At 48.9% G+C, this 265,772-nt stretch overlaps 102 protein-coding genes across 102 annotated transcripts; 42 read left to right on the forward strand and 60 right to left on the reverse strand.

Moving 5' to 3' along the window:
• Positions 1-580: 580 nt before the first annotated feature.
• NUU61_008138 (uncharacterized protein) lies at positions 581-1,270 on the reverse strand (the record flags this gene model as incomplete). The annotated part of the gene is made up of 2 exons (XM_056658663.1): positions 581-749; positions 1,077-1,270. The coding sequence occupies 2 exons, from the start codon at positions 1,268-1,270 to the stop codon at positions 581-583; spliced, it is 363 nt and encodes a 120-aa protein (XP_056508956.1).
• A 1,235-nt stretch (positions 1,271-2,505) lies between these two features.
• On the reverse strand, positions 2,506-3,396 carry NUU61_008139 (WSC domain-containing protein; the record flags this gene model as incomplete). The annotated part of the gene is made up of 2 exons (XM_056658664.1): positions 2,506-2,987; positions 3,066-3,396. 2 exons carry the CDS (start codon positions 3,394-3,396, stop codon positions 2,506-2,508), a joined length of 813 nt encoding a protein of 270 aa, XP_056508957.1.
• Positions 3,397-6,290: 2,894 nt separating this feature from the next.
• Positions 6,291-7,049, forward strand: NUU61_008140 (uncharacterized protein; the record flags this gene model as incomplete). Its single annotated transcript, XM_056658665.1, has 2 exons — positions 6,291-6,734; positions 6,786-7,049. 2 exons carry the CDS (start codon positions 6,291-6,293, stop codon positions 7,047-7,049), a joined length of 708 nt encoding a protein of 235 aa, XP_056508958.1.
• Positions 7,050-7,700: 651 nt separating this feature from the next.
• Positions 7,701-8,543, forward strand: NUU61_008141 (uncharacterized protein; the record flags this gene model as incomplete). Its single annotated transcript, XM_056658666.1, has 1 exon — positions 7,701-8,543. The coding sequence occupies one exon, from the start codon at positions 7,701-7,703 to the stop codon at positions 8,541-8,543; it is 843 nt and encodes a 280-aa protein (XP_056508959.1).
• A 225-nt stretch (positions 8,544-8,768) lies between these two features.
• On the forward strand, positions 8,769-10,148 carry NUU61_008142 (uncharacterized protein; the record flags this gene model as incomplete). Its single annotated transcript, XM_056658667.1, has 1 exon — positions 8,769-10,148. The coding sequence occupies one exon, from the start codon at positions 8,769-8,771 to the stop codon at positions 10,146-10,148; it is 1,380 nt and encodes a 459-aa protein (XP_056508960.1).
• Positions 10,149-11,224: 1,076 nt separating this feature from the next.
• NUU61_008143 (CDP-diacylglycerol-serine O-phosphatidyltransferase) lies at positions 11,225-12,235 on the reverse strand (the record flags this gene model as incomplete). Its single annotated transcript, XM_056658668.1, has 4 exons — positions 11,225-11,593; positions 11,659-11,840; positions 11,973-12,010; positions 12,075-12,235. The coding sequence occupies 4 exons, from the start codon at positions 12,233-12,235 to the stop codon at positions 11,225-11,227; spliced, it is 750 nt and encodes a 249-aa protein (XP_056508961.1).
• Positions 12,236-12,727: 492 nt separating this feature from the next.
• Positions 12,728-13,584, reverse strand: NUU61_008144 (H/ACA ribonucleoprotein complex subunit GAR1/NAF1; the record flags this gene model as incomplete). Its single annotated transcript, XM_056658669.1, has 5 exons — positions 12,728-12,968; positions 13,033-13,178; positions 13,254-13,354; positions 13,405-13,452; positions 13,521-13,584. 5 exons carry the CDS (start codon positions 13,582-13,584, stop codon positions 12,728-12,730), a joined length of 600 nt encoding a protein of 199 aa, XP_056508962.1.
• Positions 13,585-13,790: 206 nt separating this feature from the next.
• NUU61_008145 (threonine--tRNA ligase THS1) lies at positions 13,791-16,252 on the forward strand (the record flags this gene model as incomplete). Its single annotated transcript, XM_056658670.1, has 5 exons — positions 13,791-14,356; positions 14,422-14,686; positions 14,743-15,318; positions 15,372-16,038; positions 16,098-16,252. The coding sequence occupies 5 exons, from the start codon at positions 13,791-13,793 to the stop codon at positions 16,250-16,252; spliced, it is 2,229 nt and encodes a 742-aa protein (XP_056508963.1).
• Positions 16,253-17,073: 821 nt separating this feature from the next.
• mpkA (mitogen-activated serine/threonine-protein kinase SLT2) lies at positions 17,074-18,624 on the forward strand (the record flags this gene model as incomplete). Its single annotated transcript, XM_056658671.1, has 5 exons — positions 17,074-17,186; positions 17,262-17,394; positions 17,452-17,518; positions 17,595-17,909; positions 17,990-18,624. 5 exons carry the CDS (start codon positions 17,074-17,076, stop codon positions 18,622-18,624), a joined length of 1,263 nt encoding a protein of 420 aa, XP_056508964.1.
• Positions 18,625-19,268: 644 nt separating this feature from the next.
• On the reverse strand, positions 19,269-21,489 carry NUU61_008147 (uncharacterized protein; the record flags this gene model as incomplete). Its single annotated transcript, XM_056658672.1, has 2 exons — positions 19,269-21,238; positions 21,336-21,489. 2 exons carry the CDS (start codon positions 21,487-21,489, stop codon positions 19,269-19,271), a joined length of 2,124 nt encoding a protein of 707 aa, XP_056508965.1.
• A 466-nt stretch (positions 21,490-21,955) lies between these two features.
• On the reverse strand, positions 21,956-23,196 carry NUU61_008148 (metal homeostatis BSD2 family protein; the record flags this gene model as incomplete). Its single annotated transcript, XM_056658673.1, has 3 exons — positions 21,956-22,534; positions 22,600-23,085; positions 23,173-23,196. The coding sequence occupies 3 exons, from the start codon at positions 23,194-23,196 to the stop codon at positions 21,956-21,958; spliced, it is 1,089 nt and encodes a 362-aa protein (XP_056508966.1).
• Positions 23,197-23,447: 251 nt separating this feature from the next.
• On the forward strand, positions 23,448-23,883 carry NUU61_008149 (ubiquinol-cytochrome c reductase complex assembly factor 2; the record flags this gene model as incomplete). Its single annotated transcript, XM_056658674.1, has 2 exons — positions 23,448-23,462; positions 23,515-23,883. The coding sequence occupies 2 exons, from the start codon at positions 23,448-23,450 to the stop codon at positions 23,881-23,883; spliced, it is 384 nt and encodes a 127-aa protein (XP_056508967.1).
• Positions 23,884-24,226: 343 nt separating this feature from the next.
• On the reverse strand, positions 24,227-25,924 carry NUU61_008150 (3-oxoacid CoA-transferase; the record flags this gene model as incomplete). The annotated part of the gene is made up of 3 exons (XM_056658675.1): positions 24,227-24,540; positions 24,608-25,787; positions 25,862-25,924. The coding sequence occupies 3 exons, from the start codon at positions 25,922-25,924 to the stop codon at positions 24,227-24,229; spliced, it is 1,557 nt and encodes a 518-aa protein (XP_056508968.1).
• A 690-nt stretch (positions 25,925-26,614) lies between these two features.
• Positions 26,615-26,854, reverse strand: NUU61_008151 (uncharacterized protein; the record flags this gene model as incomplete). The annotated part of the gene is made up of 1 exon (XM_056658676.1): positions 26,615-26,854. The coding sequence occupies one exon, from the start codon at positions 26,852-26,854 to the stop codon at positions 26,615-26,617; it is 240 nt and encodes a 79-aa protein (XP_056508969.1).
• A 799-nt stretch (positions 26,855-27,653) lies between these two features.
• Positions 27,654-32,157, reverse strand: NUU61_008152 (ubiquitin-specific protease UBP2; the record flags this gene model as incomplete). Its single annotated transcript, XM_056658677.1, has 11 exons — positions 27,654-27,733; positions 27,844-28,284; positions 28,339-28,504; positions 28,565-28,985; positions 29,045-29,696; positions 29,752-30,289; positions 30,355-30,443; positions 30,505-31,008; positions 31,062-31,269; positions 31,324-32,066; positions 32,136-32,157. The coding sequence occupies 11 exons, from the start codon at positions 32,155-32,157 to the stop codon at positions 27,654-27,656; spliced, it is 3,864 nt and encodes a 1,287-aa protein (XP_056508970.1).
• Positions 32,158-32,646: 489 nt separating this feature from the next.
• Positions 32,647-33,437, forward strand: NUU61_008153 (Mitochondrial inner membrane translocase subunit Tim17/Tim22/Tim23/peroxisomal protein PMP24; the record flags this gene model as incomplete). Its single annotated transcript, XM_056658678.1, has 4 exons — positions 32,647-32,830; positions 32,891-33,010; positions 33,076-33,270; positions 33,343-33,437. 4 exons carry the CDS (start codon positions 32,647-32,649, stop codon positions 33,435-33,437), a joined length of 594 nt encoding a protein of 197 aa, XP_056508971.1.
• A 1,330-nt stretch (positions 33,438-34,767) lies between these two features.
• Positions 34,768-37,384, forward strand: NUU61_008154 (SLM1 family PH domain-containing protein; the record flags this gene model as incomplete). The annotated part of the gene is made up of 4 exons (XM_056658679.1): positions 34,768-35,296; positions 35,362-35,849; positions 35,904-36,241; positions 36,292-37,384. The coding sequence occupies 4 exons, from the start codon at positions 34,768-34,770 to the stop codon at positions 37,382-37,384; spliced, it is 2,448 nt and encodes an 815-aa protein (XP_056508972.1).
• Positions 37,385-38,878: 1,494 nt separating this feature from the next.
• NUU61_008155 (uncharacterized protein) lies at positions 38,879-40,880 on the forward strand (the record flags this gene model as incomplete). The annotated part of the gene is made up of 7 exons (XM_056658680.1): positions 38,879-39,255; positions 39,564-39,657; positions 39,710-39,850; positions 39,915-39,966; positions 40,053-40,471; positions 40,526-40,679; positions 40,741-40,880. 7 exons carry the CDS (start codon positions 38,879-38,881, stop codon positions 40,878-40,880), a joined length of 1,377 nt encoding a protein of 458 aa, XP_056508973.1.
• Positions 40,881-41,504: 624 nt separating this feature from the next.
• Positions 41,505-42,540, forward strand: NUU61_008156 (uncharacterized protein; the record flags this gene model as incomplete). The annotated part of the gene is made up of 2 exons (XM_056658681.1): positions 41,505-42,095; positions 42,208-42,540. The coding sequence occupies 2 exons, from the start codon at positions 41,505-41,507 to the stop codon at positions 42,538-42,540; spliced, it is 924 nt and encodes a 307-aa protein (XP_056508974.1).
• A 424-nt stretch (positions 42,541-42,964) lies between these two features.
• On the reverse strand, positions 42,965-45,490 carry NUU61_008157 (DUF2013 domain-containing protein; the record flags this gene model as incomplete). Its single annotated transcript, XM_056658682.1, has 6 exons — positions 42,965-44,569; positions 44,629-44,729; positions 44,816-45,047; positions 45,115-45,233; positions 45,311-45,403; positions 45,454-45,490. The coding sequence occupies 6 exons, from the start codon at positions 45,488-45,490 to the stop codon at positions 42,965-42,967; spliced, it is 2,187 nt and encodes a 728-aa protein (XP_056508975.1).
• Positions 45,491-45,794: 304 nt separating this feature from the next.
• Positions 45,795-48,986, reverse strand: NUU61_008158 (class I alpha-mannosidase 1A; the record flags this gene model as incomplete). The annotated part of the gene is made up of 3 exons (XM_056658683.1): positions 45,795-45,828; positions 45,881-47,518; positions 47,578-48,986. 3 exons carry the CDS (start codon positions 48,984-48,986, stop codon positions 45,795-45,797), a joined length of 3,081 nt encoding a protein of 1,026 aa, XP_056508976.1.
• A 1,489-nt stretch (positions 48,987-50,475) lies between these two features.
• Positions 50,476-52,810, reverse strand: atgI (autophagy protein ATG9; the record flags this gene model as incomplete). The annotated part of the gene is made up of 2 exons (XM_056658684.1): positions 50,476-52,585; positions 52,635-52,810. 2 exons carry the CDS (start codon positions 52,808-52,810, stop codon positions 50,476-50,478), a joined length of 2,286 nt encoding a protein of 761 aa, XP_056508977.1.
• Positions 52,811-52,922: 112 nt separating this feature from the next.
• NUU61_008160 (Autophagy protein Apg9) lies at positions 52,923-53,357 on the reverse strand (the record flags this gene model as incomplete). Its single annotated transcript, XM_056658685.1, has 1 exon — positions 52,923-53,357. One exon carries the CDS (start codon positions 53,355-53,357, stop codon positions 52,923-52,925), a length of 435 nt encoding a protein of 144 aa, XP_056508978.1.
• Positions 53,358-55,810: 2,453 nt separating this feature from the next.
• NUU61_008161 (GTPase-activating protein BUD2) lies at positions 55,811-59,634 on the forward strand (the record flags this gene model as incomplete). The annotated part of the gene is made up of 3 exons (XM_056658686.1): positions 55,811-56,214; positions 56,259-58,603; positions 58,667-59,634. 3 exons carry the CDS (start codon positions 55,811-55,813, stop codon positions 59,632-59,634), a joined length of 3,717 nt encoding a protein of 1,238 aa, XP_056508979.1.
• A 927-nt stretch (positions 59,635-60,561) lies between these two features.
• Positions 60,562-62,261, reverse strand: NUU61_008162 (WD domain protein; the record flags this gene model as incomplete). Its single annotated transcript, XM_056658687.1, has 3 exons — positions 60,562-60,781; positions 60,857-61,661; positions 61,721-62,261. 3 exons carry the CDS (start codon positions 62,259-62,261, stop codon positions 60,562-60,564), a joined length of 1,566 nt encoding a protein of 521 aa, XP_056508980.1.
• Positions 62,262-62,471: 210 nt separating this feature from the next.
• Positions 62,472-63,894, forward strand: NUU61_008163 (uncharacterized protein; the record flags this gene model as incomplete). The annotated part of the gene is made up of 2 exons (XM_056658688.1): positions 62,472-63,552; positions 63,608-63,894. The coding sequence occupies 2 exons, from the start codon at positions 62,472-62,474 to the stop codon at positions 63,892-63,894; spliced, it is 1,368 nt and encodes a 455-aa protein (XP_056508981.1).
• A 431-nt stretch (positions 63,895-64,325) lies between these two features.
• On the reverse strand, positions 64,326-65,773 carry scw4 (putative cell wall glucanase (Scw4); the record flags this gene model as incomplete). Its single annotated transcript, XM_056658689.1, has 3 exons — positions 64,326-64,360; positions 64,444-65,378; positions 65,487-65,773. The coding sequence occupies 3 exons, from the start codon at positions 65,771-65,773 to the stop codon at positions 64,326-64,328; spliced, it is 1,257 nt and encodes a 418-aa protein (XP_056508982.1).
• A 435-nt stretch (positions 65,774-66,208) lies between these two features.
• NUU61_008165 (uncharacterized protein) lies at positions 66,209-66,445 on the reverse strand (the record flags this gene model as incomplete). The annotated part of the gene is made up of 1 exon (XM_056658690.1): positions 66,209-66,445. One exon carries the CDS (start codon positions 66,443-66,445, stop codon positions 66,209-66,211), a length of 237 nt encoding a protein of 78 aa, XP_056508983.1.
• A 413-nt stretch (positions 66,446-66,858) lies between these two features.
• On the reverse strand, positions 66,859-68,578 carry lcbA (serine C-palmitoyltransferase subunit lcbA; the record flags this gene model as incomplete). The annotated part of the gene is made up of 4 exons (XM_056658691.1): positions 66,859-67,041; positions 67,096-67,587; positions 67,646-68,156; positions 68,250-68,578. 4 exons carry the CDS (start codon positions 68,576-68,578, stop codon positions 66,859-66,861), a joined length of 1,515 nt encoding a protein of 504 aa, XP_056508984.1.
• Positions 68,579-69,034: 456 nt separating this feature from the next.
• NUU61_008167 (1,3-beta-glucan synthase) lies at positions 69,035-74,920 on the reverse strand (the record flags this gene model as incomplete). Its single annotated transcript, XM_056658692.1, has 3 exons — positions 69,035-69,395; positions 69,452-74,731; positions 74,787-74,920. 3 exons carry the CDS (start codon positions 74,918-74,920, stop codon positions 69,035-69,037), a joined length of 5,775 nt encoding a protein of 1,924 aa, XP_056508985.1.
• A 2,939-nt stretch (positions 74,921-77,859) lies between these two features.
• NUU61_008168 (uncharacterized protein) lies at positions 77,860-78,156 on the reverse strand (the record flags this gene model as incomplete). The annotated part of the gene is made up of 1 exon (XM_056658693.1): positions 77,860-78,156. The coding sequence occupies one exon, from the start codon at positions 78,154-78,156 to the stop codon at positions 77,860-77,862; it is 297 nt and encodes a 98-aa protein (XP_056508986.1).
• A 1,474-nt stretch (positions 78,157-79,630) lies between these two features.
• Positions 79,631-82,093, forward strand: NUU61_008169 (uncharacterized protein; the record flags this gene model as incomplete). Its single annotated transcript, XM_056658694.1, has 2 exons — positions 79,631-80,601; positions 81,010-82,093. 2 exons carry the CDS (start codon positions 79,631-79,633, stop codon positions 82,091-82,093), a joined length of 2,055 nt encoding a protein of 684 aa, XP_056508987.1.
• A 324-nt stretch (positions 82,094-82,417) lies between these two features.
• mog1 (Ran GTPase-binding protein MOG1) lies at positions 82,418-83,433 on the reverse strand (the record flags this gene model as incomplete). Its single annotated transcript, XM_056658695.1, has 2 exons — positions 82,418-83,129; positions 83,357-83,433. 2 exons carry the CDS (start codon positions 83,431-83,433, stop codon positions 82,418-82,420), a joined length of 789 nt encoding a protein of 262 aa, XP_056508988.1.
• A 591-nt stretch (positions 83,434-84,024) lies between these two features.
• On the reverse strand, positions 84,025-85,783 carry NUU61_008171 (NYN domain-containing protein; the record flags this gene model as incomplete). Its single annotated transcript, XM_056658696.1, has 2 exons — positions 84,025-84,621; positions 84,683-85,783. 2 exons carry the CDS (start codon positions 85,781-85,783, stop codon positions 84,025-84,027), a joined length of 1,698 nt encoding a protein of 565 aa, XP_056508989.1.
• A 676-nt stretch (positions 85,784-86,459) lies between these two features.
• NUU61_008172 (heat shock 9/12 family protein) lies at positions 86,460-86,856 on the forward strand (the record flags this gene model as incomplete). The annotated part of the gene is made up of 3 exons (XM_056658697.1): positions 86,460-86,493; positions 86,560-86,752; positions 86,811-86,856. The coding sequence occupies 3 exons, from the start codon at positions 86,460-86,462 to the stop codon at positions 86,854-86,856; spliced, it is 273 nt and encodes a 90-aa protein (XP_056508990.1).
• A 233-nt stretch (positions 86,857-87,089) lies between these two features.
• NUU61_008173 (uncharacterized protein) lies at positions 87,090-87,968 on the reverse strand (the record flags this gene model as incomplete). Its single annotated transcript, XM_056658698.1, has 1 exon — positions 87,090-87,968. One exon carries the CDS (start codon positions 87,966-87,968, stop codon positions 87,090-87,092), a length of 879 nt encoding a protein of 292 aa, XP_056508991.1.
• A 169-nt stretch (positions 87,969-88,137) lies between these two features.
• Positions 88,138-90,459, forward strand: cog6 (Golgi transport complex subunit COG6; the record flags this gene model as incomplete). Its single annotated transcript, XM_056658699.1, has 2 exons — positions 88,138-88,410; positions 88,477-90,459. 2 exons carry the CDS (start codon positions 88,138-88,140, stop codon positions 90,457-90,459), a joined length of 2,256 nt encoding a protein of 751 aa, XP_056508992.1.
• A 2,459-nt stretch (positions 90,460-92,918) lies between these two features.
• NUU61_008175 (uncharacterized protein) lies at positions 92,919-93,320 on the reverse strand (the record flags this gene model as incomplete). The annotated part of the gene is made up of 2 exons (XM_056658700.1): positions 92,919-93,062; positions 93,102-93,320. The coding sequence occupies 2 exons, from the start codon at positions 93,318-93,320 to the stop codon at positions 92,919-92,921; spliced, it is 363 nt and encodes a 120-aa protein (XP_056508993.1).
• Positions 93,321-94,444: 1,124 nt separating this feature from the next.
• Positions 94,445-95,889, forward strand: NUU61_008176 (uncharacterized protein; the record flags this gene model as incomplete). Its single annotated transcript, XM_056658701.1, has 3 exons — positions 94,445-95,195; positions 95,252-95,304; positions 95,362-95,889. The coding sequence occupies 3 exons, from the start codon at positions 94,445-94,447 to the stop codon at positions 95,887-95,889; spliced, it is 1,332 nt and encodes a 443-aa protein (XP_056508994.1).
• Positions 95,890-95,898: 9 nt separating this feature from the next.
• Positions 95,899-96,939, forward strand: NUU61_008177 (uncharacterized protein; the record flags this gene model as incomplete). Its single annotated transcript, XM_056658702.1, has 3 exons — positions 95,899-95,965; positions 96,041-96,447; positions 96,496-96,939. 3 exons carry the CDS (start codon positions 95,899-95,901, stop codon positions 96,937-96,939), a joined length of 918 nt encoding a protein of 305 aa, XP_056508995.1.
• Positions 96,940-97,739: 800 nt separating this feature from the next.
• NUU61_008178 (uncharacterized protein) lies at positions 97,740-98,204 on the forward strand (the record flags this gene model as incomplete). Its single annotated transcript, XM_056658703.1, has 2 exons — positions 97,740-97,815; positions 97,888-98,204. 2 exons carry the CDS (start codon positions 97,740-97,742, stop codon positions 98,202-98,204), a joined length of 393 nt encoding a protein of 130 aa, XP_056508996.1.
• A 1,038-nt stretch (positions 98,205-99,242) lies between these two features.
• NUU61_008179 (Short-chain dehydrogenase/reductase SDR) lies at positions 99,243-100,200 on the forward strand (the record flags this gene model as incomplete). Its single annotated transcript, XM_056658704.1, has 3 exons — positions 99,243-99,673; positions 99,837-99,953; positions 100,029-100,200. 3 exons carry the CDS (start codon positions 99,243-99,245, stop codon positions 100,198-100,200), a joined length of 720 nt encoding a protein of 239 aa, XP_056508997.1.
• A 177-nt stretch (positions 100,201-100,377) lies between these two features.
• Positions 100,378-101,440, reverse strand: NUU61_008180 (uncharacterized protein; the record flags this gene model as incomplete). Its single annotated transcript, XM_056658705.1, has 2 exons — positions 100,378-101,303; positions 101,359-101,440. The coding sequence occupies 2 exons, from the start codon at positions 101,438-101,440 to the stop codon at positions 100,378-100,380; spliced, it is 1,008 nt and encodes a 335-aa protein (XP_056508998.1).
• A 1,325-nt stretch (positions 101,441-102,765) lies between these two features.
• NUU61_008181 (uncharacterized protein) lies at positions 102,766-103,358 on the forward strand (the record flags this gene model as incomplete). Its single annotated transcript, XM_056658706.1, has 2 exons — positions 102,766-103,045; positions 103,135-103,358. The coding sequence occupies 2 exons, from the start codon at positions 102,766-102,768 to the stop codon at positions 103,356-103,358; spliced, it is 504 nt and encodes a 167-aa protein (XP_056508999.1).
• A 1,249-nt stretch (positions 103,359-104,607) lies between these two features.
• NUU61_008182 (uncharacterized protein) lies at positions 104,608-105,310 on the reverse strand (the record flags this gene model as incomplete). Its single annotated transcript, XM_056658707.1, has 2 exons — positions 104,608-104,822; positions 104,914-105,310. The coding sequence occupies 2 exons, from the start codon at positions 105,308-105,310 to the stop codon at positions 104,608-104,610; spliced, it is 612 nt and encodes a 203-aa protein (XP_056509000.1).
• Positions 105,311-106,536: 1,226 nt separating this feature from the next.
• NUU61_008183 (uncharacterized protein) lies at positions 106,537-107,839 on the reverse strand (the record flags this gene model as incomplete). The annotated part of the gene is made up of 5 exons (XM_056658708.1): positions 106,537-106,997; positions 107,050-107,170; positions 107,224-107,448; positions 107,505-107,609; positions 107,678-107,839. 5 exons carry the CDS (start codon positions 107,837-107,839, stop codon positions 106,537-106,539), a joined length of 1,074 nt encoding a protein of 357 aa, XP_056509001.1.
• A 954-nt stretch (positions 107,840-108,793) lies between these two features.
• Positions 108,794-110,776, forward strand: NUU61_008184 (uncharacterized protein; the record flags this gene model as incomplete). Its single annotated transcript, XM_056658709.1, has 7 exons — positions 108,794-108,919; positions 108,985-109,055; positions 109,125-109,148; positions 109,204-109,293; positions 109,348-109,430; positions 109,511-109,908; positions 109,964-110,776. 7 exons carry the CDS (start codon positions 108,794-108,796, stop codon positions 110,774-110,776), a joined length of 1,605 nt encoding a protein of 534 aa, XP_056509002.1.
• Positions 110,777-111,169: 393 nt separating this feature from the next.
• NUU61_008185 (uncharacterized protein) lies at positions 111,170-111,724 on the forward strand (the record flags this gene model as incomplete). Its single annotated transcript, XM_056658710.1, has 1 exon — positions 111,170-111,724. The coding sequence occupies one exon, from the start codon at positions 111,170-111,172 to the stop codon at positions 111,722-111,724; it is 555 nt and encodes a 184-aa protein (XP_056509003.1).
• Positions 111,725-111,790: 66 nt separating this feature from the next.
• On the forward strand, positions 111,791-114,480 carry NUU61_008186 (uncharacterized protein; the record flags this gene model as incomplete). Its single annotated transcript, XM_056658711.1, has 3 exons — positions 111,791-111,851; positions 112,315-112,719; positions 113,576-114,480. 3 exons carry the CDS (start codon positions 111,791-111,793, stop codon positions 114,478-114,480), a joined length of 1,371 nt encoding a protein of 456 aa, XP_056509004.1.
• Positions 114,481-115,610: 1,130 nt separating this feature from the next.
• On the forward strand, positions 115,611-116,641 carry NUU61_008187 (benzoate 4-monooxygenase cytochrome P450; the record flags this gene model as incomplete). Its single annotated transcript, XM_056658712.1, has 3 exons — positions 115,611-115,771; positions 115,973-116,415; positions 116,481-116,641. 3 exons carry the CDS (start codon positions 115,611-115,613, stop codon positions 116,639-116,641), a joined length of 765 nt encoding a protein of 254 aa, XP_056509005.1.
• Positions 116,642-119,992: 3,351 nt separating this feature from the next.
• Positions 119,993-121,030, reverse strand: NUU61_008188 (uncharacterized protein; the record flags this gene model as incomplete). The annotated part of the gene is made up of 1 exon (XM_056658713.1): positions 119,993-121,030. The coding sequence occupies one exon, from the start codon at positions 121,028-121,030 to the stop codon at positions 119,993-119,995; it is 1,038 nt and encodes a 345-aa protein (XP_056509006.1).
• Positions 121,031-123,942: 2,912 nt separating this feature from the next.
• NUU61_008189 (uncharacterized protein) lies at positions 123,943-124,331 on the forward strand (the record flags this gene model as incomplete). Its single annotated transcript, XM_056658714.1, has 2 exons — positions 123,943-124,006; positions 124,072-124,331. 2 exons carry the CDS (start codon positions 123,943-123,945, stop codon positions 124,329-124,331), a joined length of 324 nt encoding a protein of 107 aa, XP_056509007.1.
• Positions 124,332-126,117: 1,786 nt separating this feature from the next.
• Positions 126,118-126,667, reverse strand: NUU61_008190 (uncharacterized protein; the record flags this gene model as incomplete). The annotated part of the gene is made up of 2 exons (XM_056658715.1): positions 126,118-126,530; positions 126,598-126,667. The coding sequence occupies 2 exons, from the start codon at positions 126,665-126,667 to the stop codon at positions 126,118-126,120; spliced, it is 483 nt and encodes a 160-aa protein (XP_056509008.1).
• Positions 126,668-127,317: 650 nt separating this feature from the next.
• NUU61_008191 (uncharacterized protein) lies at positions 127,318-129,916 on the reverse strand (the record flags this gene model as incomplete). The annotated part of the gene is made up of 2 exons (XM_056658716.1): positions 127,318-127,538; positions 127,618-129,916. 2 exons carry the CDS (start codon positions 129,914-129,916, stop codon positions 127,318-127,320), a joined length of 2,520 nt encoding a protein of 839 aa, XP_056509009.1.
• A 606-nt stretch (positions 129,917-130,522) lies between these two features.
• Positions 130,523-131,744, reverse strand: mrsA (putative mitochondrial carrier protein; the record flags this gene model as incomplete). Its single annotated transcript, XM_056658717.1, has 7 exons — positions 130,523-130,574; positions 130,647-131,091; positions 131,142-131,198; positions 131,263-131,355; positions 131,409-131,541; positions 131,614-131,649; positions 131,715-131,744. 7 exons carry the CDS (start codon positions 131,742-131,744, stop codon positions 130,523-130,525), a joined length of 846 nt encoding a protein of 281 aa, XP_056509010.1.
• A 2,350-nt stretch (positions 131,745-134,094) lies between these two features.
• On the reverse strand, positions 134,095-135,891 carry NUU61_008193 (uncharacterized protein; the record flags this gene model as incomplete). The annotated part of the gene is made up of 4 exons (XM_056658718.1): positions 134,095-134,123; positions 134,208-135,094; positions 135,191-135,716; positions 135,798-135,891. 4 exons carry the CDS (start codon positions 135,889-135,891, stop codon positions 134,095-134,097), a joined length of 1,536 nt encoding a protein of 511 aa, XP_056509011.1.
• A 4-nt stretch (positions 135,892-135,895) lies between these two features.
• Positions 135,896-136,235, forward strand: NUU61_008194 (uncharacterized protein; the record flags this gene model as incomplete). Its single annotated transcript, XM_056658719.1, is given in 2 exon segments — positions 135,896-136,216; positions 136,227-136,235. 2 exon segments carry the CDS (start codon positions 135,896-135,898, stop codon positions 136,233-136,235), a joined length of 330 nt encoding a protein of 109 aa, XP_056509012.1.
• Positions 136,236-137,160: 925 nt separating this feature from the next.
• NUU61_008195 (translation initiation factor eIF2B catalytic subunit epsilon) lies at positions 137,161-139,577 on the reverse strand (the record flags this gene model as incomplete). The annotated part of the gene is made up of 5 exons (XM_056658720.1): positions 137,161-137,816; positions 137,888-139,059; positions 139,132-139,256; positions 139,345-139,401; positions 139,500-139,577. 5 exons carry the CDS (start codon positions 139,575-139,577, stop codon positions 137,161-137,163), a joined length of 2,088 nt encoding a protein of 695 aa, XP_056509013.1.
• Positions 139,578-140,845: 1,268 nt separating this feature from the next.
• Positions 140,846-143,111, reverse strand: skn7 (uncharacterized protein; the record flags this gene model as incomplete). The annotated part of the gene is made up of 7 exons (XM_056658721.1): positions 140,846-141,351; positions 141,402-141,591; positions 141,651-142,553; positions 142,627-142,770; positions 142,844-142,916; positions 142,999-143,015; positions 143,067-143,111. The coding sequence occupies 7 exons, from the start codon at positions 143,109-143,111 to the stop codon at positions 140,846-140,848; spliced, it is 1,878 nt and encodes a 625-aa protein (XP_056509014.1).
• A 1,422-nt stretch (positions 143,112-144,533) lies between these two features.
• On the forward strand, positions 144,534-145,365 carry NUU61_008197 (peroxiredoxin family protein; the record flags this gene model as incomplete). The annotated part of the gene is made up of 5 exons (XM_056658722.1): positions 144,534-144,741; positions 144,827-144,926; positions 144,992-145,037; positions 145,110-145,275; positions 145,337-145,365. 5 exons carry the CDS (start codon positions 144,534-144,536, stop codon positions 145,363-145,365), a joined length of 549 nt encoding a protein of 182 aa, XP_056509015.1.
• A 385-nt stretch (positions 145,366-145,750) lies between these two features.
• Positions 145,751-146,242, reverse strand: NUU61_008198 (BolA family protein; the record flags this gene model as incomplete). Its single annotated transcript, XM_056658723.1, has 2 exons — positions 145,751-145,923; positions 146,023-146,242. The coding sequence occupies 2 exons, from the start codon at positions 146,240-146,242 to the stop codon at positions 145,751-145,753; spliced, it is 393 nt and encodes a 130-aa protein (XP_056509016.1).
• A 92-nt stretch (positions 146,243-146,334) lies between these two features.
• On the forward strand, positions 146,335-147,883 carry NUU61_008199 (Nif3-like dinuclear metal center hexameric protein; the record flags this gene model as incomplete). The annotated part of the gene is made up of 3 exons (XM_056658724.1): positions 146,335-146,600; positions 146,809-146,900; positions 146,967-147,883. The coding sequence occupies 3 exons, from the start codon at positions 146,335-146,337 to the stop codon at positions 147,881-147,883; spliced, it is 1,275 nt and encodes a 424-aa protein (XP_056509017.1).
• Positions 147,884-148,772: 889 nt separating this feature from the next.
• NUU61_008200 (epsin) lies at positions 148,773-150,824 on the reverse strand (the record flags this gene model as incomplete). Its single annotated transcript, XM_056658725.1, has 4 exons — positions 148,773-150,136; positions 150,198-150,418; positions 150,479-150,548; positions 150,752-150,824. The coding sequence occupies 4 exons, from the start codon at positions 150,822-150,824 to the stop codon at positions 148,773-148,775; spliced, it is 1,728 nt and encodes a 575-aa protein (XP_056509018.1).
• Positions 150,825-152,045: 1,221 nt separating this feature from the next.
• NUU61_008201 (uncharacterized protein) lies at positions 152,046-153,302 on the reverse strand (the record flags this gene model as incomplete). The annotated part of the gene is made up of 1 exon (XM_056658726.1): positions 152,046-153,302. One exon carries the CDS (start codon positions 153,300-153,302, stop codon positions 152,046-152,048), a length of 1,257 nt encoding a protein of 418 aa, XP_056509019.1.
• Positions 153,303-154,778: 1,476 nt separating this feature from the next.
• NUU61_008202 (uncharacterized protein) lies at positions 154,779-155,940 on the reverse strand (the record flags this gene model as incomplete). The annotated part of the gene is made up of 6 exons (XM_056658727.1): positions 154,779-154,985; positions 155,031-155,108; positions 155,167-155,289; positions 155,352-155,646; positions 155,734-155,836; positions 155,904-155,940. 6 exons carry the CDS (start codon positions 155,938-155,940, stop codon positions 154,779-154,781), a joined length of 843 nt encoding a protein of 280 aa, XP_056509020.1.
• Positions 155,941-156,449: 509 nt separating this feature from the next.
• On the forward strand, positions 156,450-157,708 carry NUU61_008203 (dTDP-D-glucose 4,6-dehydratase; the record flags this gene model as incomplete). Its single annotated transcript, XM_056658728.1, has 3 exons — positions 156,450-156,565; positions 156,636-157,168; positions 157,296-157,708. The coding sequence occupies 3 exons, from the start codon at positions 156,450-156,452 to the stop codon at positions 157,706-157,708; spliced, it is 1,062 nt and encodes a 353-aa protein (XP_056509021.1).
• Positions 157,709-157,903: 195 nt separating this feature from the next.
• NUU61_008204 (SANT/Myb-like DNA-binding domain-containing protein) lies at positions 157,904-158,946 on the reverse strand (the record flags this gene model as incomplete). Its single annotated transcript, XM_056658729.1, has 2 exons — positions 157,904-158,614; positions 158,689-158,946. The coding sequence occupies 2 exons, from the start codon at positions 158,944-158,946 to the stop codon at positions 157,904-157,906; spliced, it is 969 nt and encodes a 322-aa protein (XP_056509022.1).
• Positions 158,947-160,989: 2,043 nt separating this feature from the next.
• On the forward strand, positions 160,990-161,559 carry NUU61_008205 (uncharacterized protein; the record flags this gene model as incomplete). The annotated part of the gene is made up of 3 exons (XM_056658730.1): positions 160,990-161,097; positions 161,154-161,414; positions 161,548-161,559. The coding sequence occupies 3 exons, from the start codon at positions 160,990-160,992 to the stop codon at positions 161,557-161,559; spliced, it is 381 nt and encodes a 126-aa protein (XP_056509023.1).
• Positions 161,560-161,958: 399 nt separating this feature from the next.
• NUU61_008206 (ADP-ribosylglycohydrolase family protein) lies at positions 161,959-163,095 on the reverse strand (the record flags this gene model as incomplete). Its single annotated transcript, XM_056658731.1, has 3 exons — positions 161,959-162,380; positions 162,458-162,839; positions 162,943-163,095. 3 exons carry the CDS (start codon positions 163,093-163,095, stop codon positions 161,959-161,961), a joined length of 957 nt encoding a protein of 318 aa, XP_056509024.1.
• Positions 163,096-163,292: 197 nt separating this feature from the next.
• NUU61_008207 (Gfo/Idh/MocA family protein) lies at positions 163,293-164,405 on the forward strand (the record flags this gene model as incomplete). Its single annotated transcript, XM_056658732.1, has 2 exons — positions 163,293-163,615; positions 163,742-164,405. The coding sequence occupies 2 exons, from the start codon at positions 163,293-163,295 to the stop codon at positions 164,403-164,405; spliced, it is 987 nt and encodes a 328-aa protein (XP_056509025.1).
• Positions 164,406-164,994: 589 nt separating this feature from the next.
• Positions 164,995-166,783, reverse strand: trpE (anthranilate synthase TRP2; the record flags this gene model as incomplete). The annotated part of the gene is made up of 4 exons (XM_056658733.1): positions 164,995-166,313; positions 166,368-166,441; positions 166,529-166,677; positions 166,772-166,783. 4 exons carry the CDS (start codon positions 166,781-166,783, stop codon positions 164,995-164,997), a joined length of 1,554 nt encoding a protein of 517 aa, XP_056509026.1.
• An 887-nt stretch (positions 166,784-167,670) lies between these two features.
• On the reverse strand, positions 167,671-169,733 carry NUU61_008209 (WD40 repeat domain-containing protein; the record flags this gene model as incomplete). Its single annotated transcript, XM_056658734.1, has 4 exons — positions 167,671-169,232; positions 169,333-169,485; positions 169,602-169,618; positions 169,684-169,733. The coding sequence occupies 4 exons, from the start codon at positions 169,731-169,733 to the stop codon at positions 167,671-167,673; spliced, it is 1,782 nt and encodes a 593-aa protein (XP_056509027.1).
• Positions 169,734-170,882: 1,149 nt separating this feature from the next.
• Positions 170,883-172,213, forward strand: NUU61_008210 (rhomboid family protein; the record flags this gene model as incomplete). Its single annotated transcript, XM_056658735.1, has 3 exons — positions 170,883-171,415; positions 171,482-171,929; positions 171,974-172,213. The coding sequence occupies 3 exons, from the start codon at positions 170,883-170,885 to the stop codon at positions 172,211-172,213; spliced, it is 1,221 nt and encodes a 406-aa protein (XP_056509028.1).
• Positions 172,214-172,868: 655 nt separating this feature from the next.
• NUU61_008211 (mitochondrial 54S ribosomal protein mL61) lies at positions 172,869-173,730 on the reverse strand (the record flags this gene model as incomplete). Its single annotated transcript, XM_056658736.1, has 2 exons — positions 172,869-173,450; positions 173,692-173,730. The coding sequence occupies 2 exons, from the start codon at positions 173,728-173,730 to the stop codon at positions 172,869-172,871; spliced, it is 621 nt and encodes a 206-aa protein (XP_056509029.1).
• Positions 173,731-174,270: 540 nt separating this feature from the next.
• Positions 174,271-177,826, forward strand: NUU61_008212 (leucine--tRNA ligase CDC60; the record flags this gene model as incomplete). Its single annotated transcript, XM_056658737.1, has 4 exons — positions 174,271-174,339; positions 174,405-176,908; positions 176,960-177,158; positions 177,221-177,826. The coding sequence occupies 4 exons, from the start codon at positions 174,271-174,273 to the stop codon at positions 177,824-177,826; spliced, it is 3,378 nt and encodes a 1,125-aa protein (XP_056509030.1).
• Positions 177,827-178,159: 333 nt separating this feature from the next.
• NUU61_008213 (uncharacterized protein) lies at positions 178,160-179,883 on the reverse strand (the record flags this gene model as incomplete). The annotated part of the gene is made up of 6 exons (XM_056658738.1): positions 178,160-178,370; positions 178,466-178,793; positions 178,856-179,065; positions 179,157-179,559; positions 179,656-179,697; positions 179,758-179,883. 6 exons carry the CDS (start codon positions 179,881-179,883, stop codon positions 178,160-178,162), a joined length of 1,320 nt encoding a protein of 439 aa, XP_056509031.1.
• Positions 179,884-180,336: 453 nt separating this feature from the next.
• NUU61_008214 (uncharacterized protein) lies at positions 180,337-182,315 on the reverse strand (the record flags this gene model as incomplete). The annotated part of the gene is made up of 3 exons (XM_056658739.1): positions 180,337-180,996; positions 181,034-181,812; positions 181,865-182,315. 3 exons carry the CDS (start codon positions 182,313-182,315, stop codon positions 180,337-180,339), a joined length of 1,890 nt encoding a protein of 629 aa, XP_056509032.1.
• Positions 182,316-182,653: 338 nt separating this feature from the next.
• On the reverse strand, positions 182,654-183,562 carry NUU61_008215 (telomere maintenance SDE2 family protein; the record flags this gene model as incomplete). The annotated part of the gene is made up of 1 exon (XM_056658740.1): positions 182,654-183,562. One exon carries the CDS (start codon positions 183,560-183,562, stop codon positions 182,654-182,656), a length of 909 nt encoding a protein of 302 aa, XP_056509033.1.
• A 62-nt stretch (positions 183,563-183,624) lies between these two features.
• NUU61_008216 (40S ribosomal protein eS10) lies at positions 183,625-184,633 on the forward strand (the record flags this gene model as incomplete). Its single annotated transcript, XM_056658741.1, has 7 exons — positions 183,625-183,629; positions 183,703-183,718; positions 183,852-183,886; positions 183,944-183,993; positions 184,086-184,156; positions 184,235-184,324; positions 184,385-184,633. 7 exons carry the CDS (start codon positions 183,625-183,627, stop codon positions 184,631-184,633), a joined length of 516 nt encoding a protein of 171 aa, XP_056509034.1.
• Positions 184,634-185,002: 369 nt separating this feature from the next.
• Positions 185,003-186,614, reverse strand: NUU61_008217 (M20 family metallo-hydrolase; the record flags this gene model as incomplete). Its single annotated transcript, XM_056658742.1, has 2 exons — positions 185,003-186,326; positions 186,400-186,614. Coding segments are annotated over 2 exons (1,539 nt in total), but the record flags the coding sequence as incomplete, so codon positions are not given.
• Positions 186,615-187,894: 1,280 nt separating this feature from the next.
• Positions 187,895-189,910, forward strand: NUU61_008218 (uncharacterized protein; the record flags this gene model as incomplete). Its single annotated transcript, XM_056658743.1, has 5 exons — positions 187,895-187,989; positions 188,072-188,149; positions 188,202-188,912; positions 188,967-189,247; positions 189,327-189,910. The coding sequence occupies 5 exons, from the start codon at positions 187,895-187,897 to the stop codon at positions 189,908-189,910; spliced, it is 1,749 nt and encodes a 582-aa protein (XP_056509036.1).
• A 439-nt stretch (positions 189,911-190,349) lies between these two features.
• Positions 190,350-190,940, reverse strand: NUU61_008219 (putative cell surface protein; the record flags this gene model as incomplete). The annotated part of the gene is made up of 1 exon (XM_056658744.1): positions 190,350-190,940. The coding sequence occupies one exon, from the start codon at positions 190,938-190,940 to the stop codon at positions 190,350-190,352; it is 591 nt and encodes a 196-aa protein (XP_056509037.1).
• Positions 190,941-191,688: 748 nt separating this feature from the next.
• NUU61_008220 (class I SAM-dependent methyltransferase) lies at positions 191,689-192,599 on the reverse strand (the record flags this gene model as incomplete). The annotated part of the gene is made up of 3 exons (XM_056658745.1): positions 191,689-192,252; positions 192,327-192,498; positions 192,562-192,599. The coding sequence occupies 3 exons, from the start codon at positions 192,597-192,599 to the stop codon at positions 191,689-191,691; spliced, it is 774 nt and encodes a 257-aa protein (XP_056509038.1).
• Positions 192,600-193,280: 681 nt separating this feature from the next.
• Positions 193,281-194,571, forward strand: NUU61_008221 (proteasome regulatory particle lid subunit RPN9; the record flags this gene model as incomplete). The annotated part of the gene is made up of 2 exons (XM_056658746.1): positions 193,281-193,877; positions 193,930-194,571. 2 exons carry the CDS (start codon positions 193,281-193,283, stop codon positions 194,569-194,571), a joined length of 1,239 nt encoding a protein of 412 aa, XP_056509039.1.
• Positions 194,572-194,820: 249 nt separating this feature from the next.
• Positions 194,821-196,876, reverse strand: NUU61_008222 (GPI-anchored transamidase subunit GAA1; the record flags this gene model as incomplete). Its single annotated transcript, XM_056658747.1, has 4 exons — positions 194,821-195,309; positions 195,373-196,214; positions 196,276-196,514; positions 196,578-196,876. The coding sequence occupies 4 exons, from the start codon at positions 196,874-196,876 to the stop codon at positions 194,821-194,823; spliced, it is 1,869 nt and encodes a 622-aa protein (XP_056509040.1).
• Positions 196,877-197,302: 426 nt separating this feature from the next.
• On the reverse strand, positions 197,303-198,454 carry rbd2 (rhomboid protease family protein RBD2; the record flags this gene model as incomplete). The annotated part of the gene is made up of 6 exons (XM_056658748.1): positions 197,303-197,520; positions 197,581-197,702; positions 197,753-197,818; positions 197,876-197,957; positions 198,042-198,179; positions 198,262-198,454. The coding sequence occupies 6 exons, from the start codon at positions 198,452-198,454 to the stop codon at positions 197,303-197,305; spliced, it is 819 nt and encodes a 272-aa protein (XP_056509041.1).
• A 645-nt stretch (positions 198,455-199,099) lies between these two features.
• Positions 199,100-200,092, reverse strand: NUU61_008224 (dienelactone hydrolase family protein; the record flags this gene model as incomplete). The annotated part of the gene is made up of 4 exons (XM_056658749.1): positions 199,100-199,302; positions 199,377-199,494; positions 199,559-199,887; positions 200,005-200,092. 4 exons carry the CDS (start codon positions 200,090-200,092, stop codon positions 199,100-199,102), a joined length of 738 nt encoding a protein of 245 aa, XP_056509042.1.
• Positions 200,093-200,982: 890 nt separating this feature from the next.
• On the reverse strand, positions 200,983-202,979 carry NUU61_008225 (Ytp1 family protein; the record flags this gene model as incomplete). Its single annotated transcript, XM_056658750.1, has 5 exons — positions 200,983-201,153; positions 201,213-201,401; positions 201,470-201,583; positions 201,659-202,611; positions 202,700-202,979. 5 exons carry the CDS (start codon positions 202,977-202,979, stop codon positions 200,983-200,985), a joined length of 1,707 nt encoding a protein of 568 aa, XP_056509043.1.
• Positions 202,980-206,483: 3,504 nt separating this feature from the next.
• On the forward strand, positions 206,484-207,053 carry NUU61_008226 (40S ribosomal protein uS14; the record flags this gene model as incomplete). Its single annotated transcript, XM_056658751.1, has 4 exons — positions 206,484-206,521; positions 206,589-206,612; positions 206,764-206,806; positions 206,889-207,053. The coding sequence occupies 4 exons, from the start codon at positions 206,484-206,486 to the stop codon at positions 207,051-207,053; spliced, it is 270 nt and encodes an 89-aa protein (XP_056509044.1).
• An 871-nt stretch (positions 207,054-207,924) lies between these two features.
• NUU61_008227 (uncharacterized protein) lies at positions 207,925-209,883 on the reverse strand (the record flags this gene model as incomplete). Its single annotated transcript, XM_056658752.1, has 7 exons — positions 207,925-208,041; positions 208,156-208,365; positions 208,469-208,903; positions 208,958-209,283; positions 209,356-209,463; positions 209,527-209,781; positions 209,832-209,883. The coding sequence occupies 7 exons, from the start codon at positions 209,881-209,883 to the stop codon at positions 207,925-207,927; spliced, it is 1,503 nt and encodes a 500-aa protein (XP_056509045.1).
• A 1,073-nt stretch (positions 209,884-210,956) lies between these two features.
• Positions 210,957-211,791, reverse strand: NUU61_008228 (DASH complex subunit DAM1; the record flags this gene model as incomplete). The annotated part of the gene is made up of 4 exons (XM_056658753.1): positions 210,957-211,149; positions 211,230-211,281; positions 211,360-211,411; positions 211,474-211,791. 4 exons carry the CDS (start codon positions 211,789-211,791, stop codon positions 210,957-210,959), a joined length of 615 nt encoding a protein of 204 aa, XP_056509046.1.
• Positions 211,792-212,179: 388 nt separating this feature from the next.
• On the forward strand, positions 212,180-214,062 carry NUU61_008229 (CRAL-TRIO domain-containing protein; the record flags this gene model as incomplete). Its single annotated transcript, XM_056658754.1, has 4 exons — positions 212,180-213,274; positions 213,321-213,362; positions 213,412-213,511; positions 213,563-214,062. 4 exons carry the CDS (start codon positions 212,180-212,182, stop codon positions 214,060-214,062), a joined length of 1,737 nt encoding a protein of 578 aa, XP_056509047.1.
• A 274-nt stretch (positions 214,063-214,336) lies between these two features.
• On the reverse strand, positions 214,337-215,404 carry NUU61_008230 (HIT family protein; the record flags this gene model as incomplete). Its single annotated transcript, XM_056658755.1, has 5 exons — positions 214,337-214,444; positions 214,533-214,640; positions 214,859-214,927; positions 215,099-215,181; positions 215,314-215,404. Coding segments are annotated over 5 exons (459 nt in total), but the record flags the coding sequence as incomplete, so codon positions are not given.
• A 3,920-nt stretch (positions 215,405-219,324) lies between these two features.
• Positions 219,325-219,728, forward strand: NUU61_008231 (uncharacterized protein; the record flags this gene model as incomplete). Its single annotated transcript, XM_056658756.1, has 2 exons — positions 219,325-219,508; positions 219,577-219,728. 2 exons carry the CDS (start codon positions 219,325-219,327, stop codon positions 219,726-219,728), a joined length of 336 nt encoding a protein of 111 aa, XP_056509049.1.
• Positions 219,729-220,418: 690 nt separating this feature from the next.
• Positions 220,419-222,029, forward strand: NUU61_008232 (complex I NDUFA9 subunit family protein; the record flags this gene model as incomplete). Its single annotated transcript, XM_056658757.1, has 8 exons — positions 220,419-220,567; positions 220,633-220,775; positions 220,834-220,928; positions 220,988-221,079; positions 221,134-221,275; positions 221,332-221,490; positions 221,538-221,876; positions 221,931-222,029. 8 exons carry the CDS (start codon positions 220,419-220,421, stop codon positions 222,027-222,029), a joined length of 1,218 nt encoding a protein of 405 aa, XP_056509050.1.
• Positions 222,030-222,836: 807 nt separating this feature from the next.
• NUU61_008233 (uncharacterized protein) lies at positions 222,837-223,102 on the reverse strand (the record flags this gene model as incomplete). Its single annotated transcript, XM_056658758.1, has 2 exons — positions 222,837-222,979; positions 223,030-223,102. The coding sequence occupies 2 exons, from the start codon at positions 223,100-223,102 to the stop codon at positions 222,837-222,839; spliced, it is 216 nt and encodes a 71-aa protein (XP_056509051.1).
• Positions 223,103-223,215: 113 nt separating this feature from the next.
• NUU61_008234 (uncharacterized protein) lies at positions 223,216-223,603 on the reverse strand (the record flags this gene model as incomplete). The annotated part of the gene is made up of 2 exons (XM_056658759.1): positions 223,216-223,468; positions 223,533-223,603. 2 exons carry the CDS (start codon positions 223,601-223,603, stop codon positions 223,216-223,218), a joined length of 324 nt encoding a protein of 107 aa, XP_056509052.1.
• A 1,448-nt stretch (positions 223,604-225,051) lies between these two features.
• NUU61_008235 (GFA family protein) lies at positions 225,052-225,385 on the forward strand (the record flags this gene model as incomplete). The annotated part of the gene is made up of 2 exons (XM_056658760.1): positions 225,052-225,117; positions 225,194-225,385. 2 exons carry the CDS (start codon positions 225,052-225,054, stop codon positions 225,383-225,385), a joined length of 258 nt encoding a protein of 85 aa, XP_056509053.1.
• Positions 225,386-225,744: 359 nt separating this feature from the next.
• Positions 225,745-226,826, forward strand: NUU61_008236 (uroporphyrinogen-III synthase HEM4; the record flags this gene model as incomplete). Its single annotated transcript, XM_056658761.1, has 2 exons — positions 225,745-226,057; positions 226,126-226,826. 2 exons carry the CDS (start codon positions 225,745-225,747, stop codon positions 226,824-226,826), a joined length of 1,014 nt encoding a protein of 337 aa, XP_056509054.1.
• Positions 226,827-244,170: 17,344 nt separating this feature from the next.
• On the reverse strand, positions 244,171-244,741 carry NUU61_008237 (C2HC-type zinc finger protein; the record flags this gene model as incomplete). Its single annotated transcript, XM_056658762.1, is given in 2 exon segments — positions 244,171-244,189; positions 244,200-244,741. The coding sequence occupies 2 exon segments, from the start codon at positions 244,739-244,741 to the stop codon at positions 244,171-244,173; spliced, it is 561 nt and encodes a 186-aa protein (XP_056509055.1).
• An 8,951-nt stretch (positions 244,742-253,692) lies between these two features.
• Positions 253,693-254,088, reverse strand: NUU61_008238 (uncharacterized protein; the record flags this gene model as incomplete). The annotated part of the gene is made up of 2 exons (XM_056658763.1): positions 253,693-253,959; positions 254,032-254,088. 2 exons carry the CDS (start codon positions 254,086-254,088, stop codon positions 253,693-253,695), a joined length of 324 nt encoding a protein of 107 aa, XP_056509056.1.
• Positions 254,089-255,255: 1,167 nt separating this feature from the next.
• NUU61_008239 (uncharacterized protein) lies at positions 255,256-256,680 on the reverse strand (the record flags this gene model as incomplete). The annotated part of the gene is made up of 1 exon (XM_056658764.1): positions 255,256-256,680. One exon carries the CDS (start codon positions 256,678-256,680, stop codon positions 255,256-255,258), a length of 1,425 nt encoding a protein of 474 aa, XP_056509057.1.
• Between the last annotated feature and the right edge of the window lie 9,092 nt (positions 256,681-265,772).

The raw sequence follows: 265,772 nt of genomic DNA on the forward strand, positions 1-265,772 counted from the left end.
TTCTATTCTTCCAGGACGAGTCAGAATCAAGCTCCCCCTGGCCATGTGCTCGACTCCGTCCTTGTTGACCCTGATGTGGATTTGCAGGAGTGCAGGAATCCCCGGTTGACTCGCAAACCCCCCACCCCTTCTTTTAACCTATGTAGTTTTTTTTTTTTTTTTTTTTTTTCTTTTCTTTTCTCTCTCTTCCTTTCCCCCTTGATAGGTAGAATGAAATCCTTCCAGTTTTGTGTCCACCGGTTCAATCTGTGACGACGCTAGCACGAACCAGTCAGGCCGATCACTTTTCCCCTTTCTGTTTCCCCTGTAATCTGCATTTCTCCAACAATCCTCCTGTACATCCCCCTGATCGCGTATCTCTCGGTCTAGACACGCACCCCCCCCATCCTCTCAACCATGTGGACGTGGGTCCCTGTCTCGTTTTTTAACCGTCTTACCGCCGTTGGGATTCCGATTCGGTAAGTCAGGGTTGGTTCTTGTTCCCTGGATGGCGTTATCACGAGGCCATTCCTCCCCGGGAGGTCCTTGGGGGGGGTTTCAGGGGTTGGGCACCCCCGTTTTTTTTTTTTTTTTTCTGATGTCATTGATCCTTGGACTTGGTGGTGGACTTGGTGTTGGAGTTGGAGTTGGTCGGGGTGCGGGTGATGCGGATGCCGTTGGGGGGAGGGTTTCTTGTTTCTGGTTGTTGCTCTGCTAGACCCTGCTCGATAGGTATGTTTGGGAGTCTTGCCGGGCCTGGCTGTGGCGGTCTACGTGGATCTAAACTGGTAGATATTGAGAGAATGACTCTCTAAGTGACCAGAAGTTGTGAGCTAGGTCAAGCAGATATACCAACGCAAGACCTGTCTCACCTGATGGGATACATAGATACACTCAATTCTTATACACAAACTGCTGTTGTCCAGTGCTATACTGCACGGATTGTTGATCTCAGCTACTAGAAATAAAAGAAATATACCCTTTCACTAAAGCATTAACACTAGCGCTGTAGATTGCAATGTCCTCAAATCCAACACCACCCTATCGACACCCACTGCGCACACCCCATGAATAGGCACATCCAGTTCAACTCACACCTCTCGGCACTTTCGTGAGCAAAGCAGTTCCCAATATCCGCCACAAAAGCAGCAACCTGAATCATGGACAGTGAGCGCATTACTCGCCATGTTCCTACAGGGTGTCGAATCTCGTACTCTGTGCCCGATGCAAGCCTCGAGGACGCCCGGCGCCCATTCCGATCATGTGCAGGTGTGTGCAAGCCTATTGCCATTATACTGGGTGTTTTACGCTGCGAGGGATTCAGCTAGGCTCAAATAGTGCTGGGCTTACTTGACTAGTGAGTTTATGCATACTGGGTATACTTCGGATACGCTGGTTTTGAAGGTGAGGTTTGTGGCCTGGCAGTCTGGTTTTGATATTTTCATTGCTGCTGCGTCCTCACTGTACTATACGTGCAATTCTTCAAGACAGCTAGCTGGACTGGATGCTTTGCGTTTGTCTGGTATGTTAATCCCTATAATTGTATCCTTCCTATTATGGGACATTGCCGGCATAATAGTTTGATATCTCTCTTCCTGTGGGAAGGACCAGGTAAAATTGGATCACGCTGGTTGTAGGCTCTACACAGTTTCAAATGTATTGAATGGACACTGGCAAACGCTGTTCTGTGTCCTGACTCCTTATAGACTGGACGAGTCGAGGGTAGACTGAGTATCGTTCAAGCGTCGACAACCCACGTTTTTCTGCGTTCCCGAGCCAACAAGTTTATATTTGAGACGGCTGTGGATAAATCCAGCTTAGAGAATCGCCATTCTTTGGTGTTAATAGTGAACAAGATATAGTCTCAGTCCGAGCTGACCGAGAAGCCGTGCATCGAACAAGTCATAGATCAAGGGTCAATGCAAAACGGAATACGAAGACAAAAGCCACTAGCAGGTGCATAGCATGCTCGCCTTAGCCCAAACTGATGCAGTTGTCTATACTTACAGAACCCAATCGAGGGCGAAAACAGTGCGCATATGACAAGCACCCTCCTGACCAAGTAGTGGCCGGGGAGAATAAGAAACAAATTTGAAGTAAAAAATCACACAAGAAGGAATGGCCCGCCCATAAACAGATGAGCACTCAGAATGAAGCCGAGATAAAACGCCTTTTTCGGATACAAGATCTCCCCAGAACCCCCGTCACCAAGACTTCACAATAATTCAACAAATACCACCACAGGAATCTGGAATGGATCCAGTGGTGGATATCTCCTGGACACATACATCCCAGAGCATGCTTGAATACATGCATCCGGCGCTGGTCACAGGAGATAAAGAAGGAAATCACCAAATACGAACACTGACTCGAATCGAGTCTGATATCATAATCCCGCTAAATGAACCGAGCAAAATAGGATGCAAGAAGAGCTCTCGTCAAGCACGAAAGCAAAAGGATGTTGGTTTCGATAGATATCGAGGAAAAGAGGTATTAGAACAAGACAATGATGAAACATGCCTCGGTCTAGCGATCAGGGTTGGTGACCTGCAGGACGCGACGGGAGAAGTCATGGTCATCGTCAATGCTACCATTGCTCTGACGCCGTTGTGCCATGTAGTTGCCATCAAACCGGGAGTCGGACATGGACGGCATGCCGGATTCATTGCCGTAGCCGCCGATCTGGCTCTGGGCCTTTTGCTTCTTGGATCGGTAGAAGAAAATGCCCGCGCCCACGAGTGCAGCAAATCCAACCACTCCGACCACCGCTCCGGCAGCCACTGCGGCCGTGTTGTGGCTACTCTTGGCCTTCGCATCCTCGTCCTCATCCTTGTTCTCACTGACGGGGGTCACCACCGTCGTCCCACCAACGGTCTGGGTCGATTCCGCGGGCGCGGGGTCGTCGGTCTTGGTGGACGGTTTGCCCGAGCTCTTGGGCGACGAGGAGCCGGATGAGACGTCCGGGTTCAGGCCTGTCTTGTAGACCGAGTAGAAGCCATCACCGCCGCCTAAAGATGGTAGTTGTTGTTAGTATCAATCAAAACGCTAACCCTAACACGGACAGAAATCCGGGGGGCTCCACATACACTTATCCGAAGGCCATCCATCACACGCCTTATTGCACTTGTCCTTGGAAACCTTTGCTGAATCTGGCGGCAGTTCGTCTCCACACAGGCAATCTGAGCCTCCGGTCAAGCCAAAGACCGCGGCATTTGTTTTGGTGCAGGCGTCGAAGCACCACCCGGAACTCTGATATGTGTATGTCGTTTTATTGGTGAGCCCATCATCACTGTCAAAGCATCCGACCAGCGACATGGACGCTCGTGCGACGAGGATATTTTCGGAGGATTCGGCTGCTGCTGAAGCGGCGAAGAGAAGGCTGGACACCGCGATCGCGGCTCGCATGGTGAATCGCATGTGTTGGTCGAAAGACACGAGTGAATTGAGAAAATTAATGGATCAAGAAAGAAACACCGTCTCTGGACACAGTCGCAGCGGTGATCAACGAAGAACCAGGAACGACCTGCGTTGCCCGTGGAAACCTCGGTTCAAATGTATATCGATGAAGCTGGTGACTTTGAGCCTCAGACCTTCCACATCCGCGATGAGTGTTTCTTCAAATTGCTGAGATGTTGGATGTCCTCTTGAGAATATCGGACAAAAAAAAAACGAAAGTTGTGTTGGGTCGGGCAGGAGCAATCGTAGAAAGGAAAGGAAAGCGTGGGCTATGCCGGTAAGGAACTGGACGACGTCCCCCTTGAACAAACGATCTACAGAGGAAGCTGACTCCTCTGTCAGATGGTTTTCAAGAGCCAGTTGAATTGGAAAACTGGGTGTGACCAGACTCCTGACCTGCTGTATGTATAGGTCGGTATGTATCTCGGTCGAGATCCCACAGACAAAAAGAGAGACAGATTCGAGACGTAAACCTCGAACAAATGAGCGTAAAAATGTTGGCAACAGAATGAGTGAGTGTTCGTTCAAGAGAACGTCTAGGGGAGTGAGTGACAAAGAAAAGAAGTGTTGGATTATGGACCCCTTCTCAGGGACTTGTCAAGGGGGGGGCGTGTATGGGGTACTTCCAATACGGGGAGCACTAGCGGTGCAGACTAAGTACCAGGTACCTGATGATCTACGCTGTTTGTTCCTTACGCCCGCCACGCTCCTCCAGTCAGCGTTCCTGATGGCAATGACATAATCAGGGGCGATGTTGATCGATTTCCTGATTGGGCGAGACACGGCTTAGGATGGAGACTTGCTCTAAACATCTTAGGCATGGCTTGAGCAGGATCGACGTGTACAGACGTACACGTCCTTTCGTTGTGCAAGGATTTCCTTGTGCCCAACGGCCCTCGAATTCGACACTTTGGTATTATTGCACCTGGTGAGCTGTAGGTCAAGTACACCTGTGCTCCAAGGTTAAGTGTCGAAACCTCATATCTATAAAGATACAATCATTTGTCCGTTCTGAAAATGTCAGGGGCGCTTAGCGCACGGGACCAGGAGCGCTAGAGCCACCCTGAAGGCTCTTAAATTTGGTCTGAAACCTTGGACCTTGAATCTTCTATGTCGAGTAGTTGCCTCGCCATTGCAAGATCCAAAACATCTCCTAGAATGCCTTCTTTTCTGCGTTATTCAATATTTCCGTGGACATTGCGTGGTCACTGCACTCCTTTCCAGTGACGGTGGGTTGTACGAATCCTGTAAGAAATCCTGCATCCTGCCAGCCACCAATACAAAGCTGGTCTATACCACAATCGACACGGAGGCTTTGTATGTATGTATGGTCTTGGGCTTGGAAATATGAAACACCGAATTTTACTTTTGTTAGTTGGTAGACCTTAATTCACTACATAGACACTAAGGATAAAGTAGAATTGTATTCTTCTAGTGTCACTATTCGATTGTATACGAGTCTCGAGATGGACGTGTCTTTACTCAAGCCAAACTCATTAAAATACAGTCCGAATCTTCTGGTAATTCAGTCTGCTGATGTGGGCTACTGGAGCTGGGCACCTATCACATTGTATTTCCCGGTCAGATATTTCATCCAGATATGTATATACATATATCAACTGTACCTTGCAGGATCACACCCTTGCAACACCTAGAAATATAGGAGTATCAGGATTCCCACCAAGAGTACGGAGACCAGACATCTTCTTCATAATAAGGCTGACCATGACTCTGTAATGTTCTATCCATAATTATTTATTGAGTTGCATAAGTCTTGGTCGGTTACCATATTCGATATCACATGCTGAGAGCCATTCGATTAACATGATTCAAATTTAATCATGGGCATCCTCGGTATTCATCAGGATGTGTCTAGACTATCCAAGGGATCTTGACTCACCACGAGATAATTATGGATGGTGGCGCTCGCTAGTGCAGTGCCCCTGACATGGGCAGAGGTAGAACTGCAATCGAACACCGAAGACCAACTGAGAATTGGGCAGACCTCTTGAATTCCTAGAGGATACGTATCCACTAGATTCGAGGGATAGCATTGTTACATCGAGCATAATCATAATATCAGATCTTTCAATGCGTCTACGGGTCATGATGACGGCTCGATGAAACGTTCTGAGCTTCTCGGGTATTGGGTGGATGGGCTGCCTCAGAACTTAGGCGCCAATATCTGTCCTATATAATAGCTATGGACGCTTATCTTGTGTGTTTTGGTTATATTCAAGTCGAAGAAAACTTAGCTTGACATAGCTGGATTTCAGGACAGTGCCCTAGACTTGCTATTTCATGATATAGCATGATTGACACGACAACCTTGATCTCATCAAGCTCATACCATACATAGTCAATGGCATTGATACTTAGCTGGCTTTGTTTCGAGGTGCCTTGTGTGGGAGAAAGCTCAGCGTATAGAAGATCCATTGCAAAATGAAAAGCAAAGTAGGAAATTGAGCCATTTGGATAGTAAGCTCCTCCAATTCCTTTTGTTGATCCTTGTCTTCGGTCGCTTCAATTCTCTGGCTGATTGTTACTGACTGTGATGGTGATATACCATGAGACTGGACTCTTTCCGCTGTTGATGGCCCCTCAGTCTTTCCTTGTCTCTCGCCTGAAGGTGCTAAATGCTGAGAAGAAGGGTTGACAGCACCCCGACTATCCGTTGCGGATGATTGACCAACATGCCCATCAGTGAACACGGGAACATCGCTAGAAGAGGGTGCCGTGGATACAATCCTCTCTTGAGGACGGGAGTCTATCATTCCCTGGGGCTGGCATGCCTGTAGAGTTGACTGAATCGGTTGGTTTCCAGATAATCTTCCTTCAGGATTCTCCGCTGCCCCATGTGCGCTGGGATCCGGAGAGGGCTGGGCATTCTGGAATACCGCCGGCAGGGCACTAGGCATCTGCATGGGGACTCCTTCCAGATTCAGGCGCTCCATACTCAGCGGCAAGCCCTGCGCGATCTGATCGAGCCGCCGATTGAGCCGCACCGACCGGTCCAGTTGAACCAACGTCAACGAAGTGCCTTGGTCCTTCTTGGCCTCGGGAGGGAATTTCAGCAGCTGTTTCATGCTTCCCATGAGTCGGTCCGACTTGCGGTGCAGCTTCCCTTGGATCTCGACCCGGATGAAAAACGGCTTCATGTCATGCTCGAAAGTGAATCCCGTCCGGATCACGTTGTTGTGAACCGGTTGACGCTGGCATTCATCCTCATCCAGCACCCATTTGAGCGTGCGATAGGCGGGATTATCTCTCTTGGGCTGCGATGTGCGGTTGATCCCGAGGTTCGAACTGCTTTTCCCATCATAGCTGTAGGGATGGTCGTTGCTTGGTAGCGCCTGGCCAGTGAAAGTCCACCGGCTCGTCTGCGTGATTTCCCTTTCCTGGTCATATCCGATTCCACCACCGCTGCCACCGAGCACATTGATCTCGGGTGTGAAATGCCAGGCTCTTTTCGTGACCACCGTCGTTGGCTCGCCCGCCAGCTGTTTGGGCCCATAGTGATCGGTAACTTGGAGAATGCTGCGATCGCGACTGTCGATTCCCGCCCGCACAGATATATCGGGATCAATGTATTTTCGCGGCACTTCATCCGGTGAGGTATTTGGGGCTGCACGCGTCGTCTCAAGATCTCGTCGGAATGACCTCCTTCTCGGTCGCCGGTACCCCCCACTGGAATCTCTGTCCGCCTCCTCCAGAGTGATCAACACCACTGCGCTGGTCAACTGGCAGTCTTTGGACTGGTGAAAAGCGAGGTCCATGTACAGGATCCCCGCGGGCTGTTTGTCAAGTCCCAGGACCCCCCATTGAGACTGAGAGAGTCGGAACCGGCAGTCAATGTGGACCTGACCCAGTTCGCGGGAGCACAGACTTGCATTCGAAAGGTGGTCAAGCGCGCTGAACTTGTGGCCGTACTTACGGGCAAACCGGGCGGGAGATCGGCGGGGCGGTTGAGTTTCCATGATCAAGTTGACGCACAACAAACTGCGAGAGAGTGTACCAAAGCACAACCCGAAGGGCCGGAGGGAAGTGCTATTGACGGCAAAGTCACACTCTCCCGTGGAGATCGACCGAGGACTCAGCGCAATGATGAGTTAGCTTCCTCCAGTATAGCGCGGCCCACTACCTGCACTACTGCACGAGGGCGGCAGCAATACGAACTTGGAGAATTGATTCTTGATCATCTCCCGCTCGTGTCAGTATTCCATGAACGGGCTCACCTTGAATATTCATGCACTAGCAAATCCATCATGGCTTACTATGACGACCCTCGTTATGTTCGTCGCGATGCCGACCGGAGCCTCACGGTGCCAGGTCGTCGACAGCCGATTGACTGGACCGCCGAAGGACCTTCAGAGCTGTCGCCAGTACGAATCGACCGCCGGAACCCAGATCACTCGTCGGCTGGCATCTCCATTCAAAGACGCAGCCATTCCCCCGTGGGCCGGTCATCAGCTCGCCGACCAGCTCGTCGACACCGATCCCCCTCATCCTCGACGGACTACTCATCGCCGGAGAGGATAGTGAGGCAGGAAAATGTCCAGGCAATTTTCAGTCCAGATTTCGACCAGAAAGACGTCACGCTGCACTTTACGATGGACATTGCCGAGGATATCGAAGGGGCATTGGAGGAACTGGCGCGATTGAAGCGACTCGGCCACTTCAAGGAAGCCCAGGAGTATGTCGCGACCCATTTGGACCATCACCTCAATTTGCCACTTGTCGCCATCGAGTATGCCGATCTGCTGCGCCAGCAGGGGGCTCATCGGCAATTGCATGATTTACGGAACCGTCGACATTTGCTGCCGCCATTGAAGTCGAAATTCATTTTCGGCACCGACATGAAGCCGCCGAACCTCTATCGCACGCACTTCGAATTGATCGAGCAGTCCTCTGAGCTTGCTCTTCAGGGATTGCCCAGAAAACAGGTGCTACTAATTAAGAACGAGAATATTCTTAGATATCTCAATAAGCGAGTACCTTCCTGGTTCATCTCAGCATATGTCCGGCCGAATGAAGACGTCTCGCTAGATTCGACCGAGGTATGGAATCCTTCCACGGACGAACAGTGCGAGTTGGGGCGGCCCTGCTGACTTCGCATGTTGTGCCAATAGCTTCAAATCTTGCGAAACCAACTCTTGCTATTTTCAGATATCCAAGCTCAAGGTCTGGCAGCAATTCCAAAGCTGGCATTCTACCAATGGAAGGATCTTCACGATAATCTCTTATGGGAGGGCCGGATTTGGGAGCTGTGCGATTTGATCTCTGCCATGTTTCAGATATTCGATCCCAACGAGGTATCGGACCATTTGTTAGATATGCACGAGAAACCCAATCGGGAGGACGAAGATCCTGTCGACAGAATCTTGCAGGGCTTGTCCATGGACGAGTATGACGAGCCAACGGAATTGGCCTTGTTAACCCTGTCGGTGGAGCTGGTCTATGCGGTCCACTACTGGAGTGGCTCACGCGGTGGAGACCTTGCTATTGTTGCCACACGGTGCTTGCAGTATGCCAGCACGCATGCTGCTCTCATACAAGAGCATAGCCCGTGGCTGGTCAAGACACGGCCTTACTTGCAATGGGTCCTGGCCAAAGAACGATTCGACCGCATCTGGAATACCGCTGGCTCTGTTAAGGAACAGGAACGGCCACGCTCGACGCACACCACAGGCACAACACTCTATAAATGGAGCTTGCCGCGGTATATCCCGAAAGAAACCGAGAATCCAGGCTGGCCCTCACCGGATGCAAAATTCCCTCCAAATCAGACACTCCAGGGAGTTCTGGAAGCGGCGCGCGAGCTCGGCGATTACAAAACCGAAGCAGCCTGTCTGACGGAGCTCATCTGTCGTGTGGAGGATCCGCGAGAGCTGCTGGGTCAACTGGGCCACCTTCAGCAGGCCATCCAAGGAGACCGCTTCGGATATCTTAATACTTGTATCTCAAGATATCTCCTGGCAAAAGATGAAGCATCCATCCGAACATTAATCGCGGATCTCGAGCAAACAGCCAGCCAGCTGTGTACGACCCCTGAGGACGATGCTTGTCCGGCCATCCGCTTCGACGAACTCAGGGTGAAAAGCGCTCTTTATCGATCTCTGCCGGGCCACAGCCCGGAAGCCGATAGATACAAGAACCTGGCGGACACCCTTTCCATCGACCTCCCCGCCCCGTTCCGCCCCTTGGACACGCGGAGTGACTTCCTTGATTATGACGACGATGATGATTGGACTCGGCCTGAATTCACAGAGACTGAGCCTCGAGTCGTTATAACTGAGCCAGGGCGGCGGCGGACCTCCTACAGGGCCCGAGATACCGACGCGCTGCCCAACACGAATACTCCCAAAGTGAACCTGGTCCGGTCTGGCGCGCAGGGTGCTCGTTTCAGGGAAAGAGAGCGATCGGTCCACGAGGACCCGGACGAAGAGCGGTTCGAGAGGATCCCCAAGGAAAAACAGGAAGTCAGGGGCCGCACGTCCAGAGATGATGAGGCTAAGCCGAAGACAAAGAGCTCGGAAGAGGTGGGCAAAGACGTGGTTGCTGACAGGTACCTTAACCCGATCATTCAGGAAGTAACCCAGGAGGACACGGAAAAAAGTCGACCCCAGAACAGCGGCAAGAAGAACCTAACAAGTGTGGAAGTCGATGAGGACTCGAGTGAGGATGAAGATGTGGGTGCACGGGACTCGGAATAGACGCCGGGCTAGAGACGGTTTATGTTTGTGGTGATTGCGGTGATTATGAATGATGACAGGCGTTGTTTCTAGATTTCTTTCAATATTTAAACAGCAAATCTTCAATTTACTGGGCCATCAAAAGCTATACAGCGTAATTGGCTTAACTTAATCTGGCTGATGCCATGGTCTCTTGACTCGCTTAACTCATTAAATTCACTATGTGCGACAGGGAGCCAATTAGACTGAAACCAAGGTCTAGATATAAGGGAATAATGATCTATGGAATACACTAATGATATCCATGGATGTCATCACGCAGTAAGCATGGCGTAAGAGTATACTATATAATAGCGACGTATTCTTAAGACTCCTCTACTACCCCTTTCTTTCTTTTTCACGTTTTAATTCCCCCCACAGAAAGATTTTAACTTTCATCAGCACTAGAATTCGAGATGGCTGCTGATGGAAAATTCTCGCTTCCCACAACCATTTTCTCTTCGATGATCGGGCTAATCCTTGGGCTAGTCATCTATATTTTACTAAATATTGCCAATAACATTCTCATAAAGCACTTCAAAGAAATAATGGCTCGCATATCAATAGAGGTGCCGAGCGTGAAGCCCATACGCCTGATACTCCGCTTGGTCCGCTGGCCAACTCGACCCGGATTCCGACGATCACGACTGTCGAAACTATGCCTGGACAGGCTATTGATCTGGGGCAAGATAGATCACATGATAGATAGAAGACCTTTTTTTTTATAAAAAAAAACCCCTGGAAATAAAACAAAAGTTAGATCATAAGGCTTTAATGTCTCATTTTTACTCTCTACCGTGATCCCTAAAGCCGGAGCGAAGTAGGGGTGAGTAGCTTGTGCATAGTAAGAATAAACAGCCTACGCAACCGAGATTCGATACGTCATCCTCTTTTTGTTTTTAGTATACTGAGATTGTGTCCCGGCATGCCTACAGGCGGCAGCCATTCTCCCGCGCTTTGATTGTCATGATCATTTGTCCAAGTGGTGCGAGGGGGGGGAACAGATCCAGGCAAAGTTTCCAAGACTATGATTGCCTGGCCAGGTTTGATATTCGACCTCATGGCTTGGGGATGTGTATCGTCTTGCTGACCATTAAACATCCATGCAAGACAAACAGAAGCACAACCGGGTGGAATTCCAAGATTGTCCCCTCGGCGATAACTCCCAAGGGAATGTTCTCGTGCGTCCAACTTTGGGAGACCCAGTAGGCCATGAGAGAGGCAATGGCCAGGGTGGTCGGGATGGGCGTGCCTTCAAAGTATTTCGATTTCCCGCTCTTGTCCTTGGGCAGAACGGCAACGGTGACATTGAACCGGGCGAGGCGCGTCAGGCCGCAGAGGACAAAGAACGCCAGGAGGAGATGGTCGAGCGAGGTCCGAATACCGAGTGCAAATGCAGCGGCGGCGGGAGCGAGGCCGAAAGAGATCTATGGGGAAACGCGCATCCAAGGGTCAGCATGGGGACCGGATATTCGATCAAAGTCTCACGCACCAAGTCCGCGAGTGAGTCAAGCTCTTGCCCCATCAGCGACGACTTCTTGCGCCACCGAGCAATCTTCCCATCCATAAAATCGAAGAACAGGCCGAATGGCATGAACGCGAGAGCCGCCCACAAGGATCCATAGTCAGACGGGTCTCCGAGGCAGTAGCGCATGGACGAGAAAACCGACATCACTGTTCATGGTTAGCGAGCGCGCCGGAAAACCACTAGAGAACAAGACCTTGCCTCCACAAAAACCTGAGGATCCCAACAAAATATTAGCCAGCTGGTTCTACCGAAGATGCGATTCCGTGGAGATGCCATACCGTTGAGTTCAGTCACCAGATCTGCAAGATGCAGAGCCCTAGAGATCGAGTTTACATGAGTTTCAACGATCAAACAGAGCAGACAGGACCACCAAGACTGACTTTACCATGCTGAAATGACCCTGCTCTGACGAAAGTAACATTTTCTGCTTTTCCTGACCTGTTCCCAATGAGCAACCAAGGCCCAGAGCGCCTGAATTGGCCGCGAACTGACCTCCGTCACCTGAATGTGGGACACCGCTGGATGACTCGCTGGATGCCATGGTCGATGCCCTGCGAGACATGCTCAAATGGATATCAGATATACACAGGATATCCAAAAGATGGAAGAAATGCTGCACTAAGAGCTTCGGGAGGAGCAACTGGGAGAGAGGAAATAACAAAGGCCAATCTTGCGTCGAGTGTTGACAGACGCACATTCAAGCGGTCAACGTCATTCCGAACTGGGGGCGGTGCAACTGCGCCACATCACTAGCCACGGCGTGATTGTGCACTTCTATGTAATAGATCCAGATCACGTGCCCGTCCTCTAACATTCTAGTAGGCGAGCGTGAAGTATTTACTGACAGCCAAACGTCCCTATCAACACTATGGATAGACCATCGAGAGGAATAGTAGCAATTTCTTTTGTGACTGGATATATTCTACAGCCCCCCGCAGCCAGAGAAGCAGCAATTGTGGCATGCACAAATCGGAAAGAAGATATTCCTGCAAAAGCTCCCAGATCCCCCAAACGCCGTAAGAAGACAGTAGAATCAAAAACGACCACGGGGACCGCCACGAGGTCCTCCACGACCACCGCGCGAGAATCCACCGCCGCCACGACCACCACCTCGGGGTGCTCCACGACCCCGGGGGGCTCCTCCGCGGGGAGCACCACGACCACCGCGCGAGAATCCACCGCCACGACCACCCCGAGCACCGCCGCCGCGGGGGGCACCTCCAGCACGCTTCGGCTTCGCAGCTCCTGGCGGGGGCTTGGGCTTGGGGAGGAACCTGCATCACACAAGTCAGTACCAATGCGAAGACCATGGGCATAGCAAAATAGAGTGAAACTTACTTCTCCAGCGGAAGGAGCTTGTCACCTCCAATGAACACCTTGTCGCCGGGCTTGAACGACGTTGCGACAATGCCTTCCTGAGGCTTGATGGTGAAGTACACCTGGTTGATGGGACCGAGGACCTCGTCGACCTTGCCGATAGGAGTCTATAGAAAGTCAATTAGCTTATGATCAACAAATGACCCGGAAGATCCTGCGGCGAATGATCGATATTGGCGTACCTTGTTCTCCAGGTAGATCGGGGCGTTGAAGTAGGGGATCTTCGGGTTGATCGATTCGCAAACCATTTCGCCCTCGCACGAGTGCATCACCGTTCCCATCTCTATAAAATCATCAGCAACCTATTGGTCCATGGATTTCGTGTGAAAATACCGAGAACTTGCGCGGGCGGTCCGAACGACGGCTGGAAGCCTCCGCGACCTGAGCAGGAAAAATTTCGTTAGCTTCTCCGATCGATCGCGCAACCTCCCCCGGAGGAAATTGCTCACCACCACGGCTACCAAAGCCGCCCCGGTTGGCACCGGTGGCGAAACCACGGCCACGGAAAGACATCTTGAGATCTGGTTGGGGTTGCTGGACGGGGACGGAGAAGTTTTCGAGTGGAAACTTGAAAGGGTAAAGTGTCGCTAGCCAGGGCAGTTCGCCATCACATGACTCACCGCCCGTCCCTCATTTGCCCTCGATAAGCAGATCCAGCGCACGATTTGTTTTTCTCTGGTTCGTCTTCTTTCCGAGTGACTGTGCCGAGGGCTCTTACCATGGCTTCCGAAGGCTCCAAGGATATACCTGTGCGGCCCGCCGCCGAAGCTCAGAGTGGCCAGGCTGTTGAAGCCGCCGCTGCCCCGCCAAACGATGCGAAAGCGAAATCGAAGCAGGCCCCGAGCGCCCCCGTCCTCCCGGACTTTATGATCGAACGAAACAATCTCTTCGATGAGCTGTGGCAACAGCACCTTGAAGAGACAAAGTCTCGTCCTCACCCGGAAATCAATGTGACCCTCGATATCGGCGACGGTAACCCCTCCTCGGTCCCCGCCAAAGCCTTCGAGACGACCCCGGGGTCATTCCTGAGGGATGTACCCAAGGATGTGAGCGCCAATGTGGTCATTGCCAAGGTGGATGGAGAACTTTGGGATTTGAACCGTCCCCTGGAAGGCGATTGCAAGGTGTCTCTGGTTCCCTTCACCAGCCCCGAAGGTCGGGAGGTGTTCTGGCATTCCAGTGCCCACTGTCTTGGCGAGGCATGCGAATGCGAATATGGATGCCTTCTTTCCCACGGTCCGCCCACCCCGCAGGGATTTTTCTATGACATGGCCATGCCTGATGCGTATGTTGATTTCGGCACCTCTTGGTATCACCACCGGGCTATGCTAACACACCCGGGAATTTTAGACGTGTGGTCCGAGAGACCGACTGGCCATCGCTTGACAGTAAAGCGTCGCGTATATTCAAGGAAAAGCAGAGCTTCGACCGATTGGAGGTATCAAAGGAGAACCTCCGCAAGATGTTCGCGTACAGCAAATACAAGCTACACTACATCGACAAGCTCGTGACCGGGGAGAAGAGTACGGTCTACCGTTGTGGCACGTTGGTAGATCTCTGTAGGGGCCCACACATTCAGAACACCGGCAAAATCAAGACTTTCAAGATCATGCAGGTAGGTAACGAATCACCGGGACTTCTACCACACTGTAACTCACCTTTTACTTTTAGAATTCGTCGGCCTATTTCCTGGGTGATCAGTCTAACGACTCTCTTCAGCGGATCCGCGGTGTCGCTTTCCCGGACAAGAAGCAGATGTCGGAGCACCTCAAGTTCTTGGAAGAGGCGGAGAAGCGAAACCACCTGAGGATTGGTAAGGAACAGGAGCTGTTCTTCTTTGACGAAGCTTCTCCTGGCTGCCCTTTCCTCCTTCCCAATGGAACAAAGATCTTCAACGCACTACAGGCTCTTTTGCGGGGCGAATACCGCAGGAGAGGCTACCAAGAGGTCCAGACCCCCAACATGTATGATGTGGGCATCTGGAAGACATCCGGTCACTGGGCTCATTACTCGGACGATATGTTCAAGTTGGATGTTGAGAAGAGGGAGTGGGCTTTGAAGCCCATGAACTGCCCCGGACACTTTGTTCTGTTCGGCCACCGTGACCGTAGCTACCGTGAACTTCCCTTGAGAATTGCCGACTTCGGTGTTCTGCACCGGAATGAGGCGTCTGGCGCACTGAGTGGTCTCACTCGTGTTCGCAAATTCCAGCAGGACGACACGCATATTTTCTGTACTCAGGACCAGGTATGTAGCATGGTCTGGCTTGTTTCGTGCATTTACTCATCAATTGTTTTCAGATTCTGTCCGAGATTGAGGGTCTTTTCGACTTCCTCCAGTGTATCTACGGCCTCTTTGGCTTCACCTTCAAGCTGAAGCTCTCCACTCGTCCCGAGAAGTACCTGGGTGACCTGGAGACCTGGAACTACGCCGAGGAGCAGCTCAAGAAGGCCATGACCAAGTTCAAGGGCAATGACTGGGTTATTGATGAGGGCGACGGTGCCTTTTATGGACCCAAGATTGACATCACCATTGCTGATGCCCTCAAGCGCGAGTTCCAGTGCGCGACCATCCAACTGGATTACCAAGCCCCGATTAACTTCAAGCTGGAGTACGTGACCAACGAATCGTCCCAGGCGGCTCCTGGGCAACCGAAGGAGGGCGAGGCCAAATCTAATGAGCCCACTACTGGCCGTGCACGGCCAGTCGTGATTCACCGTGCCATCATCGGCAGTTTCGAACGGTTCCTGGGTATTTTGATCGAACACTTTGGCGGCAAGTGGCCGTTTTGGATTAGCCCTCGCCAGATCTTGATTGTACCGGTCATGCCCGCCGTGAACGACTACGTCGAGGAGCTGCAGGAGATCCTGCGGGGCGATAAGTTGAACGTCGACATCGACATCAGCGGCAATACGATGCAGAAGAAGATTCGCACGGGCCAGTTAGCCCAGTACAATTTCATCTTCGGTAAGTCTCTGTTCTTGTTTCCCTTGAATGTGAGTCGATTTGCTCATGCTCTCCTATAGTTGTTGGTGCCCAAGAGAAGGAGTCGCGCTCCGTCAACATCCGTAACCGCGACGACCCGGCGACACAGAACAAGGGAGTTATGGTGCCTCTTGAGGAGGCACGGGTCAAACTCAAGGCTCTTCGCAAGGAACGGCGAATTGTGAGCTCGCTGTAGGAGACACGAGCCAAGAAAAGCAAAATAGCATGATGCCATGGATGTAGAATCGGAGCTATGAAAAGTGAAATGAAGAATTCGCCTGATGATGTGACTACCTAAGGTCCCCTGCCATGCCTTCACCATGACAGTTTCAGCATTCATCTCAGTAGATTGCAGGATGTGTGATTTCCCTGGGACTGTCATGGCCCACTTAGTTAAGACATGGATCTACTGGTAGGGCTGGACGGTGAGGAATTCCAGAATCAAGTACTCACTAGAATTATATTTAGAATGAGAGAACCACATCGTAAGCATAGAATAGAGAAAATCGCATACAAAAAATATGTCAAAGAAAGCAGATCGATCATGTCGAACAAAGACTCGTTTCAGGGCGACTCCACCCCCGAGCGTTTCAGGTGCCTCATTTTCGAGTCTCTTTGATCCCTCCACTCTCTTTCTCTCTGAGTTTTTCTTTCATTTGCCATTATTCAAGACCTCGATCATCTGGCATTTGATATCTGGCATTTGATATCTGGCATTTGGCATCTGCCTCTCCTTCCACGCCTCCTTTCTCTCCTGCGAGTTCACGGCCTGTCGGATCACCCGCGGGGACTGCGGGGCTCTTCGAATCCCATCACACTGACAGCAACACCCTCCCCCTTCCCCCTTTTTTCTGTTTCCTGTGATCTGACGACGCTACGACTTGTTTGCGGAGAAGTTCTCCCCGGCCACTTGCGATCCCCTCTTGTGTGAGCCTCAACGTCTCGCCGCTTCTCGACTGCCCCTCATTGCCATTCCCTCGATCGACTCGCACCCCCCCCCCCCTCTTTTGCATCGCCATGGCGGAGTTACAAGGTCGCAAGGTTTTTAAGGTTTTTAACCAAGACTTTATCGTGAATGAACAGTACAATGTGACCAAGGAGCTGGGTCAGGGCGCATACGGCATTGTTTGGTAGGATCCCCTTCTATCTTCGGGAATCTATCTTCGACGTCCAAGGAAGAGGCGTGTGCTGACGGCATCGTGAAGCGCTGCGAACAACATCCAAACTGGCGAGGGCGTCGCCGTGAAGAAGGTCACCAATGTGTTCAGCAAAAAGATCCTCGCCAAGCGAGCCCTGAGAGAGATCAAGCTGCTTCAACATTTCCGCGGTCACCGCAACGTACGTTGTTCCAGTGTCTAGCGGGTGGTGTATTCAATTCTGATCTAGAGGCTCTAGATTACGTGCCTGTATGACATGGACATCCCCCGACCGGAAAACTTCAACGAGACCTATCTTTATGAGGGTATGCACTGGCTTGACTCTCCCCACCTTACCCCCACCAGACAGACAAGAATGGGGTTCACTGACTTGTGCTATAGAGCTGATGGAATGTGATCTGGCTGCTATCATCCGGTCCGGTCAGCCATTGACCGATGCCCACTTCCAGTCCTTCATCTACCAGATCCTCTGCGGCCTCAAGTACATCCACTCGGCCAACGTGCTGCATCGGGACCTGAAGCCCGGCAACCTGTTGGTGAATGCGGACTGCGAGCTCAAGATCTGTGATTTTGGACTGGCCCGTGGGTTCTCAATCGACCCGGAAGAGAACGCTGGGTACATGACCGAGTACGTTGCGACAAGATGGTACCGGGCGCCTGAGATCATGTTGAGCTTCCAGAGCTATACCAAGGCCAGTAAGTCTAGCAATATTTCTTTCTATCATGTCTCATCCAGGTTTGATTGGCATCGCTAACCACATCATATCGTGTTCTAGTTGATGTGTGGTCCGTGGGTTGCATTCTGGCCGAGCTCCTGGGTGGACGGCCGTTCTTCAAGGGTCGCGACTACGTGGACCAGTTGAACCAGATTCTGCACTACCTGGGTACACCGAACGAGGAGACGCTCGCCCGGATCGGGTCGCCGCGCGCGCAGGAGTACGTACGCAACCTGCCGTTCATGCCCAAGGTGCCCTTCCAGCGGCTGTTCCCCAACGCCAACCCTGATGCGCTGGATCTGCTGGACCGCATGCTGGCGTTCGACCCGACGTCGCGGATCTCAGTCGAGGAGGCCCTCGAGCATCCTTACCTGCAAATCTGGCACGACGCCTCCGACGAGCCCACCTGCCCGTCGACGTTCGATTTCCACTTCGAGATCGTCGAAGACGTCCAGGAGATGCGCCGCATGATCCTCGACGAGGTCATCCGCTTCCGCGCCGTCGTTCGCCAGCAGTCCCAGGCTCACGCTGCCCAGCAACAGCAGATGGCTCAGCAGACCAACGTCCCCATCCCCGATAACCAACAATCTGCCTGGCGCACCGAGGAACCCAAGCCCCAGGAGGCTGCGGCCGCCATCGCCCACCACAATGACCTGGAGTCCTCACTGCAGCGCGGCATGGATGTGCATCATTGAGTGAATTGTTATTGCGGTCGATCCCTTGCCAATTGCAGCCCTTGGTTTTTTCCCTGCATGTCGATCTAATGAATTAGCCAAGAGATACCTCCCAAAGACTGGACGATTGCATGATATCTTTTTTTCTATTTTCTTCCTCTTCCTTTTCTATTTCTGTGTTTGTTCGACTCGCTTCCTTTTGGACCTGTGTGTTCCCTGCTTGAATCGTTCTTCTCGTGCCATGTCTTGCGTTTTCTGCTTCCTCTTTTCTTCTTCTTATACACTGGTTTCTTCCCAACCTTTTTTGCGTTTTTTTTGGTTTTTTTTGGTTTTTTTTTGAAAGTATCTATCCATGCGATGTACTCTCACATAGATCTTGGTCTATCTAGGAAGAGAGGTTCCTGGTGCTTGGTTCCTGGGTAGGTGGATGTAGACAGATGCAACTGGAAATGAGAAGGGAAAAAAGCAAAAGCAAAGTGAAACAATGGAAATGGAAATGGAAATGGAAATTGAAAGGCAATAAATGAACTTGCTCGGTATGTACGTATCGCTCAAAAATGCCAGAAAAATAAAGGAAAACTCCCTGGATGCACAGCAGTCCTGCCAAAATCAATGCATATAAAAGACAAGGGAAAAAAAGAATCAGAAAATAGAAAAAAAAAAGATCAATAGTAATATCCGCGCCACCAAACTGTCATACAAGAAGCAACCACCAAATCCAGCATCTTGATCCCCTCGTCCTCGATAATCAATTTCCCCAACTTGGCACTCTTCCCGCGCATCCCACCACCAGCAGGCTCCCGTGCCAGCGACAGATCAAGCCGGTCCTCATCCGAGTCCGGCCCACCGCTGCTGGTACTAGTGCTGCGGTGGTGGTGATGGGGCGGAAATTGGTTCTGGCGGGCAAAGCGCTGGGCACGGAGGGAGGATCGGCGGAGGATGGCAGCCGGGTGGAGATTGGATCTGGGGTCGGAAGGGGGAGGCGGCAGGGCGGCGCTGTCTCCCGAGCGGGCGCGCGGACGACTATAGGTGTTTGGGTTGAGGAGTTGGGAGAGGGAGTTCCGTTTGGATGCTGTGGACGGGACGCCCCCATCTAGAGGTGCTGGATCCGGGTAGGAATTGGGGATTTCGGAGGAGGTAGGGTCTCGGGCGGCAGCTGGGTTCTGGCTCAGATGGAACGGCGACATATGGTGCGGGTGCGGTCGATGTGCGGCGTGGTGGGCGTGGGAGTGTAGGTTGGCGGCTTGGAAGGGAGTGTTGAATCGGATCTCGGCGACGGTGACGGCTGGAGACGCGTCGCTCTCGCTGGTGGCTGGGACATGGCCGCCGGGCCCGGGGATCATGTGCTTGCACTTCAGGCTGCGGCCGTTGACGCTGCTGGAGAACGTACAGGTGCCATTCCACGGAGATTTGAACATATAATACCCACTTTTCAGCTTCGAGGATGCCCCCTCCGGCCCGTGGCCATTGCCGTAGTCATTCGAGGTGCGGTCGCCCGGCGAGACGAAGTCATCAAATGGCCTGGACACGCAGACCTGCCGGTGGAATTTGCGCGGCCCGGCTGCCGGTGCGCGCGGAGGCTCAGCTTCCAGGGACGTTGGCACGGCAGACATCGCTGGGATCTTAATTCCTGGAGGAAGATTGGCTGCTAAGCTGGCAAGTGAGAGTGGCTCATTGGTTCCGGTAAATCGATTATATCCGGGCGTGGAGATCTCGATATCAATGGCATTGCAATCCATCCGTGGCGTTGAGATCGTTGCCACGTTCCACTGCGTGCCAGAGGTGGGATCGCGCCGGATGAGCGTGAGGTGGAAGCCTTTGTTTTCATGGGCGCCGGGATATGCCCTTCGCGGCCGCGTGGGTGACTGCCCTGGGCTTCTCGTCGGCGATTGAGGGCGGTCATTTGTTGAAATAGGCCGCAATTGTGGTCGATTAAAGTCCAGGCTATGACGACCAGACGACAATTCCCTGCTCTTCTCTTTCCAAGCCTCGAGGCCTCGGTTTTGGAGGTTCCCGGTAAAGGCACTCCATTGGTTCGATGCCCCAGGCTCGTCGTTGCCCGTTGGTGAATTAGACCATGACACTTCATTCGGCGGGAGAGGAGGTAGAGGTCGTCGCGGAATGGCGGTCTTGGTCACCACCGGCTCCACGGGAGGCGCGCCTGGCAGCTCGGAGTCACGAGGTGGAGGCACACTGGCAACGGGGGTCCCCGCGAAAGAAACATTCTCTGCGGAGACCTCGGGCATTGGGACTGGCCGCCGCGACACGGCTGGAGGCGCAACGTTCTCGGGCTGCACCACTGCGGGGGCAGGGTCAGGCTCAGGCTCAGGACCAGGACCTGAGTCGCCGGTCGCTCCAACCGGCTTCCGACGAACGTAATTCAGTCGGGCGAAATCGTGCTGCGCAGGATCCTCCGGACCCGCGGCATCCTGTGCTTCTTTTCGGACGTGAGCCGAATCTTCTCGCTCGAGTTCCACCTCCTGTAGGAGTGCATTGTCGTCCGGGGTTGCAACATGGAGATAGTACAGAGACGCATTGATGGCCTCGGCCGAGACGCTGGCTTTTGTGGGTGGTTTGAGGGGGGGGAGAGAAAGATGTCTAGAAACCGGAGCGAACCAGGCGCAGTCAGTTACAGCTTATCGCAAGGCAAGAATGTCCGCGCCACCTGGACGCAGAAGCCCGGGATTGAGTGAGAACGAGAGAAAATAACATAATCCAGAATCGCCACACACCTTTACTGCCTGGAACCCTCACAATATACAGCGCTAGCGAATCCAGCTTCTCGTGGGTGGGATTGCGTGGGTAGGCGGGGGGATTCGATGCGATAGCGGTGATCGACGAGAGCGAACGAGCCTCGATAGGACCTTGGGGCGCAGCGGTAGACATGGCGGGCAGGACCGCGATCTGCCCCGGAGATTCAAGGGAGATAATATGTTGAGAAGAAGAAGATTGAAGCGGGAAGCCAAGAAAGGGCAAATAAACAATGACGGGTGGCTCGGCAGTGGGCCTGGGTACCGGAGCCTGACGGGAATTGGGTTGCTCTCACTGACGCCGAGACAGACGCAAGGGCGACAGCCTCATCCCAAGGCTCTAAAAGAAAAAGAGAGAAAAAATGAAGTTGCCTACGGGTGGCGCAGTACGTGGCCGGCTTGCGCAGTGTGGCCGCTTTACGTAGAAACAGGATCTACACGCGCGTATCCGTTTATTCGACAGTTGGTATCTCCAGAATAACTACAGGACCAAGATATAGAACCGAGGAAATGAAAATATGAAAAAAAGGAGGGTAATGCTGTGCGGGAATAAAGAAGGGAGGCACCAAAACTCCAAGTCCTCAACGCCATCCATATAGACCTCAAACGACCGTCTCGGACCGTTCGCCCTCTGCAATGACCGGCACACCCAACCCGCGATCCGGGCTTTGTAGTACCAGTTGCTCGTGGCGTCGTGCCCGCAGGAAGTCGCTGACAGCGCGGATCAGGATAAACCATCCGACGATCATGAGAACATATGAAATCCACTCGCTAGTACCGATGGCCGAAATCCCGCCGCCGCCGCCTGTGCTTGAGCCGTCCCCGACGTTATTAGGATCAAAATTGTGGCTGTTAGGATCAGGCGGCGGAGTGTAGTTCTCTGCACCCCCATCGGAGCCCGTAGGGTCGCTACCACCCTTCATATAGAAGCCGTATTGGACTAAGGTGAGACCGAGGCCCGCTCGGCTGCCGTTCTTCGCAGCGTGGGTAGTGTGCAGGAGGTAGGTGAGTAGGAATCCGACCAGCTGGAACGACATCGAGATCATGGCGTTCCACACAAACGAGAAGAAGGACCCGACAGGCAGCCCGTCAATATAAACTTCATCTGACGAAATGCCAGGCGCCAGGATAGTAGTCTCCCAATACGGTGGCGTCGCATCAGCAGCGGCTTCTTCGTAGGACTAACAGCACAAACAAACATCAGTCATCTGCAGAAAGCCGGTGGTGCCATAAGTCATGAACTTACCGGAGGAAGGTCCTCGTTCTTCTCGCCGCGCGAGGGCTTAGCCGCGAGATTGGCGAAGACTCCATCGTTGGATGCAGGGGTCGCCCGACTCCCCCCGGATGGCGTCGTCGTAAAACTCGGCAGTATTGTCGGCCGCCTGGGGGTGCCGGGGCCTTGACTTTGACTATAGTTTTCGATCCGGGAGTCCGATGACGATGCAGTGGCGGTCTGGCCATTGTCGGCGGCAGTCCGGAAATCCGGGTCAGCTCGCATCAAGCGCTGCCTGTCATCAGGCTCATTATCGTCGTCGGATTCATCTCCATCCCCAAAGGCGTCGGCTAGGGTCTGGTCTTCATTGCGGCGCGAGTCGCCGTGCAGTAACCGCCGGGACGATGGCGACGATGAACGGGAATGGAAAGAGGGAGGCGGAGAGGAGGATGAGTGGTTTGGTTGTGCAGGATTCAACGGATAGGAATGCGATTCGTCGTCTTCATCTTGGGCATTCACCTAGATATCTCGATGTCAGCGTTATCCCGGTCTTAAGATGGGCTCCATCCGAGTCACACGGGATCAGTGGAGGGGGGGCGCCCGTACCCGTTGATAGCGCTGCGAGCTCATGACGAGCTGAGCTAGCGACGGTGAAGGAAAAGAACAAGAATAGACAAAGGAAACAGGAAATTTAGGCTAGAATGCAAAGAATGATAACCCAAGGAGATCGGGAGGGAGAGTGTAGGGATGGAAGAAGCCGGGCCAGCCAGAGGCAACAAGGAATGGGGTCTTGACGCCTGATGTCTCAGGCAGAAACCCGGGTCTTTTTGCCTGCGAACTTCCGATGAAACTCACCTTTTTTTTTATATCGCCAGTCCACCATGTCCAAGCCACCGGTGAGTGCGGCATACTTCATTCAAACTAGGATAGACCGTCTAACAATACCAGTCCCTCAACCCTCGAGGCCTCCAGTCTCGCCTCACCCACCTCATCAACCACTGGCCATCCGACCCCGTCCGCCCGGCCTCAGTCTCCGTCCAATCTTACCTCCAATCCCGTCTCCCACAGTCCTCCTCCAATGCCCAGACACCCTCTTCCCAACCCGTCCCCGAGATCTCCGAATCCTCGCTAACAGCGCTGTCATCACTGCTGGACAACCGCTTTGCGCGCCGGTATCCGTTGTTGCCGCAGCTGCGACGGCCAGCAAGTAACCCAGACCACTACGACAATGTGATTCGCGAGTTCGAAGAGGCGCCGAACCGGGATTGGCTTGGGCGGCTAAAGAAGCGGCTGGGCGGGTTGCTTCGGTTGACGTGATGATTCTTGGGGATGTAGATCTATCCATGATCTAATGGCTTTAATTCCACCGGGGGCATTTGCTTTTTTTGAGGACCGGTTATTGCATGGTTTTACTTGTACTGATATATACCTTTCTTCTTTCTTACTGCTGTATGATTACTACTCGAGTGTATTAGAAGCGGAAAAGAAAACATATCTCGAGATTACTCGGCGAAGACATCAATAACTTGCATGAGAAATCTGACCTTTACAGCCGAACTCCACCAAATTGTATATACAGGAGAACACCCAAAGAAAAGCCCAAATGCACGCTTCAACAGGACGGAACTGTAAACCAAATTTTCGAATGCGATTCTTCGCATTACAGCATAGGCTTCAGGTCATCGGCGACCTTGAAAGGCGCCTCGGTCTTGGCCTTGACCTCCTCGACGGTGACACCGTCAGCAACCTCAATCAAGGTCAAGCCATCCGTGAAATCGACATCAAACACACAGAGGTCGGTGATGATGCGGCTGACGCAAGCCGGGCCGGTCAGGGGGAACTCGCACTGCTTGACGATCTTGGGGTTGCCCTTCTTGTCGGTGTGTTCCATAGTGACGACGACCTTGGTGGCGGACGGGTTTGAGACAAGGTCCATGGCACCGCCAAAGCCCTTGATCTTGCCGGGGAGCATCCCTGAGAGAAAACGTGTTAATGATATTGTTTTTGGAACCCAAAAAAAGAAACAACGGGAGAAACATACAGTTAGCCAAATCACCCTTGGCACTGACCTGCATGGCGCCCAGGATGGTCAGGTCGATACGGCCGGAGCGAATCATGCCAAATGACTCATCACTACCGAAGCACGCGGCGCCAGGATTGAGCGTGACGGTCTCCTTGCCCGCGTTGATGAGATCCGGGTCCTCATTACCCTTCTTGGGGTAGGGGCCCAGGCCGAGGATGCCGTTCTCAGACTGCAAAGTCACCTCGACAGAGGGATCGACGAAGTTGGGCGCGAGCATGGGCATGCCAATACCGAGGTTGGCATACATGCCGTTCTTGAACTCCTTGGCAGCGCGGCGGACGATGCGCTCACGCTTGCTGGCCGTGTCACCCTTGCCCAGAGCAGAGGTGTCAGCACCCTCCTCCTTGGCAAAAGTGTACTTCTCGATCTTCTTGTCGGCGGTGCTCTGGATGACGCGCTTGACATAAATGCCAGGCAGGTGAATAGCGGCGGGATCAATCTCGCCGGGCTCGACGATATGCTCAGCCTCCACGATGGTCATCTTGGCGTTGCGGCCCATGGCACCGTTGAAGTTGGCCGCGGCATACCGGAACTGGCAGTTGCCCAGCTTGTCGGCCTTCCAGGCCTTGACGAAGGCGTAGTCGCCCTTGATCGCCTCCTCCATCACGTAGCTCTTGCCGTCAAACACCTTCGTGTCGCGCGGCTGGCTGTATAGCGCCACCGTGCCATCACTGTTGTGTCGCAGCGGCAGGTCACCCGTCTGCACCACCGTGCCAAATGCTGCTGGCGTGTAGAAAGCGGGGACGCCTGCGCCACCCGACCGGCAGCGCTCTGCCAGTGTGCCCTGCGGCGTCAACTCAAGCTCGATCTCGCCCGTCAAGTACATGCGCTCGAAGGTCTTGTTCTCGCCCACGTAGCTGGCAATCATCTTCTTGATCTGTTTCGACTGCAGGAGTAGGCCCAGCCCGGATCCGTCCACGCCGGCGTTATTGCTTGCTACTGTCAGACCTGTGATCGACGGGTTATCCCGCACTGCGTTGATCAGCGTGTCCGGCACGCCCGAGAGCCCGAATCCACCGGCCAGCAGGGTGCTGTTCGACTTCATGTCCTTGACGGCCACCTCCGCGGACGGGAACACCTTGTTGATTTCACTTCGGCGGACGCTGCTGGAGAATGCACGAGCAAGGAAGCGTTGGTGCTGCCGAGTTGAAACAGTGTTAGAAATTGGGGTTTCCTTCGCTCTAATTCAGGATGGTAGATCGTTTTGCTCACCTTGGCTGGGTCCGCAGAGAACTGTCGCGCAACGCGCAAGCATGTTGCCACTTGAGACGGCATGGTTGCTGAAGAGGGAGTGGCACGAAGGAATTAAAAAGATTCGAGGAGGGCAGCAGACAGCACCAGCACAAGTATAAGCTAAAAAAAAATCCCAGAGGAAATGGCCGGCAGTCACCACCTCTTATAGCCCCGGGCGGCAACAAGGGCGGAACCAGTCCCGAAGGATGGATTTCCCCGGGAAATGCCCCGCAGCTTGGTCCCCCGGCTATGTGTATTTCCGGTGGGCACTACGCTGCTTCACACCGGACTCGAGCTGGACAGAAAATTGAAGATCAAATATCGAGCAAGAGCCAAAAATTTGTTCTTGGAGGCTCTCTCCCCTTGAGGAATTTGAAGGACATCAGGGACTGGGACTGGGGGTAGGTACTTGCAGTCTCTCTCCAGCAGCCGATCCCAGAGCCGATCCGATTCCGATCCGCGGGCCGCTGGGGCTGACTCAGCTCGTGAGGACATCGCCAGTTCACCAGGACTATATAGACTTGATGGATAATGGCGCCTAGGGGATGAGTCTTGGTTGCTGTGAAGGCATCAAATTGATGGATGAATTATCGCTGGGGCGAGCTATTTGCTATTGGGGTTGATATTGCTTTTGACCTAGTAGCAGCACTCCATAACGCCAGATTTCAACAATCGTCTTACATCTAGTTCTTTATGATACTGATGGTGTTCGAATATGCATTAACATCATATCTACTCTTTATCTGACTCGTCATCTACGGACCCTTCCTCGTCGTCAGAGTCGTCGATATCCGACCCCTCGATATTGGACTCCTCATCATCGAAATCCCCGTAATCGGACTCATAGACACTGGATTCCTCGTTCCAGGGCATAAAGAGTCCTTCATATGAATCCTTATCATCGAACTCCCAATCCAACTCTTCATCCTCTTCATCCTCGTCCACCCGCCACCGAACGCCACAGTCAGACATTGATTCCAATCCCCCAGTTGTATTTCACCGGGTTGAAAACAACTCGCTTGACGAGCGGACTCATTTTGTCGAGGTTAGTGGTTTGGAGCAAGGCATTTTGCTCAGGGGATGCCTTGACGACTGAACTGAAGAGCTTCTACTGGATTTGAGAAGAGTGAGCAAGTCGAGGATGGGACAGTCGCAACTTCTTAAGTTGCTCAATGGTCGTGGACACAGTGATGTCCTCCAGGAAATCAATGACTAGGATGATGATCTCCTCCGGCGAATGGGCTAGCAGATTATCCATGGTGAAGGCTGGATGAGATGGGGTAGAGTGAATAAGAGGATGGAGATGGTGAAGAAGAAGAAAAGGAATAGGGGCAGAAAGCAGAAAGCAGAAAATAGGGGGAGGGAGATGTAGCAGTAGACAGAATATCTAAGAGAAGAAAGAAGGCAAACGTAGGTATCCATAGATGTTCCCAGGGCTAGCTGTCAAGGCTGTCTTTGACCATCTCTCACTAGTCTATCCAGGGATCAACAATAATTCTTCCACAATATACCACTAAATACACAGAGTTGAACCTCTAATATGATGTATTTGTCTTCATTCGAACAGTGCAAATCCAACATGATCTTTCACATGGTATCTTGCTATGTGCATGCTGGATTAAAAAAAAAAAAAAAAAAAGGGAAAGACACAAACATGACGCTCAACTCATGCAGATATATCAGACATGATATGTGTAGTGCGGGGGGAATGACAATAGGGGGAAACATGGAGAAAATAATGCAATCATACATCACGGCATGCCTCTCACTCTCAATTCTCTAGAACAGGGCGACCAGCATCTTCACTCTTGCGCTTCAAGGGGTTTGCCAGGGCAGAATCGACCGTCGAATCTACCAGTATGAGTCGTCAGCGGAATGTGAGTGCCAGTTTGGGTGTGCCTCTTGGTTGCTCAGAGAGTCAAGGCTGTCAAGGCTGTCGTCAAGATAAATATCTATCGTACCTGGGGCGCCACTGGCTTCGTGGTATGGGGGGGGGTCCACGTCCATGTCTTCGGAGGGTTTCATGGCATGGACACCCTGCATGGCAATCGGGGTTTCGGTGACTTGGAACCCGGACATGGGATCGATAATATCACGGCAAACCGGGTTGGCCAGTCGGTCTTTCAGCTGGTCGTGGACATAGACAAGGAAATAGGGCGTGGGTGGGTTGCGGGTTCCGTCTTCCTTGAAAATCTCATCCACGTTTTGCACCTCGGTCACGTACTCGTCGTTGTACTTGCGCCACAGATCCTTGCGAAAATCATAGATGTAGATGTAGTAGTGGCCAAAGGAGACAGATCCATGGTGCACGAACACGGCGTAGAGTCGGTAGGGGAGGTTTCGGTAGTCGGCAAACTGGCTGGAGATCATGGTCTGGGTGTTCTTGATCTCTTGCTCGACGGCTGTCACGGTCAAATTAGGCTGTGTATGCAGCAACATTCATGAAGGTTTCTTACAGTGGAGCTCGCTCGTCGCAATCTCCGAAAGCTGATCAAGGTCCTCAAACAATTGCGAGTCGAAGTCCATGGCATCATACCCAGGACCACCCTCAATGTCCGCAAGGTCTTGGAGTGCATCCTGGGTGGTTCTGAACAAAGTCGACATATCAACTCCGTCATTATCCTATGGAAAGATCAGCCCACATGAATACAACATGGATCATTCGACAGCTGATTCCCATACATCTTTGCGAAGCAGTTCGAGGCGGCGATCTTCCAGTGATTTGAGGGATTTCTTCCATTCCCAGCATTGTCGCCGTCGGTCCACAATCTCCGGCTTCGAAGTGTCCATGTATCGATCCATGTAGATCGTCTCGAGCAGCTCTAGATGATCCGTCGATTTGAAAGAGCTCTTCTTCACCGCATCGAACTGGACGCGCTGCACCTGGACCTGAAGAACTGGAGGAAGTTGGCTAATGGAACCATACTGCTCCGCGGTGGAGTTCCCAACGCTGATCCTCTGGACATCAAATGCCCCATCGATGGCAGAGTAGATGTCTCGCGACCCGCTGGCGACGTCAACCTTGATATCGCACCACCACTCTTCTTTCGATCGTGTCCCTCCCTCGGTGGAGATATAAGACCGAGTACGGCCGTAGAACAAGCTGGAAAAATAAACCCAAATTAGCATGCGGAAATCAAACTCTGGATTGGTGATAAATACTCTTTGATCTGATCGAGCTGTTCACCGTCCTGGGAGAATCCTCGAGGCTTGATGGCGCATTGGCTCTGAAACAAAACATTGTTGATAACTTCGGTCACATCCTGCTGAGCACCGATCTCTACTTCTTCGATCAATTGTTTCTGTCTGTCGATTTTTGTGGACGGACGAGGAGGCACTGGAGGCGGCCGACTGGGCAGTTCAGGCCTTGGGGGGATACTATCGTTGGTGTTTATTTTCGGGTCCGGCTTGGACTCAGACTCGGCTGCGTCTTCCGGCGGCGGGATGTTTTCCTTGCTTTCAGTTGGTGCCGAGTTGTCATTCCTATTGCCCTCAGACACCAATGTGGCTTCACTGTCCACATCGCTGGCCATGGGATCTTTACCAGGGCCTGAATCGCCGATATCGGCAGCCAGAGACTGGGTTGGCTGATCCTCGAGGATGGGCTGCGGCGGCCCGAGGGGTCCCAAAATAGGTGCCCCACCGATGTCACCAAGACTTTGTGATCGACCAGCCGAGATGGTCGATCTGCGGCGGATGGCTGTCTCATTCTCTGGACTTATTAGGGTTAACCGAGCGAGTTCTTGACCAGGTGTGACCGCAGATTGGGGCGAAGTGATCATGTCTTGAAATAGAACACGCAGCTCTCCAAGGACTTTGATATGTTAGCTTCAAAGAAATATGAGTCAGATTCCGATAATGAAACTCACATCGTTGGGACCGCTCGACCTCTTTCTTCACCACCTTGCGCGATCCCACTTGTTTCTTTTCTAACGTCTCTTGGTCATCCAAATCCAGCTGGAAATTCTCATAGTCCAAGACCATTGATCGGAAAGGCTGCACGGAAAAGTAGAACTGGAGAAGACTGTTGAGATAGCACGTATTCCCGATATTCTGCAGGCCAACGGGCCAATCTGCCAGATTCTGTTCTGGCTCAGTCGTGATTCCTGCCATGTTCCTGAGCATTGGGCTGTTCATCTCCTTCGCGATGATGTTCAAAGCACGATTGTAGTCTTCGGTCTTCTCTGGATTGTCATCGACACAGATTGTGTATGCCGCCATGATTGCCTCTTCGTCCGCAGTTCGGTCCGGGATCTGAAGTAAGCGATAGGCATCACCAATGTCCATCTCACTAGCGACTGTTTCCCCGGTGTTGATGAAATGATTTAATCCAACTGAGTTTCTCGCGTCGGCGATGAGTTTGACCGCACGGGTTGCCAGATCCTTGCTTGAGGGACTATCGTTGATCTGGGTAGCCGGCCGAGCACTTGGGTCAACAAGCTGTGGACTAATTTCAGGCTCAAAGCGCATACCTTTGCTGTGTACATCGTGGTGATAAAGTCGTCTGGGGTTTGATCGTCCACACCCAGGAAGACTTGGGCTTGCTCAACAGTCGATACACCTGTTACCTGGTCTCAGCAACAATTCAAGCCATAAGCGCAATTACTACTGCATTGACTCACGTTCTTCCGAGGCAAATATGATGCGCTCACTTCGTCTACTGTGGCCTATCCGCCACAACTGTTGGCGTGCCTCCGTTTCCTGGTTGGTGGAGCTCAAGAACGCATAGAACTTGCCGATGATGCTGTCATCGGTGAGATTGGGGTCATCGTGCCAAAGCCCGAAATATTTGTAGGCTTCGACCACATCATCGTCCGTATATTTTCCTTCGGAGTAGGCCACCTGAACAGCTTGATCGATTATATCCCAGTCTTGGCCACCCCGGAGTGTGCCTATTGACTTGAGACATTTCAAGTAAAATGGTGCCCTTGCAGGGTCCACCGACACTTGTTGATTGTACGCTTCCACAATTGTCGCGGAAGACATATTTTCCACTACCCCGAGGTCTTCGTAAAACCTTTTCCATGGCAAGCGAACATTAGAGTGAAAACTGGCAGACGGGGGTGAGGGATGAACTAACGGAGCAGATGGCATTTCGAACTCTTGTGCGCGAGGGGATTTCGGGTCTAAGGCTCCAATTAGCCATCTCATCAAGGACAAGTCATCGAGGTATACGAACATTCCGATGCATCCAAGGCAAACAAGATATCGTTCAACGCCAGAGAAGGAAGCGGGGCGACCCGAGAGACTCTCTTTTCCGATGCGGGCTGACTGTGTATCAAAGCAAGCAGTTCATGGACAACATCATCAAGGAAAATGATGCTGGTGTCTTGGTAGGGCTTCTCGGTGGTGGAATTCACTTGTGGGGGTCGCCAGACGCCCTCGTTCTGGGATGTTGGAGTTAGCAAAATCTGTGATAGGAATACAGAAGTGTAACAAACCTCGAAGTAAGTAAAATCTAGAAACTCCAGTAGCTCTTTACAAGGGGCTCCCTCGACACCGAAAGAGACCATGAACCTCTTGTTGGTCGAAGGAATGCTCCTGCCGGGTTGGCTATCATGTAGAGCATTGCTGATGTACATACGCAAGTTGTCCATAACGTTGATTGGCAGAGGAGGAGCCATTCCTTCCAGTCGTTCCGGATGAGTCGCAAATGCCTCATCAGCTCGCTTACGCAACGAGTCCGGGTCAGTTAAAAGATGCACAAATTGAGGACTGAGGACTGGCGACAGGACTCGGAGGGACACCATGGCCGCGCAAGAAAGGTGGGAGCATCGATAGTGGAACGTCTCTGCAACCTGCCCTTTCCCCGTCATCTCCACAGTGGAAGCACCTCCCTTCTGTCTCCCTGACTTATAGACCAGGTGATGGATGTGACTCGAGGGGTTTGGACGGGACGGATAATTGACCACCACCTGGAGGTGACAACGGCACTTTGAGCACATGGCCGACACTTTGGACGATGCCCCGGGCCGCTTCCGAAGGGCCTCCGGGGCTATGTTGGTTTGGTTTGCCTTGGTGACATAGTTGTGCCGACATGCTGCTGGTGATATAAAGTCGAATGAGCCGTTGTGGTGTTCTGAGTACACTGGAGGGACTTGGGAGAGCAAGTTGCGACCTGTGCCTGGAACTTGCGCGGGGTCATACAGATAGACATCCTCAACCAAACGAGGTGTAGTCTTGCCTAGAGAATCCAGCACATCAATATGTTAGTATATTAGAGGACCAAGAGGGGTTCCACTAGATTAATTACCAGCTTTCTGTGGAAGCGCCATGAATTCAGCTGTTCTGACCTCACAGACCAGGAATGATTTCGGTGCTGTCCTTTTTTTGTCTTTGGTGAGCCTAGAGCTTTCCTGGGTATTGAATACCCATAGGGTCACACAAAGGATCAAACTGCCTCAGCGCATCCAAGCGGGAGGAGCTCCAAGGTGATGGAATCACAGCGGAGAAACAGCGGGGAGTCCACCGCGCTTGGCACCAGGCGACAAGCTTGGGATGGAGGATCTGCAACTGCACAAAATGGAGATATAGCAAGAGAGCAAACAAAACAATGAAGGTGTTTAGAATGAATTCAAGGCTAGAAAATCGAATGAAAAGAGAAATTTTGCTAGCATAGTCCGTGTTCCAGAAGAAGTAGAATCCCATAGCTCTCTCATGTTCAGTGATGGGCGGTGGCGAAGGCGGTGTGTTCAAGCAGAACCCACCAAAATCCGACCTCGACAACATCCCCGTCCGCAAGCCCATCCCTACCATTCCACACCATGGCGCACCACGCTGAAGATCACAGCTACCACCCCAAGGATGCTATTTCGGCAGCATTGAAGGCCACTACCCTCACTGGTGGGGCTGGTCTTTTTGCATCAGCTGTGCAGAACACGCTCGTCAAGCGGAATGTCGGACCACTGGGCGTGTTCATGCGCAGCGGGGGAACCATCGGTATCTTCGGTATGGACATTGTTGGAATCTATCACTCAAAGAGGGACGATGCTGATTAAATATTGCCAGCGGCCATGGGTGGTACCTATGAATTCGTCAAGACCGCTTCGGCCAACCTACGAGAGCAGGAGGATCACTGGAACGTTGCTCTGGGTGGCTTCTTCTCTGGTACCATTCTTGGTCTCCGAGGTCAGTCTCAAGATTGAGTGAGGATTGGGTGTGCTGGGTGCATGAAAACTAACCCGGGTGTATAGTCCGCACATTCCCCGCCTTGCTGGGTTACGGGGTTGCGCTGTCGACTGCCATGACTGCCTTTGAGTACACGGGTGGATCACTCTTTGGATACAAGAAAGACACGTCGGTGGATGAGTTTGAGCGTCGACAGCAGCTGCGGAAGGCGTACCAGAGCCCCGCCGAGCAGACCCTGGCTGAATTGGGTGAAGGCCGCGGTATGTGTGATGGATTAAAATTGCCTGTCTGAGACTGTCATATTTCCATTATACTAACTTTGATTTTACTAGGGCTCTTCGGCCAGAACTATGAAGAACGCCGCCGGGAGCGCATCAAGGAAGCTTATGGTGTCGAGGTTCCTACATCGCCTGTGCCTGCATCATAAACTTACATTTCTTTGTTTTCCCCTTGCCCCCTTCGCAGTCACTATTTTGTGTAAATTACCCCCCCCTCGATATCACGTTGCCTATCTAGCATACCGGACACATCAATCCGATGAGGTTTTCTTCTGTCTAAAAGTGACTTTGTAGTGTCATTGATGAGGTCTTGGTCAATATTCCCAAGAAATCTAGTAGGGTTTGTGCTGTTCGCCAGTAAGTGATTGTCACAGCAGAAGCAATATCCGACCGGAGTATCCAATGAAGAACATGGAAGTATTTTGGATGTATATCAAGGGTGCTCAACGTCCAATGATAGCGCGGATATATCCAATGTCCATGGGGCAACAGAACTGTGCCCAAGGTCACCTTTTGCTGAAAATTCACATAGAAAGTCTCCCTAGGGACACCATATCCGCATACTAGAAATAATATCCACGGTTACTTCCAACCATCGACTCAACCAAGCATGTCACTGAGGGGTTGGCACAACCAGGGAATTCTCGGAATTGTGTCCAAGTCCAGGTGGCAGAAGGACCAAAAACGAGAGAAACCCCTCACATGAATCATTTGTTTCTCCGATCCGGAGATTTTTGTGTAAGGTGTAATCTCTAAAATGTAAGGGAAGCAGCATGGAAGTATAGAACATCTATCGAATGCCCCCTTTTTCAGGCTGAGCCACAAATCGCGTGGATCACCGCCACACCCTGAACAGGCAACCAGATTGAAATCCTCTTTTTCTCTTAAATTAAATCGATATAGAAAGAGAAAGAGAAATATCGAACTCGACATGAAATCAAAATCACAATCAAAATAAGTGGCATGCATACGGCCCGCACTTCCGAGTCCTCTACGTCAACCATCTTAACTTTTGCATAGTTCCCGGCGCTCCCGGTTCTCGTCATCACTCGCAGTCGACCCTCTCTCTCTCTCCCCCCCCCTTCTCTTTCTCTTTCGTAGACGTCATCTCTACATTTTGGGGCTTTGGCTTCAATTTCGGCCCCCTTTTCATTGCTGGTCCCCCGCTATTTCTCTCCTTTTTCTCTTCCTCTCATATTCTCGGGGACCGTCTCCTTTTTATTTCCATAGTCTGTGGGGCAAGGCTGATCCTCCATTCGACCCTTCTTCAACCCGGTTTCGACGAGTCCAACCTCCCCGCAAATCAGGTCCAGATCCATTTCCCCCCGTTCGCCTGGTAACCATCTCTTGCGCCACTTCGGCTTATCATTACCCTTTTTCCCTTGTTCCTTCTCCCCTACTCCCAATTTATTTCGCGATTCTTCTTTTTCTCTCCGAAACGGGTCGCTGCAGGGCCCATCCCACACCCACGTTCTCGCTATGATGGCTATGGCCGCGCGGCCACAGACACCCGTGCAGGATGCATACATGATGCCACACCCCAATGACCCCGGGGTGTTGAGTCGCGGTTATGGACCCCGCTCCTCGTCCCGACCCAGCTCCTACGCAGGAAGCCCCTCGGCTCTCCACTACAGCCACGGCGCCCTCGACCAGCCTCAGGTTGCCCAGAACCCCCGATTCAAAGAGGACTTTGACACGGCCAGTCACCGCAGCTCGGTGGTCCTCGATGGCCCCGCCGTGCAGCGGTCAACCTCGCAAATGTCCCGAGTCCGATCGCCCACCCCATCCCGCTCGGGGACCCTGCGGAAGAAAGCCTCCTTGAGTAAAAAGGGGAGCCTGCGACGTAATGGGAGTCGCCGAAGTCTTCGCGCCGGCAGTGTGAGAAGTCTCAGCTTGGGCGACCGCGAGAAATACAATCCCGACGGAACCGAAGACGTCAATAGCGCTTTCGCGGTCCCGATCCCCACCAACGGCAACCCGACCGAGGTGCTCGCTTTTCGGTTTCAAGGTATGTTGTTCCCGTTTCTTCCCCCTCCCCTCCCCTCTGTCGATCCTTCACTAACATTTGCCCAGCCTGGAGGAAGGTTCTGAAGGACCTGATCGTTTTCTTCAAGGAAGTTCAGAAATCCTATGAAACCCGGTCGAAGCTATTCCTATCGGCGTCCAATGTCGTCAACAACCAATCGATTCCACCGGGTTTCCTCCAATCTGGCGGTCTGGCCGATGCGACGGAGATTCTCCGAGACTTCCACCGACAAGGGTATACGGAAGCCAACAAGGCGGTCGAGGTGGAGATTGAAGTCATCAGCCAATTGACGGGACTTCGGAGCGATCTGCAAAAGAAGACCAAGGAAATCAAGAGTCTCTCGGGAGATTTTAAGAACTCGGTCGAGAAGGAGATCGATGGTACCCGCAAGTCAGTCCGCAACTTGCACGAAGCCCTGGGCCTGGTCGACACCGATCCCTCTGCGACGTCGGGCAAAGGTGATCCGTTCATCATGCGCCTCAACGTCGAACGGCAGGTTGAGAAGCAGATCGAAGAGGAGAACTACTTGCATCGGGTTTGTTACCCCGATTTCCCCACCTTGATCGCCACGCTAACGACACATGGACAGGCATTCTTGAACTTGGAGAACTCGGGCCGTGAATTAGAGTCGATCGTAGTAAGCGAAATCCAGAAAGCCTACAACGCCTACGCCAGCATTCTCCGGCGCGAGGCCGACGAGGCCTATGACACCATCGAGAAACTCCGGGTGGGTCCCATTTCCATGCCCCAGGACCACGAGTGGAACTCGTTTGTAGCCAACACCGACGAATTGGTCGACCCCCGGATCCCACTCCGGAATGTGGAGAACATCACCTACCCCGGCAAAGATCACCCGGCTGCTGCCGAAGTGAGAGCTGGAATGCTGGAGCGCAAGAGCAAGTATCTGAAGAGCTATACTCCTGGCTGGTAAGTTACCCGTTTGTTCGGGTGGTGACTTTTATCTGACAGAATTCTAGGTACGTTTTGTCGCCGACACATCTGCATGAATTCAAGTCAGCCGACCGCGTGGCATGGCAAACTCCTGTCATGTCGTTGTACCTGCCCGAGCAGAAGCTCGGCTCGCACTCGCAGCCGGACTCGAGCTCCCACAAGTTTATGCTCAAGGGGCGTCAGACCGGGGCCATGCATCGGGGTCACTCATGGGTGTTCCGCGCCGAGTCACACGACACCATGATGTCGTGGTATGAGGATATCGAAAGCCTGATCAATAAGACGGGCGAGGCGCGCAATGCCTTTGTCCGGCGGCACGTCCGCAGCGTGAGTGGCATGTCCACGAACAGTGAAGTCATGGAGGACGACGAGGCCGACCGCACTCCGTACTCCGCTGAATCGGTCGTCTTGGCTCAAGATCGGCCCACGTCGGCCACTCGTCAACCCGGCGGCGCTTTCCCCAGCGATGTTCAGATTGATCGGCACCTCCAGGCACCCTTGTCCCCATCCAGCGGTGATAGCTCCGTCGGCAGAGATATGCTGGTCGCTGCGGGTTCTATCCCAGATGGAGATAGTGCTCTGGATGATTCGCGGTTGGTCAACACAGATCACCGCCCCTCCCAGACGGGCCAGGAAGATCCATCTCGGTCCCGCGTGAGTCGACACGACAGCTACTACGGTGACTGGATCGGACCTACCGCCATTGTTACCAAGCAGCAGAGCCAGCCAGAACCGGTGAATCGTACCGAGGATCGAGAGATTCGATCCGATGGAGATCATGCCTCCATGCTGGGCGTCGGCGTGGTGGATCGCCGTGACCATTCGGCTCCTCCGGGCCAGGTGGCTCGTCGCGAAAGTGTATCAACCGTACCCACCAACACAAATGGCACAGAGTATACGAACAACACCATGGCTACCTCTGTGGAGGATAACCCGAAATCCACCATCCCCGAGGTTGTCGGTTCGGGCGAACCCGATGGTCTACCGGCTGGTGGCATCGTGGAGAAATCCGGCAATGCCAAAACCGGACCTGATCTGACACGGCCCAAGACCGACAGTATTGTTGCCCTTGACATGAAGATCCCCGGCCGCTTCCCACCCACCAATGTGGCCGCATGACCGAGTCCCTCTGCCCTTTGATTCGTTTTGTGTTTATACATGTAACACTTGTTTGCCTGCTACAATCCGTCCTAGCTTGCTTTTAGGCGTTTTGGTCCTCTCGTTCTGGTCTGCGCCTCTCAGGCATTTTTTTTTTCTTTTTCTCGGCAAGAATCATGCCGCAGGCGTTCATTTCAGATGTGGCGCAACAAGTTTGTTTTTTTTTTGCTTTATTCTTTGATTCCCAGGGGTGTTGACCACCTGCTCTTTCGTTTCTATGTGATTGTTCCGATCTCTTTTTTTATTTGTTTCTTCTTTTTATTTCTCTTTATTTTTTTTTTTTTTGTTTTACTTGATTTTTCTCCCAAGATTCCCTTCTAGAGGTGTGATCTGAAATGCCAATGCACTCTAACAATCCTTTTTTTCCCTTCAAGATGTATAGGGGGCGTGGCATTTGATCGAGTAACTGAAATACACTCCTGCAGGGGTGTACAGGGCAATTCGGTACCAAGTACCCATAGACATCTAGGATATCCTGATAGTGAAGTATTAACGGAGGTCACGCCAAAGACTACAGAATGCCCGGGGCGGTGGGGGCCCCTTGAATCCCGTGAGCTGTCAAGGCGATGTCCAAAACCCTCATGTTTCTTGCTTCTCTCCGCCTTTCCATCTCTTCTTTCTTTTCTCCTGACACTTTTTCTCATACGCGTCTTACCTCCACGCGCTCTCTCTCGATCATGGGTGGGTGCCCATTGTCTCACCGTTTTGATTTGATTGTTATTATTTGATGATTTCTGGTTTCCTGTTCTCCCCGTTGCGTATCCTGTAATACTGTGATTTTACTCCCCCCTGGGTACATTCTCAGCATTCCAACCATCCAATCATCGTGTCTCGCGCTCCTCAACCTTTGATCCTTTCTCTCTCCCCTCCTTTTCTCTTCTTTTCTTTCTTCCATCGTTTCTTCTTTGCTGACTCCCCCTAGCCGACGTTTATCGACCATACCAAGTATGTTTTTTTCTCTCCTTAGTTCATCTGTTTATTTCTTATTCCTTCTTTTTTTTATCCTACTTTCTCCCTGTTTCGTTGTTTCTTTCTTTGTTTAAATGCGAGATCTGGGGATGAGGGGGGATGCGATTATCCATCGCATCCCGAATGGTCAGTGCGTGGGGCGGAAACCAGCACTTGTTCCATCAGATATCCTCGAGCCATCTGTGACCTTGAAGCCTGAGACACCCCCTACCCGATCGCGTGTTTTTTCAATTTGCGACCACACCTAGTGTGTGCGCAGTGAAAGCCCCCCTCTCCCCGTCCCCCGGGGTCCTCGACCTGAGACAAGCTGGGCGCATGGTCACCTGACCCGGGCCGAGGACCCCGATCGCCCCTCGAACTGCGATCATCCGCGCCTTGTCCCTTTTCCCCCAGTTCTCCGGCCCCATTCGACCACCTGCTTCTTTTCTTTTCTTTTCTATTTTTGGCCGATCCTCTTTCATGTCTGGATACTCTGACTCTGACCGCATGCAGCGTGAGAGGTCCCGATCGCCCCGTCGTCGCTCTTCTCGCAGTCCCCGACGTAGCCGTCGCTCGTACTCGCCGCGCAGTCGCTCTCGCAGTCGTGACGATTATCGTCGCAGTGAGCGCCGTTCACGAACTCCGCTGAGTGCTTCTGGTGCTGCTGGACCGTCGGACTCGTCTTACGGTGGACGCAGTGGTTATCCGGGTAGATCGTTTGAGGATCGTTCCGCCGCCAAAGAGAACATGATGCAATCGGTTCGCGACTCGTCCCAGCAAGACCGCCGGGTCTATGTGGGCAACCTTTCCTATGATGTCAAGTGGCATCACCTCAAGGACTTTATGAGACAGGGTGAGCAGGGTCGCGCCGTGGGGGTCGTTTCGTGAGATGCTGGAAGGATTGAAGGCTGACCGGCGGGGTTTCTTTTTTCACCGTTTGCGCCGTACAGCTGGAGAAGTTCTCTTCGCCGATGTGTTGCTTCTTCCAAATGGAATGTCGAAGGTGGGCGCCAATGCGTAGAGAGGCTGGTTCCTTTTTTTTCACTTCCCCGATTTCTCGTGGTTTTCTTGGTTACCTTGCTTGGACTGTTGGGTTGACGGGCTGGGCCTGGCTGTCCGGATATTGTAGGGATGCGGGTAAGTTGATGGATCGTTTCGAATCAAAATATGATAACAAGCTAATGCGCGACAGGATTGTGGAATACGCGACCAGGGAGCAAGCACAAAACGCCGTCAACACGCTTAGCAACCAAAACCTGATGGGGCGTCTTGTCTACGTCCGCGAGGTAGGACTCGATTGGTCTTCTGTGCTTGGATCGACACTGATTGTTGCATTAGGACCGCGAAGCCGAACCCCGTTTCGTCGGCGGTCCCCCGCGTGGTGAATTCGGTGGCCGCGGAGGTTTCGGCGGTGGCTTCGGTGGTGCCGGTGGCCCCGGCGGCGCCGGCGGCGGTGGTCGACAACTTTATGTGGCCAACGTTTGTTCTCCTTCTGTCCCTGATGTGCCCCTGGGTTGGGCCCCCCGTTAACCGGATGATGTAGCTCCCGTTCAACGTTGGCTGGCAAGATCTGAAGGATTTGTTCCGCCAGGCAGGTAAGTGTAGAAGAGGGAATCTTCTCGAGTAGTGATCTTGTGTGAGCGTTTGGTGAATTGACCCACCCTCTTTTCTTTTTTTGTAGCCCACCAGGGTGCCGTCATCCGCGCCGATGTGCACACTGACCCCACCGGCCGCCCCAAGGGCTCTGGTATCGTCGCGTTTGAGTCTCCGGACGACGCGCGCAACGCCATCGCGCAGTTTAACGGATACGACTGGCAGGGTCGCACGCTGGAGGTTCGCGAGGATCGCTTTGCCGGTCCCGGTCCTGGCTTCGGCGGCCGCGGAGGCTACGGCGGATTTGGCGGTCGTGGTGGATTTGCTGGCCGTGGCGGCTTCGCCGGTCGCGGTGGCTTTGGTGGTGGTTTCCGTGGTGGCTTTGGCGGTCCTCCCGGTGGATTTGCGGGCGGATTCGACAACGCTGCTCCCGCGGGCCCGCCGAACCCCTTCACCGACTTTGCCACCTCTGGAGGCGACAAGAGCGCGGTTATCTACGTGCGCAACGTAAGTGCTAACGTGAACTACTGTCCGTGGCCGTCTATGCTAACCCAAAGACAGTTGCCCTGGTCGACTTGCAACGAAGACTTGATCGATCTGTTCTCGACCATCGGCAAGGTCGAGCGGGCTGAGATCCAGTACGAGCCGAACGGCCGCTCCCGTGGCACGGGCGTGGTCGAGTTCGACACGCCGGACACGGCCGAGACCTCGATTGGTGAGTTTTCATACCGCAAAATTGAAAATAAAGGAATAGCCAGCCTGCTAACCATCCGCAGCCAAATTCACCGGGTACCAGTACGGTGGCCGCCCCCTGGGCATCACCTTTGTCAAGTACCTGAACGCGGGTCCCGGTCCTGGGGACATGATGGAGGGCGCCGAGCCGACGGCCGGCCTTACGCAGGACCAGATCATGTAAACGACGAGGAATTGTATGCAAGGGTCGTTGTCTGGCTGTGTTTCTTTGCTGCGTTTCTCTCCGATGATTCCCTTATTCCCACCATGTTTCTGTTCCGAGTTTGTCTTTTTTTGTCAAAGGGGATCTGGTGGCCTGATCAGAGACCGATGTTACAATTGAGTGCTGCGTTTGTACTGGGAATTCGTAGTCATTTCAGATGAAGTATCTACGTGGACAGGGTAGATGAATGAGTTGCCTGAACTGCAGCCTGTCGATCATTTTCATTAAGCAGTCGGCCAATAGGATCTGCATCTCCACATATCTTGTCGAGGCTTGAGTGTTGATAGCAGTTAAGGGCTATGAGGCTCTGCTGGTCCTGTGTAGAAATAGCGCTGAATTTGATAACCTATTTCTGAAAACAATTGATCGTCTTGCTTTCTCGGTCTATTCCCACATTTTGATTCCATATATATCGTGTTAGACTAATTAATTGCTTCCATGTTAAAACTGAAGTATCTATAGTTTCTTCTTCCAGGTATACTTTCAGCGGAGTGGAGCCCAAGTACAACTTGGCGGCACTTCATTTCCACCTGACCGCCTAACAACTTCCTCTCCTCACTCTTACTTACCATCCCCTCGCCCTCCATGGCTCACCTCGCCCATCTCCGTCCGCTCTCCCGACGGGCCATAGCCCATCTGGGGTCAAGCGCAAACATCATTCACCGCAATGCTTTCCTCGCCGGACCCAGCGCCCTCCTATCCTCAGCATCATCAGCACCCACATCACCCTCCTCACCATTACCAGCAATAAGAGCAACAACAACAAAAACCCCCTCAAATAATTTCCGCGCCTACCACTCAACCCTCCACCCCCACCCCCAACCAACCCACGAATACACAAACTCGCAAACCGCAATCCTATCCGCCGCCCTCGCCCACATCCCCACGCACGGTTTCAGCGCCGCCGCCCTGACCCTCGGCGCGCGCGACGCGGGCTTCCTCGACGTCTCGGTGCAACTGCTGCCGCGCGCCGAGTTCGATCTGGTCCTGTTCTGGCTTGCTAGTCGGCGCGGCCTGCTGCGAGCTAAGGTCGAGGAGGGTGGACTGTTTGCGCGGATTGCGGCGGAGCGGGGACCCGAAGGTAAGGGGTTGGGGTTGTCTGTTGAAGAAAAGGTGAAGGTGTTGGTTTTGGAGAGATTGGGGTTGAATGTGGATGTTAAAGATCAGTGGCAAGATGTGAGTTCCCCCCCCCTTTTTTTTTCTTATATATACATGCATACACTTGCATGAGTGTGTATGGATATGGATATGAGTGTGTATGGGTATACTAATTCTCAATTCTTTATAGGCCCTCGCTCAAATGTCCCTCCTCGGAAATATCCCTCTCTCCCTCGCCGAACTGCACGCCCTCGCAGACGACATCCTGTCTCTGGCCGGCGACGCCTCCGTCGACACGGCCTGGTACTCGCGCCGTCTCGCTGTTGCCGCCATCTACGCCAGCGCCGAGGTCGTCATGACCCGCGACCACACCCCGGACCTTGCGGAGACGGCTGCTTTTGTGGAGCGGCGCTTCGAAGACCGCGATGCTCTCACACAGAAGTTGACGGGTCTTGGGCAGTTTGTTGGCTTCTGGGGGAATACTGCTGTTGGGTTGGGGAGGAGTTGGGGGTTGAAGATTTAGATTTGAGATCTGAAGAGGACTGAAGATCTCTCTCTCTCTCTCTCTATTTGTGCTATGCAGTTGGAATCTGTTGTATTTCTAGTTGGTTCATTCTCTTCAAAGCCAGTGTACTCTACAATTCAGAGGATATTTCCGAACATCTACGATCTCACTCCTTCCCCGTCTAGGTAGATGCATGACATATTGAAACTCGACTTAAAGTTAACCAGAACCTCCATGCTAATCCATCAATGCTATAAACCCCCTATATCCATTCACATCAGACGCTGAATGTCATGAAATCGCCCAAAATGACCTTGGCATAAAAAAAGAAGAGTAAAGAAGAAACAACAACAAAAAAAAAAGAGAAAGAAAGAAAGAGAAAAGAGAAAAAGGGGGAAAGAGAGAAGAAGAACAGACAAATGCACGAATCCGGTCTCCATGCTCAATGCAATGATACATTTTGCACTGCCTCCTCGACACTCACCGGTGCATCATGTTCGGCCGCATGCTCCGATGGCACAGTCGGTGAGGTGGGAGAGGCCGGCGAGAAAGGATCCTCGAGGACAGGACTTTCCGGGGAATGGGGAGGCGGCTGCGATATAGCAGGCACGGCACTCTCAGGCGCTGCATCAGACTCTTTCGGAGCGCTGGCGTTGCTGGCTCCACTCTCGACAGAGTCTGTCGGCGTCGGCGCATGCAAGGTCTGGGCGCGCCCGCCGCGTCGGGCTTTGGGTGGAAGCGGTTTCTGGGCGGGACGGGATGGCCCGCTTGATCCTGGGGCTGGGGCGCGGTGGTGGCTAGAGGAGGGTGTGGTGTGGGTGGATCGGCGCGGGGGCGGGACGGCTGGAGGTGGGTTGGAGGCGGAGCGGCGGGCATGTGCTGGGACAGAAGGGGCCAGGCTGGATGAGGCGGAGTTGCGGCGGTCAGCGGATGAAGAGGTCGTGGGCGTGGATGTGGTTGGTGTAGTGAGAGTTGTGGTAGGGCTGGCTTCCACGCCTTCAGGGATGATGTTGCGGTCACTGCTTGCACCCGTAGAGTGATCATCGTCGTCGACGGCCAGTTGGCGGCCTCGCCAGCGGCGGGATTTGGGCGGCTCTGGTTTGATTTTGGGGGGTCGAGTGGTGGAGGTCTCGCCGTCCGGATCGGCAGCTGTGCGGCCGTCGGCGCGGCTCGGCGTGATGATGCCGGGCTTCTCGTGCTGTGCAGCGACGGCCTGCACGCTGAGTGAAGACGATGAGGCCGGCTCTAGGTTCATACCAATTCGCTGGGCGAGGCTAAGTTTCCGTTGGCGGCCCGGGGCCTCGGAAGAGCCACGCGAGTCTATTCGCGTGGGCGACGCCGTATCGGGCGAGCTGGGGATGGTACTTGTGCGCGACAGCGTGCGGCTGGCTTCGAAATCACCAATGTCCGTGGGCGACTCGTGTTGAACATTTTGATCCAGGACGGTATCGATTGTAGTAACTTCTTGCGCAGGTTCCTGTGCACTCGCCGTCGCGGGTACTTCCACATTGCGCAACCATTCCACCGTTGCACAACGGCCGACGAGCCGCCGAGTAGTTTCGTCGACTTCTTCGAAATGCATGATCTTCTCCTGCTCTGCCTCGCTCCCGTACGAGATCTCACCTCGGACGAGGATGCTCAGCACCTTTCGGAGCTCATCACGCTTATAGTGCGGTGGGTGGCGCAGCTGTGTATGCGCCAGGAGGGGGTATAGAACGCGCAGATAGGTATGTCGCAGCGCAGACGCCTCCTCGGGCAGGTCGAGCAAATTCCGGATCAGGATATCGACCAGCACGTGGAGGTCATTAGTGAAGAAGTACTCATAGGTGCTGGGTGTTGTGAAGATCAGGTAGAGAAGTTTCAGAGTTAAAAGCTGCAGAGATGTCTCTGCTTCCCGGTTGATCAGAAGAATGATGTTCTCGCCAAACGTCTTGTACAAGCTGCCGTACATCGACAAGACCTTGATCACCTTATTTGTCAGCCGACTGGACGACTGCTCATCCACTGGATCATGGGCTGAGATCATGAATTGCTCGTTCAGGACCAGCTGCGATAGTCGAGTTAGTCTTTGCTCCTTCTGCAAGACATACCCAAAATAACACTCACCAACACCCGAATGACAGGGTAGTGATATGGATCGCTGACGTCGTAAGACAGTCCCTCGATGAGATCGAAGAGACACCGAATAAAATTATCGTCCACGAGAACTGTGCACGGAAGCCACATTCATCAGCCATCTGCCTCACAAGTCGGGGGGGTTCCAGTCGCAGCACACGCGCAGTGGAGAACGCACCCAAGTCCTCAATCTTCATTCTCTGGATCCTCGACATCTCATACAACAAATCCATCAGCAGTCGGTGGAGACCAGCCCCGCCGTCCATGTCTTCCCTTCGTAGTGCTTGAATCAACTCGAGGAGACGCGCAAACGCACCCTCCTCGTTTAGCATCCGGAGGGCCACCTCATTCTGGCGGCCGTCAAAGAGCAGAAAGGACGCGATTAGGTGGAGGGTATTCGAATCGTCTTCCTGGGTAATCAGAAGAAGCGCCGGTAAGCGCATTGTCGATTCAGACGAAGCAGGAGACGAGCATTACCTGCAGGAGACCGTAAATGATCTGGCGGCGAACATAATCGGTATGGGCGGCGAAGATGGGCGACGCGAAGAGCTTGTATGAACAGCGCGAGATGTCGTATTCGGATCGGAGGCAATCATCTACAGAGCCAACGCCCAATAATATCAGCTGTCCGCCCGCACAGGCACATTTGGTCACCGACTAGAAGCTGAATCACCTTTGTGTTGGGTCGTGAGAGTCAGATAGTCTCGCAGGGCGTCGTCGATAAGGTCCTCGGAGTCGCAGGGCTTGGAGACGATCGCTTGGAGTTCTAGCACATTGGGTCAACCAGCTGTCGCCAGACTGCAGCAAACCACTTACCATTCCAGAACTGCTCAGGCTCCGAGACCTCATCCATTTCCCACCTCAGTCCGTGGCGGGCGGGCGCTCATGCCGTGGGAGTTGGAGATGCGGAAATGACTGGCGGGGAATCTGGGCAGAGAGCCCCCACACACCAAATTCTTGGGCACGAGATGCTATGCACGTTCCCCAGATGTCAGTATATATCCTATGTCCTCCCAGTCTTCTATTAACTCTTAGTCTACTTGTCTTTCTCTTGAGAAAAGGTCGAACAAGAAAACAGGCTATTTCTCAACACCTATAATCTACAAAAAAACTATATACGTGGTATCAATGTACAAAAAAAAACATCCCAAAAACAATCACGAGCGCAAGAATGGATGCGCTTCAGTATTCCTACAGAAAAGAGTCAGTAATGCACACAAAATACGTTGGAAGGGCCACTCACAGGACATATTTATCCAGATTCACAACGTCAGGGTCGCTGAAAAGCAGGTAGAAATACTTCAGCGTCTCAGCCAGCCAGAAGGACTCCATCAGGTCCTTTTGCGCCGGCTTCTGGGCCATGACATCGCTGATGGCCGCATGAGCCACCTCGGTTTGGGTGTGCTTGACGATTGCCTCGAACATGTTCCAACCCTTGCGCCGCCAGGCATCATCGCCGGTAAGGCGGTACATGATGAACACAGACTCGATTGCCTCCGGTCGGAGCAAATAGGTCGGGGACAAGATATCCACCATGCCGAGCGGGACACTGGGGGATTGGGGATCGCCCCGAGGGATGTGCGAAGGTGTATGGCGCGCCACCTCGGCCTGATAGCGATCTTCATTCCAGTCGCAGGATGTACTGCTCTCACACGGTAGTAGATGGAATCTTTCGGGCATAATACCGGTTTGGGTCGATTCATACGCCCACACACAGCCGTCAGTTAGCTGTGCAGCGATCTCCAAGTCACCATCGATACCAAATGCTTTGGCTCCGAGAGCAAACATGCCTCCAGCATAACACGAGAGATGATTGCCCTCATAATCCAAATCTGTAGACTGCAGGCTGCTCTTCCTCGCAGGGGTCAAGGGAGTGGTCGAGGCCAGGAATCGGATGTTGCGTCCATCCTTCAGTGTGGGCCGGAAGAGAAGATTCTTCCGCACAGCGTTCATCGCCTTCTTATACATTTTCCGATATTGGTCGTTTGCGCCACCCAGCAACAGGAATTCCTTGGGCAAATACTCGTAGGCCGAATCGGAAGACCCACCCAGGCTATACTTGTTATCGCGTGCCGAGAATGGAACCTCCATTCCGCCATTGCATTCTGATTCCATCGGGTCCCGCTTTGCCTTGATGCCGGTGCCGGAAGCGCCTTGGTTGGGAACGTTGAGGGGAACGCCGTTGGGAGCAAAACCACTGGGAGGCACGCCATTGCCCGCAGCACCGTTTCCAGGGACACTATTTCCAGTAGCACCATTGGCTGGAGCGTTGCTACCAAAGGCATCTTTGACCAAAGCACCGTTACCGCCGTTGCCGGAAGCGCCCTGGTTGGGAACGTTGAGAGGAACGCCGTTCGGAGCAAAACCGCCGGGAGGAGCGCCGTTGCCCGCAGCACCGTTTCCAGGGACCCCATTCCCAGGGGCACCATTAGCCGGAGCGCCGATAGCAGGTACACCATTAGCAGGCACACCGTTAGCAGGCACACCATTGGCCTGAGCACCATTGGCAGGCACCCCATTCGGAGGAGCACCGTTAACGCCGTTGGCAGGAGCGGCGTCGTCAGGAGAGCCGGCGCCCGAGGTACCTTTACCAGAACCATGGCCGCCAGCGCCATAGATGCTAGTTTCGCTGTTGACAGAGACGATCTCACGCTGGGGCTTGTACCTGGAGCAGCCCTGCGCATTGACACGGAACGGCCACAGACCAGGGATGGTGGTTGAATCCTGCAGTTTCTCCAGTTCATTGGTAACCCGCGCAATGGCGTCGTAATACTTGTCGTCTTTGGTCAATTGGGCCAGTCGGGTGAACTCCAATGAGAGAGAACCTATCTCGGCGAGCGTAGCCCGCGATGACGCCCGATGGCGCTTGCTGACAAACTCCCTGGAAACCAGCGATTAGTGAGGAGCTATCTGGACCCATACAAGAAGCGAATCACTTACGGAGCCCAGCGGTAATAGAGAGCTGGCATGCGGTTGGGCGTGTCAAAGGCGCCAATGAGAATCTGGGCAAGCTCCTGGGCCTTCTCCAAAAGGATTGGGTGTCGCTGCTCCGAGATATCGTAGGCGCCCAGGAGGCCTCCCAGGTAGCGGATAGTAGTTTCGAACACCGGGATGTTCTGTCTGATCGAGGTGGTGAAATCGATCTTTCGGATCGCATCGACGGCCTCGGTGAACTCGTCCTTCATGTCCATGATCCACATAGTATCAAGAGAATCAACCAGCGTCGCGCCCCAGCCGTTGAAGGGATCCTCGAATCCTTGAGATAAAGGCTTGACTTCGTCGTGTCCCATAGCAGTCTTCTTGTATCCCTGCCACGCGTGCTGGAACGCCGACTTGACTGCGCTGAGCTGTTGCATCCGCGACTGCTTGTCAGCCGTCGACTCATCCTTGAACTGAGCCTGCAGTGTTGGGAGGGTCTGGGACTGGCCGGTGGGCAATTTGATCGCCTGGCCTTCGGGAACGGGGAACTGCTCTGGGAGACTCCTCCAATGCACTATCGGGGAGTCCGGATCAGGGCGATTCACGGCCATCCTGCCCGCACCTCCATTGTCGATCTCCTCGTTGGTCGCATCACTAGGGGATTTGTTCGTGTTTGGTGTCTCGGGCGTCGTCTTGCCGTCTTCTCCCACCTTCTCGGGGGCCTTGTCGAGGTCTTTTGAATCCGTGCCTGTCGAGTCTGATCCCTTGAAATCCGTACCCATGAAATCCGTGCCCTTCGAATCCGTGCCCTTCGAATCGGCGCCTTTCAGGTCTGTGCCCTTCGAATCCGTACCCTTCAAATCTGCGCCCTTGGAGTCTGCGCCCCATGGGCGGCCATCTTTCGTATCACCCTTGCCAGGAAGGTTCAAGTCGGGGTTCCACGGCTTGCCCTCCTTGGTGCCATCCTTACTGGGCATCTTGCCAGAATCTTGATTGCCGATCTTAGTGTCCTTGGCGTCATCTTTGCCGGGCAGCTTCGAGTCACTTCCCCAGGGCTTATTTTCCTTGGTGTGGTCCTTGCTCGACGCCTTATCATTTGCTCCAGACGCTTTACTCTCATCCGCCATGGGATCCTCCCTTCCTCCGTCCTTCGCTCCGTCCTTCGGGCCACCATTGACCCCGCCGTTGGGCTTGTCGAGTGGCCGGGGAGGCGAGTCCGGTAAACGTCTGCCATTGTCCTCGGCGGGCGGATTATTGTCAGAGTTGGGAGCATTCGGTTGCACGGGACGCGTCAGGTCTGGCTGGCTGGCGCTTTCGGGCTTCGCAACCTCCGTCTCGTTCCAGTCACGCGACCGGCTAAAATGGATGAGGATCAGGAGGAACGCCGCCACGAAAATCAACAGCGCTCGGTAGCGACGAGCGCGAAACATTGTGGCCACCCCGGCTGAGGGGGAAGTTTTCGATGGCATCAAAACGGCGAGTGCACCAATTCAAAACATGAAGGGGAAATTAAAAATAAAAAGAAAAGAAGAGGTTGAAGGTTAAGGAGAGTTCAGATGCGGAGAGATCGACATGTGCCTACGCCCATCGAGGGTCAGGGGCTTTTTTTTTTTTTTTTTTTTCCGCAGCTTTCTTTCTGAGTTGGCCCTTTTACGGTATTACAAGTTTTTTGAATAGCTGATCCTCGTTATTTCTGCTGTAAAACGCCTTGTCCATACAATGGTGGGGGCGCCCCCTAAATGTACTTGGGGGCCAAAGGCTTGCAACAAACATTGGCCCCAAGACGCCCGTTCTCGGCCTAATGTACCTTTTGTATGGAATTCCCATATCAAAGGTACGTATCGCAAAGTCAAGTATATTTAAGCCAAGCAAAGAGATACTCTAAATATAAGCTGGTTTTTTTTATATGAGGAAAGTATTCACGTATTTTACAATATGTCTCAAGGTCCCTTTACTAACGACAGTTGGTCACCAAGGGATTCGAAATCCCTGTTGTTGATCTTAATAACATTATTTTGACCCTGAGGCCCTGATGCAGAGGTCCTTATACCGACTAACTAATGAAAGTCCCTCTATATCTCTAAAATCTTTCAATATGGCTGAGATATACCAAGCTTGCTGGATCTAACTCTTCAATAGGTACACCATACAAAGATACTCAAGACGTTACATATGCCAAGCGGGCATATGGGGTATTGATAGGGGCACCTCAGGATTTCCGCTATTGGCACCTCATTTTCTTATATACCTATTGTGACTTGTGTAATCGTTTTCGACTTTACCTCTAATGATATGATATTTTTATCTTATAACTATTTTCACTGATTAAAGCCCTTATTTAACTAGTAATAATATATTGTTTTTATTATTCTTATTATTCTTATTATTTAATATTTATTTTTGAAATATTTTTTACCCCTTCTATACTTGTAGAAATATCGTAATCTCTTCGCTGCGAGAAAACAATCATATAACCTACATGACCTTAGAAGTCTGCTAGTGGTCTATCTCGGTTCAGCTCGCGCAGCAGACTAAATATTGATATTTTATAAGCCCCTATTAAGATATATATATAATCATTGTGTCTTATGAAAAGAGAGAGTATAAAATATAGATATAGTATAGCTAGTATCATAATAAATCTTATAAATATGGTTAAAAGTGTAATCAAAAAATACTATTTGGAAAGATAATTTGCGTATGTCAGAAAATGAGGTGCCAGTAGCGAAAAAGTTGAGGTGCCTCTATCAATACCCGGGCATATGCAAGGCTACCTAGGGAGCACCAACACCAGGTGTAGAGTAACTCAAGGGCACGGCTACCTAGTAAGGATCCACTAATATCAGACAAGTACAAATCGGATGGCGTCTTAACAGTCATATGTACAGGGATTGCTCCCTTCAAGATGCTAGAACGATGTTAGATTCCCACCGCCGTCCGTCGACCATCTGTGTTGGCCTTTTGGAATTGCTGGATCAAACCGAGCACTCCTGCTCCGCCGGCAATAGCATCCAAATTCTCACCCTCATCGCCGTCTGTATCATTGCCATCCCTGCCAAGGGAGTTCATGCGCCATGAATCACCCAGGTTGCTTTCGCTGGTCCCTACGCCGCCACTGGAAGTCCCCGCAGGGGCTGCTGGCCGTGTCGCCGAGTCGTGGGCCCCCTGCGAGCGTGGCTCCTCGTCGTCAATGGGATCATTGTGCGGATGCTGGGAACGCGAGAGTCGAGAGCGTTGGTAGGGGGCGAAACGCGCCGCAGGACGGAACCCAGATGTCGACGGCTGGTGATGCGGGTCGAGAAGCATCGACGGAGCAGGGGAGCGGTGATCACCCGCAGTTGGCCTAAGGCGGGACGCACCCACTATTGAAATGGGGCCGAATGGTCCTCCGGCTGTGGCTCCTGGCCTTGTGGAAAGATAGTCGGCTCGATCGGGCTGAGCGCCCAGCTCCATTGCGGAGGGGGAGCCGAGAGTGGGTAAGGTCGGAGGTGGATGGAATGGCCGCCGACCAGAGGGCTGATGGTTGGCACCGTAATGATCCAAAAAGCCATAGTACGAAGCCAGCATCTTGCCGTCCTTGGTCGAGAAGTAATCCGCGCGCAGGTCCTGCCCGCCAGGGTCTCGCCGGCCGGGCCCACCTTGCGACATGACATTTGTGCCTTTCTTGAAGTCGAAGACGGCGAAGGAACAGAGGTAACCCACCCCATCAACGTGGACGGTGAACTCCCGGAAGAAATCGATCAGCCGGTCGCTGCACTTGGGCAAACTGAACCATAGCACGAAAGGCGTGAAAATCATGCTCAGGATTTCTTCCAAGAAAATCACGATCTTCATTTGGTATAGGATCGCGAAATCTTTGCGCACATCATCACTATGCAGCCGCCCTTTCCAACCGGCGGGAAAGTAATGAGTGAAATCAATCAGCTCTAGCAAGGCAAATTCAGGGTCAAAAACATCGGTCTCTTCAGGTGCCAGTCCTCGCGCGAAAGCCCAAACAGTTCCAAAGACACCGAGATAGAACAAGACCGTTCTATCGTGGGTGATCTCAAACCCAAGAAAAAGCTCAGGATCCACCACCGAAGCGAGCGCCAGTACTGAGGCAAGTGCACCAGAGATAAAGGCAACAAAGCGTGCAGCCTGGATAGTTTTGTCTTTGGGGAATTGATCGACGTAGCGACTTGCAAAGGGGTAGGACATATTGATCCGGCGCTCAAACAAATGCCAAAGCTCGTTGAATTCGCGAAACTTCCACTCGGCCAGGGGAGTGTATTGGCGCGATCCTATTTGAGCCGGGTTCTTCTTGAACTCGTTGAAGTAGCGGAAAAAGTAATGCATCAAAAAGTAGACGACGATAAACGGTGCAACGAAAATATTCATGACGCCTGCAAAGATGAAGCGCCGACGCAGGCCGTCACTTAACGCTCTTCGATGGGTATCTTTGAGGAATAGGGTCCGCAGCTGGCCTTGTTCATTGAAAACATAGTCCATGATGCACAGGTTGAGGTTCCATTCCAGAGTGCGAGAAAATAGTTGTCGATTCTTGAGGAACGGGACTGGCAACGTGAGGTCCAAAATATCTTTGTTGACCAAGGCAATCATGTAGTTTTCCTTGCGCATCAACCGGTTGGCAATGTCATGGGCATCCATTCGTTGCTTTGACTGACTTCCCAAAAATCTTCGGTGCTTAGCAGAGACCGCGGCCGCAGTGGCCGGGTTGGAGTCTCTAAGCGCCATCAGCCGGCTCACCACTTCCTGCCATGAGATGGTTTGAACCTCCGCATCGGAGACCCCGAGCAGATAGTAGTAAAAGTCATGCATGTGTTTCAGTCTGCGAATATCCAGAAGGTACTGGAAGAGTTTTCCAATCCAGAAGAAACTGAAAAGCCACAATAGGAAGGTGGACGACCCGGACATCTTTGTAGTACACTTGGGTACAAGGATTTCGTTCAGGGTCTTACTCCCTCGAACATTTTGGTAGACGATGCAGTTGGTCAAGAATGTTGAAAACCCTACAACGAATGCAAAAGTCCTATCATCCGGTCAGCAGTCGAAAGTATCAGCATTCCGAGGGTACATACAAAAGATTCAGCGTCCGGCTCAGCAAAATTGACCAAATGCCGTTTCCCAAGAAGTATGTATAAACGTCTTTTAGAAAGTTGTCCAAGTCCTCGACATTTGCCCACCGCCACATTGCCTTTTTCTTGGGGTCGATATGGGCAAGACTCGGGTGCTGCCCCGCCAACCATCTTCTCATAGGATGACGATTTTCCTGATCCGAGAATCGGAGCTCTCGGTGCCTTTCCCAGTTGGGTCGGTCTTGTCGTAGTGATGGCGGGGGACTGGGCGTTCTCAGTCGATTTGAAGAATCATGATGGGGGGGGAGGAGGAAGGCGTGATTTGAGATCCTCGTCCGGACCCTCCACCAGCAGCGACGGAGGAACATCCTCATCGTGATCGTCAAGTTCATCGCCTGGCGAGGAGGAATGTGCCATCCACCGAGAGCGGGATGGTTTGCGACGGCGTGAGCGCGATGGAGAGGCGTGGGGGACGCCAAGTGCCGTGCGCGATGGCCCTTGATCCAAAAGCGCCGTGCTCGGGCTGACGATCTCACTATCCCTCGCATCGGCCAAGGCTTCCTCGAGTTCGCGATCACTGAAATGATCCTGTTGATTGTCCGCCATTCCGGCGCGCTCTTCGACATCGGAGGTATCAGAACCGGCGTCATGCTGGCGGATGGCTTCGTAGACTGACGGCGAGTCGTTCGGGGGGAGGAAACGTGATAGGACGTTGGAGGACATCATCTTGGGGTCGGACTAAAGGGTCTGGGTTCACTCTATCAGGTGTTCACCGCAGCGGTTAACAAGCCGGGGCGGTAGTCTGGATTAATAGACGGCCATCTAGAGTGCTGGAGAAACCAGAGGGTCCCGCCGTCACAGTCGCAAGAAGTCGCATCAGACACTCTCAGGATAAGTGAGGATTAGAGTCAACCGAATTTCTGCCCTCTGTTTTTTTTAAAGGTTCCAAGCAGAAAAGAGTGTATGCTGATCAGACGCATCTGACCCCGTCCTCATGATAGCCCGTGGAGCTCTGATAGTGAATGATCCACGGATGATATCGATGACATAATATCATGCCTGAGGCATACAATGAGTCATCACACGGGTCAGGTGCCACGGTGCGGGGTGCGAACGCCTCCACCAGTTGCAAAGGACAACGATGTGTGCGACTTCTAGAAGTGTTCGACTCCAGTTCTTCCCGATGATTCGGCTCGGTCCACTAGTTGAATAGAGACCTGCCAGCCTCAATGCCCCTCATAATCTCACAATTGGAAATAAATAAAATAAATAATCATAATCATAATATAATCATCAATAAATCTCCGCGCTACGGGCGGCTCCACGCCCGGGGGGGTTCTCCCAGCAATTCCTGGGAGAATAGCGGTCAAACCCCATTTGATGGAAATGAAGGATTCGTGGAAAGGTACCTGGTACACGTACTCTGTGCAACATACCCATGCTAGAGAGAGTATTCGGTACAAGCATCTATGGATCCGCCACGTTTGTACTTTTTTCTTGTGTGTGTACCGTTGAATTGCAGCAAATGATGGGCATCTGGATGAGCAGGGGGAGCACACAAGTCTACGGGGCTAAATCCCTCTCCCGGGCACAATGAGGGTCCTGATCGACACGGTGCTAAATTGATCATGCACTGGGACATGGGTATCCGCTCATGATTCAGGATTATTTGCCCCATTGTAAGTAATTTTAAAACAAAGTGCCACGCAATTTCAGAGAGAGAGAAAGAAAGAGCTTTTGCTGTGTATACAAGCCCTTTTCCAAGACTGCTTTCTGCTCTCTCAGGCTCTTCCCGGACCCATCAAGTCAGACAGGACACTAGTGAGGACTAAGGGAAGGGCTATCAACCCTACTGTGGCAAGTATCATTGTGCCTTGTTTAGTGCAATCGTCTGCAGAGCAATATTGCGATTGGTATGCTTGATATGCTTGATATGCTCGGTATGCTCGGAAGACCAAGTCTATGACTGGTATCTCCGTGAGGAAGGATGGAGAACCCGGTTGATCCTCAAACTCCCCTGTCATCAATAGAGAGAGAGAAAGACAGAGAGACTCTTGTCAGAATGGTAAAATGGGTCGATGATCGGGCTGATTTCTCCCGCGCTATACACGGGCCCCGATCGTTGAGCATCACCGTTGTGCATCGTCATTTCCATCGTCCAGGAAATTTAAAAAACAACAGAATAAGCTAAAGCCTGGAATTGGAAGGCAATTAAGACTGAAATTGAAATTGAAATTGAAAAAAGGGAAAAGACCAGAGTGAAAGAAAACAGCGAGAATCCATGTAGAAGTAAGAAGTTGGGATTCCCATTGCTCCCGCTATCCACTTCGCTCCCCCTCTCTCTCTCCCCCTCTCTCATCCTTCTCTTGACCTCTTACTTCTATCCATTGAATTCATCCTGACTTCCTCTTGATATTACATTCCCTTCTTCTTCTTCTTCTCTCTGCCATTCCCTCCCCTTCCCCTCTCTCTTTGTTTCCGCCTCCTTCCCCCCCCCCCCCTCCTCCCATCCGCCCCATACCCGAAAGCGGTCCTGGGATCTGCAAAACACATCGACGCACACACAAATACCCCGAGTCGAGCAGAATCAACCCCCATTTTAAAAGGGACTGATGAAGGTAAGTGTGCGCATTTCTTCTCTCTGCCTTCTCTCCTCCCCCTCCTTCGACCCCCCCCTCAAAATAATAATGATATCACGCCCTTCACAACTTCCATTTCCCCGGGTCCCTTACTCGGACTGACCTTATCCCAACGACTTAGTCGCGATCGACTGGCTGGAAGAGTCAATCACTCACCGCATTCGCTAGAACCATCTGCATCTTTTAGACAAACGACGGTGACCCGCGCCTCCTTTGTCTCTTGTCTCTTGTCTCTTGTCTCTTCCATCGCTTCCCCTCCTCTCCCGTCCTCTCGACCGAATGTGCGACTTCAGCACCCTCCTTCTTCCCGGACTCCATGTGGTCTCTTAACCACTTCCTGCACGAGAGCGAACCCCCAATTGTTTAGCCGTACAGATATACGTCGGGTGCCAGCGGGCACACGGTGCTTTCACCGACTGTCTCGAGGCAGGTTGCGTTGGGTATATTTAGGAGCGGGCGATTCCTCTCCCCTTGTTTCCCGGCTCTACTGTCGTCTCACACGTAGTCGCTTCTCTGCCGTGAGATCCACGACTGGACAAAATGGAGCCAGATAATCCCAACGGGTTCAAGCGGAGCTCGATGCATCAAGCATTATATAGCCGCCCAGTGGAACGGCGACCGAGCAAGAAGTCCTCATCGAGAGATCGCCATGGCATGGTTTATCCAGACAGCTTTCGAGACGCCAGTATTCGGACCGTGACGCCGGAGTCGCACTCTCCCCGCAACCACTCCCCCTTGTCCGAGACAGAGTATTTGACCGGCAATGGTGCGTCTTCACCACGAACCACTGTACGATCGCGAGGAATCGAGCACGAACGCCGCCAGGAATTTGCCACTCGCTCCGTGGGGCGCGACGATGATGCCGCGGGGGAGAAAAAAGCCACCGGGCGCGATCGCGGACGGCAACGCTTGAGGAGCAGCGAAACGAAACGACATCCAGCACGGTCATCAAGACTCGAGCACGAATTGGATCACTCAATACTGCCAGCTCATCCCATCCGAAGAAGCCCGAAGATTCGTCAAGCTCCATCGGTTTCCCGTCAATACAGTCGCCCCGCCAGCGACTAAGCACGACTCCTGGCTCCGGAGTGGCCCTCAATCAAGCCGCATTCGCCTCTCCTCTTTCAAACACCGACACCGCAAAGATCTTGCAATTAATGAAAACCACATGTGGCAGAATGCACGGGATCCTTTCTTTTCGGGCAGCTTCAAGCAGCTCTTGGACATCGGGATACTGCGCTATCAACGTCGCCACTGGAAGCTTGATCTATCAAGCCAAAGGTGAACCAGCGTTGGCGAAAACATTAATCCCCGACTTACGCGGCTGTCGGGTCCGGACGTTGTTCGACACCGAGCTGCAGACTACCTACCTGAGCGTATACACCTTTACCTCCGGACTCGGTATTCAACTGCGACCCCATGTCAACGAGACATTCGATTCATGGCTTGCTGCTCTACTTTGCTGGCAACCTATTCGACCCAAGGGCGTCCAGAATAAAATGACCAAACCTCAGTCGGTTGTGATTGGTGATCGACGGATTCCTGAGCGACGACGAAACTCAGAGACAGCCACACACAAGGATGCGACCATCATCAAAGTCGGCAAGATGTTGTTATGGGACAAACCGTCTGCGTCTGGTGCACGTCCGGTGTCTTCACGCCGGGTGTCTACGTATCGCCAATCAAGGGCTTTATCTTCTTCGTGGCAGAAGGTGAGCTGCACACTACAGGAGAATGGAGTTTTCAAACTCTTCACCGAGGCCGACTTGTCTTTCGTGGCGTCTGTTCAGTTGTCTCAATTATCCCGTTGCGCCATCCAACAGTTGGACTCATCGGTACTTGACGACGAGTTTTGTATCGCTATATACCCGCAGTATGCAGCTCACCCTGTGTCTGATTCGAAGACCCGACCGATCTATCTCGCCTTGGAGACTCGTGTTCTTTTCGAGGTGTGGTTTGTCCTTTTGCGTGCATTCACAATTCCAGAGCTTTACGGTCCCGAAAGCCCCGGCGACCACAATCCAAGAAAGACACAAGACGCGGAGCCCGTCGAGTCACCCTCAACCAAAAATATGTTTCGAATTGAGAGAATACTCAATTTGAAGGTCACGGAGGCGAAGCTGTTTCGTCCAAAAGAAGAAGAGAGTCCTCGAAGTCGGAAGCAGTCCAAATCCCATTCCCCATCTGTGCCAGCATCCAAGGTCAGTGATTATTACACCGAGGTACTACTGGATGGAGAGATTCGCGCCAAGACGGCAGTCAAATATCGCACCATGAATCCGTTCTGGCGAGAGGATTTCATCTTTAATGATTTGCCGCCCGTGCTGTCTCAGGCCTCTATTCTGGTCAAATCACTCAACCCAACGCAGAAAGATTGGACGCTCATCGCCCACGGATCATACCCGTCCAATCAAGAGGTGAACGCAGTGAACATGTTGAATGAGATTGAGGTCTCCGCAAACGATGCCATCTTTGGGCGGGTGGATCTGCGACTTGAGGAATTGGAACCTGGGGTGGATACCGAAAAATGGTGGCCTATTTTGGACGACCAAGATCAGGTAGTGGGTGAGATGTTCATGAAGGCCCGCATGGAAGAAACGGTCGTCTTGATGTCCGATGAATATGCACCCATGTCAGAGCTCCTCCATTGCTTCGCCAACGGCCTTACAGTCAACATGGCTCAAGTGATGTCGTCCGAGTTGACCCAGCTGTCCGAGATGCTTCTGAACATTTATCAGGTCTCTGGGCAAACGGTGGAATGGATCTCTGCATTAGTCGAGGACGAAATTGATGGGCTTCACAAAGAGTCTACAGCAAATCGGCTGAGATATACGACGAGAATCCATTCCAATGACTCCCGCGAGTCCGCCCAGGACCGCGAGGTTCTTGTGAGAGATATGGGAAGAACAGCCACGGTGGAAGCGAACCTTCTGTTCCGCGGGAATTCCCTTCTGACTAAAGCACTGGACTTGCACATGCGTCGACTGGGTAAAGAGTATTTGGAAGAGACTATCGGGGAACGACTACGCGATATCGACGAGAGTGATCCAGAGTGCGAGGTTGACCCGGCCCGAGTACCACGCACTGAGGATCTTGACCGCAACTGGCGCAACCTCATAGCGCTCACCACGAGCGTCTGGAAATCCATCGCGGCTTCTTCGTCCCGGTGTCCTCCCGAGCTCAGGCTCATTTTTCGGCACGTCAGGGCTTGCGCCGAGGATCGTTATGGTGACTTCTTACGTACTGTGACCTACAGCAGTGTCTCGGGCTTCCTGTTTCTGCGATTCTTTTGTCCGGCCATATTGAACCCAAAGCTTTTTGGCCTCTTGAAAGGTAGGAAGTGATCATGGATTCTCCAACTCGGCTCAAGTGCTAATTATGCCCCCCACCCCCCAGATCACCCGCGACCTCGCGCCCAGCGCACTCTGACCCTCATTGCCAAAGCTTTGCAAGGCCTCGCCAATATGACGACCTTTGGCAACAAAGAGCCCTGGATGGAGCCCATGAACAAATTTTTGGTTGGCAATCGCTCAGACTTCAAACAGTTCGTTGACTCGGTCTGTGCGATCCCTGCGGATAGGCCAGCTCCCATCGCCACGCCTTCCTACATTACCCCCATCCAGATCTTGGGCCGGCTGCCAACTACCTCCCGCGAGGGATTCCCTAGCCTTCCCTTCCTGATCGACCATGCCCGAAGCTTCGCCAACATGATCAACGTCTGGCTCGAAGTAGTTCCGGATCGGCTATCCGAATTAGAAGAAGTGGATTCGAACCTCTCCAAATTCCACGAGCTGGCTCTCCGTCTGCAGGCTCGCACCGAGCACTGTATGGGCCAAGCCGAACTCGCGGAGCGGCCAAGTGGAAACCTTGAGGTCAAATGGGAAGAGCTTGTGGATTCGATGGAGCGCACTGTGACCTTTTACGACGAAGGCCCAAGCAAACCTGGCACTCCAGCACCAGATTCGGCTGTGGCTGGGCCGGTATCCATCTCAAGCAGTCAACGTGGCTCAGTTGGTTTCTTCGCTTCGCGCCCTGCCATGCCCCGGCGATCTACAGACTATGCCCACGATGCCGAAGAAGACACGCCACCCAGCTCTTCATCGGCCACCTGGGATCACAGTCGCATGCCCTTCGCCATCCCCCGGTGGTCTGATGCGCGAGACAGCACCGGCAGCTCCAAGAATTCCTCGACGTACTCGCTCGAGTATTCCGAGACCTCCAAGGCTCGCAGATCCAGCGTCACAAAAGAGACTTCGAGCAAGTATCGCTTCTTCGACTTTGTGCCTGCGCCCGGACGGCGCAAGCACAAAGAGCGGGAACACGCCCAGCACCACTCGCATGAGGACCTGAATAACGACCTCTGATCCAATTTTCCTGTGAACGTTTTCTTTCTCCGTGTCTGATGAATACCGACCATGCCTATTGTGAGCCTCTTAAACTATCTCCGCCTTTCGTCCCGTTCTATCGATCCAGGCGCTCATGTCTTTCACGCCCCTCCTCCTTCTTTGGCTTATTTGTATCTTCCCTCCCCATCTTTGATCCAATGTTCTCGTTCAAGCATGTGTCACGGTGTTGATACCCTTCCCTCTCTTTCAAGTTTTACTTCATGGCTTCACCATCACATACACTCCAACAACTCATGTCTCGGAAGAATTATATAAAAGAAAAAGGAACAAAACCCCTCGTCCAGCAGAGCAGAACCCGGTCCAAAACCAAGCAAGGACCTTTTTCGAAGGGCCCTGCGGTTTCTGTTGAATCCTCCCCCTTTTCTTTCTGTTATACTGGCCGTCGGAAGCAATTTGAAGCTTTTGTTTAAACCCCCTCTTTGTCTTTATGCTTTGGATTGATTCCCTTGGGAGAGAGGGTGGCCGTCGTATATATACTCTTCTTCTGTTGTTCCTTGGATAGATGGAATGGATAGGTGTTGTCGTTTTTGCATCTCGTCAAGTGCTCCGTTCTAATATAAGACGAATAGGAGAAAGGTGGTCTAGATGGAACGCACAGAGACATACATGACATGCACAGATGTAATATTCGAACAGAGAACCCTTCTAATGTACATTTTCTAAACAGACAGAAAAACAGCCGACCACCACAGTAGTTGTATCCATAGAATTCATCAGTTTCCCCCCGCTGTATCCACCAACACCGTTAGACCACACACGCCAGGAAACAAGCTAGAAAAGATCAGAGGCAACTCAATGTAGTCAGAGAAAGAGAAAGAGAAAGAGGAAAGAAAGCAACAAGGTATCGAGGAACATGGCGAGGAAAGAAAAACAAAATTTTTGAGACTACATCCACAAGCAGACCTTGCCGCTTGCCGTGCCGCCAGCAACCCAGTTTTTGCTGCGGTGGAACATAGCCACTGCGGGGACGGCGGTGATGCCGTCGCCGCCGAGCTGAGCCAGCTGGTCCCCGGAACCACTGTAGACGTCAACAAAGCGGTTCATGTTGCCGACGCAAAAACGTTGGATATGCGACTGGGGGTTGAGTTGCCATTGGGGGCGGAGACTATAACAAAATTTATATGGTTAGAGAGGAGGGGGGTTGGCCAAATTGAATGAACAGGGGTTCAAGGAAACAAACATGGTGACCCAACGGCCGGTCTGGCAGTTGTGTCGGACGACAGTGTCAGGAACAAACTCCTTGTCCGAAAGCGTGTGGCCCTGGTCCCAGGATGAGATGCCCTTGGCGCCGAGGTCGTAGATCTTGAGGGTGTCATCGTAAGAGGAAGTGGCAATCTGCCCGGCGGCATTAAAAGCAGCGTGCGAGACAGAAAGACGGCTTTCATGTTCGGCAACAGCGACAGGTTCATCGGGAGACAGCTTGCGCAAATCCCACACCCGCAGGAAGCGATCGAGACTGGCGGTTGCCAGATAGTGCGGTTGGGACGGGCACAGCGTGAATCCGCCAATCTTCTTCGGCGACAGTTGCCATCTGGAGACTGTGCTCTCAGACGGAGAGCTGCGCATGTCGTAGCGACCAAACTCCCCCTCGAGAGTGGTCCAGTACAGCGTATTTGGGTCATCCGGGGCCATGTCAAGGCTAGACAGGGCTTCGTCGAGAGCTTTGGATTTTGGGGCATATTTTTCAACAGACGTGGTTTTCTCCAAGTCCATCTCCCGGATTGAACTGTCGTAACTGGCAGTGTACAAATGTGTTGGCTTAAAGGGATGAACCATCATCGAGGAAATGGTGCGCGTGTGCGGTTTCAAGGTGGTTAAGACAGGATCTGGATCATCATCGGAGTCCGCGTCACTCGGGATCGGCTTTTCTTGCGACGCATCCAAAACCCCAAGGTGACCCATCTTGTCACCAGCAAAGATCACTGGCTTGGATTCTGATGGGTGGAAAGCCATAGTGTAGACTCTCTCGGGTGTGATTTTAATGCCTGCGAGACCATGGATGGTTAATTGGTGTAGTCACGATCAAGAGTAGCAGGAATCGTACGTTGGGGATCCCAGGCCTCCCATAGTTTCAGGTTATTCATTTCTTCCCGCAGCGCCTTGAGGTCCTTGTCGGTAGTTTTCTGGATATCCTCGTCCCCAAAGGTCCGCTCATATGGTTTCGCGACACCCTTAGTGATGACATCCACGCCGATAAGGCTGTCACCACTAAGCTTCTGCCCCGCGACGAACATGTCGCCCTGGCTGAGTGAGTCTGACCTGCGAATTCTCTTCGCACGTTCAGCTTCTCTGACGGCCTCGGCATCCTCCTCGGCCTTGCGCTTTACAACCTCGCTGTCAGCCGTAAAGCCCCTCAACCGTGATGACTTGCGCACGGGTAGAGCGGACTCCTCCTCCTTCTTGGGTCGCTTTGGGGTATGCTTCTTTGGCTTGGTACCATTGTTGCCCGGTAGTTTGGGGGTTTTAAAGAGGCCTGAAGACTGAGACTCCAAGGCGAGCTGCTTGAGTAGAGCATCACGCTCAGCGATGTTAGCGAGACGCTTCTGCTCAAACTCTGAAAGTCCTGATGTATTCTCAGTAGCCATGGTGACAGCACGTCAGGGGACCAGCTAAAGACAAAAGGGGGTGTTCGTGCTGCATGCAAAGATGCAGAGTTGCGTGGCTATCCACATCGCGCCAAAACGCGTGAGCGGTGCGCGACACCACGTGATTTGGTGGTTTTCTTTTCTTTTATCTGCCCGTCGGTCCAACGCCAGCGTGCCTCGTCGCAAAAACACATCCCCAATCCTATGGCAATGCACGTCTCGCGGAGGTTGATTGTGTCCACAGTGGCACAATCACCAGCTCCCTTCCTCTACCATACTCGAACCCTGCGGCCGTCGCATCTGTCTCGAAATTTATTCAATTCCCGACTTCAGCGTCTCTATACAACCGGGAACGCCACCCCTGAGAATGATGCTGTCCAGTCTAGCGACACACCCTTAGTAGGGGATGAGCAAAGTCCACATGTTTCTGAAGGATCTGTGCCCCCAGATCCAGCAACCCAGCCCAAGCCCCGGAAAAGCTTTCTACGGAAACGTGCGGCATCAGTTTCATCCCGAAAGGCCCGATCTTTACAGCAGCTACAGCGAAAGGTGAGAACCATAACTGAAGAAGAGAGGAGGGTGTTTGGGGGACTGCTGGAGCAGCTTGAGACCACGAATAGTGGAGAGCTAGCCAGCCCGGGGGCATTGCAGCCAGAAACGTCGAGCCAGGAAAGGCAGGAAAGGCAAGAAGAGATATCCAAGATGTTGGCAATGTTTGATTCTTACCTCGAGGAGCGGAACCCCACAAAACACCACAACGCCACCAAGCCCAAGGGAGAAGACCAGGAGCAGGAACAGGCTCCACTCTCCAGTCAGCCAGAGGAGTGGGAGACTCATGTTCCGTCACGGGGCCTGAAACTGAGGGACTTGGGCTATTCGGAACCGGCGACCTCTAATGGAATCGATATCGAAATCTCATTGCAAGAGGCTGTCGACATGGTGGTACAGCGCGAGGCGCGGAACATCGAGGCCGCCCTGTTCGCCGCCATCGACGACGGCAAAGGCGACATGGGCATCTGGGATGTATGCAAGGGCCGGATCTTTTCCATGCTGCACCACCTGGGCGACGCATTGATGACGGCTGCACCCCAACCGACCGACCCGGCGTCAGTGCCGAATCTGCCGCTCAAAATCCCAGAAGTGGTGCCCGTGTCCCCCGTCGTGGCGACGCTGTATCCCCAAACCCTTCTGATCGCCTTCCGCCTCCTCAACGCGCACTTCCCAGACTCGCCGCTGATCAGCCAATTCCGCTCCACCATCAAAGCCCACGGCCGCACGTCCTCGCTCCTCGGCGCCTCCACCGACCTGTATAACGAGATGCTGCATTTCTACTGGCGCGAATGCAGCGACCTCCCCCGCCGTCATCTCACTTCTCCGTGAAATGGAGACCGCCGGCCTCGACCCCAATCGCCGCACTCGCGACGTGCTGGTGAGTATCGTCCGCCAGCGCTACGACGAGGCAGATCTCCGTCGCCAGGGCAGACCGAACAAGGAGTCCTGGTGGGAGTTGCCGCCCAACCAAAGCGCATTTCGCGAGCTGGTCGGCTCCCAGGGCTGGATGCGTCGGCTCGATGCCTTCGTCTTGGGCCGGGACCGTCCTTGGAAAGCTGATCATCCCGGCAAACGTCGATGAGTTGTGCAGTTGTTCTTGGGATTGACTCCTCCAGTTCATGCACAAATCTCTGTCGATCATGTACAAATAGTCTATAGATGCAATCAACGCCTCGCAAATGGCCGTGTTAATAATAGCTGTCCCTATTCCAGTTCGAGTGTTAAGAGGTTGTGGAAGCAGGCCCTGGTATTATCACCATGGGTCGAGATGACAGTTAGCCCATCGAGTATGCTACAGAGTCACGGGACTCTCTGAGTAACTTGCTCGGTTCCAAGCCCTAACGTCTGTCTGGATTCCAACTGCGTTGCGCTTTGCTTTTTTCCTAGAACTCCTATGCAAAAAGAGAAACATTATGTACACGATTAATGTGCCGAGTTCGCGAAGTAAAGACCAGGCCAACCAGAATGGTAGATAGAGAAAGAAAAGAAAGGAACCAAAAGAAAAAATAACCACTACGGCCCAGACTGGATACCCCAGAACCGTTCCGCTTGAAAAGTATAAGAATTGTCCTTTTTCCAAAGGTCATCAAAAGCAGTAAAGAGAACAAGATCCCCCCGCGATCCGCAAAACTCTTCCGCAGACTTGCAATAGCAGCCTGCTGGTTCTCCGGCGACGGCACAGCAGCGCCATTAGCATTACCGCCGTGCGGCCAGCCCGACTCCGTGATGATAGTGTGCTTGCCACCAGCGGCCTCGGAGACAGCGAGGGCTTTGTGCAGGGCAAAGGAGCCGGCATGGTCGGGCTGCTGCGAGGCATCGAAGAAGGCGTGGCAGTTTGCAGCGCAGTAATCCGACGCATGGCACAGCTCGGGGTGTTTGAGGAGCACAGAGAAAGCGTCGACCGTCACGACGGGGCCTTCGTAGCCCTGGTCACGGAGGATAGAGCGGGCCTTGTTGACAGCGGCGGTGACCCTGGCCGGGTCGGTCTTGCCGCCGTTGATGAGCTCGTTGCCGATGGCGATGGTGTGGAAGATGGACCAGTCCTTTTTGCCGTCGGGCCCTGTGGCTGCTGCCTCGCTGATAGGTTTTAGGCTGTCTGGGAACCCGGACAGGTCGTACAGTCCAGCGAAGACTTGCATGTGGTGGCGTCTTGCTGCTGCTGTTACTGTCCTCGTTTGGTCGCAGTCTGTGCCGTAGATCCGGATGAAGGAGTACTGTGGGAGCTTGTCAAGGTCTTTGTCTACCTCTGCTTGCGTCTTGCAGCTCTTGTCGGCGTTGTAGGGCGAGTAGGAGATGCCGAATTTGCGGGGCAGGGCTGGGTGTCCATCTGAATGCCCATGTGGGTGGACAGGCGGTTTTGGATGGGCATCTGGATGCGGGTGCGGAGGAGCATGCGGAGGAGGCGGCGGAGGAGGAGGAGGATGTGCAGGAGGATGCGGCTTCCTTTGCTCCTCGTTCGCGGGCCCAACACGGTCAGTCACTCCGGCATCAGGCCGGGGTGCACCTTGAGCCGAGGAGGAGCTCGAAGCATCCGAGTCAGAGGATGATATCGAAGGCTGCGGCACACTCAAAGTCGGCTAATGATCGCAAACCGATAAAAAAAGAAATCAATAACCGTTCAAAAAAAAAAAAAAAAAAAAAGGAAGAAGCTGCTCCGCTCTATAGACAGATCACAAACTACTAACATCATGGCACTTGACGATGTGCGTCGTTGTAGTAGGGCTGTGACTGGTTTCCGTACTGATCGGGGCACCTTGTTCATTCACCCAGACCACGACCTCGGCGACAGAGACCGTTTGGAGCTCTCTGACGCATTGCTTCTCATCTGTGCAAGGACTAGGATTAGCAGGGGTTTTTTTTCTTGTATCAGATATCACGTTCGGGCCTTTCCTACCCTGAGACTCGGCCCAAACACCACAGGTCAGTGATAGGGCCAGGAGCGCCTGACACAGGCGCTTCATTATATGAAAGACCCCACTATAGGAGGGATACTGTGACAGGGCTCAAGACACACCAACAAGCTAGATATCAGTGCGAGAGATCATCACAGAAGGAGTGACCTAAAAGTCATCCCTTTTGTCCACAGAAAGTATCGCGATGTGCCGATCCGGCAGGTTATATTCAGCAAGAAAAGAAAAAAGAAACCTCCGGGATCCAGGGGGAATGGAATGAAATTCTGGCGAAAGCATAGTATGTGAGCAACCCCAATGTAAACACTCAAGGGAAGGAGACCCAAGCATAGCGAGCCGATATGGGGTGGCAAGTGGAATGGGGGGATATCAAGGCCCTACCTACGGGGTTCGCATTTCACTTGCATCTTTCTCCGCTTAGCTGGAGAATCACATAAAACAGACAAGGCTCATCTGACTTGCTTAGAAAGGCAAGAGATCTTGCTGTCAGGGACCATCCAATGGGTCAGATTGGTCGTCGGAACGGAACGAGGAATGTGGTTGAGAGTCGGTGGAAGGGCCGTGGAATGCCAGTCCCATTCCTGGCAGGTCGCTCAGCGACGGGTGCTCTGTGCGCTCCTTCAAATATGTGAGAGTCAGGGAATTGTATGCCAAACGTTGAAGGGGTCCAAATCGGAGTGTTGGAAAGGGGCCAACCAAAAGGGTGTAGTAGAAGAGGCCCATGGTGAAATCGTGGTCATTCGATCCTAGGAATGAGAACTGGCCTCACAAGTGCTTCAGTAGACCAGGCTGAACATGGCTGCGTGCTTTGATCATGCGTATTATGGGGTAGAACAGGGGCATATTGGGAAAAGCAAAAGAAATTAAAAACACAGCCTAGCAAGGACCAAGCAGTAAAGAATAGTATTAAACAATCTAAGATCATGCACAACTGAGTGTCGAGCCACCCAAGAAAGGAAGAACAGTGCTGTACAAGACATGCAATAAGAATAGGGGATGCATATGAACAAGGTTAACAGTACACGGAAAGAAAGGGGACATTAGGACATAGGGTGGTGGAAGAGCAAGTCGGTGAAGGCCAAGGTCGTAGGAGCGTGAGCGATGGTCAGATGCGAGACGAAGGAAACAAAAGGAAATCATCTCCTCTTGCTCATGACTTTGGTAATTGCGTGCCGAATAGTCGTTCCCGCTTTCTCAATCTCCTTCTTGGTGAGTCCGACAGTAACGCACACCTTGAGTGAGGGCGGGACGACCTGCTTGGGCTCGAAGTTGTCTTCGAGAGTTTTCAGGCGTGTGATGAGGACGCCATTGGCCAGACACTGCAGAGAAGTTAGAAAAGGAGCACCGAATAGCAAAATATTTTGATTGCGTACCTCGTCCACGACATCCTGGAGCAGGAACTGCTGGTCAGAAGGAGAAAGTTTCTTGGTAGCAACAACCTCCGGTTTGATGACGAGAATAAGGATCGGGTTCTCAGGTGCGCTGGTGCAGTAGACCCAATCGCTTCGGGGATCCAGCTGAGCCCGCATCGCCTTGGTGTATTCCCGAAGTTGGGAGACTGTCTCGGGATTGGTCTGGAGAATGTTGATTGTGGCACTGGCCGTAGTCGATAGCAAAGCAGGAAGAGCCGCAGAAAAAGTGTACGCCGAAGCGGAGATCCGCTGGTGGTGCACAATCTCCTCCGACCCAGCGCAGAAGCCTCCGCCAGCAACAAGGGGACCAGCCAGGGACCCCACAATCATGTCAACCTCGGCAGCATCGACATTTTGGTGCTCCGTGATACCACGGCCGGTCCGTCCCAGGACACCAAACGACCAGGTTTCGTCCAGGATCAACCGGAATTTGTACTTGAGCCTCAACTCGATCTATAGAAGTCAGCAAACAGAAGTAGACCTGCAAGCAATGCGGCCTTAGGTGACGTACGATTTTTGGGAGGTCGACCATGTCACCGTGAGACTCAAAGAGACCCTCCGTGATGATGAATCGTCGAGTCAAAGGCTTCCTTGCCTGTTCCTTGGTAACCTTGGCGAGCACCCGCTCCAGATCCTCCATGTCATTGTGCTCGTACCAGCGAACAATGCTGCGCGAGATCTGAATGCCCTTCCGAATGGCGAAGCTGACCCCCTTATCCGCCACGATGATGTCCCCGCGTTTGGAGAAAGCCGGAATCACACTAGAAATGGTCGAGAAGGCCTGGGAGTAAATGATACAGGCAGCGGTGCCCAAGAACGAAGCCACATCCGCTTCAGTCTTCAAATGAACATCCTGGGTACCGTAAAAACCGCGGGGACCGCAGGGCCCAACACCGTAATTCCGGAGAGTCTGAATCGCCTTCTCCTTGAGCGCCTCGTTGGTGTTGAAATTGTAGAAGTTGTACGAGCCGAGATTGGTGACCGTGCGGCCATTGGCCAGCTTAGACTTGGGACCGACAGGTCTGCGTACATCGCACCAACGTGTGTCAGCGATGGGTCGTTAAGAAATTAAGGACAGCCAGATGAGAGGGTAAGAAAGGGAAGGCGTGATTTACCCAACAATCACTGTTCGCTTGTCGACTTCCATCTCCTCCAGGGTGGTCGGGCTGCCAACGAGAGGCTCCGGAGTCCATTCATCCACCAGGTCATCGATTTCGTCGTCTGAGAGCGGCACAACGCCAGGCTTCGTCGAATACTTCGGGGCCAGTAGATATCGCACAGCGAAGAGAAACAAGAAGAGCTCAACCGCAGATCGAATAGGGTCATCTTGGTAGCTGGATTTCACATAACGAAGGAAGATTGCGGACCCGGGAACGCGGTGGAAGAGGTTGGCGAGTTCGTGGAGATACTCGGAAACGAGACGCTGGGTCTCCTGGAGGTCCATGGTTAGGTGTTCAGGGAGATGTTTGCGAGTGCAGAAACATCGGCTTGGACCAAAGCGAGGGAGCTAAAGTCAAGGGCCGAAGTATTACCAATTGAAGACGGAGGAAGAGCATTCGGGGAGCGACGGACCAGGGAGATCCCGCACGTGACCAGGACAGGGGACGTTATGTTCTACAAACAGCGACGGGATTTTCACCATGGAGCGATAACAATCTTACAAAAATCTCAAGTCTATCATAAAGGCAATTCGATTTGTCGAGGTAAACAAGCAACGAAAACATGAAACGAAGGTAAAAATTGTTGCGGGGACATGGGCCCCAAAGGGTACAACGGTCATTTCGCACAAACACTGAAGCCATTCATTAAAATCAACATGTGCGCCGGGAGTGTCAAAGGATGCAGCAAATCAAATCTTCAATGAAGCACAAAATTTTGTACAAGCCATCCCCATATACGCTCAAAACAGCTTGGGATTCCAATTCCAGTTTCCTGGTGAGGGAGATGGGACTGAGCTCGACGTAAAGCCATCGCCAGGAAGTCCGCTGCCAGTATACCATGCCACAGTATCGTTGAGGTTGCTGTCGAGCGGCTGGATCAGACCTAACTTGCTCGTATCGCCTTGGGCGAGACCCAGCGGGGAACTCCAGAGACCTCCAAAGATACTCTTGAGGAAGTTTTGGTGGCGGACAATGACTGGTGCGGCAATAATCACAACGAATAGCACAAGCATCACGAAATACAGAATGGCGAAGCGGATGACTCGTCTCTTCCGGAGCTTGGATTGTTTGAGCGAGTAGATCGGAGGGCGAATTTGGCGACTACAGCGAGAAACAGTCAGCAACAAGAATCAAAGCGTGGGGATGTTAGCGCTTACCTAGGCCGCAGCCAGAAAAGAATCACGGAGTGGAACTTATCCACGTAAGGGATGGCAAGGGCTGGGAGCATGGAGAACAGGAGCAAGTGACCGAGAACGAAATCACCCGCGAAGTAACCCAACTCAGTAATCTTGCAGAGGAATTCACGTCCAGGCTGCGACATGGAATGCCAGCCCATGTTGTACCATTTCCCAGTCCACCAAGCAATGTTGGACTGGTCATGCTTGAACTCCCTGGTCAGGGCGAGAGAGATAATCAACTTGTACACGAACCGCTGAATAGCCATGACCGCAATCATGCCGGAAATAGTTCTGGGCCAGCTGAAGGATTCAAGGAAGAACATGACTTCAAAGAAGGCGATGAGAGCAATGACTGCGACGGCATGTGCAATGGCGGCGAGGACTGATCCAAACTTCTTGCAGCACATGCTCAAGAGGGGTCCCATGCAACACGCCATACCAAAGAATACACCGGCAACACCCGCATTGACAGCAACGGGAGCAAATGCGACAAGGGCCAAACGGGCGACCGAGTTGGTGGCCTGTTTGTAATTGTCGGAGAACATTGTCCTAGAATTGATGTAGAAATACGGGACAACCGTCACAGCGCAAATAACCAGGGGAGCAACGATCTCGCTGAAAAAGATGTTCGTAATACGTGCCCTCGGGACGTCACCAGAGCCCTTCTCGGACGGAACACCAAGAAGCTTGCGCTTGTAACCGGTGATACGCGTGCGGGACAACCGACAGAACCCAATCCAAGATGAGGCATGAGATCTAGAGTTGCCACGGGAAAGCCACCGGAGGTAGTCGCGGTAGTCGATGAAGAAGTCGTGCCAGGCAAACTGGTGAGGATTGAAGAGGAATGGCGAGATGCAGAGAGCCAACAGAGAGACCCAGAACCAGATCAGTGCCGGAGTCCACACGGTCGACGTGGAGAACAACAGCATGAGGAGAAGTCGAGCACCAGCGTAGATCGAAGGACCAGCGAATCGGGAATACAGAACACCAAATGGAATACGAGCCGTTGCGAAACCACGGCCCGTGCCAATGTACCGAGCACCACCAAACGACAAGTTCTGATGAACGGCGTTGGCGTAAATCTGACACACGAACACCTCGAACATGAAGGAGAACGATCCAAAGTGCTTCGCCAGACGGGTAGCCATACGCCACACTCCTCGCTCGGTCAATTCCTGGACACCGAGAGGGACGAAAGAGATGAAGAACACGATAAAGATGGAAATGACGCAACGGTTGACCCAATCAATCACGGGAACGAGATTGGCGCAAAGAGTTGGTCGGAGCGGGTCCTTGATAGGCACATCGGGGTTGTACTGGCAAGTGATGGTCTCATGCTTCAGGGCTCCGAGGTTGATAAGCACAATCATGAACATTTGCACCGAAAGCATGATGAACATGTTGTTAAGATGGAAGCCGGGGTGCGCATAGTAGAAGGACAGGAACCGGTCCAAAGGCAGCTGCGTGCCCAGGTAGTAGTACTCCCGAGAAAGCATCTGTTCACCCATACCCGTGCCGATCTTGGTGGTGAAGTTCAAGATGGAACCGAAACCGAGATCACGACCCTTACCACATTGGAAATACTCGCAATGCTTGATTCGACCTCCTCGAAGCATGGCATTCATACCAGCGTAAATATCCTCGTTCAGGTGCAGACCTTTCTGGGCTTTGGAGACACCTCCACGGGTGGTCATGTAGGTGGCGTTCAGGAAATCAGGGTGACCGTAGTGGAGTTTACCGCCGATTTGAGCGAGGGTACGGGCGAAGAGAGTTCCGAACGTTTGTTCCTTGGAGGCAGCCACGTCACCCAGAACACCAACACTCTCAGAGAAAATGTATTCACGAGCTCCGAGAATGGCGACAGGGTGTGAATCAGGGGAGGGAAGGCCAGGAGTGTAGGGGGAAACATTGTCCGTAGTCAGCTCCTCGAACTCGGCCAAAACACTGCGAATCTTGAGGCACTCTTCAAGGTAGTTGTCCTGGTTGGCATCAATCAATTGGATGTACTCGCCGCGGTAGAAAATGATGGAGTGGTTCTGGTTGTCTGACTTTCCGTCTCCGAGGATCGGGTTGCCAGAGAGCTGGATGCGGAACTTGGGCTTGCGCATGTTGTTCTCGAGCAATTCACAGTGGCCATCGATCAGGGCGGAGTACAACCGAGGCTCCTCGCCCTCATTCACAGGAGGTTCCTCGTCCAGGTAGGCGATTTGCAGGTCTGGGTAGGCACGGAGGAGGAACTCGGTGTTCTCACGTTCGTCCTTGTTGAATTTCGCATAGCGCTGCATGGAAACACAGATTCGGAACTTGCGACGGGCCATGCGCTCGAGCTCACGTTCCAGCTTCTCCGAGTTTCCGCCAAACATTTGCACCACCTCCGGGTTCTCGACTCGGTAGAGGAGCTTGATGGCGCGGCTGTAGTTCATGAAGCCGGACACGGTTCTGTAAAGAGTTTGCGATCGGAGGGAAGCCCAGATTCTGGTTCGCAGGGTATACTCTGGTGCAGCTGACTTGAAACCAATGCAGTAGAAGGGCAAATCGTCGATCTTGCTCTTTGCGACATCTTTCTCGGTCTTCTCGTAATCACCATTGAACTGCGATGTCTCGTCCGCAAGGATCTTGGTGTCCTTGACGAAACAATCCCATTCATGAGGGTGGAGCTGTTTCAAGTATTCCAGGAGGGTAACACGGGAGTACGGTTCATCCTCGCGAATGATCTCACGGAGTGACAACAAGATCTTCTCGCTGTAGTGAGGAATGAGCACGCTGAAAGTTGGCATGTTGTCGACCGGAAGAGGTTCGGGCATGGGGGTCGAGAGGGACTGCGCGAAGAAAGAAATCCGACGCTCAGCCTCACTACCAGCAGGGAAAAATTCAGTCTTGAAGGACTGGTCCTCCTGCGAGACGAAGAAGGTGGGGGCCCGCAGAGTACGTTTGCCCTCTTGCTCGGAAGGTACCTGATGATAGAGCAACTTCTGCACATGGTCGATGGCGAGCAAATGCTCTCGGTACATCGAGATGATAATGGCGTTCCACACCTGTGAGATAAGAACCTTCGGCTTATACTTGATCTCCATGTCTGTGGTGGCAAGAACCTTTGAGTAGATGCGCTTTGGGAGACGAGAGAAAATGTTTCTCCACGGGGACCAAATCGAGACACCGAGATAGAAGGATCGCGCCACCGAGAAAATGGTGTTGCAGATAATGTACCACAGGTAACTGTCCAGGAAGAAAAGCGTCAGGTCCATAAAGAACATCAGTCCCAGGAGGATTTGGGGCTGCGTGTGGCAGAGTTGGTTCTTGATGTACATGACACCGGCACATTGGTGGATGCTCATGGGCGACAAAATCCGGATCGGATCCTTGAATGACAGGGTCAAGAAGAAGTAGGACTCTGCCAATTTGGCGCCGAAGACACAGACCCACAACCCGTAAGACATCCACATGTCGTTACCTTGGAGGCGGGGGAAGCTTGCAGTAAATGTCTGGCTGGCGACGTATTGTCGACCATGCTTCTTCATGTAGTTGCCAAACAGACCGCCGAGCGGTTGGATGGCGAAGAAGGCGAATGTGAGGAGGGCCAAAACGAAGTGGACGATGCCGACTGCGAGGCCGACTGCGTGCTGCGTCTTCTTGTCCGGGATTTTGTCAAGGAACTTCAGAACGAACACACCGGGGACAAGATTGATAAGAAAGACACCGAGAAGGAAAAAGAAGCGCTTCCGGAGATGCTGCGCGCCAGCCCACCTCCGGGGAACATACAGCCATTCGCAAATGGTGGCAAAGATCTGAATAAAGGCCACCAACGCACCACCAAGGCCGACGGCTGCGAGGTATTTGTCAGACGAAGGCCGGTTGTCCAACTGTTGCGAGTAGTTGTGGGTGTAGAGCGTCGGAGCATTGTAAGCTGTGAAGAACCAGAAAGACCCCAGGTGGATGACCCAGATGCGGTTGAAGTTCGTAACCATGTGGAACCAAGAACGAGTTTCCTTGTATGTCTTGAAGAACGCCTTGTTCCAAACCACGTCTTTTAGTTTCGTCCATCTCTCTGTCGGAGGGACATCGACCAGACGAGTCTTGTCCTCGAAGTGGATGCGCTCGATGCCCTCTGGGTACCAGAACAGTTGGTTCATGTCATCATAACCGATGATCTCGTTGTGATCACGCTCGCGACGAACGTATTTGCCGTCCATGACCTCATATCCCTGGTCACGACAAAATTGATAGAGAGGAGTGATGATCTCGTTGAGGTAGGTGAGCTCCTCCACCGGCTCAACTCGGTTCTGGCACTCGGGCGACGAGTAATAGTCATCGGCACACTTGAAAATGAAACAAATACACTCGGGCAAGAAGCGAACTTGGTTGGCCTCACCCCAAATCATCAGGTAGAGAGCGAGTTGGCGAACACGGTCATGCTGTGACATCCGGTTCATGCGCGACTTCCACCGGTACTCGGCCGCTTCCAAACTGTTGTCTCCTTCCAGGGCCTCGAGGGTCTCCTCCTCGTTCTCGGGGTTCTTCTTCGCAGCCTTCTGAGCAGCCTTGCGCGCTTTCCTGGTTTTACGGTCCGCCTTGCCAAGTTTCATGTTGGCGAAACCGACCGCATCGTCCAGGTCCAAATGCGCGGCGAAGTACCAGCGTCGGTAGTTGGCGTTCTCACCACCAATATAATCGGCGTGGAGTGACAGCAAGGCTTGGTTGGGCGTCATGCGAGATGCGCGGGAATCCAACAGCGTCATCAAGTGGTCGTACATGTTACGCATGCTGTCACGCTGGAACCCGAACTTGTTGACCAGATCAAGGAAGATGTCCTCCACCTCTTCCTTCGAGAGCGGAATCTGCGCATCGGAGGTCCAGGCAGGGTACGGCTCCCGCGATCGCTGGCCAGCCGGCAGAGCGTTGCCATAGTCCATACCATAGACGGGCGTCGAGGCGCCGGATGATCGGTTGGCACCGTAGGAGATCTGAGACGACGGCGGGCGGTAGCCATAGCCTCGGCCATACTGGCTGTCGGCATAACTGTTGTAGCGTTCATCTCCTCGCCCGTAGTAGTCCATGTCGGCGGCGCGGGCAGTCTCGGACCTCATGGTGAAGTCACTGAAAGTCTCCGAGTCTTCCTCTGAGTCGTGTCGCCGACCTTGCCCTCCGTAGCCCATCTGGCCCTGGTCGTAGTACTGGTCCCCATAGTAGTCGTCGTGGTGACCAGCCTCGTAGTATCCCCCATCGGCGTATCCGTGGCCAGCATCCGCGCCGTAGTAACCCCTGTCACCGTTTAGTCTCTCATGCCGGTCCGCAGTGATTCGGCACTTTGACCTACCCTCGATCGTAGTACCCATCCCCATAGTCATTGTGGTCATAATAGCCCTGGGCATGGTCATCCTGGTAGTAGGAGTCCCCATGGCCCGGGTGACCGTAGCCATCATCATAATGGCCTCCCGGATAACCCGACATGGTGAATGTGTCGTAATCGAATCGCTAGTGATGGCACTGATAGAAATCATACATCAGATGATGAATTCGGATGGGACATTATTTCAACCCCTTGAGGGATGGCGGTGCTGTCCACTGGCAATCTTACCTCAATCACGACCCATACAACGAAATACTCTTCACAAAGTCGGACCTGGGATTATTGCAACATGGAAACAGGGCAGTCGGAATGAACGCGCGAGTGGTACTCGATGGGATTCTTGGTTTGCACGATAAAAAAGAGGGCGTGGGAGAGTAAAAAGTGTCGAGTGTCAAACCCGATGATAACGAGTGAAAAGAGAGAATTGGGTCCCCGTCGCAAGTCTGAGGGGAAACTCTCACGGCAAGCGCCAAATTCAAAAAGAAAGATCGAGCGTGCCTCTCCTCCAAACCTTCTTCCCTCGGGAAAAACGAAAGGCAAGAAAAGAAGGGGAAGAATTGGTGATGGATACAAAACAGAAACAAAGAGGCAAAGAGCGAAGGGAAGGGGGTGGTTGGGAGGAAGGAGAAGGGAAAATGCTGTTATTTTGGGAATTCGGGGGGTTTGTCGGATCTAATTTACAAGCACCATACAGGAGTACAGGGTACCTCGCTCGAGTGTGGCTGGAACACTGCTGGGGGAGGTAGCTGTTACCTGGACTTTACACACTTTCAGGGGGTTCTGGGCTTGTCCAGCCTACTCTCTCACGCTCTTGTACTGTATGTGTGTGAGTTCACAATACCGTCCAACGGTATCCAACGGTATTGTATGTGTATACATCAATTTGCATTGGAGCCCTGTTACCAGCCAATCATGATGCCACTGGAACAGCTGGAATCCAAGGGAATTTCGAACGGCCCCTGAGACCTGCCCCACTGTATCCATTCAGCATGTAATTCAGGTAACAAATAATGTGGCATTTCATTTTTTCTTTCTTTTTTCTTTTTTTCTGCCCTGATTGTGCCTTGTTATTGTTACCAGGTATGCAGGGATAACCCGTTGCACCCGCTGTGTTTTTCATTCCTCGTTACTGTGGCTATTGCGGTATTCATCTCTCTCTCTCTCTCTCTCTCTCTCTCTCTCTCTCTCTGTGTAAGTACGCTAGAAATCAGGCCATGATTCTATGGAATATGGAATATGGAATAGATCCAATCGAGCTCAGAATGTGATTTAGAGTACCCTTGGTTCCCTATGGGGCCGAAGTGACCAGAACCACTGTATATAGGGTTCTTTTGGCTTTCACCGTCTGCTCATTTGCAATCACCTTGTTCTTTCCTAGGCTTTGGAGTGATCGTCCGTTTGACTTGCTCTGTGAGCAGAGATTTTCCCTGGCCAGGTCAATTTGCCACCGCAATGACTTGTACCTGCTATACAATACCGAAGAGTGAGATATACAGTATTATATCAAACTTTTTTTCTATTGATAATCAATTAGAGCACAGCGTGGCTATCTAGTGATCTAGTGTTCGATGAGACGTGTTCGCTATATTTCTCTTATTCCGAAGCTATCATCCATGCAATCCTACTTTATCAATCAATTCTAATCACATTTGATATGTCCTTCCAGGATATTTAGTATTTCACATTCAACAATCTCACCGTTTATCTTTTCCCGACCGAGTCAGTCCTGGTGTCTTGTACACGCTGTACATATCCGAGTAAAATGGTATCAGTATCTCCACCTTTAGAACCAGCCTCTCATGATGTTCCACAGTTCAAGTACCACACCAAGTGGAGCCCCGATTGCTTTTTTTTTCATTTTTTTTCCCACACACTCCGGCATCCATACGCAACGGGATGCGACTACCCCGGGAGGTACAACATATACAGTGCTTAAAGATTATTTGCTTTTAAGTATATCGATACAATATCGTGCAAACGATACATCCACTGCATAAAATCTATTGTAGGTTTTTTCTTTTTCTTTTTCTCACTCAATATTGAGGTGACTACTATACCAAAAATAATCTGTCTCTACTAAGATACTAACCAGCGATCACTAGTCCGCTGGCCCTAGTGTATCAAGTTTATTGTATTCGCCCCGCCACTCTTTTCATTTCAATACTGAATACTCCGTTGGTCAACTGTGGCTGGGGACTCGATGAGGTTCGATTATCCTTCTAGCCTGCCAGGATACGGCTGGGGGAGTGCCTATGTATAGAATGTCTCACTTTTTCTTTTTCTACGTACTATACCGGCCTCGGTTTACAATATCCACCTTTGGACCACTTTGCCACCGAGGAACACAGCTGATCCTCTCTCTCTCTCTTACCTAGGGAAAGGTACTTTCGCGGAATGATTTTAGTCATCAGGGGCATCTGCACTGCCTACTTGTATCATACTCCTCAAGGCCAACCACTTTTTTTTTTTTTTTTGACGTCGCAGCGGAAGGGGCCAGGGGAGGGATTTCGGGCACCAGCTCACATTCTCCATTATTCCATTCAGTCTTCCTCCACATCCAACCCACTACTATAGGCAACAATGTCTTTCTAGCCAGCCTCTCTCTCTCCAACATCTGCCATCAAAATTGTGGTTGGAAAGTGGTCTACTATATCCATCCCTAATGAGCCATGGATTGAGTGTCTCTCACTCACCCCTGGTTACTAATTTAATGGCCAATCTCTTGATATGCAAGAGGCAAGGGAATGCAGATCGGCAGTGACATAGCGGAGGAATGGGGGGAGCGATCTGCGTCTAGTTGCCAGCCTTCGCTGCCATCTGGGACTCGTCGACTCAGGAACCTCCCAGGAACCAGCGACGCTGTCCAATCCACTGGGCTCGGGCAAGCTCACCCCATTTGATCGTCAAATCCCTGGAAGGCCTCCATTCCATGCAATCCAAATACTATTCAATTCCCCAGCCCCAGCGGGCCGTCCTGCATGCAGACTAGACAATGTGTTCCTGTGTCGACCTCGACAAGAGATCTCTGCCGGTCGATGCACTATCCTCGCGTCAGACTAGCCTCTGGGGGGTTCAGATGTCTTCGCGGAGATCCAAAGGCACCGTGTTCGGTTGAAAGACTGAGAATTGCGCCCACGTCATGATAGCTACGTAACGCGCCACCCTTGAGTGTCATTTTGCCAGCCACGGCGTAAGAGGTCTGAGGTTTAGGGTCTCGGGATTTCAGTCCTGTTGCCCCAAACAATTGTCCTGGACGGAAACGGCTAATAGCCGTGCGAGAGGCAATTGTGCCTGTATCGCCGGCAAGGTTTCTCGTTGGATCGTTCCTCTTTTCCATGTGGGGCTCGATTGCGTGTCGCCGATATCGTCGGAATGCTGCTGCGTCACGGGCCGTAGATGTAAGCACCGTGGATGCGAGCAACAAGAACCTGCACGATTAAGATTGGGTTTCAATGCGGCTACATTGGATCTATCTGTCGAGTACTGGTGACTGAGTAGCGTGGTAACGTAGCCGGTGTGCTGTTGAGGACAAACACCATGGCGTGGGAGTCTCTTCATCCAAATAGGTAATTGAGTAGGGGTTGTATTCTGTTCTATATCTCTCTGACGGGTAAAAATATTTTGTATCCGGTCTCGTGCGTTTTGATCGGTGCAATAAATTCCATGCTAGGCGTTATTCGCGTCGAAGTGTCGGTGACCCTAGGTGACTATATATATATTCTATGGGCAATACCCATCTTACTGGCCATCCCATATATATAGTCCTGATTGGGTATACATAAAGCTATGATTTCGGATATCCGGTGGCATAATTCTATAATATGCCACCCATCATGTATTCAATTCAATTCAATGCCCTGTGCTAAATGTCGACGTAAATACAAATACACATGTCGTCGATGTATATTTCTCCCGAGCCATCTACATTTTACTAGAAATTCTACCCCAAAGCCCCCTTATCTTGCCACCGGGGTTCATAGATAGAAAAAGAACTAACTCAATACCTAAATACCTGCACTAAACAATAAAGAGTCTATTCTCAATCATTTACGCATCTAGGACAACCTACTGTATACGCATACATAGGCATCTCATCCAATTCAGACTTGGAAAGGCCCTTTGTCTGTTGGAGCTGTAATAGCAGCTGTATTATATACAACGCCCGGGTGGTCTAGTGGTATGATTCGCGCTTAGGGCAGCCAAAACCTAAGCACTCCTGCGCGAGGTCCCGCGTTCGATCCGCGGCTCGGGCCGTTCACTTTTTGCTTTACCTATTCAAGATTTCTTTCTGTTGGCCGAGTTACTTCTGCTACAAGGAAGAAGGAAGGCGTTTATTTTTCTTCCCGGGCCAAGCTAGGATGGATGGTCAGCTAGCTATATAGTATATAGGATGATGCTCCCACTTAGATTGTATGTCACTGGCTGGTTGGTTGTATTTATAAGAAACACCATAGCGACTCGACACTAGCATCCATTATTGCACACTATTTATATCGTCCAGGAACTCATCGTTCCATCGCATCATTTTCACCCACCCTAGCTCGATCAATTTATTTCTGCATTATATACTGCCCAGGTGTGGTGGGAATAGTCTCGGAACCTACTGACCGCCGTTGCCGTGCCAACCCGGCAACAGCTCAGCGGTCAGGGAAATATCAACACTAGACCATGATGACCGCTAGATCGATGCCCTAACTCATCACTGCTTGTTCTATCTGCCTCCACCCCTACTCACATCATCCTCCGTATTTGAAATACACCATTCGATCGCTTCCCACGAGACAACCAGGCCCGGCCGTAGCCGCAGCAAGATGGCGAGGCTCAACACCATACCGCAAAGCTCTGATACGCCTCACCGCACGCCAGGTCTATATGGGAGACCTGGCCATGCATCGCCCGCGTTTGCCGATAGCCCTATTTCTAGAGAAAGAACAACCCGCAAATCCTATTCAACAACAAAGGGCCGAACTGCCATGAGCCCACATGAAACGAAAAAAGCGAAGCCAAGCGCCATATTCAATATATTCTCCGATGCCGACGATGACGGCGACGATAAAGACGAGAGCGCACACAATTCTTCCAGCCCACATCAAAAACCAAGGAAATCGAGGACCCTGAACAACACACAGGTCAACTCCTTGCTTCTTCCGCATCCCACGACTTCTCGCTACAGACCAATGCATAAATTGGAAACTGCCGACTATGACAAAGAGAATGACCGTTCAGAGGACGAATATCCGGTCTCAACTTCCCCATCATTCCAGGAACCGATCCGATCCCAGGCATCGCAAAGAAACATGCAACGAACCCCAACAAGAAGCAGAACGGATCATCGATCTTCTATTGATCCCTTGCCCGCGCGCGATGAGACAGACAACAGCTCTGACAACAATAGCTTTCATTCACTGGATAATTCACTAGATGATTTCATTGTCAGCGATAACGAAGAGCTCAGCTACGATGAGACATCTGACTCTGAGACAGACGACCAAGTAGCGCCACCACCCTCACCTCCTACACAATCACCCAGAAAGAGACTCCTGAGAGGGAGGAGGCCAAACACAGAAGCGGATGAAATAAAGGATTCGGCGACCCCTTCATCGCCCAAAGAGCATATTCCCCTGGAACCCTCACTTCCAGAATTGATCAAAACACGCGCCACTAAGCTTGACACAAAACCCAGACGACTGTTCCAACACAACTCCATTGCCAAAGGATATGACCAGATTCCCCTGGATGAAGACAATGAGCCTCTTCCTCCATTGGAAACAGAGCTTCCCAAGTATGAACGACTCTTTGCTTCGCTGGCTGAAACGATCCGTGTGCTGATTATGTATCACTAGATCGGTGCCTGAACATGAGCCCTCATTATCTCCACTGGAAACAGAATTGCTCAAGTATGAACGAATATTGGATTCGCTGTTTGAAACGATGGTTGCGCTGACCCTATATCGCTAGATCGGCGCCTGAATATGGGCCTACATTATCTCAGCTGGAAACAGTGCCCCCCAAGTATGAACGACTCTCTGCTTTGCTGTCTGAAATAGACTCCGTGCGCTGACTATATATTACTAGATCGGAGCGTGAACAGGGGTCCTCGCTATTTCCATTGGAAATAGAGTCACCTAAGTATGCACAACTATTCGCTCTGCTGTTGACAATGACTCGCGCGCTGACTCTATATCGCCAGATCGGAGCCTGAACATGGGCCCTCATCATTGCAGCTGACACCTCCTCGCCAGCATCCAGAGGCACTCTTCTCCAGTCCATCGCCAAACCGACTTCGATCCCCAACTAAAGAGAAGAACCGCATACCCCCAACACCACATCGGGAGAACGTTGACGCCTTTTGGAGTCAGGAAGTCACCAACGATTGGATTGACCAGCATTCCCCTCGCAAAGACAAATCCTCCGGAGGTTCAGTTTTTGAACTGCTCCGAGAGTTTGAAGATTCAGACTACGAACCCGAAGAAGAGACCAATACCCCCCCAGTCATTGAGGACGACTCGGACATCATGTCAAGAGACAAAAAGCCAACGACCCCCAAGACCCCCAGCAAGACCGCTCTCAAGAAGGCCGAGATAGAGCAGAGGCGTGCTCTCCGAGCTCAGCGGGCATCATTCGACCAGAAGAAGGCATCGTTTGCAGAAAACTTTCTCCAAGTCCTGGATGATGCAGTGGCCGACGGCGAGGTCACCCGGCTTGCAACCAAGACCGGCGGGGTCCAAATCACCTGGAACAAAACCCTCAAAACCACCGCCGGCCGGGCCCAGTGGCGCGGAGACAAAGTGCTGACCCCCGAGGGCCTCACTACCCACCACTATGCCTCGATCGAGCTGGCCGAGCGTATCATCGACAGCGAGGACCGGCTTCTCAACACGCTGGCGCACGAGTACTGCCATCTGGCCAACTTCATGATCTCCAATGTCCACGGCCACCCGCATGGCTCCAGCTTCAAGCGCTGGGGCTATCGATGCTCTGACATGCTGAAGGACCATCCTGTCTACGGTGGCCGCATCGTTGTGACTACCAAACACAACTATGCCATCAATTTCAAGTACGTGTGGGCTTGCCAAGGGTGCACTGTCACATACGGCCGTCACTCGAAGAGCATCAAGCCGGAGAGTGCCCGTTGTGGTGTCTGCCGCGGTGAGCTGCAGCAGATCAAGCCCAAGCCTCGGAATGTGTCGCCCAAGAAGAATAAGCTTCCCCCGCCTGTGCGGAAGGGAGTCGTCGATGATGTGGCCAATGAACTTGGTGCGGTTACGCTGTAACCGATTGGATTCAGCAGAAGATGGTTGTTAATACTGGAGATACTGGAGACCTGGGATACAGGGTGACGGCATATAGTGCTCTCCTTTTTTTTTTTTTTTTTTCTTTTTTTTGTGAATAAAATGCCGTGTCTTGTTCCCTCGATGGCACTCGAACATAGACCTGCATTATGCTTCGAAGTTGTATTTTATTTCACTACCCAGTACCTGAAAAGGTGTAGACTATCTATTTGCTCATCTTCCCGTCCTAAGAGGGCATACCCGTTGGTTGTATCATACTCTCCCATTTCCCACCATTGAACCCATTGCCAGTGTATCTATCCCCCACTAAGCAAACAGCCCCCAGTCACGGATCTCCAACTTCTCGCGCAAAGCAGCAAGCGTCTCCTCGGCAGCCGCCTCCTCACCGGACAACTCATTCGGATCCCCACTCTTATTGAACTCCTCATGCGGCACATTCAAAAACACCAACAGATCCGTCTCCTGCGGCTCGAGCCGCACAAGCAGATAATGGCAAGTCAGCTTCGACGTCTGCGGTATGCCCACGGAATCCCCATTCAGCGCGGCGCTCGCCACAATCGAGTCCGGCACCGACGCCGTCGATCCATCCACGGCGGCGGGGACCCGGCCGCCGCCGGGCCGTTGGCGGACGGGCGTCGTGAAGGAGACAACGCCTTTGTATGCGTTGATTGGCATAGAAGTAGAAGTTGATGAGGATGAGGATGAGGTTGAAGAGGCTGGCTGGGTCGACAGACGCGCCATTGATACCCGCTGCGGCGGCGTGATCACCTGCAACGTGTCGCCCTCGTCGCAGAGGTCGTGCAGGTGGTACAGCGCGGCGGCTTGGTCAACTGTTTCTGGTGTTGCGCTGGCTGCGCTCCCGCTGCCGGCACTGGGCGTTTGTTGTTGGTGCGTGGGGTTGGTGAAGGTGCTCAGGGCTTCTTCTTGGGGTACGCGCTGGTTGACCTCGATAATTAGGTTGGAGAGCGTGCGTGGCGAGAGGAAGAGTTCCTGGTGGTCTGGGATCTCGCGCAGGGTGCTGAAGAGATATATCAGTGTGTGTTTTTCTCATTCTTCTTCTTCTTCTTCTTCTTCTCCGAATCTGTTGATTGATCTTCATTGGTATATATGCAAGTGCTATACCGAGTGACCTTGGCCAAGATATGACTTGGAATAGAAACTCGGCACGGCGTACATTACCAACAGACCACAGGGTAAATGATAGCCGTTGAGTATAAACACTAGGAAATACAACCTGATACTCACCTGGCGTCAATCCAGCCCTGCGGCACAACTCCCCGAATTGCCCCACCGAAGAAATCCTGCTCGGTGAACTGCGCCATGGCCGAGTCGATTTCGGAGCACCACTGAACACAGAAAGTAGAGGAGTTCCTGTAACAGCTTTCCTGGAGACTGCCGCGGAAAAACGCGAGCGAGAACGGGTCGATGCCAAGTCTGCGAAGCACAGCGGCCCGACTTGATTTTTTTGAGATTTCTTCTCCTCGCTTAGGTTCTGTTCGGTCCTCTTTTTGATAGTCTGGGGGAAAAGGAAGGGTTAACAGATTGCACAGAAAAGACGAGGATAAAGAGAAGGAGAGAGCGAAAGAAAGAGAGCTGGATGTTCTTAAGGACCAAGTGCTCGAGGCAGCAGAGCGGGCGGTTGTCTTCCGCCCAATGACGTTTGCCCGCGTCTGACTCGACTTCAACTACACGGAGTGACGGATATTTGTGCGATATATAGCCTTTGAGCAGAATGAGCAGCTTAATATTCAGCTACTTGAATATACGCGTGTATACAGATATACAGTTGACGCTGAAGTACGTGGTGATTCCATAATTCAATTCGAAACCGGGGTATCATGAGAAATCAATACCGCTAAACGATGCAGAGCAAGAGAGCAAGATATGGTATGGCCAATTCACATAGCAACCCTTCAGTCAAACAGCTCCTCAATGTATGCATCCAGTTCGATCATCCGGAAGTGACCTCCCCATTTGGCCCGGAATTCCTTCTTTCGATACGCATAGCTGGTCACCTGGGAGAAGCTCACCAGCTCCACGATCCAGCCACGCTGCAGCGCACGCTCGACCATACGCATAAACCCACCCGAGTATTCGGCTGCGGCGGCATCGCCCGTCGCCAGCACAATCGTCGCCGGTTCGTCCGTGTCCAGCAGGCTCTCCAGGATCTTCAGGTGCAGAATTTCGTCCACGCCCTGCTCGACCCATCGCTCCCCCGAGGCTTGAACCGTTTCAGGTCCACCAAGTCCTCCATTCCGGGTCTTGGGTGGGCGAGGAGTCGCGTGCTTGAGCTTGTGTACGCGGTCCAGGATGTTCGCTTCATAGCCGAGGGTCTCGGCTTCGTCGATCGAGGGCAGTCGGTCCGAGCCTACCAATACTCTCTTGGTAGCCGGACGACCCCGTTCCATGATCAGAGAAAAATTGGAGTAAGATATATGGAGGCGGCGGATCCGAGTTGTGATGGGGATGTTTCGTGAGACTTTCACCGAATCGTGGAATCCCACCATAATCTAACAAAATCGTGAGTTGGGGATGCAAAAACGTATGTAGAAGACGGAATCCACAACTTACATTGGACATGTCCACGAACACATGAATAGGTCGTGAATTAACGCTGCTCTTGGGAGAGACCCCAGCACGCCCAACTTGAGACACAAGTTTGGCATATTCGGGAAAGTCCGTAAGGAGCTTGGTCATCAACCCGACCCGTCGCTCGGACGCCGACTTGTAGACGGTGGGTCGAACACGAGTTGTCCCGGAAGCCTTGAAGCTTTTGATGGTATCTGAATTCAAGGCTGAATCCAACTCATCGTATGAAGACGGCGGGGTTTCATAATGACTGAGTTTCGCATCAGACGTGCCCAGTTGCGACGGGACAAATGCCAGCGCCCCAGACTTCTTGGAAATTGGAGGATCAAAAATGACGGTGTTTGAATCAGAATCCGGCTCGGCACTGCTTTCCGATGAGAGTGCTTCCTTGCTGTGTTGAATTTGGGTGTTTTTCCCACCCGCCCGGGACTTGGGCTTGGCCCTGGGCGTGTCTTCTGAACCATCCCTGCCGGGAATTGGTTTCGTCGGAGTTCGAGGGGAGTTAAATTCCACGGTGCTATCCTTGCTGGTAGCCTGGTGATCCGAGGCTCGCTTAAGGATCGTGATAGCTTCGGGTTGGGCGTATGGGCGTGAAGAGCGACCGGTAATAGTGTCTGTGGAGAGCCGAGGCTTTGAGGTATCGGAAATGGGGATGGGTTTGGGAGGAGTGTGGGAAGACAGTTCGGTCGGGGAGTGGACAGTAGACGCTCCACCCTGGGATGACCGTTTGAGAATGGCGACAGCGGGAGGAGGTCCGGCAGTCGGCTGAGAAACACTTGGTCTATGCTGCATGGCAGTTTCAGTCGCAGGAGCTGGGACTCGTTCCAGAAGATCCCACAGCGAACTGAAGTCTCCAAGACGGGGATAGCTCCGTTGGGAGTTCACATCCCTGGTCCGACTCCCTACACTGTCTCCGACATCTTCCCCCAACTGTCCCTCGGGGCATGGCGTGGGGACCGTGGATTTGGAGGGGCGAACACCGAGGGGAGGAGACGCGCCACTATAGGTGGGTGACCGGAGAAGGTCAAGCACCGGGGTGAAGTCCCAATTTGAGCTCGACTCGGCCGATTCGGTCGCAAGCATTGAAGATCAAGAGAAATAAACGAATTGAGATGATTAGGTGCAGGTATGAGAGAAGGAGAAAAAGAGACGAGATGAGGGATGGGAATTTAAAATAGACAAATCAGCTTGAATATCATAGGGAAAATCGCCTTGGAGATGCATCGAGATGAGTGATTTGCATCAACATCGTGAGTCAGAGAAGACTAATTTGATGACTTGAAGCCCAAGGCGTCCAAGTCGATGCGGGATGAGGGTGGCGGTGAAGTACTTCTGCCAATTTACACCGCCTGCCCTGATTGCCTATTACCTCGGCAAGACACTAATCCTGTTTAGGAGATGACTCAGCCAGTAGCCACACCCGTAGACCTTGTCATCGCAACGTCATCTGCGCCGCAGTCCTCATCAACGTCATTTCTCTGCAGGCGCTTGATTCGCGGTTCGCCGAGCCGTGGATGTAGATGGCACCATCTGGGGTCAACCTTGATTGTAGTCAAGTAACCGGGTTCAGCATGCAAAAAATGGACGACGTCATGTTTCATTTCAAAGAAAGTTAAGGACCTCATCAACCTATATAACCCCCCCTCTTGTCTTGAGCAAACACCGTTCTTCCATCATCTACAACTAGCAACCCTCTACCGTTTCAAACCCAGAATTTCAAACCACCTTCACAAAATCCATCATTTTTCAATCAGCCAACATGTCTGACACCGCTCGCAAGGATTTCACTACCAGTACGTGTTTTTTTCTCTCCCTCTCAATGATCAAGCCGGGTTGCTAACCTCAACTTCTTCCCACAGAGGCCAAGGAGGAGATCACTCCTGACTCCACCAAGTCCACCCAGGACAAGGTCAAGGAGGCTGTCACTGACACCTCGGACCGTGTCACTCGCGGATTCCAGACCGATGATAGCAAGGGTGGCGCTCAGGAGGCTTTCGACAAGACTCAGCGTGCCTACGACAACCACGCCCACGGCGGTGCCAGCAACTCCATGTAAGCTCCCGTCCTCTCTCGAGCCCCAGGAAAGACACAAGACTAACAATATATGTAGTGGCGACAAGGTCAAGGATGCTCTCGGCTTCGGTGGCAACAACTAGGTTTGCGCTCCATAATATGGACGGCCTTCCGGCGTGATTTCGGGAGTTGGATATTTATCATGATTCGTTCATGAGTCTACAATACCATTAGTCGCTTATTTTGTGCTTTAAGATACGAAACTACTATGGAATGGAACCGTGCATGACAAATGATTCTGTTGACCCCTTTCGTAGAAACCACAGGCACCAGGCAATGTAGGAAGACATTCAGGTGGCTAGCTCTTGCCAGCTTTTTATCGCCGCTCAACAAGGCTTTCAAACATCGAGTCCCGTTGCCTGGTCAGCTGTCCTAGCTCGCGTTCGAGCTCCTTGTACCGTGCCCGCGCTCCAGAAACATCATTGGGAAGGTCATGGAATGCCCTTACGCGACCTTCCAGCGACTTAACCATCTTCTGCAGCCGGAGAACACTCTCTTCTTCCACCATAAGCTCTTCGATTGTCGGTCCCCTTGGATGGTTCCTCTCGAGCGATGCGATGCGATCCTGATACTCTCGAGCCTTGGTCGCGAGCATTTTCGAGCCACGCGTCCATTCCGACGTCAACCCCTGCACTTCTGACGGTATCTCATAAGATTTATCCGTTTTTAGGCCCTCCAGTTCTGTCTGCAGCTGTGCCAGCTCTCGCTGGAGGTATCGATGCAGGGTCTCGATCTTCTTCATTTGCTCTTGTGCCTCAAACTCATCCGCCGTGAGCTCCACAATCGACTGGCTCAAATCACCTGGGTCCGGATTCAGCGTGTTACCGAGGGCTGCGGCGGAGTCGGCCAGGTCATCTAGATCGCGTCTTCCTTTGTCATCGAGGCACAATTCCACTTCGTCTAGAATCTCATTTTTTTGTTGTTCGTGCGGGTTTTTGCTCTCGGACTCGTTTAGTGTTTTGAATGCCTGCACGACTTCTTCGCGCGCACGGTGTTGAAGGGTGGCTTCTTCATCGGCCGCATCATTGGCTGCGGCCAGGGCTAGCAAGACTCTGAGCGTATCTTCGTTGCGTTCGAATTGGGGTATTGGTTTGGGCGCATATTGACGGCTCAGCCAGGTGTTCACGTACGCCCAGTCTTTGGCTTGAATGGCAGCTTGGCGAGCCTTTGCAGGAGAGACAAGCGGGCTATCCATTGAGTCTATAGGGGAGGTGTACACAGGTCAGGAAGACTGCGCAGAGGCAATAGTCAAGGCTGTGTTGACGGTGAATTGGCTGATAAGATATGCGGAAGGCGGTCCATAATCTGCCGAACGTGCGGGTGTCCTCTTTCTCCTCCACCGCCTCTGCCATTGTTCGACAACCATGACCAGCCATCTCTCTCCTGGGGCCAGCAATGGCTCGTCCCCGGTCTCGTCTTCACCGCAACCTCAGCGCTCAACCGCTCTGTCGAATCGCCTGACAACCGTGCTGTCTGCGTCATACGCGGATTCGGACATCCGAGACGCCCTCGAAACCTTGAGTGTGAGAGGCACTCACAACACCCCAGAAACACGGCGGCAGCTGCGACTCGATTTGCAGAAAGAAGTGATTGATTGCAATGCTGAGATTGTCAGGGACTTTGGGAAAGTGGCAGAGGTGAGACTCGCATATGTGGAGAATCGCGGCGGACTAGACTAACGTGATTCTGGATCGTCATAATAGCAATTGACTCGGATTGGGACGGTGATATCTAACTTGAACCAAACATGTGATGAGATGCGCAAGCACATCAACCTGGCCAAGCAGGACACAACGCCCGTGCTCGAAGAGGCCTCTACTCTGATGACCCAGAAGAAGGATACGGAAACCAAACAGCAGCTTTTGAACGCCTTTTCGAACCATTTTCTTGTCCCGGAGGAAGATTTGCTGGCTTTGACTTCCGCCGAGGAGCCCGTCAATGAGCGATTCTTTGATGTACTTGCCCGGGTCAAACAAGTTCACCATGATTGCGAGGTCCTACTGGGAGGCGAGAACGAGCGATTGGGTCTAGAAGTGATGGAACTGAGCACTCGCAATCTTAACTCTGCCTACCAAAAGCTCTACCGGTGGATTCAAAAGGAATTCCAGTCCTTGAATTTGGAGGACCCCCGGATCAGCAGCTCGATCCGTCGCGCTCTGCGGGTGCTGGCGGAGCGACCGAGTCTGTTCCATAGCTGTCTAGACTTTTTCGCAGAAGCCCGCGACTACATTTTGTCGGATGCATTCCACTACGCACTGACAGACGCTATGGCCGGCGCCAATGGGGCCGGTGCCGGACACCGTGGCGTCAAACCAATTGAATTTTCGGCGCACGATCCGTTGCGGTACGTGGGTGACATGCTCGCCTGGGTCCACTCGACAACAGTATCGGAGCGGGAAGCACTAGAGGCGCTGTTTGTTGCCGACGGCGAGGAGCTTGCGCGGGGCATCAAGGCCGGGTTGAGCAGCGAGCCCTGGGCCCGTATCGACGAAGGGGAGGAGCTCATGTTCGACGGCCATAAGGCACTCAGTGATTTGGTCAATCGCGATCTCACCGGGGTGTCTCGGGCGCTACGGCAGCGAATCGAGCTCGTCATTCAAGGTCATGATGATCCCGTCACCTCCTACAAAGTGGTGAATCTTTTGTCTTTCTACCGCACGACATTTTCCAAGTTGCTTGGTCCGAAGTCTCATCTGGTCGATCTGATGCAGAACTTGGAAAAGTTCACGCTCGGCCACTTCGAGACTCTGATGCGGGATCAGATCAGTACCCTCTCCAGTGATCATCTTTCCTTGTCCCCACCCGAGGACCTGTCAGCTCCGCAATTTTTGTTGGATGCACTTGAAGGGTTGACTTTGCTCATGAAGACACACGAGGCTTCTGTCGGACCAGAAGACGACCTGTCTTCAGACGCGGACAGCGAGAACGGGTTCACCCCTGTTCTGCGTGCTGCGTTTGATCCTTTCTTGACATTGGCTCGTTCCTCATCCGACGAAATCCAAGAAAGGACTGCGCAGACTATCTATCGCACCAACATTCTCCTCGTGGCTCGCGCCACTATCTCGCCGTTTGCATTTGCCAGTGCCACACATGCCGCTCCTCTTTCCACTGCCCTCTCTACTCTCCGCGTGGACCTTCTCGAGATTCAGCGCCAGTTTCTTCTCGAGACTTCGGGACTACAAACATTGCTCAAGGCTCTAGAGCCTTTCTCCAAGACAGCCAAAGAATCCGAACCGACCGACGCCCAAACCGAGAAGCCAGAGTCGCAGACTGCGCACCTCGCCGACCTTACCGCACTCCCGGCCTTTCAACCCGATGCGCTCATATTGTCGAGCCAGCAGCTCGACGACTTCTTGCCGTCGGCGCTCATGGACGCCACCGATCATTTCAAGCGCGTCCAGAGTGCTTCTCTCGTGCAGAGTGTCATCGAAGACGCAGTCGAGGCTTTCTGCCGTGACTTTGAGTTCGTGGAAGGCATGATTATTGCTACGGACGAGGCACGGGGCACGATGGATGTGGGTTTGAGCACTGGCGCGAGTGTGGTGAGTGGCCGCAGTGGCCGGTCTGGGGCTAAGACAGACGCCAGCGAGAAGGAGGGCGAAGAGAATGAGGACAAGGACGAGCCATTGAGCTTGCGATCGTTATTCCCTCGGACTACAGGCGAGATCCGGGTGTTGTTGAGTTGAGTGTTCTAGGATTGATGCCCAATCTTTCCGAAGCAGTGTTCCTTAGGAGAGAGGGAGTCGGTGTCATGAAAACAGAGGTCGGATTTGTATATCGGTGAAACGGGATAGCACCTTCCAGGATTGGACTAGCATGTAACATATCAGTCAAGAACATGAAATGTATATTCGCATAGTTAGGATTGGCGCATTAACCTGCAACCTAGGTGTCATCTTCTATGGCAGCTATATAAACTACACTCGTTTTTCGATCACCGTATGAAGAAGAAGAAGAAGAAGAAGAAGAAGAAGCGGTATGCTACCAGGGCAAATCTTAAAAATACAGGAGCTTGTAGACAGAGGAAAAGCCGTTAGTCTATATAGGTCGTTCTATAGGGCAGCGAGGTAAGCGCTGGCAGAATCCTAGCCAACATTATTTCACTGTGACCCACTCACTTCTTCCTCTTCTTCTATCCATCCTGTACTTTGGGCTCAGTGTGTAGACATCGTTTTCGGAAAATGATGAATATGCTTTGATAAAATGTACCACCGTTCCTCAAGGCTCGGGCGGAATATTATGTTCACAACGCATACCCTCTGGGTACTTTCTGAGTCCATCTTATACTTCGTCCCGAGGTCTTGTTTTCTATGAAGGTGATCTAAGGCCATCTTTTCGTCTTCCCCACTCCAGTTCACTACCTACTTCTATTATTCACTTTTTATATTGTGCTCGATATGATAGTCTTGGTAATAGGGACATAACCTGGAAAAGATAAAAAGCTCTACTATTTAGATATAGCTATATAACTCATGTTATTGAGCCTTCTCGTACATACGACCACAGGGCATGGAGACAGGGCTTCCTGTCCGTTTAGCCGTACTTAAGCCATATATTGTATAAGGCTAATTCTTAAAGCGCCCTTAATACTGCTGCTGTGCTGAAATAGCGATATAATAGGTCCTAGAATAAGTGTAGATAATATAAATAAGAAGTTTAAGGACTAGGGTGATAAAGATAAAAACGGGGTAAAAGTTATTAATCTCTTTAAAGATAAAAAGAGGTAATTCTTTCTCTATTTACAAAGATAAATTTTATATACTAGGGCTGTTTAATTACTCTATTAATTTTCTATCGATTCTATAAATAATAATTACTAAACTAAAGATCTAAAAAGCTCTCGAAAAGTATATATATATCTTATTGCGTAGATTTATATTAAAGTACTAAAAAAAAAAATCGAGGGATAATACTATTTTTGATTATTCATTTATATTAGTAATATCTTAAAATATAAAGAAATAGCTTTAAACTAGATTTTATTAGTATAGAGTTATACTATATAGCTTAACTAATACACCTATTACCTTCTAGAATTATATCTATACTATATTACGGGGATTACTTAATATTACCTATATTATATATTTACTATATCTAGTAAATACTTAAAAGAATAAGGGAAGTAGGATTTTACGTAAAACCTTTAAAATATATATTTTATTAGGAAAGAGTAGAAGTTCTTAGATTTATTATAGATTAAAACAGAAGTATTTTAATTAAAATAATAACGAATTCCATGAAAAATTCAAATTACTAAAATATAGGGTTATTTTTAAAGAAATTCGCGTTTATTAGTTCGTTATAGAATAGACTTTATCTAGTTAATATTAAAGAGAATCATTAATTTCCGTTAACTATATACTAGATATTGACCTATTTTCTTTATATATTTAGTATAAATTTATAATAATTAATATTAGGGTAGAACTCCCCTTGGCGGAGGTGCCGCGCATCAGCAGGTCAAGCTTATCCATCCCACCCCAGCAGGGGAAATGGTGGATGCGAATCTCTTCGTTCTGAAAAGCGCCAAAGCCCCTAGGGTGCATGACGGGGAGCTCAAGGGGAAAACTTTCGAGATTCTCTATGACAAAATGGTTCAAATGAGCATGGCATTTGGCAATGGTGTCGGAGAACCGAAAGTGGGTGCGTTTCTGGGAGAAAGCTCGGATATCAACGACATTATACATTTGAGGGCGCGGGAAGAAGATACAAAAATGCCAAGTTCTTTATACTAGGAGAGCGGAAGGGAATATGATGGAAATGGAGATTACACGCTTTCCTGGTCGGGTCTGGTCCCAGCCACTACTTCGTACTTCTCTGCCTTACACTCGATTTAGCAATGAAACGTTTAGATTGATTGACTCCTTCTCAGGCTCTTTCAAATACAACGTAACAGCCCAATCATCACATACATTAATACCGCACTGAAATCAAGGCCTATAGATAACATGGACCATAAGGTTACCAGTACTCAAATTGTCTTCAGTGGGATGTCCTTGCCCAGGGAACCGCAGTTGAAGAAGCTCGATATCCTCACTCGATAGTACGCCCACAATGCCCCCTTCTCCTGCTAAGCCTTAAGAAGAATTTGTATATCCTTCGCATTCAATAATATCTTGTAAGATACTTCGCTCAGATTCCGCTATACTATATGCTGTAGGCTCTTGAAAATGCTCCCTTCGTCCAAATAGACATAGTCTTTGATGTAGTAACCGTACCATATAGTGTGACCCCGGAGGTAGTTATCGTAGCTTTCTTGCTCGAGATAAGTAGAATTTAGTGATTCCTCTTAAATATCCATAAAATACTCGAGAATCCAACTTACCGATACAATACGGAGCCTCAAATCGCGCTTCCCTAAATTTATATCTTCGTCACTGCAGTCCGGGGCCTTTCTAGGCCTGTGCTGAGCCCTGTTCAAAGAATATAGTATGGCGTTCCTCCTGGTTACGCGATTTCTCGTCGCAGAAACCTTGCTGTGAAGCATCGGGCTACTATCTTCTTTCAGCTCATGGACTGTTGCTGGTTGTGGTGGGGATTTCATGATATTTCTTTCCTTGGAGCACAGGTCACTTGAAGTCGTTTTGCAAGACGTAACGGGAATTGTAGGTTGAAAAGGTAGAATGTCTTCTGAAAGGGTCCCTTTCCTCGGCCCCCAGAAATCGCAATGCACCTTTGGAAAGGCGAACAGGGGGCTTTGGGCACTATTGCAGCTGATGCTGCCCATTGACAGATTTGATAGGCGCCCATAGCGTAGACAACCAATCACCATACTTGATTGATGCATGATTATCACCCCGAAGCGCCCTAAATAAGCAGGGGCAAACGGCGCTTTCTCAAGTGCTCTCACTCACGTTCATTTCGTTTTGGATAATTTAAGCCACTGTATGGTGTGGAAACCATCCACATCCTTCAATTTGTTTGACCCAGAATACCCTGCACGGAGCGACGTATATATGCCGTGATCTGGATAGAACATCGATTCACAAGGTCGGTACCAAGTCCAAAGATAGCAAGTGCGAGGGTGATTGTGCTTTTCACATTTAACTCAATTCTATTACAGAAACTCGGGAGACTAGTAGAACGCTGTTGGTGGACCTCGTTAGGCGATCTCCATACTTGTCCGCCGAGTTCGGTACAGCTGTGGGAAATGACAAAAGTTCCATGCAGATACCGTGTCAAAGGCTCGTCCACGTACCCTGCTGATTGGCTCATCATATCCCAAGAGTAACATCGCGTGGTTTTATGACAAGCATTCTACTCCACGCTAGCCAACCGGTGTTGGGGGCCATATCGTTCATCAGCCATGTGGAGAAACCCATTAGGCTATGTCTAAAAACTGAAACTTATATTTAGAAGCCAACTTAAAATAGCTATCAAGAATATTTTCCCCCGGTATTGCCATAGGGGTCACTCGGTAGCGCTTCGTCTATAAGCGCCACCGTGGGGTCAAAGGGGCTGGTTGCTGCATACTGCATATGAGCACAGCAACATGCAGCAAGACGGCATAGAGCCCCATATTTGCGGTGGTCCTTGTCCAAAACATAGGCGCTTGGTAATGAATGAGGCGACCAAATTTAGGTGATCTGCATTAGATCCAGGTTGATAAATTGTGCCGCTTTCTCTCTTCACCAGAGAATCGTCACCATTTTAACATCCATCGTCAATATGAGCTTTTCTCCACCCAGATTCACATTCTCTAAATCTTCATCCTCTGCAAACATCAGAACTTCATCATCTTCTCGTGGCGGTGATGGAGACTCAAATGCTCCCGGGCAAGTGTCACCGAGTGCGCCACGCTCGTTGCCGACAACCTCGCCGCCACCAATCTTCACATTTCAGGGTCTTAATCTGGAAAGTCCATCGGATGGCGCCAGCTACTCCAGTAGATCCAGAAGAGAAAGATCATCTCTAACTCCAACTCGCTCTCTCTCGACCTATGCCGACCAGCATAATGCTTCCCCAAGCCCCAGACCAATTCGCGCCACAAGCTCGCAAGGCAGTCGAGCTCAAACCAAAACAAGATCCCCACCATCCAGGCTGTTTAGTAACCACAATACCAGGGAGCCCATAGCCAGATCAGAGGTTTCGGAAATCGACACAGAGCAAGTAAAGATTCCCGGTGCATTTCCTGGAAGCCGTTATAGCTCGGAAAACCGTACCCCGGCATCCGCAAAAAGTCCAAGCACTATTCGCAGGGAGCTGCTGCCTTCGGCTCCCATTTATAACGGTCGCTTGCAAGATGGACTGAAGGATGTGAAGAGCATGCTCGCCTGTCTTGCCGATATGATGCGCGTTTCTGAACTAGCACAAGACCAATACTCTAGCTTGAACAACCATCTGCGACAGACAGAGAAAGCGAGCAAATTTAATTGTCCAGAGACACGAACTGTGGGAATAATTGGAGATTCTGGAGTTGGTCAGTCTCTCGATACCCATTACATATCTCTCCTCCTTTTCTGATATCCAGGACAGGCAAGAGCTCTTTGATCAATTGCCTTCTCGACCAAAATGGTCTTTCTCGCTCGGTATTATAAGTTCTTTGACTTCCGTTATGAGTGTGTATTGTTAACAAATTTCAACAGAGTAGCAATGGAGCTGCTTGCACCTGCGTGGTGACTGAGTTTCGAGCAATAGACGACAACCACTCCGGACCGTTCACCATCCAGGCAGAGTTCATGACCACACAAGAAATGAGAGAACTTATCGAAGAGCTCCTTGTTAGCTTCCGTCAGTTTTACGTCGCTTCTGCATACCGCGAGCTTGAAGGCCCAGACCAACAGAACTGTCGGTCTTCCGCTGACCGGGCCTGGGAAACATTTCAGAGCTTATTCAAGGGCCAGCCAAGCCTTACCATTGAATTTCTATCCGACGACACTACCAACGCTTACCCAAGGATTCTTGAGCAGCTAGAGCGCTGGGCTTATATTGGATTAGCTCGCCGACCAGGTGGGCCCGATGCCCTGGAGCATTCTGTCATCGCAGGAGATCTCAAGGAGTGCGCAGATTGTCTTGATTTCCTCGCAGCGGATTCTAAAGAAGACAACGCACCTGCTCTTTGGCCATTCGTCAAATTGATTCGGTCCGTGCGAAACTATAAACCAGAAAGATAGCTCTTGCTGATGCTTATCAGGGTGTATCTCGATTCGCCGATCCTAAAAACCGGCCTGGTGCTGGCTGACATGCCTGGTATGTATTGAAATTAAGGCATTTGCCTTGCTACTAGCAAATCGTTGCTTATTTATCTATTACCTATTTGTTCAGGGCTCAGAGATCTGAACTTTGCCAGAGTCAGGGCCACGGAAAGGTACCTGAAGCATCACTGTGATGAGGTGTTTATTGCCGCAAATATTTCTCGAGCATGGTCAGATGAGTCTGTTCATGATATCATACGAAGATGCGGGCATAACCAGCCGCGGCGAATCATTTGCACAAGATCAGATGTATTTTCACACCGTCTTTGCGGAGCTCTCGATTCTAATATTTATTTACAGGAGATATCAGCTAAGGAGACTGCTCGTGAAGAAAACTCAATTCGTCTACATATAGAACGGATGGAAAGTGAGCTCAAGAAAGTGAGAAACGACCTAGAAGAAGCCGAAGACAACCGGCGCGATGCCGATGAGGGTAATCGCGCGGGATTTGCTCTCAGAGAATCTCAGCTTCGGTTGGTCCCTAACTTGTCGCCATATATAAGTCCAATACTGACTGGAGAGTAGCGACCAAGAAAGAGAGATGGAATTTCAGTAGGTGTCCTTCACCTCAAATCTAGGATTGATACTGACCAATCGACCAGACTTGATCGATTCCTGATAAAGAAACGAAACAATCTAATATCGCAAGCGCTCACAAGAAAGTATGAAGGCATAAGGGTATTTTGCGTGAGCAACACCCTATATGCTAAGCATCGCGAGGGCCGACACCCCCAAGCCGAGGCCTATGTGGACCTGGCTGGAATTCGTGAGCTGCGTCGCTACTGCCAGCTGGTTCCGGCAGAGGCTCAGATGCGCGCGGCTCGCGCATTTCTAGAACGTGAAGTGCCAGCATTACTTGGATCTTTGCGCCAATGGGTGTTGTCTGGCGCCGACCAAGTGACTGCAGAAAAGGCTGCCACGCTCCGAAGCTGTCTCGAGAATGCGGAGCGAGTTCTTCATCGGGTATGATTAGACCTTCAAATTCCCAAAGCTCACGAATCTACACCCCCAAATAGAAAGATCTTCTGATAATGAGTAGGATTTTATTTCATCTGAAGCATACATGGCACGGATACAACAGGAGTTGAACAACCTGTACAATAGAACCGTCCATCAGGCCGTCGGTAAGTTGCAATGCACACTTTGCTCGGTGAATCACAAATGACTAGGGGGTTCTAGGCCGTTCTCACTATCAGTGGAGAGACGCAAGTGTTGGGATCAGCGAAGAATGGGTCGCTGTAAGTGTAGGTCTGAGCCACCCCAGTGTCTTCAGCGGATCTCATCCGATTTCTAGTGGCACTCGTCCACGTACAAAGCATTTTGTGCGAATTTTGGATCTCACTCGACACCAAGAATACGAGAACATCGCAACTGGAACGATGAGGTGCTTCGACCAATACGCGACTCTCTAAGCTTCCACTGGGAAGCGATACTGAACTGGCTCACATCGCAAATTCAGTCCATTTCCGAGTGTATTGCCAGTGCATTTCAGGAAATATGCAGCGAGATTCAGGGTGAGTGTATCTTCGCTGATAGAAGACCATGGAATCTTTAGCTAACCAATTCTTTCCCTCCAGCTCATATACAGCTTGCGCCTCACGCCCTCCAAAACATGGTTCGCAGCATGAACTTTCGACAGCAGTGTATTCAGGACCATGTCCAAAACTCCCTTTGGAGCCTTTTCAATAAGACAGAGTATAAACTGCCCTCGAATCGTTAGTCTGAAAGATTCAATGACTCACCATATCCATAGACTTCTCCAAAGAGATATGCTCCATGGCCACCCTAGTTCGTTCATATCGGGTCTCATGCACTCGGCCTACATTTCATGTCAAAATGAATTCGGTATGTCAACCCCACCTGACAAAGGCAATCTAGCCTCTCGCTTTCAGCAGCGATTCTGATTATTATCTATAGGCAACGGCAGTGATAGAAGGCGCAAAACCATCATACGCAACCATCTACAGGATTCACGCTTCTTTCCAAAGCATGCTCACGTTACGCGTGTGGAATACAACAAGGTTTTGTCTGAGTGCTTTGATACCTTACAGGGTAGGGTCAATCAAGAAATCGAAAGTCTTATAAGAGATTTTCATTCCGTTGTGGCCGACGAGGGACAGATACACGAGGCGCAGCAGGCTCCTGAATTAGCGTGGGCGCTGGGTGAGAGGGTTGAGAGGACTGAGGGCGCTTTAAACAAAACCTATCGTGTATTGAAGGAGCTAAGGAACTAGAAAGATTGAATATGAAGAGAGTAGCGGCAAATATATCATTTTCGGTCACAGCTTTCAGAATCCCTGTCATGAGGGCCGATTCCAGAGCATTCTGGGTGTTTGCATATCGCTTTGGGACGATATTTGGGGTGTTTGCATATGGGGATTCAGCTCCCATATGTATGGGGACGATCTGGGAGCAATCTTGGGCCAATATAAAGAGGTATCGGCTCAGCCCCAGAACCCCGCTCCATGTATCATATCAGATTAGATCGGCGGCAAACAGGTCCCGATACGATCCCTTCATGTATTTAATCCCCGTTCTTTTGGTTCTTGGGAACCAAGTTTTAGTCTTGAATCCATACTGAATTACCTCCTCCTTACTACCAACCCTCTTCGGATTCCATTCTCCTGCCTAGCTGACGGATTCGTCTTCCGACAATAGACCGCCTTAACACCCGTCTACTTGACGAACTGCCATCGTGCTTTCCGCTCTTCAATATATAAATATTATAGCGAGAATATAAAGCTCTAGATTATTTAAAAAAAATATCTATATAAAATAAAAGAAATAGTTTAATAATTTTTGGAAGACGAGGGTGCCAAGTCACTTGCGCTAGAAAGTAAATAGTGGATATCTGGATCGTGAATTGCAATTCTTTGCCGTTAATCAGATTCCGGCCCCCATTAATGTGCTTACTTGCTTACTTGCTGACATCCATCGATGCAGTGTCAGCACGATTACCAATCGGATTCCATCCATCCAGGGATCGATCTACGGGTATATGCCCTATCATAGCTCTAGGGCTCGATATGGACATTAAACTTGATTCAATAATGATAATATGCTGATCCTATTTCTCTCTTACTCTGAATTCAGGTAGCTCGGTAAATAAATGAAGCAACCTACGTGAACCCTTCGCTGCTTACAGTGCAGCATGACCTCGCCTTGATTACCCATCTGAATATGTTACCTCCCACACCCCAACTCACTATTTATTCACCCTATCGCCCGTTCCATGCCACATTCCTCTCAATAAAAATCCGACGGAATCCAGCATGGCACCCACAATCGTCCTAATCACCGGAGCCAACCGGGGCATTGGCAAGGGTCTCCTAGAGCTCTACCTGGCCAAGCCCAACCACACCGTGATCGCTGCAAACCGCACACCCGACGATCCAACATCCAAGGTGTTAGCAGAGCTCCCCAAGGCTGAGGGCACAATCCTGCTCGTCACCAAGATCGACGCTACTTCTGCCACTGATCCGACTCGCGCTGTGAAGGATCTGGCTTCCCGTGGCATCAACCATATCGACATTCTGATCGCCAACGCGGGCATCGCTCTTCTCTGGCCCAAGGTTTCCGAAGTGAAAGTCGAGGATATCCAGACGCATGTTGACACAAACGTATACGGCCTGATCCATCTGTACCAGGCGTTCAGGCCTCTGCTCAGAAAGGCGAGGGGTCCCAAGTGGGTAACGATCGGGTCGTGCGCTGCGTTCTTAACGGTGAGTGATGACAATTGATATTTTTGTGTGTGTGTGTGTGTGTGTGTGTGTGTGTCTGGATAGGTGGCTGACGTTTTTGTTTAGTGAGTCAAATGTCCGTTTAAGAGAACTCAGATCATGGCAACTGATTCCCAACTGCTGTAGGAATTTCATCCCCATGCAAAACGCAGCCTACGCGCCCACCAAGGTCGTGCAGCACTGGTATACCAAGGCAATTGCCGTCGAAGAGCCCTGGCTCACTGCGTTTCCCATTGACCCGGGGTAGGTGCTATCACGGATCTAAAATCCCTGTAGTTGTCACGGCGACATGTGGCAGAGCTGACATTTTGATTGTAGCTGGGTGCAGACAGACTTAGGCAACCGAGGCGCAGATGCGTTTGGGTATGAGAAGGCCGCAGTGACCATCGAGGATAGTGTGAACGGGCTGGTCAAGGTGATCGATGCCTCCACTTTGGAGACGCACAGCGGAAAGCTGTTCAAGCATGATGGCGCCGAAGAGCCTTGGTGACGGTGTGATTTTTTCGTCTCCATGATAATAGGACTGGAGAAAGCAGGACGCTGGGTGACACAAATAAAAATACAGCGTTAGGAACACAATCGCATCGGCCCATTTCTACTTGAACAGTCATTCCTCAAACAGTTGCAACGCCTTATGCACCACTTTCCAATACTCCCCTGTAAATATTCATCGTCCATCCATGAAAGGTACTACCTTCCCAGTATAACGACATTTCTGCGCCTTGGCATCCATATCAGCCCCATGCTGGATCAACAGAAGGACCCCGGGCTCAAAAGCTCTATCAACGGCCATATGCAGCGGCGTCCACCCAGCCTCGTCATAAACATTGATGTCAAGATCACGCTCAGACTTAGCCCAATGCTCAAGCAGCAGCTGGAGCACTCCCAGGCGACGGTGCAATACCGCCCAGTGAAGTGCCGAGCGGCCCTCCCGATCAGACACAGCGATCCGCGCACCATGACTCAGAAGCAGCCGAACGATGGGCTCGTGGTCTTCAATAGTGGCGTGCGTCAGGGGCGTGCGCCCGTCGCTGTCGGTCTGGTTGGGGTCCATATTCGCGCGCAGCAGCACCCGAACGATCCGCTCGTGGCCCTTTTGTGCGGCGATGTGAAGGGTGCTGATCCATCCTTTGTCGCTTTGGGCTGATGTGATCAGCTCTAGCACAGTATCCTGTGGCGGGGGTTCCAGATTATTTAGCGAGGGATGTAGATCAAGAGCCGGGGCAAGCACTTGGGCGTCGCTGGACCGAGATGGCGCCTTATTCCGCTCTGCTGAGCTGCGGGTTGCTCCGCTCAGTGATGGCACGCTGGCACGGTCGGTGACCCCCGTGCTTGGTGTTGTAAAGGGGAGTTGCCATAATGAACTATCTGACGCAGGCAGTGAGAGATGATGCTCAGTGCTGGACAACATGCGGTCGATTGCATCGACGTCGATCCAATCTACATCCGACCCCGTGTTGTAACTCGGGACTTGGCTCTGAGTTATGGTGACATTGTCGGAGAACACGCCTGCAATGGAGTCATGATTGCTTGCCAGCTGCTCCGATGCACCTGGCGGGTCAGTGCGGGCGCTATCTGCTCGCCGTTTCTTTTCTGTGAATGTAATGTCAGACTCGCGCAGGGGGACACAAGAGAAGGGGTAACTCACCTCGGAATTTGCGCTGCGCGAGCCGGTTCTGGAGGCGACGGCGCTCCACCGAGTCCGTGGGGAGGCGGACATTCCAATCCATGAGTTGCGAAAAGAGTCGCGGATTAAAGGAATGTTGGATTGGCGATATTCGGTGGGGGCATTGGAAGGCAAACAGTCGCCCCACTAGGGGCCGACCCATAGGTTCTACCGAAGCATGGGGACAGAAGAAGTTGATTATAGTAATTTGTTGATATGCCTATTCTTTTTGGCATCTACAACGTGTAATAGCCTATTTCGGCTAGACCTAGGCAGCCTTGTACGTAGATTCTGTCTTAGGAGAATAGCTCATGCGATTAGAGAGTTATTATGCTCACTGAAGTCCACAAAAATAGAGGGAAACTTTGACGTAAGATTAGATTTTAGTTTTATTACATGATTCCATTCAGTTAGAATAGTAGGAACAGTGGGAACAGTGGGAACAGAAGGTGGGAGACACGACATTTTGAGGTACACTGGTCGATTCGCGGGGCTCGGTAGACCTCTACAAAATGTACAAATGAGTCTTCTGAATAAGAATTTGCGCCTTTAGGTACAAAGTATTCAGGTAGGTGAATTGCCACTTAAATTCGCCTGGAGGCGGGCTAAATAGGGCGGCGTTAGGTGACCTCTACAATACTCTCACTGTTGTATGTTTTTCTTTTCTTTTTTCTTTATGTTTTATTGTGTTATCTATTTACCTGTGGTTATGTCACCAGAAGAATTCCTTCCTATGGCAATCCCTAAGGATGTGTTGGAAATGTCGGACTAATATAGGGTTGAGCCTGATAGCTCGAAAAGTCGATAAGCTTAGGTTAGAGGAAATATATATTGCTAAACTGCCCTAAACTGTCAATCTAGAGGGGCAAAGCTATTACAGTAAACCGAAGCTCCACTTCCATCCTGCGATCCGTCAATATAACCATCCAGAGACCAAAGGTTGAGACTTCGGAGATATGATCTCGCAACATCTATTCCATCTTTCACCTTGGTCGTCTCAGTTCTGGGGGTTTATTGGAGAGTACAAGGAGACGGCCGTGCCCTTGGATCCCCGAATCTTCCAAATCACCACAGAATGAGATGATTTGAACTCCTTCAATTTCACCTATATACCATACATGCCAAATCCCATAAATCATCTATCGTATCTTCCAGGCCTCTGGGTGCCCTCGCTTAAAATTAAGTAGAATTGAATGACAAGCCCCTAATTAAAAAACTGGCCCCTGCCATGGCTAACTGCCCCCCTTCTTGGCCAAGGGGCTATAGAGGGGCTATAGCGTCTATGATTGGAGTTATAAAAAGCAGCGTAGAGTTTTGCGCTCTCCCCTACAAAGAGACTTTTTTTTCAAGTTTGTGTAATTCTTGTTGGTTTCACAGCGGACCTTCACAATGAACCTTCTCAAGCATCTTGCCCTTCTTGGAGGGGTTGCAGTCCACGCAGCTACAACCGCCTCGCCTAAACCATCTTCTACATCTTCTGCGGCCATCCAGGCTCCTACCTTTTCTCCGGAGCAGGTCCAGAGCCTCAAGGCCACAATCAAGCCTAATGAAGACGACAGAACAGAGTGCATCATTAAAATCGATTTGCCTCCCTTCAACTGCCAGGGCAGTAAGACGGGCAAGGCGTTCGAATATGGTTCCCCTTGGCCCCATGCTTGCTGGCATCAATGTAAGTTCCCAACGATTGATCTATGGATATTTTCTTTCTTTCTTTTCACTATCTCCAGTCCTCGCTGACAAACCGGCTCGCTCCAATAGACAATGAAACAAGCCCAGATATAGACCTGCAGCGTTGGTCTATCTGTGATGATGGTACCACCGCAACTTTCAGATACAAGAGTGAGCAGCTCTTGATCCTGACCCCCGAGGGCAAGGCTGTGCGGTTTGGTTTTGATACTGGGGACGACAGCGACTATTCTGTGGTTGGGGAGCAGGTTAAGGGAGACCCGTCGCTCGATTTGCACCCTTACTTTTCTAATTAGGTGTAATTTTGTGTTCTATTATAGCTGTTGTTTGCTATGCGCAAAAGAACTTGGTTGTTGATCTTAGATGGTTGTATGGAATATTTGTGGGGTTGACCCTAGATATCAGCGATGAGAAGTATATTTTATGAGGTTCTAATGGATGGTAATGGCAAAGAAAATGCCTAAAAATAGACGTAGACAACATGTTAAATTAGGAAATGTATATAGAGTGATCCATAAATAAGGTAGCTCCTTGATGCTATTATCTTATGATTGATTTTGCGCGGTCTGGAGGCTTCTCACTTATATTCTCACCTCGCTATTGCGTGGCCGCACATAAGCAACACATTCAGTTAACAGGTAGGCAGGAGATTGCAGTAAATCCTGGATACTGTATACTATATTTCTATATCTAATTCTTTCTTTTTGTATCTATATCATCGCCCTAGTTAGAAAATCTATGTTTTAAATATGCGACTTTTTTTTCTGCTAAACGTTTAATGGTTTCTTGTCTAGGTCCTCGTGTGCTACTCTCACAGTAGTTATGCTTAGGCGGACTTGAGGGGGAGAGGGGTACCAAAAGAATTGTCCTTTATCTTATTATCTTCTTCTTCTTTGTTCGACTTGAGCAATGGTAGGTTGTGTATACGCTAGGGTTTTTGATTTAGATCGGTGGGCCCTCTATAGCACAGGTTCCCGTGGTCGGGACGGGTCTATCCGAAGTCTCCAGTGGTTTTCTGTAGTGTAATCCAGCAATTTAAGGTCGCTAGCACGTTACTTGCCAAAAGAGTAAATCTCAGTGCTGATTTGTCCATAGGAGGATCGATAGGGGAGAAAATGGCAACTTGTTAAAGATAACAATGCGAGCTCAGGGCCACCACCAAAGTACGCGCTGGTCGAAATGTATGCAATTATAATATAACTTAGGAAGAAGAGACTATCAAGAAATAGACGTGTACTTCCTACACATTTTCTGCAAACTACCAAATATCTATTACAAGAGGAAAGAAATACAGTAATGAAACCCGTTTCATCTAGAAAGCAACTACATAGACGGGCCAAAATGGCGCGGTTTCCTGCATGCGCCAAGCAATAAACCCTGACGCCCACATCTGACCACCTGCCCTTTCAGACATAGTCCTTATCAGACCTTTTTGCGAGGTTGTTGCGAGGCCCAAGTCTCATAGGGGAAAACTGTACGTCGATCTCAAGTGTCTAGATCAGATCAGATTGCATTCATCTATCTCGCATCATACGATAGGAACAATCATGCACGTTGGGCCCGAGCCATCGAGGCAATCTCTTCATCGGGCTTACTGAAGTCCTCGAAGCCGAATCGCTTGTACAGTGGGGCTCCCTCTTTGCTTGCATCCACGTAGGCGGCCACGCCATCGTGGTCGGCCAGATCGCAGCCCCATTTGACGATCATCGAGCCAGCCCCACGCCGTTGGTAGTTCGGATGTGTTCCGACGGTATCCAGATCTTTGTGTTTGCGAGTCAGTTCAGAAACTTTGAATAGCCATGGCATCTGACGAGAAAAAAAAGAAATGATTGGCAGAGAAGAGGACCATACAGTAATGTTTCTGATCACCCATCACACGTTTCCTCTCCCCATCCAGCCCCTTAATCAGATTTTCGCAATCCTGGAACGGCGAGTCGATATGCCATAGTGGAAAGCGGCGACCGCGCTCTTCGGGCGTGGAGAGGTCCCATTTGCCAAAGGCCACGAGGCGTGGGCGGCCCTGCGCGTCCTTTGCGTCTTCGTCGACTACGCGCACGTATTTCTGGAGGGGCTTGGTTTGCATGTCGAGGGTGTGGCAGTCGCGGAACCACTGGCGCATCCCTGGTGTGTCGGGGAATAGTTTCCCGATCACGGGCTGGGTGAAGGCGTCGAACCAGACGTCCACGATGGCGGGGATGTCTTCTTGAGTTGCTGGTGATAAGACCAGGGAATTGGATACTGAACCCATGTTGGATATAGTGGAAATGTGTGTGTGGGTGAGTGTGTCTATCAGTTTTGTTTCGAGGGATTGCAATGGATTAATGTAGGTTTTTTTTTTTTTTTTTTTTCCCTTTGTCAATCAACGAGGGGCCAATCTGGGGCGAGACTACACATGTATAACTGTGTATCACTATGTATGGCAGGATCTATGTGCTTGGACATAAGCATTTGGTTCGCGAGGTAGCAATGAGGTATATCCATCAGCCAAGAATTGGACCGCGTTCGATGTTCCATTGTCAGCGTGGAACGCCATGAATTTAATGCTACGGTTCATTATGGAGACCTATTGCCCGATCGGGTTATACTTCTGTCTGTTCTACAAGGACCCTTGGGCACATTCGAAGGAGCAAAAGCACCAATTGTGGAAACCAGCAGGGAGTATCTCGTATCCCCGGTGGGTGGGTCAGCACAAGTTACAATCAAACCTCGTGGCATTGCCGAGGCAAGAAGAAAAGAGGACAGTTGAACATGAGCATCCCTACCCCTTGCAGTAGACCAAATATAGTCAGCAAAAAAAGCAAAAAAGCAGAAAAGCAAACAGCGCCTTTGAGAATCACTAGAGTCCACATGAATCGTGTGAAGTTGATTGAAGGCCGAGGTGCCGGACCCAAGCTTATTGGAGGGGAGACGGAGTCTCATTCGACTAGTATCATGCATCCCATGTTGGAAAATGTGAGCTGGTGAGGGGGCTACCAAGGGGGAAAGGGGAGGGGCGGGTTAAACAAGCCCTGGACTGGGTAGCCTTAACGAGTCTTGGGAAGCCTGACATGGTAGCGAGACAGCCCTGGAATGCGAACGATCGCCGTTTTTGGCTATAAGTTGCCTTTGATCCTTTTCGTCCTTTATGATACTCAGAACCTTGTGATCCTTCGCACTGCAAAAATAAATGCCGCAGATCAGGCCGTTCTGGTTGGTTATTTGTTCAGGCTACGGTCAACGAAGACACGACGAAGGACATACTTTAGCCCCGGTGGATCTGCTCTGGTCGGATGGCACGGTATATCCCAAGCAGGTTAGAGCGTTGGGAAGAGCCAGTAGAAGAAAGGAGATCAAAGGAGGAAATAGCTATTATCTTCAATAATTATAGATCGAAAAAAAATAAAAAAAATTTCAATGGACAGTTTCTCTATAGCTCGTAATCCACCAGATTGTGTCCATAACACCAACCATCTATCTATACAGCTTCTCTACAAATTAGCTCAGTTGATCGGGCGATCGCTGGCCATCCAAGGATCGCTGGCCTTCGGGCCACGGGTGGGTCTCTGGGATGATATGCGCCCCGCTCGACTGGCTGTCGACCTCCCAGTCTTGAGTGACGAGGATCTGGTCGCGGATCGGAGTCCGGTCCCTGCGATCTCGGGACTTGGACCGGGTTTGCGACCGCGAGCTCATCTTGTAGTTCCACGTGGTCGGGTCCTCGACGCCCTGGATTTTGAGGCCGTTCGATCGCATCCACGACAGGAAGGGTTTGAGTTGACCCCAGCAGGCGGTCACGATGCTCAGACACTGGATGATGGTCTCGAAAATGGTGAGCTCGCACATTCTGTAGGTCGGGTCGTTGGTGTGTGTGGCTCGTTTGATGAATGCGATCTCGACGATGCTGGCAATCACCACCCTATACGAGAGACCAATGAGTTCGAGGTCGAGGTCGAGTGCTGTGCGACCAGAAACTAGTAGACACTTACAAGAGACGCGGTACAAAGATACCGGCAAAGATCAGGCGTCGCTCGAGGGATGTCTGGATGCTGGATGCCAGCATCAATGCTTGTCCGAAGATCAACAAGTCGGTGACGATGTTCGAGATGCAAATGAAGTAGCGCCATGCCAGCTGGAGACGTCAATGATCATCTTCTTCTGAGTCGGAGGACACAAAGCACTCACCACGTTGAAGCACTGGCCGTTCCAGAAATCCCACGCTCGTGCCGGGGAGCATTGAAACGCAGAGCCAAAGATGGCAACGGTCGCCCAGAGATAAACAATGGCCTCGACGCCTCGAGCGAGCCATTTGTCCTTAGAGGCAGGTGTGAGACTTCGGATAAACACCGCCAGCGAGAGTTTCGAGAACATCAGGCTCAAGATATATAGAAAAGACCCCGCATAGAGGCTCTGTGGCAATTGTCAGCCATACAACCCTCCCAGAATCACCAGGGTATCAATCGGACCTTCATCACTTGGTCGAATTCGGCGTTGGAGACATGCCTGAAATGCTTCCCATAGCCGGATCCGACCGCCAGAGAAATGACAATACTCTGCCCGATGCCGAAGACCTATTTCCACACAGATCTCGTTAGTAACTTCCCAAACACAAGGAGAAACCAGAGCATGCATAGCCCACCAGAGACGAAATGATCAGAAGATCATCAATTGTGAGTTTGCGGAACAATCGATACTTCGTTCCAAGCCGAGCCGAAACACTGAAAATGATGGTAACCAAAAGAACCCAATTGGTGACATTGACTGCCGGGTCTTTGGTGTCGCCTTTAAATCGAGTACCCATCCTGAATAGAAAGGAATGTAAAGGGGCGAGGGACTACAGAAGAGAGAAAGAAACAGAAATACATCCAAGATACATGCAAACATGCAGAGGTTGGAAGTGGCTGTTTCATTATATCGCCAGGTTTATTAGCACCTGCGGGGGCCAAGCCAACTAATTCCTAATTCCTAAAAAAAAAAAAAAAAAAAAAAAAACCCATACCCATGCAAATCACTCAACTCGGGGGCCTCAATAGCTCAGTTTGCTCCAGGATTCCGATCTCCCACGGTTGTTTCAAGCTTATTGCCCTGCTATGTGGCCAGAGTTGGAGGACACGGGATTAGGCCTCCCCCATATCCGAGCATAATGGGGCTACTAGTTTCTCTCATATTTCATTTTCATTTTATTTTCATAGTTATTTAAGTTTTGTTTGTACCAATTGTACGACTGGTTGATTCCATGTCGCATCAGCTGTTGGGTCCAGCCCCTAGTTACCAAAGTACATCCAGTTCACAGGATTTCGTGGGTTAGCTGAACCCTAGTTGATGAGCCTCGAAAACCGAGTGGCCCAGCGATATCAGCCCCACAATAGATCGGACGGCCGTTCTTATTGGCAACTGTAACAAGCCTGACCTTGACCCTCCCGCAGAAGATCGACATCCCCCGTCGCGTGTGGGTCCCCCTGGACGCCCGGGTAGTTCGCCTTAAGGGTTGAAATAACAACAGGGTACAGATGCATTAGTGTCATTCGCGTGTTTGAAATTCTGGATGTAACATGCGATTTCAACTTAGATCCACCTGCCCGCATTCCAAATCTCTTCTTTTTTTTCTTTTGCCTTTTTCGTTTCGTTTCTTTTTCTGTTTTTTAACGGGCAATCCCTCTCGGCATTGCTCAGTCCCCCCCCCCCTTGGTTCCATCTTTGTCTTTCTATCTCTCTTCTCTCTTTCTCTGCCACCCCTTCCGCTCGTTCATTCAAGATGGTGACTTATGAAATGAAAAGCCACACGTCCGTCACCAGTAGGGGCGAGACAGAGAGTGGCCTGGCTATCCAGGAACGCGATAATGCGCAGCTCCAGCGCGTGGGCAAGAAGCCTGTCCTGAAGGTATGCAGAATTATCATCGAGGCAAACGAAGGTATCTTCAGACAACTCACGTATTGGTTTGATAGCGAAACTTTGGTATTCTTTCCATCCTCGGGTTTAGTTGCACGATTTTGGGTACTTGGGAGGGATTGCTTGGGTGAGTCTCTTGGAATTCTACTTCAATTCTATACAGTCACGTTCGAGTCACTAACATACCGGCCCTTAGTACCTTCACTTCCCCTCTCTCCAAGTTTGTGCACCCTATACCTCCTCCTGTTTTATATACAATTCTAACCCGATGCCAGTGGTGGTCCTGGCGGTGCGGTATATGCCTTCATTTTTGGATGGGTGGGTACTGTCGCCAACTTCATTGTCTTGGCCGAATTGGCCTCCATGTAGGTATCCTTGGTCTTGGAGTATCGACGCTGCAGCTAAATCTATCAATCCAGGGCGCCTACTTCGGGAGGTCAATACCACTGGGCTGCCATGCTTTCCCCGGTCAAATACCAGAAGTTCATCGGCTATATGACTGGTAAGCTTCTCTGTCATGCTCGTCTATGAAAAGTAAAAACAAAATTTAATTGAGCTTTGGCTTACATTTGACTATTACAGGGTGGCTTGCTGCTCTTGGTTGGCAGGCATCTTTCGCCTCATGTGCCTTTTTGACCGGAACCATGACTCAAGGCGTGGCGATCCTCGGCCACAAACTGTATAATTCGCAGCCGTGGCATGGCACCTTGATTGTTTGGGCCTCGCTGAGTTGCGCACTGCTCGTGAACCTGCTCAGCGGGAAACTCTTGCCCCGGATCGAGGTGGTAATTCTGGTCGTGCACATCCTGGGCTTCTTTGGCATTGTCATCCCCTTGACGTACATGTCCGACCACAAGACCAAGGAGGAGGTCTTCTTGGATTTCTTGAACTCGGGCAACTTTGCTACCCAGGGATTGTCCTGGTTTGTTGGCATGACCAGCTGTGCTTTTGCTTTTGGTGGAGGTGATGCTGCTGTGCATGTAGGTTCTTTCGTGCCGAGGTTGCTCTCTATACGCGTGCTAACAATCAGAAAAGATGGCGGAAGAAGTCTCCAATGCCTCGCGAGTCATCCCGCAGGCGATGATGCTGGCCGTCGGTATCAACGGCTGTCTCGGGTTCGGCATGTTAATCGCCGTGCTCTTCTGCGTGGGCGATCTCGAAAAGGCCCTGAAGTCGCCGACGGGGTACCCCTTTATGGACATCTTCTACCAAGCGACCGGCTCACTGTCCGGGTCGCTGACAATGTGCTCGATCGTGTTGCTCATCTACTGCTGCGCGCTGATGGGTCTGCTGGCCGCAGCATCTCGACAGCTGTGGTCATTCTCGCGAGACCGGGGCGTGCCAGGCTGGCGGTGGTGGAGCCAGGTGTCGCCGGTGCAGCAGCTGCCCATGTACTCGGTGACGGTGACGGTGGTCATTGCCGCGCTGCTGGCCCTCATTAACATCGGGTCCAAGGTGGCTCTGGAGGATCTCTTGTCCATGGCCGTGTCGAGTTTGTACACGTCGTATCTGATGGTGACGGTTCTGCTGTTTGTCCGCCGGGTCAAGGGTGATATCTCGATCTATAATGACAATGACGATGACGTTGTCAATGTGCCTGGCGCCAAGCTTGTCTGGGGCCCCTTCCACTGCCCTGGCATCTGGGGCATTCTGGCGAATGCCTACGCCATTATCTACATCTCTATTGTGGTCTTTTTCAGTTGGTGGCCCACCAAGATGAACCCCACTATCGAGGAGATGAACTGGAGTGTGCTCGGTGTTTGGGCCTGCATTCTTATTGGCGTTGTATACTACTTTGTGCGGGCCCGCCATGTCTATACTGGGCCTATTGTGGAACTCTCTATGTAAAATGAAAGAAGAAAGAAGAGAGTTACCGCGTGAGGTGGGTTGGAGATGGACAGGGGATTGGTCCATCTTCTGTTATATTTACAGCTATAATGCAGAGGGATCTTGTACCAAAAATGTTTCTATTTCAGATTGTACAGGGCGCGATCATGCACAAATTCAACAGGAGGATACTTCAAAATTTTCAAAATATAAATTTTTTTGACCTGGTGATGTAAAACAGCAGATGAAGTTATTGTTCGCCAGCCTAAGGCCGCATCCAAGAGAAATGCGGAAGGTTAGTCGAGTCAGGTGACACAGCCCCACATCCGTAACATCCTTCCAACCTTGGAAGGAATAATGATGGCCTCGGCACAACATCGGAATGACAAGTGGACCGTCCACCTTTTTTCCCTGATGGCCTCCCTCACCATCGGACTGCCCAGAATCCACGCCAGCCAAGGAAACAAGTGCGTCCCACCAACCAACGACTTCATCAAGGGCACCTGGCACGTAACACACTCCAGCCTCCCACTGTGGAAAGGCAAACGCAACGTCAACATCAGCTACGAGACCCTCCCCGCCGACTCAGCGGAGGTAATCAAGATCGACGACCTGGTGCGGTACCAAGCCATCGGCTCCAACAAAATCAAATCTGTCCATGGCATCGACACCCCAACACCCGGTGACCCCGGCGCCTGGGACTGGCGCGGCAAGGGCTGGCTGAGAATCGCAAGCTCGCACTGGGAATGTCTGGGCTTCGGCCATGTCGATGACAACAACAACCAGTGGATGGTGACGTATTTTGCCAAGACTCTTTTCACGCCTGCGGGGATCGATATTTATTCTCGGGACCGGGAGGGCTTGCCTCGGGGTACGGTTGATGAGATTCTCCGTACGCTCAAGGAGTTCGGTGTCCACGAGATTACTGAGCTTGCCAATGGCATCTTTCAGATTCCGCATGGCGAGTGAATGATTTGATTTTCTGGGAGGGCTCTTGCGGTGTTGGCTGTCTCCCTCGGACTTTCCCATCTAAAAATGCGGCTTTTCTTTACAGTCTGGACACCCTACCTGCGCAATGGCGATAGGATATTCTCCGGTGCGTAGGCTGGATGTAATCTGGAAACCCATGTACATGTTGGGAAATCGGAGAAGCCACGTAAACACACATGCGAACTGTTTGGTCAAATGTGACTCTGACCGTGCCAGACCGGTCTATCTTGGAAAGTGTTGGTGATTGAAAGCGTGGCATTTGAGGACCATCATAAATGACACGAGCCATAATAGCTGTTGGAACAGCGCCTCATATCGTCCAGACTCTTCAGTATTACGCCAAGAACCCCGACAACTGTCAAGTGGCTGCAATTGTGGTAGAGCCTCTACTCCATGTATTTGGTATTGATTTTTCTAAAGTCAGGAATAAAGACAAGGTTCTTGCCAAGGTTATTCATATGCTTGCTATACTGTCCCCGTTTGATATATTCCTAGTGCTATTTATTCTGTCTACTTTCTTCTTTTTTTTTTTATAAAAAAGTACAAAGACATATGGTCCGCCCCTCAAGTCGATGATGTTCCTCCGATATTTTGCAAACCAGATTGGCTTCCCCCCGACCACAATGGAGAGAAATATACTGGAGAACTGGAAAACGACGAACACGCGTATTGGAACCAGGTGCACCAAGACTGGGCCGTGTTCCCAAGGTCCGTGAACGAGAATGAGTGTGCTGGGCTTGTGATGCATTTTGACCTTATGCTGGGTTCTATTAAAGAGCGCCCACCGCCAGAGATTATGGTGATCAAGCATGATGTACTCAAGATTGGGAGGGCTTTAATCCTACTCATACGGCCGACTGCGTTTATCGGGTTCTATCCTGAGCCCGTTTTTGAACTACCGTTGGATGCTGTTCTGTTGAGTCTTGAAAACGTCATGTTCCATGAGTTCACCCATACGGCCAAGGCACGTCGTGGTATGTCGAATCATGAACAACGAAATCTGCTTTCAAAAAGACACCCATTAATAACCGAGCCCTAGTGATCTACCTCCAAGTCGCTGAAGAGTGCACCTTTGACTCAGAGAAAGGGGAGATACAAGCCCCAAACCGACCTGCCCCAGGATGGTCTGATCCAGCGCCCGCTCGATCACCAAAATCGAGCGAGTTAAGCAACCTGAAATTCTCCAATCCGGCGAATTTACCCAGCCAGATGAATTCAAGGCGAAATTGATGAACCCTCAAACTAAACTTTCAAATCCTCCAGCGCTACGAGGCAAGCCCTTGATACCATCTAATCCAAAGCGGCTACGGGGGATGTCTTTTCTAAAGTCCTAAATCCAAGTTGTTTCCTAAATTTCTGTTGCCGACCTGATGAATGACTTTTGTTTGTTGCTGTCCTCTGAGTTATTATTCTCCTTGATGGTGCATCTTGCTGAGATACGTTTTCCGTAGCGAAGGAACATTTTTAAATAGAGATAGAAAACAATCTATTATTAGGGATTGTGGATGCTCAAGTCCACTATATGTAGTAGCACACTTGTAAGGCTGCACCCTTCTAAGGCTATGCAGCGCTTTTATTCAACAACTCAAACGTTGAGGAATTTTAAAAAGAAATATTGAAATGGATATAAATTAGTAGTCGAGGGACCAACCTGAAGTCATGTACACAGCCAGCATTTGGTTTATGACTTATTGTAGGCTGGCAAGGCACGCACCCTTTGAGATATCTGCTGAGGGCAGTATTACTTATGAAGTAGCCACAACTGCCGAAATCGGCGGATCAAATGCGATGAACAGGTGCCGTGTAGCTATTATACTCGACGGCACCTAGATTGCAACCCGACCGAATTCATCGTGCAAGAGCGAAGATCAAATACTCCTCTCTCGGCGATCACAGATGGGGAATCAAATTCCTCGAACACACCGACAACAGCTCAAAGATCCCAGGAGACAACAATATCGGACACCCATATTCCCGAATCAACATATGAGATCTTTCAGCGAGTATTTGACGTCGATCAACCCTCAACCTCGTTTGACATACACTCCAACGTCGCATCCCACGATATCTTGACCGAAGAAACAGCCAGCCTTTTGAGATTTTATCAAAATGGAATTGGAGTATGGATGGACATATTCGACAGTCCCCATACGTACCAGAATGAGGTAGTGCGCTATTCTCTCTCGTCTCCGCTTCTCATGCATGCAGTTTGCGCGCTCGCACCCAAGCAAATGAGTCTGATCCAAAACAAATTTCTCTGGGAGCCTGCATCCTCTCGCTTCTATGGTGAAAGCCTCAGTTTGCTCATCAAGGAGCTTACCGAGCAAAGCACCAACCGCGATTTTTTACTAGCTGCTTCGATTCTACCTGGCAGCTACGAGTTGCTCGCGCAACCCGGCATTGATTATCAAAGGCATTTGAACGGTGCCCATACTCTCATCTTATGTTGCAATATTGGAGAACAAGGGTCCTTTTTCGTACAAGCCAGCTTTTGGATCTATGCGCGTCAGGATGTTGCTTTAGCGCTTGCGAATGAGCGCCCAACACTAACGCCAGCAGCAAAGTGGCCGGCACCTTGCGAGAATTCAACCCTTATTGAAGATTATGTTGGGAACAAGATTGTTTGGCTGCTCGAGAGGGTAATCGAGGCGAAGTTCACCCTTACAAATGACGACTGGACCGTCAATGAACTTGGAAGCTTCGAAAGCCTCGTATCAGAAACTGATTTGTACTGAACTCGTTTTCCTTCTAACGTCCGAGATTTTAACATGAAAACGCGACCTTCGAGGATGAAGGGCTGACCAAAGTTTGGTTTTGTGTTCCTTCAGCATGTAAGTTCCAAAAAAAAGAAGCTCAGTTAAATCGCGAGGAGCTAACAAAGGCAGCGGCTGCTTGTCTTTACTGCCATATGGCTAAGATCTTAGCTTCTGAATGCCTGTTGGAGAAGCCACACACAATATCGCCACCAGAAGGACAGACTGATGAGTTTCTGAGATCAATTAATCACCATGTTCGTGCAATCGCGTCAATCTGTCTCTCTTCTGATCTTGCAGATGGTACACTGGTTGTGGCAGTGAACCTATCTTCTATGGTATGTGACCTACATCGCAAAATCACCTTATACGCTGACTGACCCCTCATATCGGCAAAATACATCCCTTCATTAGCGCTAAAGACCAGGTTGTGGGGTATTCTTGACCACATCGAGACTCGTTTAGGTTTCTATACAAGGGACAGGCAAGCGCAGCTTCAACGTGAGCTGAGGAGATAGAGTGTTCAATCAGTACTAGCAGCTTGCAGTGGGTCGGTGGATCTTGCGATCTTTTGAAGTCGCTTCGCTATCCCAAATAGGAATGTGAAGCGGCCTTGGCTAAGCGTCACATCGTCAACGGGTGTTATGCTAGACTATGTGATCCCCAATTTTGTCTTGAGATAATTGGACAGAAGTTTGGCGAAGATGCTCTTAACTTTCCCAAAGCGGAAAGCGAAGCGCACTCTCCTAATACAGCATACTACGCCCACTTGGAGATCTGCTTCGTTGTCAAAAGCTGGCCGGCGATGTAGAAGTAAAATCAGGAATATCTTTGAAAATTACTTGATGAAAGTATGACGTGATAGAAACGTGTTCGGCAAGCCTTGAGGCTGCAGGGGATGGATGAAAAGGTAGGCTTCAATCAACAGTTTCCATATCTTAAGACTCCTTTGAGTTATTCCAAACTAACTGCACACAAAACGGCTACCTGGCTTATCTTGGCTGCTATAATTGTCTGGCTAGGCGTCCCATTTGCAATCTACCTGCATGATCCTAAACGCTTACGACGCTATCCGACTCAGAACTTCCTGTCCGGGCTGACTAGCCTGGCATATGTCTACGAGCGACGAAGCTCCTTTCGAACCAGACAGCCTCATATCCAACACAAAAGACATCCCATTCTGCGTACTGGTCCGAGTGCGATGTCATTCGGCAGCGTGGGCGCAATCAAAGATATCTACGGACACGACTCGCCTTGTCTCAAAAGACGACGTGTACAAGTTGATCACCGGGGACCATCCTCATATTCTCAATGTCGTCGACAAAGATAAACACACTCGCAAGCGCCGGATGCTATCAAATGCATTCGCGACTCGAAACCTGGAGCAATGAGAATACAAAATCACGGACAAAGTGGAGAAAGTGGTCGTCCAGTTTGATCAAGGCTGCACCGACCCTCTCTCTGATGGCTGCAGTGTCAGCTCAGATGAATTGACCGTGAACTTTCGATTTTGGTTCAACCTCTTCACTCTCGATGCCATTGCCGACATTGCGTTAAGTGAACGCTTGGGCTTGCTTGAATCAGGGTCCGACCTGTTCAAAAGCGCTAGGGGCAACAGCGTGCAGATCTTCAGCTTAATTGACAGTCTGCATTGTGGGGGTCGGACAGTCTCTCGATTTGTCGGAGCGATTGACTGGTTTTATTTTTTGAAGGCCCTGGCTCCTCTATTCTCTCCAAATTTCCGCGCTCATGCAGATGACTTTAGAAATATAGTCAGCATGTTGACGGACAAGCGGATGGAAAGGCACCGTAACAGCGACAAACTCAGCGACTTCCTGGGTTGTCTTATCGAGGACAAGGCAGGAAAGAACAGGGGATTGGACCGCGGGGAGATCGAGGCTGAGGCTAGCATTCTCTGTAAGAAATCTACGTTCAACCGCCAAAACTTGCAAAAGGTCAAACTAATGGAACCTTATACACAGTGGATGTTGGATCTGATACTACCGCGATTGCTTTAAACAATGTCCTCTACTATCTAATCAAGCACCCAGATACACTCGAAAAGCTCCGAGAAGAAGTGGCTGGAGTACTGACCGGAGAACAATTCGCCCCTTATGCGAAAGTGAAAGCCTTCCGTATCTGAGAGCATGCCTCGACGAGTCGTTGCGACTGTTTCCGCCCCTTCCTCGTGGCCTCGAGCGAAAGACACCACCACAGGGCATGGAGATCTTGGGCGAGCGCATAGCAGGCGGCGTCACCGTTTTCGTCCCGTCATACGTCGCTCACCGTGATCCGACTCTGTTTTCTGAGCCAGAGTCATACATGTCCGTAAGATGGCTGGACGAGTCCGAAGCAATGAAAGATATGAGGGCCGCTTTTATACCATTTACGACCGGGCGCGAGCATGTACTGGACGGAATATCACGATGACGGAGCAGCAGATCTTGATTGCCACTTTAGTCCACCGTTATGACTTCGCGCTTCCATCTCATGACTGGAAATTGGATTGGGAGGAAGAATTTAACTTGTGGCCGTCCCAGATGCCTCTGAAAATTTGGAGGCGTGATGTTAGCAGGCCACTGCAGGAATGAGGGTCTATATCGACCAAGAATCAGCTGACGAGGCGATCAATCTTACACGGGCCATAACAGACGAATACTTGTTGTAAGATCACTTTTCGTTAAGGCAGAGAATATGCTTACATACATGTAGCCAGGGGCCATCCTGAAGACCCCAAGGATTCATCCTACAAGGGCTGGTCGATACAGTACCCACCGGGAATATCGGAAGGCCAGGGGCCATATGAGATCGGCATAGGGCTGCGTGCTACGGAGTAGTGTAGGGCGCACTGCTAGGTACACTGGGTTTGGGTGTGGACCATTTTAACGGATTATTGTCAACACTGTTCACAGACAATTTATTCCAGAATAATGTGGGTATTCAGAGCCACACAAGTCACACGTACGCCGATCTTACGCTTTATGAATGGTAGGGTTGAGCATAATACAGGGAAAGGAAAAAAAAAAAAGAAAAAGAAAAAAATCTATTTTATCTACAGTATGTACCTTAGTTTGCCTACGAGAGCTTTTTGTAAGGTTACTAAAAGTAATGGGCTGTGATCGGGTATAATACAACTCTCTTGTAACACTAGTCATACAGTACTGTAGTTTGCCCTGCATAGGAAGTTACTTTCCAACGTGTCGACATTGTATTGATTTAATCAAATACAATAGCAGTTTTCACGCATTCTTTCACACGCACAGCATCCAATGCCTGACCAAAATGCTCCAAGTCGCATATCCTATCCACAATAGCTCCCACATCTACCTTTCGGCTTTCTAGATACTTCGCACTTTGGGGCATACACCATATCTAGGAGTGGAACCTGCAAATCATAAGCGCTCTCGTCGCTGGGTCACAGCATACATTTGCCGAGTGTATTCATTTTGTCCATGAAGACTTTCGACGGGGATACTTTAATCAAGGTGTCTTTTGCGTATACCCCATAGTAAAGCAACCTTCCCCCTCGGGTGCAAAAAGTCCATCGCCATTTCGGGTATTGCATGAAAACCAGTCGCCTCGATGACAATATCAAATCCGTGAGAAAACTGGGCGCAGAGCACTCGCCGCTGTTTCTCGGTCAAGTTCCACGCATTGATCCGCTACATTGGGTTCCTTGCCCCGATCCATCTTGCACCCTTTGTCGAATGCCAATACCACATGTTGGTACCTATTATTAGCCTTGGGCGATTGCGAAAGACCCATTCCAGTTGGCCCGGACCCGATTAGCGAAACAGTGAATCCAACAGTTGGTTAATTCGGGCGATCTTGTGTCCTGTACAGGAAGCAGCTTCGAGAAGAGTCGTCTCTTCCTAGGATAACTTTCCAAAACGAAATAATATTTTAGTATGAAGTATGAAGACCCCCCGTCAACTTTCAAAAGAATCACCCGTCAGTCCCAAGGCCCACTCTATGGCCCCAACTCCGCCCCTTTGCATAAATTTTGGGGGCTGCAAAATTTACAATACAAGGACTTGTCCTGCCAAAGGTAATAAAATTATCCACATATACAATTTGTAGCTCAGCGTTATCGACCACACGAAGTGGGAGCTTTAGATTTTCTTAATGTTTCCAAAAGCCTCCAGAGTCATCAAGCTTGTGTGCCCAATGAAGTTTAGTGTGAGGAAAATAGAAAGGAAATTGACCAAAGTTACCTATATACGTGCTGGTCCATGGACAGTCTTTGCTCCGAAAGCTCGTTGAGCCACAACCCTGCAACCATTCATATGGGCTCCACAATTGTTGTTCTCGGGGTCTATCAACGTTGCCCTTTTCTGCCTATTTGGTGCTAGTTCTATAGAAACCAACTAGAAGCCGGGTTGCGTAATCTGCTATTCAAGAGCACACGAGCTCTTTCCGTATCCTGAGTTCCATTTGATCCAGGGGCTGGCCTCCAGTTTTGCATTTTTGACATTCCGATCTGCTCAACAAAATCTTTGGCTTTACTTTCCCCATGATCATAAGGTGGTCGCTCACAAAATTGCGGTCATTCGCTGGTTCATGTTGCTCTATCTACCTTGGAAGATAAATCATCTCTGCACGTAGTAACCAACTAATTGCCATCCCCATATTGGCAAGCTATTGATGGCCTGAAGCATAGTGATGTTGTCCCGGCTAGTATATCGTGGGCGATTAGCTTCGTGATTTTTAAAAATAGCCAACTACATATATCTTCGTTGAGCTCTAGCGATATGATTGATTCACCTAATTCTTGTCCTCGAGCCAGGTCACTGCGGCAATTGAGATTAATCATATTCCTTCTTTGTATCATTGTGTGTTCATTGTTATTGTGGATTTCAATTGGTGAATCCCACAACCTTGGAAGGATTTGGTGCCAGAGTCAAGGGCGCCAACACCAACGGATATGTTGATCATATTCCTTCATTTTTTTTTCACTTGAAAAGAAACTGGTAATTCCTGCAAGGATTGACTGTAATGGAACCAACACCAACCATTGTGATCATATTATTGCTTCGGATTTCCTTAGATTGGAAATAAACTGGTGAATCCTGCAAGAATTCAATACTATGTAATTGGGCCATACCACCGGCTTCTAGTTCTAACGTTATATGGCATGAGTTGAGACAATATCCCAAGTGGAACTCGGGTGAGAAAATGGCTTTTTCCCCTGGTTTTGTTCCCCCCCCCCACCGGGAACTATGAACTATGACTAGTATAGCAATTAGCAATACTGGAGCAGGATTCTTCTCAAAAGGCCATGGGCAAGACGGGTCGATGTGGGAGGTCGCCTCAGAGAGTCGGAGGCACTTAAAAGGTAGAGCAATACACATAGCAAACAACATTGCACAGATTATACAAGATAAGATGCTCATAATGACATACATGATCATTTTATGACCCGATCTATCAGGCATGTATACAGACAAAAAGAATCTATAAACAAGAATTTATAAACCCACTTCATAAAGTTGCCTCACACGCAAGGACACCAGGACGTAGCACCGTGCCTGGCGCATGCTTTGAAGACCTGCTTCCAGTCTATCCGCAAATGGTTTGTATCGAGCAGACTTGAGATGAGGTCTTCTCGAGGGTGGCCACAGACATCCTTATGCCAATTCTTGCCGTTCAGACCAAACAAGTACTCATAAACATCCCCAACGGTTGACTTGCCCATGAGCTTGGCGGCGTCAAGGAATCCACCTATCAGTTTCTTACCGGCGTCCTTGATACCATCAGACGCTATCTTCACCATGTCAGTTTCTGTCGTCGTCTTATCCTTGGCCTTCATGCCAGGTCCCTGGAGTGCGGGTCCAGCACCAGCCGCAGCCAGCGTGTATCTCGAGTATAACTCGGTGGCAAGAAAAGTGGGAGAGTCATATCCACCTTCCTTGTCCGTCATGCAGCTCTCGATCGCGAGGACCCAAATCATATCAGGAAGATCGTTCAGGTCCGTGTCTTTGAATTCCTCTGTCGTTGCGTCGGAGCATGCCATGGTGCGGTTCCACCCTCCGCGGAAGCCCATTTGAAACTTCCAAGGCTGCTCGCCAACTCCGGTATTCTTGACATCGATTGATGTGTTGGTGTAAGCCACCATATTCAGGTCAACACCGGATGATTCAAGAAGTTCCTCGATTTGGGGCTCGGCCCATTTCCTCAATGGAAAGTTCTTTTCCTTTTGTTTCTTGCTTGGAAACACGTAGTGAACGCGGTATTTGCGGCTGGGATCATAGTCGGGCCTGGTATGACCAAGCTTTGGGAGGGGTCGCGGCAGGACGCCCTCGACGGGCCATTTAACGCGTTGATTCTTTCCTTTGATGGCTTGTCGGTAGAGCTTGTAGTCGTTATATTCGTCAGAGGGACGTTTAAGACCCTTGATCTCCGTGCCAATTTCAAAGTTATCCGGCGTCGCGAGTGTATCCCATTCCTGCAGCACCTCCAATGTCTCAGTGGCGGCCAAGACTGTGAGGTAGGCCAGGACGACCGAGAAAAGGGACCAGGCGTGGACCATCATGGTGCAGGGGGAGGGAAATGAGGATCCCTGTTGTCTGAAATGGAGAGGCAAAGAGAGAAGAGAAAACTGAACCCGAGAAGGACACCGGGAGTGTGGGCTCCTATTTCAATTGCCAAAGAGACGTTTAGTCCGCTCTTGACTTGATATGATCCCTTCAGAATTTTCTCGGGCGCAGTCAGCATCAGTCCTTCGTTTCCCTCAGGGCCGCCCGTCGTCACAGCTTGGTCCACCTGTATGATCCTTTAGTGTAGGTCCGGCCTCCAGGGCAAAGTCGGACCCACACATTCCTGTTGGGAATGATTTTCTCATTTCTCACTCATCCAAGTCTCACCTATCCAGGTTATACTGTAATTGTACGATGATTCAGTACTACGTAAGAACTACTTAATTAGATTTAAGGGGCTGCGAAACGCGGGACGAAAAGAAAAGAAAAAGAAGAGAAAACAAAGAAAATAGAGTCCAACCATCACTTGATTATTAGTGCGAGAATTCCTTTTTTTTAATTTCATTTCATTTTTTTTCGTTACCCACTACGCTGTCAAATCTATCTTTACCCACCCCCCAAAAAAAGCTGCTATCCACACCAACAAAGGAGATTTTGGATCAATTCAACAACTTGACTCGCTATAAACTCCACCCACACTGTGAATCGTGCAGGATTATCCAACCCAAGTTTTCAAGGCAAATAAGTCCAACCCGTCTCAAGGGTCTATATATTCTATGACTACAATGCCTATCGTTTGTTACCTGCGACAACACCTTTAATATCAACCCACGTACGTGTAAGCTATATCCAAAAGGGAAAGCGGACGGGCCAAGGCACTGGAGATCAATATAGGGCTATCTGCTGCTGAAAGATCGTCTGGTTGCCCGAACCATCTTGACCTCCTAAGTGGGAACTCGTTTTTCTGTGTCCCCCACCCACTATTTGTGTCGATCTATATACATAACTTCCATATCCAGCAATTTATAGATAGGGCCAAAAAGGGAAGGAGGGTGGGAGGATAATTTGATGGAAAAGTGTTATTTCTATAAGACTTTGCTTCTAAATTCTATCTCCAATATTCTCTATTCACCTGAAGCGGTAACTTAGGTAGATTTCCATCATCCATGGATGTTCTGTTGTGATTAACCACCAACTCCTAACTCTAGCCCCGGCCCCTTTGGTACATAATAAGTGCTGTGTACTGTTGGTGGAATAAGTGGATTTTTTTTAGAAGAATATTTAAATATTAGAGCAACTCATAGTTCTTTCCAGATGGGGATATAGCCGGGCGCGATACGCCTAGGGATTAACTTAACCGTAGCCACAAACGCACTAGCCCTATATTACTTATGTGCTAAAAATCCTGAAAATATATGAACATAAATCAGATGATGATTGGGCAAACCAATATCCTTATGAAGCGCCTTGGAGCCGTGAAATCCAGGGATTTCAGTGGCGGGTAACTGCATCTAGCTACAGGTAGCCGTAGAGTTTAAGCGCATCCACAATCGCCGGCTTTTGTTAGGACCTCACCTTATTTCACCTTAAAATCTTCGTCCAAAGCTGGTGCACTTGACTTAACTTTGACTGATTTTATCATTTGTCTTAAACTCAAGATTAACGGAAACCATCAATTCTAGTATACCCAAGCTTGGAAATAACCAAACAGACACAGTTATTCCGGTTGCAAAATTTCCTACAATGGCAGCTGAGAGAGCCTAACACCTCTGCGTCAAGTTCTTCGTCAAATAAAACTTATAGCAGATCGAGTACAATACCACAATAAGAGGAACAAAGCACATCCCCTAACTCGGAAGGAACGGCTCCAGAACAGAGCTGCGTCATTATCCTGTATCCGCTGGAGCGTGTGAGCAATATCCCAGTTCCGATCTTATACGGCGCGTTCGAAAAATGAGACTTGTTTATGATCATCACAGAGTATATCGCCGTAGCTATGGCTAGGTTATCTGACGATCAGAAATCTGTTGTCGGGCAGAAATGGAGCAGCACGAGACCTTCAGATTTCAGGCTATCGTCGACTGGGAATAAGCTGGGTTCTTTCTTTTTCTTCTCTTCTCTTCTCTTCTCTTTTCTTTTCTTTACTTAAGGCACCCTCTTCTTCAATAAGCGGGATTTATCTATGGTCGTTGATGGTGAACATGATAGGTATGCGGGATCGTTGCGGTTTATGAAAGAACAAAGCTATTCATTACTGGATGATTAGCCAGGATTGGGGACGTGGAAAAGAAAGAGACTGCTCAACAATTGTGCGAGCCTTTACAAGTACCCGAGAAACTATAATTAAGTATTCAAGATATACAAAGCAAAAACAACACTTGCTACTTATGTAGCCATCTAACCGGTTTCACACTACATAGGCTAAATGACTCATAAAATATACAACACAGCCTCTGGTTCAATGCTCTACAAAGTTAGGTTTCGAATACCACTAATGCCAAGGCAATTTGATAAATACGACCAGTTCTAAGATTGAGAATAATATATTAGTGAACGCTTGTAGGATCATTTTGATTCTCTGGTTTCTTTAAATAGGATAGTTATCTAGATAATCTACAAATACGCAGACCGACCTATCTGAGTCCGTGCTCCGTAGATCCTAGCCAGAGGTTTACGCGCACATATGTAGACGGGGCCAATCTAATTGCCATTGTTTACGACATTCTAATGAGCTGAACTCATTTCCGGAGATCTGCATAGATATATATACGAAGTATACTAAAAAAAAACTGTCAGCCGCAGACTCGACACTGTCCACATCGCTCCTACTAATATTCCAGGAGCAGGAGACGTGTCCACCAAAAACTATTTAGAGCGCCGTGCCTCCATCTCTGGAGGAGGAAGAACAGTTCAAATCCTCCTTGGAAAAGAAAAGAAAAGAAAAAACCACACCTTCGGTCCATTTAAAATGAAGCTTTACCTCGCCGCTGCTATTTTCCTTGCTACTGGACCCCTTGCCGCCGGGAGCACAGGTATGTGTGGACCCTCAATATCTGACTTGTTTACTTCCCTTGGATTCTAATTTCTTCGTCTATAGAAATGCTCGCGTCCTGCTTCAAGAGTGGGGCGACCAGCAGTAATGGGTACTACTGGACTTCCTGTAAACCAAATGGGGGCGGACGCTATGGGACCATCACCTCAGAAAAGACGGGAAGTTGGTGCTATATCAAAGCGTACGACCACGCAACTAGCCCGATGGAGTGCGGCACCAAGCCTGATGATAACCATGGCCCACCTGTTTGTCTGGAAAAGCAGGACGACGAGAAACTTGGCGGATGTGGTGTGAGTGGAAGCTAGAGCAGATGAAAAATATTTTTACCAAAGAGGAAGGGGGAAGCATGTGTCTTAGTTCTCAGCTTGATCAAATAGTTTGGAAACTATCACTGAAATAAACCATGCCCTTTTGATCGGCAAAAGAGAGGTCATAGATTAGCCTGAGATGTACAAAAGCGTACGCATAGAGATATCCTCGAAGGCACATTCAGGTCGCGATTCAAAATGGCAGGTGTTAGGGCTGGTGAATTTGAACAAATTTACGGTGTTCCCCTTGCACCCAATGCTTTCCATGTCCAGCTCAATGTAGCATGCTGTACGGTCCTCGTTGACTTTCACACGTGGCTGTAAATCAAGACACATCAATTGCAGGAGGAGGAGAAACAAAAGGCGAGGAACGAGGCGAGGCTGTCGGGGTCGCAGTAGGGGTGGCAGTCGCATATGCCACCAGAACGACCACAGAAGGCAGGCTTTGAAGGTGCATCTTATCCTCATCAAAGGTTTCAAACAGAATGATAAAACTGAACTTTCAATGAGTAAAGCAATTCATGCAAAAGCCCAGCCTGAGGAAATAAGTCTCTCTTTTATTGTTCTCGGGACTACAGAAACATACCTTGTCGATATAGGATCTAATTTCGCCCCCAGAGAGCAGGTCTAATTAAGGAATTGATCTACCAGTAAGTCCGCGAGGCTGAACTTCTTGGCAAAGAGAGAAAAGGGTCTTGGGTGTTTACGCAGAAGTAAAGATAGATGCATCTTCCCTTGTGCCCTGCAAGTATTGATTTATTCCTTGCATTTGTATATAGAGATACCAGGGTAAGGACTAAGGTACGGATTTGTGAACCCCACAAATGATACTTAGGGGCAAAAAGCAAAATTTGGGTACTTAACCTGATTTTCTATTGGTAAGGATAAGGGATATATATATTGAAAATAATTAGCTTTGCACACCAACTTAGCCTAAGCTGCTTTCTGTTCTAAAGAAGGAGTTCCTTAGGGCCCAGAGAGAGAGAGGGAGAGAGAGAGAGAGGCATAATAAAGCTTGGATAACAGGGCTCTTTCCAAGTTGACAGCCGCAAGGCCGTTTGAAGAGAGACCAAGTATATATACATTCGCCATTTTACCTACATTTATTTTGTTGAATTTCATGCCCGAGTGCCAAACTTTCATCCCATTGTACCAGAATATTCCCTCTGTATATTCGACTCTTCACACCCCTGCAAGATCTTCCGCTCCCGCCCCTGCTGATTCCTTGGATTCCACCGGAATGTCTCTAGCAGGGCTATGTACAAACGAGAGAATCACAATGCTCTCATTCCTTAGCACGATATTCCTTCACGTCTACTTCCGCCTCGTATATCTGTTCTGCTTCATCACGGTTTTCCTACATTACATTATATGCTTGATGTAATTAAATAGTCCAAGGGTCAACAAGTCCAACCCTACCTGATGGGGAAAATCGTGGAAAACCAGATCGGACAGGGACCGCGTTCCTTATGGCTAGTAACTGCAGCCTTTGTGGGTCCCGGTCATTTCGGCCCCAAGTCTCGTATATATGTGCACAGACTCTCTTCCTCATTCCTACCGCTATGGTGAAAAGAGTAATGGAGATGCCCACTCGTGATATACTGTGTGTATTAAGGTACCAAGCACACACTTCTTCTAGGCACTGTTATCAAAAGAATGCAAGGTTTCTCCCAGAACTTGCAACCTCAATTCATGAATATAGATAGATACTCAGGTACACAACTCACCTCCCCCCAACTCCCCCTAATTTCCAAAAGAGAGAGAGAGAAAGAGAAAGAGAGAACTAAGCACTGCAGCCTCCATTATTGTGCTTCGTCTTCTGAGGCTCCCAGGCAAAGCCCCCACTCTCATAGGCCAGACACGAGAATCCATCCAGAGAACCGTCGTATTTACTGTTGAAATCGTTGCAGCTGATGCGGTGGTCCATATCTCTGCTCAACCAGCACCAAGGCTCCCCCTCGGTCCAGGTGCCGACGGTATGATTCAGACGGCCGGCTTTGGCTTCCTCGTCGGTCTCGACGGCGTGCTCGTGTTTCTCGATCCTGATGCATTTCGCCCAGGCCAGACTAGTAGGGTTTGCGACGCCGCAGCCCGGGGACTTGGTAGAGTCGCGCTCGACGAGTGCGTTCTCTGTGTCTCGCTGCTTGAGGGGAGCGGGTTGGACATCTAGATTGGAATCGAAGGTTAGAACGAGTACTCCGTATTCGATACATAACCTTCCAAGGGACCTTGCAAGGTTGGAAGGTGGATGGAAGAGACTCACCGGGAATACTGGCGGCAGTCGAAACTACCGCAGTAGCGAGAAGAATCAACAAGTTCGCGGAAAACTGCATCTTGATTGCTAGATTGATTGATAGATGCGGTTGATTTTGGACAGTTGAAGATGGAGCGGCGGCGAGGGCCCCCTTTTTATATATGCTCGGAGTGAAATTCGACCTCGGGGGATGCTACTATAATTATAATCTGACCCTTAAATCCCATATGACCCTACGGGAGGATCTGCAAATGGTGTTTCATAACGCCTGCGGCCCCACGCCGGCCCCATTCCAAGACCTTCCCCCGACATGTCCATCTTAGGGGTCCAGTCTTGGGTAGCGGGCGAGAATAGGGGCACTCTTTCACATTCCAGCCAATTGATGAAAATAGATGTCTTCGTAGGAAAGAGAGCGATGGACCCTGTTCTCTAATATACCGCCGACCATGCAAGCCAAGCCATGCTCCGACGTGAAATACATAGAAATATAGCCCCCAGTTCAACCCCATGCCGGTCACCAAACGCCGTGTCCAAGCCGCGAGGCATCCACGGGGCGAATCAGAAACACCCAAAAAGAAAGAGAAAGAGAATACAAGAAGAGGACAACAGAAGCATAAAAAGATAAAACAAAAGATAAAAGAAAGTCATGGCCAACCATTCAATTCCATTTCTCTTATCACATCGTAAAAAAAAAAAAAGACGCAAAAGTAGGTGAGAATAAAACAAGTTTTATCCACCTCGCTCGCCAAACTCTCGCGCCCATTCCTCGTATTTTCGTAGCCCATCCGCAGAAACACTGGGCCGGATAGAGTACAGACTGGCCTCGAAATCTTGGAACCTGATGGGACGGATGTGTTCCATCGGGGTGTGAAGAAGGGCTTCGCCCAAATTGCGGAGAGGACCCATGGCGGCGTCTTTGGCGAGGGCTGTGATATCGGAGCCAGAGAAGCCTGGATAGAAAAAGGTCAGAGGTAAGTCCTTTTACTTTGACAATAAAAATCCCAAAGAGGATCTGGGACAGATACATACTCTCCGTGACATGAACCAGAACCTGGATATCGGCATCGCTCAGCTCATGGTGCTGGTGACTTAATAGCTTGCGCAGCTGCTGCTCGCGCACATGATGCTCTGGCAGTGGGATGTACTGACGACGGACAAAGCGGCGACGCGCTGCCTCATCGATGTCCCACGGCATGTTAGTGGCCGCCAGCACCAGCACGCGGCTGGCATCGCCTTCCTTCTTATCTCGACTGGACTGTTCGCGGCCCGCAGCAGCACGCTGGAGGTCGGACCACTGAATGAGAAACTCGGTTTTAGAACGACGCGAGGCTTCATGCTCGGAGCCAGACGAGCGCGCAGACAACAGCGAGTCAATCTCATCCACGAAAATGATAGACGGCGCCAGCACCTTGGCGAGCCCAAACAGCGCACGTACGAGCTTCTCGCTTTCGCCGTGCCATTTAGATGTCAGGGTCGATGACGAGACAGAGAAGAAGGTCGAATTTGACTCGGTGGCGACGGCTCGTGCGAGCATGGTCTTGCCCGTGCCCGGAGGGCCAAATAGAAGCATTCCGCGGGCTGGCTCGCGTAGACCCGAGAAGAGGTCAGGCCGGAGGAATGGGTACACCACTGCTTCCTTGAGGGCCTTTTTGGCTCCATCCAAACCAGCAATGTCGTCCCAGTGCACCTCGTCGCCGCGGACAACGATGTCGTTCAAAATCTGTCGCGCTGACTGGAGGTCCACGCCCTTGGGCAGCTTGTTTGTGATCTTTACAATGTCATAATCGTCATCTTCATCCTCGTCTTCTGCGTCGCCTTCTGTCGACCGTTGCTCCCACGATTCCTGATCGCTGGATGGGGGCGTCTCTCGGCGTTTCGCTGGAGGCGGTTTCCGCCGGGTTGCACTGTCACCGTTTTGTGTTGAGATCGCCATCCGATCGACACCGCGATGGAGTTCATCTCCACTACCAAGCGATGGCGAGACATGAGGTTTAGTGGTTCGCGGCGTGGACGTTGTCGGGGACTGATGACTCGATTGATTCGTCTCGCGATCAAGCCGAGGCGTGATCGGCCGAGAATTGGTTTCAGACCGAGTAGCCTGTGTCGCGCGGGCAGGCGGCGGAGGCGCAGACCGTAGACCGACAGGCTTGGGTTTGATGGATGGTTTGGGAACAGACACGGCAGGATAAGTGAAATCGACCGGATCCGGCATGGGCACTGAGGTGACGGATGGGGGTTTGCGGGGTTCAGAGTGAGCCTGTGGCCGACGCGACGCCGGCTGAACCGGCAGCCGGGGCGAAGAGCGATCCGGCGGCGAGAGATGAGGCTCCCGCCAGTTTGCAGCGGGGATGCGGTCCACGGCCAGGTCCGATGGCGCTCGTCTTCTACTGGACGAGGGCTCGTCACCAGAGCTGGACCTCGGGTCTGGATCGCGACGGAAGCTCGGGTCGTTGGCAGCACTCTGGCGCGACGACGCCAGCGCCGCATCACTCACGGTCTTCCCGTTCGACGGGGCGCGATAGATACTGCCCCAGGCCAGGCCGGCCGCTTTGGAGGCGGCCGGCCGCATCTCCTTGCGCTTGGGATGGGCCTTGGTCTTCTTGCCATTTTTCTTGCCGTCGGTGTTGCGCAGCGTCGTCAACAGCGGTTTGCGTCGCTCGGGACTGGAGCCGCGGGATTTCGTCTTGGTCGAGGAATTCGAGTTCACGCGCAAGGCCGGCGACCCGGCCGGCGAGGGAGCCGCGGGCGCAGGGTCATCGTACAGTGATAATGGTTCTGAATTTTGTCTCACGTTCGGTGGTGCCCCGGGGCGGCCGGGGATGGCGGCCGGTTTGGAGAGGTCGGTGTAGCCCACTGCGGGGATGGTCCCATCGCCGATCCAGCCGGGGGTGTTGGACGAGGACGGCGCCGGCGCACTGGCGGTGAACTTGCCCTTGACAAGCGTCGCCGGTCCCTCTTTGCTACCGTTGGCTTCCGGAGACTCTTTTCTGCTCTCCCGCAGAGCTTCAAGTAAGTCGACTCGCTCGCGGCATTGGATTTCTAGGTTGCGAATGGAATCCTGCAGAACTTTTTCGGTTTCGGATTTGGGAGTATAGGTCGATGGTACGCGGCGAGCATTGTGGTGGTAGATGGTTTCGAGGGCGGATCGCCAGGATCGCAATGCTTCCTCTTCGTTATTCTGCTGGGGCATGAGCAATTTGGGAATGACAGCCATCTTTCCACCGCCCACGCTACATACCTGGCCTTCAAAGTAGACCGCAGTCGAGCACAAGAGATAGCACTCATCGTATGTCTTCTGCATAGAAGACGCAGGCCGTGGGCGCATCATTGGGAATAAGCAGACCCTCACACCCCATATCAAGGCTGAGAGTCGATTGGGGGGGAAGTGGAAGGATGATCTCCCGCTGAGGGGAATTTTTTCGCGTGACGTCGTCGGTTCGGCAGTTACTGCATGCGTCCACTCCACAACGTCTCTAAATTGGCTCTCTTCTATAAGGGTACATGCAAGACATCGATAAGTCGTCAGAGACAAAGGAAAAGAAAATGAGAAAATAAGAGAAAAAAATATATATAATGCAGAGAACCCAGCCCTCTCAGAAACCAGAATCCCGAGGTTCCAACGCCAGAAACGATATAGGACACATCGGATGAGAGCATCGAGAAAAGAAAAAGAAAAGAAAAGAAAATCCCTTCCGCCAAGCCGGATCCACTATACACTGCTCAAATCGCCTTTGATCAAAGCCCAAAACATGCAAGGTCGAGGGTCATATCAAGTGGCGGGCTCTGCCCGCATGGCCCAAGTCAGAAACCCCAGAAAAGACATAGAATAGTCCCATATTGCCTCTAAAGATCGGGGGAAGATTTGCGTCCCAAAAACACGGTATATCGAACTAGTGCAAACAAGAGGTGGAGTGGAGGAATGGATCAGGGGCGATTAGTGTTCAGATTGGCCCTTGAAATACGCCTTGGCCATTTCGTATGATGTCCTGAGAGAGGTCAGTTACAATGTCGTTGAAAGAAAATCGCTAAAATAAAGATAAATAAATAGATAAACTGACCAGCAGATCGCCGTGCTCGGCATGGTGGAAATGATACGGGGCCGCATCCCGCGCAGGAAACCAGACCAGCCGAATTGGCGCTTGATGATGGCGGCAGCGTTGAACAGACCGCGTGCGGAGCGAACTTCTTCACTCTCCGCGAGACCACGGGTTTGGAGGAGCGTCTTCACAACATCCAGTGGAGTGGTGATACCGGCGGCGAAGGCACCGGCGAGACCACCAGCGATACAATGAGTGAACGGGTCGTAGTTCTGCTTGGGGTTCATGACCTTGGAAATCGACTCGTAGGCAACAAACTGAGTGGCGGTGAAGGGAACAGTCATGCAAAGCGTCGTGGGGTAGGACACGTAGAAGGCCTGGAGACCTTCAGTCCGGTAGAGGGTTTTGGCGCATTGGAGGAGGCCCTTGTGAACGGAGCCGTGAACCTGCATTCGTTGCTTGATGACTGGGGAGGGTCAGCGAACTCAATTCGAGTTCAAGTGTAGAAGCACGTACCATCGAAGGGGTTCATCAGCGCGTCGCTGGCAATCGTGGCCGAAGCGCCACTCAAAGCTTTATGAGACACGGTCAGCTATGCACCACAGCGATTTCATCCCCAAATTCCCAGCGGACCTACCGGCAGCGACCGGGTGGTGCCCATCGTCGACGTTACCACCCGCAACCTCCTTTACCAGTTCGTATGTGCCAAAGTACACCGCATGTGCCGGGCCTAGTCTGATCAGCCTCCGAAGCCCCCCGAGAGTATTCTGAAACATCGCATACCTGCTCCGACAATCACACTCGAAACACCCTTCCATAGTGTCCGCCAGCCCTCGATCCGGTAGATTGTAGAAACGGCATTGGTCAAGCCCGTGTAGAGCCCGCCGGTCGAAGGATGCAGGATTTGCATGCGAGTCTAAAGTGCCGCAAACAAGCTTGTCAGTTTTGAATCTTTTGTCTTAGCGAACCATCGAAATCAAGAGCATACCTTCAGCAAATCCACCGGGTACATCACCGAGTGTTCCTGTGAAATCCGTTCATCAGCGACAGCTCCCCCGCGAGATTTCCCCGACCATGACGCCGACATACCGCTATCCCTGCGAAAGCACCGGCTAACATGTTGTGGCCGAGGCCATAGTTGGAAGGAAGAGCTTCATAGCTAGAAGAAAGAGTACCGAGTCAGCATGTGCCCAAAAGCATGGTCATTTCTTCGGCGGAGCGAGAAGAACGCTGGAGGGAAAGTCGAGAATCGCCTCCCGAGTTCAACACCCCCCATCCCGTTCTGCTCGAAGACCCATGTGCAGCCCCTTGAGGAGCAGCGATGCATCTCTTCCCAGTCTTCCCGAATCCCCCACAGAACCAAAGGCAACAAAGCACAACAGAATCCGCCTGCGGAGATGCCACCTACTCAAATTCCTGCTCCGGGATCTGATCGGAAGCCGCCATGAAGCTCGGCTAGCTCAAGGCACAGCCGGGGGGGGAGAGATGCAATTGGAAGAAATCGGCGTGCGAGGTCGAAACCGAGACGCAATAGCTTGGGAAGAGGCCGCGGGCGAGGTATCGGAGGCTAGAGAGGTGTGTTTGGTTGGCGAGGGTGCGAACGGGAAGAGGCCGAGAACCGGAGACTCCGTGGAGAGGCAAAACAAAATAAGAATGACCAAAGTTGCCTGCAGCTATAGAGGCAATTGAAGTGCCAATCAATGCGGCAAATGGGGCAATTGCTTGGATTATTATCTGCGCGACAAGAACAGAGAAGGATTCGGGGGAGTTGGCAAAAAAAAGAGATCCCAAAAATTGGAGTTTGCAGGAAGCGGCGCTAACAATCGAACTAACGGACTTGCCAGGATTGACCCCCAAAACTCTCGAAAGTACGAGCCTCCGCGCATTCTTTTTATTTTCTAAATGTTCAACAGACTACGTAGATATCAACATATTTTAAAATATCTACAAATATTCGATTTTGAAAGAATTTCATATCTAGTATCCAACTCTCCCAGACGCAACAGCCTCTCAAAAACCCCCGATGACGGCGCTTACTTAAGGTCGAACCTTATAGCAATACGATGTACCCCACCGGTACACTGCCACGGGAAAGGGGGCGGCCAGGTACCTCTAGGTACATGGCTCCTACCTGAAGGGCTTTATCAATCTGATAAGGGCGCCACTGGATGGGGGATGGTTTCACACACGGGGCAAAAGTAATCTAGGACTAAACGAGGCTCAACACCTTTTGAGATCATGAACGGATGACAAAAATGAATACATACAAAGTTCTTCGACACCCAGTATCAATGTTGGGGGTCAACGGCATCGGCAAGCGAATAAAAGTGGACCGGACCCAGATGTCAGTTAGTTCACCGGGGCAAGGCGAAGGCTCCTAGTTTCTAGTTTTTTTTTCTGTTTCCCCTCAGTTGGATTATGGAGACGGGAAATCCGTCGATGGGGGCGATCTGGGGAAATCCATATGCATGTCATGGGAATTTCTTACTCTTTGAACGCGCATAAATAAGAAATTAGCATAAAAGGATAATACTGACACCGCTTCTGCATTGATATATAATGTTACAAATTCTTTCTCTTTTCTGGGGTGTACTTCGACCCCCGGAGAAGACCGACGTTCGGACACTCGATCAATGGCGCCCGAGCAGCCGAGGTCCGGGTGGATATCGAGGGTCCAAACTAACCTCCTTCTCTGGTCAGGTGTACGTAAAAAAGAAAAAGGAAAAAGGTGGAAATTATTCCCGTATTCTGGGTTATGAATATCATCAGGCAGTATTAGAGATATTAAGAATAAGAACAGCCTCGCTTGGACCTAGGTGGAGGTAGAATCCCTTGGCAAAAAACTTATTTCTGAGTATCTCGCTAGGACACGTTGCGTTGATAAATCACACTAAGCAAGCCAAACTAGCCGGAAACAGAGTCGAATGCAACTTAACTTTCCACTCTACTTATGTACTTTCCCATGAGGACATGATAGAAAACCGATAAATACCTAGCTGGTATAAAGTTAAACTTGAAAGGGACAACGAATCCGGGGAAGAAAGTCGAAGGGACGAAAAGACAAGAATAGAACAGGAGAAAAGAAGAAGAAAAGAAAAGAAACACAATTAGCCTGGCTGTCCCCGACACCCCTAACACAAATGGTCCATGCATCAACACCGCTGCGCCGTGGCCACGGAAGAGAAAATAGAGACAAGATGCATGCAGGTCATCTCAATGGCAATAAGGCAAATGAAACAAATAAAGACAAATCCCGGTTGGGACGAGTCGGGATATGAGAGGAAGACTAAGGACGAGGGAGGATGAATGTAGGGATGGCAGGATGTTGCAAAGAAATAAAAGGTTCATTCACGTCGTCAAGATCTCGTGTCTACATGCGAAGGGAGGAAGAGTTATCGAGGAGAGGCGAGGAGAGGCGAGGAGAAGACGGAATAGGACAGAGAGGAGGTTAGGAAAAGAGAGGTGTCGTCTACCACTCCACGTTGAACGACCACTCGCCTGTAAACAACCATGTCAGTATTCTGTCACCCAGCAACCCACACACACCTTCTCCCCTTCTAGGATCCATTATATCCCACTTACCATTCTTTAGGTTCTCGGCGGTATCGTTCAACAGGATCACGCGACGCTTTTTGCAATAAGCCGTCTTGTCCAGAATGTCGACCTTGAGTTGAGCCAGCTCGGGAATGGGCTTCTCGAACATCTGACTCAGGTTCTCGACAGCCATTTCCAGATCCTTTTGGTTATCCTCGAAAATCTCGGTCAGGTTGTTGCGCGCAAGGTAGAAAGCGAAGGCATAGGTCCACTTCAGAGTTTGGCGACACTGTTGCAGCGCATGCGACGCCGTGTCCAGGAACTGCACCTCGATCCACGACAGCCCCGACTGCGACTGGAGACTGGTCATCTTCTTCTCGGTCTTGAGGTACAAGTCCTTGTCCAGCTTTGCAGATTGCTCGTGATTGGAATAGCGGTTATAGTAGTGCAAGTAGCGGTCCAGCGATGCACGCGACTTGGCCTGCGCGCTGCGGGCGTCCGACCCCGACTTCTCCTCGAACCGGTTGCAGTTGTACCAGCTGGTGCCGTGCTCGGCCCAAAGTCCCATGCACATCCAGCAGAATTCGTGCTTGCACTTGCGGCAGGTCATGTGGTTACAGCCTCCGTTCTTCTCGATGGTCGACTGGCACCGCGGGCATTCCTTGGTATTGGCCGAGATCCAGTTCGAGGTCTCTGAGTCGTCCTCACACTTCTTGATCCACATCTTGACAAGCGTGCAGGGCGCAGGCTGATGGTCGGGTAAAGAGCAGCCGTGACAAAATTCGTGGGAGCAGGCGCACTGCACTGTTGGCACGATGCGACGGAGATCACGCTTCTTAACACTGCAGTCGACCACATGTTCGCAATTCGGTGCAGGACACCACCGAAGGTTTTCTTTATCATCCACATACGTTCGGGTAAGCAGCATGTGATATCTATCGCAAGCATCACAAGTCAGTACGCAATGTCTCCAAGGATGCTTCTTGCTTCTGGTATCCACAAGATCCCCGACGAAGGTTGGAAGCACTCACCGATCCCTAATTTCACCTGATAGAAGCAATTCCACTGACTGAGAATCTACAATATGCTGGCAGTTGTTACCGGGACAGCGGATGCGAGCCGACTCGCCTTCTTCCTTGATCTTCTGCTCGAGGTAGTGCCGATAGCAATCGACACAGAAGCGGTGATCACAGCGCATAGCATACGACTCGACGTCATCGCCCTCATCGAAACAGATCCCACAGAGAAAGCCCGGTATCATCTCCGTAGTTGCACGCCCTTCCGTGACCGGCCCCACGCCCGCGCGGTCCAGGGTTCTCTCCGGATAGTCGATGTACATCTCGATGATTTTCTCTTTGTTCCACTGGCCGAATCGCAACAGAACCGCAGCCAACTCGGGGGACAGACCGACCACGGCGGAGACCTCGGCGATTTGGTCCTGGCGCTCGCGCTCAACCTCTGCGGGGTTCAGGACCTTGTACTCGACTTCGTGGGGGTTGCGCTGCTGGCGAAATAAATCGTTGTCATCATCGAACCCGGTGTCCAAATCCCCGAAACCTGGTAGTCCGCATCAGCATGCACCGAAAAGAACGGAAAGAAAAAAAGAAATCCAAAGGGGGGGCGGAGGAGGGCACATACCCCCATCACCCAAGCTATCATCATCACTAGCCTGGGTATCCAGGAAATCATCTGGACTCGAGACATCACTCATCATCTCACCATCGGAATCCATACTGATGGCAGTTGAAGCAGGCGTAGCGAAATCGCGCTTGATCAAGCTGGCGGAACTAGTAGAGCCGCGCCTTTCCGTGCTGGTGCTGGTGCTGGTGCTGGTGCTGGTGCTGGTGCTGGTGCTGGTGCCCTTGCTCTTGTTCTTGCTCGTGCTCGTGCTCTTGGTGGTTGCGGTCGTCGTGGAACTTCTGGGCTTGGACGAGCGCAGCGGGCGAGACGACGCAGGGGTGGCGTCGTCGGGCCGGCTGGGGGCAGTCTTGGTGGCGGCTTGGGGCAGAGGCTGGTCGGGATGCGCAATCGCCGCCTCGGCCGCCTTTCTCTTCCGCGTGAGGGGAGACGTTGTGAAAGGGGGGTGCGGCACGATAATGCCGGCGGGGGAGGGAGAGAGAGACTGGAGGAGGAAAGAAGAGAAATGGAAAATGAAGAAAAATAATAATAAAAAAAGGAAAGAAAAATAAAATATAAATGGGTGGGGGGGAAAGGAAAGGGATGCGAAGTTGAAGCCTGTTCCTTTGGTCGAAAAAGAGAGAGGGGCGATGAAGAAACAGTGAGAGAGTGGGGAGGACCAGGCTGAAAAGTGACGCGGGAAACAAGGCAAAGATGAGAAACGTTCGCGGGAGATCTCCCAGTTCTTTGAGCGGGATTGAGCTCTAAATGTGTGGGGAGATCGCGGCGCTCGAGTCTTGACTCTGTCAGCTTTTTTTTGGTATTTCTTGCATCATTCTTTTCTCTTTTTCTGAGTGATTTTAACAAATTGATATCTTTTCGTAGACTATGCGAATGCGATCAGGTGATGTCAGCGGTTTACACAGCCCTTGATGCCTACTCTGAGTCAGGCCTGATTCATGCCTGGTTATTTTGGACCTTGATACGCGGGATGAATAGTAAGGCTGTCTGAGTCACAAGAAATGAATTCTTGTGTGGAGGCTCGGCCACAAAATGCCGATCGGTCCACGGTGGCTTATACTTAAGAGACGTTGCCAAGTCCGGTATCTACAGAGCCGATGTACATTGGCGTGGAGATCAACTCTTGGGTTTAGAGATTGATGATCTCATATAAAGCATGATGTTAATTTAGACGATCATACACATAAACACAAAGGATTTTCGTCAACTCGAAGTTAAGGTGTGATTGCCAGTGTAGCTCAGTGGCCCAGCGGGCGCTGCCTACTACTACATAGTGGATCAGGACAAGCCCTAACGAGGGCCGATGCAGATGGTATATTCATAAAAAATAGAAATAGAAAAAGGGAGAAAAAAAAAGATTCATCTACTCATCATCACTCTCATCATCCTCACTGCTCTCCTCCTCGGCGTTGGCCAACCAGTCAACAAACTGCTGCGTCTGCGTACGGACCGAGCGCATCTCGTCCGAACCGCTCGACCGCTCATCGTGCCACCACTGGTCATAGGCCTCCTCATCCACCAGCTCAATCTCATACAGCTCCTTGGCCGCAAACAGGAGGACCGTGTCGCCCTTGAGGCGGTGGACCAGATCCTGTTGCAGGACAAGCAGCAGATCGACCTGGTCGGGCTTGTCGTCCTTGTTGCGGTCGAACAGGGTGCGGTCGATGACGTCCCGGTACTTGGAGAAGACCTCGTGCACGGCATCGCCGGCACCCTTGCCGCCCTCCATAAGTTGCTGGATGTGTTTCATAAATGCGGACACCACGGCGCGCCGCACTTGGTTGTCCGATGCGTTGGCGGCCATGCGTAGACTGACCAGTTCCAGCTGCACGACGTCGACAGTGACACCGTCCCGTAGACTGTCGTATACACTGGTTGAGGCGTCTTGTTGGAAGTGGTCTTCCTCCTCGTCGCCGGAGACGCTGCTGCCGCCGGACCGCGGCCATGATCCGTCTGATACGTCAGAGGACAAGGTCGAGATTGATGCGGAGGACAGGGAGAGATTCGGCATGCGGTATACTTGATAACACTCGTTAGATTTTGTCTTGGTTTGTCATGTGTGGCCGCAGCCCAAATCAGGAACAACATACCCAGCCCCGAGGAGGCATCACTCGCATCATCCTCATCCTCGTCGTCCTCGTCACCGGGCACAAACTCGTAGCCCTCACCGCCCTCGCCAACCACTGCAGAGTCACTGGGGGCCGCAGTTCCATCTCGTCGTGATTTCGTAATCCGCATACCACCCTCTACCGTCACGCCGTCTGCAAGCTTGACACCGTACGAAAGGAGCGCACCAGACGCAATGCGACAGTCCTTACCTACCACCACTCCGTCGGCGATGATGGCACCTCGAACATCGGATCCATCGCCAATCACAACATCGTCCCAGATATACGCACCCTCGAGCTTAACATTGCGACCAATCTTGCAGTTGCGGCCCAGGACGGTGCTGTGGACCGTCGTGCGGTCCCCGATACTGATGCCCTGCCCGATGACCGTGCGGCGACCGATAACGCAAGACCGGGCCAAGGTCACACCAGGTTCTTGGTACAGACTGCCCTTGCGAAGATCATACTGATGCCCCGGGAGCAGGTTCGTGTCCGGACACAAGGGGTATGTCCAGCGCGAGATGATGTCTTTGCTAACGGCGTCGTAAGCCTTGAGGCTGCGCACGCGCGCAGCGTAGTTGTCCTTGATGATGTGGGTGTGCAGTGTCTTGCCGTTCAGCTCGTAGTCTTTGAGGACGCCAAACAAGAAGTGTTTCCGGGGAGTTTGGTAGTCGAAACTATCGGACCACAGACTCAGCACGTCCGGGGTGCAGATGTCGATGCTGCAGTCGATCAGATCCTGGCGGATATCCAGCTCGGCGTGCGACAGAATGATCTCCGAATCGATGTTCAGCCGCGCCGGGTGCTCTTCGACGTGGTGGTCGATTTCCTCGTAGTGGATACAGCGGTCCTTGGTCGGGTCAATGACAAACACCGGAGAAATGGACGAGGACTTGGTGCGGTGGTTGCGGCCCGCCTCGCGTAAAACCATGGTCATGATCGCATTCTTGTCGGCCTCGCGCCGGGCTCGGTGTTTGGCTAAGGCGCTTTCGATGGGCAGGTTGCTGATGACGTCGCCGCTCACGAGGATGAAATCCCCGGTGATCAGATGCTTGCCATCGAGGTCGCGCATCACATCTCCAACCGATGTCGAGGTAGATTTGAGGAAATTCAACTGCTTAAAGGGCGAGGACGGCGCTCTCCATTTCGACGCACTAGATTTGCCCAGTCAGCTAACTGCTGTCCATTCAAGATCCTCGCAAGCTGCCAGTCGGGAGACAACGCACTTGATGTATTTTTCCAGTTGATCCGAATGAGCTCCGCCGTACAGAAAGATCTCTTCGACGCCCGCGTTGGCCAGAAACTCGAGGGTGTATTCAATCAGAGGGGTATTGGCGAGTGGCAGGAGACACTATTAGTTGAGCCGGTATTAGTTCCGGATATCTCCATATAAAGCACCAGCAAAGGCAGTGTATTCGCTTGGGCGAGGTTGGACATACTCGTGGCTTATCGAGGGTGAACGGTTCGAATCTCGTTTCAAAGGTATCCGCAAGGACCTGCACGCAAAAAACGATCAGCTACTTATGACAACTGCAAGAATAACGGTATCAAGCCCTATGATCTGCTGATCACACGGACAAGGGAGAAGACATACAACAGCCTGCAGCGTCTCCTCCACCTCCTCGGCCGCATTGCCCTTAGGCTTCGCGGCGGCTTTTTGTTTGACGCCCATTGCTGGACGTATCACAAGTGTCAGCAAATAGAAGCTTTCTTGAAATTAATAGCACAGAAAGAATCACTGCGAGAAGTGAGGGGAGTAATTCGCGATGTAAGTAAGAAAAGAAAGCCGTCGATGAAGGGACAGCGGGCGAGTCCTACCTCGACAAAAGAAGTCCACACTCACCAGAACAGAAAGAAAAAAAAATGCAAGCCCACTAGCACTCACTGGAGTCCTATCCCAAGCCAAAATGCAACAGACAATTCCGAGAAAAAGGTATGCGCAAGCTATCAAAGAAAAAAAGGGCACAAAAAACCCCGCCAAGCCTCGGAGTCACCAAGAGAGTGGCAGTTTGCACGGTTTGTATACAGCAGCCACATCTCATCAACCACATGACCTGTTCATGACATAACCATAGATACCTCGTAAACCACGTGACCTAGAGTTTTCAAGTTGTGGCGTACACCAGCCACACCCTTTTCACAGCCGCAAAGAGTCCAGAATTCCCCGCAAGGCCTGGGCCCTGGTAGACTTGAGAGGGGCGCAGGTGCAGTTCTTTGGAGTGGAGGGGGGTCTAGACTGGTCTCTGCAGTGTCTACAGCTTGTCGGGTTCGTCCGAATGTTATTGGGCGGGAGGGTCGGCATGGCAGACTGTGCCGGGGAAAGGAGATGCCGAGAGTGCGCGGATGCCGAGAATATTCTACTTACAGTTAGGAGATATTTATATTACTGGGTTATGATCGCCCACCACATACAGTAGCCGTATGTACTGTACATATTTAAATGCCATAAATACAGCTCAAACGACTACGAGGTTGCAGTCATGATGAGCACAGTCGAATTCTGCTCGTCTATCCGGTCTATCCAGGGGAACACGGTGGGCCCGAAGACAATAGGGTCCACCGCCGGAGTGCAAAAATAGAATATGTGCGCGTGTGTGTAAATGTGTAAATATTTACCTGACGAAACAATCTCCTTCCCCGGATGGTAATGTGTATCCAATCCAGGGTGGATATAGCTGACGCATGTAATCCGTACAAAGTCGCCACCCTCCCTTTCGAGTAAAACAAGCTCGCAAACTCCCATGGCCTTGAAAAATATAGGGACCGCGACCCGCCGCGATTAAAGACGACCTCGAGATCGAGCAATATATGAATGGAAACCTCATTATAGACAGTGGGAATCATCAAGAAAAAAAATAGACAAAGAAAATGCGGAGAGGTGGCCGCGGGAAAAAAGAAAAGTAAAAAAGGTTAGTGGAGGGATATGTGGAGATTCAGATTTTACCCAGGCCGTCCTGCTTGCACAGCCATCATGGGTTGCGGCTGGGGGTACATGCGCTGTCGTTTGGCCATGTTGGGATTCTCGGCGGCACCGGACATGTCTGACATCTGTCGTCGATGCGGTGGGCGCACAGGCGTCCCGGCGGCAGGAACGGCGACTGGCGTTGCTGCTGGGTACTGAACGCCATTCTGATCGACAGTGTATGCGGCGGGAGCGGCGGCAACGTATTGCCCTTGGACTGGGGGCATAGTCGGTTGGACCGCTTGCATGTTTTGAAACTGCCCGGGCGATTGCCAGTTACTCATGGACCCCGCGGGGGATTGGCCCGGAGAGCTGTCTTCTTTGATCGACTGAGTTGCCGACGTCTGAGCGGCCATGGTCACAGCGGCACCCGCCGGCGGCGCCTCCATGCCTTGGGACATGGCCTTGAGATGTACCAGGTGCTTCTCAAGCATGTCGAGAAGGCTCTTGCGGGTGAAGGGTTTGGGAAGAACATCGTCCATTCCTGGGTCATGTTAATAAGTGTTTGCAGTCAACAGGATTTTTTTATTTTACCATGCTGGAAATAGAGTTGAATGTCATCACTGCGGATGTTGGAGGTCATGGCAATAATCGGGGTTCGGTCGAACTGGCGGATGAGATGACACGCCGATACACCATCCAAATTGGGCATAATGATGTCCATCAGAATCAGATCGTACTTGGAACCACCCTGGATTTTGTTCACGGCTTCCAGACCATCGAACTATAGCGAGAATGTCAGCCACAATTTCCCCTTGAGACCTAGCAATGCAGGTAACATACCGCCGTGTCAATCACACAGGAGAAAGAGTAAAGGAATTTGCCACCAATCTGCCGACACGTCGCATCGTCCTCAACCAGGAGAATCTGAGGGCTGCGCATCCACCCGGGGTCAACATTCGTGCTCTTTTTCCGGTTGTCTGGGTACTGCCGTCGAGCGTCGGAGGATTCGATCTCGGGCTTGGCCGGCATGGGATAGGGCACATTATTGACGTGCTCGCTGTACATGGGATCGATGCCATTCGTGGCACCTACCGGGTAAACCACGGGCTCAAGCTCGCCACCCATTTTCGGGTATACGAGCGCTGGGGTGGGGGCTGCCGTGGTGGGGGGACGAACGGCCCCATTCCGCGCAGCCGCATCCATCGTCGGGGTCGAAACCACGGTGGGTGGAGGCGCCGCCTTTTGAGGGTCGTTCATCGAGTCCATGCCAGGGAGGTTGAATTGGATCTCAGCGTTCATGTCGTTCAAAAGCTTGGAGGCTTGCTGGAGAGGTGACGAGGGCTCGTCATCCACGGCCCCGACCTGCGACGGACTCATCGTAGAGCCGCCCTGACTTTGGAAGGTGACGGCCTTGCTATCCCGTCGCTGGCGCGCATCCACCGAGAGCAAGTAGGTCATGACCTGGTGGATTACGTTCTCATGGTTCAAGACCGTTTTTTGCACCCGCATCACCTCCTGCAACATGAGTTGATGGTCCACCGTCAGCTGCGCATATCGGTCGGACAGATGCTGAATCTGCTGCTGCTGAGCCACGATCTGCTGGTTCAACAAGTCGATCTGCTGGGTGGGGACCAAGTCGTCGTTGTTCTGGGCTTGTTTGCGCGGGGCCGGCGCCTTTCGCCGAATGTTGTCGAGCGATTCCTTGTTATTCATCCGAAACTCAGGATGCTTAAATTCCCATGCCTGTATTGATTTGCGCCATGAGTCTTCTGGTTCATTTCCTGGTCTGAGGAGGGAGACTCGGAGGGGGTCCTACATTCTGCCCGTATGGCGACTGGCCATTTTCCTCGTTGTTCTGCCGGACCTTGTGGAAGTCGTACTTGTTGAGCTGACGGACGAAACTGGCAAAGTTGCTGTGCTTGAAGTGTTTGGGGAGGATGGTTTTGGTGAATTTCTCGCACTGGATTTCAAGTCAGCCAACCTTGAGACAGCGACGCGACCGAGAGGCCGCAAAACATCACGAGGGCATGTACCTCTAGGACCACAAAACTATCCCCATCGTCACCCCAGCGAACAATCGAGGCATAGGAGGGATCCTCCAGCATCCTAGAACGACATTAGTACCTTGGCTGAGTCGACAGAGAGAGAGGTCGAGAGGTCGAGAGAGAGATCGAAGACAAAGACTCACTTGTACAGCTTGCGTACCTAGACATTATGTTAGCATCCTCAAGCATCGGGCATCGTGAAGAAACTCACAAAGTCGCTGGAGTTGCCCGGGGGGTTCGAGGTCTGGCCCTCCATGCTGGGCTAGACGGGTCGCGACCGAGCCCTGGCGCAGATTGCAAAAGCAGCGGGAGAGAAGGAACAGTAGAACCGTAGAATAGTTGAACAGTATAGGAGATGAAGGGGAAAAGAGAAGAGAAGAAGAGAAGAGATATATAAGAATGAAAGAGTCGAGGATTTCTCTTTTTTTTTTTTTTTCTTTCCAGGAGGGTGGGAGTTGGGGAAAAAAGAATTCTGAATAATACCCAAGTACCAAAGTTACGAAGTACCGGTACACCCTACAGTACGTATGTACAAGATCTCTTGCAGAGGCAAATTCCAGCCCTTGAGCAGTCTACTTTGGTATTATGCCCTTGTCTTTGTATGGAGTATCTCGTATCTTATTAGGGGCTCACCCATTTTGATATAGATACTCTTGAACGTGCTGAAAAAAAAAATAAATAAATAAAATGAAAATGACAATGAAAATGAAGAATAACAAATATAGAAAAGAAAGAAAGAAAAGAATCTGTACACTGTACACAACCAGTACTCGTCAGGCTTGACGTGCAGATGGACATGGGGATGTCAGTGCGCAGAGGGGGGGTCCCCCCTCGTCCAAGCAAGTGAGACACCGGCATCACCAACTCATGCCAAGCCTGGTTTTTTAGGCCTCAACCACATGGCCTCAGTCAACAATCTATGAATGTATGAAAAGTTCTGGATATTTCATGGTTTATGAATCCCATCCATTTAGTTCTGTGGCTCTGCTCCATTCGGTCCGACGATGGTGGATGATGTCTTGACCACTTCTCGTGAGACAATCTCGGAGATTCCCCTTTGATCTCGGCTAATAAAGAGTGAATATATCCATCCATGGATATATTAATAATGGAATAAATGACTTATTATAGACTCCTTTTTATCCAAGGGATGGTGGCACTCGGGGTGAATAAGATCAGTTCTCAATTACTGCGAATCAGCCCCTCTGCAATTTGCCAAGGTCAAAGCGATGATGTTTGCACCAATCCACTAGACTTGATCTCGCGGTGACAGGGCTGGGATCCGAGGATTGTACAATATCGAATTTGAGAGAGCGCTTAGCCATCACACTTATGAAGCGCAGTTGCACAGGTTCTACCTAATTCCTTAGATACTCGGTGATCAGTCAAGGAGTGATTAGATTATCCCAAGTCAGGGCTAACCATGTATATTTATAGTTATATTTGTATATATATATATATATATATAAAACTATGGAATTGTTGAATTGTTCAACAGAAGCGTGCCAGTCCAAATGATGATCACCCAACGGTTGCCGGAACTAGCAATGACGAAATCCTCCGGAGCTCTCCAAACCCATCCCTCTCTTCTTTTCTCTCTCTCTCCCTCCCCCAATCCATCCCCATCTCCCATTCTTGTATTTAGGTCCTCAATTAGCCTGATTCATTTGCCTTCACAATGTTCGCCGCTCGCCGTTTTGCAACCGCTCTTCCCCGCGTCAGGCCCCAGGCCGCTCTCTTCCACAGCACCGCGCCCGCCTTCGTCCAGAAAGGCGACGCCATTCCCAACCTGGATGTGCTTGTCGAGGACTCTCCGGGCAACAAGGTCAATCTGGCCAAGGAGATCAAGGGCAAGGGCGTGATTATCGGCACCCCGGCTGCATTCAGTGCGTGTACCCTCAACAGTTAGCTACCATGACGCGCCTTCAAAATGTGGATTGTTGACTTGCTCCCCTCACCGCGCTTTTGCAGGCCCCGCGTGCTCCAGCACCCATGTCCCCGGCTTCATCAACCACCCCAAGCTCAAGGAGGCCGGTCAGGTGTTTGTGATCTCGGTCAATGACCCCTTCGTGTATGTCTGGCGAAACTGCAAGTGGCGATGAACCGCTGTTGATTGGATTTTTTTTTCTATAACAGGACCAAGGCCTGGGGTGTTTCTCTGGACCCGACGGGCAAGAGCGGTGTATGTCGTCCTCTCTTTTTCTTTTCGAGTCTTCCAAGGGTGTCTGCATTGCTGACCAAACTCGTTTCTTAGGTCCGCTTCCTGGGTGACCCGACTGGCAAGTTCACTGAGGCTCTGGACCTCAGCTTTGACAGCACCTCGATCTTCGGCAACCACCGCAGCAAGCGCTACGCCCTGCTTGTGGAGGATGGCAAGGTCAAGGACGCTTTCGTCGAGCCCGACAACGCTGGTCTCAATGGTACGGACCTCCCTCTTTTTTATATCGTACACACTGGACCATAATACTGACACGAGAATAGTTTCGACCGCCGAGAAGGTGCTCGGTTAAAGCCGTATATAGGCAGACAATTCCCCCGGAAGCCTTGCACATAGCAGAACCCAAAGGTCTGTAGGAATAGTTCAATAAAAAGAAATCTATTTAAGCATTCTGCCGTGCTGTCAACGCACGGCATGAGACAACTTGAATGTACAGAGATCCCCGCCCTTAATCCAATCCGGTCAACGCCCGAAATTCATGTTCCCCCCAGCCCAACACATGGAATCAATGGAGTAAGCGACTTGGATCGATCCTATTCGTCGTGCTCCACAGTTGCGAAGTAGGATATACCATTTGTATCGTTCTCCCTCTTTTTTTTCGTTCTTTTTCTTCTTCTGGGCGAAGACAAGAGGAACTCCCCGGTTATAGCACACCACCCGGGTCCAGCACAGCACTCTTAATGCTGCAGCCCCTGCCACTGCTCGGGGGTGTAGCACTTGGGCGTCCAGGCATGGATAGCAGCAATTTCAGCCTTGAGCACGGAGTTGACAAGCCGGTGTCGCGCGAGCATAGTCTTGCTCTCGAACTGGGGGGAGACAATCACAGCCTGGAAAGCTTGACCGCAGCCACCTATACCACAAAACAAAAAAAAAAAGACAGTTGGTTAGTATGATTGCCGAGGTCCAGTGGAAGAAGAAGCCGCATTGGGATTGGCTGGTCATTGCATACCCGACAAATCCTCAATCTCGACATGCTGCGCCTGCAGCTGGTCAATCAGCTTGGCGCGCAGCGAGTCGGCCGTGATGCCCGAGGTGTCGGCCATGGCGGCGTCGATGGCGGCGGACGAGCGCGCGGTGAGGGAGAACGATGCCCGCTGGGATGGGAGTGGGCGGAGAAGGTAGCGGCAGCTTCTGCTCAGGACAGTCAAGGGGGAGGCGCGGAAGAACATGAAGCAGGGTAAGAAACAAGAGGAAGAGGCAAGAGAAGCACAGCGAATATCCTAGGTAATTCCTGTGGAGATCGAAGTAGGAACCTTGGAAGATGTTGGCGCATTACAAATTGATCGGCTGTGGCTGGGGCGCACGTGTGTGGCGCCCTCCATCGTCATGGTTGATTTGCTGCACCAACGCTTTTCCCCGATCCTTCAGTCGAGAAGTCTGGGGTATAAAAGAGAAAAGTGTTTGTTTTTCTGGTTCTTGCTCGATGAATTGTCTGCGCTCTGTACGCCACTACACAATGTCTTCAATCTCTGCGCCTGTGTCCTGCTCGCCCTTCACCAAGGCTGTGGTGAGTTCTATGCGAAAGCTGTATGTCCCTCCTCCACCCCGATTGAATAGCTCCCCGCACTCCACGGAGCTGGTGAATAACCCGCTGGCAATTGCAGATACCCCGAATCCTTGGCAGATAAGAGCTTCGACAATACCGGCTGTAAGCAATTGAGTGTCAATCAGCGTCGCAAACGTGCTAAGGAAACCTTCTAGTGCTTCTTGAAGCTCCGTTCGACCCATCTCGAAGACAGAAAAACTCGGTGCTCTTGACCATCGACCTGACGACAGCCGTCGCAGATGAGGCCATCCGGCGGCGCGACTCAGTGGTCGTGGCATACCGTAAGTGTATTATTGCCAGAACAACAGCCAGCGCACGAGAACTCATAAACCATTCCTCCTGCGCAGACCCGATTATCTTCCGCGGCCTCAAGGCCATCACCCTAGACGACACCCAGCAGCGCTCGCTCCTACGGCTCGCACAGCACGGCATCAGCGTGTACTCGCCGCACACGGCCGTCGACACGGTCCCGGGCGGCATGGCCGACTGGCTCTGCGACGTGGTAACAGGATCCTTCAAGTCGACCTCAGCCACCCCGCAACGACCCATCCCAGAGAGCGCCTCAAAGCTATATTCCGAGCCAACATACCCGCACCCAGAAACCGCAGCAACAACAACAACAACCTCCACATCCACATCCACATCCACTCCGACAACCCCGCACACCCGCAGCACAATCCACCCCTCCCCACTATCCTCCATCCCAGCAGGCCTCGAAACCGCCGGCGCCGGCCGCTTAGTAACCTTCAGCGAGCCGCAACCCCTCCCAACTCTAATCGACCACATCGCCCAAGGCGTCGGCCTACCAGGCGGGATCCCCATCGCGATTCCCCAGTCCGCGTCTTCAATCAACGACCTGCGCATCCGCACTGTCAGCATGTGCCCGGGCTCCGGCGCCGGCGTCCTCCTGCGTGCCCCCGGCCCGCTCCCGGACCTCCTCTTCACCGGCGAGATGAGTCACCACGAAGCTCTGGCTGCTACCGAGCGCGGCTCTGTGGTCATCTCGCTGGCGCACTCGAATTCCGAGCGCGGGTATCTGCGTGCTGTGATGCGTGCTCGTCTCGCTGAGGATGTTGAGGACTGCTGGCGGAGGGATCGCGAGGATGCGCTTGGGGCGCTGCGCGATTCTGCGAAGCAGGGTGGGGCTGCGATTGCGTCTGCGTCTGCGTCGGGCGAGTTGGATGTTTACTCGGATGGGGAGGTTGAAGTTGCGGTTAGTAAGGCTGATCGGGATCCTTATGGGATTATGGTTTGGCGTGGTTGAGTACTTCCAGTCTCTATTAAATAGAGATTTTCGTCATGGTGTGGTCTCTAGAAAATAAAAAGTAAAAAGAATTAATAGATGTGGTCTTGGAAATGGCCACAGTCCAGCTATTCTACAAAATGGAAGATTCCCTTCACAACAAGAAATAACACCTACTTATAATATAAGAGTATATGTGATCCGAAAAATGATTAGAAAAGGGATCAAAAAATAGAGATTAAAAAAGTATTAGTGAGCCATTCTCTTTAAATTAGAGAAAACTTAGTTACAAAGGCTTTAATATCTAATCTAGATTCTCTATTACATACGTCTCCTTGAGCACCCTAAGCGAAGCGAGGGTCAGCGGCTTATTCCATGTATAAATACAACATGGCTAACAGATTTAGTCCATTCAGCTGCAGATACATCGGCAACTATGCTAGATCACCTATCTAGACACATGATGAAATATAAAAAAAACAGAGACAATGAAAAGAAAAGGGAATCTCAAAAAAACCAAGTCTGAAATGAAAAAGGATATCCTAGTGACAGAAAGAAACAAAAGAGAAACAGGTCCTGGATGTGAGAAAGGGAGAGTAACACAGGAAAGTAAGCTCGAGGTCAGGGGGGAAAGGGAGGGAAGACAATGAAAGAGACGAGTAGAGCACATCGTGTCCTTGAGATAAGGTTGACGTTAGGTAGCTATAGGGAGAAAACTGGACCGAGCCCCGAAGGATGGAATGACACAAGGGAAAAAGGAGAGAAAAAAAAAAAGCATCAATGGTGAGTGAGTTTAAACGAGAAAAAGAAAGTGAAAAAAAGAAAGAAAAAAAGACAGGTGGTATCCGGCAATTCCGTTCATGGTCCCAGCAAAGTCAATGTGTATCAGGATGGTTTCCACCAGAGTCAGCTACAGATCAATCAAGCTACCCCCCGGCTGCGACTGTTGTTGACCCCCCCATGGGCTGTTCGGGTGTTGCTGGTGTTGCTGGTGTTGTTGCTGGACAAATCCTGTCCGCTGCGGCATACCGGTGAACTGCTGGCCGAGGAACGGGTTATTGCCCGTTTGCGTAGCATGCAGTCGATCCAGACCTTGGCCAGCCGAGTTGACAAAGGTGCCCGGTGCCGTGTGTTGTGCGGGAATGCGAAGGTCTCCAACGTTACCGAAGGTGTCTTGACCCTCGCCAGTGGAAAGAAGGGCGTTCAGACGAGCATGGTGAGGATCATGGGGTTGGGGCGGGGTACTCTTGGGCGGCTGAGGAGCCTGAAAGTTGGCAATCGGGTTAGGCTGAGCGGGTTGGTTGAATGTTTGGTTCTGCTGGTTGAATTGACTCGTGTTGGTCTGCTGAAATTGATTTGTGGCACGGTCTTCGGCCAGAGCGTTGAGAGTTGGTGGTCCTGTGGGCTTTTGCTGGGTGAATTGGGTCTGGGTGCGCGCAGCAAAGGGGTTATTCGATCCCGTCTGCATGGGTTTGAGTGCGTCAGCCGGCTGCTGCGGCTGACTCGCTGCCCACGGGTTATTGCTTCCGGCCGTAGGGTAGTTCTCCTGGGGCTGTTGCTGTTGCTGTTGTGGCTGTTGCGAAAAGACATCTGTTCCATAGGGGTTCTTGTGGTTGAATGCGGTCTGCTGCGGTTGAAGGGCTGCTTGGGGCTGCAAGAAGTTGTTCTGGGGCTGCCCGTAAGGGTTCTGGTCGAAGACAGAGGGCTGTGCCTGGTAGCCATTGGTGTAGGGGTTGTTCATGCCAGTGGGCTGGTTCTGGAAGCCGGTGGGTTGCGCATATTGGTTATTGAGGAAGCCGGTCGTCATGGGCTGCTGGACGTTGATCGGGTTACCGAACCAGTCCACGGCGCCCTGTTGCTGATAGCCCTGGTTGAAGCCAGTCGGCTGGACCTGAGTCGGAGTGTCATCGAAGAGCGACTGCGCATTGCTTTCCTCCAATTCCCGCTTCCGGAGATCCTCTTCTTCCCGGCTCAACTTGATTGCCTTGGCGAGATCCTCGTCTTCCTCGCCTGCCATGGCTTCCTTGGCGCGGCGCTTGCGCTCCTCCTCGGCCTCGGCCCTACTGGCCTCGATGGCTAAGCGGTACTCGGTATCGTCTTCGTCGTCGCCCTGGCGCCTGCGTCGTTCCCTGCGCGGCGGCTCGGCCCCGAAACCTCCGTAGCCGTCATCGAGTCCGCTGACGCGTGTCTTCCAGAGTTTGCGGTCCGATCGTTCGCTGCGCAATCGATCTTCGTCCAGTACCAGCGCAGTCAATTCCTTTGCGGCCACTCGAACTAGAAAGAAAACCAACCATCAGCCATGCGACGGGGGTGCATCCGGACAAAAGCTACTCACCGTTTTGACCGACATCTCGCGCTTCCTCGTCAATATATTGGAATTCACGCAGAGTCTTGATAATATAAACATTCTTCCGTGCCCATGTCACCACCAACTCCGACCCTTCATGGAGACAGTAATCCAGCACCTTCAGCGACTTGAGCACATGGCGCCAGTTCTTTCCCTTATCGTTGAGTCGTTTGTCGAGCATGTCCATGATCTCGTAGAACTCGTTCGGGCTGTGAGAACAAGAAGCATTAGAAAACCGTATCGCAACATTGGTTATGGAACAATCCTACCTCCCGAAAGTCATGGCCGCAATCTCGGACATGTCGGTGCCCGTCGGGCCCCAAGGATCATTACTTGTGGCTGCGAAGAGTTATGTATTAGCATCATGGTGCTCGCTTCACTCTGTGGGTTTGGAGGGGGATATAGAACAAGTCGCTGCCGCTGCCGCCCTTCGCCGCTCCGATAAGGAGACAAGCCAGTGGCAACGGGGAGAGGACACGCAGGCGCGGGGGATGGCGACAGTCGCTGAGAAACCCCACGAGACAGTAAGAACCACAACATACCATTTCGAACCTTGACCTGCACTGAGGAGTATCCCTTTGTGACGTTCTTGACACTCCGGACGACTTTGGACATGGTGCCGAAGGAGTTGCGACGGTCGCAGAAGGCAAGGGAGGATAAGATCTAGCAAGGCGCAATCGCAGTGTGGGATACGGGTCGCTCGAGTCGAAGGGAGATGTTGTCGCAGTCACGGAGTTTCTGTGTTGCCAAGCACACACAGCCCACTCTCTCTATTTCTCCGGATGGCGGCCCAAGAGACGGTCAGTCGCAGTCACTGGCGCAATTCTCCCCTTTTTTTTGGCGATGAATCAGATGGATCGGCAGACCGGTAGAAAGAGAGGAAGAAATAGAATTGAATTCGAGATCTGACGAGGTCAAAGTCACAGAGGAGCAGCCGGGCAGAGAAGAAGGAATGGAGAGAAGAGAGAGGGAGAGGGGACTGTGGCTGGAACGGGAGGCAGCCTTGGCAGTGACGAAGCAGCGGAGCCAACTTCTCGATCAACGTTCTTTGCCCGAGTTGGAAACCCTTCGACTACATTTATGAGGCAAATTATTAGATGGTCTCTCTGGTTTTTAGGCCCATAAATGGGAGTTATTGTTAATTTTTTTTTTTTTTGTCGACCTCCCGGTATAACCTGACTATCTGGCAATTTGACCCCGTCGCAAGCGTCCAACGTTGGCGCCTCAGAGCTTCGGATTGAGCTCAATTGGCCCAACACCCAGACCCTGGAGTCGCTCATTTGCATCATGACACTTCCAAGTAGAAGAAAAAAATCCCACACGTTCTGTCACCGCCACATGTGGCGAGGCCGCGTCAGAACAGCGCCAAATAGGCAGCCGTCAATTGGGAGTGTAACCCAGCTCGCGGAACCGACCTTGGCGAGAGAGTTAGAGAATTCAAGAGCCTTGGAGAGTCTTGCGCCTTGAATCAGCAGGGCGCTCGCTGCTTCCAATTCCTTTGCAACTCGATCCTGCCAGATAAAGGCGTTACGTCATTCTATTTTAAAGGTGCCGGTTCTTGGCATCAAGCAGATCTGATTAGGTCAAAGCTGGACTATTCCACGGATTTATTGCAGAATATTGCAGGCTGTGTGTCACTGAACATGTACATTCAAACTGAACTAAATATAAGGGGGAACTGCCATTGTCTAGGAGTATGCTGTGGAACGCCTATACGCCCCCATGAAACCGTATATATACATGAAAAAAATAAGTAGGGGAACGGCCAAAGATTCAGAGAAGGCAATAATACCCAGCAGACACCAATCAATGCCCCGTTTCCAATCGGATCCGGGATTACGCCTCATAGGCCGATTCAAAGCCCACGCTCCATACGCCGTGGGCGCCCTGGACGGGATGAGGTCCCTCCCAATCCCAGGACTTCTTCTTTTCCTTGTACGAGGCAGCGCCGACATGTTGCATCTGCGACGGCGACATGGCCAGCCGGTCCAGCCCGGTTTGATCAGCCAGCACCTCGATGGCGCTGTCGACAGCCATAAGGTTACTCTCTCCGGTTTTGCGAAGGTGGTCGATCAAGAGCGGGGCCTTCTCTCGAGGGAAGAGCATAGCCTGCGAGCAACAGCCGTTGCGATTCATCACATGGACCCCCGGATTCATCGGGCGCACGGTCACCCGTCCCGCGAGGAAGTACAAGACGATGATCAACGGCATGTACACCAGACAGACGACAGCGAGGAACCGATTGCTGATAACCTCATGCATGGGCCGGAATTTTCGGCGCGCGAAAAGACCCATCCCGCCAACGGCTGATATCGTCAGCAGGCTCGCTGCCAGATATATGGGCCACTCCTCAGAATTCCAGCCCAGGAATTTCTCCGTGTAAAACAGGCGGAGGTAGAGCCAGTCGTGGATCTTACCCTTCTCCTGCCATTCCTTGGCTTTGCGCAGACTCTGCATGGTTTGTCCGTACCACTTTTTCTGTGCCACCACGTCGTCCTCGAGCATCAGGAACCACTTCGCATCGGTCTTGTAATAACAGGCTTCTAGGGAGAGTCGGTAGTCGATTAATGATTTCCCTTGCACGTTCTTCTCTTGCTCGAAGTGCCGGAGGGTGTCGATGGAGGCATTGAGTTGGTCATAGGTCAGGACATGGTCGACCAGATTCGCGACCCACGGCTGGCCGTAGTCAGGGTGGTCGGTGAGATTAGTTTGGGCGAAGAGGACCTGAAGCTCGAGGCTGGACCACTGGTCTCGGGAGAGGCCATCGAGGATCGAGCCGACAGTGGTGTCGAGGTTCTGCTGCATCGGTCGCTTCACCGTGACGATTCCGGCGCACATGTCGATGTTCTCGGAGACAGCGGAGCCATTCTTGTTGTTGTGGGCGGGAACGGTGGCCGAAAGATTGAAAGTCGCCAGAAACCGCAAGGCTTCTTCGATTCTCGTCAAGCTATACCGGGGCTGATATCCCTTTTCGGGCTGGAAGAAGTGGGAGCCCGGATCTTCCGCGGAACGAACGCTGAACCAACACACGAGGAGGACATAGGTCACGACGAGCCAGACACCCACCAGGCGCTGCTTCTTGTTGAGCGCCATCTAGTTGGGGTGGTTGACGCCCATGGGAACATGGGCGCTGGTGTGAAAGGGGAATGGAAAAAAAAAAAGGATTAGGAAAGAGCGCACAATACATCATCCCGACAATCTCAGCCCCCACAGGCAGCAAAGGCTCCAAGTTAAGTGGATATACGGGGGCTCTCGAGCCACCCGATCGACAGCTATCTGGGTACCAAACTTAGATACTGTACATGTACCATAGACCCTGAATATGAGTTGTGTCCCCTGTTGAAGAAATCATGAGATTTGAGATTTTACCCAACTCTAAGTTAGACAACAGCATTGTATGAGAGACTGATGATGCTTTGATCATTGTTTCCAGGTACCTTCAAGAGACCTCCAAGGCTCGCTGGTTCTTATTGTACATGTAGGTACTGGTGGGGTACCACGCATACTGCTGCATGGTTGGTTCATTGCAGTGGATCCCTTGTCCCAAACAGGAAGGGCGGGAGACATAGCACAATGGACACGTGTGGCTTAGTCAGTTTTATACCGAGCACATTGTGATCTACAGATGGACTTAACAGGTGTCATTATTATACCAAGTCTTGTGTCAGAATAAGAGTAATGACATCAGTCACATCTTCTAAGGAGATCAGTCGAATTGATGGGTAAGGGGGGTTCTCAGGAGTTTATCTTTCTGGTAACGGACTCTTGACTGTGGGGCCACTTGCATTAGACCTTTGGAGGATATTCAAAGCCATCCCTTATTGCGTTTCTAGAAGGCCAACTGGTCAAGATTAAAGTATACCTTGTATCTTTTACCACCAGACCTCAACCTCAGCCGTTAATTCATAGGGTCCATCATATCTAGCAGATATGAATGATATTCGCCCTAGGGTGACTTGCAATAGAAAAGACGGGCTGAAATGAAATAATTTCAAATGACGCAGCGATTTCTCTCCTTAAACAAATTAAGTCACAGCCGTGTTTACGCAAAGTCAGGACACTGCCACACTTCAACCCCACTGTGTCCACGTAGTTTCCTTTCTTTAGTGCATACGTGACTTCGTTAAAACACGCAAATATTCTTTCTAGGTACCCCCCTTAGAAGGAATAGCAAAGGAAAATAAGATATACTAACAAAGACACTCGGAAAAACAGAAAGCAAAATAGAAAGACAAGTAGGGAAAGAGAGAGAGAGAGTAAACAAAATAGATGAAGATAGTAAAGGAAGAATATAAAGAAAATATCCTAAGCTTTTGTAATCAGGTCAATGATATGAAGTGTTTTAAATAAACCAAAGGTTAGATAATAAGCTTTCAAATATAATTTCTACTCTCTACTCTGCCTCCTAAAGTCGCCCGAACGAAGCTAGGCCAATAGCTTGTAGTTGAATCATTGACAACATTCCATCGTATATAACTATATCTAAGACCTCACGCATCTTCCACACCAATAGACTTGGCCTTCATCTCCCCAAACATTTGGTCCATTGCCTGGTGGCACTCCAACACCTTATACCCATATGTTCGCAGCTTCTGCACAGCCTTCGAGGAATCCATCTCGAGGTTGCACCGAGGTGCCTTGAGAATCTTGGCCTGCTCTTCCAGCGAGAACGTGGACCAGCTCAGGGATGGACGGAGGTGCTTCTTGATCAATTCCATTGCTTCGCTGAGTGTAAATGCCCCGGGGTTGGTCTGTGACGCGATGGACAAGGTAAGCCTTTTGCAATTAAATTACCAAATATACCGATTAGAGATCACATACGAAGTTGTAAAGACCTGTCTCTCCGTTCTTGGCGAGGATGATCGCCCCGGGGAGCAGGTTGGGGCAGATCGTCCCGGACTATTATGCGCGTTAGCAAATGTGAACACGGAAGCTGTGCCCCGTGGAAGATGCGTACATTCGGCACATCAATCAGCTTCTTGAAGCCGAAGAGCTTGGTCACAGTATTCTTGGGGTGCAGGTCCCCAGACAGCGGATTGCGGATTCGTAAGATGAGGACATTGGGATAGTGTTTGATTGCCTGGCGTAGAGAAAGCAGCCAGTTAGTCCTCGTTTCATTCCCCAGAGTTTTGATTGGTGTACCTTTTCCGAGATAATTTTCGTGTTCGAGTAGAATGACCGGAAGAAGTTCGGCTCCTCCTCCTCGGTATATCCCTTTCCACCCGGTGGATGCGCATCGTCGTAGTCATAAATGCACCCGGACGAGAAATGTGTGACATGAATGCCGAGCAAAAAGCAGCAGTCAACCACATTGGTAGCTCCGATGATGTTGGCTCGGATTGTCTCTTCCTTGTGGTCTTCGCACCAGTCGACGTTGGGCGTTCCTCTCACTCCAGCGGCGTTGATGACATGTGTGGGTTGCACTCTTCTCAGCTCACTATTGACACACGGAACATTGGTTACTTGTCTCAACACAAGAGAAAGAAAAAGATCCGTGCAGAATCATGCATGGATTCGCACATACCTAAGCACGGCCTCGCGATCTTCCAATCGGACCTTGGTCACTTCATATGATTCGCCTCCAGTCTTGAGGATGTCTCGGATTTGTCCTGCAATCCAGCCATCGCCTGTATTTCTTGAATTAGAATTCTTCAAGGGCGACAATTGCACTGATTGATAGACTTGGATCTTTACCAAAGACGAGATAGAGCGGTACTTTGCCGGCAGTCATTTTCTTTGATCGGATATAGTGAGATGGGAGGCGATGATGGAGATAGAAACCAGGCAGTAAGAACCACCTATAAATTGGGCTTTATGGTCGGGGTAGTTTCCTGGTCGATATGTCATAGAAGTTGACTCCATTCTGGAGTCAAGACACTAGCAACCGGAGTCAACTCCACCTCGGCCTCCCGCATCACCCGTGGGGACGAAGAGAGGCAAGTCCATTTACAAGACCGAGGACCAAAAAAGTCGGAGGAAACTAAATAAACCAGAGCCTTGGGGGCTTAAATGGAAGAGTGGAGTGGAAAGCGAGCTGGTGTCGAATAACCGACTCCTGTTTCTCCCAGCGAGATGGCTACTGCGCGGGCGTTGAACTATGGACCAGAAATGTTAAATAGCTCGCCCAGTGCCTGCTGCAATCTTGCTTCTCTTCAACAGAATACAAACCATCACTTGTATCCAAGACGCTCGCTCTCGACTATTCGCACATCAACCAGCGCCTCCAAAGCCTGAACCACCATGGGTATCAAGGGCGTGCAAGAAGTTATCACACCGGAGTCCCTCACTGGGACAACCGTCTACGAACAATATCCTGGGGTGAAGAACATTCTGATCACTGGTGGAGCTGGGTTTATGTATGTCCCTGGTGTCTTCTCCCGAGGTCCCATACAGCCCTAGCAGATCTAACGCCATCCACCCCAACAGAGGAAGCTGGGTGGCACGCCACTTTGTGCTAAAGTATGCCGGCACATACCATGTGATTGTGATGGACATCATGGCCAGCGCGGCATCAAAGAACAACGTCGCATGTCTCCAGGACAAGGCCAACTTCCACTTCGTTCAGGGAGATATCCTGGACCGGGAGTCAATTATCAACATCCTTGAAAAGTACGAGATCCACGCCGTCTTCCACTTTGCAGCCGAGAGCCATGTCCAGAAGTCCTTTAGCGATCCGTTCGCTTTCACGCGGATGAACGTCTTCGGCACGCACAACCTGCTGGATGCCATGCGGCACTACGGCAAGATCGTGCGTTACGTCCATGCCTCGACGGACGAGGTCTATGGCGAAACACAGGGCAAAGAAACTGATGAACGGGCCCTGTTGAGCCCCACCAACCCCTATGCGTCCAGCAAGGCCTCCGCCGAGATGTATGTCATGGCCTACCACAAGAGCTTCAACATCCCGGCGTTGATTCTTCGCTGTAACAACGTGTTTGGCCCGTGTCAATTCCCCGAGAGTGAGTACTTTTCAGCTCTATGAAGCCTTGCTTTTACTACTTTCTTCTATACTCTATTGTTTATCCTCTTTTTTTTTTTTTATTATTTAGATGGTCACGTTCACTGACCTCCTACTTCATTGAACAGAGATCGTCCCCAAGTTCACTCGTCTCATGATGGATGGACAGAAACTCACCATGCAGGGTGATGGCACGCGCACAAGAAACTTCCTGTATGTTTCTGATGTCGTGGATGCCTACGACACTGTGCTCCACCACGGTGAGCTCGGCGAAATCTACAATGTCAGCTCGTCATTCAACGTCAGCGTGCGCAGTGTCGCCGACGGCGTCCTTGCATCTTTCGGATATGACCCCGTCAAGGATTTCCAGAAGAATGTCACGCAGATCCCGGATCGACCCTATAACGACGAGGATTACGTGGTGGTTGGAGACCGGTTGAAGGATATTGGCTGGAAGCAGAACATCGACTTCGAGAAGGGTCTTACGACGTCGGTGAACTGGTATAGACAGAATGTGGATACGTGGTGGGCGGCTGCGTGAAGGCTGCAGGGACAGGTGCCCGGTGTTCCCTTGGATTGAATTCATTGTCTTATTACTTATATCTCACTTGAAAAATTCGATTTTATATATACTTCAATTTATCCTTTCCTGCGTCTTACCACGCTGGTCCTATTAATTATTCATTCTCGACTCTATCCTAATCGCAGATCATAATCTCATACAGTTCAAGTCATGTCAATCCGCCACCATTGAAATCCTAACTGCTTCAAAACCCTCTTCTTTCTCATCGACTGTACTTCCTATCGCGTCTAATAACGATCGAACCAGCCGCTGTCTGCGCGACTTACTGCAAGGAATCGTCAATGACAAGAGCTCTCGCTTCCCAGAGGCCTTGGTCGGATCGGCATTGCTCGACGGCCCTATACTTAGCGGATCGGCATTCTCGGTGATGCTTGGCTCAATTCCAACCTCGTCCCAATCTGGCACTACGGGTTCGAGGCTGGGGCCACCGAGTTCCTCGAATCCAAAGTTGCTACAAGCCAAGCCGGGCGAGATTTGTTCGTCGGGAGAGAAAGTGTGCAGCATCGGCGAGATGTCCAGCGGTAGTAGTGAGTCGAGATGGTTGCTATGCCCGGCATTATGTCCAGAAATTTCTGATGTTGATATGTGCTTGTGTTGGTTATGAAATGGGGAGATCCAGTTCATGCCTTCGTCGAAATGGTTGTTATTATAGTCTTCGCTGGGCGGCGTAGAAGTCTTGTCGCTCATGTCTTGGTCGAGGGCACTGCCCTGACCGTGTTTTCTTCGCTCGCTTCGCTTTTGTCGGCGGAGTAGCAACGCATGTCTGTTTTTGAGGGCAAGAGATGACCGGGGTTTAACGTGGTGCTCGGCGATTAATTTCCAGTTGCGTCCATGTTTTGTGACGAGTCGAAGGAGGTGCCGATCCTTTGGAGGACTTCAGTCAGTTTCTTTTCCAGGAACAGAATAAGAGAGAAGGAGACGAATAAAAAGAAACTCACTTCTCGGTCAGCCCAGGGACCATGATCAAGGACCGGGTTCAAGGCATTTCTCCAACGTTTAGCACACTGCTCGCCGTTGCGACTTCCAACTGCTTGTGCTAGGGTCTTCCACTTGGTCCCATACTTAGTAACTGCAGCACGAAGACGCTCATCCTCGGCCAAAGTCCAGCTCCCCATGTTTATCATGTTCATGCCACTGAAGTGCTCTTCTTTCGGCATTGGCTTGACATCGCCAGTGAAGAAATTCGGATATTCCATGTTATGTTGGGCAACCCAGGTCTTGGCTACGTTGCAGGTTAACAAGGAACTCTCTTCTACTGCCAGTCTGCAAGTTCCATGCGTGGCACCTTGCCCAATTTCTGAGTTAATTCTCCGCTTCCACCCGTGGTGTTGGGATGCGCAAGCAGGACTCATGGCATGCCCGATTCATGTGGAGACTATTTGTTGGGACTGAGGCTCTGCCAGTATTTCTCCACCGCCTCCCTGACCGCCCGCAGCGGACCTGTAGGTAGCAGATAGCTTCGCTTCTCTTCTTCTGCTCCCTTTCCTCAGCAGTTCTGCTCTCCCCAGCTTCACTACAGCACATGCAGCCTTGTCGGATGAAATGGTCTAGTGGCTTGTGATACTACATTCTTCTCTTTCTCTTTACGCAAAGATCAAGAATTCAAAATTCAATCATAGAGTTCAGAGTCAGCTTTGGGAGCGCCCCCCTCCCTATTTGTCATGGGGATAACCCGCCTTGGGGGCCAGAAACCTGTGCCTGGGGAACTGCAACTTAACCTTAAAAAAACGCGCATGCAGACTAGTGCATGTGCTAACGAACCCACAAGCTATCAGGCTGACAAGGCTCGCAGTGGGAAAACAATCGGAGAACAGTGCGGCCATACTTCCGGATTGCCGATGTAACCTCTGGCAAAATTGTATGAAATGCACGGATTCGGTTCCAATTAAATTGATCCGTCTCAACAGAACCTCCGAGCGGAGAGAAGTGAAAGGGGCCAAAAGGTGAATCTGGGATCGCTGATGTCGAAGAGCCACAGCGTGGTACGACGATCCTTGAAGTCTTCGGCACCGGGCTATTGGGGGCCGAACTATTGTTGGTTTTCCAACTTACGTACCATAGCGATGACAGTGATATTTTTGTTATTTTCTTGCAAGTAATGATGTTATGATATGATGGTATGCAGGGATTCAAATCTCCGGCGCTTGAGGGAAAAATTGCTTGGCCCTAGTTCCTAGGAAGACGATTTGCGTTCTGCAACCATATCCTCGAACCCGGACTGCTGAATCGTCAGGACCTGATCGACCGATAATATGACAGGATATCCAGGCCACTGGATCCGCCCCTGCTACGCCTCCACTGCCCAGGCTCGTCATCGAAGACATGATCAGTTCGTGTCACTCAGTGCCATCATTCCGGTCAAAATCGTCTTTCCAAAGTTCTCGAACAGCAGCTCCCAAAGATTCTAACATTTCTGCGGATCCCGCCGTCTGCCATAAATAGGAATGGCTGGTAATATCCATGAATAGTTTCTGGGTAGGGGGAGAACGCGAGGCATCTCCAATGCCTCCGAATTACAACAGATACAGAACCGAGCATAAGTGTTGCGTGCTTTGCGAAGGTCTGATTTGATTGGAGTCACTCATATGATATAGAGATACATACAAATTGGCGATCTGATCGAATTTTTGGGGCCAGTAAGGTGGAGCATGGAGGAGCCCGCTTGGCGGAGCATTTTGAGGTCCATCTCAAAGTCTCAGGTCCATCATGATCTCATGTCTTTTCTTTGACTGACTCGTGGGTGATGACTGCAAACTGCCCATCGCAGTAGGGAATGTGAGGATCCGTCGGCAAATAGTTGTGCTTAAGGATGATTCATTGCCCGTGCCATCGGGTGTCGGTGCCCACATCGCCTAAAGCTTTTCTACCGTTAGCACAACCCCTAGAAGATAAAGAGGTGCCAGTAATGATGCCTCTTGGAGATGAGAAAGTGCTGGCTATAGATTCACAGAGAGAGGGGGTGTCATAACTTGAACACCAACAAGAATATCACCGGATCTGACTTCTTAGCAGAGTCGGGACCACATTGTTTACATCATTTGTGATGATATCCTTTTTGCAACTCAACCAACACGTATAGTGCTGGCCTCTTTCAGGTCCGCTCATGGCTTCCTTATTCACTCTCTGCAGGTACCATTGTCGTCCTTAGTCGTCCACTCGTCACCAATGATCTGTGCCTGTGGCCTTAAACAACAAGTCTCGCGGATATCCTCGACGATTCGGTTGAATTGCTGCACGGAATGTGGCTACAAGAGGCTCTCTGCAGTAATCCGATCTGGAGAAGCCCTGAAAACTGGTGCCGGTCCCAACCGAACCAGTCCTCAGATATATTCTCTTTCGGAATCGTGGTACGTCTTTGCTCATCAAATTTAATGATTCCTAAATTGTTGCTGATACCCTCTAGATGATCTATATCATGCACAATATAATGGCCTTCCACATCAGCCAGGAGCATCTGTCAGCGAAAGACATGTGGCGCCCAATCCTCCGCCGAGATATCTCCTATTTTGCAGATGAAGACAGTCTGAATCGGCTTCTTACGCATATGGGAAAAGAAAACGAGTTTTTCTTCCGCCTGATTGAACTCGCCGGCAGCTTTACGCCGGGAGATCTCAGGCAACCTTTCGCGTCTTGGGATTTTGTGCAGCCAGAGCTAAGGGATCTAGTGAGTCAAATGACGAACCTGGACCCAGAAAGAAGGATCACTGCGAGAAAGGCACTTGATCACCCTTGGTTTACCCAAGATAGTTGAAATACGTCCCTGGTTGTGCTAGATAAGTTTGATCTATTTGTCTCAGCCCGAAATTTGATCGCTGGGCAAAATGAGATATTGAATTGTGTCAAAATAATGAGAATAATGGCATAATGGTTCATTTAAGTGTCAATTATGACCGACTCAAATTCTGGCACCTTGTAGATGTTAAATGGCGAGCTGATTAGGGCCTGGCAAATTGTGACTGGGACCTCCTTCTCTAAGCTATATCCTATCCCACCGCCTTGCTTTTCTAAAACCCTAATCAGATAACGAATGTGGAATCTATGATGTCTGCATCTATTTACGGAGCTTGCTCGTTTGGCTTGTTCTTATAAAAGCCCTTGAGAGTTGTATGGTAAGAAATGTTTGATTCCCTAAACTTCCGAGCTCGCGAGGGCCTGAGAGAGGATAGTAGTTCATAGAGACTACTAGCGAGGATCTAACACAAACAGAATCATCTCTCTGGTGTGCTCTGACTGGATTGGTCTGGTTGCTGTGGCTGGGAAGCCACCTGGGACAACTTGGTGGCGATATCCCGGATCATCTCTCTGTTCTGCATGCGATCTACCCAGTCCCGGGGAATAGATTCATACCCATAGAACACCCCCGCAAGGCCTCCGTAAACCGCTGCAGCGGTATCGGCATCGCCCCCCAGATTCACTGCGGCCAGCACCCCATCCGTCCAGGAATCATACTTGAAGAAGGCCCAGAAGGCCACTTCGAGCGTGTCGACCACCCATCCACTGCTCCGGATGTCTGCATCCGGCTTGGCTTGCCAGTCTGCTATTGTCTTGTACTGGGCAAGTCTCTCGGTCAGAGCCGGATGGGTGAGTGGGAAACTGGTCACTGTTTGCCAGAGTTGTTCTTTATCCTTGCCTAGATTGAGACTGGGGGTTAAACCAAGAAACAACAAGACAATGAAGTCCACAATATGGTATGGTACATATACGAACCATTCATAATCCCACACACCAGCTCTGTATACAGCTCGCAGGCCTCCCCGCACGCAAGCGCAGGATGCGTGACTTGACTCTGCTGCCTTGCCACCTGTCTCGCAAGCTCAGGATTTCTCCACAGCACAACCCCAACCGACGAAATCCTCATCAGGCTGCCATTCCCCGACTGACGCTCTCGATCGAATTTCTCATGAACTCGCTGCTGTGTGCCCGGGAGATCCTTTGTCCCATGCCTTTGCCAGATGGCCAGCGACAGACGAGTCGAAAACCCGATATCCCAGGCCGAATCGGCCGTACTGAACCGGCCGTTGGCGATCCAGTCGAGAAAGTTTTGGATTGCCAACGCGTGGTTGTATTGTCCATGGGAGTCGATGAACGACTGGGCGAGGGCCAGAGTCATGGACCCGTCGTCGGAGTAGGACCTGGGTTGTTGTTAATTTGTGGACCACATTGCTGATATGCTCGGTTGGACTTATAACTACCCCTTCCGGTTTTCGAAAAGGCTTCACAAAAGCCAGCTCGGTGACGCGGGAGAAAGTGTTAGGGCCCATGAATTGAACAGGACCCCCGAGGGCATCGCCGACACAAACGCCCCAGATGGCGCCCGAGGCACGCGATTCTGTGGATGGGGCCATGATCTATACAGGAAATATACAGGAAAACAAACCCGATCTCTTCATTATTCCTTCAACGCTTGCGAACACAGCCGTTCATTTTAAGCACCAGCGGGATAGTTCGAGAATGCAATGACGCAAGAAATACGATGTCGGCGATGAACTTATCAAGAGGCGCAGTCGGCAGATTCAAAGCTGCACAGCCCCAGAAAGTGAAGATGTCGCACCAACGAGGCTTGGGAGGTGGGCAGGTCTGGGGCTCAGCAGTATCGTCCAAGGACGCCATCGACGCCGTCGTCATCTGCACGCCGGATCGGACGCATCATGAAATCGTCAAGAGTTTGGCTCCGCTGCGGCTGCATGTAATATGCGAGAAATCTCTGGCGACTTCGCTGGATGATTTCTTGGACATATATCGGTATCTGGGACTCGATCGGTCTCCTGAGGTTTTGTTTGCTGTCGGCCATGTCATGAAATACTCGCTGCACAACCAGCTTCTGCGCAAACTGGTGAGCGAGGATGAAGCTGTTGGGGAGGTGGTGTCAGTCGAACACACGGAGAATGTCGGATAGTGGCAATTCTCTCACAGCTATGTTTGGCGAGTGCTTCTTTCTCCCTTTCCTTCTTGATTCCTGTCTTCTCCTGTCCCCGCTAACCCTAATCCCAGAGGAAACTGGCGCAATGAATCCACCTCCGGGCCCACCCTGCTCACCAAGTCCTGCCATGACATCGATTTCCTGCTCTGGCTGATGTGCGAGCCGAATATTCCACAGCCCGACCAGCAGCGGGATACGCCTTACCTGCCATCGAGCGTGTCTTCGTCCGGGTCCCTAACATTCTTCCGCCAACCACGCAAACTTCGAGTAGCGAAAAAGGCAACCAACTATCTGTCCTGTCCCATTGAAAAGGAATGTCACTTCTCAGCCCGCAAAATCTACTGGGAACAAGGGACCTGCCAAGAACTCGGCGGCTGGCCGTTAAACGTGGTCGTTCCGGATATAGAAGCCTACCTTGACGAGGGCGGCTTGAATGGTGCTGCGAGCGGACTTGACCGCAAACTAAAAGAAGACTATACAGAAGAAACCCCGTCGCAAGAGGTATCTTCGCGCCAGTGGTATGGCCGGTGCGTCTTCGAGTCGGACAGCGATGTATGCGACGACCAGACCGTCCACATCACCTGGGACGACGATGAGCCGAGTGGCCGCATGGCGAAACGGGCGACGTTCCACATGACTGCGTTCACGCAGGGCGTTTGCACCAAACAGACCAAGATCTTCGGTACCAGAGGCGAGATCGAGACGAATGGCAAGTCACGGTGCCAACAACGGTGACCTTGATCCACCATCTGCATCCATTATACTGAAATATCAAAGTCTGCCATCGAATCAGAGGCTCGGGTTGGTTATCGACCTGAAAATCGATGTTCTCGCCGTAGGACTTCAACTCCAAGTTGAAAGACGAGCATGGTTCCAGCTTAGACAGGATGCGCTGTAATTGTAGCTGTGTATATTCTGGGGCATGAACTCAAAGCTACGAGTGTATGTGTAGCTGCGAGAGCACCAGAAGAATTCATGAAATGTCGGTCAATCTTGCATTTAACACGAGGATGAAACGAAACCTATTTAATCTCGTGGCTATTTTTATAGTCCTCTTATGAATCGTCTGAAAGAACCATGAAAAACCAGTAGAAGAAAAAGGGTTGGAAAGGCGCTAGCAGGAAAGGCCCTCCTACTATCTCGATAATAGCTAGTATGTTAATCAGTCGCGTATGAAGCATCCAAAGAACCGAAAGACCACATGGGGAAAAAAAAAGATATGCCATAAAAAGGAAAGGCTTGTCAAATCCAATATCCATTCTCGTAGTTCATAGGTATCTGCGTATATATGTGATACACCTGTCTAACAAAAAAAGAAGAAAACTCATGTGTGCGAATCACTCTGCAAGCTCAAGTACTTGGCCTCCGCACCCCGGATACACTGGATGTTGGCACCAAGTTTGTTAATAGTCTCCATGTACTCATCATACGGGTCTGAGTCGAAGACAATACCACCACCAGCCTGGAGGTACGCAACGCCATCCTTGAGCAGCATCGTCCGCAACGCAATACACGTATCCATGGCGCCGGGCATCTCGCCCGACCCATCTGCATTGGCGATGTTATACCCGAAATAGCCCACGGCCCCCGCATACACACCCCGCTTCTCGCCCTCGAGCTCGGCAATGAGCTGCATCGCCCGGATCTTGGGTGCGCCGGACACAGTGCCCGCGGGGAAGATGGACCGGAAGGCGTCGAAGCGTGTCTTGTCCGGGCGGAGCACCCCGGACACCTGCGAAACGAGATGCTGCACGTGCGAGAACTTCTCGACGACCATCAATCGGTCCACTTGCGTTGTGATCGGGTCGCATATCCGGTTCACGTCGTTGCGCGCCAGGTCCACCAGCATGACGTGCTCGGCCCGGTCCTTGAGACTGCCGCGCAGCTCGTCTGCCAGAGCCTTGTCCTCTTCTGGAGTCTTGCCGCGTTTCACTGTGCCGGCGATTGGGTGTGAGATGATTCGCCCCTGCTCTTCTTTTACCAGCAGCTCGGGGCTGGCGCCTACGAGTTGGAAGTCTTGGCAGTCGATATAGAACAGGTAGGGCGAGGGGTTGACGGTGCGCAGGTGGCGGAAGAGGTTGTACGGGTGGAGTGATGTCGGTCGCGATAGCCGTTGTGATGGCACGGTCTGGAAGATATCGCCCTTGGAAATGTGCTCCTTCAGCCGGTTGACGTGACCCTCGTACCCCTCCTGCCCGATGTTGGACTTGTATTCTTGGTCCAGGACAATCGGACCCTGTGGCGGCAACGGTGTGCGGTCCTGCAGCAGCGTATCGATGGTTTTCTGGATGACCGTCTGTCCTTTGCGGTACTCGGCCTCGATGTCGGCGTCCGTGGCCGGGATTGGGACATACGTAATGACCTTGACAACCTGGAAGAAGTGGTCGAATGCGACAATGGTGTCGAACATCATGAAAAACGATTCCGGCACCCCCAGCACATCCTTGGTCGGCCGCGCCGTCGTCGGTTCAAAGTACCTCACACAGTCGTATCCTACATACCCGATGGCTCCGCCGGTCAAAGGCGGGAGAGTCAACCCGGGGACTGTCGCAACACGGAATTGAGAGATCTCCTCCTCGAGGAGAGGGAGAGGGTCGGCTGCTGGCCCATGACCCGGGCCGGTTTTGATCACCTTGTGGGGGTCTGCATGGTCAGCGACAGGGGTCGGATGAAAACATTCCTTGGGTGTGCACATACCTGCGCCAACAAAACTGTACCGCCCAATAGTCTCCGTAGTCGCAGCGCTCTCATAGAGGAAAGACAGGCGCGAACTATATGACACAGAGCATTAGCGATAAAGTCCCCGGCCTGTGTTCCCTCGCTTGTCCCCTGCCCTGGTCCCGCATGCCATTACTCACTTCTCCGCAAGTTTCAAATATGCCAATGTCGGGGTCAAAAGATCCGCAGGAATCGATGCGGTGACCGGAAGCAGATTCGGAGGAAATTGGGAGTTTCTCGACTTCGAGATCACGTCGCGCGCTGTTTCCAGCGACGGGATATTGGCGACCTTGAGTCATTGGCAATTTCACATTAGTATGGGTTTCTCGAGTTACTCAAGGAGAGTCGGGAATGGTCGGTGTGCTGTCGACACTCATACTCACGGGAGGAGCCATTATTTCCAAGGATCACAGCTCAATGCCCAGAGGAAAAGAGAGACGGAAATGGGAGTTGGTGGTGGGAAAACTCGCGGTGGGGTCGAGTCTGTCGGTTTCGGCGGGTGTCGCATCCACCTTGACTTCCGTCGGCTCAGAGAGCGAAAAAGCAAAAAGGAAAAAAAAAAGCAATTTAGGGATCCGCGATGATATTGAACCCTATCTTACATGATAGGGTAGCTTCCAAGGCTCTCTCCAAGAAATAGCACCGCTAAGAAAATCCCCCGACATCGTTAGAGGCGAGGCTGATTATCGATGAAAAGCTGGGTGGATGCTTAGTTACTCTAAACATCTTACAGTGGAATAGTTGGGAGTGCATTTCCGTAGATTTCACAAAAAAAAATAAATAAACAAGAGCCCGGCCCTGAAGAATCACCGTGACCACCCATAATCAACACAGAAAATCCAGCGTCGCCGAGAACCCATATCACGTCGCGCCTGCCCAAGCCCCGGTCCCAAGCAATGCCATATGCTTCTAAATCAACAATGTATGTCCAGAGAAATGTGACAGAGGAAAAAGGTAGAAGAAATGCGCCGACCCAGATTGAACCATTTTCGCGTGGTTTGCCGCGGGATGTATTCCTGACACGCTCCTTTGGGGCCCCTTGATGGCGGGAAGATGAAGATATAGGATTGTGGGAATGTTTTTTTTTTTTTTTTTCAAAAGGCACAGAAAGTGAGATCGGTTCAATTTTCATGTGCAGAGGACCGATTGTACGGGGTGGAAGGGGGTTTTGGATTGGCGGTCGTTTTCACTCCGCGCAATCGTGGCTTGAAAAAGCGCTTAGAAGGGGGTTCAATCGCATCTTTTGTTGTTGATGTAATCGCCGGCAAGAAGAAACAATCGGTCATCTTTGCAGATTCACAATTGCCATCTGGGAGGAGTTAGCAACGCCCTGGTTTTGTGATGAACGTGGACCGAAGAGGATACGCACCTGGTGCCCGAAGCCATAGGCAAGTCTTTTCCCGTCGGCATCCCATGAAAGAGCACTATCACCAATCGATGCCGCATGACCATTCTGTTCATTTGTCGCGCGGTCAGGCTCCTCCTTCACATCTTCCGAGCCAGGGGCAGCCCAAGTGGCCATGGGATGACCACCTCGCTCAACATTCCAGATCAACACCCGGTCTTTGCTGGCCGCACCGAGAGCATATCCGTCCGGGGAGAAACCTCCCGTGAGAGCGGGAAGTGACGGTCCCAGGCGTAGGCGATGGAGGCAGTCGAAATGTTTCGACTCCAAATCGACGTGCCACACCTTCACATCGTCATCTGTCGAAAATGATGCAACCACAATTGAGGAGTTTCGGCGCTGGGCTTGTGCCTGGGGACGAACCTCGATCGCGGTGATATCGCCCTTGTGGGCGTTTTCGATAAGAATGTCATGCGTTGGAATCCAGATTGTGGCAGTCGCGGAGCAAGCCGTCACGGCGACAGCAGAGGAGTCGGTATGCATGCAGCGAATAAACTGCCAGGCCGCATCGGGCTCATTCGAAGGGAAAGTCTTCGTCAAGCGGATGCTATTGTCCATCTCGCACTGGTAGACGGAGCCATCTCCGCAGGCAAACACCTGATTGCGCCCACACCAGGCCAAGTCGTAAATGGGGCTTTTAATCACCTGAGGTGGAGGGAAAACATCGGGTCGTCGGGTATCGTCCCACAGTGCCAGTTCCGAGATTCTGGTATCCGAAGCCACGACCACCAGCTGTGAGCTATCTTCCGCCCAATGCAGACCGGTGATCAATCGAGGTACCTCCGGCAAGAGATCAACGGCGTCACCGTTGACATTGTACATGGTAATTGTGCCTCTTAAGTCACTATAGGTCGCCACAGCCAACTTCTCGCCGGCGGTATCCCATGCGACAGCCGACACGCAGGAATTGGAGCCCTTCAAATCCACCAACTTCTTTTGGACGGGCGTCGAGGACAATGAGAGCTTCCACAAGCTGCAAAAGGTATCGCCAGCTGCCACGACCACCGTGGGATCGCGCGGGCGCCACATCGTCTGGGTCACGTGGGCCCCGATATCTAGGCAGGCGGTGTCGGGCGCCAGATCGGCTGCCTTGGCGGGGGTGATCTGAACGCCGACGCTACTGCCGGTCGTCAATGTAAAAGTGGGTTCGGGCTCCTCGGCCCCCATGCTCACGTCGCCGTCACCATCCAATGGCTCCGGGGTGCCTTTGCTCCGGGCCTCATCCAGTTCCATCGACTCATCGCCATTGGTCTCGCTTTTCCGAGATCTTTTGACAGTGAGAGCCTCTGGGTGACCGTTTGTCACGCGGTCGCGCGCAACTTTGCTTGGCGAGCTGGGTTGGTCTGTGCCAGCCGCATCGTGCGTTTTCAGGAACCCCGTTTCAAATGGCTCGGGCCCGAAAAATATTGCGACGGGGGAATGTCGATGGCATTGCCCTCCTGTGGATTTCAATTAGAATTTCCATTGCTTAATTCGAGAACAAGGGAATGATATTTTTCATCCCCTCGCTGTCGCATGTAGAATGGTCAGTCACAAAACGTACCTTGTCAATGGATGATTCCAGTTCGTGGTACTGGAGACCCTTTTGAACCAGCGACACCAGCGCATGGGTTCTGATGTACGGCGCAAAGGGAAGATTCTGTGGATCAGGAAACCAAGCGCGCTGCAGTGACACCGCGGCGTCGGCATGACCTGGAGGATCAAGTTAGAGGAATACAAAGAACCGAGTGCTCTCACATTTAAGAGGAAGATAAATTTGAGTAAGGACAGAGGGGAGAAAAACAAAAAGAAAATCTGCGTGAACCAACCTGACTCTTGAAGGTACCTTTAAAAAAAAGAAGTCAGTCACTTCTGCAGGTTGGAACGTGGAGTCCAATCAAGGGGACATACCGCCATATTAAGTAGTTGACATGATGCGATGTGAGGTCAGGGTGTGCCATGATTACATGTGCGACCAGTCCACCGCTGGCATGCCAGAGGGGAGGTTGCTGTCGGCGCGCTAGGCAAGGTGAAAATCAAAGTGGAGGTTGGATGCGCGGAGATGGAGGATCCAGGAACGCCCGGGCCACAGGGGGGAAAGAAATTCCGGGACCCCAAAGCAGGGGAGGGATCAGTTCCGAAGCGTGGAGGATTGAGAAGCGCAGAAACGGGGAGGCGTTGAAGACGGAAAGCCAAGACCAGGGAGAAATTCAAGGTTGTGGGAGGGAGCCGAGGCAGGCACAACGGGGACGGAAGAGACGGAGGGGATACGAGGGAAGATGAAGGAGAAAGAGAAGAAGAGAAGAAGAGAGATAAAATAGCGATGCGCGAAAGAGTGACAGGAATGACTGAGAGAGAGAGAGAAGAGCTTAAGACGGCACTAGCCACTTGGAACGCTAAAAAGGTGGGCTCAACGCCAATCTCGGCGCCTCAGGCTCGATTTCATCGAGAACTGGGTTTGTCTTGTTCTTCTTTCTCTTCACGTTTGCTTCTTCTTTTTCCGGGCCAATCTCCTTCAAATCCTTCTCGGGCTGCCCCCCTTAAAAGCGCCTAGTGTCTAGTGGATCACAAATGAATGGTGGTGTGGCGCAAATCATCCATTTGCGGATTGAATGGGAACTGTTCTCCACATTCGATTCGGGGGATTTCCAGCAAAATTCACGATGTCCAGGATCAACCTTGGTTACCTTGGGTTCTCACACTCCCCTCGTGCAATTGTACCTTTGATCGCCAGAGATGACTCGAGCGGATGTGCGGCAAGAAGCGAATGTTCTGCAGGGCAATTCCCCGGAGTGGATCTCCAGCAGTATATAGCCTGGCCTGGAGATGCCTTATACCACTGAACTTGCCACAAGTGATGACTCTCATAGCAGTAGCATTTCATGTCGCATAAGGACCAGAGAGCTACTTTTCTTTTCTTTTTCTTTTCTTTTTTTCGTTTTGTCCCTTGAAATAGCCCTGGACGGTATAGATGGCTTGCAAGAAATCCCAGGATTCCATAGAAGTCGTGTCTACCAGTTGAAGTATTGCTGAGCTCGTAATAATAGAAAAACGTAAAATCCAGGATGTCTCAGGACTAATATCCGTAAGAGTCGCAAAGAAAATAGAAGATGGTGAAGTGCATCGTCAAGTATACTTGGGTGACCGTGGTAGGCCCGGCTGTCCGCCTTGGGCAAATCATCCCCGAGCACTCCCGACCTCATCACACCTCGACTTCCTCCAGCCTCTTGGACTGCGTCTCGCCCCCAGAGCGCACCATGTCGCTCCGAATCAACATTCCTCCGGCCACTCGGGCTTTCCTCTTCAGTCTTTCAACCGCTTCTCTACTCTACAATGTTGCCAGATGGCAGCAAATCAGCACCGGAGGAACAACCACCATACCCATCGTTCCCTACCTCACCCTCGTCCCCTCGGACTTCTACTACTATCCGTGGACCCTCTTCTCTGCAACCTTTGTGGAACAGAATATTTTTACCGTGCTGCTGAATGGCGCTACCATCTTCTATGGCGGCAAATATCTCGAGCGCGCGTGGGGATCCCGCGAGTTCATCCAGTTCATTGCCGTCATCGCAGTGATCCCCAACATCGTGATCATCCCCATCTACTTGATCTGGGGTGCCGTTGAAGGTTCTTTCATCAGGGGGTAAGCTATCATTCTCCCAACTCCTTAATCTAGTCCTTTGTGCTAATCGTTCGTTTGCTCGGCCAGCCATCTCACGCAAATCTGCGGTGGGATCTCGATCCAAGCCTCTTTCCTGGTCGCCTTCAAGCAACTCGTTCCCGAACACACCGTCGCACTCTTCAAGGGGCTGGTCAAAATGCGCGTGAAACATTTCCCGGCTCTCTTCTTGCTCCTCAACACCATCAGTGGGGTCGTGTTCGGGACGGACACCGCCGCAGTTCTGTCGTGGCTTGGACTTTTGACCAGCTGGACTTATCTCCGATTCTTTAAGCGGCAGCCCGATCTCACCGGCACGTCGAACTCCGGCCTCGGCATCAAGGGTGACGCCAGCGAGACCTTTGCCTTTGCCTGTCTATTCCCGGATGTGATGCAACCCCCGATCGCCTTCGTCGCTGACCAGATCTACATTGCGCTCGTGACCGTAAAAATCTTGCGGCCCTTCTCCGACGATGATATTGCTTCGGGCAACCAGCAGGTTTTGGCTCGCGGCGAGGCTGGCCTGCCGACCTTGCTGAGCAGCCATCGCGCTGGGGGTCGAGGGCCAGTGGCAAGCGGGAGGAGGCGGAGCGGAGACGTGCCCTCGCGCTCAAGGCCCTGGATCAGCGATTGCAGGCTGCCGCAGCAGGACGATCGCAGGGTCAGCCTGCGACGTTGGTGGAGCCAACCGCATCCCAGCCACGACCGACCACTCCGACGCCGGCGGCTCCGGAAGCGCAGAGTATGCTGGGAGAGACGAGCTACAATCCGGACAACGCATAGTTGTGCCATGGTAGTTGTGTACCGTCTGGCACTTCAGTGTGAAGTGTCCTTGGCTTGTACGCATCCATTTTCAGCCTGTCCATGTTCCCAACCTGGCCTCCGACAATGGCCCCAAACATGTCTTTTCTTTGCTTCTGATGATGTACATGGTACTTTCGCATTTTGTGAATCTCATTCTTCTGGGACTTCGCTCTCCTTGGATCGCGTGGTTGCATTTCCAGTCTTTCTTTGTTTGGGATCGGGGTTCGGCCTGGTTCACCGGGGTATACTTGGCTCTTGCATCGCTTCTGGGTGGGAATTAGGGGGTTCTTGGTCAGTGTATGTTAGAAAGGACCAACCTGAGAAAAAACTTGGGTATATAATGCGAGGCATCATCCTCACGTCTTCCATCTCTCGATCTTCCCAATTGAGCATCACCTAAAGTGCGGAATGGAGGTCGATGTGGAGATATAGTTCACAATCAAAGATTTCCAAGAAATACATAGTCGTAAAGAAAACAAACACACAAGGATGCTATATGCTACAGACAGATGGGACCCCTCCAAGCTCGACCGGCAGAACAAACCGAAGGCCAGATGTGATCGAACAAAAAAGACGTTCCAGCCCAAATCTCCCTCCCAAACCCTCGAGAGCAAACAACGCAATCTGCGTTCTATCACATCTCCTTGAGCCTCTCGACCTCCTTCCGAGCCTCCGCGATCATCCGCTCCTGATCCTTCTTAGCCTCGCGGAACCCGAGCACGCGCTTGCGGTCCTCCTCGGACTTAACCCGCATATCCTCCAACTTCTTCAGCTCCTGCGTCTCTTCCGCGGTAGGGGAAACGCCCTGCGCGCCCGTCGCAGCCTGCACGCGGCTCCAGATCTCCGCATAGGTAAGGTCCTTGACGTTAACGACGGCGGCCTGTTCGCCGCTTTCCGGAGCGGGCGCATGCGAGTCCGTAACCTTTTTATCCGCTGCAAGCGCCGTCGCCGCGTTGCTAGCCCGTTGCGCGAAGTAGATCGTCAGGGCGGCGGGCCCGTCCTGCTCGTCGGTCTGCCGCACCGTCATCGGCACCCCCGGGTTGTGGTACTTGAGGCGCGGTAGGCAGCGCCGCCAGAAATGGCGCGCGCCTTGGTGCCCGCCGTAGATCTTGCGGGCATATGTGAGGTGGAGCCGAGTGACGGCTGGGTATTCTTTTGTTGCGTTGGCGACGCTGGGCAGGATGGCGGCGCCGCTTCCGAGTCGGAAGTTGAGGACCTGTTTGTCATGACCATTGCGTTAGTATCGTATGTAACTGGTATGGTGCTATTTGCCTCCATGTTTTCGTATCGTGGTAGGAGACTCGAAGGGTTGTTTGGTGGCCGAAGGTATCAGCATGGAATGGCGGATGGCGTTTGGATTTACCTTCTGTGGACAGAGTAAAGACTCTTGTTAGTCAATGGCCTCGTGTTCGCGTTAAACAGGAAAGTCGAGTCATCTCCGGCGCGGATTCACTTACTGTCCTCAGGTTCCGCATCCGCTTGAAAATATTGACCATGGTTGCAGAATGTTCCGCAAAGGGACTGGCCCTTATGCGATTGGAGTCGCAAGACCAGAAATATCAGGGAGAAAGATAGAATATGTTCACCCGGCAAGTACTCCCCTCATTGCCAGGTCCAAAAGAGCTCCAGAGTGCAGAATTGTTGGTCCGGGGAAACTTGTCTCGCGCCGTGTCGGCGAAGAAGTTGCTCCGTGATATCGGTCACGTGTCATGGATCTACACTATGTACTTGTGGACACTCTATGCCCAAGTTATATCAACCAGAATACCGATCTCCTGGAGGATTGAAAGAAAGCAGAAACAAAATTTGTATTGCTTTCTTTTGTCCATAGCTCTAAATTTCGCATTCGACCTCATCTCCAACCTTTTCATATATTGTAATATTACATTACATACAAACCCTGTGGTTTGCGTGCCATACCACCGCGTTACCGCCGCAATACCGTGCCGCCTCACAAACCGATTTTAGACCCCCCCCCCGCGATCTTTGCTCTCAACGAGTTTTGCAATCAGGGCAAAACCGGTCAACTGAGAACCATGGCCGCCGCGTCCGCTGCTGCGCTCGACCCGAGCAACAGCACGAAGAATACCCTCAAGTTGGAAAACGTTGATCTGCCCCTCCCCCACCATTAGATTTTCTTGTGCTAACTCTATATTCTTCTGCTCCTCAGACCGAAAAGCGTGACTCTCTGATCGCGATTGAAAAGAAATACCAGGCACAATGGAAGGAGAACAAGGTCTTCGAGGTCGACGCCCCCTCCTTCGCCGAGGCTCCCCAGGGCTCCATGACCCCCGCGCAGCTGCGTGAAAAGTACCCCAAGTTCTTCGGCACCATGGCCTACCCGTACATGAACGGTACCCTGCATGCGGGCCACAGTTTCACTGCCAGTAAGGTGGAGTTCATGACCGGATTCGCTCGCATGGAGGGCAAGAGGGCCCTGTTCCCGCTGGGATTCCACTGCACCGGTATGCCCATCAAGGCGTGCGCGGATAAGCTGGCCGACGAGGTGAAGCTGTTTGGACAGAACTTCGAGGCCTACAAGGAGGAGGAAGAACAGCCCAAGGACACTGCCCCGCCGGCGCCCACGCAGGAGGTAAAGGCCGAGGCCGAGAAGTTCTCCGGCAAGAAGAGCAAGGCCGCCGCCAAGTCCGTGAAGATGAAGTATCAGTTCCAGATCATGTTGGCCATCGGTGTGCCTCTGGAGGACATCCACAAGTTCGCCGACGCTGCCCACTGGCTGCAGCATTTCCCTCCGCTGGCCATCCGCGACCTCGACAGCCTGGGTGCTCGCGTCGACTGGCGCAGACAGTTTGTCACCACCGATGCCAACCCGTACTATGATGCCTTTGTGCGTTGGCAGATGAACCGCCTCCACGAGCTGGGGAAGATCATGTATGGTAGCCGTTACACCATCTACTCGCCCAAGGACGGTCAGCCGTGCATGGACCACGACCGAACGGAAGGTGAAGGTGTTGGTCCCCAGGAGTATGCTGCTCTGAAGCTCAAGGTCAAGGAATGGTCACCCCAGCTGGCCGAGCTGGTCAAGGACAAGGTTGAGGAGGATGCGAAGGTCTACTTCGTTCCGGCAACTCTGCGCCCCGAGACTATGTACGGTCAGACGAGCTGCTTTGTCGGTCCCAAGATTAACTACGGTCTCTTCAAGCTGAAGGAGAAGGAGTATGTCGTCGTTACCAAGCGTGCTGCTTGGAACATGGCCTTCCAGGGCCACTTCTTTGACAGCGAGCACTTTCCCAAGACCCAGGACGAACTGCCGCTTGTCTTCGAAGCACCGGGTAGTGCCTTCGTTGGTACCTTGGTCAACGCACCGCTGTCATTCCACACTGAGGGTATTCGCATCTTGCCCATGGACGGCGTCTCGGCCGCCAAGGGTACCGGTGTGGTTACCTCGGTGCCTTCGGACAGCCCCGATGACTACGCCACCCTGATGGACCTGGCGAAGAAGCCCGAGTATTACGGTATCCAGAAAGAGTGGGCCGAGCTGGAGATCTTCCCGTTGATTGAGACCCCTACCTATGGCAACCTGACTGCTCCCACGCTGGTCAAGCAGCTGAAGATCAACTCTCCCAAGGATGTTACCCAGCTCGCTAAGGCTAAGGAGCTAGCTTACTTGGAAGGATTCTACAAGGGTACCATGGTTGTGGGCGAGTTCAAGGGAGAGCCCGTCAGCTCCGTCAAGGACAAGATCCGTAAGTCTCTGTACGACAGCGGAGATGCGTTCCCCTTTGCAGACCCTATGGGCAAGGTTGTCAGCCGCAGTGGCGACGACTGCGTGGTCGCCTACCTGGGCCAGTGGTTCTTGAACTATGGCGAGAACGATGCCGAGTGGCAGCAGCAGACTCTGAACCATGTTGTGAACACCCTCAATACCTACTCCTCCGAGACCAAGAACGGGTTTGAGAAGAACCTGAGCTGGTTGAACCGATGGGCTTGTGCCAGAACCTACGGTCTGGGATCCAAGCTGCCTTGGGACCCTCAGTTCCTGGTTGAGAGTTTGAGTGACAGTACCGTCTACATGGCCTACTACACTATTGCGCACCTCCTGCACGGTGATCGATACGGCAAGTCGACTGGCCCGCTTGATGTGAAGGCGGAGCAGATGACGGATGAAGTGTGGGACTATGTCTTCACGAGACGGGAACTCAACGATGACCTGGTTTCCAAGAGCGGAATCAGCAAGGATGCTCTGCAGCAAATGCGCCGTGAATTCGAGTACTGGTACCCTCTGGACGTCCGAGTCTCTGGCAAGGACCTTATCCAAAACCACCTGACCTTCTTCCTGTACATTCACCTCGCGCTCTTCCCGTCGGAGTACTGGCCCCGTGGTGTCCGTGCTAACGGGCACTTGCTGCTGAACGGCGACAAGATGAGCAAGAGTACCGGTAATTTCCTTACTCTGAGGGATTCCGTGGACAAGTTTGGTGCCGACGCCACCCGGATTGCCTTCGCCGATGCTGGTGACAGCATTGAAGATGCCAACTTCGACGAGGCTGTTGCCAACAGCAACATTCTGCGTCTGTTTACTCTGAAGGAGTGGATTGAGGAGGTCGCCAAGGATGAGAACCTGCGCACTGGCCCCGCTGATGCATTCGCGGACAAGCTCTTCAACAACGAGCTGAACAGCCTGGTTCGGGAAACTCGCAAGCACTACGCGGCGTAAGTTTACATCATGGATTATTTGTCTTTCAACCGCTGACCCTCATCTAGCACTGACTTCAAGCTTGCACTGAAGTCTGGTTTGTACGACTTCACGAGCGCGCGTGATGCCTACCGTGAGGGCGCCACGGCCTCCGGCGTGGGTATGCACCGGGAGGTGATTCTGCGCTACATCGAGCTGCAGGCCCTCATGCTTGCTCCCATCGCCCCTCACTGGGCCGAGTACGTGTGGCTCGAGGTCTTGAAGAAGGTCAGTATAATTTTTTTATACTTTTATTGCACCGCAGTTTCATTCTAACATTTTCAAATTAGTCTGAAACCATCCACTTCGCCACCTTCCCTACCGTCCCAGAGCCCTCCCCCGAACTTTCGGCCGCTCAGGCCTACGTCCGCGGCACATCGTCGAACATCCTGTCCTCGGAAGCCAACTTCGCCAAGAAGCTGTCCAAGGGCAAATCGTCTGCGTTTGACCCGCGCAAGCCCAAGAAGCTCACCATCTTCGCGGCCAAGAAATACCCCGCCTGGCAAGAGAAGTACATTGACCTGGTCCGCGAGGCCTTCGACTCTCTGAGCGTCTCCATCAATGACAAGGAGCTTAACGCCAAGGTCGGCAAGCTCGGCGAAATGAAGAAGGCCATGCCCTTCGTGCAGACCCTGAAGCGCCGTCTCGTCCAGGGCCGCGAGGCTCCTGAGAACGTCTTCGACCGCAAGCTCCCCTTCGATGAGTTTGCCGTCCTGTCTGAGATGCTGGGCAGTCTGAAGCGCACTTCCGGCTACAAGGAGATCGAGGTCATTGCTGTCGATGAGGGCGGCAAGACCGGTGATGTTGTTGGCACGGGAGAGAAGAGGGAGGGTCTGCTGGCTGATAACGCTGTTCCCGGGCAGCCGACTTTCCAGTTTGCCAACGTTGCTGAGTAGATTGGTTGTTGACTTTTTCTTTTGTTGTTGATGCGGGCAAACTACAGGATCTGCCTTGTTGTGGGTTAAAGAGACATGGCTTGATGAGTTTATGTTTAAAAAAAAGAGTTAAGAAAGAATACAGGATTTTCTGAGTTTATGTTGGTCTAGTTATATTGGTTTTTCCGTCCCTTTTCCAACCCTTTTCTGATATTACTCGTCCATTGTGAGAAAGAGATTCCTCGAGGTTGAGAAATCAAGAACCCGTCGGCTTGACCACACTCAATAACCTAAATCACACCCAAGTTCAGTGTTTTTGTCGGACAAGATATACACGGAACAGTGTATAAGAACTCACCTCCTAAGCCCCTCCCGCAAAACAGCCTCCTCTTGCGAAAACACCAACCGAAACCACCCCGCATCCTTGGAATGCTCCTCCCCAGGATGCAAAAAGACACCAGCATCAACGAGGTTCTGCGCGAGCGCGAACTCTCGTTCTCGGGTGGGAGCACCGGGGTTGGGCAGATAGGGCGAGAGATCGATGTAGATAAAGAAGCCGGCGTTTCTGGTCAATATGGGTTAGCATGGAATCAGCAGCCTTGCCGTTTTTTTTTTCTCTTTTTTCCTTTGATGTCTTCTGTCTTGAATAATGTTTCTTACCCGCCATTGATGTAATTAATTCCTGCCTCATTCAGTGTCGAGGTTGTGTGTCGATAGCCTGCGGCGAGGCTCTGCTGCGATTTGGCCGTGAAGCTCTTCACGAAGGCTTCGTCTTCTAGGATGGCGGTTCCGATTGTCACCGCTGCTTGGGAGGCGCCGTGGAGTCTTCTGCATAACCAGGAAAGTTTTGGGTGAGTCGAATGATACAAACCTGGGATTAAAGCTAGAGAGAAATATATAAATCTTACAGAATTGCCTTGCACGCTTGCCGGAGCTGCTGGTTCTGGGTTACCAGGAATCCTAGGTGTAGGCCGCCCGAGGAGAAGTCCTGCAAAAGACAAGCACTATTAGTTGAAATTGGCTTTGTTGGGATGGCTTTTGCTCATTCACTTGCCTTGCTGAACCCATATAACACGTGAACGAGACTCGGGTCGATCAGGCGCGCCAAATCCAGTGAGAGGATCGAAGTGAACGGCGTAGCATTGGGATCGCCCGAGTCAAACACGCACGAGGCATATACCTCGTCGCTGATGAGATGAAGACGATGCTTGTTACAGAACCGGGCAATTTCTTCCAGGGTTTTCACCGGGTAGCACCGACCTAAAAGACATATCAATCAGGCGCCATGCTCTCTTTTTGACAGGAAGCAACATGCCCCACAAATCAACCAATTCAAATCAATCCAACTTACCAACAGGGTTATGAGGATTAACAAGAAGCACCGCACGAATCTTGGTGCCCTGGCTCTCAGCAGCAGCAAGCGCCTCTTCGTACTTCAGCACCGAACCAGGCGAGAATGCCTCCTCCGTCGCCGTGTCAGCATACACGATCTTGATGCCGGCTTCGACGCCATAATCCAGTTCGAAGCGGCCGTACACAGGCCTATTGACGAGGATGGCCTCGTCGCGCTCGGCCAGGTTGAAGCCCAGCATGTTGCCCAGGGAGGTGGGCGAGTCCGCCACGAAGACATGCTCCGGCTCGATGGATGCGTGCGGGCTCAGGATTCGGTTTAGGTGCGCTGCTGCGGCTGCGGGGAGCCGTGCGGCGGTGCTTGCGCTGGACCGGTAGCTAACAGAGTCTTGTGAGAAGACGACCTAGACATGGAATGAGTGATGTTAGGTGTGTATGGCGATTGAGGGACGCATGCTATGTTTAGCAGCAGAGACAAGGAATTGTTATGCTGGCGAGACCTTTTCATTGATATATTTGGCCATTTCGGCCCTCATTGGTTTCTAGTGCGCTGTTAGACAGCTCAATGGCTTATCGTGAGATGCTCAAACTCGGTCACATACATTCTCGGCCATGCCGAACGAGATCAGCCCCGTCGGGTTCGTCTCTGCATCGTATGATTGAGTAGGGCTGAATCGCCAGGGAAGATCCAGTTCCTGGACATTTTGGAGCCCGCGAGACGATAACATCTTCGGTGGGAGAGAACTGGCGGATGGTGCGTTAGTGTGTTGATTGTTATGGATACGTCCGGGGGTGGAGAAGAAGCGGTGTCCCATACTGGAGTCTTCGAATAGTCATGGCGTTGGAGACAAGCTCAATTAAACTTGGGTACAAAAGAAAACCAAGCAAGGAGATGATAATCAACGTCGAGAACTGCATTGAAGTACGGTCTGGAAAAGAACAATTGGACACACGTACCGCTGCTTTTTACACAGCAGTTTTTTGCTTGTTGAAAAGGAGCCCCCACTTCGACGGGGACCGTCAGAGCAACGGCGGTGGACGATGTGGACAACTGGAGAGGTGAATTGATACTTCATAATTACTAGATCTCTGCTTTTTATAGAAAGAAGAAAAACGCCCGCCGCTATGCCAGTGGAATAGTGTACATGTATAATGTCCAGAATACAGCCCAATATGGCTTCTTATGAACGGCGCAGCTTCAACCGCGGCGTCTTGCGCCTGTCGCTTTTGTTCTTCTCGGCGACGAAGGCCCAGCACTCCATCGGTGGTCGAGAGCCAATATGCTGACCGTTGGGAGTGAATACCTCGACCTGTGGATAGACCGGAGCGTCGGTGATAGAAGTCTGCTTACTGCGAATCTGCACGCTGACCTCAATCCAGCCACAGCCTTCGATGAGGATGTCGGCCGACATGACCCGGTACGGCAATGATGGCACAGTTGATCTCTTGTCACGCACAGCCTTTGCGAGGGAAGTGGGCAGGTGGGCGTTTGTGACATCCCATCGTAGCTCGAACTTCCCGGCCGACGACATGGTGCTCCCCGTACCTTCTTTCATGAGCGTACCGGAGTAGGGACGTGTTTCGGCCTGGATCTCAATGGCCTTTTCTGTCTTGGTGATGTGGGAGTCGATGGGCACGAAGCATGCCGCCATAATAGTATCCTCGAGGTTGACAGCCGTAATGCGGACCAAGCCACCCCCGAGAAGTAGAGATTGGCCCGGTCTGATGGAATAGCGCTCGGGCTTGATGCGCTTGGTCATGATCAGATCGCGCTTGTGTTCATCGCGCACGTAATCCTCGAGCTGGCCACGTTCCAGACCAGGCAGGTCAATAACCTCACCCTTTCCCCCGGCCGAATGGGATTCGGATTGGCGAAACGGTTGTGCCCGGCAGTGAAGACACAACCGGAAGCATGGGATACATGCCCTCGCGAGGCGCAGGAGGAAGGAGACTACCAGGGTCGAGAAGAGCCGCTTGCCGCTGGTTTGGGATCTCGTTTTCTGCCCGACGGTGCTCAACCCACTCCTTCATCTGCTCGAGAGCCCTCGAGTCTTTGGGAAAACAGGCTTCAATGAAACTGCTCTTGCCAACATTCGCCTTGCCAACCACCCAAATCCCACCACCGTGTTTCCGGATTTCTTCCTTGAGCTGCTTGGTCCACCAGCCACGGTGTGCACTAATCATATGCACATTACCCAGGCGGGCGTCTCTCCCCGCTCTGCCGATATTCTCACGGAGGAGTGACCGGACATACTCCATCTTCGAGTCGACCTGCTCCTTGGTCGCCGCTAAAAGATCTGAGCGTGTGATGATGAACGAGAGTGTGGGCAGTTTCTGGCCTTGAGAGTACTTCTCGGTATGGGACCGTCGGTTGTGAGACCGCTGCTCCTGGAGCGAGAGGGCCTTCTGGATACGCGGCACGAGGGACATGGGGAAATCGGCTGCATCAATGATGTGGTATACACGATTGTTCTTGTAGGGCGACTCAGCCAGGAATTCTCGGATAGAAAAGATCGACGGTTTGGGCGAAGTCACGGCCTTGTTGTGGTGAATCAGGTCATGGCATCGATCGCAGATGCGGGGTGCGCGATCCGGGGCTTCAACAGAATCACGGCTAGGAGTAGTTGTCTGGTCTGGTAAAGCGCTGTCTTTTGCCCCTGTTGTGTCAGCGAGGAATTGTAAAACTTCAAGGCCTATTGGGTCGCTTACCATGCATCGGTTGAGGAACCACATGTTCCTCAGTATCATTGCTCTGCTGATCCTTAGAAGTCGCGGCATCTTCACTAATACCCTCTGTACTTTCAAGCGCCTCTTTTCGTGCTGCGATGAGCTTCCGGTTCTCCCTTTTGGCCGTGCTGTAGTACCCCGGCTCGTGCGGCTCGATGGTTTGCGAAAACGCGCCGCATCCGGGGCAGAATATGGGTAGGATCTCGGTCAAGGCATTGGGGGGCGATTTATCTCGTTGAAACCGAGTTGTTGAAAAATAGCGATTCTGATGCGCTCGTTGGCATACGCCGTTAAGGGTGTTGATCGGCAACGCTGCAATGCGAGGCCGTAGAGAGCGTGTTTGCGTCAGTTGTCGAGGACATCGTTGAAGATTTGATCGCAATAAATCAAATCGCAAGAATCGTGATATTGCGCCGCGAGCGCAAGGCGACATGGTCGGCGTGCAAATTTGCGGAGTTTCACGCGGAGCTTTTTTTTTCTTGGAGACGCGGTTGTCGATAGGGCGGTCTCGGGCTGCCGTGCGATGTGGCAAAACCAACTACGAGGTCCTGATACTATGTAGGCTGAGATGAAGAAACTGTTGGTTCTTGTTAAATACCATCTGTGGGAAGGATGCATGCAATTGCTCTTGGATTAAATCCCAAAGGGAGTGCATAAAACTATTGACATAGAAGGCGCCGAAACTCAGATGCGCTGGAGAAACCCTGTGAAATACTGCCCAACCATGAAACGCCGTCATAGACCATAAGCAAGACTTTGCTGGAGTAAGGCTTAGGCACGAGCCTTGCCCTTGCCCTTGTCTTGCGCTTTGTCCGCCGGCTCCTCATCCTCCGAGTCGCTCATAAACTCATCGTCATCATCAAACCCAATGAACTTCCGAGGAGCAGCCGATTTTGGAGCGGGCGCAGAAGGTCCTGCGCCGTTCTCTTCGCCCTCTTCTTCGTCCGAACTAGACGAGGTACCTTGCTCACTGCCTTCGCTGGCACTGGTGCTGGATCCGCCCAGGACCGCGTCGCGGAGGCTGTCGGTCCATGCACCATCCTTCATCGCTAGCAGCACAGCCTCCCGGGCCTTCTCATTCATTTCCTCCTTGTCGTCGATCCATTGCCCGTCAATCTTGTGCTTTCCACCACCATTTTTCAGCTCGTCTTGTCGCTTCTCCGCCATATCCACGACCGCCTGCCACCGGCGCCGGCGCTCTTCCTTCTCCTTCTTATCCATTTCCGGCTTGACGGCCAGGTATTCGGCGAGTGCCTTCGCCTCGTTGACGGTGCGCAGACGGCGGCCATCCAAGTTGCGGCTCGAATTATTGTTGTCACCCTGGTTGCGCTGGCGCTTGCTGGACATGCGACCACCGGCAGCACGGAGCTGGGATCCGAAACCACCTTTTCCACCGCGCACAGGAACGGTGAGGCGGAGCGGGAGAATTGAAGATGCGATAGAGTCGCCATTTCGCGAAGAGAAGAGGGTCTGTAGCAGATCTGACGAAGAGGCAAGTTGTTTATTGTTGGTCGTGGTGAGAGTCAAAGAATGAAGCGAAATCGATGGTGGAAGGTATGAGGCGATTCTCTCAGTCAGGTCGGAGAGGGTCGACGTGGAGGGCAAAGCAAAGGACAGGGTCGACGGGAGTGACAGTCCAGGAAAGGACGAGAGCAAGACATTAACGTTTGACGAAGTCATTTTGGCAGTTGTCTTTGGGGTCGCCGTCAAGGAAAGAGTTGTCGCAGAGAGATGTAATGGCGATGGCGTTGAAGCAGATTCAGATCACCTGACCGTTCCAAGATTGCCTATCTAGGCTTGGCGCCAGATAACCTTGGGAGTCACTGGGTAGATCAGGTGACCACTCAGAAAAGGGCGATCAGGGCACCAACCCTAGCGAGCCCGAACAGGAAGACCGCACTTTTCTCGCCGCGCAGCTCCACTCGCATCCATCATTTAAATCACCCATTCTTTTCTGGCGTTGTCAAAGCGATTCCCCGAATTGCGCCAGGAACTCGCGACAATGTAAGCGCGGAATTCCTTTCCTTTTTCTCCGATACAGATGCACTGACAATGCCCCAGGCTTATCCCTAAGGACGACCGCAAGAAGATCCACGAGTACCTCTTCCGCGGTATGTGACCACCCTCGTCGACCGTCCACGCTACGCTCAGACCGGTCAAGATAATTCATGAGTTAAAATCCACTGACATATTGGTTTTTCAGAGGGTGTGCTCGTGGCCAAGAAGGACTTCAACCTTCCCAAGCACGGTGACATTGACACCAAGAACCTCTATGTAAGTCGACCCCCCCCCCCCCCCCGGTGGGGGTGACGATTCGCTCTAAGCACAGGTTGCTAACCCGTTCTCCAACAGGTCATCAAGGCTTGCCAGTCCCTGAACTCGCGCGGCTACATTAAGACCCAGTTCTCGTGGCAGTACTACTACTACACCCTCACCCCCGAGGTATGTTCTTTCTACTTGATTCGTCGGCAAACGAACAATATCTAATAATGGTGACTTTAGGGTCTTGACTACCTCCGTGAGTGGCTGCACCTCCCCGCCGAGGTTGTCCCCGCCACCCACATCAAGCAGCAGCGCTCGCACGCTCCCCCTCGCGGTATGATGGGCGGCGAGGAGCGTGAGCGTCGTCCCCGTGCTCCTCGTGAGGGCGGCTACCGCCGCCGCGAGGAGGGCAAGGAGGGCGGTGCCCCCGGCGAGTTCGCTCCCTCCTTCCGTGGTGGCTTCGGCCGTGGCCGTGGCGCTCCCCAGTAAGGAAAGAGGCCTTGGTGTCCTGTCATCCACTGCTCGGTCATCCTAGGGACTTAGTGTCGATGTCTCCGGTGTACGGTTCAGAGTAGACTTCGGGAAACCGGGTTTGAAATGGGCTGTTCCTCGGTGCATCTCAATCTGGTCCCCTTGTTTGGAGACTTGGGGATACAGGGAAATAAAAAAAAGATTTACAATGATGCCGCTGGTTTTATGAATAGCTAGGCTCAAATGCAACTTCATGATGACTCGGTATACTGATTGGTCAATGGTAGCTTTTCCCAATATGTGTAGGCCAGTATGTAGAGGTGTGATACTATTCTTCCTGCTACTGGGGCACTTGGCTTCATCATCGCCGGTTACCCCCTAAGGCTGTCAACTGAACCTCTTCCTATCATACCGAATTACAGCCTGCAGAATGACCGAGGCCCCGGTTGCGCAATCATCGGCGGAGCAAAATTCTTCGGGGTGATGGCTGAGCCCGTCCTTGCACGGAACGAAGATCATACTGGTTGGCACACGCTTGGAAGTAAAAACGCTGTCGTGGCCAGCACCACTCATGATAGGTCGCACCAGCGACTTCGTCTTCGCAACCGGGACATCAGCGACGACCGCATGAGCCGACTGATGAACACAATCGATACAATCCTCATGGAACTTGACAGCGGGCGAGTCGAAGTCAAGCGTCCACTCAACACGGCATGGCTTGCCAATACCAGCACCCTCAGCCGCAGCAATGGCGTCGAACTCGCTGCGCAGCTCCGTTTCGACCTCGGCAACCAACGCTGTCTCTGGCCCACGGATATCCAGACTAAAGCTCACCAGCCCCGGCACGGTATTGACGCTGCCGGGTTTGGCTTCGACGATACCCACACTGGCAAGACAGCCTCGAGCGGCCGCAACCTCGCGGGCTCGCACCATCATGCGTGAGAACGCATACAGCGCATCTGCGCGGTGCTCGAATGCCGTTGTCCCTGTGTGCGTATCTCGTCCGATCACGTTCACCCGGAACCATCGGTATGCCTGCACGGCCGTCACCACTCCGACCCGCTGGTCCGCCGAGATGAGATGTGGGCCCTGTTCGATGTGCAGCTCAAAGTGTGCCGCCATCGGCGTCGCCTTGTATGAGCACGGCACTTCTCCGAGATAATCGATCTTCTGCAAGGCGGTCTTCATTGTCTCCGGCGCAGATCCCGCTGTCGGCAGCGAGGCTACTGTCGGCACTTCCTTGAGGTTGTGTGCCTTTGGCAATGGTATGCACTCTGCCCATACACCAGAGGATACCATGCTAATCGGAAACCTGGCGCCCTCCTCGCTGTCAAAGGTTCGGTGGTTAGTTGGTCTCCCAGAAAACAAAAGTCTCGTAGGGGAACGAGTCAGGTACTTGGTCCAATTCACCACCCCAACACCTCCCTCCGTCTCCAATCCCATCTCATCCATGGTCTTGAGCGCTTCCACTCCGGACAAGACACCAAGAATCCCATCGTATCGTCCACCCGTGGGCTGCGTATCCAAATGGCTCCCAATGAATGTCGCCGGCACATCAGCCCTTCGGCCTGGACGGACGGCAAAGATATTCCCCATCTCATCGATAGTAATCTTGCACTTGAGGTCTTTCATAGTCTGAATGAACCACTCCCGCACGCTCTTGTCTTCTTCCGACAGGGCTAGACGCTGCATGCCTGTGTCAGTTGATCCACTGTATATATTCAACAAAATGGTCAGCTATCTTTAACCTCTTTGTCCTCTCCGAGGTATGGGGTTACACTCACTCTCCCCACCGGATCCCAAATCCCCACCGGCACGAATGATGTAAGTCGTTTGCCAGTCGCTCCTTGTTAGCTCTCAGCGCCGAGACCTCGGTCTCGGACAGCGCGGTGGTCAACATGGCCTGGGGTCTGGAGATAGTGAGAGCGCGACGCCGGTCAAGTAGACTGGTTTGGAGAGTAGTTCGCAGTCGAGCCGTGCGTAGGAATGTAGCACCGACCCTGGTTCAAGGTAGATTGTCTTTATATGATCGAAAGCCCCTCCCCCGTGGGGAGTCCAAGTGATAAGAGAGCGGGGGCGGCCGAAAGTCCGCTGTGATAACGTCTCCAACCGTTGGAGAAGGGAAGTGGGAATTCAAATGCAGCAAAATAAGATGAAAAAAAGATGAAATAGACAGCTGCAGGAATCGAACCCATGGCATCAATTGAGCAATTTTGGACTGGTGAAGCATCGCGAAGTACCTTGGATGCTCCTTGGATCACATCTAATGGGTTGAGGAGACACCTCGAACAACAATTACTTACCTTCATTCTTATAACACATACTTATATAACAACAAAAAATAATAATCATAAAAATAAAACACTATTATGAAATACATTAAAAAAAAGCAAGGTTCCAAAGATTGTATCCCCAGCGCCACGCTGTGCAATGTGACCTCCAGTGCCTATACGGAGCCAGCGCAGGCCCAAGCCAGAAAGAAGCAGTCAGAGGAGGGCTAAGCCCGGACTGTCACCTCCCTCCCGCTCAACCACCAGAATTGGGGATGTTGAAAGGGCTGCTTTTGGGGGGGGGGGGGGGGCAAGTAGGAACATTGCTCACCTAGCTCTTACTTCTGATATTGCTGTCTTTGGGTCATTCCAGCATTATTATTATTATTAGGTTCAATACTGAGAGCCATGGATTATTGATTTTATAATATATTAATCTACTCATTAATCAATCCGAGTGTTGTTGGTCTCGTGTGCTTCACTGTCGGTTTCCTCAGGCGTGTTTCCTTGATAATGATTCTTTCTTCCCTGAAACAACTACCATGATCTTGAAGATATCCTCTTGAACACACTCAGTTCTCTTCATGCAATATTTTCTTCGATTATTCCCATCCCCAAAGTCACTTATCCAGGCATCGCCATTCGCATCAACGGGATGTTTACAGCTTTGGCGTTGCCCCAAAGAACTCCAGCCCGGAAGGGCGAAGACAACAGTGGAATTAATTAAAACAAATGGACAAGTTCTTTTCTTCGCGATTTCAATTTCTCGTTTCCACTGTGGAGATGCTGAAACTTCATCCCCGTGTCCAATATATATACTTGCCCGGGCCCTGTAAGGCAGGGATGACGAAGCAATCGGGGCCAAATCTGAAACGGAGCGGGACTGCCGCCGACTCCTTCTTGTCAATCTGCGAGTTGGCCCAATCAGTAATCTGGACCACACGTCTGATTCAGGGCTCTGCCGATCCTACCGTCAACAGGTGGGACGGACCATCTCGCTCCGTTCGTCATGGACAACCGTGGGGTTCGCGGGCCCACGGCCTGCAGGACTTGCGCCAAGGCAAAAGTAAAATGTGATCCCGAAGCCGACGGCCCCTGCAAACGGTGAGTAGTGCCAAAGCTTGTTTCCTTAACGCCGATCTCATGGCAAGAAGCAGGTCCATGCTGACTCTGGTCGCCGTGTCAGATGCCGCCGCCTGAATAAGGATTGTACAGGTCAAGAACCAGGGTCCAATCGACGTCAACGAACCACTAATGGCAATTCGTGAGTATAACATATTCCCGGTATGCTGGAACCTGTCTAACTGTCTGCCTAGACAAGTTGCTGCCCTGGAGCAGAAATTGGACCGCATGGTTGCTTTGCTGGCCGCCTCGGAACGTTCCAGCAGAGAACGGCCTGAGCAGGAACCTTCGACCGCGCAATCCTCGTCGGCTTTGCTAGACGAAGAACCTGCTACGCCCAACGATCTGGAGGGCCAGATCCTGATGGAGTGGTTCGCGACTCGCATGGTGCATCTCTTTCCCTTTGTGGTGATCCCATCGCATGTCACGTCCGACGAGCTCAGCCGGGAAAAGTCATTCCTGTTCTTGAATATTGCCATGGTCGCCTGCCAGAACGCGGCCCGGCAACGAGAACTAGTCAATGCCGTCCATCGATATGTCGCAGAACATGTCGTGATACGCGGAGAACACAGTTTGGATATCCTGCAGGGTCTCCTCGTTCATATGGCTTGGTTCATTGCTGTGTCCCGTCAGCCTCGATCTAATGCTCCGAGAGAGCCACCGGGTTCGTCTGCCTTTGAGCAGAACTATTACAAGAACAAAAGCACAGCACAGATGGACTCTTTCATCCACTTGGCCATTGCCCAGTCAATCAGCCTGGGATTGAATAAGGAGTTGGCGGCTCAAAAATACTCGAACCAGCCCTTGGATTATGTGAAGGAGGCTGGTATGGACGATGAAAAAAGCCCCATTCGCACACTCGAGGAGCGGCGGGCTTACCTGGGGTGTTACTATGTGACGGTGATGTATGAGCTGTGGCTATTCCCTTTCGTGGATAGGAAATACTGACGATGAGCAAGATTTTCGGCCTGCGTCAAGGACCAGGAGCCGGTTCGGTTCACGAAGTACATTGATGATTGTTGTCAGATCTTACAGCACGCCTCTGAATATGCCACCGATGCTTATCTGGTCCATTTGATTCGCGTGGTGCACCTGGCCGACAGAGTCTACCATATGACATCCTACCAGGGATCTGGGTCTTCCGTGGCTTTGACACCTCCACTTGGGCTCAGCATGCACTGGTTCCAGGCAGAGCTTCAGCGTTTGAAAGGCTCTTTTTCGTGTGATATGCCACATTCAGGTGAGGTTTTACCTTGAAGTTCGTTGATTACCACAGCGTACATATGGAATTCAAGGCTGATCAAGTGATTACGACACAGCAATCCTCCTCTTTCATTACAACCTCCTAGAAATCCTCCTCTACCGCATCTCCTTCAACGACGAAGTATCCGACACCCAATATGGCGACCACCCCCTAACAAGACTGGACCTCCTCTTCCGCTGCCTGGAATCCACCAGATCCTTCTTCCACAACTTCTACTCCCTCCCCTCCGTCTACCTCCCCTTCTTCCCCTTCACCTACTGGTGCCAGCTCGGCCAAGCCGCCATCACGCTCTCCCGACTCACGTTGTACGACAGCCCGGGAGGCGAATGGGACCGAACGTACGTGCAGAGCACCATCGACTTCGACGCGACGATCGACAGGCTCGCACAGAAGCTCGAAGAAGCCCGCCCCTTTGCAGAACAGAAGAGTCCGGGTTCTGATGAACTGCCGGAGATCTTTGGCCGCATGACGGCGCGGATGCAGGTGGTCAAGGAGGCTCATCGGAGACGAAAAGTCGCTCTGGAACAGTCTCCGCCGGACCCGCTTCTGGCGCCGCTGGATTACGATGCTATCTTTAGTATGCCTGTTGATGCTTTTCTTCCTTTTGGGGAAATCATGGATGTTTGGGGGGCGATGTAAAGACATGAGTACTGGCTGATGTTTATACATGATTGCATTTGGACTGCGTATGATATTTTGGGTCTAACATCTGTGCTGCGTTCGGGCTGACTTGCTCTACCAGAGAAAATAGTGTTATGATAATAGCATCCTTGCCCTAGCTTCCAAGAAGCTTATCGGTTTATATGGAAAGGTACATGGAAAGGCACGAGGTCTAGGCAAATTCTCTAACAATATTCGTATCTCACTTTACTCGGAGCATGAAGAAAGTCCACCGAATAAGAATAGAATTGAAGGAGCTACCTTGATATACGAGTAGACGGTGTACATTTCCCATAAGTGAACATAACACATCTCTCAACAACAACAACAACAACAACAACAACGACAACAACACACTGACAGACGTAAGCCCATCCATCGGTCCAATTAAAGATTAGCCCATCACCTGCAGATATATCTACAGAGCCATGGCACCGATCACAGCAGCGACAACGGCAACAACACCAGCCACATTGGAAGCAGGCATAGCAGCCGCGTTGTAGTCCGGGTTGCTACCCGAGACAGGCGGCGAGTCCGTCGAGCCCGACGAGGTAGTCTTGGTCATAGTGACCAACGGGGTAGAAACGGGGGCCGGGGTGATGTGGCCGGCAGCAGGCTTGGAGCGAGGCGGCGACAACACCGGAGGAGCAGCAGCAGCAGAAGAAGATGAAGAGTCAGTCGGCTGGGCCGCCTCAGTAGACGACGTCTCCGCCACCGCAGTGGTCGACGGCACCGCCTTGCCGTTGGGACCCCAGCCCGGCAGGTAGCTGGGCGTCAGGGTCTCGGTGCCCGTGTACAGCGGGCAGCCGGGCTGGTTGGTCTTCGGGGGTGCGCGGCCGCCGCCGCAGTCGGGGATGTCGCAGATCTCGCCCGAGTTGGGCACGTACCAGATCATGCTGGCTTCGTGCCACTGGTTGGTGGTCTGCGACGAGACGCAGCCGCCTAGGTCGGTGCGGGCGACAGAGAGGCCGGCCAGGCTAAGGAGGAGGGGCAGAGTAACGGCCTTCATGGTGATGATGGTTTAGAATAGTAGTCGAACGAATGACTGGTGGCGAAAGTAAATATATAAAGAAGTGAATGAATGACGCCGGGTCACGAAGTATATAGAAAGAATGGATAAACCAAGAAAGAAAAAAGGAACAAAACATGGGAAATCACCATGATTTTATATCTGACTTATCATCCGAGCCTTCGACCCTGTTGGCCTTAGTTCTTACATCTGCATCTCTCCAAGCGAGAAGGCGTCCCTGCCAAGACGCCGGTGGCACTCGAAGGTATCGCACGATTGGATCGCAAGGGAAAGTGAGCCTCATTCTGGCCTGTTCATTTGCTGAGTTGGGGGCTCGGAGAGTCCCGGATTTGCTTAGTTACTTTCTTAGTTCTGCTTAGTGCTGCTTAGCGTTTGGAGCCGTTGATTTGCCCCCTTTTATTGTTGCGCCGAACCTCCGATGTTAGGGCTAACCGGTGCAATTTGGTTATTTTTAGCGGAGAGCCGCAAATCCCTGGAGAATTCTTCCAGTGAGACAGAGCCATAATTGCTTGGCAAATTTACTTTCTCTCGCACTAACTGAGACAACAATTCACTAGTTCCGCCCGGTCTAGCTAGACCAGCACCCATGGATCCTTGGGTCCGACCCACGCGCTTAGCTATATTATGTCTAGCAGGACAGAAAAATTGCCGATTGAATGCGCTATCTACTATACTGACATACTGACAGGATTCGCCGACCTGACCCCGACTTGTCTCCCACTGTATTTTAGACCCGCTGGGCCCGAGCAATAAACACCGTCTTGGTGATGGCCTTTCCATCTTTGGTGAGCTCAAGCGGCTCCGAGAGCACCTTGTGCTCGAACCCGACAGTCAATCCGGCGTCTTCAAACAGATTCAGCATATCTGCGCGCGAGAACCCGTGCGTCTTGATAGTTGCCGCTGCGTCGTCCAGATCAAGACTCTGGCGGCGATGCGTGTGCCCGTGAGAATGGCCGTGATCGTGGCCATGGTCATCACCATGACCATGTGAGGCTTGTGCCACGAGATCGATAATGTAACACACGCCGCCCTGCTTTAACCGTGCTGCTAGCCGCTTCAGGGCTTGGTCCGGGTGCTCGAAGTGGTGCAGCGCCATGCTGACCGTCACGACGTCGAAGTCGTTGAACTCCGGGCCCGAGAATTCGGCGGGAACAGACTCGGCGAGCAAGTCAGCCACATGGCCGGTTACTTTCTCGCCGAGCCCGGCAGCCTGTGCATTCCGGTTGTACTCATCTACCATGTTGCTGGCGACGTCGATGCCCACCACATTTGTGAGGAACGGGGCGAGGGCCTGTGGCACTTAGCACTGCTATGCTTGAACAAGATCTCATGAAAACTGCGGCAGGTCTGACGACATTTACCTACCATTGATACTGTACCTGGCCCACAGGCATACTCCAGCATTTTGACCTCCTGGCCCTGACCCGCTGCCGTGTCGGTCCATCGATCACTAAGCCATAGACGATGTTGCTGGGTCTGCTCGGTGATTGTCTTGACGGCTCTGGCGAATCGATCCTGGTATGTGGTGGCCAGTTGGCTGTGGGGGTTCTTTATTAGTCTGCTGTGGCTGTTTCACTGGTGAGAGTTTCTTGTGTCTTACTCGAAGTATTTCCGGTTGACTTCGGTGAAGTCAATCATGGTGTCGATGGTTTATCTATCTTCAGACACGCGAGAAGAAACAAAGGTTTGAGTCAAGGAAAATACAAATTCAAAGAAGAAGAATGAATTTCAAACGTGGTTGAGAGAATGGAAACGAAGAGCAAAGTGGTATTTATGTCTGGCTCGGAGACATTTCGGATACTTCTCATCCACCAGTTGGTGTCGGCTCTGCCACGTCAGAACCGGGGATCACCGTAGATATTTTGTTTCTTTCACTTCTTCTGTTTCTGATTGTTTGCCAGCAATGGTTTGCTTTCTTTTGGGTTGACTTGACTGTCCCAGATCATGCCTGATCGAGATGACCAAGGGTCACATTGTAGCAAAACAGCATAGAACTAAACCGGTATCTGCCAATAGCCCACATTAATAAGTCTCTGGGTCTCAATAGAAGATGGTCAAATAAATAGCAATAACCAGGGCAAAGTAGCAAGAAATGGGAGAAGAGTGAAGTGGACCGAGTATATTCCCAAATAGCTTACTCACCGCCCGCCAGCTCCCAAAAAGACATCATCGGCCCCGACACCAACCCGCATCGCATCCATTCGATTCTCTGCTTCTCCATTCCCCATTCCACCTCCCATTTCCTCCCTTCTTCTTCTTCTCCTTCCGTACCTCTGAACTTCCACCCCGACCTCTTCTTAACTCACCCCGCTCTCCGCCATGGAGTCCTCCAAGATCCCCGATTTCCTGGCCGAGCAGCAAGCACAAGGCTCCCCCGAGACGCAAACCTACTTCCTCACGTTCGAAGACTTCTGGGAGCGCAAGCTATGGCACCAGCTGACCGATGCACTGGTCGAGTTCTTCCGCCGGCCAGAGAGTGCCCCGCAGCGGCTAGCCATTTTCAAGACGTTCGTGCTCAGCTTCGCTGACCGCATCAATCAGCTGAAGTTCGTGGCGCTGGGGTTGATGGCATCGACGGAATGTGCAGGTGGGTTGGAATTTACTCCTTTTGAGGGAAAATATTTGCGTTTTGAGTTTCTGTTCGAATCGATTACTGATTTGTTTTCGTGGATGGCCGCAGATGACCAAGAACGACTGGCGTTCCTCACATCCCTCGCGGACAAGGTCGATAAGCCCGATACTCAGGATGCACATGTCTACGCGCTCGCCGATGTTGCCAACGTCAAGCTGCGACTACAGGATCTGGACGGAGCACAGAAGGATCTAGCGTCCTGCCAGCAGGTGTTGGACTCGTTCGACGCCGTCGAGACGGTTGTGCATGCATCTTTCTACAAAGTGAACGCAGACTACTACCACGTACGTAGAAAGACAAGCATTGCCCAAAACGAAATAAGCTAACTCGAACCAGGCCAAGGAAGAATTCGCCTCGTTCTACAAAAATGCCCTGCTGTACCTAGCCTGCATCGACCTGAAGGACCTGCCGGAATCCGAGCGCGCCTCCCGCGCCTACAACCTCAGCGTGGCCGCACTAGTCTCCGACTCGATCTACAACTTCGGCGAGCTCCTCCTGCACCCAATTCTCGACACGCTGACGAACTCCCCACACAACTGGCTGCGCGAGCTCCTCTTCACCTTCAATCGCGGCGACCTAGCCGCATATGACGTGCTGGCCGGCAACATCAGCAAGAACAAGCTGCTCGAGGCCCACCGCGTGTTCCTGTACCAGAAGATTTCGCTGGCCGCTCTGACCGAGATGGTATTCCGCCGACCGCCGCACGACCGCTCGCTCGCGTTCCAGGCTATCGCGACCGAGACCAAGGTGCTGCCTGATGAGATCGAGCATCTAGTTATGAAAGCGCTGTCACTGGGTCTGCTGCGCGGCTCGATCGATCAGGTTGCACAGGTTGCGCAAATCCATTGGGTTCAGCCCAAGGTGCTGGATTTGAAGCAGATCGATGGCATGCGCAACCGGCTTAAGGATTGGGATGCGGGTGTTAATCAGCTGGGGCACTGGATTGAGGGCGTGGGCAAGGATGTCTGGGCTGCATAGATGCGATCATTGTTTTGTTCTCCCTTTTCTTATTGCCTTGGCCAGTTTGTCTTTATAATGAAAATGAACGAGGTGGTCTTACCTGATGCCAATATGTCATGTGTGCTATACCTCGTAGAGAGCAGGATAGAATATATGGATGGATGTGTTGGGGCAAAATATTAATCTCTCTGTATCACTATGTCCGAATAGCTGTGACCAGCTACCCTAGAATTTATACTCGTCTGCTAGGTATCTGCATACAAGCTCTCAAAACATCGACGAGCCCAACAACACACACCCAATCAACCAAGCCGGCCACCACACACACCAAACAACAACCTGCGTCCACATGCCCCAGACATCCCACCCGAACGCAGCCTGCGTCAGCACCGTCTCCACCGACACGCCGGTATACCAACAAACTCCCAACAGAACCGTCGGCGGCGACAACAAATTCAGCAACACCAGCCCGAGGCCCGAGACACTACACCGCAGGGGCGCGGAAGAGGTGCGGAGACGGGTGATGAAGCAGAGCGGCGCACACAGAAGGCCGATCATGAAGGAGAGGGAGAAGTTGAGCGTAGCGAGCGTGGAGAGGGAGAGGCCCAATAGTAACAGGGAAAAGGATTTGATCAGGAGGTATTGCTGGGGAATGATGGGTGCGAAGGGGCCGAGGCCGTTGGAGAGGAGGGCGGCGAGGAGGAGGGGGAGGACAATGTCGACGACGACGAAGATGTAGGTGGCCATTGTGAAGTACTAGAAATACATACGTTAGCAATGCATTCCGAGTCGCCTGTTCTGAAGACATCCGAAGCTCACCTGGTGAAACAGCGTGTTGAACATCCAGAGCGGGACCAGGCCGAGCAAGTGTAGCCCGACAACCAGCGTAAGTGGCAGGGCCAAGTGTCGCTCCTCGACGCCATTTCCTTTAGCTTGCGCTGTAGGCTCGACGGACTTCTTCTTGTCCTTGGGTTGAGCCGCAGCCTTTGGCTTATTTTCCAAATAGTAACCAGTGCGCAACCACAATGCAATGGCCATGATAGTGAAATTCCCAGCAATCAGCATGGCACTCGGCAGATAGGTCCCAATGCTAACGAAGCGGTTGGACTGCATGAGCAAGTAAAAGAAAAAGCTCTGGTGCAGGTGCTCCAGCAAGTTATTCAAACTGCGGCAAATACTCTCGATAGTACGGCCCAGCGCCATTTCATCCTCCCACCCATGGCCCTTGGGCTGCAGGGTGATGGCGTCAATGTGGTACGGCATGAAGCTACTGTGAGCGCCAGTGGCGTAGCCGAGGCCTTGCTTGGTCATGCCACGGAAAATAGTCTGCAGGCGGTGCTCGTAGCTGTCCTTGTGCTCCCACATCTCCTGCAAATTGGAGCCAATGCCCATCTGGCCGCCGGCAATAGACACCGCCGTGTTGAAGAGATCCAAATTAGGCAGCTGGCCGTTCACACCATCATATACTATGTGGAGCGTGTTGAAGTGGTGGTCGAATGGGTACTCGATCACCAGGGCACCTTGCAATGCACCACTTTTCAAGGGAAGCGGTTGAACGGACTCGGGGTGCATGTCATGGTAAGCGTCAATCCATGCCTGCGTGCCAGATTTGCTGTCGGGCGTAATCAAGAAAATGATATCCTTGGACCACAATGACCAGCCTGCCACCTCCAGTGTTAGCAATCTAGCTGTACTAAAATGAAAGGACCAGTCAAGACTCACGCTTGAAGTACCGAGCCAGAGTCAGAGCAAGGGTCACGCCGTTCAGGTTCAATTCGTCGTCGGCGGTCTTCCATGGAGCAACCAGCACAATTGCCTCAGTGGCATCTCCGCGCGGCGCATGAATGATAGCATAGACATTCTCCCCTTGGTGCGTGATACCCGCCGAGGTATATTCGTATTTCTGCGTGGCAATCTTCAGTCCCACAGCCAGGAAGATCGACTGTACTTTGCCCGAAACCCTGATCGTCTATCAGCAAATGTTCTATTGCCACAACCACTCTCACTTATTCGCGGACACATACGTCGAGGTCACTTCCGCATCGTCCTTCTGCCCACCCCTCTCGCGCCCCTCATTCAACAACCCGTCGAGTTCTTGCTTATAGCCACGGAAGACATTCTGCTCGCTGCCCGAGAAATACGCATGGACCTGTCCCGGGAGGAGCGCGTTCTCGGAGATGTAGGTTTTCCGCGAGTAGTCGTTCAGCGGCAGGAGAAGCAGCCAGACGACGCCGACAACGATGCAGAGGAAGGAGAGGAAGTTCGGAAGGCGGACGAAGAGGAGTTTCGGATTATTCCGCAGGTTGCGGATCGCGGCTGACATTTCCCTTGCGGTTAGTTCTTGATGTAGTCTCTCCAGGTTGTTGGTCCGGGGAGAATGCGAAATAGTGCCCTAGTTGGCCGATCCGGGGGTCATGATAACTCACATTTCAACGCCATGGCTTGATAACCATCTGGGAATGTGTTCCCCCCACTCCAGCGACCCCGTCAATTGAATTGGGTGATTGGGCTGTCTGCAGCTCTCTTCTATGGAGGTTCGAGAAAGCTCGGGGTTGTTGATGCGTTGGAGATGGGGAATATTTACGCTGGACGACAGAGACCAACCACGCAGAATTGGATGTACTCTCGCTATGCTAATGCTCCCCCGACCCTGCAACCCGAAGATTATGATCAAACAAAGACAGAAAGAAAAAGAAAAATATACACAGGAAACGTAGAAAAGAAAGAATGTCAGTGGGCGCTGGATTTTTCAGGAGCCCAGGCGTTGGCTGGATCCCAGGTAACTCATGGGCGTTTGGCTACCGCTAACGCCGGCCGGGTTAGAGGTGGGAAGAACGCCATATCGACCGTAGGTCTTTTGGTCGACAGAGACGTAGTGTGGCAGTCGTCCGAGGAGGTTCAGTTTGCCCTCGATCCAGCGCAGGATTTTTTCAGGGGGCATGAACACCTTCATCCACCCGAGTCCGACTAGTCACGGAAGTCAGCAACAATTCTCAAATAACCACACTCCATTGATGGGAAACTCACAGAAGTAGCCGATGGTGATCGCGCAGAGGTGACCGAGGAAGCTCACGTTCGACACGAGGAGAGAAACAAAGACACAGGCGAACAAAGGCGAGGTCCACGTGGGAATCTTGTACGGGCCGAGACTAAAAGATCGTTAGAGAAAGCTCAAAAGCATTCATACCAGCAGTTTTACCTGAAAGAGGGGTTGGACTTGTACGTCTTGATGGCCTCGGACCCCAGCAGCAAAAACACCCAGACGCTTCAACCATCGTTAGAACCATTGGCACCGGTAACACATAAATAACGGCAAGCTCACCTCGACCCGACCACGGGAGTGTTTCTGTGCAGAAGAACCTTCTCAACCAGGATGTAGAGTCCAGCGGGGAAAGTCGAAAGGGCTACCCCAGACACGTTAGCAAGACCACACCACACTTGCGCCGCTCGACAATATCGGTGCCGAGAAGATCCAGAGAAGTACTCACGACCGATGAACAGAGCCACGGCAGTCAAAGTCCCATGCTCCGCCTCGAAGCGCTCAATCAAGGGTGTCAGTGCCAGGGCGTTCAACAGGGCGTGAAAGAAACCGGAGTGGATGAACGGGTAAGTGTTGAGTCGGTACACTAATTTTCATCGGATCTGTTAGCATTCCGTGTCTGATTCTAGTCTTCGATTCTGTCGGATGAATCCGAGGATCAGACATACTGGTCCCGATGCCAATCTCATTTGGAATCAACGCCCCCCACTGCACCACGCTCCACAGCGTCTGCAACTCGAGCAGCCAGAACGCCAGAATCACTACAAGCACCAGCCGGGTAAACAGCGGCAGTCGGACAAGGTAGGTTCGCACCCGACCCGGGTTGAAGGGGAGTGGGGGCAGCGCGGCCGGAGTTGCCATGGTGTTTTGCGCAGTCTGGGGTCAGAGTGTTTTTGTGGACAACTAGAGGATGCGATTGGAAACAGGGTTTGTTGGAAAGGATCTTGCTGGCTCAGGTCTTCCGCGATGGACGAGAGTCGAGGAAAGGAGGTGGAGATGCAAGACAGTCGGGGGACAAGGCGCCGAGCAAAATGCAATAGAAGGGGGCGTGTCAAGGCACAACAGAATAATCCACAGGGCCAATGGCTGTAATGATGAGTCGTCAGTCTACCAGCGTTGCGGTTGCGCGAACCGGGCCCTGAAGACCGCTGGCCCCGTTAGGCCCAGGGATAACTCACGCGATCTAGGTGGCTAGTCCAAACCAGATGAAGAGTATATAATACAATACACAGAGTGTATATAAAGTCAACAAAAGAAAAAAAAAATGCTGACCCAAGCCAGCCGTAGAGGCCACTGAATATAAGAAGAAAAAGCAAAGATGGAGAGAGAGAGAGAGACAGCGAGGAGTTCGTAGATCCCGGGGCTCCGCTCCGCTCTCCAGGCACAGTGTCACGTGGCCATCTACAAAATGTGGAATATTTTCCCAAGATGAATTTCAGTTGATCATCCATTGCTATGAATTGCTGAACATGTCCTCAATTCTCATTACCAACACAGAGAGATAATCTACAGGAACTGGTTGAACCACAGAACAGCCTGATAGAACGCCTGCTCCTTGGCAAACTTCTGTTTGTTGTCGTTCAGGTCGCCGCGCACAGCGAACCCATGCTTGACTCCGCCGAAGAGGTTGATCTGCCAGGGCTGGCCAGTTTTGATCAGAGTATCCTCGGACTCATGGCGGAGCTGGGTGGTGAAGATTTGGTCGATTTCTATCGAGGGAAAAAAAAAAGGAAGAATATCAGTTTCGGATTCTTCTTTCTTTCTACAGGAAACTTCAACTCACCAGCAGCAGCAATGGAAAACGGGCCTTGGATAGCACCAAGCAGCTCATGAGTGACGAACGAGGGATGCGCCGAGTAGCCAACGTCAATCTGGCCGGGTTGCAGGTACCGGCAGACATACTACCAGGGAGTCAGTCAGTCCAATTGTGGACAACAACAAGGCCGAAAAAGAAGATAACCATACCTTGGCTCCGAAGCAATACCCAACAGCACCAATCTTCTTCACACCCAGGGTCTCACGAAGATACTTGATACTCGATTCCACGACGGGCTCCACGACCGCAGGCTGGTGGTTGGAGATCCACGAGGGGAGGTTCACCTTGCCGCTGTCCATGTCGGCAACCTTGATCTGGTCGCCCCGGAACAGATCCGGGATGATGGTCAGGTAGCCATTGCTGGCGAACTCGTCGGCGAGCAGCTGGGCGTTGGGGAAGATGCCGAAGACGTCGGTTAGGAAGAGGACAGCCTTGTCGGGGGTTTTGTTGTCTTTGGGGTAGACGACGTAGGTGTTGACTATTTTCCAGTTGTATACTTAGCCGAACACTATTCGGAACATCCATAGTCTTTAATAATATCGATGATATTCCCTTCATATTGCCTTGTCAATTGATCCGCAGGACTCGCACTCACCTCCGTCAATGTTCTTCACCTCGCCGACAGGAGTACCCTCATGCTTGAAGCCAGAGGCACAGCAGGCACCAGGGGGGTTGGAAGCCATGTCGATATGAAAGTTGTGGTAAGGTAAATCCTTGGAAAATGTAGCAGAGAAGGAAAAGTGTAAGTAGGTCAATTATCACATAAGAGTTACCGAGGACACAACGACCCTATAAAAGAGCTCGCCGCGAGTAATGGGCATACCGTCCCAATTATTCTGTACGGTTTTGCAGCCTTGCCGGGCCCAATCACGTCGGCTAATTGTATTAACAATTCTCAAAAAATCCTGCCCCTCCATCCTATGCGACCCACTTGGTGGATATCCGCTCGGCCGCGTGGACGGCTGGGTGAAGAAGTACAGAATGTGTGACAGTTTTATTCCTTGACGCCAATGCAGTTGATAGTAGCCGTTGTGTGCCATTCATGTTACCATTCCGCCCTCGTGAAAACAGCGCATAGTGTTGTATACCGGGCTTTTCTGGGCTGGGGATGTATACCCTGGACGCGGCAGACGCTCGATACTCGGCACTTAGACATCGGGATTAGGGTCTTATTTCCGAGCAGACGGGACTGCGGGATACAACTCAAGTCGGTGCTATAGAAGAGACTATTAGTATAGTGGAAATTTAGCTAGCTGAACATTATATTCGTTTCTCAGAGCCACCCCTCACATCTGTACTGCATATGCATAGGATTTTCAATCCCAGCCAGTAATTACCACCAAATTAATCCACAGCAAAACATTTGAACATCTTCAACATTCCAATGAAACCAATCCCATGGATCAACACCAGAGCTATCGGGAGATTCTCTCGCGATGGCTCAACCCCCCCAGAAACAACAAAAATCAACAAAAATCAAACATGACTCCATATGTTCAAATATCGGAATCAAATCACACCAAGAGCAGAGAGTGGGTATCAATAGGGGGGAAATATCAAGAGAGCTGGCTGTTCAAAGGAAGCGGAAGTTGAGCGGGCGGTGCTCGCGCTTGACAGTCCACGCTTTTAGGGCAATCATCAGGATTTCATAGGCCATGACGAAGGCTGTCAAGCCCATGCCCACGGTGAAGGTGAACATAGCGTCCACCTTGTAGTACTCCATAGCCTGGATGACATTGCGAGTCTATGAAAGATGTTAGTATTTACCATCAAGTACACAGTACCAAGGCAGATTCCACTTACACTCAGCATGAAAACCAGACCTCCCGCGATCAGACAGAAGGCGGACACGATCTCGGTCGGGGGACGAGCCGGTAGGTAGGAGGTCGGTGGCTTGAGGAACAGCAGCACGTAGGTCATGCCGCGCGCCAGGGCAAATCCAACCAACATGTTGCCCCACTGCTTGTGTACCATGGTCGAGACCATGCTGTCCTGGTGGTGCGAGCCCATCATCATGCCCAGGAGCAAGATAATAAGGGCTGGCATCGGGTTGAGGGCACGCGCTGCGACTGGGGCGGTTGCCATGAATCATCCGAGGTGCGGTGAGTCGGCGTCTGCAGGACGGTGCTGTTCAGCCAGTCGCGGATGCGGGTGGATTCGAAGAGCATGCCGGCCTATATTTGAACAACCAATTGTTAGCAACCAGCATCCTCAACGAACTCTCCAATAACACAAAACCAGTCACTTACCAGTCCACCGCCAAAGAACATGACGGAGATCGAGGCATGCTCGAGATCAGTGGTCGACCACGCACCACCCGCGTTCGACAAGTGCTCCAGGAAAACATTGGTCACACCATACAGCCAGATGACGAAGGACTCGACGAACTCGCCCGACGGCACTTTGGCCTTCCACTTGCCCACAATCGACGCGGACGGCTTGCGGTTCCAAGCCCAACCGAGATCGGCCCAGCACCCAATAAAGCGGCCGAGCGTCAAAATACCATACCAGAAGAAAATGCCGCCTTTGATGAAATGCGCAAGACCATTGAAGATCTCCTTGCCCCTCATAATGCCGCCGTAGGTCACGCCACCGGTTGCAATAGCGATAAACCCGAACGGCAAGATGATGCGGTCAATGGCATTATACACTCCATTGAAGATCCTCAGCACCCGGCTCGACACTATCCCCGGCACGCGCTTGGACAGGAACTGGTCGACAAACGTGCTCTGGAACCAGCCGCGCGAGCCGGTGGGCTTGGTGGACAGGTCCTCCTCGGGCTTTCCAAATCCATCGTATTCGGCGGGCGACTCGCAGGACGGGGATCCAGGGCTGTGGATCGAAGACGGGTTGCTCTCCGTCCCCTGCCCGCTGTCTCTAGACCAACGGTAGTCGTGCAGCGAACCCGCCGAGTACTGGTTATCATGCTCGACCGTCGACACGGGCAGGAATGCAGCTCGTTCATACGAAGTCGTATCCGACTCGCCGCGCCCTGCGTAGGCAAAGATCAAGGCCAGGATTACTTGCGCGCTGACCACCCACGTCGCAATCCAGCCAATCTTGTGGTGGGCATTGTTTGGGTAGAGGTCTGGCGTCTGACTATTATAGATAATTCCCAGAAGCAATCCAAGGGCATTGGACACCAGGAACAAAAACTGGGCCGGAAGCGCGAATCGCGAGCGCCCAATGCTAAGCATGACGGCTGTCGCCAGACAAAAAAAAGATAATCAGCCTTGTCTGGTCCAATTTCTCTGCGCTGCGATTCTTGCGCCAGCTTCAGCTTCACTCACCAGCAGGAAGGACAAAGCACCAGCCCACGACCATCAAGGCAATATGCGCCATGATCGTCCCCGAGTGCTTCTCATAAACGAAATAGCTCATGGGCGAGCTGGTAGCCGCAGGTGCAGAGGCAGTCGGCTGGGGTGTTGTCGACGATGTCTCGGCCCCATGGTTCATATGCATGTCCATGTCCATATCCATATGCTCATCGTCGCCATGAGGAAGTGCGGTCGCAAGCGACGCGACCAAGAAAACGGCTGCAAGAGCAGCGCGAGTCACTATCGGCCGCATCGGGCAGTGAAAAAAAAAAGGGAATGTCACAAAGCTCGTTCTTTTCAACTACTCCGAGATGTGTCTAGGTGTAGTTACGAGAGAGTTGAAAGAGCCCAGAGCCTCCTGCAAGTGTGTCACGGTCGAGAGCTCTCGCGAATCGTGACGTAACGATGCTCAAACCCGGGATGCGACCCGCCTGTTCCTCTTTCTTTTTTAAGAAAAGAAAAGTTTTTTTTTTCCTGAAATCAGGTTTCAAGCTGTATTTCAGTGTAAACGACCCGTGGACGACTTAGGCGTTTGCTGGGTGGGTTGTGGTGAGGAGGAAAGCTGTAGGGCTGAGGGAAGTATACCGACAGTTGGGGAGGGGAGCGCGGTCTATAAGAAGGGCAGAGCTCTGGGGCAGCTGAAAGGGAATTAATAAGAGAATAAGGAACGAAGCAACGGCGCAGATAACCTGGTAAAATAAAAAAAAGATTTTCTGTAGAATTAAAAATAAAAAATAAAAAATAAAAACGCTCGCCGGCGGTGATTTCCAATGCTTCGGACAGGGCGGGAATAAGAACGCCGAGAGTGCGTGGAAACATCCGTTCCTGTCACTGCCATTGTATTTGCATTTATTATATTATTATATTATTAGTATTATTAGTATTATATTATATTTCAATATTCAATATTCATATTTAGTATTTTATGTTTTATTATCTTTCTATTTCCAAGTGGCTGGTCTGACATGTTATCCTGTATAGGCAGTCCTTTTGCGAGCGTCGCGAGCCTCGATCTGGCACTATGCATTGCATTACGGACTACAAAATGGATCCCAGGCTTGGCGATATTTCCCCTTTCTTAATTTCCGAGAAAGAAATAAGTTGTTCATTTCGGGAGTCTCGGGACCCGATCAAACTTGGCAGGATCCAGTATAAAATGGAGGGTATAAAAAAAAAGCACCCTGATTTTCGCCTACTCCCACACCTAGTCGGATCGAGTGAGCCGTGCCAAGCACCTAACAAGCTGGGATTTCATGACGTAGTCGATCGCTGCCCGGTTTGGTTGTTGGTCTCACCGCAACGCTGCCTGAAATAATAATTATCTTTTTCTTTCTTTTTTTTTTATAAACCTTTTTTTTTAAAAAAAAAAGAAAAGAAAAAGAGATATTCTTGTTCTTATTGGATATGCTAGTTATCCCATGGATTTAGTTAGCATCTCACATGGGTTTATCGGACAAATTACAGGCCCAAAATTCAAGGCCTCCCAGACTGATATCGACTGGTTCTTACACCTTTCCCGGTTCTCAGCCTTGCCGTTAATAATTCTCTGGGATCGGGCTCCCGCCATCAGCGACCAGAGAAGTACTGGATATCACACACCGATTTACTGCACAGCAAATATACTCCCTTGTAATGGCGATGTTGGCCCCTCGTGTCAGCTGCCAGCAATCTCGGGCCCCGGAATCGCCCCAACTGCCAATCCCTGTCTTCTCGGCCTCGCTTGATCTGTCCTCCGACCCGTGTTGAGTTTTTTAGAGTTATATTCTACTGTACTGTATGTGCTGGGTGTGGGTTCATAGTCCTTGACAAACCCGATCCTCCCGTCTCCGTAAGAAAATATGACAGCCAAATTAGGGAATTTGCGACGAACCCAAAAATTCGGTCGTGGGTGCATGGCAAAACGGCCAACTGAACTCTCGTGTCTAGGCACAACTGGTTTGGTTTATACCCTGTGAAGTAATCCGAAATGCAAGATGATGTTATCCCCGAGAGTAAAGCCGTGGGGATTTCCGACCCTGCCAGGTTAACCCTAAAATATCGACCCCTCACGAGAAATCCTATAGTTCGGGATCGATTGTCCAGTCTATAGACTCATAGATATACGCGCGTATTCCCTGTCGTATTAGACCACAGCCTCAAGCTGTGCAAATTGCGCCATGGCCAAGGCACCCACGGGCTGTCCTACTATGCTCTCCATACTCCAGATTCTTGTCCCACGTACGAGATGCTGCAAGGAGTCCTAAGATCAGCAGTGACACACCATAAGGCAGCATTAGCGAATGATCTGCGAGAATAGCTGCAACAATTGGCCAGTGCATCGGCATCCGCGGTGTTCCGGGAGCTCTGGACCACGGAGGCTGGGATGCCGATTCAGCCCACGCACTTGGGCCCACGCACTTTTTTTTTATGCGGAATATACAACCCGGTCTTTTGATCTCTTTCTAGGCAACTTTGGAAGCTGTCACTATGACTCATTCCTTCATGTGTGTATTATGGTTCAGGATCTATATTGTATCCCGAGCCAAGAATAACAGTCAGATTCGAAGACCTCAAAAAGCCTGGATCCGTAGTATCAGCCTCACCATCACAATAATCCCTACCGGTATTATTCAAACTCGAGTGATATTGCCAACTCGAGGAATCCAGCCTTGCAAGTCGGGAGTCCGGCACCGCGCCATCCGCAACTCGACGTGGACCTGGTGTCCCGCATCCAATAGCCCTCGTTAGAGCGTTGGTTCTTCCCGCGCGATCAGCATGAGCCCAGGACTTTTGGCACGCCGTGCATGAATTAATGCATCCCCGCATAACTACGGCGGTCAGTCAATCCATACGCGAAGCAAATCATGGCTGACCCGATGATTGGATTTAAGTAGGACGATAGTCGGCATGCTTAATCCTGTCACTCCTTTCGAGGCAATCTCAACGAGTATCCTGAGATCGGACACAGTAGTCGAGATAGGGAGAGTTGGTTTCTCTGTAGACGGCACAGCCCTTGCCTAGACATCGTCCTTTTGGTTTGTCGCAAAGGACTTCCAAGATTGGCTTTGGTGATCTCCGCATGGTGTCGATGCCTGTTGATGTCACATCCACCGGGTTCGCTCTGGACCCTATCTAGGCTGTAGGAGATCATATGAGAGCATCTGTGGCAGTAACGAGAGCCTGGTCAATGCAGTCCGGCGATCGCCGAGGTCATCACCGTCCATGTGCCGTGATCCTGACTGCGGGGATGACCCTCTCGTCTGTCTATCGAGAGAGATGTGATCGGCCCTGCGATCAACGGCGCCGAGGGATTCGGTAGGCATCGCAAAGAGTTCCCATCGAGTGAAGGGATCTGCGCCGGTCGCAATCGAGGGACCCGAATAGGGTTGGGCTCACTCCGCACACTAAAATCCAACCTGCATGCAAGAGTATCACGGGCCATGTCCATCCAGCACGAAGCGGAGAAAAAGAGAAAAAGACAGGAAGGAATGCCGAAGCACTGCCCATGGGGATCAAGGTGTCACGGCATACAGGCGATAAGGCGACAATATAGTGCTAAGGCAGCAAGGCATTGATCTGTCAAGATATATCACATGACCCCCCCAAAAGCAGCTTAGCCCGCACCAAGCGAGTTGGCCCGAGCGCCTCCCCAATTGGGGGGACACACACACGGAATTTCAACCCTAACCTTCGCCTTTCGTTCTTCAACGCCCAGCGCCAGCGACCTCCGTCCAACAACCACCCGTCAACTCCCAGGTTTATCCTCCAACCTCTCAAGATGACTCACGAGTCCGTTTGGTACAGCCGGCCCCGCAAGTAAGTCGTTCCGGAAACCACTGTGAGATACAAAAAGATCGCGAACTGACTGGTGTGCTTTGCATAGGTTCGGCAAGGGCTCCCGTGGCTGGTGTGTTGACCCCTGATGAAACCCCTCTCCTTTCAAAATTTCTCCGAGAAGATATCGAATTCGCAGTTTGGCGAGGGACAATTGGATGTTGGAATTGGGATACACACAATTGCACCGAATGGCTTGCGCTAATACATTCGCTCGATTTCAGCCGTGTCTGCTCGCACCGCGCCGGTCTGATCCGCAAGTACGGGGTATGGAAACTCTCTTCTTTCCTTGGAGTGCTGTCATAATTGGCGAAATTGAATATGGTGGCTAACATGGGTTGTGTCACAGATGAACATCTGCCGTCAGTGCTTCCGTGAGAAGTCCCAGGACATCGGTTTCAACAAGGTTAGTCCATTCGATGACTCGCTTTCGCCCTCCGCCATATCGAAGAATCTACACCGGGATATTCGACGCTGGAACGAACTATCACATCGATCACAAGAAATATACTAACCATTCAACTTTTCCCAATAGTACCGCTAAAGAAACCAAAAATCAAAAAAAAACCATGTCCACCTTCCTCCCTCCTCGATCCGTTCGCGTCCACGATCCATTTACGAGCCACCGACGCTCTCGACAATGCGTTAGCGTCCAGGGTGGATGAATGTTTCAAAAACGTCGGGAAATGAATTGCGCCATTTCTTTTATATGTGCTTTACGTTTTTCTCTTTTCCCTCGTGGCGGCTCAAAAATTTTTTCTTTTTGTTGGAGGAGACATGGTTGCTCGCTCAAATGGACGAGAGGGGGAGGACTTGGGGTTGTTGTGTGTGAAGAATCTCGAAAAACGAGGATGATACTCATCCTTTGTTTCTTACCCAATTTCAATGACGGAATCTGTTCTCTGGGATTTGTGTTCTTTCTTGACATGCGCCTAGATTGGCATGGCATGACACTTGAGCAATGGGTGTGGGCTATCGGGCATGCTTTGTCTTTGCTCGATGCTTTCTCGCTCATCGGGATATAAACATGTAGACGTGGCACTCGACAGGTTGCCAGCGTACATGTCTTGATCGTAGATATGCCCCGAGGCATCGGACTACATAGTAGCACGCGAACTGTCCACGAGGATCTTTCTACAAGACCACTACTACTCCGCCGACGCAGAACAAGACCCCGAATGCTACTACCGGTTCCATACCAGACCTAACAATGTTTATGTACACCCTGCAACCTAAAAGAGAGCCAAAAGAAAAGAGAAGCAAGTGAAATGAAATGAATGAAAAAAAAAACAAACACCCGCCGAGTTAAAACGAGTATCTACGATAAGCTCTAGCCGCAGATATGCACATGATCATTCGCATTCACCCCCATCACACCGGTCTTTTCAAAGACCACCCCGCGAGTCGACCGACCGGATGCTGTAGAACAGCAAGTACGCGTCCTGGCGCAGGACGTCGGCGACGCTGGCGACGGTGACTTTATTGTCATCCATCAAAACCCACTATAAGAGAAGAACAAGAATACGAATTAGCACATTGTCGTCTTCGTTTAGAGAGCAAATGCCAAGCAAAGTCAAATGAAGGTGAGAAAAGAATAACAAAATCGTTGCACGTACCTTGTCTCCCCCCAAGCGCGTGTAGGCATAGTAATGCCCCGTGTCCATGGTGCCCTGGTGCACCACGACCGTGGACAAGTCGTACATGTATTTGGACATGTCGATGCGCTCCCTGTCCTTCTTCACGGTGTAGGGTAGCATGTTCAGGGTCAAGGGGAAGTCAATGTGGCACTCCAACTTCTCGGAGGCCGCGGAGTTGTGCTCGTAGCGCTATCAAGCCAAAGAAAAAGAAAAAGGGTTAGAAGAACATTCCAAAAAAAAAAAAAAAAAAAAAAACAGCTGCAAACAAAAGACAGGGTCTAATGCAACGAACCTTCAGCTGCATGCACAAGACAACGGGCAACTTGCGGATCTGCAGCCGCTTCGATGCCCGCTGGGGGGTGTTGCCGCACTTCTCGCAGTGGTAGGCGGCGTCGGCGTGAAGGTCCTCGACAGCAGTGAAGCTGTCGAGGCAGCCAGTGAGGGTCGGGGTCGAGGAGAGGGTCGAGGTGGAGCGGCCGAGCTTGCGCTTCTTGTTCTGCAGCTGGACGTCAAGGCTCAGGTCGGCCATCGGGTCGTAGGTGTTGGTGGTCTTGCCGCACTTGTGGCACATCACGCTGCTGCGGAGCTCGCCGTAGAAGGTCTGGTGGAAGAAGCAGTTGCACTTGGTGTCGTAGGTCTCGGCATGACCAGGGGTGCAAGCGTGCAGTCCATTGACCAAAAACTGGAAGTATTCATGGGCATCTTGCTGGCGGTAGCCGGCCATTTCCTGGTTTGGATTAGCGAATTTCCCTGAGGTGGCCTAAATCAGACGAAAACATACCTTGGACGCATCCCATCCGTAGTAGAGAAGAGTCGCAGCAGAGACGGCTTCGGTCTTTTCACCGCTGTTGAAATCCGTGAACACATCGGCAGCTGCGCAGGCAATGCAGAAACTGTTCTGGCAGGTGTGAACGTCGTGACCCCCAGCCAGGAAATACGCGTTGAGAGTCGGCTCGTGAAGCAGCGCTTGCATGATCACGGACTGGTAGCAGGTCTGTCCCATGTTCCACACACCCCGAGCACCTCGTCGGCAGCAGGGGTTTCTGTACGCGTTGTTCTTGACATAGACCTCGGAGGCCGAGTCCTCAACCAACTTCCCATTGCCGTCTAAAGGAAGTCAGTGGAATTGCATTTCCAACGGGGGATATGTCCAGGAAAATCATGTATTAGATGACTGACCATTGCTCTCAAGCTTACCAGATGGGCCACGCAGTCTCTCCAGACCATGGTCGTAGACAAAATCCACACAAGCCTCACAAAAAACAAATCGGCTGCGGGATTCCATGTCTGTATCAGTGGAGTGTTAGCGATATAGATCGTCATGTCCTCAAAAGACAAGAGGCCACTTACAAAACCGATGTCTAGTCGTCTTGGTGTGAGCCTTTCGCTCGGTGTTCAAGCAGACTTCGGAGCAAGTCAAGCAGTGGTACTTGGGTTTCAAAGATTCCACAGTTCGGAGTCCACTGGTCTGAACGGCAACCGTCTCGGTCTTGGAGTACGGAGCCAGCAAGTCATCAAGCTTGCGGAATTGGTCCTTGAACTGGCCAGCAGTTTGACCATCCTTGAGGATTGCGGCAAGATGTTCTATGAGCGGGGCAGTCAGCACTATAGAGAACCAGCGGCCACGCAACTATACAAGAAAACCAAGTACTTACCACAGCCAAATGCGGCCTCGGAAAGAAGATGAGCGGAATCAAGATTCGCCATTGTGGGAGAGGGTCAACGACGAGAAGAAAAGAGATAAGAGACAAAGACAGGGGCAGGATCAGGATCAGGACTTGAGAAGACACAATGCTATGGAAAGATGCAGTCACGAGACGCCAATAGAAGTTCCCGACTTCTAATGCAGAGAAGAAGAAGAAAAAGAAGAAGAAAAATGGTAGATGGGAAAAGCCACAAGTCCAAGGAGGGAGTGACGATACTTATGGCCGTAGAATATGAGGCCGTCAATAGCCTCAAGGACTCCCCCTGAATAGGGCCAGCATTGCACTGTGGGGTTGACTGTCAGTATTGTTCCAACACAATAGCTCAATAAACGCGAGAGGTTGGGGGAAACCCACAATGGTTATTCAAGTCAATACACAAGGGCCGTGGGGGGTGGCAGCTATAGACCTCACTCAAGGGTTGGCAGTCGAATGCACTCAGGCCAACAATAGCCCCACCGTCAATCACGAGAATCCCAATGACGCAAAGCAAAACAATAAAGATGCTTATCTATGAGATGGCGCTGGATCCAAGTGCCTGGCAGTCGGATTTCGTGGCGGAGAGGTGGTTTGCCATCGGGCGGTCCTTTTTTTCGCCTGAAACCGAGTGACCGCCGGATAAGAGAAATCGGAGATGCTCCTTCCCCGATGCCATCACCACGCATCAACCTCAGGAGTTTGGTCGGAAACGAGGATTCTTTTTTTTGTTTTTTTATATACGCAAAATAGAGAATGCCTCTATGGGCTTGGGATGTTGCACGAACTCGGTGATTGGAAAGGGACTACGGTGGCAGTATTACTCGGGCCATTCTAAACAGTGTTATTTCTATTCATGATCATTCCAAAGGCATATTTCGTGGTATAGGCATAAACAATCAAACAGCCGACCGACTAGGGCTACTCAAATCGTCCGATAGAAGAATCCAGTTCGCCAAATGGCGCCACCATCCTGATTTCTGGATCCCAGGTCACTCCCTGGAGAGTAGACTGGCGCAAGAAACAGTGCGCGGTGTTTCCCGTATTTCTGCTGATGTGTGTCGCAATGACTGACAGACAAGACACGGCGTAACTGCTTATTTACCGCGTTCCTCTCCCGCGAGGCAGTGCGCTGGGTCGAGCACCGCGAGCAGTGCCTCGGGTGGTGTACCGGCTGGTCGCCGCGCCACGACCTGTACCTCGTGAAGATGCTCGTGAGGGCGCAGAGTATTTGGAAGTTGGTTTGGAGGAGACGGTGCTCGGTGGGTTTTCGACAAAGGAGGTGTCCGTAGTCCTGCAATGCGCCAACCGGTCAATCTCAGAGCTCGCGACGGGTATCTGCTGATCTGCTGTTCACCCGCAGATCTTACTCACAAGAAAGTCATCTCGCCCTCATCTGCCGGTCGCATGGGTTCTGATTCCGCCTCTGGAGGAAGTTGTTAGCGAACATCGTCATCGAACAGCCCCTCAACCCCACGCCACGAGAAAACGGGACCCTCAATACCTTTCTCTGTCTCTGCCTGCTTGGCTTGTCGGAAAGAGTCGTTGATCGGAGCCTGTGGTGGTTTGTTTTAGCATCGTCGCACGTCATTCCCAGTCGACGCGTCTCTGATCATACCTCGGGGAAATCCACACAAAAGGCGTTCATATTCAACCCGTACAGAAAACTGGCGAAGCTCTCACTGAACCGCGTCAGGCTCTCGTGCATCAATTGCAGATGCATGAAGTTGGCCTCGAGGTCCGCCATGGAGTCGGCGAGCTCTGCGAATTGTGGCTCCAAGGTATTGATGGCGGGCTGTGTGTACCCTGCATTGCTGATGCTATTCCCATATCCATGTGCCTCCCGTAATGACGAGCGCGAGCTGGGGCGTAGAGGGGTTGTAGGCCGAGAGGAAGGTCGCGGACGCGACGAGGATCGAGGGGCCGGCGCATCCATTGCGACTTGTGAGAGTCGTGGGGGATTCCGTTCGAGCGCGGTGGGGACGCGAAGGTGGGCCGAGAAGAGCACTGCGAAACGGAAGATTCGGTTAAAGAAACAAAGTGGGTTGGGCAGTTGACGCTGATCCCCCGGACATTGGAGGACCTCACACGAGGGAAAGACTATGACCATAAAACATCGACTGTAGACCGAGACAGCGGGTTGTAGATCTAATCAAGATCGAGCGATACAGGCAATTGTTACTATTCATTCGAAAGATCTCTTCCCCACAGATCACCGTCATCGTGATTTTGAGGGAATCCACTCGCCTTCTCCGATCTTCCGTCCCAATTCCCCTTTCAACTTTCTTCTTGCCTGGACTATCCCAGTCGATTGAGTCCTGCACATGCGTGCTTGTCTGCTTCTTCGCCGTCGCCTCTGCTCCTCGGCCAAACCCCCCTGTGCTCTGGGACACATCTCCGACTACGCTCCCCGGTCCAATCCACTCGCGCGACCGTACTCCACCTGCTCGTCATCAACAGAGCCGAAGAAGGCGTCCTCTTTCTGGACAATCACATTCACTCTGTTGGCCGTTGGCGGAAGTGCTTGGCTCCAGGATAAATACTTCAATTCCAAGCAAGACTCGTCCGCAATCTCTCCCTCGTGCCCCCCTCCGCAAGAACCGTTCCTCGGAGTCATCGACACTCTCAAGACCATGCCCACTGAACCCGCCCCCGGCACCATCGGGAACCTCACCCCTGAGCAAGAGGTCAAGCTCCAGGAGTTTTGGGTCCTCGCCCTCAAGGTCTTTGGGGTGAATCTGGACGGCCTCGAGCCCGCTGGCAAGGCCAAGGGCACCGGCGACGCTGCGCCCCCCAGCCCGACTCAGGATAAGAAGAAGTCCAAGCGCCGGTGGGGGCTCTGGGGTCGCGGTAATGATGATGATGATGACACCAAGAGCGTTGCGTCAGAGGACGGCATCGCCTCGAGCTTGGCCTCGATCAACATCACCGATGGAGACGACAAGTACGGCCAGTCCAAGGAATTCCAACAAGCCCTAATGGACCTGTCGCCGGAGGAGATCAGAACCGCCTTTTGGAACATGGTGAAGCATGACAACCCGGACGCTCTGCTGCTGCGGTTCCTGCGTGCACGCAAGTGGGATGTCAAGAAGGCTCTGGTCATGTTTATCTCCACGATGCGGTGGCGGTTACAGGACGTGCATGTCGACGACGATATCATGGCCAATGGCGAAGCCCTTGCTCTAAAGCAGTCCAAGAGCTCCGACCCGGCCGAGAAGAAGAAGGGCGAGGACTTTTTGTTCCAGATGCGCATGGGCAAGAGTTTCCTGCACGGCGTCGACCGCTTCGGCCGTCCGATCTGTGTTGTCCGCGTGCGGCTACACCGCGCATCCGATCAGGACGTCGAGGCGCTGGAGCGGTTTACAGTCTACACCATTGAGACGGCGCGCTTGTTGCTGGCGCCTCCCGTTGAGACGGCGGTAAGTCTCCTACAGCTTGTTTGACAATCGCATCTAACCCGACAAGACAATTATCTTCGATATGACCGACTTTGCATTGGCCAACATGGTAAGTTTCTCCCTTGGGTTGTCTTTTGTTCGGTGCTGATTCCCACCAGGACTATACCCCCGTGAAATTTATGATCAAGTGCTTCGAAGCCAATTACCCCGAGTCCTTAGGATCCGTGCTCATCCACAAAGCGCCTTGGATTTTCTCCAGTCCGTAACTCACCCCTCACAAATTCCGGGTTTTTCTAACGCGGTCTGCAGGTATCTGGAGCATCATCAAGGGCTGGCTCGATCCCGTAGTGGCCGCCAAGATCCACTTCACCAAAAACCGCGAAGATATCGAAGCCTTCATTCCCCCGGACCGCATCATGAAGGAGCTCGAAGGCGACGAGAACTGGGAATACAAGTATGAGGAAGTCAAGGAGAAGGAGAACCCTCTAATGGAAGACACGGGATCCCGGGACGAGTTGATCACCCAGCGCCAGGCGCTCGCCAAGCAAGTCCAGGACATTACGCTGGAGTGGATCCGCGCCAGCTTCAAGAAGGAGACCGATGCTGCGTCTGCTGCGCAGGAGAAGCGCAACGGTTTGGTCGATCAGCTGCGCAAGCAATACTGGGAGCTCGACCCGTATATCCGGGCTCGGTCTCTGTATGACCGAACCAATGTGATCAAGGATAACGGGAAGATCGAGTTCTATCCGGGTGCTGGGCAGAAAGATGACAAGGCAGGAAAGAAGGCCAGCACTGAAGCAACTGCATGATCACTGGGGTTTGGTGTGTCTGTCTGTGATCTCGAACTATGTGGCCAGGTATGGGTTGTAGTATATACGGCATTGGTTCTGTTCCGAATCTCAGCTAGAGAATATAGGATCGACTTAGAACAAAAGATTTGACATTCTACATTCATAGGCATGTCCCACGGACACCGGTCAAACACTACTACGTCAGGGACAGACAGGTTCAGTCTTAACCGATTGATACTTGTATCGCTAGAGAAACATGCCATTGATATTGACACACGAGTAAAGACCAGATTTACATCTTCGCCTTGATCTCCTCGTGCAGAGCCTTGAGTTTGTCCATATCAGTAGCCTGGTTAGGCCAACCAATGCTCATACCTTCCTTTTCGTTGGGCTTGGGGATCTACTTAGGGCGTCAGCATAGCTACAGTAGAACTTGTGGAACCACCACCGCATAAAAAAAAGGGAGGTCGAAATGAGGGATAGCATACCATGTGGAAGTGAACGTGGTCAACCACCTGGTGCGCAATGCGCCCGTTGTTCTGGAGGATATTGAAGTCCTGGGCGCCGGTCGCGAGGGCGATCTTCTTTGCCACGGGCTGCGGAGAATCATTAGCCATATGAATTTCTCTTCTCGAATGTAGTTTCCAGCGTCTCCGTCATTTGTCGACAGGTTCAAGTCCAAGGACCTTGTGGGCGCCGAGGTAGACCCATGTCGATCGGGACATAACCTTCTTTCTTTCTCTCTTTCTCTCTTCTTCCACACTTTCACACATCTCGAACCACAACCATCCACCCTGGTTGATGGGGAACGTACCAAGATCTCGAGCAGGTCATCGTCGGGAATATCGGTGAGCTTTGCGCCATGGAACTTGGGGATCACGAGCTGTTTTCAACGAAGCTGTCAGCTTTGATTGCTCATCTCAATTCGATTCTTTCCATTGATCGCGGTCCAATATACTGCCACCACATAACCCAGTGTGTATTGGCGACCACAGCATCGAAATGACCGAGAGGACGCGCCCGTGCGGGGAAAACAACCGGGGGAGAAACTCACCGCATGGCCACGGCTGAGCGGCTGGATATCCAGGAAAGCAAAGACCTTGTCGCTCTCGAAGAGCTTGAAGGAAGGGATATCACCTGTTGTGCAACGGGGGTGTGTTTATATTAGCAACAGCACTCTTCACCAGATGTATCTCGGGCGGTATGACCACAGGACATGTTTTCAAGGGAGGGGAATTGAGAGCTAGTTTCGGTGTAGCATGAGCATACCCTTGACAATCTTGCAGAAGATACAAGCAGCCGACGACATGGTGAGTGTGGGGGTGGTCGATAGAGATTGTTTTTCGCCAGGTAATGAAGAGCTACCAGAAAACTGAAGTCATCGATGATGCGGGGTTGAAAAGAAGAATAAGAAATAAGAATAAAAGAATAAGCGTAATGTGGTGGTTGCTGGACTCGAACTCGGGCCTGTGGGTGGGACAAATACCCCCTTATGTAGGACATTAAGTCGCAACTGGCGAGGAGTGGGACAAGCTAGCTCAGAACCCATTTCTTGCCTTTTACCAGAGATGGCCGTGGCCTGCCCACTATACTCCTCTTCTCAATCTTTGGATCGTCCACGCGACACAGCAGTCGTTTTTTTTTTTTTTTTTTTTTGTTTTAGTTTCAATAATTTAATTTGCTCTTCTCATTATATTCTCTCTTTTTTGATTTTTTTCGGTCGCTGGAAGGGGGTTTTCGAGGTGGTAAATAATTTTGGTGCGTGTGTTTAATGGGGAAACCGGCAGTGTGCATACCCTGCCTCGGCCACTATTGGCAGGTTACGACGGACTAAGCTGCTGTTTCGTTTCGGACCAAGAATTTCATGAATATTATATTCTAGAATTTTTTTGAGAATGGGTTGAGTGTGGAGGATTTTAAAAGGTCACCTTCACCCTAAGCACAAGGTCACTTTTGATGGTGTTGGGAGGTCCTGAAGACCATTGAGTGAAATCCTCCCTCCTCGACGACAGCATCATGTCCCCTGCATTAGAGAGGCGTGGGCTTTTCCTCAACCTTAAGGAGATATTTTTGTGTCATGTGTGCTTTAAAACCTCCAGCATTATCATTTACTATGGTACTTATTCATGGGAATTTGGTGCCATGAGCCTATAATGGCAAGATAGATATACTAATTTTTTTTTTTTTCTTTTTCTTTTTCTTTTATTGATATGAGTTATTTTTGCGACTTTGGTCCGTTAACAAGGGGTGGCTGGCCTAATGGTAAGGCGCTTGATTTCGGCTCTGATTCTCAAGAGATTGCAGGTTCGATCCCTGCGTCACTCAATTTTTTTTTACTTCATTTGTATATTTAAATAAAATAGTACACCTCTCTAGATCCTAATTAGTCTCTTTTTATACTTAACTTATTCGCACAGAATTTGTAATGACTTTTTGGGTTGAGTATCAGTCTTTATGGTCTACTTAATATATATATATATATATATATACATACTCTGCCCCAGTTCTGTGACCCAAGGCTGGGGTCGGACGTGCCCCCTGGTAGAACTTACTAATGAGGCCGGCCGGCCTTCAGCAACCTCACAAGTCAAGAGCTAGATGAGAGTAAAAAAAAGGGCTGATCAGACCCTTCAGAGTGTGAGTCTATATAGTATCGACTTTAGCATTGTCACTTATCAGGTAGCGAAACAACCGGGCGAGGGCACGCATAGATTCCAGCCAATCCTTCTTCACAAACACATTGTAGCCTCGCGTGAATTTCAATTCAAAAATATCCTCCTTTGAGCATCCATGGGATCAAACCCTAAAAATAGCATCGGCAGTGAAATGCCCACGGGCAATGTGGAGATGGGAACCATGAATTCCTAGCACGAAGCCTTCCTGGTCCTGCAAACCTATGCCGGGTATACTAAGATTCTGAGCAAGCTGTCCCAGCATCACACTCAAGGTTTCTGTGAGATATTGGCTTCAGGCCTGTCCTTAGAACCTCTGCTGCATATCAGGAAGAGAACCATGAGTATGATCTGGGGATTGACTCACGCTAGTATAAGAGATGATGGGTATGCCTTGTCGCGAACCAACCGTCACGGCACTGTCTGCTCGACTAGCGAATTGTTCACCGTTGACCACGTATTTCATCTTCCATCCTGTTATGGGGAAGCTAAGAGAATTGTGTCAAGATTCGTATCGCACGAAATAGCCGTAGAGAAAGATCACATACTAGAGTTTCGGGCCTTTCTTGTCTTCCAGGAGCAGATAAACCATTTGCATAAGCAGCCTTAATATTATAGCCTGATTTCTGACCAGGTCACGAAAATGCTCTCGCCTCGGCATCTTCCAGCTTTTTTTGGGGCAAGGAAATGGTCTCCTCGGGCTCTTATGGCGTTGGTGATTGCCGCGTCGTCAGACTCCCGGTCTTCAGTCATGCCCCAAGCTCGAGGGTTTGTAAAATCGGTCAGAAGGCTTTGGAAAAAGTCACGGAAAATGATGTATTTTTTCGTTCGTCCAATGATCATCGGTCCATTTCATCTTCGGTTGCGATGTCCGAATTCTGGAACATCTCCGGGATGAGTCTCTTTACATCCTTGTCTGTGATGACGGCGTCAGTAAGATGAATAACACCGTCATAATTGGCTTTAATTCTTTTTGTTTTATACCTTCCTGTTAGATGTCGACCAGTCTTGGGATCAAGTTATCGGGATCAACGATAGTAGAATGAATCGTTGCAGACATGGTGCAGAAAGTAAATGCTGGTCGAGATCAGTATCACATTTCAGCTGGGGAATGTAGAAATATACGCGGGAGAGTTAGAAGAGTTTGATTGAAGAGTCGACCCTGGTCTTCTGAGGGTTACCTGAGGGAAGGGTAGTTTCTGCGCCGGATTAATTTTACATCGATGTGCTCCAGTTCTATCTCTCCTTGTATTGGGGATAGTGCCAATACTAGATATAATACAGTAATATCATTGAAAAGAAGAGCATGACTATTTCATTCCCATTAATTTTCTTTTCTTGGCCATACTGATCTCCCAGTACACATATTAGGAACTGCAATATCGTATGTGAACTATCGCTTGAGGTATCCAGCAGAGCTCTGATTAAAATGAGAACCATATCACAATTATTTTCAAACAATCCAGGCATTTACAGTATAGGAATATACGAACGCAGCGAAACAATTTCCTAATCATAGTTTCTTAGCGCCCGCTAAACATTGAAGAAAGAGGACCTAGGGATTAGAGACGTCTCCTATTGCCCCCTAAGCGAAGCGAGGGTCAGCGGCTTCTGTGAAATCCATTCCCATTCCACTATAGCACAACACAAGGGTAATGCGCAGTGCGGCTCTATTGATAAAATATACCTCCTCCCAATCTCACTTTGGCTCTTCATATACCACTCGTAACTAAGCCCCAGCTGTCTTCTCTCGCTTTGTAAAGATCATCTGAAGTGACTCCAATGCGAAGTAAAGGTATCCTTCGATTGCGTGTCGAATGCCACCCCATCCTCACCAGACGCCAACGCAATATCAAACTCCATTGCAATACGGTGTAATACCCCTCGCATCTGGAGCAGAGCCAGCTGCTTTTTGGAACAGGAATAGGGGTTTTAGATATGCAAGCTAGCCTCTCGGCATAACCGAGCAATAAAAACTTGAATGCCGTAGCATGTGCATGCACAGAAATAGATAACTTACCTATCAGGAAAGAATATTACGCCTGCTCATCAAGCCAGATCCTTTCCCTCATCTGGCCATCGCTCTGGCAGGAAGTCGGACGCCCGTTCAAAGTACCTCCTGATATGTCTGAATAGCCGGTATGCATTCCATGGGGGCCCTTGTCGCACTCGGACACGGAGATCGCACATATGCATGGATGACGCAGCTTATGCTGGGCATACGAAGAGATGTTTATATGATAGGTGTAGAAATTGTCGTAACCAGAACATAAGGATCCAGAAATAAATTGAGTCAAACGACGTGGATAAACCCCAGTCAGCCTTGCTGTTCTCTCTGAGCCTTGAAACGCCAGGCTGGAGCCTCCATCTTGGCAGCTTGCAAGGCATACGGAGATTTGATGGGGCGACGGGGTATAGCATAGTGCTATTGGACCATGTTGGAAACAGCCCCCTGGGCCTTGTTGGTAGAACAACCTCTTGTAGAGGAAGTCTACAGTACAGTAGAAAAGACCTACCTCCCTGGGGTATAAAAGCATGAAAACCACCCCCTGGGCTTACGTCTTTCCAGCTCTACGATATTCACATACTCCCCACTGCAGCCTTCACAATGCAGTTTCTCGCCACTGCTCTTCTTCTTGCATCCTCTCTTCTTGGAGTGGTGCAATCATCTGTAACGGTCAAGACCAAGGACGACGGTCAATGCTATCTCCACCTCGACATTCTTGGCTGCGACACTGACACTGATGTCTTGGGACACACACAACCTTCTGGTAGCTCGCACTGCTGGTTCCGTATGTCTTCCCCGCCACCGCATCTTTGATGGCTTGAGCTGTGCTAACACCATGACCGCGAACTCCAGCGAGCTCCAAATGGAGCTATTGTGATCTGGATGGAGAGTTGGATCAACCTCAAGGCTCTCCTTTCGCAACCTTGAAAGTTACACCCAAGGGTGGATCGGAGACGACCTGCGCCCTGGATGCTCATGAGAATGTGTCATCTTGTGACATTTAGGATGTGTGCTGGAACATGAATGTGGCGGCTTCGCTCATTGGGGCGTCATGAGAAAACACCACCTGAACTAGGAGTGGAATTGCATCCCAGTTAATTTGAAGCAAATCGGTGAACATTTTGTTATATCGATCCAAGATATATCCTCCCTGCTTGTAAACATGGTGTCCGAGACCATTGGTCATTGCGATGAAATGCGAGGATAGGGTGGTTGCTTCGGCAAAATTTTCCGTACCGTCGACCTCGATGAAGAAATTGTAGATAAAACTGGATCTGAAAAGGGTGAATCTGCCTGTCTGCTGATCTCATAGAATACCTCATCAAGACATCCTCCACCAGACTATGAGTTGTGCGCATCGCAAAGCAGGCCATCGAAGACGACCAGGCCATCCAATCACAGAGGTTGTGTTGTCAGATGTGGGCTGGGGTGTTGCACCTCTGCGGTTGCTGCGGTGCTGCGCACAAAGCCCATTGACTATGATAAATTGAGATGCTCCAAAAATCTTGACCCAAGTCGAAACAGATCGATCAAGTCGAGGGTAAAAGAAGAGCAAGTCATTGAAGCACAAAAACAAGGTGAAGGGGTGGTGTCCGGATTGGGATTAGCGCCAAGTCCCGTGCTGGACTTCCTGCGAAAGCCCCGTCGCTGCCATCACCACTCTCCCCTCCTTTGTCATTCCCCCATCCACGGCCATGCAGAAGTCCCGGGCCATGCATTCTGTCCTGGGGCAGAGGGCCTTTGTCCCTGCCCCTCGGGTCCAGGTTCAATTCCAACGCCGTTACCTCCAGGATGTCTCCATCACTCGAACGGGAAAGCCCATCTTGAAGGTCCAGGGTGGCCGGTAAGCAGTCAATTGCATGGGAATTGAAGTGTATTGCTTTGAATGCTAATGCGCGGTGTTTGTAGCTCGTCTCTCGGAGGTAGCTCTACCCTTTTTGCTTCGTTTTTCGCCTCGGATATGCGATCGGCTCACATCTTGATTCTAGGTCACACTGCCACGGTTTTCGGTGCTACGGGTTTCTTGGGTCGATACATTGTCAACAAGCTCGGTATGTTGAGGATTTGGAAAGGAGAGAATGCCAGGATATAGGACTGATGGCTCCGCAGCCACCCAGGGATGCACAGTGGTCGTCCCCTACCGCGAGGAGATGATGAAGAGACACTTGAAGCCAACGGGTGATCTGGGACGGGTGAACTTCATTGTACGAGAGCTATTTTCGCCATTGTCTCAGCAAAATTTGCTTTTCTGACTCCGCCCTAGGAATACGACCTGCGCAACACCCAGTCCATCGAGGAGAGCGTCCGTCACTCCGACATCGTCTACAACCTTGTCGGTCGCCAATACCCTACGAAGTGAGTGATCATCAGAGCTAGACGGGGTCTGAATGTTCCATTGACAATGCTCAGGAACTTCACCTACGAGGACGTTCATGTTGACGGTGCCGAGCGCATCGCCGAGGCGGTCGCCAAATATGATGTGGACCGATTTGTCCATGTTTCATCTTACAATGCGCGCAAGGACTCGCCGTCGGAGTACTTTGCCACCAAGGTCGGTTCATATATTACTGTTGTTCAGGTACGGAACATGCTAAAGAAAGTTCACAGGGATGGGGAGAGGAAGTCGTCCGCTCCATCTACCCCGAGACGACGATTGTGCGCCCTGCCCCAATGTTCGGTTTCGAAGACAACCTCCTCCACAAACTGGCTGGCGTCACCAACCTGTTTACTGCCAACCACATGCAGGAGCGTTTCTGGCCGGTTCACGTAAGTTTCCGCGATATGACTCGGCGAGCCTCCACTGACGTATCTAGGCAATTGATGTCGGCCGCGCCCTGGAGCGGATGCTGCACGATGACAGCACTGTTGGCCAGACGTACGAGCTGTACGGCCCCAAGAATTACTCGACGGCCGAGATTGCCGAGCTTGTCGACCGTGAGATCATCAAGAACCGCCGTCACCTCAACGTCCCCAAGGCCATTCTCAAGCCTATGGCCTACTACCTCAACAAGTACATTTGGTGGCACACCACCTCCGCGGACGAGGTGGAGCGTGAGTTCATGGACCAGGAGATCGACCCGGAGGCCAAGACATTCAAGGATCTGGGCATTGAGGAGACCGCCGATCTTGCCGACCTGACCTTCCACTACCTGGTATGTGTACTCGATATTCCCAAGTAGGATATATATAAGCTAACAACTGCACAGCAAGGATACCGCAGCGCCTCGTACTACGACCTTCCTCCGGCCACGGAGCGCGAGCGTCGCGAGGAGAAAAAGTACCTGCATGTGCTGGACGACCAGTAGTCTGTTGATTTAATTTGTACATAAGCCTGTCCTAGACTCAATTCTTTCCTTGTGTTGTCAACCATTCCCGTAAATCATTCTGCCGACCCTGGCTTCGCCCAGGCAGCTTTGGACGTAGTAGAGAATAAAAATAAGATTTTAAGGCCTTTTTAACTCATTTTTAACTTACTCAATATATAGATAGCTATTTTACTACTGCTATCATTATTTTTTAATCCGTTTTCCAGTCAGTTTTCCAATCCTTTTTCCAATCCTTTGTAAACCCCTATATCCCCCTTTCTTCTATATGTATCCTGATCAAGTAAACCAGGTCACTCAAACGCTAAGAAATAAATAGGGAGTTGTTTCGCTGCGGTCACATGTTCTTATATTATAAATTAGGACAATTATTTGGGCTGTGTTTATGTTCGAGTCCTTTCATGTCAAGCAATCAATCCAAGACTCTCTAAGCCATCTCTTGTAGTCCAATAGGCTTGCTCAAGAAGTAACGAGCAAACAGCTTCCCGGGTGCACCGGCATCTTCCTCAAAGCTGAAAAGCGGCGAGTATTGTAATCAGAACGTTTCCCTCAAACGGGCTTGAGTGATCCGAGTATGTTTGACACCCATGTAAGAAACAAGAAGGACCTATCGGCAATAATTTGCAGGGGAAATTTGTTTACAGATAGTCCCATTATAGAAACTCACTGGATACATGGGATTGTGTTGATGCAGCTTCGTCAATGACCGAGCCGCCATAAAGATGAAGATTGCTCTGAGCTCATGAAGCGTCAGACTTTGGTCTTGTGTGGTTGAATTGACCCGAGCTGTCATCGCGAGCATCGCGTGAGACAGAGGCGATTCAGCGGAAGCATCTTCATATTGGCCATAGACTCTCCAGCTGGGCCGAGAACGACCAGAGGGAGACTCAATCCAATCGTGCACAAAGGGGAGTCGATCGGCACATCTGGCTCTGGTGATTGTTAGATTTTACCTATCGAATTCCATCAATGTATTGCTTACCTTCACGGCCACTGGAAATGACCCAGATGGTTGTACAAGGAACAACACCCCGGCAGTCCTTCTCTTGGAACATGGCAAACAAGACTGTCGAAATAGTCTCTGATCTCGCGGGTGTTGTCTCTGAAGTTAAAATCACTCGTGCGATCATACCACTGAACGCTGGATTCGTATCTACTGAGTGCATACTCAAATAGCTCTTCCTCGTCGAGATATAGGACCGGGGTCCTCCATCAAGCTCTTGAGAGTGTCTTTCAAGCACTGGTCCCAGTCCGGATCAGGATTCAGTTGCGGCAGCTCATAAATGACAACATAACCGATATCATTTTCGCTGTCATATCCCTGCCTCTCGCATGCCTCTTGAGAGATCGGGTACTTTTCCAGAATACTCTTTTCTGCGGGCTGGAAGAACGACGGCACGAATTTAAGAAGGCCCGTGTCACTGAGACCAACCTGGGTGGCGTGAACACCTAGTTTTTGAAGAATAGTATCGGGTGGGAAGTCACAGTGGAGATTTGAGCTCTTTGCAGAGGTGCATGATGGCTTTGCGACGATGGCATCGGATTTCTGCGTCCATCGTAGCGAGGAATTTCGAGCTTGGGGGGGGGGGGGATGGAAAGGAAAGTTCAAGGGAGAAGAAAAGTAGATAAAGTTGTCACTTTTTAAGTGTCTGGAGGAATTAAATAAATTGGATGAAGTATGAAAACTAAGATTTGTAAGATGGTAAGGAAGCAATATGATAATCGACATCACTGAAAGGGTTAAGTTGCTTTTATATACCAGGGTTCAATAAGTGTTACGTAGACTGACATCGAGCAAGACCTACGACTACACTTCGAGTAGCCTCTGTCTTGCCCTGTGGATTCGACACTGTAAATAAGATTAGAAGAAGTAGGGGGAAATTACCCAGAAATATCTTAAAAACCATCAAAAGACTGTATATTCAACTTCTATTTTGATCTCTAAGAAAGCTCTTTACAGAGACGGACTATACCTCTAGTCTATTTTATATCTATTAATGCCTACCTTATTTAGCTTAATAATAAAGGGAATCTAATCTTTTAAGCATAATAGCTCGTAGGAAACCTTCAGCTCATACTAGTCCTGATATATTTTATTAGTGTAGATCTAATATACTTATAGGTCAAATAAAAGGTTTACAGTCAAGAATTATTATGTATAAAATAGAGCAGTAGTCGTTTTTTATTTTATATATTTTATATATATATATTTTTTAAATTCTATAACTCTACAATTTTACCAGCTAATATAAATTGAATATAAGGGTGAATAGTTGGATATAAATATCTCTATTCTCCACTCTTACCTTTTTCCTTCTTATGACTCCCAATTTCCCAGTCGTCTGGGGTGGGCGGAGGGCGGCCCGCTTGGCCGCCCTCCCTGTGACCACTGCGACTGCCGGCCCCAGGCAATGGCCGGAAGGCATCTCCCACCACCCGTTCCTCTCCTCTTCCCCCCCCCCCCCCGGTTTGTAAATAGATCTCTTCTCTTCTCTTCACTTCTCTTTTTGTTTGGGTTGTGTGTCTCTAGTGTTTTTTTTTTCCGGTGGGAGAAATTTTTTGTGTTCTGTTTTTTAAACGAAGCAATTCCCAGAGTCTGTCACAACTTTCTCGTAACCAGTAATTCGAAGATTCTTTGAGGGCTATGCTCGATTAACGTATTTCTTAACTCCTATGGAAATTAACCGCGCTACTAAAAAAACAGCATCCAAAGTAGACCGTCGCCAGGTACTATAGCAAACTATGGTGCTCTCCCACTTGGGACCGGTGTCATACTGGCTAGTGTTGAGCTTATTGTATGAAGTGGCGATGCTACACAGGCCACAATAAGGCCTAAGAGATCTACAAAAACACAGATATGGCTGTTCATAGCTTTGCCCAACACCCGTTTGTTGGGGCCAACCGTCTCGTGCTTAGTCAAACCATCGTGGACGTCTCCAGGCATCTATAAAATCCCCGAGTTTGGTTTCTTTTGTATCACAAGGGAGCATTGCACTCGATGAGAATGGCTGTTGGCGGCTGTTTCTGCGGCAAAGTCCGAATCCAATATAGTGGCCAACCTATAGCGTCGGTTAGTTTCATTTGACATGATTCAAGTCTCTTTGCTATGAGCTATAATCTAATTCCATCTTACTCTTTTTTGTTAGGGACTATGCTACTGTCTTGATTGTCGCAAACTGACCGGATCCGCCTATTCCTACAATTTCATCGTCGACAATACCCAATTGACTATCACTGGCAGTCCGAAAGAAGTGGCCAAAACATCGGATAGTGGAAATCATATCAGGAATTATTTCTGTCCGGACTGTGGTCTGTATATGATAAGACCAGAACTCTAGTGACAATATCTGACGAGAGTGATGCAGGCACGCCGCTATATGGACGGAAAATGAAGTCTCCCGAGGTTTTCGCCGATATTACCATAGTGCGGGCAGGAATCTTTGATGACATTGGCATTTTGAATGAACAGAAACCCGAGGCCGAGCTATACACCACCAGGCGATTAGAGTGGATTAGTCCTATTCAAGGGGCTCATCAGTTTAGCGGTATGATGCCACTGCCATAAATTCAAGCATCGCATTAGGGCGTACAGAAGCTCCACCCATTCGTGGGGTAAATCCATCCGCTCTCCAACTCCACCTTATTCCTTTCCCTCCCCTTCTCTTCTCTTCTCTTCTCTTCTCGCTTTATACCAAACATGTCTACCCCAATCCTGCTACTCAAAACAAAATCTACCTCGCACGACGGATATGATGATTTCTTCTCCGCGCGTAACTACACTCCGTCCTTTATTCCGGTCCTGGAACACCGCTTCCACACTGTGAATCTCGCCCGCGTGCGGGGTCTGTTTGCCTCGGGTGCCTTTGGGAAGAGCTCCGACCAGGACCAGACCGATGGCAACCCCAATGGCAGTTCCAATGGCACTGCCAATGTCAGGTCGTATGGCGGCTTGATCTTCACCAGCCAGCGCGCGGTCGAGGGGCTCGCGCAGATGCTCGAGGCCGAGGGCCGTACGTTCCACACCACTACAAGCAGAAAAAAAACACCCACTAACCCTTAAATAACCTTGGAAAACCAGTTCCTCCACGCACCCGCTCCCTCCCGTTAATCCTCTACACCGTCGGCCCCGCCACAGCCCGCGCCCTCGGCACCGTGCGTGACGCCCACTTCCCACACGCCTCCATCCACGGCGCAGACGCCGGCAACGGCGAGAATCTGGCGCATATGATCCTGGACCACTACAATGCCCGCTTCGGAACATCTGCAGCGGGGCCAGATAATGCAAACACAAACACAAGCTCCAGCTCCAGCAGCAAACCAGCCCTCCTCTTCCTTGTCGGCGAACAGCGCCGCGACATCATCCCCAAGACTCTCATGGCCCCGTCCCTGTCCACGCAGGAGCGTGTAGATGTCGAGGAACTCGTGGTGTACGAGACGGGCGTCGTGGAGTCGTTTGAGCGCGATTTCCAGATTGCTGTCAGCGCTGCAAAGGACAGTGCGGCGCCGATTGTCTGGGTTGTGGTGTTCTCGCCGACGGGGTGTGATGCTATGCTCAAGGTTCTGGAGCTGGGATCTTTTGGGAATGCCAATGCTGGGGCTGGGACTGGGACTGGTGCTGGTAAGCGGCGTGTCTTTGTTGCGACTATCGGTCCGACGACGCGCGATCACTTGCGCAATAAATATGGGTTCGAGGCCGATGTGTGTGCGCAGGCGCCGAGTCCGGAGGGGGTGGGCGAGGGGATTGAGGCGTTTGTGAAGGGGTTGGAGACGGATTACTAGAGGTACTTGTTGGTGTGGTGCTTTGTTTTCTGTATATAGTTGTAGATCTGTATATACTCTTATGTCACTTAAGTTAGTTCTGGGTAGGAGAAGGGATGCCACCTCTTGAATCAAGCGAACGAGATGCCCTCTCTATGTTGCGTTGGGTACTTTCCTTCAGGCCCGAAGCTCGCCCTTGTGTTCGGCAGGTTTTTGATTCTGATTGGATGGTGAAATGGGCTCTGTCCGATTACGAGAGGATTCGCAATACTCAACACTAGCAAGGCTGTGCTATATAGACAATGAACACACCTGGACAGACTTGCGGACAACATATATAGGTCGACCCACAGGTCAACCTATAGGCGGGTGAAGATTATTTTGACCTATCCCGTGGGTCAATAGGTTAGCCTATTTAACCTATTAGGTCGATAATTTGTTTACTATATAACTTTTATAAATTATATAGTTCTTGGCTATAATTTTAGGTATTATATTTATTTTAAGCTTCGTCCGAAAGTACCATCCCAAAAAACAGTCAGGTACTTGCTTGAGGCAGTGAAAGTGAGCCAAATTGGTCTAAAAAGCCAGAGCCAGCCGAGTCTGGGGATTGTTGTATTCTGTACTCCTAATTATATCTTTCTTATCTAGTCGGTCTTATTAACTTTTTTCCTTTCCTCCATTTAGGAGTATGTTAGATGATACCCTTTATGTGAGTAATGGGCTAAATCTCAGGAACGGAAGTATATTGGATTTTCCCTCCGCTGCATTGACTGATTAAGGCGACTTAGGCACTACTCAAGTCCTCAAGAGACTCTTCCATACTAGAAGTACTAGTTGGTACTCTTAGGTTGTATCTGAATTTGATGCATCGTAGCCCTAATATGTTTATACCGTCTTGCCAAACCATGGATATTAATTAAAATGCAATTGCTGCGAGCACATAAGTGCAGTATACAAAGATGTTTCCCCGCCGGGAAACCGGGTATCCTAGCTGTGTTTGATCCATCTTGATCCCCTATTTCCGTCAAGATTTATGATTATTATTACCAGCAATGTTTCATTGGGTAAACAGCCAACCCCGCGTAAACAGGCCCCAAACCTAGAAAGAGGCTGATCCCAGATACGCCGGAATCAGTCCCGAAATGCGGGGAATGCCATGTATCACCCGGGATGGAAACCGAAACTACAGCCATCGCCAATTTTCTTTTCTGTGGGGGAACACACTGCTTGCAGAGAGCTAGCTTCAGCCACGCTTTGCCTTTTACAAAGGTATGTAGATCTTAATTCGCAATGCGTGGCAATGTTTTTGCAGATCTCGAAGTGTTGGGATATGATGAGAGTTGATGATCCGGAAAGGACCCGGTACGGAATCAACCCGGGTGCTTTCCACCACGAAATGAACCTTACTTGGTCTTCTTTGGTTGATACTTATAAATGTCGGGAAGGACTGTTGCTGCGATTTGAAAATGGATAAGAGGCAAGTTATATACATCGTACAACGTTTGCTCTAATGTCGTCCATCTCTTATATTCAGAAATGGGTTTTACTCATCCGAGTAATACAATTTCTCCTCACTGTTTCCATTTTTGCTCTAGCTTTATATGGTATGTTCGTCGCTACCTCTAACCTACGAAGAGAAAAAAAAAGACTAAACTTACTAGCAATAATTCCACTGCCATTTGAACATGTTACCGTCTTGATCCTTTTTACAAGCATCTGGACTGGGATGATCGTCATTCCATCTGCCTCTTTAGTACCACTTTACTTGCAAAAGTGGGCATGTCCAGTGACTCTGGTCATCGAGGCAGTAGCTTTGGCTCTTTGGCTTGCGGTATTTATTACGACCACTGTGTTTTTACACCGTGTTGGATACAATTATGGGGCCAATATTCGGAGTGCATGGATATCGATAACTGTGCTCAGTGCTTTAGAATGGTACGTCAACTCACGGAAGGCAATCCGGCATTCAGAATATCAATACCTGGAAAACTAATGATTAATATGGGATATAGGGTGCTTTTTGCTAGCACAACAATTAAGGCTGCAGTTGATTCCAGTCGATCCGAGTGACCGCTGTGTGGTACAGTTGGAGGTTTGGTCAACTATTCGGCCTACTTATAGGCTCGAATGAAGTTTTCTCAGGAAGCACTAGGGGAAGCTGGGGGGAGAACAGAACTCTGAGGAAGGGAACCGAAGAGAGAGAGGAGAAATCGTTGTTCGTAGGGAGAGAGAAGAAGCGAAGCTATCTGCTACCTACATCTGCTGCAAAGGCGGTCTGGAAGGCGGTGGAGAAAGGCTGACAGAACACTAGTCCCAATACACCCCCCCAGTATCGACACCGCAGAGCTTAATCATCATCGAAATCGTCAAAACTCGCTAAATCTCTCAAAAACGTAATAAAATAAATCAGCCTCTGATTTTCGTAAGCTAATCAAAGCGCAGGGATGCGTTAGTAATCATTCACGTGCCTTAGAGAGCTTAGTATTATCGTTTTCTTCCTATTTTAATTATTATTATTTTAATTATTATTATTATTATTATTATTATCCTATAATTTTATTATTTAGCAATATAGTTTTTGTTATTTTTATACAAAATTCGTTAGTTAATTTTATTAATTTTATTATTATTATTATTAAATTTATACCGATAGATCCTAGTTTCGTTATTTAGTACTATTAGGGATTTAGTAAGATTCAGAGATACTCAGAACTTATTAAATTTAGTAATAACGAGAGGTTTAGTTAATCTATTAGTTATATTATTATCACCGCTAATCAAAATTAGTTTAATAAGGCCCTTCTTTATTACTTCTTTAATAAAGAAATAATAATTTGTAAAGAATATACTTAGCAGGGTATAAGACCTATCGATCAAGTAAAGAAATAAGGGGAAGGAGTAAGAGAAGTAGTATATCTTTATTACTATTAAGACTAAATCTTGTCTTGTTAGCTAGATACGAGAGTATTAATTTATTATATAATATCTTTATAACTCCACGTATTATCGATAATATAAATAACTAGATCTTTATTATATATTATGATTATTCTATTATAGAGTAGATTAAGTAACGAGTTCCGATTTCCTTTAGGATTATATAATATCACCTAATTTACCCCTTCTATTAGTTAGGAATAACCTTATATCTTACTATCTTAATAGACCTTTTATAATTATCCCCTCTCTTAAGGCTAAATAGCTTTAACTAACACGTTTATCTTATTATTATTATATAGATATATTAATGTAATATCTTTTTGTAGGGTTTTTATTTATCTTACTATCAAGGCAATAAAGAGATTATATAGTTAACTAATAAATAAAGACGCGTTGAATTATATATTTAAATCTTTATTTATATTTTTAAGTAGTAACTTTTTTCTTCTTCTTTTTTTCTCTTCTATATTATACTTATTATATCTTATTATCTATTCTTTATTATTCTTATTACTTTCCGTTTTCTTTTTATTACTATTACTATTATTATACCTCATTATTATTGTTTAGGTCGGTTATTATATTAGCTAACGCGTTCTACCACTATTTCGCCTATCTATTATGAACCCTGCAACCACTAATCGATCTGGCCCATATAGAGTGGCACAATAGATCACCAGACAAAGATAGTTAAGATCATCACGTAACTATATATAGGTAGTAGAGGGGTATATTGATTAAACGGTAGATAACGCTAAGTCTTACTTATTACTATACTATCTACTAGTCTACTAGGCTAAGAAAATAGGGGATATAAGGATATTTATTTCCGGTATATACTTAGTTCTTTGTGATTAATCTTTATACTATTATTACTTAAGTACTATTTATAGTCTCGACTATAAAAGCCAAAAACCTTAACAATCTTAGGAGCTTACTTAGTGATCTCTGATCCCTAAATAACTGACTTAATCGACGCTCTAACTATCACACTTTATAAGTACCCTAGAGACCCGAGTCTATCTAAGGCCCTACGCGGTATTAGTACGGTTATAGACTATACTTAAGGATCGCAGTATTCCAAGAGAGGTATCATCCTTTAAGAACCTTACTCACCGTGACCAGTTAGCGGTTCGTAACACTATCTTCTTATAGTATACTAAGTACTTTCAGACTAAGGTTAAGGCGTACGACTCTAAGTTACCCTTCGTCATTGAATATAAACTAGATATAGTGGCTTTAGTTATCTATCGGTAGTGTTCTGTCTATAATATAGTATATTCTATAGTATCTTATTTTAATTTATACTAATATTCTTTAGATTATAGAGGGTATAGTTAAGGATATCTATAATTTATAAGTAATCCTTAATTAGCTAAGTAAGGAATTCCTAGAGCCTCTAGCTAAGGGTACTTTTAAGGAGGGAGAGAAAAAGGAGAAAGAGAATAAATAAAAAGATAATATATTAATCGCGGCTAGAAAGGCTATAATAGAGTTTATAAAGGCCTTCGATATAATAAAGTTAATATATCGCCGCTAGTTTTCTTTTATTACTATTTATAAATTAATTATAGTAAATAAGATCGTTAGTACTAATATAATTTTATTAATATTCTAGTAGACCTAATATAAGATTTATATAGTATATATTACTATTCGTCGCTAAGATATAACTATTTATATCTTTCTATCTAAGGGTCTCTTAAAGAAGTATCTCTAAAAGTTTTAGTCCTAATATTTTTTTATTTAGTTCCAGGAGATTATAGTTTTATATATTAGGTAACAGCGAAATAGGGGCTTCTAGAGATTCTATAAATAGTATCCTAAAATAAATATAGTCCCGATCTAGCGATCTCCGATCTAACTAATAATCCTAATATTAAATATCGCCTAAAGTAGTTAAAAAAGAATTTTTTTATTCCTATATTATGAACCCTACAACCACCAATCGATCTGGCCCACACAGAGTGGCACAATAGATCACTAGACAAAGATAGTTAAGATTATTACGTGACTATATATAGGTAGTAAAGGGGTATATTAATTAAATAGTAGATAACGCTAAGTCTTATCTACTACTATACTATCTACTAGTTTACTAGGCTAAGAAAACAGAGGATATAAGGATACTTATTTCCGGTATATATTTAATTCTTTATAATTAATCTTTATATTATTATTACTTAAGTACTATTCATAGTCTCGACTATAAAAACTAAAAACCTTAACAATCTTAGGAGTTTATTTAGTAATCTCTGATCCCTAAGTAACTAATTTAATTAGCGCCCTAACTATTATACTCTATAAATACCTTAGAGACCCGAGTCTATCTAAGGCCCTATATAGTATTAGTATAGTTACGGACTATATTTAGGGATTATAATATTCTAAGAGAGGTATCACCCTTTAAGAACCTTATTTACCGTAACTAGTTAGCGGTTCGTAATATATTAATTATCTTATTAGTCGAAACTATAAAATAATAGTTATTATATCTTTATATAGTAGTAACTATAAGGGTAAGGCAGTCGAATCTATACCTCCGAAAACCTAGATATATTAACCTAACCTAGAATCGGAAGATAAAGACAAGAAAAGAATTAAGGAATTAGAGAGATAAATCAGTACCTTTATTAGTTAATTTACTATATTCGAATAAAAACACGACGGCAAAATTAAGAACCTTTATAACTTAGTCTAATAAACTAATATCTAACTCTAAGCTCTATCGTTAATAGTACTATAGCTATCTAAAATAGAAAACTTTAATAGAACTCGCTTTAAATTACAAGGATTCCTTACGTAAATAAATATATATCTTAATATTAATAGATATTAATTAATAACTAAAATAAATAAAGTTATCTTTATATTAATCTATCTACGAGGATAAATATAGGATTAGCTTAAACTATATATCCGAGAATACTATAAAAAAGATAACTCGGAATAGTTAAATACCGCGTGAAATATCTTTAGCGGTTATAGTAACTTTAAGAACTATCTTAAAAAAATATTTAGCGATATCGATATAAAGAAAACGGCTAAACGAAAACTTAGACGACTCCGATAGATAGGATCGGTATTAACCTATATAGCCGAATTTATATAATAAATAGCGATACTTAGATAAGATAATTATACTCTAATCCTATACTATAATAAAGGGTTAAAATCCTATATTAAAGACGAAATCGTAAGATATAGAGACTTCGATACTATAGATATATTTATCGATTTCGCGGTCTATATTAATAATAGATTCTATAATAGATAAATATAAAAACGAGAGATAGAAAGATAGAGATAAGGTAACGGCTAACTATCTTACTAGCGATTCTAACCTTAACAAGTATAATAGCCACGCTCTAACGACCTATATAACCCACGACTAATAGAACTTAACGTAGTAAGGCTTCTAGAGAAAGAGTAATATTAATACAAAGAAAATAATCTATACTTTAAATATAGAAAGCTAGGACACCGATCGAAAGAATACAAGAAACGTAATAATAAGCTATATTAGATATAAGTAACGAATAAAAGGCTTAATAAAGAAGTATATAATACTACTAGTATCGTGAAAGCTAAAAGATAGACCTAGTAACTTTATATAATAAAAAAGTAAAGATAGAAAAGACTAATAATTATAGATAATAATAAGCTATTATTACTAAAATAGAAAATACTACGAATATAAAACTTAAATAATAAAATTAGCTAACTCTAAACGGCTCTATTAGAAGTATATAATAAAATAACTTTACGAGAAGAAAGACTCAAAGAATAGATAAAGATCCTTAATCAACTAGCCGACCTATACTAATTAAAGAAATAATAAAGTAAAGAATTCCTAGAGATTAATTAAGAATATATCAAGAGTTAAGAATAGATCTAGTACGGTCCCTAAAATACTATTAACTCTTAAAACGAATAGAGTAACTCCTAGAAACGAGAAATAGGTATCCTAAAAACGCTAATTAAGATCCTAGGAACCCCGGAGATCTAAGAAACTCTACCTGAACTCCTAAAAATAGTAACTTATCTAGAAATACCTACGAAATCCCCTAGAAATAACAAAAAATAACCTAAATAGACTTAGAATACCTTAAATAACGAGGCAAAAAATCTTTAAAATAAGCTAGCTTAAGAAGAGCGATCTTAGAATAAACCTACATATCTATATAAATATCTACGATATTCCTATCGAGGCTACGCACGATACCTAAAACACGATATCTATGCGGTTCTAAGATACTATAATTATAATTATATAATCTATCGATAAGGAAAATTAAATTATAGGATTAAACTATAGCTATTATATTAAGAAAACCCGTTATAATAGAAACCTAAATTTATAGATACCTAACGAGGAAATAAGAAACTAAAGAATCTATAATAGCTTATAGCTATTTAATAAGGAGCCTATATAAAAGTTATAGTTAATATCGCGTATAAGGATATATAAGTAATAATCGATTTAGGGGCTTTAGGAAACTTTATAAACCCACGATATTACTAATAGAAGAACGTTTAAAGAAACAAGAAGAAAAATATCTTATCTATTATTAGTCTTAATAAAGAAAGGCTAGAGCTAAGAATCACGTATAAAATAGGTCGACTCTTTATGGTTTTAGGAAACTATTTCGAAACTATTAACTTTGATATTACTAACCTTAGAGAATATAATATTATATTAGGAATTCTATAGCTATAACGATATAACCTAGCGATTAATTAGATAAAAGGAATAGTTATCTTTAATAGATATAAGTATCGATAAATAAGTAAGATATAAACTAGACTTATATAGTAATAATAAAAGGAACCTAGCCCTAGGGAGGTAGATAGTCCTTAAGACTCTTATAAAATAGGACTTATAAGAAGTACTTAGCCTAAAGATAGAGTATAATATAAGATAATAGATATTAGTATTATTATAATAATTAAATAGTAACTAGATATAACTAATAATAAATTAGAAGAGTACGTTATAGTCGAGCACGAATCGAGATCTCTCTATACTATCGCGATAAGAGAAAAAGTACTAATATCTAATAAGTATCGAGAGTACTAGAATATATTTATACTATTAATAGAAGGAATATTACCTATATATAATTTATTTGATTATAAAATTAATATTTAAGAAGGAAAAGAACCTAAGTTTATACTAATTTACTAGCTCTCGTAGAAAGAGTCTAAGACACTAAAAAAATATATTAACGAAAACCTACGTAAAAGTTATATTAGAAAATCGATATTATTAATAGGATATCCTATCCTTTTTATATTAAAGAAAAATAGATTACTTCGATTTTATATAGATTATTAATAACTAAATTTAATAAATATTAAAGATTAATACTTACTACCTTTAATTAACAAGATCTAAGACTAGATCTAAAACGCTAATTACTTTATAAAGTATAATATTATAAATACCTATAATCGGCTATAGATTAAAGAAGGCTATAAATAGAAGATAATATTTCGAACTAAGTTTAGATATTTCGAATATATTATTATACCTTTTAGACTTACTAATATACCGGCGTTATTCTAACGCTTTATTTTTAGTATACTAAAAGAGTACCTTAATACCTTTATAATAGCCTACTTAGATAATATTCTAGTATTCTCTAAAATAGAGACTAAATATATAGAGTATAATAGAAAAATATTATAAAAGCTTAGAGAAGCTAAAATTATATTAAAACCTAAAAAATATAAATTCTATATCTAAGAAATAACGTTCCTAGAATATACTATTAGCCTATAAAGATTAGGGATAGAGGAAGAAAAAATTAAGGCTATTATTAATTAGCCTATACTATAAAACACTAGAGACGTCTAAAGCTTCCTTAGATTATATAATTACTATTAAAAGCTTATACTATAATACTTAAAGTATATAGCTAGACTTTACTAATTTACTAAAAAAGGAGAAACCTTTAAATAGGATAATATAACAGAAGAAATATTCTAGAAACTTAAGAACCTATATATTAAAGATAGGATTATAAAAGTCTTTAACTACGAATAACCATATATTTTAGAGACTAATATATTAGATTATACGCTAGGAGTATAGCTACTCTAATCTAACGAAAAAAATACGCTACGACTAATTATGTTCTAGTCTAGGAAGATAATCCTAATAGAACTTAACTATAATATTCACGATAAAGAATTACTAGCTATTATATCAGTATTCTAAATCTAGAGAGCGTATCTAGAAAGAGTAAAATATACCATAATAATTAAAATAGACTATTATAACCTAATATTCTTTATAACGATAAAGAAACTTACTCGATAATAAGCTAGATAGGCTAAAACTTTTTCGTAGTACGATTTTAGAATTATATACTATAAAGGAACTAAAAACGTAATCGCCGACACGTTTAGCCAACGACTAGATTACGAGTTAGGAACCAGAAAAATAGAACCTACTATCCTAATAACTAACGAATAAGGAGAAATCGTATATAATTAATAAATACTCTCTATAATAAGTAAACCTAAAGATAACGATTAGCTTAAATAGATTTATAGAGCTACTGTTAAAGACGAATCTATATAAAAAATCTTAGTAACCGACTACTATAGTACTATAAATAATAAAGGACTCGTTCTTATTTATAGATTAATCTATATTCCACGATTATTATAGAATAAGACTATCCTAAAATATTATAATTTATCTATATATAGATATTTAGGAATTAAAAAAACTATAGAATAGATCTCTTATAATTACTACTTTCCGAATATATACTAAAAAGTAAGAAACTATATCAGAAATTACGATATATATTAATAAGATAAGATACTAAGACAACTTCCCTAAAAAAAAATATAAATTATAAATATACTAACACGACTATAGGAATAGATAATTATAGACTTTATTATAAAACTACCTAAATTAGAAAGATATAATATAATTATAGTTATAGTCGATTGACTTATGAAATATATATATATAGTTATAACTATAGAAAGTATTAACGTAAATTATATAGCGAATATATTACTTTATTACGTTTTCGTAAATCACGGAATACCGGATAAGATTATATCGGACTAAGATAAGTTATTTACGTCTAATATATAGTAATTATTTACGGACTAAATAGGTATTAAGTATAGACTCTCTATCTTATATTATCTATAAATAAATAGATAGACTAAACGAGTTAACTAGATATTAGAATAATACCTAAGATACTATATAAACTACTAATAGAATAACTAGATAGGATTATTGCTAATTATATAGTTCGCGTATAATAACGCGATATATATAATCACGAAAAAAACACTATTCTTTATAAACTATGGGTATAATCCTAAGTTAATCGGAGAACTATAAAATAAATATAATATAGTAGAATTAATATAATTACTAGCTACTAGAGTTAAATAGCTTTATATATAAATAGTTTAGGATATCGAATTTCTAAATCTATATATAAAAATATACTACGACTAACGCTATCGGGATAGCCCTAACTTAAAAAAGGGGGAGAAGGTCTATCTTCTATAACGAAATATTAAAACTAAATAACTAAGCGATAAGCTCGACTATAAGAAACTAGGACTATTCACGATCGAAGAAAAAACAGGACTAGTTAATTACTATCTAAAACTACTAAAAAATATAAAAAGGATTTATTTAGTATTTTATATCTTATTACTCGAACCGGCGCTAAAGAACGCTAAACTCGCTATAAATATAGAAATTAAAGAAGAAACTAAAAACGAGTACGAGGTCGAAGTAATCACGGATGACCGCTAGTATAATAGTTAATAATAACTTCTTATAAAATAGAAAAGATACCTTACCTTAGAAAATACGTAAGAATCTATCGTGTATTTAAAAGGCTACTACTAGATAGTTAAGTAGTACTATCTTATAATAAAGAGGATACTTTAATAGTGATAGTAGAGAAAGCGCCGGAACTAGTATTATTCTAAAAAACTAAAGGGATCTAGATAATTTTATTTTATATCTAATTAAAATTTAGATTCTTAGTAATAGCCGCTAATTACTAAAGATTAAGAGTAGAAGATATAGCCTACTCTAAGAATATTTATTTCTTATCTAGAATCGCTAATAACTCTGTATTATACTCTAATATCTTAAACCCTTTCTATTTTAAGAAGGCTATTTATTTCTATAAATAATATTAATAACTTATTATCGCCTAATACTACTTTTGCTTATCTAATATTTATTAGTATAACACCGCGAGACGACCTTATAACTTATTTAGCTTAGGCTCTAATAAATCTAACTCTAATTTATTCTTTTTAATATCTATTAATAACTTCGATTTAGTATAAGATAGTAGATCCTATTCTATGCTAGTATAGAATTCCTTTTTACAAAAACGACTAGTACAAGTATATAATATATATTTTAAGTATCTTTAGGAACGGTCTATTACGTAATCTTCGCTAGACTTAGTATAATAAGAATACGAGATAGAGGTAACGAAACTATTATTAGAAATATAATTTAACTAATAAATATAATTAGCGACTTAATCCCGTAACGATAGAAGCTTAGAGAAACTCTTAATAACTATATTAGCCTTTTATTTAGGTATTATAAATAAAGGATATACTAAAAAGAGAAGACACGATCTAGGGATAGATAGATTATAAGGGGTTCGAGGACAAAACCTAAGAAAAGAGGGAGGTAGTATTATAAACCCTATAACTACTAATCGATCTAGCCTATACGGAGTAGTATAATAGATTACTAGACAAAGATAGTTAAGATTATCACGTAACTATATATAAGTAATAAAGGGGTATATTAATTAAATAGTAGATAACGCTAAATCTTACCTATTACTATATTATCTACTAGTCTATTAGGCTAAGAAAGCAGAGAATATAAAAATATTTATTTCTAGTATATACTTAATTCTTTATAATCAATCTTTATACTATTATTATTTAAGTACTATTTATAGTCTTAACTATAAAAGCTAAAAACCTTAATAATCTTAGGAGCTTACTGTTACGAACTGCTAACTGGTCACGGTGAGTAACGTCCGCAAAGGTGATACTTCTCTAGGAGTACTGCAGGCCTCAAGCGTATCCGCAACCGTACCAATGCCTCGGGGGCCTTCTATGGGCTCGGGTCTCTAGGGTGCTTGCAAGGTGTGCCAGTTAGAGCGCCGGTCAAGTCAGTCACTTAGGGATCGAGGATCACTAAGTAAGCTCCCAAGACCGTTGGAGGGTTGTCGCTATGTTCGAACTGTGAAGTACCAAAGGGTGGTTCCAAGTAACAATGATGGGATTGATCACGAAGAACTAAATACATGTGGTAAAGACTGTCCTTATATATCCCTTGCCCAGTATTCCACGCCCTCGTTTGTGGTATACTGCATGCAGGCATGTAGTAGTCCCATTGATATACCATCCGATATACCATTCCTTGGCGATGGATCGTGGTATATTGTCACGTGACTTATACCCTTGTTGTCCTGCATCATCACCGCGGGGTTGGTTGGCTCTGGTTTCCTCTTGTACCCCTGTTGGCGCGAGTGAGGTGGCTTGGTTCGTAACATCATCTCCCCCTCTTCCAGATTTTCGTCCTCGAAAAGTCCTTAAATTCTCGGTGTCCCCTCTAGGTGAGTTCCCACAATGTTGTCCCGTCATGTCCCCCCGCACTGCCGTTAAACCGAAGCGTAACAAGTACGCTGATAACGCTCGTTTGGGTGATAGGATTGAACGAACTGGTCGCCCCGTGGATTTCCCGTGCGATTATTGTCTTATTCGTGGAAAGTGTTGCATCATGAGTCCTTTCGTGAAGAGTAAGAAGTGTTCGACTTGTGCTCGTCGTGGACACACTTGTGAGAGGAGTTTCCACACAGATAAGGAGTGGGATGACCTGCAACAAAATGAACGAAAGTTGGCGTCCGATCTCGAGGAGGCCCAAAAGCAATTTCTTCAGCATTCGCAAAAGATGAATGAGGCGATGGCAAAGGTCCTTCGCCTCCAAAAACATCAACAATTTCTCAAAGAACGTGGTGGTCGGATGTTGGATCACGATCAGACGACGTTGGATCGGTTAAACGAAGAGGATCCCCCTACCGCCGAGGAATTTCGTGATTTTGATCGGTTGGCGGAGCAGCAGGAGATTCGTCAATTGGCTGCTACGTCGGGAGACGCTAGTCTGATGAGGATGACTCAGTCTCTGGATCAGATGCCTCCTGGCTTCTGGAGTGTCGAGGCTGCGATTGCCGAAGGGAATTTCGATCTATCCGCTGGTGGAACTGTTGAACCAGCTGAGAGCAACCCGTCAGGTGCTCAATAGGTTCCCAAGTGTTTTCAGAGGTATCGTACCCCTTCCATTTGACAAGGTAGTGAGGCTTGCCACTGATGCGTTTGTTGTCCAGAACTTTTTCGACTTCATATTCGTTTTCGGTTTCTTCTTCGATTTCCACGTTGGTAGCGAGTTCGGCGTTTTCTGGTGCGGGTTCGAGTAACGAGATATGAAACGTTGGGTGAATGCGTCGCATGCTTTCTGGTAGTTTCAAGCGAAAATTGACTGGTCCTGTTTGTTCTTCAATTTCGAATGGTCCCAACTTCAGGTGGTCGAGTTTCGTGCTCGGTCGCTTGGTTTTGATGTTTCGTCGTAGGAGGTAGACCTTCTCCCCCTTTTTCAGATCAGGGCCGGCTCGGTGGCGCTGGTCGTAGTGCGTTTTCATGCGTAGGTTCAGAAATTCGATGTCTCGAGCCATTTGCATGTGGAGTTGCTTGATCCCGGTGGTCAGTAGTCTTGCGGATTCTGCCACAGTTCTCTCGTTTCGGGGTTCTCCGATTAACTTGGGATTATACCCATAGTTCGCGAAGAACGGCGATTCCTTCGTCGTTGCATGCATCGCGTTGTTGTAAGCGAATTGTGCAATTGGTAACAATCCTGCCCAATCGTCTTGCTGGTGGTTCACATGGTGTCTCAGGTATTGTTCCAGAGTCTGGTTGACTCGTTCTGTCTGTCCGTTGGTTTGCGGGTGATATGCAGTAGAGAGTCTGTGCTCAATACCCATTTGGTCCGCAAATGATTGCCACATATTGGATGTGAACAGTTTGTCTCGGTCCGATGTGATCTTGTCGGGTACTCCATGGTTTCCGAAAACGTAGCGAAGTAGTATATTCGCCATTCGGTTTGCGTCGATGCTTTCTTTTGTCGCAACCATATATGCGTACTTTGTGAGTCGGTCGACAATGACCATGATCATATCGCAACCTTCTGATTCTGGTAGTTTCGTGATAAAGTCCATGGTAATCCATTCCCATGGCCGCGTTGGCGTGTCTGCTGTCTGCATTTCCCCGTAAGGAAGGTGTCGTGATGGCTTGTTCCGTTGACATGTGTCGCAACTTTTGATGTACCCCCTTACTTTTCGGTGCATGTTCGGGATGTAGTAGTTGCGTGAGATATGTTCCATTGTTTTTTCAACTCCCATATGTCCGTGCGTCGGGAAGTCGTGGTGTTTTTTGATGACTTCGTTCTGCAGCGATCGTGGAACATAGATCAAGCCATGGATGATGACGAATCCGTCGTCGCTTGTAGTGCCGTTGTGACGTTCGTTCCCGAGGACTGCTTGCATTGATTCGTCCTCGGCGGTGGCTCTTCGGACCTTGTCTAGCCATCCGTCGTCTTCGATTTCGCTGGTTGCTGCGAGTATTTGTCGGTTGTAGACGATGTCTCCTTGGTCGTTTGTAGTGAGGATAGCGGGCTCCGCTTCCTTTGTGCCGATCTGATAGTCAGGTCGTCTGCTGAGTGCGTCTGCGACAGCGTTTTCAGTCCCTTTGCAGTGAACAATCTTAAAATCGTATTGTGCAAGGGTTTCAGCCCATCTAGCTTGCCGTCGAGTGAGTTTCTTCGTGGTGGTGAAGAATGTCAGGTTGTGGTGGTCCGTCTTGACCGTCACAGTATGCTTTGCTCCTTCGAGGTACGCTCTCCAGACTTGAAATGCTGACACTATAGCAAGCAGTTCTTTGTCGTGGATGTCGTAATTGAGTTCTGCGGGGATCATCTTCCTAGACCAAAATGCGATTGGTCTGGGCTTTCCGTTTTCGTCCGGCTGGGTCAGTTGTGCTCCCAGGGCGTAGTCTGATGCGTCGGTTTCCATCGTGGTTGGCTTTTCGTAGTCGAAGATTCCAACGACTGTTCGTTTCTCGAACAAGCTCTTGAGTTTTTGGAATGATTCTTCTGCTTTGTCGTCCCAGTTGAACGTTTCTCCCTTCTTGGTGAATCGGTATAGTCCGGCGGCGTATTTCGAGTAACCCGGGACTAGTTTCCGATAGTAATTTGCCAATCCAAGAAAGCTTTGTACGTCCTTGACGTTTCTGGGTGTGGGCCATTCCACAATGCTTTTGACCTTTTCTTCTTCCATTCCTAGACCGTCGAGGCTGATGGTGTATCCAAGGAAGCTGGTTTCCTGGACGTGGAATTCGCATTTCTTGAGCTTCAGAGTGACTTTGGCTTCTCTGAGCTTCTGCAGCACCTTTTTGTTGTGTTCAATATGTTCTGCTTCGGTCTTGGAGAATACTAAGATATCATCCAAGTAAGCGATAACAAAAACATCGAGGTATTCTTCCAGAACGGTGAAGATGAACCTCTGGAACGATGCTGGTGCGTTGGTAAGACCAAAAGGCATAACCACATATTCGAAGTGTCCGAATTTGGTCCTGAATGCTGTCTTCCATTCATGGCCTTCCTTGATCCTGAGCCGATTGTAAGCCTCAGTGATGTCGTACTTGGTGAAGTATTTGGCTCCTTGAATGCGGTCTTGGATCTCGTGAATCAGTGGTAACGGATGTCGATCTTTGATGGTAATCGAATTTAATTGTCGATAGTCCACACAAAGTCGAAGACTTCCATCTTTCTTTGGTACGAATAGGATAGGATATCCTGCTGGTGAGGTGGATTTCCGAATGTATCCTTTCCTCAGGTTCGTGTCGATGTATTCCTTCAGCGTCTCCGATTCCTTCTGTGAGAGCTGGTAAATTGGTCTGAATGTAGGCTCCTTGCCTTCTTCGAGGTTGACCTCGTGGTCGTACGGGCCATGCTCTGGTAGCGTGCCCTCCTTTGGTGGCGTAAACACATCCTGGAAGTCTTGGTATTCCTCAGGAATCTGTGTTTCTTCCCCTGTTGCACAGAGGGCTGTGGAGCCGTGTTCAACCATCACGTACTCCCTTAGCTCGTCGTCTGTCATATCCGGTCGTTGCTCGGTGTTGACGATGGTACTGGCTTCCGTTGCCTTGTACTGTGCCCCGCCTCTGGGCCGAGTGCTCCTCTTAAGTTTGCCTTCGTGAGGGCCTCGAGGGCCACCTGTCACCCCTTGACTAGGTCCCTGTGCTGGTCTGTATCTGTTCCCGGTCCATGTCTCACTGGTTTGTCGGCATTCACATCGGTTGAAGACAATGAGTCCTTTCTGCCAATCGATAGCTGGGTTATGTCTTCGTAACCACGGAACTCCTAGCACGACGTCGTACTGCCCGAGGTTGGTGATGTTGAAGTTGATTGTTTCAAAATGATTTCCCAAAACCATCGGCAGGTCCCCTGTTTCGTGCGTAATTCCCGTGCTGAGTGGTTCTCCATTGAGTCCAGTAAGAGGTAAGAGCTCCTCTTTTCGTCGCCGCTGGATTGTATATTCCTGACAGCACTGTGGGCTCATGAAGTTTCCGCTGGCTCCTGAGTCGATCATCGCTCGCATATTCTTGTATGCGACGTTGACGAAGACTTTCATATGTGCCCCCCACTGTGTTGCTGCGAGTTGTGGTGTGGGTGCAATTTTCTTGTTGCCGTGCCATGTTCCTGTGTATTCGGGCTTCCACTGGGGTCGTTTTTCCCATCGCAAAGGTCTCGGCTCAACTCCAAGGTTGAGTTTCCCTGGGTAGTGGAGCATGCAATTGTCGTCGTAGCATCCTACAACCGCCCTGATGTCATGTTTCGGGTGTCGTGCGTATCCTCGACACGCGCATCGTGGATGCTCACATGGACAGGTTGGTTGGTCCTGGGATAGCTCTTCCCGAGCCGACTCATCCTGTTGGCCTTTTGTCTCGTCACTCGAGGTTTCTCTGTTCCTGGGGTTTTCCTGAGGCGTTTCCAGGATCGTCTCTTCCGTTTCTGGGAGTGTGGGTGGAGTTTCTGGGATCTCCGGCGTTCCTGGGATTTCAATTGGTGTCCTCAGGATACCTGTGCCCCACTCCTGGGAATCGTCCGACAATTCCTGGGAGTCGATGGTGTTCCAGGGACCGTACTGGGTCCATCCTTGACTCTCAATATCTTCTGAGCCTTGCTTGAAGCGCTCAAAGTGTTCCTCCGCGCTACCAGCTTGCGCGGGCGTCCTAAGGACTAGGTCGTCCATATAGACCTCGTTGTTTTGTGTCAGTTCCGCGGCATGATCCTTCGCGTACATCTGCGGCGAGTTTTCGATGATTTCATAGTCGATCTCTGGGAATTCTTCGTCGTCTGTTTCGGAGAGCATTCGCTCATCCCGATACAGTCCTGGTGGCTTGCTCCCATCCACAATCATGGGGCCTTCCCAGTCGCGCTCCTGCGTCGCGTAGAGCCGTTGAGGCTTCCCTTGTTCTGGTTTCTCGGTGCCAGTAGTGTCGTACGCACCTCTTCGTTCTTGGGTCGCGTTCAATTGTTGGGGTTTCTCCTGCCTCTTGCTTCGGCAGTCCTTGATTCGGTGTCCTGGCTTACCACAGTTGAAGCACAGGTTGTTGTTTTTGCGTCGTTTCTGTTCTTCGGTAGGCAGCCTTGCTGCATCGAGTTCCATTGGTTTGGGTCCGTAGGGGTCGTTGTCCCTTCTCCCAAAGTTCCGTCTTTGTTGGAATCGTCCGCCGTTTCCTCGTCCTGGGTTACGGCGCCATTGTTTAAGTTCGCTTTCTTCTCGCTGTCGGTCGTAGAAGCGGTTATCGATTCGTACAACAGTGTCGACGAATTCATTCATGGTGGTAGGTCGTCCGATTCGAGCGATTTCGTCCTTGATGTGTGATTTCAGCCCCCCATAGAATGGTGGAATCAAAGCGTAGTCGTCCCATCCTAGGATTGCGGCGTGTGCCATGAACTCGGCAACGTAGGCTGTTGCGGAGGTGGTTTGTCGAGTTCGTGCAAGTTTCCGTTCAGCCGTTGCTTTCGCGTCGATATCGCCGAAGGTTCGTTCAAGCAATTGTCGGAAGCTGCTGTATCGCGAAAAGATGCCCTGGGCCATGGCAGACCAGGCGTCTGGAGTCTTTTCATAGTATTCTCGAATGTACGGTTCCAACCAATCCCATGCTTGTCCTCGTAGGTATGATGACACAAAGATGACTTTTGCGGCGTCGTTGACTAGCCTTCCTCTGTTCATGTCAAGGTGCATATCCATCTGGGTGAGGAACCCTCGAAGCTTAGATCGAGTACCGTCGAAGCTCTCTGCTTTGGGTAACTTGATTCCCACGGAAGATGCTGGTGCGGAGGCGGCGATTTGGGCTGCACTTTGCTCGACTGAGTCTCGAAGGTCTCCAATGTCGTGGTCATGCTTGCTGCTAAAGGTGTTGAGCTGGCTGATCAGGGTGTGAATCTGTTCTTCCAGTGCCCTGACTCGTTTCTCATCTTCATCGTCCGAATCCAAGTCGGTGTGTCGTGTTTGCGTTTTCGGTGGCAGAGGCTCGACCGCCTTGCCCTTGTTGTTACTGCCGTGCGACGCCATGATGCTTGGACTTCACGGTTCGATGACAGGGTGATCAATGTGTTACGAACTGCTAACTGGTCACGGTGAGTAACGTCCGCAAAGGTGATACTTCTCTAGGAGTACTGCAGGCCTCAAGCGTATCCGCAACCGTACCAATGCCTCGGGGGCCTTCTATGGGCTCGGGTCTCTAGGGTGCTTGCAAGGTGTGCCAGTTAGAGCGCCGGTCAAGTCAGTCACTTAGGGATCGAGGATCACTAAGTAAGCTCCCAAGACCGTTGGAGGGTTGTCGCTATGTTCGAACTGTGAAGTACCAAAGGGTGGTTCCAAGTAACAATGATGGGATTGATCACGAAGAACTAAATACATGTGGTAAAGACTGTCCTTATATATCCCTTGCCCAGTATTCCACGCCCTCGTTTGTGGTATACTGCATGCAGGCATGTAGTAGTCCCATTGATATACCATCCGATATACCATTCCTTGGCGATGGATCGTGGTATATTGTCACGTGACTTATACCCTTGTTGTCCTGCATCATCACCGCGGGGTTGGTTGGCTCTGGTTTCCTCTTGTACCCCTGTTGGCGCGAGTGAGGTGGCTTGGTTCGTAACACTTACTTAGTAATCTCTGATCCTTAAATAACTAACTTAATCGGCGCTCTAACTATCACACCCTATAAGTACCCTAGAGACCCGAGTCTATCTAAGGCCCTACGCGGTATTAGTACGATTACGGACTATATTTAGGGATCGTAGTATTCCAAGAGAGGTATCACCCTTTAAGAACCTTACTCACCGTGACCAGTTAGCGGTTCGTAACATCCTATTCCTAAGTTTTAAATAGAGTTCTATATTTATATTATTATTTTATAGTAATAATAGTAATATTATTCTAGTAGAGTTTTAGTAGTTTTCTATTTAGTTTATAGGATTTCTTTTTAAGTAATATCTTATCTTTTTTATCTTTATTTCTTATATTTTATAATAGTTTCTTTTATATTTATTATATTTTTTCTAGGATCTACTAATTATACTCTAATAGCTAGCCTTTCTATTTAACTAGAAAATAGGATCTTTTATTAAAGTATTAATAGTCTTTTATTTCTTTAATTTCCTATTTATTATTATCTTATAATTCTAATATTAGTATATTCTTATTATTATTTCGCTCTTTATCTCTTTAATTCTAGGGTTTAAGAAGTAATATATAGAATATATTATAAATCTAATTATATTAGTTTAGTAGAACTAATTAATATATCTATAATCTAATCTTCTCGAGAATTCGGAGAGATCTGATAAATTTAGATACTAATTTCTTTATTATCTTTAATCTTAAGTCTTTTATTAATAAAGCGACTAAATCCCTACGTTTAAATAATATCTTTTTATAAGTTTTATTATAGTATTTTATTTATATTTCTATTACTTTTCGCTATTATTCTATTAAATCTTATCTTAATTTTTATAGTTTTTTAACGCGTATTTCTATTATAAGGACCTTTTTTAAAAATATATTATTCTTAGTATATAATCAGAAATTAGGCGAATAGTCTATTAAGGTCTAAAATAGGGATTTTCCTATTATTATATTAAAGGTATTATTATATATAAATTATATATTTTTAAGTAATTTTGGCTACGTGATTTATTCTCTATCGATAAAATAGTAAAGATAGTATTCTAGTATCTAGTATACCTTTTTTATTTAGCTATTAGTTTATAGATAAAATACTATTAAAAGATAGAGTTTAATATAGCTAATATAGTATAATTTTAACTAAAATTTAGTAGTAAAAAGTAATTCTTAATCTAAGATAATTCTATCTAGAGGTCTATACTATAGTTCTATTTTATTATAGAATAATTCTATAAGTTCTATAGTATTAATTATTACTAGTATAGTAAAGAATAAAGACTATTTCGTTAGTCTATTAATAATAACTAATATTATATTAATTTCTTAGGTTCTATTTCTATTTAGTAATAACCTTATAATAAAGTCTATTAATAATTCGCTAAAGGGCTATAATAGTATTAGTAGCGATTCTAGTTTATTATATAGGCGATATCTTAGTATTATTATTCCTTAATATATTATATATATCTAGATATATTCTTTTATATTATCCTAAAGTCTAATCTAGTAAAATTTCTTTTTTAGTAGTATTTTAGTCCTATTTTATCTAAAATAGTCTATTAAAAGGTTATTATAATAAATATTAGTAGTTTCTTTCTAAGATTCTCTTTTATTAGAATAAATAGTTAATTCTTAAATTAAAGAAGGCCTTTAGGGTTAATACCCTAATTCTTAAAGCTTTTAGATATCTAATTTAATATAGTTTTTAGCCTTTATATCTCTAGGTCCTTATCTTAGGTCTGTTTAATTATTATTTATAATTTAGTATTAGTTTTTATTAAATAGATATACTTTTTTTTTATAAATACCCTATATTTTATATTAGGGTATTCTCTTATCTTTTATAAGTTTTTCTTAGATAACCTAATTAGCTATTTTTATATTAATAGACTCTCTTCTACTCTTTATTATATAGATACTAAATTAAGGATTGTTTTCCTCTAAAAGTATCTTATTAGGTTTAAACTAGGATTTCTTAGTAATAAGATCTATAACTATAATTACTTAAATACTAGCTTTCTATAGATTAGATAATAACTCTTTAGTTATAATCTATTTTTATAATAGTATAAATAATTCTTTTCCTAGAATATCCCCTTAAATAGAATTAGGTTTTCTTAAAAATCTATCTATAGAATTAGTTTTTTTTAACCGATATTTAACTATAAAATTAAATAGTATAAGATATATATACTAATATATCTATCTTTTATTTAGTTTAGTTTATTTTATAAAGAATTAAAGATTTAAGTGATCCGATAATACTTCGATAGTAAATCGGCTATTTTTTAAGTATTATCTCTAATATTTAAAGGAGTATATAATTATAAAAAGTTCTTAGTCTAGTATATTATAGTTTAACTCTACTCTAAAAAACAATTTTAACTAAAAGATAACTAGATAATACTAATTTTAGTTATTTAGCTAAGAGAGGATACTAGTTATTCCTTAATTTAATATATCTATCTTAATATATATTTAGTATTAGGGGTTAAAATATTATAATAGGGATATATTATAAAAGGCTACGATTAGGTATTAAAACGCTATTTTTTTATAAAATATAAATTAGTAATTTCTAGGTTTTTTTACTATTTTTACTCTCTTTAAATAATATAGTTAAAAATACTATAATACAAGAGAAATTATAAATAAATTATTAATAGAAATTGTAGAACCTAATAAAGACTTAGATATCGTGGTAGCTTTTAGGTTCTAGCTATAAAATAATAGCGTTAATCTATCGTTAGTCTATTAATATACTATCTTAGTCTATAATAAATCTAAGGAATTCTACTCTTTTTTAGTAAAATATATATTTTAAAGGTTTTACGTAAAGTCCTATTTCTTTTATTCTTTTAAGGATTTAGTGGATATAATAAATATATAATTCGCGGTCTAATAAGAGTATTAGAATATTATCTAAATATATAACGCAGGAGATATTAAGTAATCCCTGTAAAGCGGTATAAATATAATTCTAGAAGATAATAGGAGTATTAGTTAAGCTAAATAATATAACTATATGCTTCCCTATGTAGCTAGATAAGTAAGTCAGCGTAGACCTGGACAGACCCGCGGATAACCCATATAGGTCGACCTGTGGGTCAGCCTATAGACGGGTTGTGGGTTAGACCTCTTGACCTATAGGCGGGTCAAGATTTTTTTAATCTATCCCGCGGGTTAATAGATTAACCTATTTAACCTATTTAGATAGATACTTTATTAACTATATAACTTTTATAAATTATATTATTCTTAGCTATATTTTTAGGTATTATATTTATTTTAGTTAAATAATTTTTTATAGTAATTAGGAGAATAATTCTTAAAAAGTAATTCTAGAGAATATTATTTTAAATATTAATCGATTTTAATTTTAAAGCTTATAATTATTAAATATTTATAGATATTTATAAACCTTACTAGAAATCTATAAGAGACTATAATTATCTTTATAATCACTTTTTAACTTTTCTTACTATAGTTAATAAGATATATCGACTATAATTATTAGATCTATAATATCTTTCTTTTTATTATTACTAATTAGTATAATCTCTTTATAAATTTTTTAGGTCTTTTTTTCTTTTTATATAATTTCTAATTTATTCTACTCCTAAAGCTCTTAAATAAATATAAGCTACTTCTTTTTAATTTTAAATTTAGTAATATATATAAATATTATTAGATCCTATATAATAGATATATTTAATATCTTTTATTAATAATAGTAAATATCATACGCGGAATTAAATAATCGCTTAATATTAATATTAATAGCTAAGATTAAGAGAAGATTATAGGTAAGGCTTATAAATATAGGAAATTTATATTAATAATCCTTCTAGAACTAATAAAATAAGATTAGGATAATACCTAGATAGAGGACGGATTATAATAATTAGTATAATATTTAGATAGATTAAAACTAATATCTTTATTAAAACCGGGATTCTAAGATAGGCCTTAAAATTATAGTTCTAATAAAAATAGAAAGATAGAAACTTAATAGATTAGAATTAAGGTTTTAAGTAATTACTTAGAACCCTAATTTTAATAAAGATATATATAGAAATTTATTTCTTTTAATATATTATATTATCTTAGACTAGGAGTTTAAGATAGAAGAATTAGCTATTAAAAATATATTAAGCTTATTAGTTTAATAAGACTATTTTATTTTAGATAGTAATTAAGAGTTTAGAATATTACTAGTTTAGTAATTTAGAAGCTAATCTTTAAGACTTCGTTAGTATTAGATATTATAATCTATCTAAAAGTAATCTTAGTCTTTAATTTAAAAGAATTTAATCTTATATTAAAGGGCTAAGATAGTACTAATTATATAGATATTACTAAACTCTTTATTATCTATTATAGAGTAATATTTATAGAGTTTATCTTTAGCTAATTTAAGGGCTTAATATATCTATTATTTCTATTTAATCTTTTTTTACTAAACTATCTAATTAATCTCTTAAGATAATTAAATAGTTTATTATAGATAATAAAGATAGTATAAATAGTAATATCCTTTATTTTCAAAAGAATTATAGTAAATTAGAAAAATAGCTAGATAATATTAAAAAGATAGTTAATCTAGTATTATTTATCTATATTAATTTTAAGATAAAGATAATTATATTTAGAGTAAAATTAATTAAAGACTAATTATAACTATTTTATATATTAGAGTATTAAAAAGGTTAAATTTTATCTAGTTTAGATATCTTAAATTAGAACTAATCAAGGGTAGTTAGGCTAAAGACTAAAAAAGGACTCCCGATATTAAGGGCTTATATTAATAAAGATTATAAGGTTTCTAATCTAAAATATAAAATAGATTAGTATTTTAATTAATATATAAGAAATATAGATATATATCTTTATAAGAGTTATTATAATATCTCGTTTTTATATTTTTTAATAAATATATTAAATATATTTCTTAGACTAAATAGTCTTAGTTATCTTATTTTAAGGGTTTATTTTTATCTAGCTAAATAGTTATTTTAAATTTAACTAAATTATATATATAATATATAGAACCTAAATAATTATTACCTTAGAGTTAATATCTAATAATTAAATAGAATCTTAGATACTTAAAATAAAAGTAGAGTTATTTAATATATTATTAGTTATTACTATAAATACTTAGTCTTTAATCTAATATTTCTAGAGGATATTAAGGAGGGTTATACTAAGATTCTATCTAAAGTATATACTAGAAATAGGTTTAAAGCTAAATAAAACCTTTTAATAATTCTAATTTATATTAATAAAATAGCTAGAGATAGCTATAAATACTTATTAAAATAACGATATCTAATAGTTAAGACTAATAGAGAGTTTAGTCTTAGATAGAAGCTTTTAAAATAAATCTTTTTATTAATCTTAGGTTATTCCCTAGATTTAATATTATATAGTTTAATAGGAAGAGAAATTAGGGATAAATAATAATAATTAGGTTATTTAAAGAAAGGCTTAGAATTTAGGATATTTAATAGTTTAAAAAAGAAGTTATAAAATAGTTATTATAGCGATTAACTATTACTCCTATAGCTCTTAAATAACTAGTTAGGCTATTTAAAGAGAGTTCTTAGTCTAAGAAAGATTAGTCTATAAATTAAATAATAGCTATATAATATATTATATATTCTATAAGATATTAGATTATTAAATATTTAATAATACTTTAGCCTTTCTAGTATATACTCCGATTCTAGTAGTATTAAAGACCTATTATCCTATTCTTAGTATAGATTAGATAGTCTATAATCTTATTATATTGCTTATATAGGAGCTTTAGCTCTTCTATTACTAAATATATAATTTAATTAAAATATAATTATATATTAGTCTATTATAGACCCTTCTAGTTTATCTTTTTTATAGTATTATAAGAACTATTAATTTAGGTATTAAGCTACTAATTTAAAAATTCTATTTTATTTATATTATTAAAAATTATCTAGGTCTTTTTCTGATCGTTAGATTATTTTAATATTAGTAATATAATAAGAGAGAGGCTTTATTTAGTTTACTAGCTTTTTAGTGGTTCTAAGAGGGTATCGAGAAATTGATTAGAATAGAAAATAGATAATTTAAACCCTTTACTCTTAATAAAAAAGGGAGGGTATAAGATAGATAACTAAGATATAGAAGAGATATAATAATAGTATATTAAAATAAAGGACTTAAGATATAGAAAAATAATCTAAGGTAAATTATTGTAGATTTAGAGGAATATATAGATCTAATACTTATTTTTTATTAGTAAATAGAATTTAGTACTATTCTAGTACTAAATTTTATAACTAATTAGAATAGGCTCTACTAATATATATAAAGTTTATTAGATAATAAGAAATAGATTAATAGATTAATCTATAGGCTAACCTATTAATCTAAATAATTAGATAAGAGTAATACCCTAAGATTTTTCTTTTTATCCCTAAAAAATTTTAACCTAACTAGCTAATATTATTATTTTATATAAATCCAGAAAAAATATTTAAAATAATTCTTTTATATAATTAAGACTATAATATACTTATATATTAATAAAGAAATATTAGATATTAGATTTATATCTATTTTATTATTTCTAATATATATAGTTTATTTATATAAAAAGTAATAGTACTACTATAGACTTTAAATATATATTTTTAGGTTTAGTATAAGAAATAGTTAACTAATATCTTCTTTTATCTATATCTATCTATTATAAAATATAATTCTTACCTTAAAGTATTAAATCAATAAATTAATATATTATATTCTAAATATATTATTACTATATAATATTCTTTTTATAAAGAGTTATAATTATAAGTTATATTAGAACAAAAACAGTATTTAATAATAGTATATTATTAAAAAAGATAAGTAAATTATCTATCCTAATTAAGAAATTTATGCTAAAATAGGTCAAAAATAGGTTAACCCGTTAACCCGCGGGTCAACCCATAGGCGGGTCAGGATTTTATTGACCCGACCTATGGGTCGTGGGTTTGGGTCATGGGTCAAGATCTTTGACCCATGGGACGGGTCTGTCCATGTCTAAGTCAGCGTTTGAATATTGGATAGTCTAGGAGCTCAATTTATCCTTAGACCCAATGATTGACATACTTTTCCAGCTTTCTTTATGCTCGTATAGTAGAGACAGTAGGACCTCCTTAGTATATGCTGCTGCCGTGATTACAGCGTATGGTTGCCACTTATTGCTTTTGGATGAATCTGCGAAATCACTTATCCCTCTGATCACAGCCACTAGTAGCCTCGTCATCATCCCTGCAGCTTCCATTTCAACCGCAATACCGCCGTAAAGATTTCGTAGTTAGTCTCTTTTGGCTTTTAACTTAATTACTATATTCCCGGAGAGAATTGTGCCGTAGTGCACCTTAGGGTGAATACAGTTTATGTGTAAAGTAATAGAGTCTGGCCTCCGGAATTCCGGTAGTCTGTCCACTACCTACAAGTGTCGCCTGAATCGCAGGTCGCCATACGCCCGAACCTTGTTGATTACTGATCGAAGCAGCGGATACGTTGAGTTCTGCCAATGCTTTGGTTCAAATGTATCTTCATCTCCCCGCCTTGACGAGATCATACCCCACCACTCTAGGACGGTCGCCTTCAGGAACTGCAACCGCAACATCCCCGAGTTGCATGTCGTGGGTCGATGATGGCATCCCACCGGCAATACCGACTAGGAGACCTAGTTGTAGATTCCGTAGATCCCTCAAAACTTCGGCAGCCATGCTCCCCGAGACGGCGAGGCCTTGTTCCTGATAATAGCCGACCACAGCGACCTTGTGAGGGCCGATATCGCCAATTGTATAAACGACGTTCTATCCTCGGGCTCTTAGGGGGATCTCTTCAGATATCTTATCGAGCATGGCGATGGCTGCCCGGAGTTCGACCTCCAGTGGGCGGAGCCAGACAATCGAACATTCATCAAGAGGTGTGCTGAATGCCATATTGAAACGGAAGGAGAGATAATTTAGGTAACGAAAGCTCTCGCGTTTCGTCCACGGGCTTTGAGAGGTTTCTATCCAGGACTCGGGTTATTATCGGTGTTGCTCAGTATAGCTGTATATTATACTTGGGTTAGATCAACGCTCGTAGCATCCATGGGGGATATATTAAAACTGCATCCGTGTCTAGATCAGGTTGAACGGTCATCTCCCCCACCATCAAGAGGCCCATGCGGGGCTGACATGGCGGTTTGCATTGGGGGCTGAATTGGGCAGCAAATACACTCAAGTGACGACAGGTCAGTAGGACCCATCCCACAAGTCAGTAGGACGTGGGGCGAACATGGGTCAGGCATCCACTAGATTAGACCAATCAGATTGCAGAATTTCAAGGATCCTACCGAGCTCTCATTTCCGCCCCCACTTGTGTTCTTCCTTATCCACCTCTCACACCGCTCGTAACGAAACAATATGATACGCCCTGTGATACCCCTCCGACACGATAGCGAACTACTAAGAGCACGTATGTATCACTTAGGCACTGACAGCTTGGATTTGAGCTGAAAATTGATGGAATCAGATATAAACTGACCAGGAACCAATAAATCATCACCTGTACACAGCCTGTGTTCAAATGGTACAATGAACTGAAGAGCAGTGTAGAGGTACCCTTATCTCATGGATGAGAACAATCCAGTGATGGTTAAGCAGCACGCACCAGGTGAGTCTTACTGATAAAAGAGGAAGTCTACTAGTAGTATCTATTACTAGTAAAATACTAATATTTTATTAGCATCTTGGTCAGTGGGAGATCTATTTTAGGGAGTTGCTCTGCTGTGCACCAGGTTGCCAAAAATCAGTAAGTTTTGAAAAATTGACAACCTTTTGACAAGAATACTACTAATTGCATCGTTGACAATGGCAAGATTGTGGGGCTTATTGACTGGGGAATGGCTGGATTTTCCGGCTGGAGGACCGCCAGAGAAGTCCACTGTCTGATCAGGACCCCACAGCGAGAGGATTTCGTGAAGGCAAATTTGAGGGAGGAACAGCTCCAGCCTGACAGCACTCCCGCATAGCACTTGTATCTAAAGCAAGGTACATCGAGCAAATGAATAACCGATTGATATATTGGCAAGGTCACAGAAAAAGGTAGTTTCAAAGTTCCTATCAACAAACTTCATTTAGAGCCAGTGCTGTCTGATCTCTAATAGCCTGGATGGCCCATGCTGTCGTCAAGCCGTGGTGATAGCAGAGTTGACCGGACTGTGGAGACTTGTATATAGCTCCGGGGGGCCAACTGCCGTCAGTTTGCTGACTCATGACAAGCAAGTTAACTGCCGAATCATCCCGAATGCCACACCTGGCAGCAGCAATCAGACGAGCAGCAAGGGACATTGAATCAACAACTGCTTCTTTCCTTTCCAGGATGCACTCGCGAAGAAGACCCAGAAACCTAGGTCGTAGGCTCTGTGCCTTCTGGAGCATTCGGGACACGAAGAACAATATAAGATCAGGGGTGGTGTAGTAGTGAGAAGAATATTTGTGGGCACGAGTTTTCAGCATATTGAAGACCCATTCTTCTGTTTCTCGAAGCTGCTCACCCCTTCCAAATTCATGAAAGAGCGCTAGAGCGTTAATAGCAATGGCGAAGTCCAGTCGTATCAACTCATCTGAGAAATATACTTGCATGATTCCCTCTGAGTCCCGCAGCTGCAGCATCTGGTCCATAATATCATGTCGCTGGTCCATAGTGACATCCTTGAGGACGGACAACGCGATGGAGTTGTGGTCCACGCATGGCGGTTTGGAGTAAACCGGCACTTTGCGAACTGAATCATCGTAAAGCCAAGTGAACGGTGGTGAGCTACCAGGTAGGTAGACCAGGCTTTCATCACCAAGAGCTTCCATGATATGGAGTTGGCAACAGGCATCTTTCAGTCCTTCACCCTCACTTGTCTGTAAATCCAAACATTTCGCATGATGCTTCAGAAACGACAGGCCGCTTTGTATTGGGTTTGAACAAAGCTTTCGAACTCCAGTCGCACACTGAACCTCGCTCTTATACACCATAGTTTGAAAGCCGCCAAGTTGTGCTGCTGCTGCATGTTCCAGATTTTGAGTAACGTAGAGAGTATCAGATGGTTTTAGCTGACCAGCTATAACCAGTTTCCTAATGAACCCTGCATGTGGCAGACGTTCGCCGAGCTGACAGGAAGTGATTATAGGAAGCGTAGGTTTCTTGTCTCGACGTGGATGTGCCTGTAATGCATCCAGTTGATCCCCGGAGGCATTACCAACGGCAAAGAATCTCATATCTGGGAATTTGTCCTGCAGGGTAATCGCACCGATTGGAAGGGACGGTTGTGGCATGGCTTTAATAGCGTAGAGTAGTTCCGAGAGGGTGAGGCCCAGCTTTTTTGCTAAAGCTTGGTGGCACTCATCCTGGTTAAGAAGGCCCTTCTGGTGGTTAAACCAGGTACCAGAATGTGCAATTTTGTAGAGCGATGAATTTGGCACAGGGCGGATTTGATCTTGCTCTGCCTGGGTTTTCCCATTGGCGAAACTGAATTCGAAAATCACGGATGTAAACATCGAAGCAATTTCTATAATGGACAAATAGATGTGTTGGCTGTGGCTATATGTCCCTGCTGTTGAGATTGGCTATGATAAAGCACTGAATACTGAGTGAGGGCCTGCTAGAGAATCGACCTTGATGGGATTAACAGAACTATTCATAGTTGGCTATTGAACTGTATATTGGCTTTTATGAGATTCAGGGGACATTTTCCTTGAAGCGGCAAGCCCCTCACAGTGGCAAATCCCCCATGATCAGTCTCAATCGGTGTTCTTCAATGAAGATCCCCTGAATGAAGCATATATCGGCGGCAGGAGCGCTTGACACACATATTAAGTTCAATGCCTCCGGTTGCTTGAACAGGTATGCCGACAGAGGTTGGAAACGAGGCATCAGTTCGGTACTTTATCCTAGAACCTCAACACCTGCTTTGTGGACAAACTCGGTCTTTAAAATTCTTCCATTAGTTCAAACATTATAAGTTGATTAATGATTAAGGATATATTCTACATGGAATTAAAATAGTAAAGATAGCTCATCGTCATCGACCCTAGGCATTCATTGAGCATACGGTAACTGCATACCGCCTAGATAGGTGAAATCGACGGTAGCACCCCGTGGCTGCCTGCACGGTGATGAAATGGTCATTCTGTATTCTGCAAGATAGGGTTCGTTTCCCAACGCTGGCCCAACAATTACCACCGTCGCGTAGTATTAAGATGTATTATGTTGTTACCTACAAGGCCTATTTGAGGAATACTTTGTCTATACCCTTGCAAAGGATCTTATTCTTTCACGCAGTGAATCGCCGAGGCTACTAGAGCTGATAGACTAGACAAAGATAGCGTCAAAAGGAAGACAAGTTATTTGTCGAACGTAAAGAAGGACCCCAACCAACCACCTGTTTCATCTTTGCCATAAACTCTGACCTACGGATTGGAAATTAGACATTTTCGGCTAGTGGGTTTGCCTGGTTCTGAAAATTATGACGCAAGGCCGGTTCTATCACGTGTAAGATAGTAAGTTGTAGTATTGTCTTATATTCCCTCTAGTCCCCGTGGATTGTTTACCAAATTACACATCCCTATTTGATTATGTCCCAGCCTCATAACATGACTACCCTCAACAATCTGTCCGCGGAAACTTGGCTTCTTAGCAAGACCCAGTTTGAGAATATTACGCGAGACTTTCTTCAAAATGTTTCCTTTCACATACCAACACTCTCTAAAGATCTGTTATTGACAGAATCGGTCGTTCAACATTCTCGCTAGGTTGCTACTGCCCAGGGCCTCAACCCGGAAAAGGTATCCAAAATGGCTGAACAATCGGTTGATCTGGCGCTCTTGGTGTTCCCTCTTCATGAGAAGGAGCTACAGAAAGCGATTGCGCTGTATACGACATATTTCTTCACTGTCGACGATCTCGGAAATGACTTCCTAAGTGAGCTACGAAGTTTTAGAAGCAACATCCTGTTAGAAAAACCTCAAGGGACCCCTGTACTTGACGCCTGGGCTGGGATTCTCGCGCGCTTTGATAAATATTATGGAGGCCAGGGTGCAGACATGATACTCACCAGAACGCTTGAATGCATCACAGCCACCATCTTTGAGTTCGAAACAGATAGAAGACTTCGGATACACCCATGCGCAAAGAAGTTTCCTACCTACTTTCGATTAAAGACCGGAATCTCCGCGCCATACGTTAGCTTCGTCTTTCTTGAACGCTTGTTTCCGGAAAGTTCTTATCTGGAGCATTATATCTAAGCAATTCCCGACCTCGTGGAGTTTGCCTCGTTCACCAATGACATCCTTTCCTTCTACAAAGAATCGGTCATCTCGACGGAGCGACATAACTATGTTTGCAATTATGCCGCGGTGCATGATCAGAGCATAGGTGAGACTCTACAAGCCATAGTCGACAAGACTCAAGAATGCGCAAGGAATGTGAGATCAATTCTTGCCTCTGAACCAGAGATGTTGAGATACGCCGAAACTTTTATCCATGGCAACATAGCTGTTCATTCTTACCTTCCTCGGTACCGGCTGTCAGAACTCGACATACCGGCAGTGAAAGAATTGCGGTTGTGAAGTTGAAGCACCGTCCATTATTTATGGCTACTCAAAGAGGTTGATCCTGTACTTTCGGATTGAGTAGGAGCTGCCAGAGAAGAGCGATCACAAATTTTACATATTTCTTCATTCGCTAATTGTGCTCTCTGTGTGTGTGTGTAATTCTGACCCCTCGCCAAAGCGGTATGCTACAACGACGACATGTGATGTATTAGGGAACATCTGATATACCAATGAGACAGTGCGGCAAATATTTTAATATCCTTTGAGCAGATAATGGAAAGACTTTGTTTTTCGGGGGGCATCTTGGTGGATCAGAGTTCGATGAGCCTCAGTGTTTCAGTATACGGTAGTGGATACACATTGGCGCGTCCTCGTCATAGGCTCCTCCTTCTTCCAACTCGGATAGGTGTAGGCGTCTGCGAGGACGTGCACCAGATCTACTCGTGGGGTCAATGCCATTCTCAAGGCGGGGAAGGGCTAAACGTAGATAACGTGGCGTACGGACTGCCACAGTAGTTAGGAGTTGGAGCGTAATCCGAGTTGTGTACCCATGTAGTTCATGCTCCACAGATTGAAATATACAATCGATGTGATACGGGCTCATCTCTAAAAAGTAATCATGACCCTTGGAAAGTTCCTGAGAGCTTATGGGAGAGCCAGACCCGGGTTGAGGCTGGCAACGAATGAGACGCGCAATAGATAGCAAAAGCCATGGAGATAAAATAATTCGTCTTCCCCTACATGAGTTAGCCCTCTACAGAATAAGCGCAGCCTTTTTTAGTATAGCAGGCGGTCATAAACAAAGGCTGCGACAGATATAGAAGGAATGGAGGGAGAGAGGCAAAACGGGAGAGAAAGCGGCCGGGCAATCTTACCAGATCGACAGATCTACCAAGCGATTCTACGTGATTCTATTATATTGTACTAACTATTCTCAAGGTAGGAAACACAACGAAAGTCTATTTTTCTGCACGCATGTAAATATGGCAAGCCAAATACTCTGCATATGCAGTGGTTTCCAACATTGGCCGGGGTTGGGAAGCTTTTGAAGTAAAAGTCAGTAGTAAGCCAGTTCAGTTCCCTATATGCGTCCTAAAGGTAGGCACTGACACGGTCCATGTTGCCACTGTTCTGGCCGGAAAAAGCTCCACAGTGGAGTGTGAATTCATATATCGATATGCATATTTCCCCGCGTATTATACCTTAATCCTTACATACTCAATGTGATTTTCCCCCACACACTTTCTATAGCTCCCGGCTACTTGTGCTAACTAAAGATATAGATGTGAGGGCCAAGCCTCGTACTACGGGGTTCAATGAATTCGTCCGACTCTGAGGAGATTTACCATTCTGGAAAGTCGCAAGATAGTTTCTATTCGCTAAAGCACCTCAAGCACCGAGTACCCTTACATTTTGCTATCGAAATTGCCTACCTCTTTCAGTATTTCTTGCATTCTTGCTGTAATAATTGTCTTCTGCACGCTCCATGCTATTCGCAGTTTCTTCCTCTTCGCCCACGTGTCTGTCTTTGTGCCAGGGTTTTCCCATGCCTATCTCATCAAGTTTATAATGAAATATATATGGAAAACCTGCGGTGTCCAAACAGTACGTAACTGGCGAACCTCTCAGAAATTGCGCGCCAGGTACGGTCCTGTAATCATGAAAGAATCCAAGGCAAAGATGATGTGGTATGCGTTCCCTGCCGAGATAGTGTGCAGGCCTAGCCATACGACACCAGAGAACTGGTGTGTCCATCATCGACCAGACTTATATGCGATGACACGCTTCTGTAATATTTCAGCTGTGGATGTAGTTAGGGCGACGGTACATTGGCCAAGTGTGAAAACATTTGAACTTGGCTGAGGGAACTCAAAATTCGATGACGTGGCTGGTAATGCAGATTGAACTTGGTGGAGGGCGAGGTGGAGGCTTCTTTTACTTTATTGCACAGATATTGGCTGACCTTCTTCCATGTCACAAGGGAGTGTCTGTTGTTGTACGGAAATTTGTTCCTCCATGCTTTGTATTGGAACATTTGATCGGATCGGATATGACGTGGAGGTTGTGACCCACAATTGATCGACATAAGGGCTGTGCAATTGGTGTCCAAGCGTTGGTCTCATGAACTGCGTGATTTTTCTCTAACGGATGTTGAACAACGTGTACTGCGTCAAATTGACATGAACGCTTATTTTTCCGTGTTGCGTTCATATGGCTGAGTACCAGGACACTAGGCGAATGTTATAATGAATGTCAGCACCGAACAATTTTACCTTCACTTCCCCAGCGTTCTGCGTAGGCTTTGCGAGGCTTTTTGGTGTCGAGGAAGGCGGCGGCGGATGTTCGTCATCATTAGCTGACTTCAAATGCGGTGATGATTCCGCTGCCTTGGTTATTGCTTCCTTATTGGGAGAGTCGGCGAAGAAAGCAGTGCCAGTGAGTCCGCCAAAGGGTGGACAGACTACCGAGCGAGACTAGGGAGTCTAGCAAGAACAAAACGTCCAGCGGGTCCTAACAATTATAAAGGTGCCTCAGGCCACACTTTTACAACATGTAGAGGTATGGTTTCCGGTGACACGTGCTCTTAGATACGAAAGTTATGCCAGGAAATTTCTAGCGTACGCCTCAGGACCCGTTGTAGGAAAAGCGATCGAATTTTAAGGGCAAAAAGAAGATTCAGATTCGGTCGCTGAAACAACGCATCAAAACAAATTGTTCTGACAAGGTCCCTCAAGCCTTGCAAAGGGCAATACCGAGGCATTTGAGGACATCCATTAGAGCGATAATATCAGTAGCTATTACTGGTTGATAGTGTAGAGTATATGGTACAGGGATATATCGGAACAAGCTAAAAGCATATAGACTATTATGCATCCAGAGCGAATTAGACCAAGCAGAACCAATTGAAGATGAAAGATTGATTGATTGATTGATTGAAGAGAATGATCATGCGATAGAGGGCAGGTTGAAATACCCCTTGAATGTGCCGATACTCGGTGGTTACAACACTGGGATGGCAATTCGACCAATTTATCATTGAAAACACAAATGAATGCGGGGTCTTATGCAACTAATCAGTTGCTAATGGTAGGTTACCATTCAATGCGCTGACAGGATATGTTAGATTTATTGCCCTATAACAGACATTATTATTGTGATATCTGGGACCAGGTTACGTTCCCGTGATTAGACATGGACAGACCCGTCCCATAGGTCAAAGATCTTGACCCATGACCTAAACCCATGACCTATAGGTCGGGTCAATAAAATCCTGACCCGCCTATAGGTTAACCCGTGGGTTAACGGGTTAACCTATTTTTAATTTATTTTAGTATAAATTTCTTAATTAGGATAGATAATTTATTTATTTTTTTTAATAATATACTATTATTAAATACTATTTTTGTTCTAATATAATTTATAATTCTAACTCTTTATAAAAAGAATATTATATAGTAATAATATATTTAGAATATATAATATATTAATTTATTAATTTAATACTTTAAGGTAAGAATTATATTTTATAATAAATAGATATAGACGAAAGAAGATATTAATTAACTATTTCTTATACTAAACCTAAAAATATATATTTAAAGTCTATAGTAGTACTTCTACTTTTTATATAAATAAATTATATATATTAGAAATAATAAAATAGATATAAATCTAATATCTAATATTTCTTTATTAATATATAAGTATATTATAGTCTTATTTATATAAAAGAATTATTTTAAATATTTTTTCTAAATTTATATAAAATAATAATATTAGCTAGTTAGGTTAAAATTTTTTAGGGATAAAAAGAAAAATCTTAGGGTATTACTCTTATCTAATTATTTAGGTTAACAGGTTAACCTATAGGTTAACCTATTAATCTATTTCTTACTATCTAATAAACTTTATATATATTAGTAGAGCCTATTCTGATTAGTTATAAAATTCAGTATTAGGATAGTGCTAAATTCTATCTATTAATAAAAAATAAGTATTAGACCTATATATTCCTCTAAATCTATGATGATTTATCTTAGATTATTTTTCTATATCTTGAGTCTCTCGTTATAAAAGGGTTATATAGTCCCCTTTTTACTAAATATAATAAAATATATACCTTTTTATAGTAGTCTTTCTATCTCTATTAGAACTGGGGTTTTAATCTATCTACGCGATTACTTAAAACCCTGGTTTTAATCTACCTACGTATTTATTTATAGCCCCGGTTCTAATATACCTACGTAAAAAGATTAGCTAGTTAGGTTAAAATTTTTAGGGGATAAAAATAAAAGTCTTAGGGTATTACTCTTACCTAATTATTTAGGTCAACGGGTCAACCTATAGATTGATCTGTTAATCTATTTCTTACTATCTAATAAGCTTCGTATATATTATAGTAGAGTATCTTCTAATTAGTTATAAAATTTAGTACTAGGATAGTACCGAATCCTATCTACTAATAAGAAATAAGTATTAGACCTATATATTCCCCTGAATCTACGATAATTTACCTTAGATTATTTTTCTATATCTTAAGTCCTTTATTTTAATATACTATTATTATATCTCTTCTATATCTTAGTTATTTACCTTGTACCCTCCCTCTCTTATTAAGAGTAAGGGGTTTAAGTTATCTATTTTCTATTCTGATTAACTTCTCGATACCCTCTTAGAATCACTAGAAAGCTAGCAAACCAAGCAAAGCCTCCCTTCTATTATACCACTAATACTAAAACGATCCGACGATCGGAAAAAGACCTAGGTAATTTTTGATAGTATAAATAAAGCAGAGTTTTTAAACTAGTGGCTTAATACCTAAATTAGTGGTTCTTATAATACTATAAAAAAGATAAACTAGGAGGGTCCACGACGGACTAATATATAGTCGTATTTTGATTAAGTTGTATATTTAGTAATAGGAGAGCCAAAGCTCCTATATAAATAATATAGTAAGGTTATAGACTATCTAGTCTATACTAAGAATAGGATAATAGGTCTCTAATACTACTAGAATCGGAGTATATACTAAAAAAGCTAAAATATTACTAAATATTTAATAATCTAATATCTTATAGAATATATAGTATATTATATAGCTATTATTTAATTTATAGGCTAATCTTTCTTAGGCTAAGAACTCCTCTCGAATAGCCTAACTAGTTATCTAAGAGCTATAGAAGCAATAGTTAATTACTATAATAACTACTCTACGGCTTCCTTTTTAAACTATCGAGTATCCTAAATTCTAAGCCTTTCTTCGAATAATCTAATTATTATCGTTTATCCCTAGTTTCCTTTCCTGTTGAATTATATAGCGTTAAATCTAGGGAATAATCTAAGATTAATAGAAAGATTTATTTTAGAAGCTTCTGTCTAAGACTAAGCTCTCTATTAGTCTTAACTATTAGATATCGCTATTTTAATAAATATTTATAGCTATCTCTGGCTATTTTATTAATATAGACTAGAATTATCGAGAGGTTTTACTTAGCTTCGAACCTATTTCTAGTATATACTCTAGATAGAATCTTAGTGTGACCCTTCTCGATATCCTCTAGAAATATTAGATTAAAGACTAAGTACTTATAGTAACGACTAATAATATATTAAATAACTCTACTTTTATTTTAAGTATCTAAGATTCTATTTAATTATTAGATATTAACTCTAAGATAATAATTATTTAGGTTCTATATATTATATATATAATTTAGTTAAGTTTAAAGTAACTATTTAGCTAAATAAAAGTAAACCTTTAGAATAAGGTAACTAAGATTATTTAGTCTAAGGAATATATCTAATATATCTATTAAAAAGTATAAAAATAAGATATTATAATAACTCTTATAAAGATATATATTTATACTTCTTATTTATTAGTTAAAATATTAATTTATTTTATATTTTAGATTAGAAACCTTATAATCTTTATTAATATAAACCTTTAATATCGGGAGTCCTTTCTTAGTCTCTAGCTTAACTATCTTTAATTAGTTCTAATTTAAGATATCCGAACTAGATAGAATTTAATCTTTTTAATACTCCGGTATATAAAATAGTTATAATTAGTCTTTAATTAATTTTACTCTAAATATAATTATCTTTATTTTAAAATTAATATAGATAAATAATACTAGATCGATTATCTTCTTAATATTATCTAGCTATTTTTCTAATTTACTATAGTCCTCTTAAAAATAAAGGATATTATTATTTATACTATTTTTATTATTTATAATAAGCTATTTAATTATTTTAAGAGATTAATTAGATAGTTTAGTAAAAAAAAGATTAGATAGAAATAATAGATATATCGAGTCTTTAAATTAGCTAAAAGTAAACTCTATAAGTATTACTCTATAATAGATAATAAAAAGCTTAGTAATATCTATATAATTAGTACTATCTTAGCCTTTTAGTATAAGATTAAATTTTTTAAATTAAAGACTAAGACTATCTTTAGATAGATTATAATATCTAATACTAGTAAAGTCTTAAAGATTAGTTTTTAAATTACTAAATTAGTAATATTCTAAGCTTTTAATTACTATCTAAAATAAAATAGTCCTATTAAACTAATAAGCTTAATATATTTTTAATAGCTAATTCTTTTATTTTAAGCTTCTAGTCTAAGGTAATATAGTATATTAAAAGAGGTAAGTTTCTATATATATCTTTATTAAAACTAGGGTTCTAAGTAATTACTTAAAACCCTAATTTTAATCTATTAAGTTTCTATCTTTCTATCTTTATTAGAATTAGGGTTTTAAGGCCTATTTTAGAACCCTAGTTTTAATAGGGATATTAGTTCTAATCTATCTAAATATTATATTAATTATTATAATCTATCCTCTATCTAGATATTATCCTAATCTTATTTTATTAGTTCTAGAAGGATTATTAATATAAATTTCTTATATTTATAAATCTTATTTATAATCTTCTCTTAATCCTAACTACTAATATTAGTATTAAGTAATTATTTAATTCTATATATAATATTTACTATTATCGATAAGGGGTATTAAATATAT

Source organism: Penicillium alfredii (genome assembly GCF_028826965.1).
Source record: "Penicillium alfredii strain IBT 34128 chromosome Unknown utg000010l_segment0_segment0, whole genome shotgun sequence".
Classification (NCBI taxonomy): Eukaryota; Fungi; Ascomycota; class Eurotiomycetes; order Eurotiales; family Aspergillaceae; genus Penicillium; species Penicillium alfredii.